This window comes from Podarcis muralis, chromosome 11, assembly GCF_964188315.1.
Source record: "Podarcis muralis chromosome 11, rPodMur119.hap1.1, whole genome shotgun sequence".
Classification (NCBI taxonomy): Eukaryota; Metazoa; Chordata; class Lepidosauria; order Squamata; family Lacertidae; genus Podarcis; species Podarcis muralis.
This window is the reverse complement of record NC_135665.1, coordinates 25,833,625-26,121,982: the sequence shown is the minus strand read 5'-3', so window position 1 is coordinate 26,121,982 and position 288,358 is coordinate 25,833,625. Positions and strand designations below refer to the sequence as shown.

The window sequence follows — 288,358 nt, the reverse complement described above, 5'->3', positions numbered from 1 at the left end:
CACAATCCGCAGTGCTTGGCAGGCCTCTGTGAAGGTGTAAAGAGGCTAGTTCACACTGTACAAGGGGCTACAGGAAGGAAGAGAAGGGGAAAATTAGTTGTTTGAGTTGCCTTCTGCTTGTACAATGGTGGAGATCACTCATAGTTTATCTTTTTCTTATTAATCTACCTTGTGCAGTACATTATACATTTTCATGTATCATACTGGGAACTAATTTTGAGGTGCTAAAATAAAAGAAAAGCTTATTTAGGTGTGTGTGTGTGTGTGTGTGTGTGTGTGTGTGTGTGTGTGTGTGTGTATGGGGATCTAGGTGAAAACATTTGCCCAGCCTATGTATTCCAGGCTTGCTGGAAAATTGGGACTGTCTGTCCCCTACCTCTAGGTCTAAATTTTCAGCAACCTTAATTTTACCTCTAACAACCTGATAGGCAGATAGCCGGGAGGCTGTCATCTGCAGAAGGGTGCAATGCCTCCTGGCTTCACAGCAGGGGGGTGATAGGTCTCCCTATGATTGACTGACAGCGAGGGAGATCGAGCAGACTACCATATGTTCCCTGAAAGGAGGGAACACCAATTTGGCGAATAAATCACACACATTTTTCACATTAACTGTTGCCATCGAACAATTTTCACATTGAAAATGGCATTAACAAAGGGCATGTGCATTAGCTATGGTGATTTACTCTCTACCATATGTCTGTTAAGTGACATGCTGTTTGTGTGGGTGACGGTGCTATATGTAATAGTATGTAAACAAAACACTCATGAAAAGGAAAGAGAGAAAATAAAAGACTGAATGCCTGCCAAACCGAAAAAAAAGGAAGTGAACAGCAGGGAATGAAATGGCTTTCTTTCCGATTTCTAAGAAATGATTACCAATAACAGAGGGTGGCTTTTTGCTTTTTTTTAAGGTCCTCAGCAAGATATTACTTGGCAAACTCTTCTTGTAGGCAGATAACATGCACGAGTATCAAAGGATGACTGGAGTGACTTGTATTGAGTGATCCAACGAACCCAATTGTGTCCAAGAATACTGCAGGGTCTTTCATGGATTTCTACTAATGTTTTTCCAAACTTCTAATACTTCAAGAATGTCTCATCCCCCCCCCCAATTTCTGGATTTGAGGCACACTTTACCCTTACACACAATGAAAGTTTGTTTTCAGAGTGTGCAAAGATAAGGGGCACTCATCCTCAAAAGAATCTTGCTGTGCATTACAGAATTTTGCAGCAGCAGCGTTCTTGGGCAAATTACCTCATGCCACCAATATGAGATTCAAACAGTCCTACTTGCATTCCATACTGCTTTCAGCCATCCATTGTGTTGTGTCATTGGTCCCATTGACACTATACATCTAAAGCAGTATCGTATCAAATTTGAACAGTGATGGCTTCCCCCAAAGAACTGTAGTTTGTTAAGGGTGTTGAGAGTTGTTAGGAAACCCCATTCCCCTCACAAAGCTACAATTGCCAGAGTTGATTAGCAAAAGGATTAATTGTTATACCACTTCTCACAATTTTTTGGAAACAAAAAAAATCCAACACACACATGTGTTTCCCTTCTGCCCTACAGCCCAGTAACTGGAGGTGCTTTTTCTACTAGCAAGGCTGGAGGAAGACCAGGCTGGCTCCATCCAACAGCCAGAGCCAGAGCAGCTGCCTTGATGTTCTTACTGGGAGGCAGAAAGAATAACCTCTCAGTGGCCCTTCGTCTTCATCTGGTGGCAGAGGCCATATTGTGCTCTCCTCCTTAGAATGAGGCATTCCCACCTATATGAGAGAAGGGAGGAGGCATGACTCTTAAGGTGGCACCTGCTGCCCCTGCTTTTTGTTACAGATTTGCATTCAAAGTAATGAACAGTTTCAGGCCAATTGTAAAGAGTGAACCCTAAACCTGTGTGAGAAGACATCTTAATGGTGCCATCTTAATGGATAGACCCACCTTTAATACCAACATGAAATGCAGCACCTAAAAAAGAATCATTTATTTCTACATCTCCCAATATGGCAGGAGAGTGGAATCTGTGGCCCTCCAGATGTTGTCCAACTACAATTCCCAGCATGCTCGACTTTCTGGCTGAAGCTGATGTTGGAGTCCAGCAGCAGCTGGAGGTGCATATTCCCCATCCCTGTTCTACAGGGGGCACAGGGATGCTTGATATGCAGAGTGTCCCAGTTTCAATCCCTGTCATCTTCAGTGAGATGGGTGATATGGCAGGTGATATGGCAGAACTTTCCATGGGAAGCTTCCGCCCATGTAGAATATTTTGCACTAGATAGACAAATAGTCTGATCCGGCATAAGGCAGCTTCCCATTTCACTTTCTCCCTCTGTCTGCCTAACTCCTTTCCTTGCTTTCAGTGGCTGTGGATCTGCTGGTATGACCCACCTTGGGTCAATTCACAACCCAGTTGTTGGTAGCAACCTACCAGCTGATGATCAATACAGTCAAGCAGCCTTCATCAACCTGGTTTCCTCAGCTGTTTTGGACTACCAAGTGTCCAGCTGTTCCAGCTGTCAGGTGAGTTGCAGCCCAAATCAGTCATAGAGCACCAGAGTTGTGGCAGCCTCACTGGAGGTCAGAGATCCTGAAACTTTAAAGAGTTTTCTTTTCTTTGACTGTTTATATACCACTTAATTACAATGGTCTCTGAGCAGTGTACAGTAACTCAGTATGATAAAAATCAAAACCAGTTAAAATGACAGGGAAAATAAATAAAAAGTTCAACAGGGTCTGTTTGACCTCAACTGGAAGGGGATTCCATAAAATAGTTGATGAGAAGCAGAAGTGGAGTTTTCCCTATTCTAACATTACAGGAAGGCAAGGTGCACTTGCCACACAGTGCCTTTCGGACTAGCAGTGAGAGGCACAGAAGTTTCGTCTAATGCTGAATCCGAGTGACATATACCTTCCTTTTCCCAGAACACCTCCAACATTCCTTGATGTGCAGTGCAATGCCAAACCACAGGGAGCCCTTCTCCTGACGCACTGCCAACAGCTGGAATCAAAAGAGAGAATTGTATCAGCACAAACCGCAGGAGTATCAAAACCCAGCAGCACCTTCATCCATAACCTATCCCCATTCATCCGTAGCCTGGATAAAGTGCTGAGATAAAGTGAATAAGCTGTGCCTGAGTATTCTCGGAAATGGTTTTAATAATTCTCCTTGAAGATCTTTTAAAATGTGCTCGAGCTCTTGTAAAAAACACACAGCCCACCAACGCCAAATTCAGCAACGTAATGAGATTCAGCAAGAAAAGCTCACAATCAACGCCAGCTGTTGCCCAATTAAACTCAACAGTTCACAGGTGTTCGCCTGAGAATACACAGTTTTGCCGAAGCCAATCTATGTTCTTAACGAACCCTTCAGAGAGGGAAGGGGGAAATGAGATGTGTTTGATAGGGTGCTCTTTTTCAAAAGTTGGATGCTTTAAAAAAAAAAATTTTTTTGTACGTTCGTGTCAAGAATCTGATGCACAGCAAACCCTCCCCCCTTCAATTAATTACAGTTTAGTAAAAATGGAAAAGTCAGCCTTAATAGCTGAAGCCTATGCCTTGTCATTCTCTTCTGGGTGCTTTGATTTTCCCTTAATAGGCTTTAGTGTCTGTCTCAGGTGCCACCTCTTTATGCAGAGCTAATATATTCATTGATTCACATTTGGGCTGTGTTTACACTATACAGGCAAATAGTGCTGGCCACTTCTGTAGGAGAGTTATCTTGGAGCTAGGTTTCTAACTTCTATGGGGTGCTCAAACTTATATATTGGACCTAGAGTGTGGACCTCTATAGGGTGCTCAAACTTCCCTTATGTGCCTTTCTCCCCTTTATTTCACCTCCCATCCTCAGGAGAGAAATTCATATTCAACGAAGCCCTGTAGTAGCTTTCTCCAATCTGGCTGCTTCTGCCTGGCTGTGACTGATGGGCATTGTAGTCCAAAAAATCTGAAGGTTGCCCCCATAAGGAATATCCAAAGATTCCTGGTTTGGTTTGGTTTGGTTTGGTTTGCTTTTTGGAGATAGAAAATATTGAGGTAGGACAGGAGTTGATGTGTGCCAAGGCATCTATTTTTAAGATCAGTGGGCACAAGACCAGGCCAAAGGTCTATCTCATTCACTTCCTGTTCTCACAGTGGCCAACTAGATGTCTATGTGGAAGCCTACAAGCAGGACTGAGTGCAATAGCACTCTCCCCACTAAATTGAAATTTAGAGACATACTGTCTCCAGCAGTGGAGGCAGATCATAGCCTTCATGCCTAGTAGCCACTGATAGTCTTGTCCTTCAGGAATTTGTGTAGTCCTCTTTTGGAGCCATCGGCCACACTTCCACTTGTTCCATGCCTAGAAAGCATGGGTCCAAGCAGTTTTCCACTTGTTCCGTGCTTTCTGGACATCATACCCTCCATTTTTTTCTGATGGAAATAGGGGCATCCTATTCCATATTTAATTTATTATTTATACCCCGCACATCTGACTGGGTTGTCCCAGCCACTCTGGGCGGCTTCCAACATATATAAAAACATACCGGTAATAAAACATTAGACATTTTTTATTTTTATTTTAAAAAACCTTCCCTATACAGGGCCACCTTCAGATGTCTTCTAGAGGTTGTATAGTTACATATCTCTTTGGCTCAGGGAGTCACATAACTCCATAGCTTCCAGCATTTCTCTGATGAAAATAGGGATGTCTTAAGGAATAGCGGGACGTTCTGGGATCAAATCAGAAACCAGAATGGCTTCTGTAAATCCAGGACTATCCCTGGAAAATAGGGACACTTGGAAGGCCTGGGACATGGGTCCAAGCAGTTTCACCTTTGCCCTACCACTTTCACCTTGAAAACCCACTTTTGAGTGCTAAATCAGAACAAACATCAATCCGGAGAAAACCAGATTGGCATTTGCTCTGATTCAGCAGTAAACAACAGGTTTACTTGGGTGAATATGGTGGGGCAAGTAGAAGTATCGATGAGCCCTAGGTTGGTGGCCTTCAGTACATGTTATGAGAATGATAGTGTAGAGAATGAGAAGTACCGTATTTTTGCTCTATAAGACGCACCAGACCACAAGATGCACCTAGTTTTTGGAGGAGGAAAACAAGAAAAAAAAATATTCTGAATCTCAGAAGCCAGAACAGCAAGAAGGATCGCTACGCAGTGAAAGCAGCAATCCCTCTTGCTGTTCTGGCTTCTGGGATAGCTGCGCAGCCTGCATTCGCTCCATAAGACGCACACACATTTCCCCTTACATTTTAGGAGGGGAAAAGTGAGTCTTATAGAGCAAAAAATACGGTACTTTCTTTTGTCTGTATTCATTTAGTGTACTCAAGCCAAAGAGAACTGATTAACCAGTCACCTGAGGCAGAAGCAGTACTTTTCAGCCTACAAATGAAGTAGTTTTCAGGATAGCAGTCTCCAAATCCATTGTAATGCTGTAGAATTGTAATTCCTGGAGTGTGCCCAGTTGACATAGGACACCTTAGTTGTCTAAGTTATAGGTTATGAGGATTAAAAAGTAGTCAGAGTTTTAAGTTAGCAAATGACTGAGAGATTTGTGTTCATATCAGCCTCTTTGTGTTCATATTGGTTCACTTTTATTTGTGTCTATGTACACACCATTGGTGAAAATGCTAAGAGACATGGGGCTAATATTAAATAGAAACTCATGGTATTTATCCTTAAACTTGAGATGAAAGCACTTCGCCCCACCCCACAATGAAACGCTGTTCCTATGTGTTCTGCTTCCAATTTCATTTAATAATACTTAATAATAATAATAATCTTCAGAATGATGCACTGCACTTCCTTTGATCTTCAGCTCTCAAAGGTACTTTATAATCACATATTTCCACCACACCCTAATGATGTCGGAATCAGACCTATAAACACATGAGATTAACACTTGGCTCTATGAAAACCAGTGGGAATTATTCAGCCACTGACTTCAGTGGAGACAGGAAGCTTTACCTTAAATGGGAAAGAAAATTTAACTGTCTTGAGGAGATTTTTATGTTCTGAGTCTTTCAGCTATGAATTTGATGATGCTAGAAAAATCAAAATAGTAAAAACATTGTAGTTGTTGTATTAGGGATTATGAATAAGATTGAAATGTAATTGGATTAAATAAGATTTTGGAAGCAAAATTAAATGAATTTATCTTACCTTGAAATCTAGCATGTGAGAGGCCATCTAAAAAGTATAATTGGCTTATCAAATGGTTTATTTTTGAATTGTAATTGTAATTTGGTAATGTTAAAATGTGATTTATATTGGATATATGTAACTGAAAATTAATTTAAAAAATGTTTACAAAAGAAAAAGGAAAATAGGAATAGAATCAAAACATAACGCTCTTTGGAAATAATACTACAGCACTTACGAACTCCAGGAATTTGTACTCTGCGCATGTGCAGATTGATCTATGAAAGGTTGCTGGGGTAGAGGGATTGTACTGCCTCTTGAGGCAGGGAAGGACTTTGGTAACAATGGTACCCTGTGTGAGGCTAAAATTTGATGCGCCCACCCCCTGACCTTGCGCCACTTTCCCAAAGCTGGGTAAGGGAGGTGACAGGCTTTGGGAAGAAAGCGCAAGAGCTCTGGGTCCCACATCCCTCCTTCCTCCTTCCCAAAGCTGGACAAGCACAAACTAGGCTTTGGGAAGGAGGAATGAGGATTCTAGGACTCTGTCAGAGCCCTCACACCTCCTTCCCAAAGCCAAATGATTGCAGTTGAAGCACCTTACTCATCTTGACCAAGAGTGCAAAACCAAGATGCCCCATCCTGAAATGAGAGCTGTCTGGATAAGACCTTCAACTGTGCCACAGAGAAAATGTGAAACATATACATTTATATCCATTAGGGATTCATATATAAAGGAGTGTGTGTGTTTCTTTTTGAATATTCTTCCCTGGGATTAAAATACACAGACAAGCAGTCATCGGCTGCCTTTCTGTATTATCTTGCTAGGCAGTCTCAGAGCAATGCTGCTGATCCTATGGGCCAAATTACCATCCTTTGGAACTTGCAAGGGAACTAGAAGTTCAGAGAGGAGATGTTTAGAGTGCTGACCTTGCCGAGAGCGGAACAGCTTGGAGTGCAGCGCACAGAGGAATAAATGGCAAATGAAAACTGGATTATTGTAGGGGAGAAAAAAGGGAAAAATGAAAGAGCATGCAGGGAAATTATCAATAGATGCCTATTATCAAGAGCCTCATTCAGAGAAAGCCTCAAGATAATAGCGCACAGCAATAAATATGTGCTCTTTCCGATGAAAGGGGATGCAACCTGAGCGACCGAGAATGTCATTCATTTCCTGTCAAGTTCTATACAGGAGGGGCTGAGCTCTTGCAACAAAAGTGTCAGAGGGCTCCAGGGCTTGAACTAGGAAGGAACTGCATGGCCTGAGGTTGGGAACGAGCTTTGTAAGCGACCTGGGAATGTGTGTGAGGAGTCCGCTTCAGGGACAGAAGGGAACAGTGCAGCGCTAGTGATTGGCAAGCACTTTGAAGGAGACGGGCTAGCCAAACCGAGTTTAAATATGAGACATTTGACAAATTACGCTGACATTTGTTGGCCGGTTGGGGTCATTAATTATTGTTATTTAATGTGATTTTTAAAAATATATTTCAAATATGTGGTTTACTTCTTTGTTTGCTTCAGAGGGGGGTGGTCTGGAAATAGGTGGGGTGTATGTCACCCCATTGTCATGCTCAGTTCCTGGGGAGGTTTGGACGTACAATGACAATTCTTCCCTGAAGGCATAGGTGCTATATCTAGGATGCCTGGGGGGCCTTGGCAACCAAAAAATCCCCACTGTGGGTGCCCGGCTGGGTGACCCAATGCGTCGCATGTCATGACACCACATGTCATGACATAGGTACCATTTCCATGGGGCCAACAGAAGCCTGGCAGTGGAGGTGAAGGCCCCAGCCCAGTCGCGGTGGCCGCGATGGAGAGCGAACAGAGGCAAGGCAGCAGGCAGCAGTGGTGGGTTGAGGCCAAGCAATGTCATGCACACATGATGGCTTGAGTGACGACATGACATCACAGCATGTGCATGCGCGTAATCTGGGTCCCAAGTCAGCACCTCTGCCCGCAGGGGTGGGGAACCAGTTAGGATGGTCTGCATTATATTACCATAGTTCTGCTCTTAACTTCAGGGCCATATTTAAAGAGTAGCAATGGATAAGGACAGTGAGTGGTGATGCTGCCAAAGAGAAAGGATATGGCAGCCATGACAAGCAGGGTCAGACTCTTTAGCTTATTAGCTTATTTCTATTTCACCTTTTTCCCAAGCTGGGATTGTGTGTGTGTGTGTGTGTGTGTGTGTGTGTGATGTTTATTGAATTTTCTTTCCCCCCCAAAAAAAATTCTGTGTGTGTGTGTGTGTGTGTGTGTGTGTGTGTGTGAGAGAGAGAGAGAGAGAGAGAGAGAGAGAGAGAGAGAGAGATATGTTTTATTTGAGCTGGATCCAGTGCTATTTTCATAGAAAAAGATGTGCTCACCATAACTTTTTAAACACCATGATCAGCATCCCAAAAGAATGAGCTGGACTGCAAGAGTTACAACTCAGTGATAAAGTCCTGTGGGCAAATGGGTGGGCCTGCTAGCATCCTGAGAAGCTGTGTGTGTGTGTGTTTGTGTCAGAGAGAGAGAGAGAGAGAGAGAGAGAGAGAGAGAGCGCTTCTCAGGATGCTAGAAGGCCCACCCACTTGCTCAGAGGGCCTCATCACTGTGTTGTAGCTCTTGCAGCCCAGCTCATTCTTTTGGGATGCTAATCATGGTGCTTAACAAGTCTAACTCATAATCATTGCCTAGACAAAGAGACTGGATTGGTGAGCTTGCTCTCATACTTTCTACCCTCAAACCTACATCAATACCAATTGCCCCCATAGCACTCCAGTGGTCAACATCCTCTGCACCTAATTGTCAAATGGGAAGGTCTCATCCTGCTGGCAGAAAGATAGAGGGCAGAAGCTGCTCTAACCTCTCAGGCAATTTCACAATATTGCACTGCCACAGGAAAAGCTCTCTCTCATGTCACTGCCAGCCATGCCTCAGATGTTCATGGGACTGAGAGGTGCTCAGCCAAGGATCTTAGCACCCAGGCATGTTCATAAAAGGAAATACAATTTTTCAAGTAACCTGGTTGGGGGTGGTTCATCAGATGCCAAGGCTTCCCCAAGTTTGGTTCCCCAAGTTTGGTAGGCCTGTTTCCTACATGTCCCTTTAGTTTAAAATACCCACTATGTATTGCTGCTTTTGAAATCTGTCTTGTCTGTGTGCTTCCTTGCTTACAAGACATTTCTGGCTGTTTTATTTCACCTTGTTTTTGTGACATTCACTGTGATGCTTGTTTTTCCACTTTTTTAAAAAAAACACCATCAGTCGAGAGGTTTGATATAGAAGGAAGATCCCTGCCCCCAAATTCTCTTTATCTATCTGGTTTCAGGGAGAAAGTACTGTCAGGGGACTAACTCACATTCCCTTTGAGATAAGTTTCATGGGCAGTCTTTCCCCTTCTACTAGAGAGCAGCAAAAGACATCTGCAATGGTCAGTAATGCACATAGTGATTTAATTGAACCTCGTCCCCTGAACTAAGACCCCCCAATTCTTGGCTTCACCCTCTCCCCCCCCCACACACACATTCCAACTCAAGCAAGTTGTAACAGTCTCCTCCTGAGCCAGGGACCTGCATCCATCTGTTTGCTGTGACTTTAATTTTTTTTTTTTTTTAATTGCATAGTTTATATGTTGTAACTTACAAAATGGTCCTTCTTCTGGAATAGTCCCAACAGAGTTTGATATAAAATGGGTACCACAGCCCAATTCATACACAATGAACACATCTTAACACAGCACAAATACATTTTTCCACGACACTATAAAAATGCCACGTAATTTAATGGGCTGCATATTAATGTTATTGATTTTTCACAAACTCAATTACTTTTAATTTGAGTGGAGGAGCAAGACATTAGGTATGTCATCTTATTAATGACTTGGATGAAAAAGTGGCAAGCATACTTATCACATTTGCAGATGACACAAAACTAGGAGGCAGCTCAGAATTATCTTGATAAATTGGAGAAATGGTACTGGAAATGATTTATTGATATTACACAAAGGGAAAAAATATTAGATATAAAATATAAAGCCGTTTGGTGTTTGCATGCTTCCAATGACCAAGAAATTATAGAAGTCTGCAAAGAATCAGTAATAAATTCTAATTTAATTGTATCTGCATTTACATTGAGCAAAAGTAGAATTTAAAAGGCAAGTTTTAGGCCTCATTCACACCATACATTTAAAGCACTATGATACCACTTTAAACAGTCATGGCTTCTCCAAAGCAATTCTGGGAGCTGTAGCTTGTTGTAGGTGCTGACAGCTGTTGGGAGACCCCCTATTCCTCTCACAGAGCTAACAGTTCATTGCAGAAGCACCAAGTTCCACCCAACATTGGGATGGAACATTGACACACACATGTGACATCACGTGCATTGGGAGGAGGCCGCAAGACCCAATGGGATCCTCTGCCAGCATGGGAAGGCCCGGTGGGTCCCCTCAAGATGGGGGGCTCAGCCCCTTCCCCACATACTTTTGGGGGACTGAGGTGTCCTCAGTCCCATAGCATTGGCCCTATAATTCACAGAGTGGTTTAACAACCAACTTCTTCCCAGGGAACTCTGGGAATTGCAGCTGCCTTTCCTCATATAGAGCCAAGGGCAGCTAACAGCATTCAAAACACACAGCATGCAAACAGAATTAAAACCACAATTTACAATTAATTAAAATAACACCATTTAAAGATCAAAGTATCCATCAGTGGGACAGAAAGTGTTTTAGACAAATAGGGCCATTTCCTACTCCCTCCGCTCTGAGGACCTACAAAAATAAACGTGTCTTAAACTGATGTATGAATGAATATCATGAGGAGGAAGTTCAAAAGAAGGATTTCAAACCCTTGGTATTTTCTTGCAAGGTTAGGGGTCTCTGAAATCTCCTCCCCAGTCTCCCCACATTTGGACTCTCAGGATATTTCCTCATTATGCCCCCACTTTAGTAATACAGTCATACCTCAGAAGTCAAACACCTTGTGACTCAAACGTTTTGGCTCCCAAACACCGGAGTGTTTTGGTTTGCAAACGTTCTTTGGAATCCAAATGTCCGGCATGGCTGATGCAGCTTGCGATTGGCCGCAGGAGCTTCCTGCCGCCAATCAGAAACCACACCTTGTTTTCCGAATGTTTTGGAAGTCGAACGGACATCTGAAACGGATTCCGTTTGACTTCCAAGGTAAAACTGTACGCACAAGGAAATTAGTGGAACAGGAAGAATCTTCACTAATACTTTTTTTTACTTATCCTAAGGCTACAATCCTACTTTGGTCCATTGAACCAAATAGGACTTACTTTTGTGTAGAGACCTACAGGACTGTGTTATAAAAACACCAAGGTCCAAGTAAATTATTAAGTTATTAAGGTCCATTATCTACTCCAACAGTAATAGAAGAAATGGAGCTCATTCATTAAGGCCCAATTTGGGGAGGGGGGGTCAACTAGCAAAGTGAGGTCTCTTTGAGATGCTACAATGATACCTGAGGTTGTTTTGTCAGTTAGTTGCATGGACTGACCTTCATATGCCGCTTCTCTCAAGCACCCTCATACTACTTTGTGTAAACTAGCTCTAAATTAATAAAATTCTAAAACTGAGGTTTACATCCAGTAATTTTTTTCACATCCCCCTGTGATAAGGAATCCCCATGAATCCTTTCTATCCAGTTAATGAAAACATTTGGGGAAAGCTTTTCGCCTCCTATGTGGTGGGGGGAGTCCCTTCATTTCTAGCAGACCACTTTTATAACATTGCTGGTGTTGGCTTGGATCCCAAAGTTGCTTAAAATACCGCAGTTTTAAATGTAGCATAATAAAAAAGTAATAGCGGAACATTTCAGTAGCACACTTCAAGTCGTCAAAGCACTTAACATGCCCTACCTCAGTAACATTTACAACACTACAAATGGTTGGCCAATATTATTAGTGGCATGTTGAAGATATAGAGAGAGATGCCGAGATAATGGCTTGCATAAAACTTCCCAGAAAGCTCACAGGTGATTTGAGCTCTGAAGCGGGGGCCAGCCTGGCTATTAAGCAGAGTGTAGCAATTGCCTCAGGAGGCTCATGCTGTGAGGAGATGGTAGTGGGAACCTAAGAAGGGCCTGCTAAATCCGTCTCATAGCCTATCTAGTCCAGCATCCTATTCTCACAGTGGCCAACCAAATGGCTGTGGGAAACCTGCAAGCAGGACTTGAGCACAGGAACACTCTTTCCTGCAACTAGTAGATGCCACCACTACAGCCTTTCATTCCTCCCAGGTCTCCTGGTAATTCAACTCCATGACCTACTTCAACTGCCAATTTGAAGGGCTTAGAACTGAGGGTAAGGAGGACTATCCTGTCCTTTTCCTCATGTGGCAAAATTTCATGGGAGGACCCTGCTGAGGACTTACATTACATCCTTAGCCACTATGCTACACCAGCAGAAGTAGAAGGAAATGTGGCATTTGTTGGATTTTTACACAAGCAGGCAATGACATGGGACAGCCTTTCTCAACCTGTGGGTCCCTAGATGTTGTTGAACTACAACTCCCATCACACCTAGCTAGCAAGGCCAGAGCTCAGGGATGATGGGAGTTGTAGTCCAACTACATCTGGGGACCCACAGGTTGAGAACCGCTGCCATAGGCGATGCTGGACTGACAGCAGCCATGTCTGTTCAAAAACACCCATATGTCTCAGAGAAGAGAGAGCAACTTTGAATATTTATAGTTTTGCATTGCAAGGAGTTGGGTGTTTCATTAATCTGCATTATTGTTGATAGAGTAGGGCTTTGGATTTACCTATTAATGTTCTTATAAATCTCATTAATGGATGTAATAGAGGTCTTCTTAGCAATGTGCCCTAATTCTGCAACCATAGCAAGAGAAAGCATTAAACTGTCTTGAGATAATTTTCAGGGAAAATAGTACCTCGGTGACTAGGAAGAGAAAATTTATCACAACATTGTTTTATGTCTTTATCTTTATTAATGCTGTATTAGCATTGATATTGCTCCTGGAGGGAATTACCATGTTCAGAGAATGCCTCAATAATGAAGAGGGAATTTATTTACTTGTTCTTATTAAGGTACGAAGCATATTTGTAATGACTTGATGGAAGGAGCCCATTCTGATTTAAAGATCGTGATCTTGAGATGAGTCAGGTAAACAGTCATTTCAGATTTACAGCTGACGTCAAGTTTCTGCTTACTTCAAAAGTCGTTGCTAATTTAGATTTTGTTATTAGCATCTAAGTTGAATCTTTGGCCAAAAGAATTTAAATCACAGCAGGAGATATCTCCTAGGCACTGCTGTTGCTGCCGCAGCCAGGGTCCTTGATACAATTACACACTCTTATTCTCATTTATTGCAGTGGGAATTTCACACACATAACTGCATGTGCTTCTTAGAAAATCATACTCTCTACCCTGGTGCTGCAAATATTGGCCATGTTGGCGTGCTATCTTCCTACATGCATCAGCCCAAACAATTCATCCATACTGTCAGCTCTAAAAGGTCCAATCACATGAGAGGAAGGTGACAACTGTGTTCTTTTTCTTCTTCCCCATACTGGTAATAAGCACTGCCAAACCTTGACGGATTACCTGTTCTGAGTTGCAACTGCACTTCCCAACTGAACAATGGGAAGTGTGTGCACAGCTTGGTTCTGTGGTGCAGAACCACACAAACAACATCCATTTCTGGTTCCTTATCAACTTAGGATGGACAAGCTAGTTACGTGAGGTTGACTAGAGACTGCAAACTATGGGTAGATAGATTGAGACTTTGATCACCACATGGAAGTTATAAGCAGATCACTTATAGACTTGCCATGGAACAAGGAGGACGTTTCCATCCTCTATTTGGGTGCAAATGTAAGAGAAGACTTTTAAAAGTACACTTTTGTTAATCACAATAATCATTCACATAGTAACTCTAAAATCTTTTGAAGTGTGTCCATTGCCAACATCTGAAAAAGCAGGGTAGATACTTGGCCCTGCCATAGTTGAATGATCACCTAGGCCTAAACCTGATGTTATGTGTGACGATTCTCAGTCACGCAGGCCCCCTGAAACTCTGAAACCACCAATCAATGGGAAGGATAGCTTAGAATTACATACCTGGAGCTTCTCGCTGGGGAAAGAGGCCTGGTTGCAATAGAGCAAGGATGGAATCAATGGATGGATATCAATGGATATTACAGGGAAGCAGTAAAATGTGTTCATCAGTGAAGCTCTGTCTGGGAGTAGATGTTACATGGTCATCTGTCAGGATGCTTGAGTTGGACTCTGAACTGTAGCATACCCTCCAACATCCAGGGGATCAGAATTGGGATGCTCATTTTTTGGTCAGCCACTCTGACACAAGCCAGCTGATTCTTCCCATTTTGCTGAACCCATTTCTTGAAGGGGAGGCGTTTCCCACAAGCATTTGAAAAATCTCGCAAAAGCTCAACATAAAGCAGGTACAGACAACTAATAGCTACCTCAGAAATTATGACTGAGAGAAGGGGTATAAATATTTCAAATCAGTAAATAAAATAGATTAAACATACCCTCTCTGAAAACCAGACCTCGGGAAATGTTTTACGCCGCTTGCAGCAGACACTTCAATTTACAACTTGGGATAGTTTTCCACAAGAGAGGAATTCCACGGTAGTGGGGCTCCCCCCCCCCCCCCAATTTGGCTAATCCAAAAACCAGTCAGATTTTCTTCAATAGTATTTTACTGATTACAGCAGAGAGATATTTGTTGTGCCCAAATTCTTTCCTTAACATTTATTTGCTAATCTATTCCATTATTCCTAAAATAAAGAGTATTAAAAAGAATACATCTTGTATTCTTCGCCATATGAATATGCAGCAAGAATATGTGATTTGTTCATTATAGCAGCTGTGGAGAGAAAATGCTTGGCTTGCTATGCTGGACATAAGCTATTGAAGTATGTATAAACTTTGTAGACAGTGCTTTATGTTGTTCTGGTATTATTCTTATTTTAAGAGAAGACCAAATTCCACACACTTAACAATGCTAAATAAAATCATGATATGGCAAGAACAGTTTGGTCTAAGCTTTCCTTCTACCTGTCTTTTACAATAAAAATTAACTGAACTTGTGCCATGTTGCCAAAGGCTGCACATTTTGACATCAAATACCAGATTCCTGGCAAAAGCAGCTATCCTTCAAAGCAGGCCTCTTCCAAAAATGATTCTGGATTATTTTTTTGTTGTTGTTGCAACTCTCAGCAGATTCAAGGATAATCTGTAACATTTAATGTAACATTTAAAATTCAAGTTGTATTACTCATAATCATAATAATAGAATTTCTCTAATGTCCTTCAGTTGACGATCACAGGGCAGTTTATAATATGAAAAAAAATACATTTCATAATAACAAATAAAAACAATACCTCCACGCAAAGGCCTTGGAGAAGAGGAATGTTTTTTGCCTGACACCTAAAGATATGTTATGAAGGTGCCAGGCAAGTATGCCTTCTTTGCAGCCTTCATTGCCACTAGGTGAGCTTGATGAAGAGCCCTCGCCAGTGTTTGACTGCATTCAACTGGAGTTTTCCACCACTCATATTCTATCTAGCCATCTCCCAACTTGTTTCCCCGCCCAAAGCTCTGGAGTATGCCAGGGAACCAAAGCAACTCCACGACGCAGGAGAGGGTGCTCAGGAACGATGATGTAAATGGCTGCTGCAGAAGTCCTCTTGATAATGGTCTCCTGATTTTCATTCTGTTTTGTTTTAGTGTGCATCTTTTCCTCAAGTGGAGAAGAGTAAAAACATGGGCTAGGAAGCTAGCATGCAAGGTTGCCATAGCCTGACTTTACAGCACAATCCTACGTATATTGACTCAAAGGTCATTCGCATTGAGTTGGAACCCTTTAAGTGAGCACAGAACTGCAACCTAATGTCAGGCAAATGAAGAAGGCACTTAATTCTGGAGAATTCGGACCTGGAGCATGCAAAGATCTGAACAATAGGAGAGTGACATATGGAACATCTCTATGGAAGTTACTACCATTCACAAGATAACATTCACTAAAAACTGAACAATTTTTTTAAAAAAATTGCATTGTGCTTGGGGATGGGAGGGATTGATTGGGCAGAGAAGAAGAGTTTGGATTTGATATCCTGCCTTTCACTCCCCTTCAGGAGTCTCAAAGCGGCTAACATTCTCCTTTCCCTTCCTCCCCCACAACAAACACTCTGTGAGGTGAGTGGGGCTGAGAGACTTCAGAGAAGTGTGACTAGCCCAAGGTCACCCAGCAGCTGCATGTGGAGGAGCGGAGATGCGATTCCCCAGATTACGAGTCCACTGCTCTTAACCACTACACCACACTGGCTCTTCCTTCCTCCCAGTTCTTCTGAATATGCCAGGTTCTTACCAGTCATATTCATGGAAGACACTCAGCTAAGAGTGATCGCCAAAGCAGAAGACAAGCTGCTGCCAACAGAATGGTGCAAGTACTACTCCATTGGTACAGCACTGCTCTTTGCACCCACCAATCATGCTTCTAGTGGCAATAGTATAAGGTCCCAAAATGGGTCCTCCTAGAAATGGGGACGTGGGGCTGAGCCAGTCCTGGTTCCATTGAATCCTGAGCTGTTCTTAGAGTCATTATGCAACAGCATCAGACTCTATCCAGGCCCAATTGCTGCACCAGCTCCAGGCTGGCAAAGTGATCTTACTGCCCCCCTCAACCTTCTGCCCCAGCTTCTGTAAAGTAAGGTTATCAGATGTTTTTCAATGAATCCGGGGACACTTACTGTTCACTACATACATGTGAATGCTGATAAAGCTGTAAATCCAAGGACTGTCCCTGGGAAACAGGGACGTCTGGTAACCTTACTGTAAAGCTCCAGAGCGGAGGTTTGGATTGAAGTCTAGTTCATTTCCAAATATGATATTGTGGTAAGTTGGGGGGGCGGGAGAGATAAGCTGTACGCCTGAGTCCCTTCTAATTCCCAGATCCAGCAAGGTTTCAGTTGTTGGAATGGCTAGGCTATTATTGGTGAGATAATGGCCCCCTAAGTATGGGTCATTAGGGTAACAGAGGAAGTGGATTTGTGCCAAAGGACAAAAGAGTGTGGAGGCTCCTCTCTCACCTGGTTTTTGGTGAGAAGGAGAAGAGTCAGAGGTGAGAGAGAGCGCTGGGTGAGAATCAGGCAGAAGGCAGGAGCCTGAGAAGGAGAAACATGCTTGATTTCTGTTTGAATCCAAAGCTGTGGCTTGAGAAAACTAATATGCTGTGAGCCCCTCCATCATAGGCTCAGGCTGTATACATGTGTAAATAAACTATATAAATCCTAAAGACACCACAGTCTCTGCTGCCACTCATTCCAAGAAAACTGAACTCTGGGTAAGAGCATGGAACCCCTGGAATCTTGCACCACTCGGAGATTGGGTTGGTGTGCAACAGTATATTAAAAAGTTGTTTTGTTTTACAATAAACAACTCCTCCTCACCTGACCATTCCCATCACCTGATACAGTTGATAATATAGGACAGATTAAATCACTATTTACCAGGGTTTCCTCCCCCAACGGCCCTTCTCAGGTCACTGATGGTGTTTGTTAGTTGTAACAGTTCCATCCTGTTGCCAAGAAAGACTCATATTTTCCTCCTTTTAGCAACCTTTTAACTTGACAGGTTCAATGTAGCTCCAAAAAGAACATGACTGTTAAAGACAAAGGCCACTCTTACAAGTGACACTTAAAGTGGTTTCTGTATTTCCTACATCAGTAAAGCAAGCAACATGGACTAGAATGTAGTATATCTGATTTTATTTAAAAAATGGCTCTCCTCCGCTCCCACTATTCACAGTGAGTGTTCATAGGCAAGATCTCATCCTTAGAAAGAATCCCTGGGAAGATACTTGGAAAGACAAATCTCAAGCCGCCTCATCATCACTGTCTGAAAGAGTATGCCCCATTATTATTTTCTTCTTTTTTTCTGTAAATAACTTTTATTGGTTTTACAATTTCAAATTCAACATTTTTTTTTCCATCAAAAAAAAAAGGGGGGGGGGGAATAATGAGAAATGCAAAATCTCAAACATGGAATATAAGAACAAAATAAAAAAAATAAAAAACATATTTCCAGAGGTTCTCTTTAACCTCCTGACTTCCCTCCATTTCTTCCCTGGTTCATTGAATATATATATTATTTTCTGCATAATTATACTTAAACATATTTTTTCTTATCCTTGTTATTTTATCTTAATTACATACCATCAGTTTTTATTGTTTCAGTTCAAATTTCCTTCCATAAACTTTATCTTATTTTAACTGCCTGCAAGTGTTTAGTCAAAGCCTGCCAATGTTTCTACTTGTTTACACTATTTTTGTACATATACAATAAATGTCTCCCATTCTTTTTTTTTAATTTCTCAATGTCATTGTCTCTGAGCTTTTCTGCTAGTTTTGCCATTTCTGCATAGTCCATCATTTTCAATAGCCATTCTTCTATTGTTGGTGTCTTATCTTCCTTCCACCTTTGGGCTAGTAAGATCTGGGCTGCTGTTGTTGCATACATAAACAGTTTCTTCTTTTCCTTCGGGATTTGATTTTCTGTTATTCCTAGTAAAAACACTTTACCAAAAAACTAGAGTATGCCCCCATTATTCTTAATGAGTAAAGATTCCTAAGAGGGGTACACGCCGTCAAGACAAATTCCCAGAAACTCGGAGTCATATGAAGATTTGGCTTTGGTGGATAACATTTGTGGCTTCTCTTCTGCTAGGCATATGTTGTTACAATATTTCATTCTAAGCAGAGATGGTAGCAGCACAGGAGATATTTTTGAGGAATTAATCAGAGGTTCATGGGTCAGAAATGGGGGAGCTGAATGACATCACAAACACACAAATACAGGACTTTGCACAGACAGGCTAAAAGAAATTGAACCTTTGTGTCTACTAAATACATATTTTTCTTGATGGATAGTTCAACCATTCTGAACTCTCCAACTGAAAGGAGTTTCCTTTTACTTAAAAAACACACACAACCCCAGCCCACATCTGCTTTGAATGCTAAACTCTGGACAAGCACATGGAGATTTAAGGTTAATCTTCACATAATCTAAAACACCAGTTTCTTGTCTTCTCCAAGATGAGGCAGACATCTGCCATATTTGGTGTTTAGTAACATGGTGGACAAGGAAGACATCAGCTCACTTGGAATGCTGTAACCCTAATGAAACATTTTTAAGAAAGAAAGAAAGAAATCATGGATCATTCTAACTATGCTTATTATAAATCACAAAAGGAATGTTCTTGCACATTATGTCAGCCTGTTGGCAGACCTTTCCATAGCCTTTAATTTTAGCCTAGTCGTACCCATGTTTACACAAAAGTAAAATTCAGTGGAGCTTACTTCTAAGTAAACATCCATTGCAGCATTTGAGAATTCGTATGTCAACTGCCATTAATGGAGAAATTTGAAAACAGGTTCTATCACATCCTTGCAGGGTAAATGGTTTGTTGTTGTTGTTGTTGTTGTTGTTGTTGTTGTTGTTGTTGTTGTTGTTGTTGTTATGAATAGAGGAGTTCTGTTCTTCAGATTAACTTCATTTTGTAGTTTGGACAGAATGGACATAGCGCCATGCAACACCTATGCTGAACTCAGGCCTGTGTTATTAAGATATACTTCCCACTGCAGTAATGGTGCTGTGCTAGCAAGCACCATTTAGGGCAGTAAAACATACTACTTGGCAAGGGCTCGTCTGAAAGTTGCTAATAAAAGGGAAGTCTGGATTGAAACTGATGTGCAGAATCCAAAAACATCATTGGGTCTCAAGTGCATTAAACTCTTATTTTCTCAAATGCATTTGATTTGTATGATTCGGCCTGCTTATAAAATATGGATTTCCTTGGCCCATGCACACCTCTATAGGGCTCAAGTATGTCTTAATATGAGGAGAATTACTTGGGATTTACCAGTAGTAAATATTAAGAGAGATTTTACTTTCTTGGGCTCCATGATCACTGCAGATGGTGACAGCAGTCATGAAATTAAAAGACACCTGCTTCTTGGGAGAAAAGCAATGACAAACCTAGACAGCATCTTAAAAAACAGAGACGTCACCTTGCCAACAAAGATCCGTATAGTTAAAGCTATGGTTTTCCCAGTAGTGATGTATGGAAGTGAGAGCTGGACCATAAAGAAGGCTGATCGCCAAAGAATTGATGGTTTTGAATTATGGTGCTGGAGGAGACTCTTGGGAGTCCCATGGACTGCAAACCGATGGATCAAACCGATCCATTCTGAAGGAAATCAGCCCTGAGTGCTCACTGGAAGGACAGATCGTGAAGCTGAGGCTCCAATACTTTGGCCACCTCATGAGAAGAGAAGACTCCCTGGAAAAGACCCTGATGTTGGGAAAGATGGAGGGCACAAGGAGAAGGGGATGACAGAGGATGAGATGGTTGGACAGTGTTCTCGAAGCTACCAGCATGAGTTTGACCAAACTGCGGGAGGCAGTGGAAGACAGGAGTGCCTGGCGTCCATGGGGTCGCGAAGAGTCGGACACAACTAAACAACAGCAACAAATATTAAGTATGGTGATTTAATTTACTGAAACTGGGAATGCTTAAATGCATTGCTGCATGTTTAATTCTGGAATGTATGTTCCCCAATAACTCTGGTCACATGGGAGGTATCTTATTACATTCTCCATTTTGTTTTGGGTGTGAGTGACTTGACTGCAATGGCTGCATCTCCATGACCACTGAAGAAGAGACATTGTTAGATAATTCTCTCTCTCTCTCTCTCTCTAAACGCAATAGAAGAGAGGAGTGCTGATATTTCTGTGTGAATGTATGTGACAGAAAGAAGTACAGAAGTTGATGTTCTCCCAAAGAAGCAATAAGGAGCAGTCTGCTGGAAGGAGAAAGTGGAAACCTTACGGAAGGAACTGCCTAGCTGGTTAATATACAGGAGGCTCAGTGCAAGTACTGGAAAGAGAGAAAGCCACTGTTTGAATGTTGAAGGATGAAGCTGTAATAATCAACTAAGAAAAACTAAGCCCATGCACGGTATTGCACATGATTTGGCTTCCTAGCCACAATTTAGCTACTCTGCCAACAGTAGAGTTTTGGTGAGAGGCTGTAGCTCATCTGCCTCCTAATATTCAGGTTCAGTCTCCAGCATCTACAGGTTGACTTGGGAGAGGCCCCTGTCTGAAACCCTGTGGAGTCGTTGCCAGTCAACATAGACAATAGCTAAATGGACCAATGGTCTGGCTCAGTATAAGACAGTTTCCATTGTTCCTATGTAACTAGTTGCTTGGGATGATGCACAGACAGATTTTCCTTTCTGCTGAGCGAACAATCATTGCCAGATACTCCTAGAAGAGTTTAAAAGAGTTACGATAAATTTCATACTTGGCTACCAAAACCCAAGCACAACAAAACATACACATACTGTGCTAGTTACAAAGGATGCATGCCTGTGTAATTGATGGCTTTTCACTTCAAATTACAAACAGGCAGTGAGTTTGGTGTGTGTGTGCTTTTAGGGAAAAGCTAAAAATCATAAAACAAGCTGACACAGAATGATTGTATTTAGTATATGAGTACTGGGACCAAAGACAAAAATAGCACAAACTGCTTGACTTTAAAAAAAACCAGATTCTTAAACTTGATTTCTACAGAAATATCCAGTTGTGTATCTGTGCTTTCAATAACATCATTTTTATAGCTGGACATTTTTTAAATGCTTGCTGCTAGCCAGTCCTATCTAGATTTTTCAACTGAAGCTTTTTTTGTCTCTGAAACCAGTGACTACCAAAATTATTTTCACTTTCGCAGTTTTTTGTTATTGAGCCTTGCAGGGGCTGTCACACAAGAAACTGAAACCAAATAAAACTCGGCTTCGTGGAACATCGGCAAAGACGTGCCATTTTTGGAAGTTATCTAAAAACAAACAAATAACATGTGTATCAGGAAATGTAAAAATGGTGTGGATTTGAAATTGGTTTGGGTGTTTTAGGCCACCTCTCAATAATCACATGAACCAATATTCTCTACTCATCTTCATTTACTTTTTAGAATTGAATTTACTGTGATGTTTCCCTTCAATTTTCATCTGGTGAAATAGTCTCAAGAAAGGAAATACTGGTTGCTGACTTGTGAGTGTACTGTTACACTTACTGAGTGACGATCTTATGTTAAATGCAAATGGTTCATTGTGATTGGTTGACTTTGGACAAATGGGGAACTGATGATAGGATATGGTGTCATGGGGGACATGCCCAGGAACTGTCCCTCCAGTCTTGAGATGTCATACTTGTCAGTCTGGGAAAATGACATCTTCTAGCTAGCCTGGCAACGTGGGAAGTTTTGAATTTGGGATGGAGGAAGTGGGGTAGGGAAAATTTAAATCTGGTAAGTTGTTTGAAGGAGAAGCACCTGGCTCCTAGGTCTGCCTTTGGGAATCTGAAACAGGGCTATGTAAATCAACACTGGAAATGGAGAAACATTATTAGAAAATGGGAAGATTAAAGGATTTATTTTATAAGATGCAACCTAAGGTTGGAATTTACAGAAAAATCAATGTCTGCACATAAGGAGACTGTGGAATTGCACACTAAAAAGAGAAGGATATTGACAAGCAGAGGTATAGTTAGCTGAAAGAGCAAGTTCCAAAGCACTGGAAAAATACGGGTGAATAATTTAAAATGTGAATTTGCAGAATGTCCCATTTGGGACCCTTTTAAAAAGCACTTGGAAAATATATAGTCAATCCTTTAATCACCTTCCTTCAAGAAGGTCTTGGGATTTTTTTTGCTTTTTAAGCTACATGGGTATCTTGACAAATAACTACAGAAGTATTAAGTCAAAAAGCCTTCCCTGATTGATATCAAAACTAGCAGCAATTCTTAATAAAATATACATTTTTACTTCTGAAGTGTTGCACCAAATACATTGCACATACTGTAAGATACACAAGACAATGAAGAAGGTCCAGTGTTTCTGCCGTATTATTTAGCAACAGCAAAGTGTCGAATCTCAAAGGCTGAATTTATTATGGCATGTGTTTTCATAAAGTGGAGTTTGCTTCAACAGATATTTTAGCAATGTAGTTTCTTGTATCTAACAGAAAGAACTAAGAAACAAAACACAGCACATTATTTCTCTGCACTGGAATTAGGAATGGGGTGGGGATTTCTATTCAGTTTCTGTTTAAAGCCAAAGTTATTTAATTTGCCCTTTCCAAAGCAATATGTTAGCTGTAACACCACTATGTTTTCAGATTTGCACTTCTCTGAATTTTGCAGTACAGTTCTCCAGACAAGTAATGTGTACAGAAATACATATACTCAGTGCTTTTTTTCTTAAAAAAAAAAATGTTTAGGGGTACTTTCATTTTCCTACTCATAGTGAAATACTGCCCCTCAATCAGGCCAAACTTAGACTCACAAAATGTTTAGGGGTATGCATACCCCCAGAAAAAAGCACTGCATATACTACAACAAAGTGGGCACAAAAATGCAAAAAATAACATTTAAATTTATTAGGGGAAATGGCTTTGCAAAAAGATGTATATCAGGCAAGATCCAGTACAAATATGTCTCTATTAAGAATTTAATCTAAAATGCTGGTGATTTTTCATGGCTTTGGTTTTTTTAAAATCACAAACTGATGTGGAAATGTGGAGAATTGAATTTAAGATTGGAAAAATGAGAAACTAAAATTGACAGAGTTGCCCAACAATAACTGCAATACAGGAACTCTTCCCAGATGTGTGAACCTCTAGTTGTAAGTTTGTTGGAAGGTCTCATTTCTGAGGAACTCACATCTCCTGCAAATCAACAACACAGCTATGTCTGTATATTTAAATATCCAATTCTAATTATCCTAATTAAGAACACACATGAACTTTTAGGAAGTCTTATTTTTCTATGTGAAAGGAGTAGCAAGGGCCAACCCTACCATTAGGCAAAGTGAGGTGAGCAACTCAGATAGCAGCTGCTGTTTCTCCTAGTAAAGGTAAAAGTTGCAAGTAACGGTTACCTCACAGCAGTTAATATCCTCCTTGTCCTTTTAACTGTTCCATCCTCTTATGTTCCTCCTGAGATGAACCTCTTCAACAACAACTTCTCCCAAGGCCAGCTCTTGGTTTGAAAAAGCCCTTGGCAAGGTGCCCATCTTCAGCCTCTCATAACTCAGTATACTTCAGTGCCATGGGCTTACCTGGGGCAAGTAGTAGATTACTAGCAGCCACTATTTAAAGTTCTCAGAAATCTTTTGGCATGATTGTCATTGGGTGGTCCAGGGCATTGAGGGAAATTTCAAATGGGAACTCATAGCTCCCTAGCGTGGAGGTCCCAGTGTACCAGGAGACCCTGCCAGGGAGCTGGGACCCCATCAGTAGCCTGAGTGCACTGGGGGGCTGGTCAAATTCACCCTATACATTTAAACCCTATACATTTAAAGAATCCTGGGAACTGTAGATGGCTAAGGGTGCTCAGACCTGTGGCTCTGCAAAGAGTAAACACCAGTTCCCAGGAATCTTTGGGGAAAGCAGTGCATGTTGGATGTGCTTCAAACATCTGGTGTGGATGTGACCCATGTCTGCTTGCATTTCCTACTGCAGGACTCTTTTCCCATATTGCAGGCAGGAGAAGAGGGGGATGAGGGGGACCAGAGCAGGACTTCAAGCTTCTTTTTCCTCCTCCTCCTCCTCCTCCTTTTCTTCTTCTTCTTCTTTCTTCTTCTTCTTTCTTCTTCTTCTTCTTCTTCTTCTTCTTCTTCTTCTTCTTCTTCTGGCTGCAGAGCTGTTATAAAGATATTGTGGGTTTCAGCTTGGCAGTTCTAACTGCAGACAGTAGAAATGTGTCTGGTGAATATATGTTAACAAACATCTCTGTGATCTTTAAGGCTTATCCTGACAGCCACAGCAGCAGGACCCTTTCCCATTCAACGTGGCTAGTTATTCAGCTTATACATTGCTTCATTCAGCTGAAAAGAGTCTCAAAGCGAGGGCCCCACGTGAGACCTTAGGATGCCTCTGCCCCACACAGGCACCTATAATGCATCAGAACTACTGAGTGGGGTTTTGTACATGGGCAGGCTTCTTAACACTGGCCTGCATCAGGCCTTCTCCAGGCCAAGGGAAGAAAGAAAGAGTAAATTTTGGAGGCTAGCCTGTCCTTCAGGAAGCCATCAACAGTTAACTCTGTGTGGTTAAATGCAACAGACTTTGCATCCAGACTCTGCCTCAATTTCATGAGAACTAATGCTACAGCAATAAGAAGTGCCTCTTCTTGTGGCATATTGGTCTTCCTTGCTTGCTGCACCAGGAAGTCTCTGCATCAGCTCTCAGGCACCGTGCCTTCAGTTTCTGTTCTATATTGCAAGCTGTAGTCTGCTTCATGCCTGTTGTCTTTGTCCATGGAGGAGACTCTTGAGAGTCCCATGGACTGCAAGAAGATCAAACCTATCCATTCTTAAGGAAATCAGCCCTGAGTGCTCACTGGAAGGACAGATCCTGAAGCTGAGACTCCAATACTTTGGCCACCTCATGAGAAGAAAAGACTCCCTGGAAAAGACCCTGATGTCGGGAAAGACTGAGGGCACAAGGAGAAGGGGACGACAGAGGACGAGATGGTTGGATAGTGTTCTCGAAGCTACCAGCATGAGTTTGACTAAACTGCGGGAGGCAGTGGAAGACAGAAGTGCCTGGCGTGCTCTGGTCTATGGGGTCACGAAGAGTCAGACACGACTAAACGACTAAACAACAACAACAACAAAAGTCTGCTTCATGTTCTTTATTCCTCCAGATGCCTTTTGAATTGAGGTTCTTGTTGATGAGGCATCCTCTATGTAGGTTCCTCTTCAAACTTTCCACTTCCCAAATGACTTTCGATGCAACTTCAGAAGGAGCTGCAAAAGGCTGGCTCCTGTGTCATTCGGGTGATGTCAGAACAAGCCCTAGGAGAGAATGCCTGTTAAAATCTTCCTGTTAATTCTGAAAGGGATGGGAATTTATTCAAAGAGCTTCCTGTTCACTGGACACACAAGACCAGTTCTGAAAAATATTAATTTTGCAAGTTACTGCAGTGGTGATAAAAATGACACCACCGCTGTGTTATTCATTTCATGCAGACCAACTTATTTGTGGCTGTGAAAGAACACACCATTCGAAAAGCTCCTTCGATATATAGCTCTTTTCTACTCCTGGCCCTTTAATTTTGCTCAAGTTGTTCTGCTTCCTATCTGATAAGATTTTCGGCTCCTTTCTTTTCCAAGTGCTTTTTAAAAAGAAACCTTCACTCACAATCCCAAATTGGACCCAACTGCCCCAGGCAATTAAATTCCGGGACCTCAGGCTGAGTGTTGGTATTTTAGCTGGTTGATTAATAGCATCCCCATTTAAATGGTCACGGCTAGCCTTTGAAGCCATTAGCACCCCATTAAGATGAATGGGGCAAACCATGTGCCTTTTGTTTCAGGCTCCTTCAGTGGGACAAGGCACAAAGGCCCGGTTTAATGATTTACAGGGAGAAGTTTCAACTCCAGTGAAGAAAAATACAGAGGGGAACTTGAATATTCAACAGTGCTAAATATTTATATTGTTCTGTTCCATTTGGAGTGGTTTTATGTATTTAAATAATTGTAACGATTTTCTCTGTTTTTAGAATTGTATTTTCTGTTGCTGTAACCCACCCTGGGATCTTATGGCGAATGGAGAGTAAGACATTTTATACTCAGACAACGAAGTAAAAATAGCCTGTTGCCCTTACAACACCTGGAGAGTCAGTGTTCCCTTAAATGATCAGGTAATTACACTAACACAGTTTTGCAAACTGTCTGGGCTCATTGTCCCATGCATTTCAGGGGAAACTGCTCCAGCGGAAGGAAAACACAAGTCAATCTATAGGCCGTTTGCAGCATTCTGATGCAAATAATTGTCTGTGTGAAATTCCCATCTAGCATCTTCGCTGAGCAAAATAAGTAAAAGCAGTAGTTAGCTTTTTCTACAGGGAAAACAGCACAGTGGATTTCTGTGCCTGCTGGTGCTCTCATATATTTTTGTTTACAGTTATAATAATCTTGTCCCTGCATGCATCTCCCTCCTAACAGGCCAGTAATGATGCGATGAAATTCTAGCTGAAATTAAATGGCTTGGGTCTTTATCGGGAGTCACTGGAAATGAAATACGGATGCTGTTCCAAAAAATTGACACCTATCTGAAATACCTTCCCATTTGAGGTGGAAGGTGTACTACCAGGCATCCTCTTTTACAGAGATGTGGTCACTATTTTCATATTTTCCATCACCACCACCATCCTGTCGAAACACAGAAAAGTAAAGGAATGGAAAGATTTCCAACAAGAGCCGAGAGAGAGAGAAAATGACTTACCACTGTCTTAACCTGTGCAATGAGGTAAAGAGATCAAGATTAAGCATATTATGTGGATGATTATGTGGATGATTTGTATATTTGATTGTTTGTTGATATATTTATTTATTAAAAGCATTTTTACCCCTTGGAAATTCTCAAAGAGGTAAATAGACTACAATAAAATGTGCTACAAACAACTACCAGCCTTCTACTAGGTGTTGCTCAATAATTCAAAGAGATTTTTAAAAATCAGCGTAGTTTTGAAAGGTCGAATCCACCATCTTGATTCAAACTGGTATCCTAACATAGACGAAAACCTTCACATTGGTCTCGGGAACCACCATGCAAAATTTGGTTATGACCTTAAGCGGTATCAAAGTGCATAGTGGACAAGCAACTTTCTGTAGGTTAAAAATGTAAAGCAACAATATAAAATCCATGTGGGTTAAGCATTTAGCTTTGTTTGAATATACCCATTATTTTGCTTCTGAAACAAGCATGGCATATCACTGCATAAATGACATTTCCAAGTACCATAGTTTTATCTAGGACCCAGGACTTTCCATCCATTAATTACTTGACACCGTTATACAGCCTTATCTTTTGCCTATTTTTTAAAATATGCCACCAAAAGCTCTTCCAACAGCTCAGAATTTCAGGTCTGCAAGGATTCTGATGTAATACCTTCCTGCTGCTTTTATATTTGGCTCAAGATGATGTTAATCCTGCCCCACAATTACTGTGCCTCCAGATTCAGAGGCAGCAATGCTTCTGAATTCTAGTTGCCAGAGTAGCAGGAGGGGATAGTTCTCTTGTGCTCAGGTCCTGCTGGCCAGTTTCCCACAGGCATCTTGTTGGCCACTGTGAGAACAGGGTGCTGTACTAGATGGGCCATAGGCCTGATCCAGCAAGCTCTTCTTATGTTCCATTTTTGTTTTGACATTTCCATTTTTCTTTCATTATGAAGCCGCAAGGAATCCATCAAGAGAAATGTTGCCCTGCCAGTCCTAAATTTCAGATCTGCAAGAATTTTAACATCATTACTTTCCAATGCTTCTATATTTGAATAAGATGGTGCTAACTGTGAACGCCTTCCATTACTTTTTTCTTTTCAGACATTTTCCCCCCCCCCCTTTCATTGTGAACCATCGGAGAATCAATATTTCCCCACAAGGTTTTATGCAAAATGCATAATGTTAAGGAGCCATCTGAATTATCACCGCATATGGTCTGAGGCCTAGGCATTACTTGGTATCAGAAACCTCATGTTGATTATCAAACAGGAATGCTCTGCTGCCTCACTGCATGGGTAGTAGAGATGGGCTAAAACTGGCAGAAGTTATCTCTTCCCTCCTAGTTTAACTGAATCAGACAGGGCAATTTTTGTTGGAAGAGTCTGCTGGCAATCAATATGTCTCGGCTTGCTTCTCTGTGCCTTGCTGAGAGCGGGAGAGAGAGCTGTTGGAAAAGAATCAAGACGTGAAACTTCTTCAGCTCTAGTTTAAAGCTTATGAAAGCAAATGATCTCCAGGGCACTAATCCTTTCACCTTGGTAAACATGCAATGAATTTAAATGAACACAAAACAGAGAGGCTCCTCTTTCCCTCCTGTTCAAGCATCCCTCATACCTTAAAGGCTTCAGACAATATATATGCCTAGCAGGACTTTCTGCTAGGGATGCCCTATACAACTCAAGAGGAAGGGGAGTGTGAAAGCAAGATTCCCTTCGAGGCAACTGAATGTATCATTCTCTTAAAAACCTTGGCTTTTCTCCTTTTACTCTTGGAATATGTTTTCTTTGGCAAGGGAGCCTTACTAAATACAATGAGATTGTGCGAATCCCGAATGTGATTTTATTCTGTGATTCTTTTCTGACAGAGTAATACAGCAGAGCATAAGTATTTAAAATACATACTGTGAAGACATATTTATTTCAGCATTTAGTTAGATGCTGGGCAGGATTTTTCATTCTTGCTGTTCTTTGTTTTAATGTCATCCCCACTGATTGGGAGTAAGCCCCATTGAACTCAATAGGACTTACCTGTGAGTAGACATATATGTGTCTGGAAATCACGCTTGATTTTTTTATTTGGATAGTTAGATTGGGTGTGTTCTGTGCTGCTCTTTTCATTTTTTTTATGATATTGATTGTGAACCACCTTGCGAGAGTGCCAAACAGGACTTTATAGTCCTGAGATAAATAAATAAGGGGCCATACAGAGTATTTTTTTTATTTTAAAAAAATCTATAGAATGCAATACAATAGTCTGCTTTGCATTGGCACCAACTGAAACATGGCACAAGAGAGTTCGACTCTGAAGCACAATGCATAGATGACAAAATGTGTGCTGGCTTTAAAAGGGAATTAATCAAATTTACAGAGAACAGGACTATCAGTGGCTACCAGCCATGATACCTAAATGGAACTTCCAGAATCAAAATACAACTGAACATGAAATTTGAGGGACAAACAAGAGGGAAGGACTGTTCCCTTTCCCTGACCATCCCTGAGGCATCTTGCAGAACACGGCTGTAAGCAGGACACTGAACTGGAGAACACAGAGCTGGAGAACCTGTGGCCCTCCCAATGCTGTTGGACTACAACTCCCCTCATCAGTGACCACTGACAATCCGTTGATTAGAGGGCCACTTGGCCTGATCTTTTTTATCTGAAAATTTATAAATTGCATTTTTCTTAAAAGATATCAAAGCATCTTACAGCATATAAAATGCAGTAAAGCACTCTACCAATATCTCAAAAAACATAATAAATAAATAATACATCAGTATACAATTTTTGGTTAACGGGGGCAGGGGGGGAATCATATTGTGAAGGCCTCCCCAAAGTGTACAATTTTCAGAAGACATTTGAAAGACAGAAGGGACAGAACTTCCGGAGGCGGCGCGAAACGGCAATGGCGGTCCTCTTTAGTCTCTAAAGAGGGGCTCCGCAGAAAAGGATCGTTCGCTACGGCTCAGCGACGATCCATCAAGAAAAACCACGAGCAGAGTGAGCTCGTGGCCGTGGGACTCAGCGGGCACCTGGAGCGACCCCCGAAACGAAGAAGGGACCCCGTAAGGGGTTTCGGAAGCGCAGAGGGGAAGCGGTGCTGAGAGTTCATCGCTCTTTCTGCGGGAGCGAAGCCGCGCGGCTGCTGCCGATGAGCGCCGACCTTTCTTCCTCAACCATTGGATATTAAATTATCTACTCGCGAGTAAGTGTTACTCTATTTTGGATTTACAAATTCAGAAATTCGGCTGAAAGCGGGAGACGAAAAAGAGGAAGTCCGTCTCCCGGCAAAGCTTACAGATCAAAGGCAGAGGAACTGACAGGCTGGAAGCAGTAGAAAAGGACTTTAAAAGTGGAAGTAATATGCGTCTGACAGAACTGAGGTTTGAAATGAAAGGCAAGTTTTCTTTTTAATTTAATTTATTCTACAGTGTGGAAGTAATTAGGGAACCTTCTCCTTTGGTGGACTTTAAAGTTTAGAACCCAGCCTCGGGATGGCAGGGGAAAAGAATGTCTTTTGCGGATACAATCTATAAAATTGAAATAGATACATAGAGGCAACTCTGGACTACATAACTAAGTAACTGTATCCTGCGCCTAGAGAGGTGATATTTGTGGCAATTTTGGAAGGGCTCTGCTTGTGGAAAAAAGTTTTAAGGACTATTGGCAAACTATTTAGTTGCAGGAACTTTAATGGCGACCAAAACTTTTTTCCTTCTCTCCTGAACTCCAACTGTACTCCCTCTAACTGTACTCCCTCTAGTGGAGACTGGGATTTACAACTTCTTGGGAACTAACTTTGTTTTGTCTCTCCGCTGTTGTTATCTACACTGAGGTCTGTCCTTCCCATGGAACATTGGATAGCTTGACCTTGACTCATAGACAGGTGGGGAATGAGTGGCCAACCGAAAACAAGATCTGCAAAAGCGAAAGCAGCAAAAGGCCAGCTTCTGCAAACAACTTTGACTTCTCAGTCACGTAGATCATCAGTTCCTGCTGTACTGAAGGGAATTGAACTTCCAACAGTAGCTGAATTGAAGGGAACTGAACCTTCAACAACAGCTGAACTAAAGGAAGCTGAACAACCAGCAATAGAGGATATGGCTGCAGGTGGATCTGATGTACTTCTGAAGGAAATGCTACAACAATTTGCAATTTTAAATAAGAAGGTTGATGACCAAACAGCAAAAATTGACTTAGCCACATCCTCCATTACAAAGCTATCTGAACAAGTGGCACAGCACTCACAAGCAATTGGGAATCTAAAAGAAGCTACTTCTGAGAATCGGAAATTGGCCGAAGCTGCGAACGAAAAAGCTGACCAAGCAATTCAAAAAGTGGACGAATTGAAAGGAGAGGTAAGGCCACTACATAAGCACATCAGTGACCAGCAGGCCTACCTGTCTATGGTGGAATTGAGAAACCGGGAAAATAATTTAAGACTACGCTCTATCCCAGAGCTTGAAAAGGAAGATTTGATTGGTTTTTTGACAGTAGAATTCTCCAAATTCTGGGGAATAAAGGAAGACGAAGACTTTAAAATAACAACGGCATTTAGATTGGGAAGTGTCACCAGGAAGGACAGACCCAGAGACTGCCTGATTATCCTAAGGACCAAACAGGAGAGAGACAAAATACTTGACCTTCATTTTAATAAATCACTTGAGATCCAGGATAGAAGAGCGGAAATTTACAAGGATATACCAAAACAATTACTGGATCTCAGAGCTATTTATACTGACCTAGCAAGACTTTTGAGAGGCAACGGAATACCTTATAGGTGGGAGTTCCCACAAGGCCTATCTTTTAAATACAAAGGAAAGAAGGTTAGAATTAAGACAAAAGAGGACAACCAGAAGTTCCTGCACGACCACGGAGAGGATCTCCAGAAGGGAATAGCAGTCTCTTGGCCTCCGTCACAGCCTGGACTGGAACCAACACCATCTCCCTCGGACCCGGACAAAAAGGAGGACACCCCATAAAGAGCAACAACAGATTGATACAGGATGTCTCTGCAGCTGTACAGTTGGAATATTAATGGCGCAAATTCCCCGGAAAAACGAAAAAGGATCTTTCATATTTTGAAAAAGGAAAATTTGGATGTAATTTGCCTGCAAGAAACGCACGTGACTAGGCTCCACAGGAAAGTACTAATCAACAAAAGACTAGGCCAAGAATTTGTTTCATCAGACAAAGTAAAAAAGAGAGGCCTGGTGATCTACGTAAAGGAGAACCTAGCACCGAAATTTTTGTTTAAAGATGAGCAAGGGAGAATCTTGGCAATTGAAATACAATCTCAAGGAGAAAAAGTTTTGATATTAGGAATTTATGCACCAAATGAGGGGAAAGTAGAATTCTACAAGAAGCTACATGAGACATTACTGGACTATCTGGACTATTCGAACATCATTATGATGGGAGACATGAATGGGGTGGTCTCCACTTTGATGGATAAGTCACAGAGCCAAAATTTAACTAAGGACGGCAGACTACCGAAAACTTTTTTTGAACTGACAGACAATATGGATTTGATTGACATTTGGCGGACAAGGAACCCCCTAGGTAGAGAGGGGACTTTCTTTTCTGAGGCCCACTCATCATGGACGAGAATCGACCAAATCTGGACAACTAGAGGGCTGGCACCGAAGACTATAAGAGTGGAAATCTGCCCAAAGACTTGCTCCGACCATAACGCCCTGAAAATGGAATTGAGACTTACTCCAGCCGGAGCCTTCAGATGGAAAATGAATGACACCCTCTTTAGAGATCAAGAGATTGTAAAGAAGGCCCAAAAAACATTAAAGGACTATTTTGAAATCAACCTGAACACTTCAGTGGAAAAAAGAACAATCTGGGACGCTAGTAAAGCTGTAATGAGGGGGTTTCTGATACAACAAAACACAATTAAGAAAAAACTCTGGAATGGGAAAAAGGATAAAATATTAGAGAAGATAAGAGATGGAGAGAAAAGATTGAGATCTAAACCAAAATCCAAAGAGATCTTGCGAGAAATCAAATTCTATCAGGCACAATATTTGAAATTGATAAACCAAGAAGTGGAATGGAAAATTAAACAAATGAGACAAAGATCCTTTGAGTCAGCAAATAAATGTGGAAAACTGCTGGCATGGCAGTTGAAAAGAAGACAGAAATTTAACTACGTTACCAATCTAGAGGTGGAAGGGAAAAATATCCAGAAACCAGGTGAAATCAGAAAGTGTTTCCAGAAATACTTCAAAAAGTTGTATACACAAGGGCCTGAGGAAGTGTCTGAGATGGAACGATTTTTGAAACTCAACGGCTTACCAGAACTATCTCAGGAGAAGAGATCAATATTGAACTGTAAAATAACACAACAGGAAATTGAGGATGCCATTCAGAATATGCAGTTGGGCAAATCTCCAGGCCCAGATGGGCTCACCTCCAAGTACTATAAGATACTAAAAGACTACTTGATTCTTCCATTAATGGAGGTTTGCAATCAGATTATGGGGGGAGGAAGGGCACCGGAAACGTGGAAAGAAGCTTTCATCGCATTGATACCCAAAGTGGAAACTGAAAAGAATCAACTTAGGAACTACCGTCCCATCTCACTCCTAAATGTGGATTACAAAATATTTGCAGACATTTTGGCAAGTAGATTGAAAAAGGTTTTAAATGAAGTAATTCATAAGGACCAAGCAGGCTTTCTTCCTGGTAGGCATTTGTTTGACAATACTAGGAATATTATCGATATTCTGGAACTTTTACAAACAAATATTAACACTAAAGCAGTGTTAATTTTTATTGATGCTGAGAAGGCCTTTGACAACATTTCTTGGAAATTTATGAAGAAAAACTTGGAAGGGATGGGAGTGGGACGGGGGTTTGAAAATGGTATAGAAGCAATTTATTCAGAACAAAAAGCTAAGTTGATAGTGAACAATGTGGTGACAGAGGAGTTCCATATTGAAAAAGGAACACGCCAGGGGTGCCCCCTATCCCCATTATTATTTATATCAGTCCTGGAGGTTTTGCTGAACATGATTAGGAGGGACCGGCAAATACAGGGGATTACGGTTGGAGTGAAACAATATAAATTGAAAGCATTCGCAGATGACTTAGTAATAACACTACAGGAGCCAGAATCTAGTACAAAAAGAGTTCTGGAATTGATACAAGAGTTTGGTCGGGTGGCAGGATTTAAGTTGAACAAACAAAAAACTAAAGTTTTGGGGAAAAACTTGACGCCTTTAGAAATAGAGGGGTTTCAGAAGGAAACAGAGTTAACTGTGGTTAAGAAAGTGAAATACCTGGGGGTAAACTTGACGCCTAAAAATTTGAATTTGTTTAAGGACAATTATGAGAAATGCTGGTCAGAAGTTAAGAAAGATTTGGAAACTTGGTCGAGACTGAAGCTTTCCTTGCTGGGCCGAATTGCTGCTGTTAAGATGAATGTTTTGCCAAAAATGTTGTTCTTATTTCAAACCTTGCAGGTCGTGGACAGAGTGGAATGTTTTGGAAAGTGGCAGAGGGATATATCAAAGTTTGTCTGGCAGGGCAAAAAGCCCCGAATAAAGTTTAAAATACTAACTGATGCAAAAGAAAGAGGGGGGTTTGCCCTGCCGGACTTAAGGTTATACTACGAGGCGGCAGCCTTCTGCTGGTTGAAAGATTGGATCTTATTAGAGAATACAGATGTCCTAGACCTGGAAGGTTTTAACAATTCGTCAGGATGGCATGCGTATCTGTGGTACGGCAAGGCAAAAACACATGGAATGTTCAAAAACCATATTGTCAGGAAAGCAATCTCTATGGTCTGGATGAAATACAAAGACTTACTTGAAAGTAAGACTCCGAGGTGGTTATCACCAGTGGAGGCCAAGGCGTGGAAAAAACCCAATATGGAGGCCGGTTGGCCGAAATATTGGGAACTAATAGAAAAAATTGGTGACAATTGGAGGTTGCGGAGCTTTGAAAACTTAAAAGATAAGGTGCAAGATTGGTTTCACTATGCCCAAATTAACGAGGTTGTTAAGTTAGACAAAAAAACAGGATTCCAGGTGGAAAAATCGAAACTTGAGACAGAGCTGTTAGAACCAAAGACCAAGGTATTATCGAGAATGTATAACTTGCTGCTTAAATGGAATACACAGGATGAGACAGTTAAATCAGCCATGATAAAGTGGGCTCAAGACATTGGTTACAATATCATGTTTGAAGACTGGGAAAGGTTATGGACCACCGGTATGAAATTTACGGCATGTAATGCCTTGAAAGAAAATATCATGAAAATGATATACAGGTGGTACATGACCCCAGTCAAGCTTGCTAAGATATACCATTTGTCTGATAACAAATGTTGGAAGTGCAAGGAGGCTGAAGGAACATTCTTTCACCTTTGGTGGACTTGCCCAAGAGTGAAGGCCTTCTGGGAAATGATCTACAACGAGTTAAAAAAGGTGTTTAAGTACACCTTTCCTAAAAAACCGGAGGCCTTCCTCTTGGGTATTGTCGGCCAAGGGGTGTTAAAGAAGGACAGAACGTTTTTTATGTATGCCACCACGGCAGCAAGAATTTTGATCGCCAAATATTGGAAGACTCAAGATTTGCCCACACTGGAAGAGTGGCAAACGCAACTGATTGACTACATGTAGTTGGCCGAAATGACTGCCAGAATCCGAGACCTGGGAGAAGAAGCAATGGAGGAGGACTGGAAAAAATTTAAGAACTATCTGCAAAAATTTTATAAGTTATATGAATTATAAAATGACGCATAATTTGAAATGCTAGCCCCAGCAATGAGTGTGTAACATTTATGAAATTGGATAACATTACTGAAAGAATCAAAGTTTAAATGTTAAAAATGATAATATGTTTTGTTTTTAGAGTAAATGGGCAATAAGGGATTTAAACTTAAACTTCAATTGAAAGTATAAAAGAAACACATGAAACAAGGTTATAACTTGCTGATAAATTTATTGTTAAGAATGCATTGTGCGGGAGATGTGGGGAAGTTCGATAGAAAGTTGAAATAAGTTGTTGAAGGGTTATGATTCTTTTTATCTTCTTTTTGTTTTTTTTTTTTTTCTTCTCTTCTTTCTTTTTTCTTCTGTCTATGTTTGAAAAAATACAATAAAAACTATTAAAAAAAAAAAAAAATGAAAGACAGAAGGGACAGATTCTGCCGAACCTCCACAGGTTCATCCAGGGTGTGGGGAGATGCCCCTCTTGCCTTGCCCTTGTATATGCCCATGCGAGCAAGAATGAAACAGCTATAATAAATTTGTAAGACAATGACATATTGCACCTTACAAATTGTCCCAGGTTTATGGAACTACAGTGGTGCCTCACAAGACGAAATTAATTCGTTCCGCGAGTTTTGTCGTCTTGCGATTTTTTTTGTCTTGCCAAGCACGGTGTCGGGAAAGTTTTGGAAAAGCTTCAAAAATCACCAAAGTCTTTAAAAACCTCAAAAAAGGCTACCACACCGCGTTCTATGAGTTTCTCCTCGAAGTCAAGTCGCAACTGTATTAACGGTGTTAAGAAAAAGGAAACAAACTTGCAAGACGTTTCCGTCTTGCGAAGCAAGCCCATAGGGAAAATCGTCTTGCGAAGCAGCTCAAAAAACAAAAAAAACTTTTGTCTAGCGAGTTTTCCATCTTGCGAGGCATTCGTCTTGCGAGGTACCACTGTAACACTGAAATGGGACCAACTGCAGTGCTATTTTTCTAAAAAAGGAGATACTAGAACTCATCACGAACGCCTTCCTTGTTCTCTTATAATGGCAATGCCACACACCAGAGAGAGGTCGGAACTGAGTTCCAATGAGTTCCAGCTGAAACAAAGCCCTGGGACCAAGGAAGAGCTTGTCATGAACTGCCAAGGAAATTGGCTTCTAGTAACTCAGCATTGGTACCACATCTATTAAGATTTGAAAGGTTTTTCTTATTTTTTTACTTGTTTATTCAAGTATTTATAATCCACTTTCATAGAAGTGTAACAAGGTGATATACGGCATACAAGATTATAATGAAATCAGTAAAAGCATCAGTAAATGCTGGTAGGTGGGGGGGGGGGAAGAATCGCACTGTAAATACCTGTCTAAACCATTCTGTTTTCAGAAGGCATCGAAAGGAAGGCAGAGATGACTCCTTCTGAAACTCTTCTGGGAGTTCTACAGAGCACGGCCCACCCTATTAAAGACTTTGTCTCTTGTGAAGGCCAACCAAACTTCAGAGGTGTGGAAACCCACCAGATATGCCCCATCAGAGGATCTCAGTGATTGAGGTAGGGCATCAAGGGGTCAGGTGCTCCTTAAGATACTTTGAGCCCAATATATTTGGGCTTTGGAAATTCACATAAGAACCTTAAACCTGACCTGAGAGCAAATTGGCAGTGTCTTAAAGTCTACTTGCTTTTAGTGCACTTCGTTTAAGTGATATAACTTTATCAACCGGGCCTTTCCTAGAATAATGCTTTTGGCAGGGGAGGCTTTGAATTGTATGAACACCGTTGCATTTCTTTTTCTTTTCTTGCCTATTGTTGTAGGCAGCCAATAGATTGAGGTGATGCTGGCAATTCCGACGAAAGCTTTCATCTCTGCAAATCTAATACTGGGTCAAAATAAGGAGAGTTTTCTTTATGCGCCAGACAGCAGCTCAAAAATGGTATTTGATTTAGGTTTCCAAAGGTTAGAAGTGAGACAAGCATGCAATAAACATTTTGCAAAAGCTCAAATCAAGCATGCTACCCTTGAACTGCAACAATGTTAGAACTCCTTCCTATGCGAGGGTCAGTCTGTGAACTTGTTTACCAAACATTTTTTCCCATGAACTGCAAATCTCATTCGATGTACATGTCCTAAGAGTGGGAAGGAAGATGCTATGAAACTGAGGCTATGAACTGAACTGAGTTCATTTGAGAGATATACAGCTGGAACCAGACTTCGAGAGAAACTGACAAGCATCCCTGTGTCACCAAAAATTGCATTATTATTATTATTATTATTATTATTATTATTATTATTATTATTATTATTATGCCACCTATCTGGGTTGGGTGGCTCACAACAAAAAATATTAAAAACAATGCATGGATCTGGCCAGCAGAAAAATCCTCATTTAAATTACTCTCTTTTTTCCAGGCTAGTGACAGTTAGCAATTCTAAAGAAAAATATCAATTGGTATATTGGCTAATAGGAGCCTATACTTATTTCACATATGCAGGTACATGAATGTATATAATGTGACCTTCAAGTCTGCCCTTTATTTATCATCCTATATATTACTTTCATCCCTCTTTCCTCCAATAATCTCAAGGCAGCATACAAGCTCCTACTCAGCTCATTTTATTCTCACAACAACCCTGTGTTTGGGTAGAGACAGTGGCGTAGCGTGGGGGGTGCAGGGGGGGCCGGCCGCACCGGGCGCAACATCTGGGGTTAGGGCAAATCCACAGGTTAGGGGCGCAAATCCACGGGTTAGGGGGCGCAAATTACTTGCCTTGCCCCGGGTGCTGACAACCCACGCTACGCCACTGGGTAGAGAGATGGTGAGTGGCTCAAAGTCACTCAGAGAGCTTTGTGGCTGAATGAGGATTTGAGGCTGGGTTTTCCCAGTCGTAGCTGGACACTCTAGCCATTATCCCATGCTAGCTGTCTGTGTGAGTATCCCCAGATCTGTGTGGTATCAGAGGGCATTGAATCCCCCCCCCTATACAGCTCAAAATGCCAAAACACCTTGTGTTGACCAGATACCCTCCAGATGTTTTGGACTATATGGCCATGCTAGCTTGAGTGGATAGGAGCTGTCATCGAAAACATCTGGAAGACACCAGTTTTGGAAAGTTTAGATCAAAGAATTCTGTGTACCTGATGGTGATCTTCTGATTGATTACTTCCTACTTCTTCCACCCCTCACCTTCACATCACATGTTAAACTTAATTTTTTACAGACCTAGGTGCTTCTCCTTAAATAATCAAGTATAATTTCCTAGTCTTGTATGAGTAACAACTGTAAGCAAAAGATGGCTTCACTGGAAGTCTGGAAATGGAGGGTGAGTATAGAACACAAAATGTTATTTGCAGCTTGTTATATTTCAGACCTGTAGCAAGCTAACTAAACCCTAGCCTACAACAGAAATTATGTGGATCAGCAGAATGGAAATACTTTCATGTTGAAACTCTCTAAGGTTCATGAGTTCCAGCAATGGATCCTCTAGTGCTCATGTAAAAATAGGACAAGCCAGGTTTTTCCATAGCTAGGAAGTCCCAGTTCTGGTATATAACGGCAGATGTCGTGTTTCATGTAAATGGACCATCAAAATCTATTTTTACTAAGCTGGAATGCAATTCTATGCAGGTTTAGTTCAACAAGGCTAAATCCCAAGTAAGTGTATTTAGAATTGCAGCCCAAATATAGGAGAGAGGTTAGCAAACAACAGCCATAATCATAAAAGTTAGAGTTTAAAAAAAGTAGAATAATTGTATTTTCCTTTTCTTGTCTCCAGCAGACAAAAAAGGAAAATGAACCAGAAATGTATCCCTGTTACATTGCTCCTGCTGAGTGCTAATAGGTCTTGGAATGAAATTGTTTTATTAATTTGATTAAGTTGAAGGAATATCTAGGGTCTCCCATGAATAATTCAGATTCTCATCATATCCTCGGAAGTCATATGTAAAACATTGTTATACCTCAATGGTCCCTTACAGTCTAACCTACATTTAATTTTCAATAATGTTGATTTATAGTTTTATAAAGGCAAATAATAAATATAATAAATTGCCCCCATATTTCTTGATCCCAAGCTCTATAAAATAACCCCTGTAGTTTTACATTTCCAGTGTGAAATATTAAATACATAAATCAAAACAAGATTATTTTTCATCTGGAGGTGGAGACCAGTTGCAGAGAAATGACAAATTCATTTTGGTTAAAATGAATGTTTTAAGGCAAGTTCTCCATAGAGTGTCTACCAACTCTAAAAATGAAGCAAGCAATGTTGGATTTTTATTTATTTATTTTTTAAAAAAACTAATAGCCTGCGTTTGTTGGGTTCTCTATGAGAGATATTTGTGTTCATGTAATACAATAGGATGATTCCCCATCTTTTAAGGCATGAAATTACATGTTTCCAATTCATTTTATGATCCCTTATTATTAGGAGTGGGGCATTTTATCTCTTTTTTTACTCTCACGCTTAGCAATGATGTCTCTGTAGCCTGGCACCAGACTGGCATATTAGTTACCTGAATGCTGTTGTTTAGGTTTTCCTCCTTTTTCTGCCTTAATAATGGTGCACTAACCAGAAGAACATTATAACAAGACATTTCCAAAAGAGGTTGAGCTTCTAATTTCACAAGCAGATCCATTTATAGTTACACGCACAACATCTCAGCCAGAACAAGAAATACTGTTTTGCATCCTTGATTAAAAAGAGTAAAACTAATTATAAGGATTCATTATAACATTTAAATACCTTTCAGCTCTCAGAGTGCTTAAAATTTTCTGTCACCAAAAGCTTTCTGGTGGAATGATGAAGCCTGAATGCAAAAGGCTTTGAAAGCCCATGAGTGAATGAAAGAGTGAATAGATGGAGCTAAACTAATGGGTTAGGGAGTCTCGGGATAGCTGCACCCACCTGAACATCCTGATTTTGGAAATCTGAACTCAATCCATCCATTGAATTAATCTCTCTGAGGCTTTGTTTCAAAGCCAGTGAAGATTAAATTTTGACAGCTAGTATGAATAGAATTCTGCCCATTATCCTGGACATTCACATGCTCTTTGGTGAATTACTCACATGATCACAGCCATGGCATTAGAGACATCCAATACTGATGTATTGAGCACTTGTGAACAGGAACAGATAGTCTTTCAATTCATGCTCATGCTGCTACAAGCCCTAGCTTTCAATTAAGAAAATGACTTTTCGGGAAGGTGGGGGCGACCCTTTGAGATTGCAATCTTGTACGCAGTTACATGGGAACAAGCCCCATTGGACTCAGTGGCGTTTACTTCTAGGTCTTCTTTGGCGATCATTCATAACCAAGTAAGATTGTCTTCCATGGAAACAGTCTTAATAGTAGACCTGTCTAGGGTTGCACTGTAAAATTTCTCAGCCTAACAAAAATGTAAAGCACAGAGCCCGCATGCTATTTTGGAAATTTCTGGGGAGACAATAAACTTTTTTTTCTTTGTGCGTAAGTGCAAGAGAACAAATCATATTATTATCCATCCGGAAGAGAAAGAGGTGTGAAGAAATATCAAGATACCGTTTCTGCTGTAAGCAAATAGGATCCCAAAAGCTCTTGTCACAAGATACCACATCATACTAGTAGAGACAGCTGGGGCCGTCATTAGCCGTAACAGGAACTCTAGGGAAAATCCATATATTTAACAGAGTTAAATGGGCTACTGTCTTAAATCCGACACCTTTTGAATTTTGTTAGATAGCTACAACATCTGGATAATTATGCATGGATGTTGAGCATGTGGCCATCAGTATCCGTTTCTTTTAGCTTGGAAGTAGAAAAACTTGAAGACAACATTAGCCTGTTGATCAAGTGTGCAGTCTTGGCAGTGAAAAGGCTGCAGCACAACATTGCAGAAGTGCTGCCTAATAACAACCTGTTTCTGAGGGGAAAGAAGGTGAAGATGGAGTCTCCCAAAAGTATGACAGAAGCCAGGGGAGGCTGGTAGGGCTGGTCACTTTCCCCCAATCCAAGCCAGCGCAAAGGGGATTGTGGCCTAAATGTGTATTCAGGCCCTCTGGAGGTTGATTTGGAAAAGTAATCTCTGACTCACAAAGCATGATCCAAAACTAAACCTAGAATGACAAATCAACAGGTGGGGTGAACCTGTGGCCCTCTTGATGTGGCCCCACCCCATAACACAAAGATGTCTACCCTGGATGTTGTTTTTCTTTCTTTTGGGGGTTGGTATGTTGTGCGACAAGCACACAGGGTGCAATGAGATTGAGTGTTTGTGGGGGGGGGAGGCTCGGTTAATTTCATTGTACGCAGGTTGTACATTTACAATAAAGGCATTATTATTATTATTATTATTATTATTATTATTATTATTGGAACATGATTTATTGATTTATTCATTACTATATTTATAGGGACGCGGGTGGCGCTGTGGGTAAAAGCCTCAGCGCCTAGGGCTTGCTGATCGAAAGGTCGGCGGTTCGAATCCCCGCAGCGGGGTGCGCTCCCGCTGCTCGGTCCCAGCGCCTGCCAACCTAGCAGTTCGAAAGCACCCCCGGGTGCAAGTAGATAAATAGGGACTGCTTACTGGCGGGAAGGTAAACGGCGTTCTGTGTGCTGCGCTGGCTCGCCAGATGCAGCTTTGTCACGCTGGCCACGTGACCCGGAAGTGTCTCCGGACAGCACTGGCCCCCAGCCTCTTAAGTGAGATGGGCGCACAACCCTAGAGTCTGTCAAGACTGGCCCGTACGGGCAGGGGTACCTTTACCTTTACCTTTACCTTTACTATATTTATACCCCACCTTTCCTCCAAGGAAAGTTAAACATTCAAAAATAAGATAAATATCAGAAAAGAAGAAGAAGAAGAAGAAGAAGAAGAAGAAGAAGAAGAAGAAGAAGAAGAAGAGGAGGAGGAGGAGGAGGAGGAGGAGGAGGAGGAGTAGTAGTTTGGATTTGGTATCCCGCTTTATCACTACCCTAAGGAGTCTCAAAGCGGCTAACATTTTCCTTTCCCTTCCTCCCCCAGGGGAAACCATCCTTTCTCTACAGTTGCTCATTCCAATCTTAGGTAGTTGTCTAAGGATCGTAATTTTTCTTTAAAGCAAGCAGTGCCAGATTCCTTCTTGTATTTAGTTCAATGTGATAGCAGCATAAGACAATGAGCTGCTATGTTTAGAAACATAGGGACCTGCCTTATACTGGGTCTTTATTAGGTGCATTTTATCTCTTCTGGCTGCCAGTGACTCTCTAGGCTTTTCTCTAGAGGAACCTTGCCAGACCTACCTGGAGATGCAGGGGACTGAACCTGGGAACTTCCACAGTATATGCAAAGCAGATGCTCTACCATGAGTGTCTCCACCCCCATCATTCAGCCCGGACAATGAGGTCCAACGCCGAGGGCCTACTGGCGGTTCCCTTACTGTGAGAAGCCAAGTTACGGGGAACCAGGCAGAGTGGCGCCCACCCTGTGGAACACCCTCCCATCAGATGTCAAAGAGGAAAACAACTACCAGACTTTTAGAAGACATCTGAAGGCAGCCCTGTTTAGGGAAGCTTTTAATGTTTAATAGATTATTGTATTTTAATATTCTGTTGAAAGCCGCCCAGAGTGGCTGGGGAAACCCAGCCAGATGGGCAGGGTATAAATAAATTTTTATTATTATTATTATTATTATTATTATTATTATTATTATTATTATTATCATGAGCTATGGCCCTTTGCCTTTAGTTTCTATTCCCTGGGCTGTTTGGGGGCCACCCTCAATCTTGACGCTAAATCACCGGCACTTATCTTGCAGTTTAAATTTATTGCAGCTAATTTATCGAAGAGAAACAAGACTTGAAGAATGTTTACAGCTGAAAATGAAACCACAGGCCTGGATTCTGCAGATTAAGCTGCCTCTCACCTTGTGTGCTGTATAAACTAAGAAGACATCTCCCTATACCTGTGGATAGACAAGCCATGCTGGTCCTCTATTCAAATGCCATGAAGGTGAGAACAGTGTCAGGTCTATGACTAGATATACTGCCACATCATTCAAATTCCAGTGGCCATGAAAGTTGTCTCATGCTACATCATAATGCCTGCTCCTCTTTACAGATTCCTCTAAAGATCTGTCTCAGCAGGAAGTAGACACGCTCAGTCAGATATAGCCTAATGATATTTTACCTTTCGTCTGGGACATCATCTAGATCATTTGACAAAGAAATAGTTGGAATATTTTTGCTTCAGCTTTCTTTTTTTTTAACTCGGGTGCTACAAAGGCAGATTATGGTGCATAAGTGACAGATTGCTGCTTTACATATAAGCCTATAGCATTGGGCCTACATGACAATGTACCTTGCATAATGGTTAACCAGTGATATCTCAAGAGTGGACTCTATGGGACTGTAGTGCCAATCAAATTAGCAACTTGAGTCCATTGGCACTGCAGTCACATAGACCACTCCGAATGTTTCCTCAAATTAGCCATTGGACTCATTCCATTTTCGGAGGGAAAAAAGTGTAATAAACAAAATAATTGATCGTCAAATCAACAGCTATACAACACTGACCTCAAAACAAGTCTCTGTTGAATATTTTATGAAGATGGTTAATGAATACTGCAAATGTTTATAATGCATGCATATATTACATTAAATTCAACATCTGGTCCTTCATCGAGTGTTTTCAGCAGCCTTAAGTAATTTCCCTTTTCTCTGGACTTTTAAAAGAAGACTTTCAACAGATATCTTTTGCTGACTTTAGGAAATAGCAGAACAGTAGAAAATGGAAAATGGGATCTTTCTCTTTCTGCTCTATAGATATCCTTACCAGCTGTTTGGGCATTAGCCCCATCATACAATGTGTTTATCTTTCCCAGCCTTATGTTTGAATTGCTTTCCTTTTACACGAGACTCTTATACCAAACTTCAAAGTAGCTTCCCCTCCATATGATCTTCTTCCCCTTCCCCCTCTCTTTACAGCTGCATCTAACTAGATTCAAAGATATTGGGTTTCTACCAAGACACATGGTTAACATTTGAGAGCCAGTGCTCTGCCGTCATTTAGAAAACTGCTTTTAGAAGCAAGAAAGAAACTATTTGAAGACAAGAAACTGGAAGAAGACAGTACTAAATACAGCTTAGCAATGTCATATTTAGTTGCCATAAATTTGCTTGCCAGAACTGGAGATTTACAACGATGTAGGGAAGTTGCCTTGTTAAAAGGTTAGACCCGCAAGAGAGGATATTTCAGAAAACATGGAAAAATAACAGCAATCAAGAAATGGCCAAGAATGAAGTAAATGCAGGCTGGCTGAAATAGTGTTTATCTACGTGGATATTCTTAGCAAAGCAAACTAGGCGCCCTTGATAAACTGATTGATTGATTATTGATTATTATTTATTAGAACTTACTTTTGCGTTTATTATTTGTACATCATCAAATGGTCCCGGGTTGCAGCAGTGATGCTGGGGTCACTTCTCATGGCCTGGCACATGGGTGGATCAAACCACACAGGTCCTTTCTGCATAGCCAGCTCTTACCCACAGATGGGTGATGACCAGATGATAAGGTCCCACATCCCTGTGATGGCAGGTATACAACATTACAGCAGCACCATGCAATGAACCCATGGAAGACACCGTCTCCTACACTGTTGCTTAAGAAAACAGTTCTCTTCACCACATCAACTGGGGAGCAGAGGGTAAGAACAAGGATAGCAGCCGCTTAAGATCACTCCATTAGAAGCTGGAAATCAAATGTTGATCATTTATCTGGACAACTGGAAGTGAAAAGCTGAATCCCCACATCATTTCTATTAGTCTACTAAAAAAAAAAAAAAAAGGTAAAGGACCCCTGGACGGTTAAGTCCAGTCAAAGGCAACTATGGGGTTGCAGCACCCATCTCACTTTCAGGCCGAGGGAGCCGGCGTTTGTCCACAGACAGCTTTCCGGGTCATTTGGCCAGCATGACTAAACCGCTTCGGGTGCAACGGATCACCATGATGGAAACCAGAGCGCATGGAAACACCATTTGCCTTCCTGCTGCACCGGTACCTATTTATCTACTTGCACTGGCATGATTTCGAACTGCTAGGTTGGCAGGATCTGGGACAGAGCAACAGGAGCTCACCCCATCATGGGGATTCAAACTGCCAAACTTCTAATCAGCAAGCCCAAGAGACTCAGTGGTTTAGACCACAACGCCACCTGCTCCCTTATTAGTCTATATTTGCAGAGCAGGAGGATAAGAGTACCAGATGGAACAACTCCAGAAGGTGTAAGCCTGCCCAAGTGGGAAGGATGCCAAAGGAGGTCACTTTGCAGGCCTTTTTTTTTCAGATAATATGCATTGTGTGTGTTTTTCCCCCCATAGCCCATATTTTCTGAGTAAGGTTAACCTTCTTCTAAAGTGACAGGGATCAAATAACTCAACAAGAAAAGCTTCCCAATCACTTAACTCAACAAGGAAAACTTCCAAATTCCTGTTTCAGCCTGTAATGTCAATTAGCTTTCATTAATCAGTGACAACCAATCCTCATATACCAATATACAGCCAATTGCTCATGTTAAACTTCAAAGCAGTAGCTATAAATCCTGAACAACGTGACATTTGACACAAATGAAGCTTCAAGCAGGTTCTGTTCAAGCAACTAAGTGGCAGAAAGGAGACATTTAATTCTGATTGTATGGAATTTGGTCTACATAGGAAGTTTATACATCTCACTGCATGGAACCGTGATTCTTCACCAGAGGGTGGCAAACCATGAAGATTTATTTTAGCACGGGAGGGAGAGACATTCTATATGTTGCACATTTGAATCCCTATATCTTTCTGGAATGAGGACCAGCATGAAAGCATGCATAGTGAGGTGGACTTAGATTGTTTGCTTAAGTCTACAGAATGGGAAGTCCAAGGGAGGTGTGATACTTGAATCAGAGGTCTTTAGAATCCATGTCAGCTCCCAGCTGGTACAATGGATACAATAGTAATGTAGTTTACATGATTAAACAAAATAAATGGGAGCGAAGTACTCAGAAGGCCTTCCTGCAGTTAGTGGTAGAGTGGGTAAGGTTGAATAAACTTAATCCAGAAAAGATGGAGGGGATAATGAAGGGGAGTTTATGGATTCACTGGTTGGAGATATGCCTTTTCTGGATAGGGTTGTACACCTCCAGTAAGGACCAGATTGGGAGGTTACTACTTGAGCTGACATCATTCATGGATGATCAGTTTTGGCTGATTTGATGGTTCTGTCTACTCCTTACAAATGAAGACTTGGGCACCGTCACTCACTGTATGGTGACAGAGTAGAGACAATTAAAATGTGCTCTACTGGCATTGTAGATGGTTTGGGTGCTATAGATGGTTTGGATACTGCAACTGGGTTGAATGATCCACTCTGGTAGTCACTCTGTTTCCAGACCCAGTTGAAAGTGCCAGTTTTTAAGTTTATTGTTTTCATTACCCCAGAGAACATTTTCTTCTGGTGAGGAACTTCTTCAAAATTCCATCTCATTAACCACCAGGAGCAGGGCCATTTCTGTAGTGGCCTCAATGTTATGAAACTCCTTTACGAGGCTTCTAGAACATCCTCCTCCCTACTTTGGGAGTTTTCCTGTTCTTTTAACCTTAGCCAGATTAAATCTGGACTCACCTATGGGGTCATTATGGTCTTGGGAAAATCATTACCATTCTGTCTCAGCTTCTTGTTCATGCAATAATAAATAATTATTATGACGATGAAAGACCTAACTCACAAGGTTGTCACATACAGCAAAAGGTTTTCAGAACATCCTGCACATTAAAAGTATTTTTTAAGGAAAAACAGCAATGATACCATGAGTCAGATGTCATCAAAACACTATTCAATGGGGGGGGGGGGGGGACGACAGCAAAGTAGAATCAGTCAACTCATCACCCAAGGTGAAATAATTGGGACCACACTTTTTAAAAAAACTAGGATGAGCCATGCCTTTAGTCAGACACAGACAACAATGCCATTTATGAATCTTTGTAGCACAGCATGGACCATTTAGTTCACCAAGGGTGGCTCACACCCACTGTGACAGATGCCTAAGCCTTGTACAACTGGAGCTCATCAGGCTCTAAGAGAAATGAATAAACAAGGCCATAAAGGTTTTAAAAGCTCAAAGTTGCTATCTTGTTAGTACAGGAAATCTTGAGTCATTATGAATCTCTCAACAAAGGCTGCTACCAACTCTGCAATGAAACTATAAATGTATTGTGACGCTTGGAAGGAGACCACCCTGAAACAACATGCATTTGTCCACTTGGTAGTAGTGGAGATCTTGGGTTATATTAGATGGTGTATTCCTTCAAAATGGGATAAGCAATTGCTGCCATTGGCAGGGGTGGGTGTGGGCTCCTGCTTATTCTGCTGAGTGTTGCCCTAGACTTCTGCACTGACAGCACAACAGTGTCATGATAATATGCAAACCAACCAACTGGAAGGTCTACAACTTAGCCTCACCCAACATAAATTATGCCATGGGACATGGGTGGCACTGTGGTCTGAACCACTGAGCCTCTTGGGCTTGCTGATCGGAAGTCAGCGGTTCAAATCCCCATGATGGGCTGAGCTCCCGTTGTTCTGTCCCAGCTCCTGCCAACCTAGCAGTTTGAAAGCATGCCAGTGCAAGTAGATAAATAGGTACCACTGTGACGGGAAGGTAAATGGCATTTCCGTGCACTCTGGCGCTCATCATGGCCCACCGTGCGCCAGTAGTGGTTTAGTCATGCTGGCCACATGACCCAGAAAGCTGTCTGGGGACAAACGCCGGCTCCCTCGGCCTGAAAGCGAGATGAGCACTGCAACCCCATAGTTGCCTTAGTTCTCTGAGGATTGACAGTTAAATCACTCTTTGAACTGTAGCTCTGTGGGTGGAAAAGGACTTTAACAACTCTCAGCACCCTTAGCAAACTACAGTTCCCATGATACTTTGGGGACAGCCATGGCTGTTTAAAGTTGTCTGTTACTGCTTTAAATGTATTGTGCAGGTGGGACCACTTGCTTCCTTCAGAAGAGATTATATAGGCAATGCTGCACGTCTGTAGCCACAAGATAAATTAGAAGATTACAGAGACTAGTCAACAAATCTTAGAGCTACTTTTAGGCAGCTCAGCCCCATGAATCTAACATAACAGTAGCGCTGCAAGAGGTGATTGATGCCATGACAGCAAATGAGTAATTGATAGCAGTGTCCGTCTGCCCAGGGCATTGCTAGGAAACACCCCTTCTTGCAAGATGTGAACAGAATTTGTTTATGATAGCCTCTACAGTTTCGATAGGCCTCAAAGGTACATAGGATGTTATAGAGGCAGACCTTCTAAGTCTCCACCAGAGCATTTTTATATGTTCTGAGAGCATACAGCTGTGCCTCACAGACCAGCTCTGGTTGGTTTCCAGTGGTGCAGTGTGTGTATATGTATTTTATTGGAAACTAGCAGTGGTATTGCTTGGGATATCTCAGGAACCAAAAGATCAGTGCCGTTCTGAAAGGTTCAGTCCCCATCTTGATTCATAGTGACATTTACCGTAATTGTATCCAAACATTGACAAAAAAATCCCTTCCCCTTGATCTCAGGAACCATCAAATTATATTGACGGTATCTTGATGAGGTGTCCAAATACATAACAAACAGACAAACAAACAGGTTTCCTAAATGTGTCGTAGATACATAAGTCCTTTGAAAGTTTGGTTGTATGGATTTGTGTGAAAAGGGATATGGCATTTCATGTGCACAGGACTCCTGAAACATGCACACAATCCATCCTGAATATGCATTAAAATATGCTACCCCCTTATACCAGAACAATGGAAATATATGTTAGCATGATACATGAACTCTCACTGGAGCTATATATGTATATAGAAAACCCATGTTAACTTGGTTGAAAGTCTACTCGCATATAGTTTGATCATGATGTAGAAGATGAACTGCATTAACCCGCTTAAACAAAGCTCCGTTAAATCGTGGAAACTAAAATAAATCAGCAGCCCCATCTACAAAAGCAGCAAAGATCTGTAGCCCACACAGCTGCTGCCAGCAACCAACCAACTGCTGGCAGACTTCCTCCCACTCGAGACTTTTAAAAGGAATCCTCCCTTTGGTTGCTGCCCACAAGAGCAGATTTTCTCTCTTGAAAAAGCCATTAATCACACTCAGTTCTTTGTACTGGTGGGGTGGGGAGGTAGAATATCCCCAGATAGAGAACGAATATAGCTGAAGGAAAAACACACCTGATTTTAAGCTTAAACTAAGAGAAAGCTTTCTGTTTTGTTTCTTGACGAAATATCACCAGGGCTTAAGCTTTTGCCATAAAGAGTTGTTAAGTCCCTAAATGTATGTAAGTGGGAATCATGCTGTTGATCTTTATTCCACATGGTAGCAGGAAATAAATCGGAAAAGATCCCCCGCATCACCTCATCTTCTCTCCTGAAACCCCAATAGATAGGCTATGCTGAAAGGGAAGAGCACAGATTATGAAAGGGAAGAGCACAGAAGATGAAGATCCAATGGAAAAACCACTTCACCCACCACAGACATCCGAAGTATGTTCTAAAGCAAATTATTGTTGACACTTGCATACTTCAAACATCACTGTAATGGTTACAAATATAGTGTGCTCTCTAAATGAAACATGACTTTAACTTGCAATCATTGGGCACATAGTTTAGAGTGGGATGCCTGCTAGGGAAGGTGCTGGGCATGAGAGTCTGGTGGTGGAATTTCTCTCATTATGATGACTTCAAGCATAAATGAAAATAGAGATTCTGGAGCACTTTTCCCAATCTAGAGTTCTCCAGATGTTTGGGTCACCATGCCTGACCATTGGCCGTGTTGGGTGGATCTGCTAGGAGCTGTCATCCAGAGGGAGGCAGGTTCTTTAGAAGGTTGGTTGGTCTGTTCCAGAGAGTAAGAAATCATAAGGGTAAAGGTAAAGGGACCCCTGACCATTAGGTCCCGTTGTGGCCAACTCTGGGGTTGCGGCGCTCATCTCGCTTTATTAGCCAGCGTACAGCTTCCGGGTCATGTGGCCAGCATGACTAAGCCGCTTCTGGCGAACCAGAGCAGAGCACGGAAACGCTGTTTACCTTCCTACTGGAGCGGTACCTATTTATCTACTTGCACTTTGACGTGCTTTCGAACTGCTAGGTTGGCAGGAGCAGGGACCGAGCAACGGGAGCTCACCCCGTTGCGGGGATTTGAACCGCCGACCTTCTGATCGGCAAGTCCTAGGCTCTGTGGTTTAACCCACAGCGCCACCCACGTCCCAGATACTCCTTCGCAAATGTGTAGGTATTGATAAATCGATCACTGGGGCTGAATTTAAACACTCTTCTTTCAAATGCCAGCTCTTGGAAATGCCACCTGGGAGCTGAACTTTCAAGGTCAAGTGTGCAATATTTTTTGGAGGATGAATTGAGGGGGAGGGCTCACTTGTGTTCTAAACCTTTTGGGGCCAGACTGCGCTCCAAGTGTTTTTGTGACTCTCTAACGCAGAGATTTAACCAGCAGATGAGAACAGACAACTTTCAAAACAAAATTCACACAACAATTTGAGACATTTCACAAGGGACCACCTCCGTTATGCAGACAGAAAAATCAGGGACCTCTCATCTCTTATGATGTGAGTACACGATAGCCTTTTCAATTCTGGGCTCGGTTGAGCTATAGGAAATTTGTAGTGGATCATTTCCATTTAAAATAGACCAGATCCGCAGACACCAAGCTCATAAAATTCTTAATAGCTGTTATGATGTATCCTTGCTAAAGCCACCAACAGCTCAACAACCCTGAATCCTCTGCCTGCTGACAGAGATGAACTGGGAAGAAACAAAGAGAGAGGGAGAGAGGTAAGGCACGCAGTGCTTCTATGCCCTCTCAGAATTGCCGTTCATCACTCATTCTTTCAGCGGCTCGCTTGCTCCTTTTCTGAGGGAGGTACCATCGCCTAATGAAACAATTAAGGTCTGACAGTTTAAATATGCTCTTCCATTCTTTTCAGGCATAAGTGCCAGCCGTCAAGACAAACTATCCCCACTGCTGCGCTATCAGCAGAGTCGTTGCTGGCCCAAGATAGAGTGCCCTAAAAATAAAAGCCATTCTCTGTGAGGAACTTCATCAAGTCAGGTCATGTCAGGCCCTCAGGGCAAACAGCGCTGAACTCATTTTATTATTCTATTTTTAAGCACCAGCTCCTTGCATTGTTCCGTGTGCCCTATATAATACCCACAAAGCTCACCCGCTGTGCTCAAGGTTTAAATAACGAACAACAAAGGGTTCTATCCCAGTTTATATGCATATTTTTGAATGCAGTTTGGGTAGTAGGTTTTATCTAGACCAGAAATGGGGAACCTGTGACTCTGCAGATGTGGTTGGACCAACCCCCTCTTCCCTGACCATTGACAGTGTTGGCTGAGGGTAATGGGATTTGGTAGAACACAATCTTACTCGGATATGAGTGATGGCAAAGAAGAAGAAGAATGGAACTTGGTGTCCCAACAACATCTGGAGGGCCACAGATTTCCTGCCCCTAATTTTGAACTTAATTAGGGTGCAATGCTGTATACATGTATCTGGGTGAAAGCTTCATTGAAATTCAGTGGGTCTTACTTCTGATTAGGCATGTGCAGGACTGTACTGTTTGTTCCACTAATGGCCAGGATTCACCCTGGCTGTAATTAAGAGCCATAGCTGAGTCAGTACTCCTGTCCAAAAGCATGTAAGTGCAGCTGTTACTGAGATACGTGTATTAGACAATGAGTCTTCCTTCTATGCATCCTTTCCACATCTGCAGTGTATAATTTTGCTACATGTACAGAATGGCTTCGCCAGTTGTAGTGATAAAGTATACTGATTTTTTTAAAACAAACAAACAAACATAACTTTATTTTAATTTTTTTGAATATTACCATTTTCTGCTTCTCAATATTCCCGCCCCCCCCCCATCAGTTTTCCTTCATGATTTCCCTGTGAAACATGGCAGTTCAGGCAAAGAAAGGCAATATACCCAGGGAAAATAAGCAGCTCTGCATGGAACATTGTTCTGAAAAAATGGCTTGTGTTACCACAATTTCCCATACAAACAAGACCCACACCTATTTTTCACAATCACTATGCTGCTGATGTACAATATATCTATATCAAATAGTTTCTAGGGTGCCATATGTGAATGCTCTTATCATCTTGGCAGTTTTAAAGGATCATTGTGACAAGTGGTGCATGTATGCATCTGTGCATATGTGCATATAGCATAAAATAGGATTCCTCTTATTTTTCCGGAACTTATACATTTGTGCCAATTGACATGTGATGGCTGCAGAAGCTTCAGCAAAGCACCGCCCATCATCTCTGCCATGCAACCAAGTCATTGGCCCACCCGTGATAAACTGAGTGAGAAAATTCACATAACCCCTGGTAGACAGCTGACTGTTGATGGTATCTAATCACCAAGTGGTTGTTGAAATCACCACCTAACAAGCTTGTGTGAATAGACTCTCCCCCATGACTCTGTGACCTCTAAAAGAGCTGTACATTAGCAAGAGTATTTAAGCTACAGGAGTCTAGTCAAATTCCTTGGCTTTTCTTTTAAGAAAAACTTTTCAGTCCAAGAACCGAACCATCTAGATAACTCCTAAGTGAAACAGTTTGTATAGATACTGAACACAGAAATGCCTAAGCACAACACACTGTTGTTGTTGTTTTTAAAAAAGCGAAACAAAAAACAAAAAAACTGAGTCAAATTGCAAGCTAGTAGGTGACTTTTTGTCCACTACACTTTCTCCCTGAGGTGCTAGATCAAAGGTTGTGGGTTCCTGTTTTTTTCAAAATTTCTCAGCCGTTAACAAAAACCCTTTGCCTGCAGCCAGGGTGTAGACATTTCATCCACTCCTGACAAGAGAGCTGAAGCAATCACAGGGCAGATGAAAGATGGGCGAATGGTGCCACAGATCTTGTGAATACTTGTGCTCATGAAATACAGTTATAAAAGATAATAAGGACATGGTCAGTATTTGGCATGGACATGTTAAATAATTACAGATCCCTGGCAGATAGGTGTGTCAGTTATAAACTAATGGAGACAGAGCTGATGCCTCACTTTCAAGGGGAGGGGAGCTGGACTAGCAGACTAGAATTTTCTGTTAGCTTTAGGCTTTTGCTGCCACCGAGACATATGAAAACATAAGAGCATAGCTGGACAGTTTGGCTTACGGAGCTTACGGAATGCATGGGGCAATATTTAGCAGAAGACCAAACTAAGGGGGACACTTCTCCCAGTTAGCAAAACTAGCAGTGTTAAGCTGGGGGGGGTGTATGGGAGGAGAATTTACTGGAAGAATGAATTTTGCATCCTACATATGACGGCAGAACCTAACTGCTACTTGGTATTGTAATGCAAAATTATCCAATTGAATGAAATTACCTAAGTACATGTTGCCCTGATGCTTTCTTCTATCGTCACTAGTTGAACTGTGTGCTTATGCTAGATATTACAAGACAGAAGCATAATGTGCCCTTTTACTGGATGCTGGATAAACAGCATCCAGCTGTTGAACAGTTGGCTATCAGAAACCTTCGCCATTCTACTGCTGATCACCCAGACATTTATCAGTAGATCCCAGGCTACATTTTACCCATTCCTGACCTAGAGGAGCTACACTGCTCCATGACCAGGCGAGTAAAGAGGCTGCAAAATGAAATACAGCAGGAGGGGGCGGAAAGTCCACCATCACATGGACCCCGTAAGTGGTGGGCTCCTAATCCACTGAATTTGTCCATGCAATCTGTTCATCCACAAGAGCACTCTGCCCACCTGTGATTCCCAGTAATGAATATCCAGAAACATACTACGTCTGACAGCATGTCAGTATTGCAGAGACCACCACCACCAGAGATGAAAGTTTTGCTACTTGTGCCTTACCTAATAGGCTGGAGTAGGGTTTCTTTCTAATTACTGGCAACACCTAGAACTGGCCCTGCCTCCCTCTGCAGTGCTTCAAAAGAGCTCATTGAGTTACCAATTGCACCACCTTCACACAAGGGGAGAGCGTTGCTATCTGAGACTTACCAGCCAAGCCAGAAGATGCTCTTCCCTGTTCCAGCCAACACCTGAGTCTGAGGACAGCTTCTGCCACCTTCATCAACCCCTTTAAAGGGGCCCTGCTGCTACCACCAAGAAGAGAATCTACGGTACTTCATTTTGTTCTTACAGATAAGTTTTAGCAAACAATTGTGATATGTTTGATACTGATGCTGTGTTATTATTGGTTTGTTTATTTTATTTTGATAGGTAATAAGTAAAGGTAAAGGACCCCTGATGGTTAAGTCTAGTCAAAGGCAACTACAGGGTGCAGTGATCATCTCGCTTCAGGCCAAGGGAGCCGGCATTTGTCCACAGACAGCATTCCGGGTCATCTGGCCAGCATGACTGAACTCTTCTGGTGCAACGGAGCACTGTGATGGAAACCAGAGTGCACGGAAATGTCATTTACCTTCCCACCACAGTGGTACCTATCTATCTACTTGCACTGGCATGCTTTCAAACTGCTAGGTTGGCAGGAGCTGGGACAGAGCAACGGGAGCTCACCCCGTTGTACAGATTCAAACTCCTGATAGGATTTATATGCTGCTTAATCATAAAAATGTCCAATCAGTTTATATATTATATACATTAAACCTATTGATAAAACCAGCTGTTAAAAGAAGTTGACCTAAAAACTTTCAAAATATAAGTAAAACCACTAGTGTTACAAATAAAAGTGCATGTTAAGATGCATGTCACAAACCTTGGTAGGCATTCCTAACCATATCACTTTTTCAGCAGGTGCCAGAAACTATGCAGCTGTTATTAGGAAATTATTTTGAATTGCCCTGTATCAGCATTTTAGGCAGTGATGTATTTGCTCTTGGGTTCCTGGTCATGCTTTGGCATGAACCACTTTGAGTGTAATGTGGAACAGCAGTATACAGCTAAAGTGCCAGTGACTAACTGCACAGGTGGGTGCAATTCTTCTGAGAGCTTGGGCTGGCTCAGAAAAACCAGCTTGGGTAATTTATGAGTTAATGTGACGCTGAATCTACCGCAGTCACAGCCTGCTATAAACACAAACTGTCTACAGGATTGTGCCCTTACAGCACCCTTGCCCTTGCAATAGCCTAGCAAGCACAACAGCTAAATAGTTTAGCTACTGAACACCTCACTGTCCTCCAATGGAATGGTGGCATTTCAGCCATTGCATGAGGTTTCCAGGCTTGTGTCCTTTTAGTGTGACATCCCATGGAGAGATTTGCAAATATGCTGTTTGACAGATTGTTTTAAAAGAGGCCTGCATTGAGATGAGTGTTTCTGGAGTGCCGCACGGCACGAGTGGCTTCAGCCTCCCAGCTGTGCCCCTCGACAGATGGGGATGGCGGACGATGCATATGATGTGACAGCACAGTATTAAGTTGAAACCGCAATTACAGAATGGTCTGGAGACGAAAACAAGGCCAGTGTCCATCTGATGGAAATCACACTAGATAAACATTTATAGTGAGAGGTCAATGAATTCCACTTTATTTTTGTTTTTTGAAACTCTAGCACTTGGAGGCCATCCCTCGAAGCTACTGGGAGCAGGACCCCCCGCCTTTTGCTTGCCAATCTTCCCTAGCTATGATGTAGAATGTCTCGAGAGATGTGCAGCCCAAATCTGCTAGCAGGGTGGCGAAAACAGGCCTCCTTTCCTTCCTTGGCCTCTCAGTGAATGAGAGCCAGGGAGCGGTGGGGTGGGGGGGAGGTCTAAATGAGCAAGTATAGGGCCGAAAAACCGAAAGTTCAGTTTCTCAATGTGCCCATATGCATGACATCCTCATGGAGCAAAGGAATATAAAAGCAAGACACCTGTTTGGTAATTCCTGGTTAAAGAATGTGGTGGGAGAGGAGGAAGTATTATCATTTACAGTGGTGGCTTTTCCCCAGAAAGACTGGTGGGTTGAAAGGCAGGGAGGCCAGCAGCAGGCAGAGTGAACTGATTTTAGTTTTACCCCCATCTTCTTCCAAACTGAGTCCTACAAGCACAACACGGAGGAGGAGGAGGAGGAGGACGAGGAGGAGGAGGAGGAGGAGGAGGAGGAACTTGACAGCCAGGGATGCTGCCTGGACTGGTCAGTAAGAAGGCAGGCAAGTGGGTGCTGTCTGAGGTAGACTGGGATTAGTGGGGCAGTGCCTCATTTGCCCTGATGGACCAGCCTCTACTTCTGCCATTACTGCTCCATGTATATATACAGGAAATATAACACCACAAAAAGTCCGATCAGCCTGTGTTAAAATGGCTCTAAACTGGGATCTAAAAGAGATCTAAGCTGAAACTTGTCTTCATTGCAATCCCTAATAAATTGTTTTCTTCTTTAAAAACTTCCACTGCGTTCTCGACGTGACGGCGTTTGTGCCGGCTTTCTATTCCCTTTCACAAGACTTACTGGCCTACTTGAAAGACAGTGCAAAACTTAAAACTTCAAGCTATTGTAAGGACTTTCCAGTCAGTTGCTCCTGAAGAGAATGCAAAACAGCAGCTCCCAACTCTGCTTCAGACGCAAAAGCTGCCCTGAGAATTTCGGGGCTAAACCCTTGTGTTCCAAAGTTGAAGGTCACTTTATTGTTGAAACCCTTGAGCCTCCCCAAATGAAGTGCACAGGAGGTGATGATGAAATACAGAGCAGCTAAAGCTCCCACTTTTCTATGAAGCTGTGTATATCCTGTCTTACTTGTCGGTTGCAGCTGAAGGAGGAAAGGGCAGGGGCGGGAAGGACGGAGCCCCCCCTGCTGTTCCCGGTGGGGTTTCCACACTCAGTGACATCACTGTTTTGTCCCAATCTCGTTATCTGTTCTTGAGAAAAATACCTTTAGTATTCATGGATGCAAAAAACAAAACCCACCCCAAACCCCTCACCATTACACCATCATAAATATTCATAGTGCTATGCAACTGGGGGCATTCCATTTAACCTTTTGGCAAAAGTTCTTTGGAAAGGACAAAGGTTTGGAGGAAATTTGGCTAATGAGAACGGCACACAGGAAATGCAGTCAGGCTGCCCCACTGAAAACAAATGCCAGATAAGCTGTTTTAATAAATTAAAAAAGAAGTGGAGGAAGGGAAGTGCAACCACAAGCACAAGGAACGTCTAGACACTCATTTGCTCTGCCTCTTTAGCCTTATGTGGAAATAGCTTCCTAAGTTCCACCTCACTGCCATCCCCATTGCCTTACCACTAATGTAAGATGAAGGTCTAAAGCCCTGAAGATGTCTTGTGTACTATTTTCCATCAGCCCCAGCCAGGACAGGATAGGATGATGGGAGTTGTAGACCACAGTATTTGGGGGGCAGCACCTTGGCTACTTCTCTGTAGTGGGTAGCTTTCTGTATTCATGGAAGCTGCAGTGTGTTTCAGAGCCCTGGAAAAACCAGGCATCTTAAACCCACAGGGGGCTGAACTACATGAGTCTCAGACCTTGATACCCAGATGCTGTTGGGCGATGCGCACCTTTGCTTGCAGGTAATGTTTGCATGAGAGCAAAATGCCTGCATATGATTTAAGTCTTCATGAGAATGAGATAATGATAACAAGAGTCACATGACTGCAGCAAAAGGCAAAGGAGCTGCAGAAGTAGCCTGGAAGCAAAGTAGTCATGACACTAGTAAATCTGCATTTTGAAACCTGGATCTGCCTTGAGCTCATAGAGAAGTTATTTTTTCCTTGTTTTCTTTAACACCAAAAGGATTGCACTGCAGAGGCCCTCAGCCCCACATCTGAGGTCTTTAAGGGGACTCCCTGATCCTCAGGAGATGTTTCTTGGAAGCTGGGATTTACAGTGGAAAGAGTATGGGAAATTTTCTTTGTGTGCTTGTTTGGATAGGATCTAATATGTTGGAGTTGACAATACAAGTGTTCCCTGACATTTTTTTTAATCTGGGATCTCTCATTCACACATGCAGTTCAGCAGTTGACATTACCAGTGAATGAAGATGCTTCTGCAAAGCAATCTTATGCTGCCACAAACAAGTCAGTTTCTCACTCAATCAACACAACGTTTAAAAATCAGGCTGCAGAAGGGATCTGAACACTTCTGCAAATCCCACACAGAATGTTTTCCTCCTAGCCTCTTATTTAAATGGAGTGGGTGTTACACTTATTCGTAGGGGACTTAAAAGAGTCTCTGGGGAGAACAATTATACCAATGTACAGTCATATTGCACTGCAGCATGTTTCCTTGGTATTAAAGACGGCATTTCTCATTGAATGAGGCCCATCTTTTGTCCTTCATGGTAGCCGACGAAAAGACTGGGATACAATGAGTGACTTGACAATGCCATGAACTTAATTGCCCCAGGGATATCCCAGCAGGCTAAGTTCTTCCACAGTCAAAGGAGACGTTAGCTGCACATTTGGGGACAGGATGCAAAGAAGGACAATAATATTCTACTGTATAGTATATAGAGGAGCAGCTTCAATCTGCTGAAGCTTTCCTTACCTAGGTAGCTTCCCAAAGTTCTCCAGCCACCATAAAAGATACTTGAGCCCCATTTTCATCTTCAGATTTAGTCCTTCTATCTGGAGAGATGGACCAAACTATTTTGCAGTCCTCGTTTCATGTATTTTAGTACAGAACAAGGGGAGAAATCATTTTAAGGTTCATTCGACATTTTATTATTGGCTGGGGGCTTTGCCACTTGAGTTAGGAGCACAAGAAGCTGTCAGAACTTTAGTTCATCAGTCTTGCTATTCATACTGACTGGAAGAACCTATCCAGAATTTCAGTTCCCAGCCCCATTGGGAGATGCCAGGGACCGAGGCTGGAATGCTCTGTGTGCAGGGCGGATGTGCTGCTACTGACTCATATTCCTTCCCAGCACTCTTGAGTTTGGGGACAGTTTTATTTTCATTGATCCAGTTCTTCTTCTCAAAATACTCTTTGAGGTACAGGAACTGTTTAAACAAGTTTGAGAGGGGTAGCCAACAGTGTATGTGGCACCTTAAAAGATTGATTCTTGCGTAAGCATTTGGGATTTCCTTAGCTACATGAGGTAAAATCCTAAAGTGGAATGTGTTTTGGGGTGGGTGTGTTAAACTTGGGAGCCAATTCTGTCATACTTCTAATCAAAACTCAAATTTATTTAAGTAACCATTGCACAGAAATAACTTGCACTAAAACGATTGATCACTGTTGCTTTGCTAATTTAACATATGTAGTAGTGCAATCAAACAAACATTTTAGTCTCAACTGAGTCCTAAACCACTACTTCATTAAAAAAATTAAATTGCTTAAATGTGTTTAAATAAGGCTTTTAAAAAAAATGTGACTATGTGCAAAGTGAAATAAAAAATAGATCAAAGCAACAGCTTAGTTGACCAAAAAACGTAATTTAATGTTGCCTTTTGTTTTAGTTTGTAAAATGAGTGACTGTTTAATTATAATAATGCTGGTGGGGCAACTGGTTTAAAGAATATAGATGCATTTCTCTCGTTCACAACTGTACAAAAAGAGTGGTTCTTATGTACTTTGACTTTGCTTCCATTATACTGAAATACTGATTTGAAGGGCTTACACTGTGTCAAATATAACTGAATTTTTTTTAGAGTACTTGAGAAATACTAGGTATCCAGCTGACATAATTGTATTTAAAGGAGGCATAGCAAGGCTTCTGTTAGCAATGTACAGATGGCTTTTTTCATTTACTTTGAAAAAAACTCCATGTATTATAATTCTTATTATTTATTAGTATTAGTAGTTTATTTACTTATTTGATTTTTTTTACCTTCAGCATGAGGTCCCAGGGCTGCTTGCTATTTAGAAATGCAATATTAAAATTAGATAAAACAAATTACAGTCAAGAGAACATGGTGGGTCCTAAAATATTTCTGTATGCATGTATCAGGTGTCAAAGGCCGTGGTAAAGAGGTGCATCTTCACCACAGTGTAAACTACACAAGGAAAGTGCCAGACACACATATGTGGGCAGTGAATTCCACAGCTTCCAGCAGGTTTGTGGAACCTTTTGGTCCTCCAGATGATGCTGAACAACAGCTCCCATCAACCCCAGCATGCGTGGCCAATGGCAAAGGATGATGGGAGTTGCAATTCAGCAACATCTGGAGGACCAAAGGTTCCAGACACCTGGCTTAGGGGCTGCCATATTGAATGCTCTTTTCCAGTCTGCCACCCCACAAATCTCTTGGTATAGCTACCAAGAGAGCGCTATCAGTTGAGCTTAAGTCAAGAAGGTCTGTAGGGAAGGAGGCAGTCTCTCAACTATTTCAGAGATTATCATAGCAACTATGAAAGTGGCAGACATGATACATATGGTAACACACATTTTTAAATACCCATGCACCATACACTTCTCAGAAACCTGAGTCAATCAAGATTCTTAACATACCATACTTACATAGATGTTTATAGATGTGTGTGCATGCAGGCCTTTTTCTATACTTTGTGTTTAATGCGTACACACACACATACACAGACCCACAGATATGTTCATTTAAAAATATTATTATTTTAAATCACAGTACTTTACTCTGGTCTACATTTGGACCTTCCTGTTATTTTAAAATTCATAACCATGTAAAAACTTGTGCAGTGTTGCTCTTTGCTGCACTGCACAGTGTGATGATTAAAAAAATTAGGCTGGACATTGATAAAATCATTTACACACAAACGCACACAGTAAGCAGTTTAATATCTGCACAATAGAGCACGTAGGGAAGAATGCCCACCCCAAGGTAGTTTTATGAATGTCTACGAAACAGCTATGCAGAATACATAAAGTAAAATACAAAGCATGGAAAACCATTTACTCAAGCATATTATTACTTTAAAACTCACCTTTTTCTTTTAGTTGAATAACATGAAAGAAACTGGAGATCTAATTGTAAACAGAATGAAGTCTTCCTCATCAACCTCAGAAGGGGGTGCGTAAAAGTAGCCAGCGTAGCCTTTTTATTACTGCAATAATGTACCTAGCTTGTTTCTTGTTTTTCCTCTTGTTTTCTTGTCAGAATTGACAGGCATTCTTGTGCAGGCAGGTGACAACCAGAACTCACTTGGATAATCATCACAGGAAAAACGGGATGTTATAAAGTGCATTATTGACTGCAGAAGTCGCCTGGCGTACAGTATTCCTCTGCAAAGATTATGAGTGACAGAATTAGAGACGGTACTTTCACAGGAGAAGAAAACAGATCGAGCTTCTTTTCGTGAAATGCCAATGAAGCTTTGATTTTTCTTACCAAATCCTAAATGAAACTACAGTCCTAGTGCATTAAGCACTAAACACTGAAATACACCGTGCATATTATCATAACCAATAGTTGCAGTAATCAAAATGTCCAGACATCTGCATGCATAACTGGAAGATTGTTTTCTGCCAGTGCTTTGATTGGGGACATATCATTGGAAGTACCTCACAATAGTACTCTACTTTTCTCCTTACATTCACACTTCCAGAGACAAAGGTTCAACACACCAGTACTTTTGTGTTAAACATGCATACGCCTCTCCTCCTCTTCTCACTAAGCTGTCACTCCTAATTTGTAAAGAGAAGTCACAGCAAGTTATAATTAGTATTTGCTGCCCTGTCAACCAATTAAATGTAATAAAAAGCTTTCATGGCGGTTAACGCTAACATGGGTGTAATTAAACCTTGTATTTTGAAATGCAGAGTGTGTGTATCAGCTGCCTTCTCTGTGTGTCACCCCTTCAACCTTATTTTTCAGGTGAAGTTCTTACACACCCTTCAGATCTTTCGCAATCCATTTGCCAATGCCAGCATATCAAGGTCTTCAGGAACTCGCCCTAGCGGTGGTGAAGGATATGTAACAATTGCTGGTGGAGTGGTGAATGATGGGAGGCAATTCCTTCATCTTCGTCACAACTGGTACTGGAACCCTTGTGTCAGTCCTCGTTTCCCATGAGCCTCCAGTCAGGTTTACTCCTCAAGGTTTGTTTGTTTTTTTTAATGCCAAACATTCCAAAACTCTTATTTTGATTAAAAATGGATGTGAAAAGGTACCACTCTGCACTAGCATGTTGTGTACTTGCATGTTGTGGAGATGCACACAGTTACCCAAGCTGAACTGATCTTTGAGGGATAGTTCAGCATTCAGAACTCACCTGGAGGATGAGTTGAAGAGAATACGGAGGCCATGTCTGCAGATGTGCTGGGAATTTTCCCCAAGACCACTTTTGAAGTTTGCAGAACCCAAGGGCACTATGGATAAAGGGGAGCCAGGTGTTGTCTGCCCTGTTTGCAGTCCCTTAGATGGCACCATTCCATGGTATGAAGAATATGGTGCTTTATACCAGGTGCTCAACACCGGGGGGGGGGGGGAAACTGGACAGAGAACATCTAGATGGATTTTTACCACCAGCATCTAGGACAGGAGTGGGGAACCTATGATTTTCCAGATGTTGTTAGTCTGCCCCATCAGTTCCAGCCAGCATGGCCAGTGGTCCAAGTTGATGGGAGTTGTAGTCCCGCAACATCTGGGGAGCCTCCCCCATGACCTAGACAATAGTATGCATTGTCACACCAGAAAGTTTATAATTAAATAGATGACTGGATTGGAAGTGGGAGGGAAGAGCAGAGAATGTGACAGTAGCCAAGGTACAGATCTGGCCGGATCCTGGCAGCTATGGCTCCAGCCATTTAGCCCAAGCAGAAATTGCATTGCAACTGTTTCGCAGCTGTGAAGTGCTGTATTCCTTGCAGCTTTCCGCTGCCCGAAAACATTTATAGGATGGAGGACAGCTGGCCCTGAAACAAAGATGTCACTCAGCAAACAAAAATATAGCCTGAAAGAATCCATTAAAATGATGAAAATCTTTAATTTTTTTTATTCAGATATAATTGTACGGACACGTGTATATACAAATACAGATCTTATGGGTTTGTTTGTTTCGTTTTTACAATTTCTGTTAAGTTCATATAATGTAAGCATTTCAAGAACAGCACTCAATGAATAAGTGCAAAGAAACTGCAAAAGCAGGGCAGTACAAGCACAGGACCACACTGAGCTGGACTTTCATACCCAGAAGGACACACAATGAGTGGCTTCAATAGGGTGTCAAGAGTAAGTATGGAAAGCGGATTTTGTAGACTCATGGGTAACCTCCAACATGCCAGCATCTATTAAACTGTACAGACAATGGCAGCGAGTCTATTGTAGGGAGATTTGTCTCACATCTGAAAAACTCAGGGGTGAATGCATGGGAAAAACTTGGTAATGCCAAATCAGAAACAGATCTGCCCATTCACTGCTCCAAATTTTAAACAGGGTGGGTGGGTGGGGGGAGATATATATATAAAAAAGAAACTTGCCAGGGTTACGGAATGGGGAGGGAAAAGAACACATCTGATGCAGGGCATTTGGGAAGTAAGACTGATGAATACACATAATCTGACGGCAGTATGAATGAGTTCCATATTTTTCAAAACTGACACAGCCGCTGCTTTGATAAAGCAATTGATAAATATCAGTTTTTTTAAAAAAAACAAAAAACAAACAACCAAACACATTCCCTCAACAGCTACTGTTTCTTTCCCTCAGCAGTGGTTATACAGGAAAGAATATTATTTACATATGGCCCCTCTCAAATTTGTTGGCTTTATTTTTTTGGTGTGAGGGCACTCCAGTCACTGTAAAACGTCACATGTGATGCTGGCAAGGCCCCTTTTGAAACAAACCATCCATGAAAAGAATTTTTTTAAAAAGACAAAGAATCAGAAGGAAAACCATCCTCGCAAGAAATAAGAATAAGAATCCCAAAGCCATTGAGAACCAACATGCTAACTCAACCCCAAAGGGGAAGGTTAAGCCTAAACATCACAGGGCTCCAACGTCAGGACATTAACACTGAGGACAAAATATCGAGCATCAAATGTCGCACGGCTCCAAGTCTTGACATCGTGAAATCTTGAGCGTCTGGGTGCATGGGTTTCATGGGTGAGTTCTGAATGGTGACTTGTTGCGACTACTTGCCATTTGGTTCTCAGTCGCCACAGTGAATGCTTCTGTCATATGATCAGTGGGGGTGCATTTCTTTTATTTAATTTTTAATATCATGAAAGTCTATTTATTTTCTCACTTACAAAAGACATAAGAATCAAATTAATACTTTATTATCAAACACTATATACAACAGAGGCTGCTAATAATACAGAATTTAAAGAACAAAGCATTTTGTTTGTTTTAACTCGTCTTTCCTTTGCCATCCAAGAAAGTACAGTACAAAACAATTATTTCTAAACTAACACGAAATGTTACCTTGTCGTCTATTAAAGGATACACAGTATCCACCAAACAGATCAATCCTTATTTCCCCGCTACCCTTTGCAAAGCCCTCGGGCAAACTGGGGGGGGGGTGGCATAGGGCACACTTGCCTGGGCTCAGGGGCTGCCGTAGCGGAATTTGGCTCTTCGGACTTCACGCCGGGGGACAAAGGCTGCTGTAAACTTCCACACTGGCATCTTTTTCAAGATGCCGAAACGACACGCATACACACACCAGAGAGATTCAAAAAACCTTTAGACGTTGCTCATTTGGCATGATTGAGATTGCCTGATGCCATTAAGTATCCAAAGCAGCGGTCCTGCAAAATGACTGCCCACAAGGATTGCGCTGGTTGTTGAGCAGTTGTCAGCGACTTTCGCTGTAAGGCAGTGCCGCCTTTATTTGTTAGGTTAGCAGTGCACTGTGGCAAAGCAAAGGGCTGAATTCACTGTGGTGAAAACTTCGTGTTGCTAAAAAGAAGCGTGCTCTCAAGACAGAAGTGAGTCCAGTTTTTCATTATTTATAGATGAATTATGGAAAACAGCTACAGTCATCGTTAGGACATCAAATCAGTACTACTCATGTTTGCAATTGGCATGGAACCATCTCAGGGACATTATCTGGTGTGCTCCACAGCCATGACTTTTTTCACTATCTCCAAGGTCATTACTTGCTAGCTACCTGTGCACTGCCATTTCTGAGATATATGTGCACCAAGTGCATTATACTGAAGAGAGAAGATTCATTTAATGTAAGGACAGTGCCATCTCTCCACATAGGCTGTTAGTGTGCGGTATTAGACGTCTCTGTGCTTTCAAACACAGCCCATACTGTATGGTATCAGGCAAGCCCAGAGTGCTCTAAATTTACTTTCTGCTAATTTTGGATCGTGAAATCCTTCAACTTTTTTCTTTAAAAAAACACACATCCTGCTTTCCTCTCTTAAACAAACAAACAAACAAAAAACATTCACAAAATGCTGTCCATTTGCATCATGATTTAGTATTAAATTACACTTTTTGTTGTCCTGCGGAATCTAGCGCATTCTTGTAAGGCTTTGTTCTCAAGAGTTTGCGGTAAAAGTCAACTTTCCAAAACAATCACTTCCATGATGTCTACTCAATCTCCTGCAAGTCAACGCCTGCCTAAGCCAATGGAAACCCACAAGGAAGGCATTTCCTGGTAAATGGTTTTTATTAGTCCCTAACAAAGTAGTTTTCAGGTGCCTAAGGGTTCAGCCCTGATTCCAACCAAACAAGACAGCACCCCATAATCCTCTGACCACTTTTATCATCTTTAAATAGGACAAGCATATATAATTACTTGGTATATCTAAATAATGCATTTTCTATTCTAATGGGTTTTCAAAAAAATATTTAGTTCAAGGTCTTTGGGAGTCCACCTACGTATCCTCCTGCTGATAAAGGTATTTCTTCCACTTTTCAACTGTGTTGGAAAGGAAGAGAGCTACAAAACCAATGCCTCAACGTTCACTCCAGAGTTCAACACACTCTTCCTAACCTTTTCCTTCTCCCTAACCCACAGCCCTCTATGACAAGTATCCTGGTCCCTTTCTGGCAGGAGTTTACTCCAGTGGTTGCCAAACTTTCAAAGGGAGGCAAATCATGAGCACCCTGGAGATTTTGCATCTCTGACCATGTTTTCTCCACCCGGTGCTGCTATCATCCTAGCATGTATCATCACTTAAAGAGTGGTATCGAAGGCTACCGGCTAGTAAATCAGCCTTGGGAAAGGTCACTTTATTCACACAAAGAAGAAGAAAAAGGAACAGAAAATGCCTCTTTGCATTTGAAGAAAAAATATTGTAGCACCATGGTGATCTGTTTCAAAAGAAAAATAATCTGGTGTGCACTATCCACTTAGAGAGATACCAGAGGCACTCACACCCCAGCGAAGCTTCCTCTATCTGACCTTGCTTGTGTGCTAGCATTCCTCAGTAGCCACTTTCTTCTCCCCTGATGACAAGAGTGTCTGTTGTGGAGCATAAGTTCTACTGTGAATGATCTTTCAAGGCAGTTGCATACAAAACAGTATCTCTTTCCCTATGAAAAGCCTGTTCATTGATAAATTCCTGGAGGGAATGGCGTTACGCTATATCTGTTCTCAGTATCTCCCCTCCAGTCCTGACATGGTGATACAGTGCCTTGCATGATCGTCTTACAGCGCTCAACGAGGAGACATAAATATTGTATCGGAGTGAGTAAAGACTCCTCTTGGTTTTCCAAACAAGTTCCTTATCTTCCAAATGACTGCACCTGCTACTATTCTTCCTTCTCCACATACAGGTGGGCCCAGAGAGCTAACCGAGGCGGTATCTTAAGAGAGGCTGCAGAGAACGTAAGAATCACTAGTGTCAATATTGAAATTTGGCATTTTCATTTGGAGTCCTTTTATTTTAGAAGGGGTCAAGGAAAGCCACGGGGAAGATCGGGAGTGGCAAGAGGGCTAGTTATGCCTCTTCAATTTTTGCTCACAGTTCAGGTTGCAGAGGAAGAAGGGGAGGAGATTGGGGAAGGGAAACAAACCAACATCAGCAAAACCAATATAATGTCCCGTTCTTGGGATGAGCAATTAAGCGGGTCTTTGATGTTCCAAGACCCTGATGTTGTCTGTGACAGATTACTATAATATGTGCTATAACGTCAAAAGCATTGCCAGGAGGAACAGGAGGGTTGCCAAAAGCCGACTGGATATCCTCGGTCTCTGTGCTGCGTTCTCACCACGGGACGGCTCAGCAGACTCATGTACGGTATCATCTGTTCAAATGGGGGGGGGGAAGAACACACAAATTCTAATGAAGCATTGCATCTTTAATGAGCCTCGAGATTACAGCTCCAGCATTTCAGTACAATACAGAAAATCAGATTTTGTACTGTGTGGGGCTTTAAAAACCACAACACCCCACCATTTATACACATGTGATGCACATTTAGCATACAGTTCTCTCTCTCTCTCTCTCTCTCTCTCTCTCTCTCTCTCTCTCTGTATATATATATATATATCAATGTGAGCAAAAAGCTGCTAGCTGAAATACCGGGCATGTGTTCAATTCCTGGCATAGTCTTGTGCATTAATATCTCTGTCCCAGTTGCATTACCCCCAAATCAGCATGTGCTTCAACTGTATGTTACCATTCATACAACACTTGTTCTCCATGGCACAATTAGAAGACTGCATTTTATTGGAATGCTAGGCTTATTGCGTGGAGATGACAATTCTGTTAGTTTTACCCTTTAAAAAGCTCAGGAGATGGGAAGTGCATAACTACTGGTGCATGTTAGAGAAATCCTAAGTACCACAATAGTGGAACAAGTCAGGTGGCCTATGTGAAAGTATCCACGTGTCATAGCGCAGTGGCTGAGCTTGTGGCTTTGCATGGGTCATGTCCCAGGTTCAATCCAGGTAGGACTAGAAAAGACTTCTGTCTAAAATCCTGGACAGTTGTTGCCAATTGGTGTAGACCAGCCTCTTCCAACCTTGGGTCCCCAGATGTTGTTGGACTTAACTTCCATCATCCATAGCTAGCAGGACCAAGGATTGGGGAGCCAAGGTTGGGAAAAGCTGGTGTAGACGATACTGAGCAAGACTGATTTATACTAGGTTAGCTTCTATTTGCACTGAAGCTTTTAACCCTGTAAGTATTCATGTAGAAAAGAAATAAAAACAGAAAAGGCCTGTAAAGGATGCAGTTGTGTGTGCGACTTTTAAGTGTACTGAATTTGTGGTTTGTAATATTAACTCTGATGGAGTTGTGATTCTAATTCTAAAACTACTGATGCTAAATAGTTATGAGCAAATTTGTTTTTCCAGAATCATAGCATGCCTATTTGAAAGCTTTAGATTAACAACACTGTCTTTAAGTTACTCAACACCTGAAGGCAGCCCTGGTTAGTGAAGTTTGATGCCCAGAGTGGCTGGGGAAACCCAGCCAGATGGGGGTATAAATAAAATTATTATTATTAATAATAATACCTATTAGTGGTGAAACAGGTAGAGCAGAATATTCTATTTCTCTTTTGAACACATCTCAATGATATAACAAAAAGTCAGATGCAATTTCAGGGTACATATCAGCTATTCTTAACAGAGAAAATATTAGTCATGTTAATTTTTATTGAATATGTCAGACATACTAGTTGGATCAGTTTAGGGTGTCAGAAAAATGTTCAGATTCGAAACACTCTCTATACTGTATATGATACTTCAGGCTAAATTTTTAAAGCAAGTTTTATGAACTTGCATCCCTGAGTAAAATCCCCAGTAAGGTAGAAAAACTTTAAAAATTTTCCCCAAATACTTAACACATTCTGAACTGGCCCATAAGTTACTTAAAAACTCAAAGTGCATTCTTTTGTTGATTCATCTGAATTAAGCTAGCAAAAGCAAGGCACTGGTTTCAACCCCAGTGCTTCAAATCTCACTTTAGTCATAAAACAGATCCTGAATGCATGAGTTTATTTATTGATGTATCATGAACATTTAAGCCCTGCTTTTCTGTTTTAAAAAAGATGAAAACAAGACAATAGAAACATAATAAAATACAAAATTAACGGCAGGTAAAAGACAAAGATAAGAATGGCAGATGAAACAACTTACAAATAACCACACTGGGAAGATTAAGAACAATTTACAAAAACCACAATGGGAATATTAAAAAACAACAACTAAAAACTTAGTGGGTCAAATGACAGCTGCAAGAGAGAGGTCTTCGCCCACTGGTAGCAGAAAAGAGGCAGATTCACTCTTGCTAGAGTGTATCAGAACCTCAGAGATGCCATCTTGAAGGTTCTCTCTTGCATGCTGGCTAAATGCAACATAGATTTGGCTTGGATGGGGAATAGTTTTTCTCCAGGTAACCTTAATGAATGGGCAGACTCAAATGGAATCACTTTTAAACATCCTGGTCCTTATGTTCTTTTATGGGGTCTTATTGGAGCCCTCACATTTTTAATATTGTATGGGCCCATCAAGATTATCTGCTTCAAAGCTTCTCCAAGAAACCCCTAGCACCTAGAAGTACTAATTCACACTAGAGAATGAGAGCCGATGATGTCTTTTTCAATGTACTGCCACATCCTACATTTTAGGAGGCAGAATGAAGTCAAGTTGCCTGTCTTGCCTTAATGGTTTATTAGAGAGCTAAGCAGAGATAAACCATGAATTTAAATGGTAGCATGTTATTGTTGATTAAACTGCTGGTGTAAACCCTCTCTGAAATTACTGCCCTAAAAATAAAATTTAAAATGTTTACTTTGTGAATTATGAGTTTCAACTATTCAGTTTCCGCCTTATTTTTGATATTGTACAAAATGTATGGAACCATAAATTAGATATACGGTACTTCCAATTATTAAGCAATGATGGGTAGGTAAACAAGGTGGATGCCCAAGTAACATCTATTACTGTGGGAACAACCAAATTTGGAAGTAAGATGGGTGGCTGCCAACTTTTTAGGCTCATTTCAAACCCATACAATGCTATTTTTTGGGTGCAATAAAATTTCAGTTGCCAACGTTTCAGTTGGCATTAAATTCCTGGAAGATTGCTGCATACAATTACTGGTTGGTGTTATTAAATTGGCTGCTGCTCCTATTTTTATTTATTCATTTTAAATCTTATTTTAATTGGAATGGGTTGATTTTAACTAATTTTTGTTTAAGTTACTTTGGAGGAAAGGTGGTGGTGGCGGAATAAAAGAAGAAATTTGACTGCTGGGCAACTGCCTTTGTCCCCACCCCACACGTAAAAGACAAAAGGAGAGCACACAAACCAGACACGTACACTACAATACTAGCATGTTAGTACACAGTTTAGACAGCATGCAACAAAACTCAGTGGGACTGTCCCTGTTAATGAAGCAGCATGTTAATAGCAAACTGTTAGTGAGCTGGGAATTACTATCAAATATTTTCTCAGGTAATCTTGTGAAAATGCTCTGTGGATGGGAGCTGGCTCCAGATCTCTATACATGCTGCAATGTGGCTTCTCCATTAACTTCAAAGTTGTTGTTGTTGCCCTATACCGGCAACAGGGATGCAGAGGTGGAGCTACCTTGTCATCAAAGGTGGGAGGAAGGCTTTGATTGTATGAAAACTTTCTCATGCAAAAGACGCCTCTGCGTCAGCGTAAATGTGCTTTTCATTTAGGCATCTCCCTGCACCACCTACTCTTCTTCACTCTACCAACCTTTTTGCATTGTGTTTAGATACCACACGCTAATGACTCATTAACATGGTTTCGCCGCTCTTCTGCAAAACAGATTCCTGGGCATTTTAGGATCTTCATGCTCAGAAGAGGAACATTCTTACTGATAAAGCTGACAATGATACGCAACTGCTCTAGACTTTTATGGAAACTGAACTTTTTGCATAAGTATTTTATGTTTATCAATACTGAGAAGTGTGTGTTGGAACTGGTTTGATTTTGCTTTGCTATAACACATTTGTGTCTAACGTAGTCTCTTAATCAGAATGCCTTGCAATTGAGCAGCTGCCATAGTACATCTGGGGCTGCCTATGTGCTTAAGTTTCAAACAGTTGATAAATTCCAGCCAAAGGCACTTCCATTATGGAAAAATGACATCTAAAACAGGATAAAAGCATTTTTAAAAGTATTTGAATTCTCATTTGTGAGTGCAAGTAGTAGTCTTTTTAAATAAATGCTTTAAATATAAGGTGGACAGTAGCCAGCCAACACAAAGGTTTTGGCTGCAAGAGTGAAACAACAGCAACACCCTGATATACCAGTGTGATGAAAACCAATGTCACCTGTGTCCTGTGTCAGGAGTTAAATGCACTATAATTACTCTGCATTGATAAACAGACTTCGGCAAATTTGTCAGGATAATGATGGCAAGGGGTCCTTTCTCCTCTGGTGAATGAATGAGGTGGTAATGAAGCTTTCAGGTTCTACCTATTGTTCACAATGGATTAGCTCATATTCAAAAGTTTAAGGGATAGATAAATGCATGTTCAGCTACTTTAAAACTGTTAAGAAAAAATGGAAAGTGTAGAGAACTCAGATTAAAAACAAGGCTCAGATAATGGAAGGTGGAGCTTGATTCTCTCATTCTTCTCTATGAAGTCATTGAGACAACTTAAAAGTCCCGTCGTCCCCCCCCCCACTGAATTTCTACTCTCTGCTAGCACTGGGGTAGAGAACCATTGGCCTCCAGGCAAAATTAGGTCTGTCATGTGCCCCAATTTGGCCTGTGAGGCTGTTTTCCCTAACCCATGCCCACTTGCCACACAACGGACATCATATGTGATGTCAGGTGTGTGGCAGTTAGATATCCAGCAGTCAATGAATACTTTGGAGCCTTAAAATGCACTCGAAAGTGAAAGATAAATAACTTTTCATTCACCGTTTTTAAAAAGATAATATCTGTTTCAATACTGATAAGTGTGTGTGTACATTACTATGGTGTCATAGTAGGACATGGTTTGTAGGACCTAATGCTTGCTACCAATCAAGGCTTGTGGTAGCTTGTACAAATGAGACATAATTTGTAGATATGTTGATCAGACTGAACATAGCTCGTTACGTTGTAATTTGAGGGGGCAGAGCTTAAAAGGAAATTTAACAAACCGCAGAGCATCAGCAAATATGCTTTTCAGCTACTAAAATAATTTAGGAATGTGACACAGTGGTGCGGGGTGGGGATTATATTATTATTTTTCCTTTGAGGTTTTTGGGAAATATATAAAGCCATCTTTCAAAAGAATGTGATATTTGATAAGTTCTGTTGCAATGCTTGTGCTCTGCTACTAGGTGTCACTATAGAGCTGTTTGTGCGCTTGAGTCAATGCAGACCTAAGCCTTTCCAAGCTCCTTCTTGTGTATAAAATCCATTTTCTTCTTTAATCACGGTTAAAGCTGACTTCAGCATCAGATTTAAACACGGAGAAGCTGCTTAGCAGACCATGGTTAAGAGATATCCTAGTTAGCGTCAACTGTGGTAAAACAACAACAGAGAATTCACATGCAAGGAGCAATGGCTGGAAGGAAAATGTGCAATTCCATGGGCCACTTCTAATCTCTTAACAATGATTAAGTGACCGGTGTGTTATATCTGCACTGGCTCTTAGAGACAAATCAGTAATAGAACATATAGCACAAAATAGTTGTCCCTTGCAAACAGTTGCCTCTTCATTAACTATCTGTGATAGGGACTAATAAAACTTCCTAGTTCCTTAGGATAAGACTATGTTTCTTTTACAGGGCAAGAGTATACTCAAGTATGGTAGAATAAATTTTCCACCCCACAGCCTAGAATACAAATACAATTATCAACTAGCCATATAGGCTCACTCTAAGATTCTGTATTTAATGGATAATGATTAAAATCTCTCATGTAAAAGCAATGTCCACAGGCACGTTCATGTTCAGTAGACAGTTTAGCTTTCAAAAGTTCTTTAATATTTTCACTATAAAAACAGAACTGAAAAAAATTGTGTTGAGGTAACTGATTACAGACGGGATTGCAAAAAAATGTGTTTGCAAGTAATTATTTGAAAAAAAGAGTTTACATATATTTAGTTGGCAGAGTGCATATATAAATCCATGCACACATAAAACATCTATAGAGATGCATATTTTAATGAACTCCAGCTATAATTATGTACATTGGTTTCAATGGGGACAGTTCTGTTTAGGCTTAACTCAATCCCATTGAATCAAAGAAATTTAAAAGCATTTAATTAACAAGATTGCACTCTAAATTTACAGAGCAAAACTTCCAAGTGTATGTATATCTTATTCATATTTATGAAAGCATTTGTACTGCAGGCAGTCTTTTAAAGCATACAGACATATTCCCATCGAGATCAGCCTGAATAGTAATACTCATTTGCACAAGGATCTTTATGAACACTTGTAGACAAGTCTTTCACATATGCTATTAGTTTAAAGGTACAGAATGATATACAGCCATTGTTCTCATTTTAAAACCTGAAATAATTTTGATTTTAACCAGTAGAACTTATTGCATATTTGTTCTACCATATAGATCAAAACGTGACACTTTTGGAAAGGTAGCTTTATTAAATTTATAAGATTCTGTCCACCCATTGGACAACTGACCTATCAATGATGTTATGGTCAATTGCTTGTTGTGGGCAGGGAAACCATTGGTTTAAATGCTTCTAAATACATAGATGTGTAAACATGTAAACAATATCGAAAGTATATAAACACACACACACACACACAAACACACACACACACACACACACACACACACACACACACACACATTTCCTATCTTAATTATTTATGTCCTGAATGGATACTGTGGTGTTGCGGCAACTTACTGCAAAAATGGGGTGGGAATGGGGACAGAGGAACTGCTAATTTTTTAAAAAATTGGGATGCCATGTTTGAGTAAATAATTTGTCATGGAAAAAGCATACTTTGCCTCCCATCCATTGGACAAGAATACTAGCGCTAGCAAATGAGAAACACCATAAGCAATATTAGCATTGCGGGAAATGAGTAAAAGCAGAGTCATTTTACCATGCAAACTATGCAGAGAGAAAGAAGGGAAGAGAAGCAGACGCACCAGAGGATAGAGGCATTTGTTAAAAGAGATTCTCTAAGCATACTAACCTGCTGGTTCTAATGAATTTTCTACTTTGTCGTTAACATCGAAAACACGGTCATGAACACCTATAGTTTTCATACAGTTGTCTATAACAAAAATAGAGATAACAGCCAAATATGTTAGTGAGACACCCTTAAATCCCCCATTTTCCTTTTTGTTGTTGTTGTTGCTCTATGTGATTTCTATTTCTATTATATGTATGTATCTCTTAGTTGTGGCATGCTTCCAAACGCCACAATAATTGTCTTTTTGTACAACAATCTAAGAAACAACAAGTTAGCAACTGCTGTGTACTTGAAACAAATAAGAGTAAAAGCTTTGTGAAAAATGATAAAAAAGATATGGTGAAAACAAAAACAAAAAAGCCGCTATATAGAACAGATACCACACAGGATTCAAGAGTAAAAAAAGAAGTTTTTACTGCTGTTTACCAGACCAAACAAAGCATGTGCTATTAAGCCACCCTCTAAGCAAGATCTAAATAACTTACTTGCAGGCCGTACAAAGACTTTCAGCTTTAGACAGGACCTCCTCCCATTATCAGGGATTGCAGATGCTGTTGAAGAGAAGGGGGAGGAAGCATAGTTACTCTTTGTCCTACAGACATAATGTAGTACATTCTTCTTTTCCTAAGACAACACATCTGCAGCACATTAAAAAAGGAAGAAAGTAGATGATATGGGGCAGTCTGAATAGCAATAAACTGAAGCTTCAAGGCCACGCCACTGCTCTTTTTGCAAAAGAAAGAGTGGCATAACAACTGTGCAAAGTAAGAAGCCACTGAACCCACCCACCAGACTCTACCCTTGAACCCCAATAAGACTCAAACCAACAACAACCACAGCAACAGCAGCAGCAGCAGCAACTACAACAAACCAGCTTGCTTCTACAAATTGGTTCTAAGGGCCAGTCTGCATGGCCACTTTTGATGTAGTAAGGTGGGTGCAGAAAATCATTTTCACATGCTAACATACTAAATAATAACTACCTGAAAGCTGCAGTGACTTAAAAATTCTAATGGGAATCATTTTTTTTCTGCTGCTACTGAGTATATTTTTCAAGAACTACTGGTATGGGGCTGGATGAATGGAAGAACTCCTTCCATTCACAGAAGGGACTGCAATCTATTCCAGCGGAGCCTCTTCCTGGCTGAATTTAATATACAGTGGTACCTCGGGTTAAGAACTTAATTAGTTCCAGAGGTCTGTTCTTAACCTGAAACTGTTCTTAACCTGAAGCACCACTTTAGCTAATGGGGCCTCCCACTACCACCGCGCCACCGGAGCACGCTTTGTGTTCTCATCCTGAAGCAAAGTTCTTAACCCGAGGTACTATTTCTGGGTTAGCAGAGTCTGTAACCTGAAGTGTATGTAACCTGAAGCATATGTAACCCAAGGTACCACTGTACTCCTTCTTCCGCCAGAATTCCCCCCGCCCCGTGCTCTCTCCCACACTGTTACAAGGAGTTCTCCGACCCTCCAGAGAGACGTGCCACAGTGAGAAGGAGACCTTGACAAAGTATTTCTCCTCAAACAGCAGGGACACACTGAGATTGGAGTTCAGGTCACAGGAGCTCTGTATCCAAGAAACACAACGATCCAAATAAGTGTAAAATATGTCTGCATTGTGGCAAAGAGATGCAAAAGCCAGGATGAACTTGCCCTGAACTTTGGGCTGAGGCTTGCACTAAAATGGTGTGCATTGCCACAGAGCAAATAGTTACTTCCACTGGGGCAGGGAATGTAGCACAGACATCTGGCCCCACTTGTGCGCAATCGACTCTCGTACGACTGCATATACGCGTTGCACCAGGAAATCAATCAATCAAATCAATCAATCAATCAATCAATCAATCCTAAGCTGAAATGGCTAAAGAGAGCTAGAAAATCCTTGTAGCTCACAAGGATACCTTCCCCAGAGTCAGAACAAGATGCCAGTAAGCCAAAGGTCCAGGCTCCAAAATGGCACATGGGAGCTCTTACTGCTGCTGCTGTGCTACCCCGCTCAACAGCTGTTCGGCCGGAATCTGTATGTATTGCAGTAGGCTCCCCACTTACTCTCATTTTGCTTATGTGGGGTGGGGGCTGGAACGTAACCCCTGCATAAGTGGGGAGTCACCTGTATTAAGAAAAGCCAGTTAACTGTTGAAGATTCTGATTATAAAGTTACTAAAACTGTGGTCCTTCTTCACCTCAATAAAAGTGTTTCATTTCTTCATTACTGGTTCTAGGGGGTAATCATGTGATGCCTTTTAAACACTGGAAACTCTGCTACATTTATGAAATCCCTGCTTTCAGCAAATCACGAATCTGCTTTCAGGAATCATGAACTGCTAATACAGTGGTATCTCGGGTTAAGTACTTAATTCATTCCGGAGGTCCGTACTTAACCTGAAACTGTTCTTAACCTGAAGCACCACTTTAGCTAATGAGGCCTCCTGCTGCCGCCACGCCGCCGGAGGCCGATTTCTGTTCTTATCCTGAAGCAAAGTTCTTAACCTGAAGCACTATTTCTGGCTTAGTGGAGTGTGTAACCTGAAGCATATGCAACCTGAAGCATGTGTAACCCGAGGTACCACTGTAATTATATGCATTGATGTGGAAATTGGTTTGCCTCTAAGTTAACGCATGTGGTAGGTCATACGACTCATTGAGTGGTCCAAACGTGCACATTTTTAGTCATATGACTATGCACCTCAGGGAATCATGGTTTGTAGCACATCCAGATGTCAGTCTGTCCACCAACAGGTATATTATTATTTGAGGATATAACACTGGATGAAGATAAGTGTCGTACTGATTGTGCTACATAATTAACCGCTGCTGTTGATTTTATAATGCTGTAAAGAAATGCAGTAAATGAAAGGAGAAAAGCCCAGGTGAGTGAAGAGCTTGGTGGTGGGTATTATGAAAACAATCCATTTGTTTGATTATGGATGCTGCAAAGAATCCAACTGCCCTGTACTAGACAGCTGGCTTGGAGAGGGTTCGGCAGACAGCGCCCACGAGACTGGTGCTAAAAAAAGGCCTTTGTGATAAGGCGCTGGTAAAAGGCACCGAGGGATAGTATTTGTGACAGACTTGAACTGGAGCTCGATGACAAAAAGAGATTAGTGGTTTGTGTACACAGCCAGCCAATAACCAACACACTAAGCCTCAAGGTAAGTGGGGCTTATAGGGACTTTGGGAAGACTTGCTTAAAAAAAATACGTGTGGCTTTATTAAGCAAGTGTTCTTGTTCCAGAGCATATTCCAAGTGCTTCCACGATCTCAGAAGATGCTAACTTTGATCATTTTGTTTTCATTGAGCATGCATGATGCCCTTATTCAATCTGCTGCTCCTTTGTATAGCTGATTATAGGTAGACATTAATTTACTGCATCTTCATTATTGATATATGCAGATGTAGACGGTAAAAGAATTATGAACCGGCTCCTTCAGACTTTGAGTCATTGTTTCCAAGGCATATTTTCTGGGGGGGAAATGACAAGTTCAAGGAGGGAAGGGAGGAACACAAGAGAAAGAGGGGGTGGCAGTTCAAATAGAGTAAGCCAGCACTTGTTAGAAGTGCCTGCCTACCTCTTTTAATCACAAAACAAAACTGAACAGCCATGATGCTGTCCTGCTCTGCCTGGTACTCACTGACAAGCAGTTACGAAGTGCTAACAGCTGGCTTGGCCGTAGGCTCTCACTAAATCAAAGTTGGTAAAAAACAACAACCAGCAACCCTCTCTCTACTGACATTTACAGTAACTGATGTGTTACAGGGCACTGCATTGCACTCTGTAGGGGCACCCAGGAAACTGTGTCCTTCCTGTGGCCCCTGATGAATATACAAATCCTTCTCAAGACAGGACAGGATGCTTAACAAAATCGGAATACTGTATTCCTTACCTAACAAGCAAATTTGCTTGCCCTGTTAGCCTAAGCAAAAATGAGTATTTGATTATTTCCTGCTCCATCCAGACTTTTAATTGATTTTTACAAATGACAGCCTACATACTCAAAGGCAGGATGTCAGTTTTATGCTCTTACTTTGGAAGCTATTATTTGCCTTTGCAAAATAAAGGCAGCATGGATTTTGCTATCCTATAAACTACCTGGTGTATTTTTTCCTCTAATAAAACAGAAAGGCAATCGTTTCCATCTGCTCTCTTTATGATTATAACCAGTTTTACCACAACTAAAGGGAGAAAATGCACACACTGCAGACAGATTAGTGCTTATATGGTAGCTTTGCCCCTGCATATCATGGGATAGTTCTAATCTTCCATGCCCAAATACTAGCTTTGCATTCATTCACACACTCCTGCCGAGCTCTGTGTTTGTTTCTTTGTTTGTTTGCTTGCTTGCTTGCTTGCTTGTTTGTTTCTTACTACAGTACTTTTCACAGAGTATATCCCCAAGAATAAATGCAGACCCCTTTTACTCTGAATGATGTCAGGTACCAAGAATAAGATTGATATCCCTTTAGTAACTTGAGCAGGGTGATTTTGAGCTTCTTCCTTGCTTTGTTCTTCTTTTACTTTGAAACAAAGCTACAATAATTGCATTTAAAATGCATTAAGCAATCCACAAAAATTAAACCACTACCAGGCATTGCTAATCCACATTCCAAAATGCTAGCAGATGCTAAACTTTTCTAATCAGAAAAATAGTATCTTGACAAATTAACTGATCTCTACCTTTATTAAGTATTCAGAATGTGAGCAAGCACTGATTCCGTCTATGAACCCTTATTGATTAGTGAATTCAAGGTACATCTGCAATCAGGGGTGCTAACATGGATCTTCTGCATGTCAATTTAGCCATACACCTCACCCTCAAAATCAAGTACAAATGTGCACATGCTAATTTAAAGACGTATGCAAATTTAGAAACAATGAAATACAAAGTGGCTACACACAAGCAATCAGATGTCTTAAAAGACAGAATGCCATCAATGGAAGCTTTCACCATAATTGTCTTTCCATGCTTAAAAGCCTTAATCTGTTGAACTCCTGCCTGCCACACAGCTGTTATCACACAAGAGCCCTGCTCTCCCACAATGCCAACCCTAAATCATGCAAAGAACTGAGGTTTTGTTAATTGCAATCCAGTTATGTTACTGAACAGCTTTCTTCAAATTGATCTTAGGTATTGTACATTCAATACAATACCAGACATGATATTTCAGGTAGGATGGGGCTAGTCAGAGTCAAAGCATATTTAAGATGTTCAGTCAAGGCTCAAATGCCCATGCATTGATAAACAGTTTAAAGGCAAGCAGCTAATACTATAGCAAACAGTCTTTCTTTCTTTCTTTCTTTCTTTCTTTCTTTCTTTCTTTCTTTCTTTCTTTCTTTCTTTCTTCTTTCTGAAATAACAATAATTTGACTCTTTGACATGGATATACCTATTTAAGTCCCCCAATTCCCTCTCCTCAATAGGCAAGAAAGCAATTAATCACACCACACTCTTTCCCCATTGTGCTTCCTGAATCACACTTTCTCAAGTACAATGTTGCACACACCCACAATATGGGTATATTAATGGTGCACTTTATTTACATTTGCATTGGCAAGAAAAATGTTTATTGTTTACAGGGGGGGGGATACACTTCTTGCATGAAATTAAATTGGAGTTAGAAAGAACACACAGGGGGATTCAACTAATGAGTTTCAGCAGCAGCAGCAGCCCTGTGCAAAAACTTCCCCTTTCAACGGGGCTTCCCCCCCCTCCCTTCTCCCTGTGTCACCCTCTCAATTGATTTTGCAAGGGCTCAGGAGAACCCCTGGAACAACATGTGGGGGGAAGGAGGGAAGGATTGATCCATCTGGCAAGCCAGCATGCTTGCATCAATGGATCAATCGCCTTAGCATGGCATTCAATTCCTTTCATGAATTCCTGTCTCTTGTTGCTACCTTTTGCTTTGGGCTGGATACACCCAGTCACACTAAAATCCTGATTTCTCAACTTTTTTTGGACAACAATCATTTTTCTACAAGAAAAAGAACTTTAGGGTGAATCAAGATTTCCTTTCCCATTGTCTGGAAAAGGGCTATCTGGTTCATTCGAAAGCTACTTTTTAAATATTCCCTAGTTCATATAGAACAATAAAATTGTAGACCTGGAAGGGGCCCAGAGAACCATCCAGTTCAGGAGGCCTATCTCCAACCGAAAACATTAACTATCAGTCACTATATTTGACAAGCCTAATCAGTAATAACGGAGACTTTCTTTTGACTAAGCTGGATGGGGGAAATCAGAGTCTATTGAAACTCTGTAAAACTAGCATAGGTACAAAATAGCAGTAGTGTCTTTCTGGCCTTTTAGGCAAGAAAGTGATGAAGATAAGTGGATGTCAAGGGATAGTTAGATATATTTTTCTGCCCCTCTGTATAACTTGCATCTGCTTAGAAGAGAATAAGAACAGCACCTGCTCTTAAACAGCACATACTGTATTTGCTTAAGCAGTTTCCTCATTCCAAGATAACTTGCTTGCAAGAAACTTTGAGCAACATTTTCTTACTCTTTTGTATAAAAGGTAAAGGTACCCCTGCCCATACGGGCCAGTCGTGTCCGACTCTGGGGTTGCGTGCTCATCTTGCTGTAGAGGCCGGGAGCCGGCGCCGTCCGAAGACACTTCCGGGTCACGTGGCCAGCATGACGAAGCTGCAGCTGGCGAGCCAGCACCAGCGCAGCACACGGAAACGCCGTTTACCTTCCCGCTATAAAGCAGTCCCTATTTAGGGACGCGGATGGTGCTGTGGGTTAAACCACAGTGCCTAGGACTTGCCGATCGTATGGTCAGCAGTTCGAATCCCCGCGGCGAGGTGAGCTCCCGTCTTTCGGTCCCAGCTCCTGCCCACCTAGCAGTTTGAAGGCACCCTTAAAAGTGCAAGTAGATAAATAGGTACTGCTTTCTACGGGAAGGTAAACGGCGTTCCGTGTGCGGCACTGGTGCAGGCTCGCCAGTGCAGCTTCGTCACGCTGGCCATGTGACCCGGAAGTGTCTGCGGACGGCGCTGGCTCCCTGCATCTAGAGTGAGATGAGCGCACAACCCTAGAGTCTGTCAAGACTGGCCCATACGGGCAGGGGTACCTTTACCTTTACCTATTTATCTACTTGCACTTAAGAGTGCTTTCAAACTGCTAGGTGGGCAGGAGCTGGGACCGAATGACGGGAGCTCACCCCGCCGCGGGAATTCGAACCGTCGACCATACGATCGGCAAGTCCTAGGCACTGAGGTTTTACCCACAGCGCCACCCGCGTCCCTCTTTTGTATACCCAGGTCCTATTGTAAGAATGTTTCGTGAAGAGAGATCATACTAAGTTACTCTTCTGTGAAACACTGTCACAGACAATTCAATTTGTTCATTATGTTGTTAATCACTACTGTATATTCCTTATTGAATTCTGCTTTTGTCTTTTCTTTGTATATCTGCTGCAAACAATTTGCACTACTGAACAGCTAATCTTAAGGGCTCCCTATTATTCCCTCTTTGGTGTAGTGTCACAGGCCAGATGTAAACCCAACGTGTTGAATGGTGAAACTGACCTAGAAGCACCTGCTTCATCTTAAAATAACCATGCAGAATTATTAGCTCCATTAGGATGTCATTCCATGCTGGGAGAGTGAAATCTGAACCATGAGATTTTTCTCCCTCTTGTCATTCTAAAAAATAGCTGTCTACAAGACTGGAATAGATACCCAGAAGTCACAAAAACCAGTCAAGCGGTCCTAGTCAGTCTGCAAACTTTGAAGGCACAAACACAAGAACAGAGCCAACTCTATCCCACTACAAGCAAGTCTGAAAAGGATGTTCAGGCAGTTTTCTGCCTAAGTTATAACAACAAGCTCTTTGGGGGGGTGTGAAAAAAGTATTTATAGCAATGATTTGCCTTTAGCCATTTCAAGCACAATACCATTGACATTAGTCAAATCCAAGATCCACATAACCTTACATAACCCTCAAATCTTAATTCTGATAGCCAGAAGCACCAAAATATCCTATACTCTGTGTCAGCCCCAGAGATTTGGGAAGTTTCATTTTTAAGAAGCGCCATCTGCTTCCTCCTTTGTAAAGAAATGAGTTTGTGTGGGAGCATTAAAAATGCAGTTTCCCATTATGTTTGCCATGGGCAATATTTCTCAATTTGCGGGAGTCAAAAGAAAAGAGAGCCTATTAGTTGTTAGCAGAGCTGAGCCTTTCCCCTGTAGGATTTAGTGTGATTTACAGTACAACACAAATGTATGTAGATTAGCCAGGTAAATGCAGTATTAAGCATTAATATTCTTCTCACAATGCAAACTGGAAAAAGTTTCACATTTACATAGACACTATTGAAAAGGTCTACTGAAATTTAATGAACCAACAAAAAGTAAGTATGAGTATGATACACTTACAAAAGGAATTCTGTACATTGAAACTATTTTTTACAAAATTAAAAATCATAATGCAGAGTATTTCTACCCACAAAGAAAGCTCCATCCCTCAGAAATCTGCACGCTTTAAAGATTTATCTGGATCACCATATATTGATTCCCATTTCCAACCCAAGAATTAATTGTCCAGTTGCGTCTAAATCTGACCGCTCATAGAGACTTAAGTCTTGTACATTCATTACTTGCTCATTCTTGAAACTTGCTTTATCAAGCATGCATCCTGAGTGCTTTCCTACATAGCCGTAGGAGGTGACTCAACTTGCTGGCAACATTTGATCTCACCTAGTCTGCCATATCTCAACATTTAATCATCAACAGGGTCAAGCTACTGACAAAGCGGAAGATTTTGAATGTCTTGAAGCAAGAGACAGGAGGATGCCAGCTGCAGATGATACAGCTCTAACAACTACTGAGAAAAATGCAAAAGCATTGGTAGAACATCTGCCTGACAATGTTAATTGAAAAAAATGTTTTAATAAGTAATGCATTTACTACTAATAATAATGATGATGAATTTATTAAATATGTGCACTCCCTTTCATCCAAAAATCACAGGGTGGTCCACAACATAAAAATGAGAACACAAAATACATAATTAAATGAAACAAACAAACCAGTAACACCCTTCCCACAAACAACACTCACATGCACATGGGGAACTGATTTATCTGCCTTCATCAGCTTTGATACGGAGTTACTGAACGTGCCATGCAACTATGTTCCACTGCAATGCTTATACCTGAGGAGATACAGCCTCCTCTCTCCTGAAAGAGGGGTGTAGTGAAAGTCACCTAAGATACATTTGCTGGTATTTCAACAAGAACATAGAATGAAACACAAAACAGAACTCACATGCCTTAAGGCCGGAGCATAAAGACAGCAAATACCCCAGCTCATACATCCCATGGGGTAGGCACTTAATTCACATGGCAGAGGAGCAGCGCAATCCTCTCCCCGCTACCACATCAATAGCATGAATTGAGTATTGCATGTCAAGGCCCCCAAGCCAGCCCCACAGAAGAAATAAATTCACACAATTTAGGCCACAACTTTATTGATTACAGCAAATGTGAGTGGTATTTGCTTAGGCATTGGCAATAGACTCTATCTGACTCCTGCCCATCTTGCAGGGAGTCAGGGAGGGTAAACCACCCAAAGAGGAAGCCACATTGGGGGAACCCGCCTGCAGCTTTCCTCGGTGTTCCCAGAGGCCTAGCATGGCCCTAGCCCCTCAAGCGGACTTCGGACAGGATCAAGGCCCCAGACTCCTTTATCGGAATACCCTTGAACATAAAGGGGGAGGCGATGGCCGACCTCCCCTCCCCCACACATCAATAAGCCAATGCCTAACCGCCAAACCTTACGAAGTTGTAGCGATTGCTAAGAGGTAGGCGAAAACCAAGTGGCCAGTGCCAATCTGCCAAATGGAAAAATTCCTACCTCCCCCCCCCCCCGTCCCAAGACAGGCAACCAACCAAAGTCCAAAGCAAGGCCAGAGGGCACCTAAAACAAAAGGGAGGGTGGACGGGTGTTTGGCAACGCAAAGCAGGCGCTCAGCACATGTCACACTGCCGCTTTCATAATCCCCCATGATCACCCCACTCAATCGCGATTGACCAAAGGAGGTGTGGGGTGATCGTGGTGCCACCCTGGCATAAAGGGCATCACTCCCCCGCACAGCAGGGGGGGGGACTGTGTTGTGGGCCCACACACAACCAGGACCATCCTTTAAGATGATCCTATTTCCCACAAATGGTAGACTGTCTAGTGCACATGTGGGCAACCCATGGCTTGCATGCAGCCCTCAGATGCCTTTTGTGTAGCCCACCATTGGTGCCTAAGCTAACACTGCATTCCCATCCCCTGGGAACCCCCTCAGGGTAATTATGTTAGAAAGAACGCACCGGGGAAGGACATAGCTATATCCCCCAACACAACTGTACTATCTCAGTCCATCAAACACTTGAGGGGCTGTGATTTGCATGTGTAGAGAGAGATGAATCCCCTCAAGTGTTTGGCAGGAAGGACATTACTGGAATTATTGTGGGTGAGTAGGTGCTGGGGAGGGACATACTCACTCCTTCCCAGCTCACCAAACTGTGGGTTTGGTTTCCATGGGTCAGTTGGTATACAGGTCATACTGCAACTCTTTTCTTTGGAAATTGTGTGTGTGTGTGTGTGTGCTGACTGTATTTCTGTGTATGTGTGTTAATGGTTTCTGAGCTCCCACTTCTGCGAGTGGCCCTTGGAGATGAGGGCTTGCTCACCTCCAAGGGCTGGTTCACAAGCAAACATTATCAGCATACTGGAAGAACTCACACTGTTGAGCTACTACAGGAATTAAATGCCCAGGGGATATATGACGTAGGTCTCTAATTTTACACTTCCACTGGAACATTTCAATGACAATGTGACTTATAATGTCCCAGAATCAGAAACGTAGTCAGATAACTGTCAAGTTATTTCAATCTATTAACAGTGCATAACTTACACATTTTTTTCTTCATTTTAAAAATGAAATGCTAATCCAAAGAAATAATAACTCTATTTTAATTAATTTCATCTCTAGACAAGATAGGACTAAATCAACTGATGGACATATCATTGTCACATTAGTAACAGCAAATCCCTATCATGTGTGCTAACATGCAATTTGCTAGGGTTAGATTATATTTCTGTACTTGAATGGTTTCTGTTTAACTCAATCTGTTGATTGTTTGATTATAATAATGACCAGTGGCTTCCCCACTATTATAAACTTTCACTTTCATAGATTAAAATTGTAAGCAACGATTTTTTAGTTCACAAGGTGAATTCTGATAACATTTTGCCTTTATCTGCAACTACCAAGTGCATAATCAGTTAAAGCAGAGCAGTTAACAGCAATCCTACTGCTGTGTTATACCAGTTTACAGGTTGTAGGATTTGGCATCACTTTTCTGATGGAACAGAAGATGCACCACCATGACAAATATATCAGGAGTGCTGCCCAGACTTCCCAATGGAGTGGCTAAAACAAGATGAAGTAATGAGTAGGATGTACACTTCCACTATACTCACTGTACAGGAGTTGTATAAACTTACACCCAATTGACAATACAACTTTATGCAAGCTTGAATCTGGCACAATTCTACTCCTGCACTGCTGACCCTCAACACCATGACAGATCATAGGTGTCAGGAGTCAGGGAATCCGATCTCCTCAAGGTAGGCTGCCGGGAGTAGATAAGACAGGAAAAGTTCTTACCAAGGTCTTTTATTCAATATTCACAGAGAGAGGCTTAGAAATGCAGCCTCTTGGAGTAATGGCATTGCTCTGAGTAATCTCCCCCCCCCCCCATCTCTCCTCAATCGTCAACAGCACCACCCACCTTACGGTGGCCGCTTAGGGCCATTTGTCTTTGAGCCCTTTGATCTTCTACTTTCAATGCGCGCCAGGTTCTGGGAGAAAGGGGGGGTGTCTGGAATGCTTTCTAGTGATAGTGTCAGCCAACTGCTCCGGCTCTGCCTCCCGCTCCTCTTCTTCCATTAATTCCCAACTTTGTCCCTCATCTGCCTCTGACCTGTGACTTCCTGCAAACCACTGTTGTAAATCTATACTGTCTTTCTCTTCCCTGGAAGGTTCAGGCTGGGGAGGAGGGGTTCTCCACCATTCCTCCTCTGTCCAGTACCTAACACTAGGATACATTTCAACCTAGCACCCAATATATTTCACATAGAGAGACTACAACTCAGATGATAGGGCATGTGTCAGTGATCTCTCTCTCTTTCCCATGCTGTGCACACTTTGAGCTCACAAGAGGGAACCCCATAAGGTGAGGTTCTTCTGGAGTTTCATAGGCTACTTATATCTAGTTGATTTATTTGGTATAATTTGCAAGCTTAACTTCTTCCAACCCTGAATAATTTAAACAGCACTACCCCCAAAACAGTTCTTGAAATGGTAAGTGCAAGTTCAGCTGGATCAGAGCAATCTAATCCAGAATCCTTTTTCTTAGCGGCAAGCCATATGTCTTGAGGAAGCTCACTAGAAGGGAATGAAGCCAATAGCTCTCATCACTGTTATGCCTTCGCAACTCATATTCAGTAGTCTATGATGGTACTTAATCATAATAGCTAATAGCCCAATAAATATTGTTCATGCATTTGTCAAAATCCTGCTTTAAAGCCATCTAAGCTAATGAACATACTTACTTCTTGTGGCAGCAAATTCCATGAATTATGTATTTGTGTGAAGTACTTTTACTGCCTGCCTGAATGTACAGCCAATCAATGTCAATGGGTGACCCAGGTTCTAGCATTATAAGAGAGGGAACCTTTTCCTCTGGTCACTGTCTTTATAGACTAAAAGGTAACAAACAGTTCAGACTTCCCTTGTAGCGAAGGTGCTCCAATCCTGTGATCCAACTGTTAATCTTCTATGTTATGAAAAGCTAAATGAATGTATAGAATGGCAAAAACTGAATAATTGTTGATATGGCAAAGATATCTGAACAATTGGCAAGGCATGAATCGTCTTAGAATAGATTTGTAGAGTTGGAAAGGACTCTGAGAGTCATCTAGTCCATGAATCACAGCTAAAGAATCCATGACAAATGGCCTTCTAACTTCAGTTTAAAAACCTCCAGTGAAGGAGTCCACCACCTTCTAAGGTAGTCTGTCCCACTATCGAACAGCTCTTCTTTAATGAAGTCATGCTGATTCTCCCTCAGAAAAGTTCTTTTTCTACAAAATGTTTAACATACCCAGATTAAGTAATGCTCTCTAAAAATTAATCTGGGTGTATACCTTGGTAGATGCTCTCTTCTTGAAACATGTTGTGAAGAAAAATTTAGAGGTAATCGTATGTCTATCATCTATCTATCTATCTATCTATCTATCTATCTAATAAAATTTAGTTTAAAAACTCTTCCACAATGGATATTTTTAAGAACTCTATTGCATACCCACTGGCTTTAGCAGTTTTTTAAATCTTAACTTGCGAACTGGTTCTAAACTTCTAAATATGTTCTTATCTCTTGATCAGGGAAGGCCAATGCAGATGATTTATTTAGCTTCAGTGTAATTTCCTTGCCTTCGTCAATGTTCCTCTTACACCTTTGTCATTACTGTCCACTGCTTGTCTCGTTGGCTTCCTGCTTTTAACATATTTGGGGAAGAAAAATAAATTGTCCAATTCTCAGCAATTTGGTCTTCACATTCCTGCTTGGCTTGCCTTACTTGAATTTGCAATACAAATGCCAATGGTTTTCTTTCTTTCTTTTTTCATTTGTACATTTACAAGACACAGTTCCTAGTTTCCTTGATTGTTCTGTTTACTCACATTAGTGTCATTTTGGAGAGTATTTCTGTGCTTAAGCTAAAGTATGTCTAAGAAAATAAAAGTTTACTGTGAAAACCTATATATGTCTACCCAGAAGTAATTCAACTGAGTTCAATGGGACTTATACAACCCTGTGTACAGAATGGCAGCCTTAAAGAGCAAATTTAACTCAGCCCAGGTAAGAACACAGAGGAACAGTGGGTTGGACACTGCATCCCAAACCCTGCTACTTGCATCAACCAAGGCAGAAGATGGGAGCAATTTTTATTTTTTGTTGCTGTGCCAGCCCCTGGCAGGTACAGCTAAGAGGCCTAGATTGGGCCCCTCACACGGATTGAGAATCCTAGGATAAAGTGGATTCATGTCTGGCTCTGCTCCACCCTGGCTCCACAACACCTTATATTGCAGCTCTACCATTGCTACCACCGGCAGTAGTTTCTCAATGACTACACTTTGAGCAAGCTAAGCTGGGACCTTTCCAACAGCAGAGCCCGGTGGACAGATACCTCCTCCATATTCTAACCCAGGGGTAGGCAACATAAGGCCCAGGGGCCAGATGCGGCCCAACTGCCTTCTCAATCCGGCCTGTGGACAGTCCGGGAATCAGCATGCTTTTACATGAGCAGAATGTGTGCTTTTATTTTAAAAGGCATCTCTGGGTTATTTGTGGAGCATAGGAATTCATTCATTTTTTTACCCCAAATATAGTCCGGCCCACCACATGGTCTGAGCAAAAAGGCATCCCTTAGGTTTTATAGAACAATTAAACAACTTATCTGAGCATCCATAAAATGTAAGGTCAACTATAGCTTAGAGGGAAAAAAAGAGTGTTAAAGGCTGGCAGACATATTCCACACATTTTCAATGAACCTCAGATTTCCACTTCAGTTTTCTACCTGATTTTTAAAAAGTGTACTCTTTGTAAAAGTGCACACACCCACACTGTTAGAGCTAGAAGAGGCATCACCCAGGAACTGCTTGTACACATTCCTATATAACTCTCCACACTCACTTTTTGTTTCTTTCTAATGTGCCTACATTTTTCAAGCAATTCTGCAAATGAATTCCTACAGGGAGAATACAGGGCTTTTTATTTTAAACATGTCAGGAAGAATGTTTGTCCTAAAACTGAGTTGCAGGAAAAGAGCCCATCTGAAGTGCTCACTTCTTTCTGCAGAACTCAAGTGACCATACCCTTTCATTCTGAAGTGAAAAAAAGGGAAAAGATTATTACTATGCTACTTTGGGAAGTCAGCCCTCCTGTAAGCGATCTCCTTTGTTATGAATATGGAACAGATGGAGCTAAATCTATCTGCTCTGTAGGAACAAAAACACTTACAACCTAGCTCTCTCTATTAAAGACTCTACTTAGCTCCTTTATACCACTAGCTTTCTGTGCACCGCTGTGAGGTTTTGACTTTATAGAAAAAGGGACTTCATAAAAGCAATAGCTCTTATTCTTAAACCAAAGTGGCCTAAGAACCGCAGAAGACGAATACGGGAGTTTAACCCGCATGGCTCCTTGGAGATATGCAAATATTCAATTACTTTCTCTCTTCTTCTTTTTTTAAGCTGGAGGAAAGATTCTGAAACAAAAAGGAATATCCATATGCGCTACAGACTTTGTACCAAAACAGTAAATCATGTGGGTGATAACATACAGCCCACATTACTAAAAGGTCAAGAATAGCTCCATTGTTGAAAGTCAGGAAACCAGGATTTAATTTGTGTATGTCAGGATGAAACAAGATGACAGTCCTTCAGACGAAACCTTATCAAACTCTCAAAGTGCATTTAGTATAATGCAAGTGAAATGTGCAATTAGGCTCCCATCATGCATACACAAAAAGACGCTGTATTGGATTACTTCAAAGAGCTGAATTTTTCACCTTTGAGCATGTGTGTTGACTAACATCTGAATACAAGTCTACATTTATTAAATTAACAAACTGGAAGTAAGCAGCTGAGAACCAATACACATGCTTATTTTGTTTTCATCTGTAATGTCAAAATGCCCTGAGAGACCAGGATGGATATCAGTCCAATTGCCTAAATATAAATAAGAACTACATTCATAATTTCCCCCAACATTCGTCACAAAAGTTTTAGCAATGGATTAAGCAAAGCAGTGACCTTGTTTACCAATTAAATGTACCGTATTGATACACTTACTGTCAGACTCTTGAAAATAATTGAAAAAGGATTTGAAGGCAGGGTGCTTTAATTCTGACTAGATCAAGACTTCAGGCAAATTTCCCCCTGCCAGGGAAAGCACAGCTTGCCTGAAGTCGTAACCTTTGTTGGCGGAAGGGAAGTGGCCTTGAAACAGATCACGAAGCAGATGTTTAATGTCAAATCAGAGTCTAGGGATACATAGGCTATTGCAAATAAAACTCTTCTCCTGTCTGCTTAGTCTTCCCAATTCCCTGCCATGTGAAATATGAACTCGCCAACAAATGGCCAGTGTGCTATGCAGCGCAGCGAGCAGAGCGACTGCCGCAGCTGAGCCAAAGACCGGAAAATTCCATATATTTTGCAACATTTTCATTATCCTGCTTTACAGCCGTGGATTCAGTCATAAGACAATGCAGTTATCCTGCCTATGGAAGTTGAGAAGGATTGCTACTGGCATGGATGAGCACCAAGCTTTAACCTAAACTTTTAGATTAAGGAGTTTGGTCATTAATCTAACCAAAGACTTTTATCTATTGCCTGGCCCAAACTATCTGGCAGTGCAAAATAATAAAGTGCCATTTCCTAACACTGACCTATTTTGATACAGTGAATCATGGGGATGCAAAACCCACACCTAACTTAACGTAACGGATGGGCCTCATTATTTATTTTCTAAAATGAGAAAATCAATTAATCATGGAATTTGTATATTTAACCTTGGAAGCAATTCCTCTGATCCAGATGTGTGGGAGCTGCTGCTCTAATGTTCATGAGTGTTTTAGGAAATTCTTATTGTTTTATTGTACAACATTTTACAATTGTAATTGTGTTTCACGGATTGCTTATAGATGCCCTGGGAATTTTATTTATTTATTTATTTATAAATGACAGTTCAGAATGTTCAATAACTAAATAAATAAACAAATACTGGATGAAGTTGCTTAGTAGAGAAAGAAAGCTCTCTGATGCAGAACATTATGCAGGAATTCTATTCTGGAACAGAGAAGGAAGAGTTCTGCAGGGTAAGAATATAGGAAGAGAAATATTACATGCCGTATGCCCTGCCTCATTCTTCCCCACTTCCCTGCCTCTGCCTCATTCTTCCCCACTTCCCTGCCTCTGCCTCCTCTTCCTCCTCCTCCTCCTCCTCAGTAGTAACTACAATCCTGCACTGAGAAGCAAAGATGATAAAGAAAAAGTGGAATAAAATTGGCTTAACCTTTACTTTCGAAGATGCCAAATTTACTACAGGCAATCTTGTTTGGTACATTCCACAGCAAGCATTTTGTGTGAATAAGAAGCATTTATATATGTGCACTCACTGGCGAACCAAAGCCAAATCAGGGCTCCTAGGTGCATGCAGATAGATGTTTAAGGATTTTGTGTATTCACTGCAGGAGACATAGTTGTAACACTGGTATTACTCACAACAAATACCAATGCTAAATGAAGTGCAGAGTGATTCTTGGAAAGCTGCATTCTATAACCTGGCTAGTTCTACTTATTCATATGCAAATCTTTTAAATCAAAGATGGAACACTTGTAGTATGTATGTCGGATACAACCCACGGAACAATTTTATCCAGCCCCAGCATTTCTACCAAAGTTTTAATTGGAAGGACTAGTGGGGAAAAAATGTCGCCGTGAAAAGAAAAGTGCTCTCAAAAATTCTGGTACGTATATTCCTTACTTTAATATCATATATTTCTCCGAGTTCTATAGATCATATACTGCCTGATGACTAATCAAAAAGTTTTTATACAAAATGACCACTGCATAGAGGTTGAATTGTGTAGTATAGTAAAGCAGTGTTCCCCAACCTTGGGCCTCCAGCTGTTTTTGGACTACAATTCCCATCATCCTTGACCACTGGTCTTGCTAGCGAGGGATGATGGGAGTTGTAGTCCAAAAACAGCTGGAGGCCCAAGGTTGGGGAACACTGCAGTAAAGTATGGGGTTTTTTTTTTTAAATGTCTGACTTACTGTATAGGAATCAGTCAACTCATACTCACTTAACACTACTGAGAGTTTTACAGCCCACAATTTGTACTGCACGGGCACAGAATTCTAGGTTATATCCAGTTGTGCCCCTCTGTTCAGAGAAGGCACTGTGCCCCTGAGGAAGCTTCTGTCAAAGGATGTAAGAAGAACCTGCAGAATCAGGCCAGTGGCCCATCTAGTTTATCATCCTGATCTCAAAGAGGCCAACCAAATGCCTCTAGGTCCCACAAGCAGGACCCAAGCACATGAACACTCCCTCCTTGTTTCCAGTGACAGGTAGATATGTGGTTTTCCCCCAAATTCTTTCTTCTGCACCCCGTATACTACCTCTCATGGTGGTCTGAATTATTCCCCAGTCCCCTGAAGCAGATTTTCTTTTGGGAAAAGGGGTTGCACAAAGAGCCCCAGAGAGAACGAATCTGCAAAAATTGCTTCCCTCCCTTTTCTGTTCATGGAAACCTATACCAGACTGAAGAGAGAAGGGATACAACCCAACTTTTATTTTATTCAAAACAAAACAAAATCCATCCAGTAGCACCTTAAAGACCAACTAAGTTAGTTCTTGGTATGAGCTTTCGTGTGCATGCACACTTCTTCAGATACACACTTTGTCAGAGTACATGCAACCCAGAAGATGTGGTTGGCCAGTTTTTCAGTTTAGCAGAGCCAATCCTGTGAGGAAATAGTAAGGATGGGAGTTCATTGGACCACAGCATGATACATACCTGCACTGAGCAAAGATAGACTACAGTGTTTTAGTGAGCTAAAAACATCCATCCATTCCATGCCATAAAGACCGGCAGCATCAGAGTACCTGTGAGAGGTCATCTAGGGAAATGTCAGGTAAAGAGGGCATGCAGGAATGAAGGACTCGGGGCCACAGTGGGCACCATATGGAGACAAAGGAAAATAGCGTCCCTATCACAGATATTGCAAATTATGATCTTCCAGTACTTCTAAACATCATGGCCCTGGCAGGGATCATTTGCCATATGATTGCTGTTTCCAGCAGTAGTGCCATAAATGATCATAATGTACATCCACAATCTATTGAAGGCAGAGGGTATTTTTAGTTATTGATGTATGTGTGTTGTATTTCAATTAGCTCATACAAGGCTGTACATAATTGATTCTCAAAATCTTTTCCACACATGGGGGCCTTAATCTTACATAAAAGGCAAGCATGGCAAAGCAGTTAATAAAAGAATAATGCACAGGCAATGATCACACAGCTGCAAGGTACAATGGTATGCACATTCTGCAACTAACACTTAATGCAAGCCCTGTACCTCTTCAATATGTTTTTCAGCTGAAACTCCTATAATCCGTTACCATTGCACAATGCCAGCTGGGGAATACCATCGCCATCATCTGGAATTACGCTGACCTCCCTTTCCTGGTGAACTAGTACAGAATATTTTCTGATAGTCTTATTAGAATGGGTGTCAATTGCATTGATAACCATATCTAAAACATCTACAAGGGCCTGAAATGTTATTAGCAAACTGCCCAACACTACAAAGGCTGGGTGTGTGGAAGTAGGGCCCCATTACTGCAGGAACAGCTAAGGGCCATGCAATGTTTCTCTGTATCCTCTACCTACCAGAACACATTCTTGGTGGAGCGGTTAGACTTCCAGAAGTCTCATTTGCACTTAACGCTAAGTCTTAGGCTTATGTGCCATCTCCATCCCCACTTCTCCTCCAGTATGTTGATGAGGAAGAGACTGAAGCTTTCACTTCCTTTTTCAGATTAACTGCAGTTTACCATTATATCCAAATCCTAACATGTGGTTAATCTTAACAACATTTTGTTGAAACAAATCAGCTTCAGGTCTCATAGTTTGAAGATGGTTTGCATTGACAAACCATATCTAAGCCACCGTTTGTCTGGATTCAGACATCACAACAAGCTTCAGTTAATCTAAAATAGAAGGGAAAGCTCCCAAAACTCCTCATTATGGCTGTGCCGGAGGAAGTGGGAGGCATGTGAGAACAAAGTGTGTGGTGGCTTGTTCTTGAAACACTAATCCTCATTTCAACAACATGTGTGAATGCAGCCTAAATGTGTTTTCACTTGCACTGTTGTACTGCATACCCAGAGGCAACATTTCATTTCTCCCCATATGAGCACACAACATCAATTCACTTCTGTTTTAAAAAGGAGTGCTTTTGGGAACACCATTTAGATGGCCGCTAGTCATCCACCAGAGCCTCCTGACTCTGGATCCTAGGGAAAGCGGCAAGCCTTGGCCCTTTTTAACTGTGTCCCAAATTAAAACCAATTTACTTTGTCCTATATAACTCATTGTGAGCTGCTGCAAATAAAGTGTCAAAAGCAGTCCCTATCTGCATGACCCTTACCCTTCTTCTGTAAATCTGGGACTGTCTCTGGAAAATAGGGACATTTGGAGGGTTTGCACTGCACCCAAGGCAAGTTAAGATCCTTCAACGTCACCAGGATATTATAATCTGGTACACAGATGTCTCAAGTCACTATGATGGAGGGGAAGACCTGAAAATTGGATATTTATGTATCTCTCCTTTGCAGTTACATGGCTGATTTATTATTCTTTTTCAAATGGCATTACTACCCCAAGTCAGGGTTAAAATAATGAAAACAAAACAAAAACCCGGAACCCATTTATTGAGATGTCCACCAAAATCTTTAGAGGAACAGGTTTGCTCTGTTTCACAGTTTCTAAAAATGATGCTGTGGCATTTAAAACTGAAGTTTATATTCCTACACTTTCTCCCAGAAGAGTGCTTAAAAATAGGCACACATTAGACAGTTCAACAGACCTTACTTTCCTATCACTGAATTCATCAATTGCCTGATAGCAATCGAGAACCTGCAGCTCGTCCCTGGATTTTGAAGTGCTCTGTGAAAGAGAAACTTCCCCATCACAGGGCTTCTACGTTTTATGCTGAATAGGATTCTTCTCTTTTTCAGTCCTGATAACAGACTTAGCAGGTTTCTCTAGGGAACTACACCACCATGGCAGATTTTTATCATGCCCTTTTCTTCTGAAATATTTCGCTGAAAATAATTGGAACGTAATGATCCTTCAGAGGAGTCGCTAGACAAGGGGAAAAAATGAAATAATACTGAAGAATGTCATGTTGGAGACTGCATTTTCATTTTGCAGAATCTTCAGATGTCCAGTGGGAACTGTCAAAGACACGGATCAATTAATTTTCTAATCTCTTCATAATGAGCTTCTTCCTACCTCCCACCTCTTGTTTGTGTCTTCTGTAGCAAGCAATTTGATCTTTATGGGTTTGTTTTGATCATCTTCTTTCTCCCTTTCAAAACTTTTCCATTGTCTTAAAAACAGAAAACATGTTTGAGAGCAGCAGCAGGAGGAGGGAAATGTGAATTCGCCCTAATAGAATTAAGCATACTAGTAATGTCTGTTCTTTAATCCAACGGAACAATAGAGATAAACCTCTGAAGCTTGTATGTGGGGAAATTGATTTCTGCCTGTAGAGTACATGGAAAGTGTGAAGGTCATATTGACAGCCTGCCCTGCATTGCTCTTAGGGCCAGCTGTATTCATTCTGACTTCTTTCTTATCATTCCCATCAGCTCCACACATTCTGTCCCATTATTCATGGACTGCTCATACAGAATTGGTTGCAGAGGTACAGAATATTAAATGTCTTCTGATAGTTTTTCCTAGGGGCTGTAAAGTAGGTCTCTAAAACATTCTCAAGAATGAAAGCTCCAGGAGAAGGGAGAAAGTGAAGCTATATCAGGGGTAGCAAATCTGGTGCCCTCCTGATGTTGCTGGGAACATCATTTCACTTGTCCCTGACCACTGGCCATGCTTGGTTAGGGCTTGATACAAGCTCTAGACCATTAACATCTGGAGGATACCATGTTGAAATCTAGCACTCTAGATCTGCAGCCAAAGATGGCTGGTCTGTTTTTAAATTAAGGCTCTCTTGTTTCCTTGATCTCCTTACTCCCTAAGCTACCCAACTCACAGTCCCTCTCAATTTTGTACTGCTCACCTGTCTCTATTTCTTCTTCTTATTGGTCCTGCTAATCTTATGGTCTAATTCTTAGGTCTGTGTTAATTTTCTCCATCCTTCCCTGCCGCCTCTTTGCCCTTTGCTCTCCCTATTGTTTCTATCCTCCCTTTTCTCCTATATTCCCATTTCTAATCCTGCTGCGCCCTTTCCTTTAACTATTCCATTTCTACACACTGCTTTCAGTTTAGAGCATGAAGGCCAACAGGAGACCCAACTGATTAATTTCTAAAATCAAAGAGTTCTGGGGTTTGTTACAGAATTTGATTCAACTGGAATTTTGCACATCCTCCCCCCCCCCCCCCAATAGTGAGTACGATCGATGCTACTGGAGTAATCAGAGAGAACACCCTGAGCCAGTGCTGAAACCTATACACAGCCAACGGCAAACAGGAATCGGTTATATATATATCCTGAATTGCATCCTGGAAGCCAATACAGAGGAACTTAATCTAGACAAAATGGAAGCACTGCTAGTGGAAACTAGTCTATCCATGGAGGTAAATTCAATCTGTTCAATCTTTGGAGATCCTCCACCAGGTACTTTTGCAGTCTGAATTGAGGTGAGTGGCAGTGGGGGAGAGAGGCTTCTTAGCTGCGCTGCCTCACTTTTGGAATGTTCTCCCCAGGGAGCCTCACCTGGCACATACTTGTGGTTTTGGTTCAGCCTTGCTCTGCTTTCATAATTTGCCTGCTTCTCTGCTCAGAAGGAATTAAGTCATCTTGCGTGTCCATTTCATTTCTGTCAAACAACTGACTGATCACTCCCATAGTGATAAACTGCAACTGAGTTAAAATAAATGTATAGTAAACTACATTTACCCTCAGGTGAACTGTTGAAACTGTTAATCTCTATATAAGCACCAATAATTACTGTTTTGTTTCCTGTAGAAGGGTGGGTGGGTGTATTCCAGAAAGCACTTTAGCAGCCAATCTGCATGTTAATAAAACTTGGAGAAACATTTGTGATTAATATAAATTACGAATCCCACTTTTATGCCCGTGTGTGACAGGGACTAATTCATACAGCTTCGCTTGAGCTACCACTGTGTATTTCAAAGTGGGAGGGTTAACATTGTGCTATCTCAATCCTGCACAGTTCTGTTAACAATTTATATGTGCAATTGTGGGTGGGTGTGGGTGTATCTTAAAAACAACCTTACTTATGAGGTATTTACATATTATTTTGAAAACTGGGCAACTGGTGCTTGCCTGTGCATGCAACCTTAGCATATCAGCAGAATGCTACTAGAGTGCTGATGCTATGGGTACCAGCAGTCCCCAGTCCCCCATGACATTTTAATGAGAGGGCCAGTCACCCACAAAGTGTGGCATGGCCGCACATGTACGCCGCGGGGCATGCACACACTATGCCACGGCACCCTGCTACATGCATCACCAGAGGGTGTGATGCTGTAGTATGCGCATGCCAGGGGGAATGATGACATAGCACATGCCCCATGGTGTATGTGCTCACCCTAGTGACTGCACACAGCCCCAGGCATCTGTGGTCACAGGGGCAAGCCGGAGCCACTGAGTCTTGCTTATATGTGATGCCAAGGAACAGATAAATGCCCCGAGAGTATGGTGTTTAGGCTTTCTTAAACAAACTTGCTAACAGTGGCAGCAATTGCCTACTAGGGCAGGTGGAGCGAAGGGCAGGGCAAAAAAACCATGGCACCAACAACAGGGAGTGCTGGGTGTAAGAGGAGCCAGAAGTCACAAAAGGTAGAACAAATGGCAGAGCACAGGCAAATTGACTGTGGTGTGGATCTAGCTAAGTCACTGTGTGTATGGAACAACTCTCACCAGAAACAATGTTAGTTCTCTCACTCCAGTCCCCCACCAGTCCCTTCACTACACTCAAATGTGCTCAGGTGTCTTGGGAGAAAGTTTAGGGGGAGCGCTGGGAGATGAGAGGGGAGAGTACCATTGTGCTCAGGGATGTCATTGCATGCATGCAATAATTTAGTTGGGTCCAACCGTCAGTGTTTAAGTGGTGGTAGAGGAGGAAGAGAGAAACAGCAAGGTTGGGGCCTTGGAGAAAGCAGAAGGGGAGAGGCTGAAGGGAAAGAAAGCAAGGCTAAGAGTGAGAGGAGAAACAGTGAGGCTGAGGGGTAGGAGCAAGGCTAAAGGATGGGATGGGATGGGATGGGATGGGATGGGATGGGATGGGATGGGATGGGATGGGAGAAAGAGAGCTTTCCTGTTCTGCATTGTACAAAAATTATTTTCTTGGTCCAGGCCAGGGACACCAATCAGAGCAAAATTGCATGGGTTATTTTTAAGTGATTCCAGTGGATTGGTCATGGGTGTAGGTCTGGAACAAATCACTTTATGCATATTGTTGATATCATTTCAGCCGGCATCTATTCTATATTACACGATGCATACAAGCACTGCAGCAGTTCATTCAATTAGTGCATTATCTCAGAAACTGAATTACCTAGCGAGAACACTTCTCATCTCCACAACAAGAGTGTAACAGCACTATCATTTCCCAAAACTGGTTTCATTAAAAGAATGTCTGGTTTGGCAAGTCCTCACTAAATTCTTGCAGGGTATATAGTACAATACCTGTACTCACATTTCATTTCCTGCCAATTCTATTATGATAAAGCAAAAGACTCCCAACAGTACAGTAATACTAACCAGTTCTAGCTATGAAATGATAAAACATCATAACTAATTTGTAGTACGTATTTAGCTAGGCTGATTACAAGATGAAATCCAGCAAATACACCAATTAATATAAAAGGTAAAGGGACCCCTGACTATTAGGTCCAGTCGTGGTTGACTCTGGGGTTGCGGTGCTCATCTCGCTTTACTGGCCAAAGGAGCCGGTGTACAGCTTCCGGGTCATGTGGCCAGCATGACTAAGCCGCTTCTGGCGAACCAGAGCAGCGCACGGAAACTCCATTTACCTTCCCGCTGGAGCGGTACCTATTTATCTACTTGCACTTTGACGTGCTTTCGAACTGCTAGGATGGCAGAAGCAGGGACTGAGCAACGGGAGCTCACCCTGTCGTGGGGATTCAAACCGCCGACCTTCTGATTGGCAAGTCCTAGGCTCTGTGGTTTAACCCACAGTGCCACCCGCGTCCCTCTTATTAATATACATCTAATCAATAAGGGAGGAGGTTTACATGTTTTCACAGAACATGCACCAGTAAGCTTAGTTTAGCATATGTTCATATATGTGCCTATCACCCCACTTTGGATGAAACTTGGCTGATTAATTTTGTGGTCAAGGTCTCGATTTTCTTACCGGTATATCTAAAATAGGCACATCTTTATATCTCGCCTCAAAACTCCTGTTGCATTTGTTGGTTCTCACAACTTAAATCTAACGTTCAGGAAGAGGAAGAAAAAACTCTTTCCCCTTTGTCTTTTTTAATAACCGTGGAAAGAAAAACCATTCATTCATTCAGCCACAAAGGCCAAGACCTCTTACAATATACATATGAGACAGTTCTCAAAGATGCACATTACAAGCACAGCCCATCTCCTTTCTATACACCCTGTTCCATTGCGTTAATGACACTTGAATTTTTAACAGCAGGAATCCAAATAATCTCTTTTCAATTAGTTATCTGACAGGCTGGGGGGGGGGGGACCTGCAAAACCAAAAGCTAGCACTCCTTTGGTTCATATCTCCACTCTCTTACACAGATATTTATTCAGTCCCAAATTATGCAACAGCTTTTAACACTCCCTTTGAGGGTTTTAAGAACACTACCGACATCAAAATCTATTAGACAGTGGTGATTGTTCCAGCTTTTCTTTTACAAGACTAGCACTTAATTCTTCTAATAGCAACCAGTCCTTTAATCTGCACACTAGATTAAGCAAAATTCCCTTTTAAAGGTTACCTTGTCTGTCTGTTTAATGTTTCATGAACAAAAAATACCAATAATAAAATAAAAACACACATCTATCAAACTCTTCCAATTACTCTGATTTCACTCAGAATGTCGAAAGCAATTTGGGCGAACCAGCTATCAAAGTCAGGATTCCTTGAGTCACTTGAGCAGCTCAACAGCTGTCAGGGCAGCATCCCTGTTTATGCGGATCAGATCTCCACTGAAAAGTTAAAAGGGCATCTAGCAATAAAAACAATACCCTGAAGTATTATTGGGACATTAAAAAGCTCTGAATCTAAATAAATTTCCTTAGTTAGTTTTCATTCCTAAAGGTCAATTCAGATGCTCCTATATGTGAATAAAATGGTAAACACAGTTCTCTCAGATCACAGTGGCATGAGGCCCCCGGAGGGGGAAAGTGTTCCACAAATCCAGAGGAAATTTATATTATCCCAAAAGATAACAACAGAATAGGTCCAGTTGCATTTGAGGTTCCCTTACTTGGATCACAGCCAACAAATAAATTGTTAACACACATGACTCAGGGTCAAATTAGATGCGGATGCAACAGCCATACGTCTGTCTCGTTCATTTATACACTGGGGGGTAGCAGAGTTTATTGAGCACCTTCCCATGCTTCAGGTATCTTTCACCTATCACTTACGGTATCGCAGGTAGGGAGGGAGAAAGTACGAGCCATAATAGTGTGTTTACGTTTCAGTAAGATGGAAGTGGGAGGAGAGGATTCAGTTTTCACTTTTGATTTGTCACATGCAGCATGACTCACAGAGGAGCACCTGCTATTTAGATGCCATTTTGCAGTTTCCTAATCCATGGGATCAGGCCCATGCGTATTGGGGGGCAGCTGTCCCAGGCATCAGTGGGCTAAGCTGGCTGCGGCCTCCCCACCAGGGATGGCTGATTTTGTGTTTGAGCTTATAACTTTATTCTAACAAGACTCCTGCTCCAGGCCTCAGACAAGCTCTACATGGGCCTGGATGGCTATCTAGGACTGTTTGACTGGGAATATGGCCAGTGCTACCACTGATCAAAGGAAAAAACATGTATCCCAAGGATGAAAACAACAGCAACGGTCATAGACACAAAAATGGAACATCATTGTTTAAGATTATGCACACGCCAGCAACCCAAACAGAACCGATGGCACCTCATCCAGCCTCTTAGTTTTGTGTTTAGTTCAACACGTTGGCAATCTAGAACCAAATTAAGAGCCTATAACCTCTGAAACAAACAACTGCTTACCAAAGAGTTCTGCGTCTTAAAAAGACACGCCAGTAACTCAAAAAAGTATGTACCAATTCATAATCTTGTACATTCAAATAAATGTGATAAGAAGGCAAAAAAAAAAATCCATCACAACTTCCTTGAGGTTTTTGACATTTAACTGTTAGATAATGCAGTGAATTTAACAGTCAGCAAGTTTCCAATGATACGTAAAAGTTCAAATTTATTTGCAACAAATAACCTAATGTTTGTTTAATCCTTTAAAAATCTGTTATTTTGGGAAATGTTTACTGGAAACCACCGAATAGTTCATACTACAAAGATGTAGTTCAATCATATACAAGAATTACACAGTTATGCTGTAGAAGATGTGATCCAGTGATATTTTGCGGTGCGTGGAAAATGTTTTTTTAAGACTTTAAGATTCTGAAATATGGCTAAAAAATTAATCTCACCAATTGGAATGCCAAAATGCTGCTGCTAAAAATATATCATTGCATTCCTAATTTTGTGCTATTTTACCTTTCATTAAAAAAAGTAACTGCAGCTTAGATAAAGAGCATAAAACTCTTGATATTTCAAAGTACTATGAAACAATTACGTTAATGGGAACCATTGACAGTTAAATGATTCTACTAAATGAATGTTATAGAAAACACAATGAATTTTTTAAAAAGAAAAACATTGAATTTAACCACAAATTAGAAAAAAAGGTGTTACAAGCACTGGGGTGCATTTTTAGTATTAATTCAAACGGCAGTGAAGTGCTGCTTATATAGTTCAACAGATTCTGTATTTTCTAATAAGCAAGTTAGTACATAGCAATGAGATTTTTTTTATCCTACTTCCCTATGAAAGGTCTTGCTGCTGCCTGGGAGTGCACTGCTGCCACACTGGGTAAAGAAACCCTTTCCCAGAGAGAGGACATCAACTGGGACAGGGCTGGTGCTCAACAGCTATTCCTGATATTTTGAAGCACTTGAGTTTGTAATGAACTGCATTAATTGTTTGAATGAATCAGTTCGTTTTTAGCCTTCTTTACATGCTACTTCATTTAAAATATTCATACAGTGATTGGAATGTCTGCTAATTTTTGATGCAAATGTTATTAGTGCGAGCTGCTGTTAGCTCAACTTTTGTTGTTGGAAAACAGAATACAAATATTAAAAATTAAATATCAAATGGTGGTTTTGACTAAACAGTTTGTACATGCACCCTGCAATCCTGTGGTTTTGGGGAAGGAGTCCCAGAGCCCACAGGACAGAGCACATTTTTCTCTGTGTGGGTCGAGATAAATCTGCCCTCAGAGATGGAGCATCAAGTAATATTTTTAAAACCCCTTAAAGGATTTGGCAGACTTAACCTGCTCAAGAAATTTCCCTGCAAATTTCAAACACTTGAGTGAAAAGGCAGGGGAGGAAAACCAGATATCCATCACTAGATTTCTAATTATGGTCAATAGAGGTAGAACTGAGCTTTGAATTTAACAGATCAGAATTGGACCCAAATAATGAATCAAATCAGAATAATACAGAGCAGATCTTAAAACAGATGTGGCTGCTTCCAGATGCTACATATACAAGAGGAGCTTTTTGGTTGCTGCACACACCCAGTTATACCTCACTTTAAATTTCCTTGGCTAGTTTAATTGTTCGTTAGAACTTTCAAGCAGCAAAGTTCACAATAATACCTAACCTATTGCTCACTGCAGTGAGATATAGTTCTGCATCCCTTTAGAGACACAAACTCTCCAAAGTCAAGGGGGATGTTTGCATAAGTGAGATCGGTACCATATGATGTAAATTAATTCATTTCACAACCATCTCCACTTGACTGGGATTCCTTTCGTATTTACTAACAGGATATGAACCAGAGTTTAGTTCTGACATGTTTTCACATGACACATCTCCGAAAGTAAGCAGTGAAACAATTCAACTGTTACTGTTCCAATTTATTTTCATTACGCTTTGGCACGTGGAGAGAGTGTAAGATTGAGAGTGAGCACACAAAAGTACAAAGAGGTACGTTTTCCTGCGATGCCTGGTTGCTTAAGTAGAAGAAGCATTCATGTATTTCAGCAAGAATGAATTTCCCTATTTATTTTTAAGAAACATGAGACTGTAGGCATAAAGTAAAAGAATAGATGCTACCAGTTTAGTGAGATAATGGTTTCACCGAGGAAATAACAGCTGGGGAAAAAATGGCTACTGCAATGCTGAAACTAATTGTAAAGTATTGGACTCTAGATGTGCAAGGTAAAGGAAAGGAGCTCTATGCTAAAGAAGAGCTCATTTCATTACTTTCGTATGCAGCTAAAAGGCTGATGCTTTTTCTGGGATTTGTTTCTCCCACTGCATCACCTAAAGGCCATAAAGGTAAAGGGACCCCTGACCATTAGATCCAGTCATGGCCGACTCTGGGGTTGCGGTGCTCATCTCGCTTTATTGGCCGAGGGAGCCGGTGTACAGTTTCTGGGTCATGTGGCCGGCATGACTAAGCTGCTTCTGGTGAACCAGAGCAGCACACGGAAACGCCGTTTACCTTCCCGCCAGAGTGGTACCGATTTATCTACTTGCACTTTGATGTGCTTTCGAACATAGCAGGCTTCAAATCTCCTTTGGGGGGGAGAGTGCCTTGATAGTGAAGGAGTGTGTGCTTGTTTAAAGGATACACCATTTGCTTGAAAACCTGCTCCCAATGCATTTTGCATCCCCCCACATGCTCAAAGAAACAGCTGTTCTGAGTAAAAAGCCTCCTTGACTTGGTGAAGATTGCCATTTATCTTGAGACATTACTATACTCAATAATGCTGGACTGTGGTATTTGCAGATATAGCATTTGGAACATTTCTTCACTGATAACCATTTTTGTGTCGCCAAGGACATTGCAACAGCTTCTTTGAAAAAATGAAAGAATCTTGCATATCTGGAGTGGATAGTCTGTTACTATACACTTTCTGCAATGACACTTTGCACGTCTCCAAACTGAGAAGCAGTTCAAATGAACATAATGAGGTTGCGTTCACAAGAACATTAATACTTAAGTTTACAAATGTACTCTGCACTTTTAGCAGCATCTCCTGCTCCGTTCACAAAGAATAATATGAAGTAAAGAACCATCAAAGGGGAGTCATACTGACATTTCTTCACTGTTACAAGCATAGAGTTCACTCTACATCAATCCATCAAAATGAGTGTAGCTACTATTCTATTGAATCAACAAATGTTTGGGGACATCTCTTTGCACCTGAATGCGAACCTTATAAATGAAAAACATTGCAATAATGATATTGTTATTTAAATGCCTGTGAACCAGATTGTATGTGGGAGTAAGAGCAGTTCTCTTGAATAACCTCAATGGCGTTGCTTTATTTCACATGAATGCAGCTGGATATGCAGTTTCATGTGGGGAAAGGCAGACATATTTTATATCTCATTTTTATTCCCATACTCCTGGTGATTTTACCTAGGGATCCCAAGATCTATAAGTATATACTCAAGACACATCTGTAGCACATACAGACTGGCCTTTTGCATAAGTGAAAAACTGCCATGGTTTCCTCCAGCTGCTATACAACATTTTATAAATCTCCAAATACTCACAGATGTAGAAATATTCCCGGCCTGGCCTGAACTCAAATCCTAATGAGAAGGGAGTGAAGAGTTGAAATTTTTCTGAGAACTTCAATGGTCCATTCGGAGAGTGAGGCCGATTGCACTCCCACCTCTTGAATCCTTTGGAAGTGTGATCACAGGAACTGTAGCCATCAAAGTTCACCATGTAAAGGATGTAGCGTTCAGTCTTATCTTCTGACACTGAATCTTCATAATGAGGACAGAATACATCCAAATAGTCATTGATGCAGACATCAATATGGTAGTCACCCCGCTGGAATCTAAAAGGAAAAACAAAACAAAACCAGTTCAGGAAATCTTCACGACAAAAAAATTACTTAAAGTCACAAAAAATTAACATCTTGATCAGGATTCACTCTCTCAGAAAAAGCCCTTCACAAGGACTTCCACTTGTGCAATGGGGCTTTCCCATCCCCTGTATTGGCTCCGTGTTTGTGTTTCATGAGAACCCCCAGGAGGAGCACACAAGGGAGAGGAGAATTGTTCCATCAGGCAACCTGTTATGTCTGCGTAGATAGAACCTTTGTAACAGTGCAATGTTGAATACTGCCCTTGGGGTATTTCCTTTGTCAAAAGCATGGGAAATAGCTCAAGAAATATTTCAAGCCATAAGTTTGCACTCAGTGCCCTTTAACTGAAGGGCCACAACCAGTTCCTGTTAGGATTGTCCTACTCTCCTGTAGGATCCTGGCAGAGACACATGCCTGACTGGCATGATATCAAGAGGCATCAGCACACTTAGGGATCCACAGACTATTCGCAGTTTGCGTAGCAGAACTCAGTAGCACAGCATTTTGGCTAATCTACTTTATTTACATATAATACACTTGGAGCGTTCTGACTTAGCTCCTTCCTCTTTCTCATCAGACAGCAAAGAGAGAAAGAACAAAGGACAATAGTCCCACTTCACGAACACAGCAACATAAACATCCTGTTTCCGTCACTTCCCACACTGTGGAATGAAAACATACACCGCCATGTGACAGACAACAATCCCATGACTGCAAACACAGAGCAAGACTCCTAACAGTTCTGTTTGTATCCTTTGCCCTACAATTGCCTCCGGATCAATATATTCTATATGGGGGGAGGGGGACTGTGAGAGAAACTCCGTTTCATCTCTCTCTTTATTAAAGAGAAAAACCAGAAATGCTATACATACTTTCATACAGCACAAACACCAAATGGGAGATATCACTTCTGTACCACAACCAAATCTCATTACAGGCACATACATTTATTTCCTACAAACACTCATTCATCTTTGCTTTCTCTTTGCTGCTGGCAACGTTTAGTCAAGATCCAAGAAAGCAAAGTATACCTTTGAAATATTTTTGAAAAGCAATGTAACTCCACTGCCAAAGTGCATAGAAGAGATACCGCTGCTCAGATAAAAGAATTCTAGACTATGAATTATCAGCACTCACCTGACAGTTTGGAATGAGAGCCAGATGAGAAAGGTAGTACAAGGCACTTTCACTGATGCGCTTTTATTATCAGCATTGGTAAGCAGTATTAGCTGCAGCAGTAGTGAGGCTGTTTTTACTGTCATTGTAATAGAAGTGCAGGAGCTTAGTGCCAGGTAGGGCCAACATATTTCTCGCCCAACTCTCAGCTGCGTACTGCAGGTGGGAGTTATATGCACTGCATATGGAAGCTTACCAGTCACCTGAGAGAGTCACTTTCACACGCAGCCCAGACGCAGCAATTTAGTCCCACTGAGTCCTCTCTACCTACTACTCTCTACTCACAGGAGTGCATCTTTACAGCAAAACACTCTTGGAACATGAATCAAACATACATTCACTGCAAAGGTTAGAGACGGTCCATGAGGTAACTGTGCCCCTGAAGGACCAGGTGTGCAGCCTGAGAGTCATTTTGGATTCACAGATGTCCATGGAGGTCAATTGTGTTTCCAGGGCAGCTGTCGACCGGCTCCATCTGGTATGCCGGCTGACACCCTACCTGCTTGCGCACTGTCTTGCCAGAGTGCTCTGGTTATTTCCTGCTTAGGCCACTGCAATGCGCTCTTCGTGGGGCTACCTTTGAAGGTGACATGGAAACTACAACTAATCCAGAATGTGACAGTTGGGCTGGTGACTGGGAGCAGCCACCGGGACCATATAACACCAGTCCTAAATGATCTACACTGGCTCCTAGTACGTTTCCGAGCACAATTCAAAGTGTTGGTGCTGGGAGGCCTCAGGTGAAAACAGGAAATTGGTTGAAGACACTAGCCAAAGACTTGGACAGCTAGAAAAAGAGGTAAGACCACTCAACAAACAAGTAGGTGAACACCAGACCTATCTTTCGATGATTGAATTGAAAAATAGGGAGACCAATTTAAGGATAAGATTTGTACCCGAAGTAGAAGAAGATCAACTGGCTGAGTTCCTGACCAAAATATTTTCCGTGCAGTGGAAACTTGAAGAAAAAGACTTTAAAATTACATCAGCCTTCAGGCTGGGAAGATTGATAAGAAAAGACAAGCCCAGAGATTGCTTGATTACAGTGAGATCAAAGGAGGAAAGGGACAGAATTTTGGGCCTACATTACAAAAATTCACTGGACATTCTGGACAAAAGAATTGAAATTTTCAAGGATATTCCTAGACAGCTTTTGGATTTGAGATCAGGATATTTGGAACTAGCAAAATTACTGAGGAGCAACTCAATCATCTTTAGGTGGGAATTCCCTCAAGGATTATCGTTTACTTTTAGAGGGAGGAAGATCAAAATCAGAACATTGGAAGATAGAGACAAATTTTTGAACCAGTACGGAGAAGACCTTCATAAAGGACTTGGATCACTGCCGGAGCCCGGAGCACCAAAGGAACCGGCACCCTTGGATGATAAAGTACCACCCCCTGAAAAATAACCAGATTTCTACAGGATGTCTCTGCAACTTCTGAGCTGGAACATAAATGGCTGCAACATTCCCGAAAAAAGGAAGAAAATCTTCCACATATTAAAAAAGGAACAATTGGACATTATCTGCTTGCAAGAAACACATGTGACTAGGCTCCATAGAAAAGTTCTGGTAAATAAAAGACTCGGCCAGGAATTTATATCTTCGGACAGAGTAAAGAAGAGAGGGGTGGTGATATATGCAAAGGAGAGCCTTTCACCCAAATTATTATTCAAAGATGAACACGGCAGAATTTTGGCAGTAGAAATACAGCATCAAGGAGAAAAAATTATGTTATTAGGAATTTATGCGCCAAATGAAGGGAAATCGGAATTTTACAAGAAGTTGCATGAGAGCATGCTGGAATATCTGGACTTTGACAACATCATCATGATGGGAGACATGAACGGGATTGTATCAACTAACATGGATAAGTCGCAAAGTCAAAAAGTTACCAAAGATGGCAGACTACCAAAGACCTTTTTTGAAATGACAGACAATATGGACTGGATTGACATCTGGAGAATGAGAAACCCCTTGGGAAAGGAAGGAACATTCTTCTCTGAAGCCCATCTGACTTGGACAAGAATCGACCAAATATGGATCACTAAAGGTCTGGCACCTAAGGTCAGAAAAGTGGAAATCTGCCCAAAGACCTGCTCCGACCACAACGCTTTGAAAATGGATTTGGCATTGTTATCAACCGGCTCCTTTCGATGGAAGATGAACGACAATTTATTTAGAGATCAGGAGATTATCAAAAAGGCCCAAAAAGCATTGAAAGACTATTTCGAAATAAATCTGAACACAACGGTGGAAAAAAGAACAATTTGGGACGCAAGTAAAGCAGTGATGAGAGGGTTCTTAATACAACAGAATGCTATTAAGAAAAGGAAACAAAATGAAAAGAAAGACAAGATTTTGGAAAAAATAAAAGAATTAGAAAAGAAGCTAAGAATAAATCCGAAGTCGCAGCCGATTCTGAGAGAAATTAAACTTCACCAGGCACAATATTCTAAACTGATAAACCAGGAAATAGAATGGAAGATTAAGTCAATGAAACAAAAAACGTTTGAATTGGCAAATAAATGTGGGAAACTGCTGGCTTGGCAGTTGAAGAAGAGACAAAAGTTGAACATAGTAACAAATCTAGAAATTGAAGGAAGAAATATCCAGAACCCCGTGGAAATCAGAAAATCTTTCCAGAAATATTTCAAGAAACTATATACTCAAGGGCCGCAAAATGAGGTTGAGATTGAACAATTTTTGAAAAAAAACAGTTTTAAAAAGTTTACACAAGAAAATAGACTACTCCTGAATAGTCAAATAACACGACAAGAAATTGAACATGCCATTCAGAACATGAAGCTGGGCAAATCTCCAGGACCAGATGGCTTGACCTCCAAGTATTACAAGACAATGAGTGACTATTTGATCCAACCCTTGATGGAGGTCAGCAATGAAATTCTGGAGGGAAAGAAGGCGCCGGAATCGTGGAAGGAAGCTTTTATCACGTTGATACCAAAATCAGAAACTGAAAAGACACAACTTAAGAACTACCGCCCCATCTCCCTTTTAAATGTGGATTACAAAATATTTGCTGATGTTTTAGCAGGCAGACTTAAAAGAGTTTTGAATGAAGTAATTCACAAGGACCAGGCTGGCTTTCTCCCAGGTAGACATATGTTTGCAAACACAAGGAACATTATTGACATTTTGGAACTTTTGCAAACAGATATAAACACTAAAGCAGTGCTGATTTTTATAGACGCGGAGAAGGCCTTTGACAACATCTCTTGGAAATTCATGAAGGGAAATTTAAAAGAAATGGGAGCGGGGCGGGGTTTTCAAAATGGGATTGATGCAATATATTCAGAACAAAAAGCCAAATTGATAGTTAACAATGTGGTAACGGAAGAATTTAAAATTGAAAAAGGAACACGACAAGGCTGCCCGATTTCCCCTCTGTTATTCATTTCAGTTTTAGAGGTGCTCCTGAACATGATTAGAGAGGACCGGCTGGTGCAGGGGATCCAGGTCGGAGCGAAACAATATAAACTTAAAGCTTTTGCAGATGACCTAGTTTTGACATTGCAGGAGCCAGAACCTAGTACGAAAAGAGTATTACAACTGATATATGATTTTGGTCAGGTTGCAGGATTTAAGTTAAATAAACAAAAAATGAAGGTGTTAGGGAAAAATATGACAGATACAGAGTCAGAACGGTTTCAGAGAGAAACAGAATTATTATTGGTGAAAAAGGTAAAGTACCTAGGGGTTAATATAACAGCCAAAAATCTGAGTCTATTTAAGGATAATTATGAAAAATGTTGGTCTGAAATTAAGAGAGACTTGGACAGTTGGGCAAAACTGAAGCTTTCTTTGTTAGGACGAATAGCTGCGATTAAGATGAATGTGCTGCCAAAGATGTTGTTTTTGTTTCAAACATTGCAAATTGTGGACAAAACGGAGTGTTTCCGGAGGTGGCAGAGAGATATTTCCAAATTTGTCTGGCAGGGCAAAAAGCCCAGAATCAAGTTTAAGATATTAACAGATGCAAAGGAAAGAGGGGGCTTTGCCCTGCCAGACTTAAGGTTGTACTATGAAGCCGCAGCTTTCTGCTGGCTAAAAGATTGGCTACTTCTTGAAGACACTGATGTGTTGGATCTGGAAGGTTATAACAATGCTTTTGGTTGGCATGCATATTTGTGGTATGACAAAGTTAAGATCAACAAGGCCTTTAAGAACCATATTGTCAGAAAAGCAGTGTTTAATGTCTGGACAAAATACAAAGACTTATTGGAAAATAAAACTCCAAGGTGGCTCTCACCTTTGGAAGCTAAGGCCCGGAAAAGACCCAATATGGAAGCCTACTGGCCAAAATATTGGGAACTGTTAGAAAAAGATGGAGATAATTGGAAATTGCAGAGTATGGAGAAAATGAAAGACAAGGTGCGAGACTGGTTACACTACGCTCAGATTAAGGAAATTTTTAAAAGTGACAAAAAGTTAGGATTCCAGGTGGAGAAATCGAAGTTGGAAACAGAACTGTTAGAACCTAAGACTAAGGTACTTTCAAGAATGTATAACTTGCTGTTGAAATGGAACACACAAGACGAAATGGTTACGTCGGCTATGATAAAATGGGCACAGGATATTGGGCATAACATTATGTTTGAGGACTGGGAAAGGTTGTGGACCACTGGGTTGAACTTTACTGCATGTAACGCTTTGAAAGAAAATGTAATGAAAATGATATACAGATGGTACATGACCCCAGTTAAACTTGCCAAAATATACCATTCGTCTGATAACAAATGTTGGAAATGTAAAGAAAATGAAGGAACATTCTTCCACCTCTGGTGGACTTGCCCCAAAGTGAAGGCCTTCTGGGAAATGATATATAATGAGCTGAAAAAGGTATTTAAGTATACCTTTACCAAGAAACCAGAGGCCTTTCTTCTGGGCATTGTCGACCAGAAGGTGCTAAAGAAAGATAGAACATTTTTCATGTATGCAACAACAGCAGCAAGGATACTACTCGCTAAGAATTGGAAAACTCAAGATCTACCCACACTGGAAGAATGGCAGATGCAACTGATGGACTATATGCAACTGGCGGAGATGACTGGCAGAATCCGAGATCTGGGAGAAGAAAGGATTGAAGAAGATTGGAAGAAATTTAAGACTTACTTACAGAAATATTGTGATTTAGTGGAATGTTAAGAAGGATGCTTGGTTATAAATAATTGGCCATCACTAAAATAGATCGGGACGCGGGTGGCACTGTGGGTAAAAGCCTCAGCGCCTAGGGCTTGCCGATCGAAAGGTCAGCGGTTCGAATCCCCGCAGCGGGGTGCACTCCCGTTGTTCAGTCCCAGCGCCTGCCAACCTAGCAGTTCGAAAGCACTCCCGGGTGCAAGTAGATAAATAGGGACCGCTTACTGGCGGGAAGGTAAATGGCGTTCCGTGTGCTGCACTGGCTCGCCAGATGCAGCTTGTCACGCTGGCCACGTGACCCGGAAGTGTCTCCGGACAGCGCTGGCTCCCGGCCTATAGAGTGAGATGAGCGCACAACCCTAGAGTCTGGCAAGACTGGCCCGTACGGGCAGGGGTACCTTTACCTTTACCTAAAATAGATCAGGAATTGATGATAAGAGAGATTAAGAGAAACAAATTTGCAGGAGAATTATTTTATTGTATTTAAGTAAGTGGTTATAGATTTGGAAATAAGATGATAATTTGCTTGACAAAAATTTAATAATGATGTAAGTGGGAGCGGGAGACGTGAGGAAGTTCAAGGATATTATGAAATTTTGTTAAAACAAAAGTAATAATGTTTATTATTATTGTATTCTTTTTTCTAAAAACTCTAATAAATATTTATTAAAAAAAAAAAAACAAAGTGTTGGTGCTGACCTTTAAAGCCCTAAATGGCCTCAGTCCTGTATATCTGAAGGAGTGTCTCCAGCCCTATCATTCAGCCCAGACACTGAGGTCCAGCTCCAAAGGCTTTCTGACAGTTCCCTCACTGTGAGAAGTGAACTTACAGGCAGCCAGGCAGAGGGCCTTATCAGTAGTAGTGCCCACCCTGTGGAACACCCTCCTATCAGATGTCAAGGAGATAAATAACTACATAACTTTTAGAAGACATCTGAAGGCAGTCCTGTATCAGGAAGGTTTTTGTATTTGATGTTTTATTCTGTTGGAAACCGCCCAGAATGGCTTGGGCAACCCAGCCAGATGGGAAAGGTTTGAATAAATTAGTAGTAGTAGTAATATCATCAGTGAAAGCTTTATTTTCACAGGTATCGCATAATGTGGACATCTGTTAGCAGGAATATAAAGTTAACACAAGCTGTCTTGTGAAATAGTGGTTCTAGACCACACTGTATACCTGCAGCATATATACTTCCACAGGGACGTGGGTGGCGCTGTGGTCTAAACCGCTGAGCCTTTTGGGCTTGCTGATCGGAAGGTCAGCAGTTCAAATCTATGCAACAGCGTGAGATCCCATTACTCTGTCCCAGCTTCTGCCAACTTAACCATCCAGGGGTCCTTTACCCTTTTACCTTATAGTTCCGCAGAGACAAGCATCGACTTCTACCAGCTATTCTTTCCACGCTGTACTTATTCTTACCACCACATTATCCCTACCTATGGCTTCTATTCCTCGACAGCAGCCACTGTAAAGTGCAGAGATAGTAATAAAGATACCGTGACATATTTAACTATAATGTCCCTTTTCACCTGAGGCACATATTTTAAGCACCTGATGGACCTGAAATCTGCCAACTAGATACTTCCATCCAATTTAGGGCGGTGAGGCAGGGGGGAAGCAATGATCATTGGGTCTTCTCCAAGGATATATTCAGAGCAATCTATTCATCTCCTACAATCATTTAGCTACCATAAAATAGGTTTTTAACAAAGGAGAAATTGTGTTTAGTGTACGAACAAAAGCCTGCTAAATCTAATTCTGGCCAGTGCACATCACCACATGGTTTTCTCTTGAAACCCAGTAAAGGGACTTTATTTCAGAACTCATATCTGCCATAACCACTAAGGCAAAGTAGATGAGGGATTTCCATGACTGGAATTCTGAGGGCCTATTTCTTTGACAAAAAGCAGCAATGAAGATTCCTGATACTGGACAGGGCTGCCATATGACAGAGAAGGAATTTAAAACCTTTCTTCCTGTGATTTCACCCCACTGAAAATTCTAATCCCTGGAGCTATTTGCCCTCTGTGTTCCCTTGAATTTTGTCAATGGGGATTTACAGCAGGTTTGTTGGAGGAATGACAAATTTCAGAAAGAAGATCAGGACCTCTCATATTATGAGTTAATCAAAGCAATATTTAGAAGGGGCAACGTACCTACTCAAGGCTGAGAAGAAAGAGGCAACTTATTCCCATCCTTATTTGGATATTTGTATTAAGTGTGTGTAAGTACTAAAGTGGATGGCTACTAATTAAAGCTATTTGCTAGAGAGCTTATACATTTTATATTTCATTTTATTAGTATCAGGCAATTTTAAATTCTTGCCGAAAACCCAGACTATTTAAATCATATCTGAAACTTGAATACAGTGGTACCTCGGGTTACATATGCTTCAGGTTACATAGGCTTCAGGTTACAAACTCCACTAACCCAGAAATAGTGCTTCAGGTTAAGAACTTTGCTTCAGGATGAGAACAGAAATTGTGCTCTGGCGGCACGGCAGCAGCAGGAGGCTCCATTAGCTAAAGTGGTGCTTCAGGTTAAGAACAGTTTCAGGTTAAGTAAGGACCTCCGGAACGAATTAAGTACTTAACCCGAGGTACCACTGTATATTGATTAGCAAACAGAAAGCCTAGTTTACTAGATCAAAGCTAAAAGTCATTATTTCCTCCTCAGAAACCCCAACCTGAATTCAAAGGAAGCATTTTTAACTTTCAGAGACTACTTTTAAGGTATACTATAAGAAAAATAGCCAGCTATCAGAATGAGATGAATGTTTCAGTTCAAAACTAATTTACCTGCTCTAAACCAAGACTGAAAAGTGCAACAGTGTAGGAAAGAAGAAATTAGTTTACAAACATGTTTGAGAAGATGATTAAAAAAGCAGGCTGTAGAGCTCCTTCCTCACATTTTGCTAGAATGCAATCTGTATGCTCCTCTACAGTATTCACAGAGGCTACAGATTTTCCTGGTTTTGTCATTTAAGTCCCAGTCTTGTAGATCCCCCTAAACAGTATGCAAATGAGTCCCCAAATGTCACTAGGTTGCGCAACTAACTTCTTACACGTCTACTCCATGTAGAAAGCTCAGAATACACACACCTACTCAAAGCTAGCTGAGACTATAATGTAAGGAAGGAATAAGTCAGTCTTTTCTTCAAAATGAATAGGCTAGAGAGCTAAAATAAAATTCCTGAACCACAAGTGTTTCCCCCCACTCCAAATAATGCATTTTGCCTCCTTACATTATCAGTTACATACAAGAAAACGCACTGCTATTCTTCAACCACAATTAACCTTTACATTCAGTCAGGTGACGTTCATGCAGTGTCATGGAAACTTGCACGCTACTGAGTTAGATAATAGGCAGTAAAGCTCTAAAAAAGCATGGCAAAGCCTGAGACAGTTAAGTAGCTCCTCAGCCAAGGCACCTCTGCAGCAAGCAAATAAGAATTCATATTGATTCCAGGCCAGCAAAGATTGGTTCAGATCATCAGATGTAAGGATACTTGCTTCTCAGACATCTCCTATTTGTTTCAGCTGCAGGAATGCTGAATATGGGGGGCTGACACTTTCAACCAAAGAAATACTCAAGGCTGACAAAATGTTTTGAAATTAATTCCTGTGCTCTGGTGTTTATCCATCATTACAAAATGCAGGCACGGCTCGTACCATGTGCATTTTTTCATAATTGTAATTCTGAAGCATATGCGAGTCTTGTCTTGAATCTAATAAACTTTGTTGGCTATGGCTATAAGAGGTCTGCTTAACTAGATATTTAGAATGCAGTAGCATTTTTTGCATGTTGCTCTCTCTTTCACTTCCCTCCGTTAAAAAAATAAACAGTATAAAATCCTGGCATAAAAAATAGCACCACTGACACTAATTGCCCATTATCATATAGATGGATAAAGAACGGCAATAGCTTCTGCTTGTGGCTTGTCCCATACAAAGAATATATATTAGTCATATTCTGTGTTTTAAGCTGCATATGCTAGCAGCAGCACCTCTGTTTCAAACTGCTCTCTATTTTCAGATATCATGGAAGAGAGTTTCCTTTTCAGAGAAGAGAAAATCCTCCTGTTTAAACACAAGCACATTATAAGTATTAGGATGGCATTCTTCCTCAGATCTCAGAATGTTCAGACTGACAAATCAGATAATTTGAATTGGGTAACAATACTTTCAGGGATATGGGTGGCGCTGTAGGTTAAACCACAGAGCCTAGGACTTGCCGATCAGAAGGTCAGCGGTTCGAATCCCCGTGACGGGGTGAGCTCCCGTTGCTCGGTCCCAGCTCCTGCCAACCTAGCAGTTCGAAAGCACGTCAAAGTGCAAGTAGATAAATAGGTATCACTCCGGTGGGAAGGTAAACGGCGTTTCCGTGCGCTGTTCTGGTTTGCCAGAAGCGGCTTGGTCATGCTGGCCACATGACCCGGAAGCTATACGCCGGCTCCTTTGGCCAATAAAGCAAGATGAGTGCCTCAACCCCAGAGTAGGTCACGACTGGACCTAATGGTCAGCGGTCCCTTTACCTTTAACAATACTTTTGCCTTGGGGGTGTCAACTTGAATAAAATATTGGGGGAGCCCAGGTAAGGCCCCCACATAATTGATCACATGACATGGCACACACACACACACATTTGAATAGCAATGCCCATTAATTTTTAAGGCGGACCCCCCCAAATATTTTATAGGGGGGCAAAGGGACCTTGGCCCCTAGGAGTTGGCTCCTATGTCTCGCCCTAACATTGCTAATTTAGTTAACAGCTGTCGTGTGAAAAAGTTCTTACAATATACAGTTGCACAATTATATATCTTATTTGAAGAAGTTTTTTATATTAAACTTACAAGCCTATCATAAAACACTGAAGGCTGTGTCCAACAATGCCACCTGTGGAAATCGCCAAAAACTGGTTTATTCCCCTTACTGTCAGCTGAACGAGGCTCCTAGGATTATGTTTAAATGCATTTCATATGTAAACCTACATAAAGTGCTGAATCCAAACCCTTGGATGGCAGTGATGGGATTAATAGTATGCTGTGGCTACCACCACATCCACGACACCACTGCTCACAACTTCCAAGGTGGAAGGTTGGGCAGAGGAAGGAGGGGAATCCTCTTTGCTGTGCCAATGAAGAGGCTCGGATGGGGCCTGTTGCCTGCATGTGATGGCTGCACAACATAGCTGTCAACTTTTCCCTCTTCTTGCAAGGAATCCTATTCGGAATAAGGGAATTTCCCTTTAAAGAAGGGAAACGTTGACAGCTATGCTGCACAGGATCCAGCAGGTCCTGTCCTGGTTCAATCCTACCCCCTTCCTCCAAAATGCCCTATTTTAGAAGTCCCCACTAGCTATCATAGGCAGTAATGTCTGCCCACTATTTGTCTGGGCATCTCTGCCTCAACCAAATCCACTGTAGTACGGCATTGCTCTGCAAACCACCCATCTTGTAGCTTAGTTAACAGACTGCCAGTGGTTTATAGATTACTTGAGGAGTATATGAATTCAAACCCATAAGTCAGCCAACGTTCAAGATACACCCAAATACCACCCAATGTGAGCTCTCAACAGAAGAATCATCACTCCATTATTCTTTTGAAAAGCTCAATACATTCATTTTCGTTTTTCTCAATACTCTCTCCCACATAATGATTTAAAAAGCTAGAGGTTAGTAATTAAGCTTGCTGGAGGATAAAACAATTTATTTAAAGATATTGCAAAAATAGTGCTTGCGTCTATCATTTGGATGCTGAGAATTTATACAAAAGCACTATTTCAGAAATACCCATAAACAAACTCCTTTAAAGAAATCATGCCCCTTTTGTCAGAATTGCCATGCCACCCAATAAACTGTTCACAGGCAGTGCTGAAAACACCACTGATTCCAACTCAAAGAACAACGGAATAATCAGACGAAGTATTAATTTTAGTTCTATTCACTTAAAAAAAAAGCAATGCATTATTCTAGTTGCAGAAGGCAGCATATTGGAAAGGTTCCATTTTGCTACTTTAAAAAAAAATCAAGTAGGACAAAATAAATAAATTAGGGTAGTGAAGTACCAGGATGATGACCATTGTTAGATCGTCTGTTTTATGTCCCAATGTAGTTAAGAATGTCTTGTACCTTCTTGTTAACACGCATTGAATCCCAACTTGGAAGAAAGGCAGGATATAAAGTAATAATAATACCTCTACAATAACAGTACTAATAAGTCACGCTCAGGCCAGGAAAGCACTGAGACAGAGGGAAAGTTTTTCTTTTTATCATTAAGTCCTCTCTATTCAATTACTATTTATCTGGGTAATTAAACACTGGGAAAGGATGCCAGGCTAATTGTTAGATTATGATAATTACCTGTCTCTGCTGTGCTGCAATGATCAAAATAAAACATGGATACAGGCATAGAGCTGCGGCTGCTCTGTAATCGTCAGGCTTCCATGGGAAACCAGGCCGTTTATTACTTGTTCATTACAAAATCAGGCAGAGCAACTTATCATTTGTAACTTCTCTCATTCCGCCCGCCCCCCCTCACTTGCTCTGCTGGAACAAAACTCCCAAAAGGTTGCGCCAAAGCTGTTGTCTCTGATTGGCCCACTTCCATCACAATTACACAGTTGAGCAGAATCAGGTCCCTGTACTTGAGAGACTTCATCAGACCTGAAATTACTGCCTTATAATAGACTGCAACGACCTATCACATTTTCAGGAACAGCCAAGACTATCTTGCTACCCAATTTCCATTGTGCCAACGAGTCAAAGATCTAGCTTCACCCTCTTATTCCTATTGTAACCCTGCACTGGCACCTGAATGCTTCAAATTAGTTGGATCATACAAGTGGGATGCAATCAGCAACAATGGAAGGGTGGAGGGGCGGGTAAACAGTAATGATTTATTGCCGAAAATGAGCACTAAGATCCCTTTCTATCTCAGTTCATAGAAAACAGTCTAAAGATGGATCAGCCTCTGCTATGTTCACCAAGCTTTTAAGCAGTTAAATAAAATCCACTTCACCTTATCAAAACTTCAATCCAGCCTCTTCCTTTTTTTTAGAATACTGAAATATAAAACACAAGGGACACTCTATGGAACAATGTCCACAGAGCAGCATGCACAAAAGTGGGGTGCCAATGCCTGCTGTCCCTTTCCATAATAATGGGCCTCTCATACACATTGCAGTGCACAAAGTAGGGCCAGGAATAGCCCTGATTTTAAAAGCTACCCCTAACTGCTCATAGGAAATGCTACAAGAAACCAGTCCTACTACAGTAATACAAAATGTCTACAAAAACAACAACAATAAAGGGTTGCTTCATTTTCATATCCAACAATTAAAAAACAACAACCTGCCAATGCTGGGCAGTCAACCAAAGTCTGCCTACTCTATCTACTAGGCAGACTGATTAAAGCTGGGCAGCCTTAATTTTATGCATGTCTCTGCCTGCAAGAAATATGCCAATAATGCAGGAGCATCCTCTGTATATTTTGAACCAAGAGACACCTGTATTATCCTTTCTTGCACTGTATTTAAAGACAGAATCAATTGAAGAAGAGCAGCAACTCATAAATAAGAGCCTTGGGTTTGAACAGAACAATAATGATCAACGGTGGTGACAGAATCATGGGTGGGTACAATAGCTATTGGAAAGCTTTTAACATGCTATGTCCTTTTCTCATCAAAACCAAGCTACACTGCGTGAAAGGACATGCAAACCAACAAACTAAGCTAAGTATAATGATTTTTAATGTAGTTACAGTGGTGCCTCGCAAGACGAAATTAATTCGTTCCGCGAGTTTTGTCGTCTTGCGATTTTTTTCGTCTTGCGAAGCACGGTGTCGGGAAAGTTTTGGAAAAGCTTCAAAAATCACCAGTCTTTAAAAACCTCAAAAAAGGCTACCACACCGCGTTCTATGTGTTGCTCCTCGAAGTCAAGTCGCAACTGTATTAACGGTGTTAAGAAAAAGGAAACAAACTTGCAAGACGTTTCCGTCTTGCGAAGCAAGCCCATAGGGAAAATCGTCTTGCGAAGCAGCACAAAAAACAAAAAACCCTTTCGTCTAGCGAGTTTTTTGTCTTGCAAGGCATTCGTCTTGCGAGGTACCACTGTATTTATTAAAAGTGCAAGCTTGTTTCTTGAATTATCTGTGGTTCAATCCCATACCCATAACTTTTCGTACAGCTGGATCTTGTATCACAGCCAAACACCGCAGAAAGCAATATACATAAAGAGATAATGTAAGCATAAAAAATTACTCTTTCCATAACACACCACAAAAACAGTCAACATTTACTTCCCATCTATAAATCTAGCCACTTTAGTACCAACTGGTCAAATACGGGAACACTTTTATGCACTTAACACTCTTATCTTCTCATGAACATCCCTTCTCTCCCTTTCCTCTCTTCTTTTGATCAAACGGTACTTTCCAGAAGAATGTACAAGAAAGGCAACTGCTCTTCAATGTAAACACACATAAGCCACCTCTTGATCTTTGGGACTTCTTGTCCCATCCTTAAGAAGTGTGTGCTTGTCCAGGCCGCGGGGCTTCAGGAGAATAGTTGTGCCAAGGCAGATGGATGATAAAGCAAGAGGGCAATCAGGAGCACATTCATGCTGTGTGACATGTCAGAGCATCGATTCCAAGGAGATCAAGCTCTCATCCTCAAATTCTCCCAGCTCCAATAGCTTTAATCCCTGCAATGGCAACCTCTACCTGCCTATTGATTTTTCATTGCTGTGGGCATTTAGGTTAGTGAGGGGGATGGAGAGAGATGGGAGGGGGAAGAGTACAAGACAAGCTTTTATTCTTTCAAAGGCATCATTTAGACTTATGAGCTGAACTTTAGTATCAATGGCCCAAGTCACATAAACTGCAGGCGATCACACCCAAGCAGATACTGAGGTCCATCAGCGATTGCTTGCAGTCTGTTTCCAAACTACAGAAACCCAACATCCAAGTCTATGCCAACTTCTTTGCCAGGCTGATTTACAGATATGCGCTCTCATGAATTTCAGTTCCCAATTACTTCCTTCACATTAGTTCTATCCAGTAGCACTTAGGGTCTGACTCACAACATTTATTCCACTTTATTTTTGGCAGCAGCAAGGAAGCTCATAATTCGCCACCACAGATTTTGCTGTCAAATGCTAGCAGTGTTTGCATGCCTAAACCACGGCTTAATGCTACATCAGTGAGCCCAAGGCAACCATCGGGCTCATATACTCCCCCCCTTCCTGCACAGCTGGGGGGAGGAGCTTTGTAGAGTTGTTTCTTTTTTTTAGCTACCCTAAGTTCCAATCTATCTTTCTCCTACTGCTTTCTATCTATATTTTACCCAGATTTAGGTATTTACCCAGATTTAGGTATTAGTCAAAAGTTCTTTTCAGAAACATTCTGCCTTCCCGGATATCATGTGCTCTAATTAGGGATGGAGGGCAGGGACAGGCAAGCCTGCTATTGAATTTCTGTTCATGCAGTCTAGATAACAATATTTAGTAATCAACAGTGTATTACATCCTATCACTTTAGAACATACTGGTATGCATGTATATAATTGTCTCTGTAAATATGTACATAATTTGTTATTTTGGCCATTGAGGCACACTTCTAAGGCTGCAATCATGATGTCTATTTTTAGGAGAAACAAATAAATGTATACGTTAGAATATTATACAGAGGGGGGAGTACATGTCTGAACCCTACATTCCACAACTAATTATATCATAGCACAATACAAAAAAATGCAGTGAACTGATATTAAGTCATTATAACTCTTTGATTCCTACATTAAAACGCCAGTTCTAAGAGTTAATTGAGAGGCACAAAACAGCAAAAAGGAAAAAGCACCCATGGGTATGGTGCTAAACAATGCAGACATGAGCTGCATAACATGTGTTGACCATGTGTCTAACTTAAGAGCTACAGTCCATCAGATTTGATGGAATGCGACAATGATTGGTATTTGTTAACCCTGCCCCGAGGCATTCGCTGACATCTATTAATGGTTATGGAGAACAATGGCCCATCTGCAGAAAGGTCTTGCTTTTCACACTCAAAAAGCCAAAAGGAAAATCACTTGCACAACATTCATAATGACCTTCAGTGCGATTGATTCACATCAACCGTAATTCACATTGCCTTTCCCTAAGCAATTTACACAGATACTGACACCAATAGCTTTTATAATTTGTATTTCTACTCTTCTATACAATATTATTGATGAATGAGAATGAAGCAAATCCAACAGGAAAAAGTCTATTAAAATGCTTTTCTAGAAACTTACAGTAATTAGGTTCTCAGGTCCTCATTTTAACATTGCTTAGTTTGTCACAAAAAATAATGACTACGACTGTCCACATATACATCTGTGCAACAGATTATATCATATATGTATTATAGACTAGAGAAGCCTTGTATACAAGTTTTGAAAACAAAAACTAACCAGCTCCCACAACATAAACCACAGACAGCATAAAACTGGTTAACTCCAATCTTACACAATTGCACACCTTACTTAAACATTGACATAGGACATTTGATTGCAACAAGAAGTCAAGTTTATGAAGCTGTTCTTAATGTTCCACCAACAAAGATGACTTTAGTATGTTTCTACCTTTTAAAGATTTTTAAAGATGACTTTAGTATGTTTCTACCTTTTACCCACGGGTGGCGCTGTGGGTAAAAGCCTCAGCGCCTAGGGCTTGCCGATCGAAAGGTTGGCGGTTCGAATCCCCGCGGCTGGGTGCGCTCCTGTTGCTCGGTCCTAGCGCCTGCCAACCTAGCAGTTCGAAAGCACCCCCGGGTGCAAGTAGATAAATAGGGACCGCTTACTAGCGGGAAGGTAAACGGCGTTTCCGTGTGCGGCTCTGGCTCGCCAGGGCAGCGATGTCACGCTGGCCACGTGACCCGGAAGTGTCTCCGGACAGCGCTGGCCCCCGGCCTCTTGAGTGAGATGGGCGCACAACCCCAGAGTCTGGCAAGACTGGCCCGTATGGGCAGGGGTACCTTTACCTTTACCTTTACCTGAAATCCTGCTTAAAAATATCTTCTTTCAGTTCCATGCCTCCTCTGACAGATCTGCTGGCGCATAAATCCCAAGGTATGTCCCCTTACCATGTTCATGAGACAATATATTAGCTTCCAGCCCACTTTCAAGAATGGGGCTGGCTTATGGAAGGCCATATGGAGTAAGGAGTAAGACTCCTTTGATTGAACCACTTCATTTTGGGTATGCAAATATTCTATTGAATCCTCATGACAAAAATGTCAGCAGTAATTCCTCTGAAGCACATCTGTAGCAAAATGCTCTATGTAAACTGCAAGTAATGTGCACATTTTTATATTGTATTGTCATATGTAGATATGATGTAAATAATATACGGTGGTTACACACAATACTAATTACGTGTGAATCATTGTCTTTACTGCACCCATTTTTATTTATAGGCTGCACTTGTAGATTAAATCCAGGTTTGAATTTTCCCCCAGTGAAATTTGCAGCATTAGAGGCATGAACATAAAATCTACCTTCAACAGTTTTCATCTGTTGAATATTCTGCAACGAGCACTAAATTCCGCCTTCGAAGAATTGCTTCCTGCTGTACAAGATGAAGATGACAGAATGCATTTTGGGACACTGCTCTGTATGCAGAGCCCAATGATACTTCAGGCCTTGCTGGTTCCCGTCTCTCTCCAGGCCTTCTTGGTTCCTAGCCTCTGAATAATTATTTTAAAAATACCTTTCAATCATTGCCTGCCCCCTTAGAAATGAGGAATTGTTGCACCCAGAGCATGATTAGAATAGTAGATTGCCACGAGGGACAAGCGTTCAAGATATTTTTAATGGAAATTATGTCTGGGTCCATCACTCACCTGAAGTTTTAGTTGAAACATTTGTGAAAAGGTCTTAAAAACTAGAGCGTAAAGCATTTCCTGAGCAGCCACCATTATGTTACCTCCTTTGCACAGTAAATGTACATTAGACTTTCCAAGTGCTGGCCAATCAATGATCTTAACCATGACAACCTTTACAGCTTAATTTTGCACAGTGTCACAGTTTGAAGGCCCCAAGAAGTTGTCTCTTTGCTGCCTAACACCTGCTGTGGGAATTTTACAGCACAGCACGCATAAGCAAACCTGTTTTACACCTGCTTTCCTCAACTAAAACCCAATGGTAACAAAAGATCTGCAGAGTCTTGTTTGAATGATAAATCTCCTTCAATTTGAAAACTACAGGGAGGCAATTAGGTCTTCCAAGTTCCCAGAAGCAAAAGACTCAAGACTTTGGCCTTCACCAAACCTTTAGGCAATATATTCAGCAGATGGAAGTCTTTTTATATCCTCAACTTTCTTCTATGAAAAGGACGTTTTACTTTATAAAGGGTATTTGTTATTTTATATACGAAATTTTTTTATATAAAAACTTCCATTGCTCATGCTGCCCATCCAGATGTGGCATGCTCCTTTGTGGAGTACAAACATTGAAAGGCCAGTTTGATTAAGGTGAGATGGGTGACTGCTGTCTCTCATGGCTAGAAAGGAAGACTTGGGAGCGATCTCATCCACCCACCAAAGTGTTCTGCAGTTTGATCTACATCCCCACCTACACAATACACCCATGTGCCTCTGGTTTATTACTGTAGGAAAACTAGAACTCTGCAGAACCCTGAGGCCAACTACTGTTGGTCCCTATTGCACCCAGCAAATTTTAAATTGTATCCATTAAATACATGTTATTGTACTATAAAAGAAAAAGGCAAGCCAGACATACAGGCAGATCACACATTTTTCAATTCATGAATTTCAGAGCATCAATCAGGTGTTTAAACTCAGCTGTTATTGTCAAGTCTGGAAGGCTCTTTCTTTTGAAAGACAGCAAGTTCCTTCAGTCTGAGTTTAATATAAATAAGTATGCACAAAATCAAGCACTTCAAGGGATAAAAAGAGTCCTAATGACAGCAGGTGGAGTTGAATACAGACTATCGAAATACTTGTTGGCATGATTCAAGAGTGCTCAAGGCCATCTGATGCTAAGGGCCATATGAGAAATCAGCAGAGACCTAACCTAGCTAATTGTCTCCCCTGATTGTGACGGCTCTGATTAGAAGAATAATCAGCTCTCAGCAGCCTGTAGGCAAAAATGCCATCCAAGGGTTTTCCCCCCTTTATGATGATGCAGAGCAGAATGAATTCCAGATCTCATCATTACTGCACTTTTTCAACACATTAAAGGAGTTTCTATATGAACAAAGAAAATAATTCCCTTCATAATTAGCTAAAATATTTCGCTCCTGGTTTTGTCCCCCCCCCCCCATTTTTCTTTTCTACAACAGCTTTCCTACAGAAAAAAGACATAGTGCCTGGATACTGATACCCAATCTACTTTCCACAGTCACAAAGCATGGTTGTGTCACTCTCATGATGAGGCGCATCATAGTATAAGGAGGCTTATTATCTGTGTCTATCTATGATTAGATGAGGAGTGCAAATGTGCTCCCACAGGATGTGACATTTTAAACACTTCCCACATAAAAAGATGTTATGCCTACATAGGGCAAATACCCTACCACAGTTCCAAGATCGGGAACATGTGCATTTTCAGAGATGTTTAAGCATTATATATTCAGTACAGGCCATGACCGATTTATGTGCAACCAATTGACGTGTGACATCAACTGGTTGTGTATCGCGACGACCCAGAAGTGGCCAGAAAGAGGGGTGGAATGGGGGCGGGGGTAGAACAAGGTGGAGTGGGCCTGTGTGCATTCTGTCATCATGCACAATGACCCAGAACACAACCCCTGCACAAATAGAGGGTTGCCTATGTGTTAACACTAACTATGGGCTTGGTCAGAAGCTAGGTTGCTGTGTCCCACCAAGACTTTCCTGGTAACCCACCAGCTCTCCAGCCCAATTTGGCATCTCCTATGAAGCTACCAACATGAGTTTGACCAAACTGCGGGAGGCAGTGGAAGACAGGAGTGCCTGGCGTGCTCTGGTTCATGGGGTCATGAAGAGTCGGACACGACTAAACAACTAAACAACAACAAACAACATGAAAAAAAGGACAGAGCACTAGTGGGAACTACATGCTGTTGCCACCTTTGGCTCCTTTGAGTGGAAGGGGATATAAACTGAATTACCTAATAATGATAGTGATGGTGAGGATCCTCACTGTGATGCGGGGCTGGGCAGAGAGATTTCAGATCACCGCTTCCCCATGCTAAAGTTCAATAATCAATAAAGCAGGAAAGCTGGCAGTACTTGATCTATCCATCTGTCTGTGTGTGAGGTAGAGAATACGGATTTTCCTTATGAGTTTAACCATATCAAATAATATTTTTTTTAAAAAAACACAGAATCAGAAGACCGTAAGTAGCGCTGAAATTGTATAGAATGATACAGTGTCTAGGGCTTCAATCCTAACCCCATTTACCAAGAAGTAGACTCCACTTAATTCAATAGGATTTACTTCTCAGCTGGCCTGTTTAGGTTTGTGCTGTAAGTTAACATCTGTAAATGGGCAAGCATTACCTGTAACTTGAAGTAATCTTTAACAAAATCTTTCACAGGTAACATATTAAGACCCATTAGTGATTTTTTTAAAAAATTAATCCCTTCCTTGTTTGTGGCTTCTCAGTTCAGTTCAACCCTTTATAGCTTTTATTCCTTATCGCTAGAAAAGCTTCCAACTAGAAAAACAGCATATATTTTGAGTTTTGCCTGCTTGTTATTTTTCTGCTGTACTTTACCTCTTCTGCTTTCAGAATATAATGACTTCATCTTTCCATTAGTTGTTTTCAACAGGAGAAAATCACAAGTATTCCTTTGAATGCAAAGTAATATGCCACAACAATTATGGTTTCTAGGCTAGCAATTTCATGAAGCACATCTTGTCATTTTATCCTGCAGCATGGCAAGCTTGTTACTCTTTGTATATTTACCCAGAAATGTGGAGTTGATCACACATAACCGGGGGAAACCTAACACAAACTGGAGAGAACATTCTTTCTTCCCTTTGCAGTCCAACATCTTTTTGCAACGAATGCAATTTAAGTTCAGGTGCTGCATCTGTTTTGACAGAAAGGTGATGCATGACATTTCATCATAAATAATTAAAGATTTAAATCATTAAGATTAACACAATGACGTGCTGCTCGGCAATTTTTACCCTTCTGCCAAGCGATCAATTGATACTGTAATGCTAACTACATCACAGTAAGCTAACTACATCATGAGACAGCTATAAAAAGGTAAAGGTAAAGGACCCCTGACAGTTAAGTCCAGTCGCAGACGACTCTGGGGTTGCGGCACTCATCTTGCTTTACTGGCCGAGGGAGCCGACTTTTCTCTGCAGACAGTTTTTCCAAGTCATGTGGCCAGCATGACTAAGCCGCTTCTGGCAAGACCAGAGCAGCACATGGAAACGCCATTTACCTTCCCGCCAGAGCAGTACCTACCATATTTATCTACTTGCACTTTGACGTGCTTTCAAACTGCTAGGTTGGCAGGAGCTGGGAGCTCACCCCATCGCAGGGATTCAAACTGCCGACCTTCCGATCAGCAAGCCCTAGGCTCAGTGGTTTACACCACAGCACCACCCGCGTCCCATACTTCGAAGTTATACTTTGAAGCTATACATCGAAGTTGTATTTCGAAGCTATACTTCGAAGTAAATATGACACGCTGGAAGCAGAATTTGGTAAATGAACCTGGAAAATCATGCATTGAAATAAATACCAGTTCTCCATGATTCATTTCTTTGTACCAATAGTCAGGTGAGTGAAGGACGGACAAGGAAAGGAGCATAACCAACTTCTGGTATCACCCTTGAAAGAATCCCCAATTTGACCAGCAAACAACATGGTAAAGTATCTATACGGGAAACAAATAGGGGGTTTCTATCTCCAACTTTCTCTCTACTTTCCAGTGTATGATACAAACATGAAGAAGCATTTTATACAGTAAACCCACCCATAGTTGTTAGTTTACCACTGACAGGAAATGTTAAAACAACAACTTTGTTTTACCCCATAAGCAAAAGGAATATCACTATGTTTATTTGGACTCAGCTGCTAATGCATGGGTTGCTAACACAGTGCCTGTAGGCATAGATGTGTTCACAGAGGCTTTTTCCCAGTGCCCACAGCATCCCACTCCTTACCCTGCTGAAATTAAACTCAGAAGAAGCGTGCTCAGTGTTAGAAACTGAGATACGAAAGCCAGGAGCTAAACGGCACCTTGAACCTAGGCTTTGGGCGCAAAAACGGAATCTATAGGCACACTTTTTTTGTAACAAGAATACAAAGCTGAAAATGAATAAACTGCAGGTAAAGTATTATGTTCATTTTTCACATTGTCTAGTCCTTCCCCTCCCCACCCCCCTCCAGTCTTCAGAGAGACTCTCCTCCAGTCTTCAGAGAGTAGATGAAAGTGGGGAGGCAGAAAAAGGTCCTCCTTTCCTTCCACTCTGCAGTTTTAATCTGAAATCTTAGGCGCAGTACTGCGCCCAGAGCTCAGAAGCTGCTCGCGCTAATGAAATTCCCTGTTGCAAAATGCGCCTAGAACAATGGGAGTTTTGAACACTGAGCATGCTCATGTAGCTCTTCCCCTGCTGTAATCCCCACCCTCAATATACCCTCTCCCCCTGCAATGAGGCTGGGGGAAAAGCCTTCTACCGGGTCAAATAGATGGCTTTTTCCGAGGCTAATGGAAGCAGGCATGTGTGGGGGATCTTCCTCAGACTGCAGCAGGGCTGACATGTTTGAACCTTGCCTCTCCAGTTGCACTCTCCAGGAAAATCACCCCCTCCCAATAAAGCTTGGGAGTAGGGCAGTGAGTGTGTGCTCATGTGCGTGATTATAATGAGTAGGGCTGGGTGACATGTTGATATATACCATGATATATATCGTCCAAAACTGGTTTGAAGTCCATATTCTGATATTGATTTCATAGTTTTTCACCTGGCAAACAGATCACAAATCATGTTGTGTATTAAAGGTAAAGGTAAAGGTACCCCTGCCCGTAAGGGCCAGTCTTGACAGACTCTAGGGTTGTGCACTCATCTCACTCTAGAGGCCGGGAGCCAGCGCTGTCCGCAGACACTTCCGGGTCACGTGGCCAGCATGACAAGCTGCATCTGGCGAGCCAGAGCCGCACACGGAACACCGTTTACCTTCCCGCTAGTAAGCGGTCCCTATTTATCTACTTGCACCTGGGAGTGCTTTCGAACTGCTAGGTTGGCAGGCGCTGGGACTGAGCAACGGGAGCGCACCCCGCCACGGGGATTCGAACCGCCGACCATGCGATCGGCAAGTCCTAGGCGCTGAGGTTTTACCCACAGCGCCACCCGCGTCCCTCATGTTGTGTATTAGGGCTAGGCAATATATCATCCAAAACCGGTTTCAAATTCATTTCATGATATTGGTTTCATGATTTTCGACCTGGCAATATATTGCTAATCATGATGTGTGTGTGCTATGCAAAAATCACAATGTGGGAAAAACCATGAAGCCAGCCAATGCCTCTACAAAGCTCCATCCTTATTTCAGATATTGTGATATATCAGTATATCGCAATGTTTAGCTGGTGATATATCATGATGTTGAAAACCAGATATCGCCCAGTGAGTGTACGATTGTGCTGAATGTGTGCCACCACAACCATTTCTCTGCTTTTCAAACATGCCCACAGTTCCAAAAATATTGGCAAAGCCTGTGCAAATGGGTTTCTATCCTGAGGAAGATCAGCAGAAATGTATGTTTAAACTCTGGAGAAATGTATTGCTGGAAACAGAGAAGGAAATAGATAAATATGTGGAGGGAAAATAATTCAGACTCTGTTATAGACCTAGTATGTCAGGACCACTGCCTGTTTTCTCCCAAATAAAGCTCTTAATTTTCTTCCCTGCCTCAAAGATGGTATGCAGGCAAAAGCTTGTTTTATTCCCCAATTCTTCCCTCCACACAGACATACAGGGATTTAAGAAAATCAGTGGTGTCTCCTTGCAGTTAGAGCTCAGAGCAATTTAGTAATGGAAATTTTCTTCACTTCACTCAGTGCAAATTGCTTTTCCCCCCTCACAAGATCCCCAATGAACTGTAAAAGCCATCACTTTGGTCCAGTTAGCATCTGCATCCATTCAGAACCAGCATAATAGAGACCACAATGATTTATTGAAGCAGACTGTCCATTCTTGAAAAAATTTAAAATAAAAAGTCACCCATTTAACAGAAAAGAATGCCTCCAATTGCTCCCATGCACATTACATTTTACTATATCTAATGAATAAATCTGAACCTATTGACAAACATAGGTGAAGTTCCATTTCTTTCCATATGCATAGTCATACTGCAGACTCCCCCTCCCCCAGCATGAAATTTACTAAACACAAGGGGTGATTTATATCTGACCCTAATTAAACAATTTTTAAAAGCTGTCCTGACCCAGATTTGGCTTCTAATGACTTGTGGGTAAGGAGAAGCAAGCCAATGGAAAACATCCATATGAAAACATTATGTGACAAAAGAAATCTTGATTTTTTAAAAATCCTTAAGTTCTTTTAAAAAAAAGGAATCCTTTCAGATGATTCGTAGGTATTTTAGCAACAATAACTAATTTTAGTAGCAAGTACTAAAGTAAAATCAGAAACATGCAACTTTCAAAGACAACTGTTGGTTTTTAAAGTAACTTGTTGGATTGTGAAATGGAATATTTTGAAAACAGTAGATCATAAAACATTGTATCATGCAATCCTTGCTACACTCAGCAAAACATTGTCGAAATATTTCCATGTGAAGCAACTTTCCAAGTAAAGGAAATCCCTTTTGTGGCAGATTTACTCAAGCTACATAACATTAGTAGTATGCTAATGTATTATGTACCGGTGCATCAGGGCTGGAGAACCTATGGCTCTTGAGATGTTATTAGACTCCAAGTCTTGTCATGCCTGATAATTAGCCCTGCTGCCTGCAGCATCTGGGAGCTGGAATCCAACATCTGCAGGGCCACATGTTTCCCAGCACTGCCTTAACACTCATGGAAAGTCTTTTGATCCAGAGGATCTCTCTGCTAACCAAAGGGGAGTGGAGGAATTGTTTTGCCTAGTTAGCTTTTCACTTGCAACCCCCTCCCATGTCAACTTCCACCAAATTCTCTTAAGCTCATTTTAAAGGGTTGTGGGGACTATAGACCGGAGAGGGACAATCAAAAATAACCTCCCTCCTCTACTCCTGATAGCAGAGGCATCTGCTGGCTCTATAACCCTTTCATGAGAACAAGGTCAAAAGTTAGATTGCAGCCTATGTTTCAAATGCCACAAAATGGGACCTTTGCCAAAGCAATGACATCCAATTCTCAGTCTTGAATCTGCACTTAAAAGTGGGTTGCTGGATGAACATTATTTTTGATCAAAGGTCTGCTGAAGTTTCAAACAATATTTTGTGCAGTCAAAATGTAAATGAGCCAGGGCAGTGCACCAAAATCTTTTTCAACAGGGATATGTTCAAGTTGTTGCATTAGCTTAAAATATATTATGGTGACTTAACACCAAGGGAGTAACTTTAGTATTCTCAAGACTGTAGGAAGTATGAATTTTGTATTCCTCATAAAATAAACAGGGTTGGAGCTTGGCTCTTTAAAAATACAGGATTTATAATATTGGGAACAAACACATTGTAGATAAGTTGCTTGTGCTCCATGTTAGATAAGTTGTGTTTTCCTGTGAAGTAAACAATTTTAAGCAATTTATTTATTTTCCTTTGAAAACCAACCCACCCTAATATGAGGTGCAACTTGTTTTTGGTGTAAACTGCATATTGAAAAGAAAACTGGGTGGGTGGGTGTCTAAACTTTCTTAGAAGCAATACAATCTCTGGAAAGATCAGATAAGATACAATATGTGAGCACACAACCATAATTTTGTTATCTTTAACAAACAGCATTCGGAATAATAATAAGGGCAGACTTCTTTAGGCAATTCTACATATTCAGTGAATGTGTGATGGGAAAGTGAAGAAATGTCAATTGTCTAAATCCCTAATACAGTAGTGTCGGCTGGCCACTCATTTAGGAGCAATGTGAAAGGGTGTGGGAGCATATATACAACTTCTCTCATGTGAGCAGGAATCTGTATGAATGTAGGACCTTTCACATTCCTGCTCTTTCATTCTGCATTTAATACATATGCTTAGGGCATCTAAAGAAGGCTACTGTGCCCTGTGAATTATGTAAGATATGCAAAAGCAGTGGCAGCATATATGGTGCCCTCCGAGTTATGAGACTACAACCCCCATCATTCCCAATCAGCCATGCTGAAGGGTACCATGCTGGAGGCTCTTGCTCAAATGTAAAGAGTTGAGAAGAGATGGATTTGATATAATCTAAAACTCTTTGCCTATATAGGAAGGTGTTTCTCAGACTACCTGCCCACTTAATTGAATGAGTCCTATGATTTTAATTTCTGTGAAGATGAATACAGATAATTAGGAAATTATATGGAATGCAATGGCATTCACTTATAACTCTTGAATTTACACTTCAGAAGGCTACTATAAGATTCCCCCAGAATTATGTTTGAAAGAATAGTATTGCGCTGTGTGTCAAAAATGAAAAAGCAATGTTTCTGAACACGTTCAAGCAAAGCGCACCGTAAAGACAAGACAATGAGATGCATGAATGACTGAATTTCAGAATTAAACCTTTTTGCACTCTAGAGAGCATACTGATCTGCTAGTATACTGTCTTCCTTCTATTCGTCTAAATTTCTTTTTGTTTAAAAAAAACCAACATTTACTACACTGATAAGAAATCATGATTGGTTTCGAAGGATATAAATACAAGATGAATTGCAGCATCAGTACATAAGGCCTAAACAAACAAATAATTAACCAGAAAGAATAAAGCAAAAGTACAAATTGATTTAGAAGCAGAATACTACGTGATAAAGCCATAGTTTACAATTACTGTGGGCCATGCAGGTGCAATTAAAAGGATGCTCTGTGATAGCATTTTATTCTGGATGAGGCCTTTTCAGGAGAGGCATGTCAAGTCAGTGTCTCTCAACAGAATTACATCTAACAAGCAATTACATGTAGACATGGCCCTCTTCTGCCAATCAGACAATGCAAAGACCTTTTTCCAGACCCCAGTTTAACTCTATGCCTGTTACAATGTAAAAGGATTGATTTGTAAAGTGCTAGATCATCTGGTTTTAACTTAGCTACCGCTTTGTACATATTGATGAGGCAATGTGAGTGTGTACGTGTGTGCAAACATATACTTTTTTCTCAGTGAAAAAGAACTTGGGGCTACAAATCCCAGGAATGTAGGCTTCAACCTTCTTTGCTCCACATCTCCCATTATTGCCTGCTGACTATTTATGCTCATAAGGGAGCGTGAACTATCCATGAGTGCAAAATGGATACAGCACAAATTGATTCAGTAACATCACAGAGACATGTATGAATAATGAGATTCAGTAGCAGTCTGTCACACAGAAAGCATATCGGTCTAACTGATTTATTGAAAACTTGACTTGAGTAAAATCTAATTCATCAGAAAGAACGTATATAAGTAATCTAGTCTTGGTATGCTTTTCCTTCATAGGTGCTTGCTGGCAGAACACATACATTAATTGAAACAGAGATGACATTTCAGTTTCCATATGGTGCTTCCAGAAGAGAAGTAATGGGATAACAGGGTACACCCACACTCCTTGGGATGTGGGAATTGGGAAGGACCGGAATTGTTTATGTGAATAAAGCACATGGGATTTAGACCAGTGAGTTAATTAAGTTATGATTCAGTTTCATCAGGAGAAAAATATTCTTATGAAAAAAGCGCATTTTAAAAAATTAAATCCAGTAAGAAGAATTTCAGATGAGTGTTGTTGTTTTTTAAAAAAAGGCAAAGAACATTCAGGCAAGCCTCTGTTACCTGAAGTTTGGGGTGTCCTTCAGGACCTAAATTTCTCGATTATTCAATCCCTGCCAAATATTCTGAAAGTTTGCATACACAGGACTTAGTATAAAAGAAATGAGAAGCCGTATCGCATGTTGCTAATATTTTTTTAAAAAGCAGACCAATATGATACAACGGCAGTTGTATGAATAAAATGGGCCTGTGCTCCGAGTTCTAACCTTCTTCCACTTTTTACTTTCATAAAATGCGTAGCAAATAAACACAAAATAAAACACCTGCTCCAGTCAACTTGGTGTCGCTATTTTAAGGTCAACAGAAAGCCTTGTCCACAGTCAGCCACCCACATCGCTGAAAACCACAATGATAAGATTCTAAGAAAAATGTGCTTGCAGGCCATAATGACAAGGTCAACACCTGTGAAGCTGGGATTTTGCTGGAACCATTTTGATGAGTTTCCCATATGCTGCTACGAGTTTTCTTTATTGCATGTTCAATATCAGATCAATTTCTAGTAGAGCATTCATGGTTAGATTATATAAAAAAACATGAAAGTGTTAAATGTGCCTGTTTTTGCTAAGTTTGCAGTGTTATATTTTTATTCCAGAGCACACAGGAAGTCCCTTCCAATATTTCCCCTATCCCAGAAAGTCAGCTGTTCAATATTTTTCTCTTCACATGCTTGAGTATTTTATTTTACTTGCCAGATTTTCCTCTAAGAAGTTACAGTGGTATTTTCATTTGTTTATTTCTAGAACCTCTTCATACATTACAATTCATAATAGAACAAATGAAGAGCAATACATATATATTATTTTCTTGAGATGAGTATATAGTATGAACAGCTACTACTTTACATTGGGGGCCCTGAACTGTAAACTTGCATATAGAAAAAACCTAAGTGCATGAACACATCATTTAAAAATTGCATTTTTTTTTATTAGTGCGCAATTTTGAAGTAGCCTAGCATATGCAGCAAACAAAAATGTGTTCAATTCATACTAGATAAATAATAAAACAAACACAACTATACAGTTAGACTGACAGAAATTTTAACACACTGGGTGGAATCCCTCAGGACCTTCCATTTGTGAAAGGCACTTGGATTCAATTTTTGCAGCACCCCTTACCCTCCTTCCTTACCAGTCCTTAGGTTCCCTACCCTGAAGAGATTTCTGTTCACACAAAAGGCTACTGGAAAAATATGCAGAAATAATCTCCCTATTCTGTTCATGAGAGCACCCCTGTCCACGAGTAGATCTCAGCTCATGGATCTCTGGATCAACCTACTGTCTCCAATACAACTAGACCTGATGTGTAAGTAACTATTTTTAGAATCTGCCCTAGGAATGCTTATCTTGTGGATATCAGGCGTTGGTCACCCACTGAGAGTTGGGTGCTTCTGCAAGCAACTGAAAACATTTACCCAGGGCTTTCCTGACTATTCATATCAGCTCCTAGCATTCCTAGTTACTTTAACTCTCTCTCTCTCTCTCTCTCTCTCTCTCTCTGTGTGTGTGTGTGTGTTTTCTTATTTTCTAAAAAAGTGCATTTAGAACTTTTCATACACAACTTTAAGTTTTCTTTATTTTAGTTTCCCCCCCACTATGACATGCTTTTTTCCTTTCTTGGGAAATGAAAGACAACACTTCACTCCTAAGTAACTATGATTTTAAATGACTCGACCTGCTTTAAAGACGCAAGGGTGCAGTTGTGCTGTGCGATATATCTGAGAATAAACTGCCTTGTTGGCAGATCTCCCTTAAGTGTAGCTGTAATTTTCTTGCATGAGGTCCACTTTCAACCAATCCAGAAAAGGCATTGTGTGGGAGAGAGAAAAAAGAGAAGGCTTCTACATGAAGGGAAGTTATTCAAAGCAATATATTAAATGCAAATTTACTTGCTGATGCAGCATATGTATTAAAAAAAAGCAATTGTTTTTTACTCAAGAGATGGATACCCTTTGTCTCAATTCAGATAATGACTCCATAGTGTTTCCGTGGAAAATTCTACATTGTCATGGAGTTCCATCAGAACTCTCTAAGTGAACATAAATCTATTTTAATCTGTGGTTCGGAATTCCATTTTTTTCCTGAAACCATAGTCTGTATCTCTTAACAATGTTAATGTTTCAGTAACCATGTACTAATGTATGGGGTGTTAGGAGACAGGTGGTGCTGTGGGTTAAACCACAGAGCCTTGGGCTTACCAATCAGAAGGTTGCGGTTCAAATCCCCGCGACGGGGTGAGATCCCGTTGTTCGGTCCCAGCTCCTGCCAGCCTAGCAGTTCGAAAGCATGTCAAAGTGCAAGTAGATAAATAGGTACCACTCCGGCGGGAAGTTAAAGAGCGTTTCTGTGTGCTGCTCTGGTTTGCCAGAAGTGGCTTAGTCATGCTGGCCACATGACCCGAAAACTGTACGTCAGGTCCCTCGGCCAGTAAAGCGAGATGAGCGCCGCAACCCCAGAGTCATCTGTGACTGGACCTAATGGTCAGGGGTCCCTTTACCTTTAATATCTCTTGTGGAGGACACTCCTTCTGGGGTAGCTTGTTCACCTTTATTTCCCACCTTGCATTCAGTTCTAACCTGTGGTTCCTAGAAGCTGTCAGCATGGGAAACGGCTTCAGGCTAAACCAGGCTAAACCGGCAAGCTAAACCAGGTGAGGGTAGCCAATGGGTCTTAATCCCTCAGTAAGCTTGGGACTTCCCCTGCATGAGAAGACAGGTTATGGCAGAGTGAGCAGACAAGACCAAGAGTCTGTCCCAACAGTCAAGAAGGCAGTTAGTGCACATGCTGTAAAGGGAAATGAGGGTCAGATGGGAATCGTCAAAAGGTAGCCCATGTAGAAGGAGGAAAACTCTGATCCTAAATCTCCACTGCCTTGCAGCAATAATTCATGAGAAAGGCTTTGGGAGCCTTTCAAAAGCCTATTGCAAAAGAAAAAAGGAAGGTTGGTACTTCTAACTCAAAGACTCATAATTTGAAGCTATAGTATGAAGATAATATTATGTAGGCAAGGCTGTTTTTTGGAAGTCAATTAGGGAGGGGAGAGTGAGATTCTATCCTTATAGTACGTTAAAATATCTGATCAGTCTTATTTAACATCAGCAAGAACCTGTATCTACTGTATCTTATGAAACATTCTGAATCTTACAGAATTCTTTTCATCCTTCTATTTGTCTCTGATACTTATTGGCTTGGGAAAACTGCTGAAGGTTTTAAGTTTCATTCTGTACCTTTAAACAAGTTCAAGGTGGAATAATAAGGTGTTTATGAGACAAAACTAATGAGTCACAGAGCAGAAGAAAATGAAGCTTGTTGTTTCTCACTTGTCACTGCACAGTTTGATAAGAAATCAACTCATGCCAGGAAAAATCCTTTATACGGCCATTTCTAAACTATAATTATGTCAGTCAAAGTTATTTTGAGTAGGGGGCTCCCCTTCTGGAGGTGTTTTTGAAATATTCCAGTATTGAGCTATCACAGTCCCACAAAATAAGGAGTTCCCCAGGGTTTTTCAAAAAGTCCATTAAAAATTCTCTCACACACACATCTTTTTTGTTTTTTAACACCAACTTCAGAATCAGCAACTCTGGCAAACCCATTGTGCTGAAATTACAGGTTCAAACAAGATTAACTGTTCACCTTCCAGCTAAAGTTTACATGAGCAGCTCAGTAAGATACATGCAGCCCTGTTTGGCTAGTGGTCAAACCAGAGTACGTAACGAAGTCTAACAAAATACATATTCAGTCTCCTCTTGCTAATTCAATAAAACTAAGCAAACTACAGAAACAAAGCAAGAATTAAAATAGGAAGGGCAACATATCTTTCCATTCTCTTATTAATTGACAAGAACTGCTACTCATACTCTACCCACAATAAATAATTACAGTTTTTGGCCTTCTTGGCTCCTTAGGTAAAAAGATCAGCAGAAAGCCCTAAGAAATATCAATGTTAAGTTGGTGTATGGATAAGGTTCTACTGTACATGATTTAGTTAATAGAGACCTATGACAGACACACCGTCTCTGACTTGCATGGACTTCTCTCCTCTCTAAAACAGAAGGAGAAGCCACTGTTCACCCCATATCTGATATAGCTCCTCATCAATTTCTTGTTTTTCTAGCTTCTCTAGGCCACATGACACCACAAGCTGGAGTGATTGCTACTTTCAGAGGTAGGCAACAGATGCTGCTAGACTGCAAACACATCCCATTTCCCATTTCCTTCCTCCTGAAACTTTCTTTACCTCTGGAAAATGTGCCCTTTCCCCCTCTCTCCCAAGGCTTTTGCAAGCCTCTTCTCCCTCTTTAAGATCAGAGTGAAAGGGTGTGGGGATATTCTGGAAAAAATTCCTGCAGATTGAGGACATCACACGATCTATCCGCTTTGAATGCTAAGAGTAAACAACACCACACGTTTTTTGTCAGAAAGGTAAAGGTGATGAGACTTACAAAAGCTTCAACAGTATTTAGACAACCCAAAAATTAGAGGGGGAATCCCAACTTGGTCCCCAACAGAAGTACAGTGGTACCTCGGGTTAAGTACTTAATTCGTTCCAGAGGTCCATTCTTAACCTGAAACTGTTCTTAGCCTGAAGCACCACTTTAGCTAATGGGGCCTCCTGCTGCTACCGCGCTGCCGGAGAACGATTTCTGTTCTCATCCTGAAGCAAAGTTCTTAACCTGAGGTACTATTTCTGGGTTAGCGGAGTCTGTAACCTGAAGCGTATGTAACCCGAGGTACCACTGTATTCTTTCACCAGAGGGAGTATTGCTGTATAAATAATTTCTTTGGTGCTGTTCCTTCTAATTCTTCAGTGTGCCTTTTAGAACTGCAACTCTTTAACAGATAGGAAAAAGTTCTTAAATAAGTCTCAATACCTTTAAAAAAAATATTGCAGGTGTGTGTGTAAGTTTTCATGTAACAGCTCTTTATCACAGTAGTGTGTGTGTCCCTCAGAGGCATATTTCAGATATTTCCAAATTCTGTTTCTCACTCTGCATTCCAGATGTAACCGTGCTTCCTTTTTAAAAAATTTAACAACCCTTTATGACAGTGAAATATGAAGAGGTGATGATTTCCTCTGAATTAGGAGGATGTTAACAATTAAGTGTTTATGTGAACATTCCTACACTAATGCAATTATAACTATATTCCACAAAGGGTGCTAGGAAATAATTACTCTGATTCTCAAGTGATAGTTCTAAGAAAATTAGATTCTCAATCTTAAATTCATTAGGTAGGTTCTGCAACTCTGATTACAAGCCTCGGATTGCAACAGTCTTTTTTAGTAATAGTTTCCTTAGTCATTGGAATGTAAAGTCCTCTGCTTTGCCTGACAATGACTGAAGGCCCACTAGGATTACCAGACATTGCTTATTCCAGACTCCTCCAGTTCACGAGATTCCATAAGTCAGGCAGCCACTAAGAGGTGCAGAACTGCACCTTACTTTGGTGGCTTTGAAATCATCCCAAATTAAATCTTAAAGGCAACAAGATTTTTTAGCAAAACACTGCAGTATTCAGGATCCTAGTCTTTTTTCTTTTTCTTTTTACGAAGCTGGGAAGAGTCCATAGACCACACTTCATAGTACTATCATCCTTGATCAATCTGCAATAGATGCAAACAGTTTGAAAGATAATCATTTTGTTTAAGTTTAGTCAACTAAGTTTATCAGCTCATCTTTGCTAAAAGCTAGGTGAAAACTGCCTGTTTTGCCTGGATATCTTTTTTGTGATTCACTTTTCTTTTACTTATTATTTGGATATTTACATCCTTCCTTTCTATGATAAAATCAAACTCAATACATTTGTGAATCCCCCAGCAGCTGTAGCCATCCCAGTTCTGTACCCTTCCATTCTGTTGAATACATGAAGTTAACAAGTGAAACTACAAATGTTTTAAAAGGAATGTATGACATCCTGTGCAGATGCAGCTCAAATAGTCTTAATGGGGCAACTTAATCATACTTAATTCAGGATCTTGGAAAGTACAGCTTATAATTGCAGTATTACCTTTGGCTGACAAAAGCCTGGCCTACGAAGGGCATATAGTATGCTTTGTCTTCTTACTGCATGAGAAAGTTTAAGCCTTTTCCAATTTGGTACATTTTTCTGCAAGTAAGTAAGCTTAACGAGCTTCATCTAGTTAACAGTTCTTAATGCCCAAGGAATACTCTGTGTTTCTCTGAGCCACCCAAGTCACACCTAATCACATTACCAACTAAGATAGCTTATTTAGCAACTAAGATAGTTTTAGGAGGTTTACCCAATAGAGGACTCTGCCTTGGTTTTGTACTTCCACCTGAGTTGATGGGAGCTAATAGATTGTACATTCTACTCCCATTTCATCTATAATTGTGATGGGTATCAACCTGGGCCATAGCTAGGGGGTGCTGAGGTGGGGCCCCGCCAGGGGCACAGGCAAAGGGGAGCACAAAATTGGCTTAAAATATGTCCATAAATATGTCTATAAATAAAAATATTGATTATTGCCTCAGAAGAAAAGGTTTTAAATAAAAGGTAAATTGAATGGGTGGTTGGGGGTTGGAGGAGAGGCAGAAAGAAGAGCTAATTTGTCCATGGCTAGGGGGCACAATCTGGATGGTTCTGCCGGGGCACAAGATCACCTAGCTATGGCTCCGGTATCAACACACTTCATCAGTTTCTAATCTTTTCCACTGCTACTGTTTCCTCCCTCTCATCTGATTTTCATCTGTCAAGTGATTTAACCTTCCTATTTCCTTCCCCAGTGTGTTTGATTTTTTAAAAAATAAATAAATCAAAATCTAGAATTTAAAATAAAAGCTTGAGTTTCAAGATTCAATTGTTTTGAGTTTCAAGCTATTCGAAATGCTAAATCTTGAGGAAGTATAATTTACTCAAGTTCTATCCATCTTTGTTGCCACATTCAGAATTGAAAAACTGCATACAAGGGAAATTTCAAAAGGTTTGGCTTTTTCCACTACTTAAGCACTATAGTGAACAAAGTTGCAATTGATTATGGTTTTCTTCTGTGTAGCTCTTCCAATTGTTACAGCTACTTTGAGACTGCAATTCTATGCTCACTTAGCTAGGAGCAAAACCCACTGAATTCACCGGGGTTAATAATTATATATGTAAGATTGCCCTGTGGTTTATTGATAGAAAGATTTTGTGTTTAATAGTAACACGTTTCTGCTCAGGCGGCCAGTGAAGCTCACAGTCCAATCAACTCTCTGAAAAAAACCTTTTCTGCCATTTAATCCTATAAATACAGAGCTAAGACTGTCTCCAAAACACTGTTCCAAAGTTACTTGTTTTTGGTGTGCTGCTGTATTTGAATTTTTCAAACAGGATCTAACGGCACATCTCTTATGTTGCTAAATCAAAGTGGATACTGTAATTGCTCTCCAACTAGAAATTCTTTGTTATCTTTTAGTGGCTATCACTCTACACTCCCCATATTAAACACACAGGTACAAGATGGACTTAGTCATTAAAAAGAGCTTGCCAAAAGGATGTTAGCACAAGGAATGTGTCAGGTGACAGGGTAGGGCCTCCAAGGACACTGGGATCTGTCAACCTTTGTAACTGTATCCTGGTGGCCTGTCATGGTAAAGTTAATTAGAGACATCTGTAGCATGGAGATCAAGCAAAGGCACTAGTGGCAGCTTATTTGCACTAGAAAGGTACGACTCATGTGGGAGGTAAAAGGAATAGAATCACCAACAGATATGGATCAGTAACATGAGCCTGAACAGTTATCTGAGCCATATTCACTTCTGAAATACAGCTACTTGATTCAGTGATGCGAATGCAGAGCTGATGAAAAGAGTGAAATACACTGTTAGCAAACACTTTGATATGCTGGAATTTTAACACTGTAAATGGAGTTCTAAGCCACCTGCCAGCACTTTTCATGGAGTCCATTCTACACTGGCTTACAATAACTTTTTGTGCTTATCTTTCCCTTTCCATTGTTCATTCAGCCCTTGTTTTTTGTAGCACATGTTGGCTTTCTTCCTATGATAAATCTGGAAAGGCAACGCTGGACTCCTAAACAAGCTTTGTGCAACTCTTCCTCAGACATTGCCAGATGCTGGATACAGCTTATGGACCAATGGATTTGCAGAGCTGATGCCATATTTCATTTGTATAATTCATTCTGTCATCATGGCTTTCAGCACTGTGGAAATAACCAGGATATTGCTGCCAGATAGCACAAAAATTGCTAAGATGAAAATAGCAAATAGCTACCAATGCAAACAACATCTATTGAATAAAATATAGTAATCACACACTAGTTAGGACAACTACCTAAAGACTAACGTATTTCTATGTGGTTAATTAAGCCACCAACAACTATACCTGTGCATTAACAGAAATGTTACCTATAAAACCTTAGGTGTCACTAACAATTATAGTACCACTGGATTATTTTCTAACTCATGATAGAAATTGAAAGAGGTTGCAAAGGTTGGCCAAATGTGACCTGCAAAATGTAGTTTAATCTGGTCCTGGTATGCTGTTTTTATAGATATAGATGTAGATGTAGATGTAGATGTATTCAGATAAAAGAGTCACCATTCCGTAAATCATGCATTGGAACCATAAAGCACTGAATGTAAAGAACCGTACGAGTGCAGAAACAGACTTCTACACACACACACACACAGAGAGAGAGAGAGAGAGAGAGAGAGAGAGAGAGAGAGAAGTTTGGCACTGCTTCTGCTTTTATAACATTCATAGTTTTTGCAAACACTGGATCAGAGTTTAAAATGTTGCCCGGAACTGCATCAGCATAGCAGATGGCAATATATGTTTAGAATATACATAATATACCAGATGCTTCACAATAAGATATGATTAGACACCAACATGTTCTACTGGATTGCACTGAATGTTTGCATCAAATTCTTTCAGGTTAGGCTTATGGTAAAAATAAGTGGCTCCCCCACCCTGAAGTATGCCACAAATACAGCTAACCAATATTACCTGGGTCAAACTATTGTTGCATCACATAGTAAAGTAATTGAGTTCCCTGTGGCTTCCTAACTTTGCCTAACAAGCCATCAATCAAAGGAAGGTATTTAGAAGGAGACAAACTGATTGGTTGCAGTGGGATTTCTGGACATTTTAAATGATACCCAGTGAAAAATACATGAGAAAGATTTCAAACCTTGGGAAAAAATTGCCTGACAAAAGCTATGACAGATAATGCCATGATAGAAATACTACTCATTATGTCATATTTAATAACCCACTGATGCCACATTACACAGCTGTTTCTGTTACGCAGTGGTGCCAAATAAGATTTCTTATTTCTTAGCTCCTTTTTCTCCCTAATTAATGATGAATAAAATAACACCAGCAGCAGCGTGACTGTGCAGGATATGAAGACCTGGCTGTAACAGGGGAGGGGGAAGAGTAGGGGGGAGAGTCTAAACAACCAGGCTAGTAATTTCCTTAAAATTTATGCAAAGAATTCTAACTGCTTGCTCAAATTCATTAATAGAGAATCTGTTCCCACAGGTTTACATGGAGTAATTAGCAGCAAACAAATACTGGTTGAGATTTCTAATGTGCAGGTCCGGCTGTGGGATTACACACAAAGGTTTTGTAAATTTCAGAAGCTATCCTCACAGATGTCTGGGGGGGGGGGGGAATATTCAGGCCACATACTGGATGCAGCCAGAACCCATTAAGTAGTTTAGGATTTGTTAGATTCAGATTGTCAATAAATGTTGTGGGGAAAAGTCATAAAAAATGGATAGAAAATATATATAATACGGGGGGCGCACATAAAAATTGTAGTTTATACACAGCTTTTAAATCTGGAGTGGGGAGAGGGGATGATACTAGAGGGAAAGAGTAAACAGGCTAACAAGAGTTCATCAGTCTTAATAAATAGGCAGAGTCACATGGGCTTCCTTCTGGAAACAACATAGGTCCCTTAGTATCTAATTATTTTTGGGGAAAGGACTAGGGTTTTATTCCTCCATTAACTTTGTCAGTGCTACTGTGAATCATTCTTCATTAGTCAGCATTTTAAATGAAATATTCACATTTAGATAGCTATACCTTCTTACGCTCACTGAGATTTTTTTTAAAGAACACTTGGACATATATTTTCATGTGCTAAGAACTATTTTAAAATGACATTATATAGTAACAGCTTTTATTTTCAGGTTACTGGCCAGAAAATGAAAACTGCAACACTTTAAATGGCACCCCGTAAGACATAAAACTGCTAAGAAAAATGTCTGAGGATAGAAAAACAAACAGGACATGTCACTTGAATACTATGGATTTCAGTAATCAGATGTAAGTCGCTCACTGTCATATTTTGAAATGACAAACTGCTTTCCACACCATGTACAAGATTATACCAGACAGAATTCTCAGCAGCCAAACTCATGGAGGAAGAGCACTCGGGATTATGTAATTCTTTATCAGGAGGAAGTTAAAATATACAGAGGAGAGGTAATAAAAGGGAGGCATTTATTCTACTAACACTAGTATTTAAAGTACATTGCTTTTTATGGTCAGGCCAACAGTGCATTAACAGTCTCTTTAACTTGGTATCTTGTGCACCAGAGATGAAGAAAACTGCTTTTATGGTACGGCAATTAAATAAATAAGCCATCTGTAATCATAGGGAATAAAGGCAAGCAAATACAGTAAAATAGGCCAGGAAATCGGCTGATTCTTCCCATTCTGGTGCTAATTATCACATGGTTTTGGTAAGTAATGCTGAGCAGACTACTAAGAAATACGAATTCTAAAACAACCCTTGAATTCAAGCTGGCTTCAGCAGGCAAAAATAGGACAAAAAAATAATTCTTAACATTTAAGACAAATAATTTCTGGGGTGAGTTTGCCCTGTATGATTGCAGATGTGTTAACCATAACTGAAATGGGAAATGAGTTAGTTGCACTCCTTTGGAAAAGAACACAAAATGTAGACAGTGAACACCAGCAAAAAAACAAAACAAGTTATAGCAGCGCTACAAGGCAAACAGGAAGGAACACAATGGAGAGGCAAATAGTTCACCACCACCTTTTGTTTGAATTGCAAAGTTTGGGTGGTGATGGCAAGGAATGTGCTCTTATGGGTAGTCTGTGCTGAAACTTTCTACAACATCTAATTTTAAGACATTATTGGATCTCTCCACTGATCCTGCGCAGCCACTGAAGTCAGAGTCATTGGAGTTCAAGACCATAGTCAGGATATATATATGTATGTTTGTCATTGCCCTAATGGAATGTAACATTAGTATGCTAGGAAATACCAAATTAATTTACATTGAAAAGCAGTTCCTTTCATTATTGTGTTCCTGGCTTCCCTACTATCCTAGGGCTTTTTCAATCATTGGTTTGTTTCTTTTTAAAAAACTGAATGCTCCACATACACTATTAGTAATTTGCCAATTAATGATTTTAACTATCCCTCACATATGCACACGTGTACATACACACAAATCAGTAGAATATAAATATTTATGTTTGGCACATCCATATTTTAAAACAGATTAAAATATTTTTGGCATTCTAAGGAAACATTTAATGCACATGAAGGTCATGCACCCATGTGCCTGAAGAGATGAAGGTATAGCTGGAAACAGAATCCCTAGCACATGAGACTTCTTCAGCTGCTTTGTAAGAGGTTAAAAAAGTTTTTTTTGAGGGGGGTCTTCCATGATATTCCTCCCTCTAGTCAGACCTCCATGGCCTCCTCTTGCAGTGTTGTGAACAAGGATTCATATCAGAAGACATACACGACTCCATCACTCTGACCCTCTACAAGAATAAAGGTGACCACCATGACTGCAACAAATACCATGGGATCTCTCTGCTGAGTATTGTGGGGAAAGACTTTGCCCATGTGGTTCTCAACAGACTGCAGCCACTCACTGACAGGGTCTATCCTGAGCCCCAATCCTGCTTTATAGCTCAGAGGTCAGCGGTCAACATGATCTTCTCACTGTGTCAAGCTGCAGCAGAAATGGTGAGAACAGAGACACCCCTTGTACGTTGCCTTCACAGACCTGACAAAGTCCATTGACGTCATCAGCCAAAAAGAACTCTTCACACTGCTCAAACACACCTAATCTCCACACGATGTGTCCTTCCAAGGGAACACATGTGGCACTGTGAAGTATGACAGCTCATCCAGTATGAAAAGTGGTTTTCTTGCCCAAACTCTCTTTGGCATATTCTTATCCCTGTTGCTCTCATATGCCTTCAGCTCAACTAAAGATGGTGTGGACATCCATTCAATTATATTAGCAACAATCCGCCATTCTCCCTAAGCTAGCATGTCCTCCACCTTCAAAGGTAGCTTGCAGTTTTCAGGTACAGCGAAGGATGCCATCCTGTTGCCATTGTTGAAGTAAGATTCAGCTGCCAGTCTGCTCAGATGCTATATGTGTATTTGCTGGGGGGGTTCTATCTTGTCCCAACAAAATGCCTTGGGTAGACCTTGTATTTAGTTTATTGTAATATTGCCAGCATCATTCATTCAAACTGGTAAGGACCACACTGGGTCTTTTAGGTTCCAATGTTTATACACAGTTATAAACATTGCATGCAGTAGAGAAATAATGCATGCAAACAAACTGATGCAATGTAAGTTTTCAGGTTATTTAGCAGAGCTACTAAAATACAGGGACTGGATCTTCAACTGTAGTGTTGCAGTGGCCAATCGTTTAACATACAGTGGCCATGTCTGGACCATCACATCTTGGCTTAATAAGCAGAAATATGAACAAGTCCCATGTACCCGCATGCAGCTGCTTTGCTTCTCCTTTATAGTTGGTTATTACCTGCTCTTACATCGGAATCTATAAGCTTTCAACCATGGCTTCTTATGCTGGCTTGTTTGTGAACCATTAACCATAGTTTCCTACTTCAGACATCCTGGAAAACTATAGTCCAGTGTTTCCCAACCACTGTTCCGCGGCACACCGGTGTGCCGCGAGATGTTGCCTGGTGTGCCGCGGGAAAAATTAAAAAATTGAAAGATTTTTTTTTTTAAGTCAAATTTTCGATTGGGGCGCCGTCACTAGATGACCCCTGGGGTTCCCTCCCTCCCTCCCGCTCTGCGCCTCCCTCCTCCTCCTCCGGGGAGGCCCTTCCTGGCTCTCGGCCAAGGCTTGGCGGCTGCCACTCACTCACTCGCTCGCCGACCCGTCCCTCCATCCCTGCACCCGGCCTCTCCCCCTCCGTCCCCGGCGCGGGGGCTGCCGGGATCCGTAGTCCCCTCGCCCTTGGGCTCCGCGCCCGCGCGGGGTGCGCAAACTACGTTTCCCAGCGTGGCCTGGCGGGCCGGGCGTTTTGTTTGAAGCGCTCTTCTCCCGGCCATGGAATGAGCGCAGCGGCGGCGGCCGGGCGGGCAGGGGCTCTTCCGCGCAGACCCCGCGCAGCCTGCCTGCGCCCCCCGGAGATCGGGCGGCAGGATGGAGCCCGGGGATCCCCGCGGAGGCGGAGCGGCGGAGGCGGAGGCTGCCCCCCAGGTAGGGCTGCGTCGGGGGTTTTTTATTTTTGCAATGCTGCATCCGCGCCGGAGGGGACGCATCGGACCGCGGGGAGACGCCTTGGCGGGCGTGCAAGGCAATGCGTGCGTGCAGGCGTTGCATGGAGTGCAGTGCAATGCAATGGCAACGCGGCGCCCTGCATGCATGCATGCAACTTCCACCGGCGCTCCGGACTTGGCAGGTGAGGGGGGTCCCCAGTGGGCGGCAGAGAGAGCCGGGAGGGCGAAGGGGAGCCGGGAGGGAGCAGCGCTGCTCCCCGAGCCGAGCCCGGGGGGAAACTTCGGCGTCGTTGCACCGGGTGTTGGAAGCGGAGGCTGGCGGGGGCCCCTCACCTGCAAAACCTGGTCGCCTCTCATATATTTCATGCATTGCATTCATCACCCGCTTTCTCCTCCAAGGAGCTCCCGGGGGCGCGCGTGGTTCTCCCCGTGTTATCCTCGCAACAACAGCCCTGCGAGGTGGGTCAGGCGAGTGGCCCAAGGGAACACCCAGGGATTGTCCTGGCCAGGTGGGGTGATTTGAACCCTGCTCTCTGCCCAGTCTTCGTCCTCATTTAGCCCCCACATGTGCATGACTGTGCATGACTGAGGTTTTCCCCCCTCGTCTTGGCTATGGTGTGAGTCTGTGCTGTTAATTAATGGGGTTCTGCCTTCGGAGAAGATGAGCCAGCCCTCAAGGAGGTGATTATGTAATTTGCTAGCAATTCATGTCCCTCCCGGCGTGACGCTGCGCGCTGACGTCACGGGGCTGTAATGGTGGTGTGCCTTGAGATTTTTTTCATGAAACAAGTGTGCCTTTGCCCAAAAAAGGTTGGGAAACACTGCTATAGTCAACTGTGGTTTGTTTCCTTGCTTGCACAAATGAGGAGCAAACCAGGTGCAACAGGCTCATTCATATTTTGGCCTATTAAAATGAGACACAATTGCCCAGACACAGCCAGTGATAAACAGCCTTGGATCCATCCACTTGTTGCCACATCAGTTGGTGAATGCGTCAGTTTAAAAGGAAGAAAACAACAGAACGTACACAAAGTTTTCTGTGCCAAACACCTGCCCCTGTTTTCTTGCCATGCAGACTCTCCCTCCCCTTCCTCTCTAAATACCTTGATACTGGGCAAACTAATTAATAATGCGTCAGCTCGCTCATGATTAGTTTAACTCAGAGCTGCCAAAGTGGCTCTGAGCAACAAAAGGAATTCCTTTGGGTCTTGTCATGACATCATTTTTACAATATAGCTGGTGATGGCAGAAAATGAAGCTGGTATTTATACAAGGGTATTACAGGAAGGTCCTCCCGCACCAGGCTTAAAATGACAAAATGTCAGCTTCAATCATATGCCAGGCTTTGGTCTCCCTTCTGTAACCTCTTTCTTTTTGGTTGCTTTCTTTTTATATAGGTATGACACTAACAGAAAAATAAATTGAAAAGAGCACTGAGGCAGAGTGCATTTCACGCACTGGTGCCAATGTTTCATATCTCATGAACCTCGGGAAAACAATTCATCGAACTAATTAGTTTACAGTGTTTAAGCAGCTTGTTTCCCGTCTTTAATCTTCTTTATGTAATACTGTGAACAAAGCCATATTATCTTTTGACTTCCCCCCCCCTCATACAGTTTAACAAATATAATCTTTTTGTTTCTGAAGATTACTTCATTTAGACATCAAACTGTCTCTTTTTCTTCTCCTTTCCAGGGCAGAAGATAAACAAGGTAGCATTAATTCTGGTGCATTTCAAATGGCCTCACACATGCAAACAGTACTGAAGCTCTTTTCTTGTTAACGAATCCACCTCAGTTTCTTATTAAGCCTCCCCACCCCCACCCAAAAAAACCCCAACAGCAACTGTTGTAATATGAAACTATGCACAACACCACTGGAATGATGCGTCTCCTGCCATAGCTGCTGCCACCACTTCAGTCAGCAACATCTCCCACTCCCTCACTTAACCCTGACTACTAGACAGATACAAATACATGTTTGTGTGTGTACACGCATGCACACACACTCTTCCTGTAGCATCTGCACAACCAGGAATGTGGCAACTAATTTGCTAGCGATACCTGTGGGTTTGTGCCCGAATGTAAGAATGGCACATACTTCTATAACTTCACTGCTGCAACCACCACCCAAAGCACCAAGGACGCAACATGTACAGCTTTGGTAAGTACTTCCACAGGTATGGTGCTGAAACTGGTGAGGACTAAATAACGAATTTCCTGCTTGGAGGGGTTATCATGGGGTGGGGGCTCTTCACTGCTATTGCTACAGCCATGAGAGCCATGGGAGAAAAAAAGAGAGGATAAACCCAACAACTTCACACATAATGCTTTTATTAGGACTACATGCTTCAATGGGAGCGGGGAGAGTTTAGAATGTATAATAAAAAAAAAAGGCTTTTATATCATTATGTATAATAACGATAATAAAGTTAATGATAATAATAAATGATTCATAATAAGCTTAACTAAGATATTAATCATATGAAGACTGAGTTGTTAATACGGTAACTACAAAGGCCATGGCCGACAGAAGACAGATTGGAATTGCTACCTGCCCAAGAACTTTCCTCTCCCTTAATCTCTCTTGTTCATCTACTTTGCATGAGATAAGCATCTTTATAGAGAAAAATTTGTCTTGGTGATACAAGGCTTTGACAATGCCATTTCTGGATACTTATTCCTGCAATAATGATGGAATACCCAATTTAGACACTTATTTCAGGCATTTTACTCCGCATAGCATTAAAACAAAGTCCATGCTGTCAGCAGTATTTCCTGTGCTGACTTTTTGCTTGCTTTAGAACTGTTTACTGTCCCATAGTGCCTATCTCCACTAAAGTTCATTCTGTCCTTAATTGTCAGACAGATTCATGGTAACTCTTAATTAGTACAGAGCAGGTAACACAGCTGTGACTTTGTGAGCCCCAAATACTTTGGAGATCTCTGACCTAGCTTGCTCAGGTGACACTTCCACTATCCCCCAAGGTTAATGAATGTAACGTCACAAAAAAATACTAGCAAGTATGCAGACGATGTAACTGAAGATACCTAAAGTCATATAGCTACTTAGGGAATTAAGAAGTGACTGGAGAAGGCTTGCCTTTGAATGCATGAAAGGTTACAGAACTAATTATGTCAGTGATTGAATTACTACATTCTAACATTCGTTTTAGTGAAGGCTAAAATAGACATCCTAAAGAGATGTGTCTTTAAATGTTATCTAATAGAAAAATGGTAAGCAGGCTTAGTATCAGAGGAGACATGTTTACAGTCTTTGTATAAATTAAAAAATGTTGATTCTTTTAACCAGGACAGAACGCAACACATTATTTTACAGGAGCATTCATCTCCCATGAAAGTGGGAGGATGTTGGGGACAGGGTGATGAGGTTATGACTTTCATGTAGAGGGTTCTTTATAGTCAACAAGGTGGCAGTGTGGCCAAGGGTTATCCCCATCCCTTTCTTTTTAGTCTAACCCATAAATGAGGAACTTATATGTCTCCATAGGTTGTTGGTCTGCAACTCCCATCATGCCTGGCTGGAGATGTTGGAGGCTGGAGCTCCCAGAACATCCAAGGGCAACAAATCCCATCATCCTTATTTCAAATAAAATGACAAAGCGTGTTCTCCCTAACAGAGAGCACATGTTGCGGTTGGGGGAACAGGCCACTGTGTCATGACTAGGCAAATTTGATGGAACCCAAACCTGTAAAGGGTTAATTGGGTTGCTGGGGATTTTTGAGTGTTGCCAATTCGGAGGAGGGGTCAGAGACTATAAATTCAGGAGCCAGACGATGGGACGATCTCTTGGCCGTTTTGCATCGGATCACCCGCCCTCCCTCCCTTTTATAGGGTGGTTCCGTGGTTACTTGACCTTGCTATGCCTGTCATGGGGTCGTCTGCCTTTGAGTGGGGGCCTGGTAGGAATTTTGCCATTTGGCTGATTGGCTGGTGCCATTTGGTTTTTGCCTACTGCGTAGCAAATCGTCACAACTTGTAAGGTTGGCGGTTAGGCATTGGTTAAATTGGTTCTTGGAGGGGTAAGTGCCTATCCCTCCAAATGATGCGGAAAGGGAATTCCGTTAAAGGAATCCAGGGGCTTGCCATTCTTTCGTCCTTGTCCCCGGAGTCGGACTTGGGCCGTGCAAGCCCCACCGGAACATGAGGGTGAGAAGTGTTGGACTGATTCCCAGCCTCACTTCTCCCCAATACTTGTTTCCCACGCTGGCTTCCGCCGGTGTCCGGAAGTGCCAGCTCTGTCCTTGGGGGCAAGGACAGATAGTCAAACCAATGCCTAAGCAACCACTCACATTTTTTGTATTTAAATAAAGTTGTGGCCAAAAATTATGCCAAAAACCTTAAACAAAAATTGAAATGTGATGTGTGAATTTTTTGGGGGGTGGCCTGTGGGACTCAACACGCAATCACTGTTCAGTAATCCAAGCAAATTGAAAATGAGGGTTTATGGGAATGACACTATGTTTGCATGGGACCAGCCATCTTTCTTTTTACTAGGAACGCCTATTTCCATGTATTGTCGGGGCTCTTATTTCCGATGTAATCAACTGCCAAGCCTGCCAAGCAGTCAAGTCAAGTGACAGCATAACTTTGTTTTAAGGGTGCTGGTGGACAGATTGAAACTTTATCCTTCAATTCCATCAAACATTTCTCTAAAACTCAGTTGTTTAACAGGCCTGTTTGGAGGCTTGACAGTTTCCCTGTTCCGTTGCTGAATTGCTGTTTTAAATTACAGAGCTTTAACAATGCAGTTTAATGTGTTCCAGTCTTCATCTGTATTATTTTGTTGTCTTTTGATTTTAAGATTTCCATAGGCCAGTTAGGGATGTTTACCAAAAATGCTAAGAGGCACACAATTTTTCTGCATAAATAAACTAAAGAAATATCATGGTTCCTGGGTAAGTAGATGTGTTGTTTCTGGACAAACCTATTTGCTGAGAACATACCCTCCCCTTTACAAAGGGTGCACAGAGAAAGGTTGTTGGGGTTTTTGTTTTTTTGTTTGTTTGTTTTTTTGGATTTTTAAAGTATTTCTTTTAATAAAAAAACACCCTACTTGCCATACATCCAGATTTTCTGCCTGGATGTGTCTGGTAAAACCAGACATATGGTAGCCCCAGTATATGGAAGCCTAGCAAACAGATGTATTTTGGAAAACAAAAAGCTGTTCCATAGAAAATGGTCATCTCTCAAAAGCTATTCTAAAGCAATAAAAAAAGGGCCACCATGCGCAAGCAATTTTTACACACTGTAGTTTTTAACAAGAACATGCCACTTAGGGAAGTTCTACATCTTTGGGGTTGGATCTGAATTTGTCCTTTCACAGATGGGCTTCTTCCACTTCTGGAAGGGACTTTGATCTGGTAGAGGCTTCCAATAGAATTACTGCCAGTTCCCATTTCTCCTTACAATCCACCATGCCACCTCCCACACTGTTCGAGAAGGTGTCTCAAACTTCCAAAGCAGTTAAAAATAAAAATAAAAAAGCAGGGGCAGGGAGGAAACAAGAGGCTGCATGAGAAATTCATTAAAATCACCTTCACTTTTTAATGGTTTTAACAGGTATTTTAAAAAGGTTGGTACGGCTGCCCTTTAAAATGATAATATGTTCAACCACTCCCTGTGAATACAGGCAAAAGCCACAAAAACAAAAATGTTACAGAGATTTACGAGCTCAGCAACCTTCCATGGAGCACCTATTCTTACACTATCACCATGCATGTTGATAATAGCAAATATAACATCAATGGGCTCTAAGACACACACACCAGGACATGCCCAAGGCTGTGCTTATAAGTAATTCTTGGAACAGCTTCTCACCACGGTGCAACCCACATCTTAACTGCCTTCCCTCAAAAACACTGTCTACCCTTGAAGAGAATGATCGCTTTAGGGGCTGAACGACCAACTCGATTTTGTATACTTGAAAATGAAACATAATATTTCAGTTTTGTAACAGAAGTCACACAAACAATTTACCATTGTATAAATGACATAACCTGACAGACCCTCAAGGAAACCATAATCAAAGTTAATTGTAAGAAATTCAATTTCTCTTCTTTCAGGTTTATCTAAAAGAAGAGCCTTTGGATTTTCCATTTGCTGTTTGCAATTTGAATCAGAAAGGCAATCATATAATTAATTAATTAAATTAATTTAATTTAATTTTCATACCGCCCTTCCGAAGATCCCAGGGTGGTTCACAACAGAAAATAATACAAATTGTGAATACATAATGAAACAAAACCAAAAAAAACAGTCACATGTATTTGCAACGTTTTGCGAACAGACACATACACATAAATGTTATTGCTCTCTCTCTATTTCTCTCTCTCCCTGTGTAAGGAAAAATAAGAGAATACATTTTCAAAGACATTTACAAAATTCAGTCAGACTGATCAACTTACTATCAGTCGTATCATGAAAACGAAATTGTTCCTACAGAAGCAAAAAAAAGTAATAATGAGAAACTCGATTCTTATGACAATGATCTGAAACCAGCATAAGATGGAATTGGATGGATCTGTTCATCCCTAGTCCTAACACATCATCAAGTCATTCTTCAGGACCAGCATAAATCTTGGCAGACGCTTTAAAGCAGCCAGGTCCATATATTGTGTAATCTGTGAAGCAAGAAAGTTGCTCATTTCTGTAACAATGGGTGAACCCCTTCTTCTTCATAATGATGATGATGATGATGTATTTTGGACTAAAATGGTGCTAAACTCTTATGGATTGGTATCATTACCCTATTAAGCTAATCAAAACAAATTAAGTATCCTCTATAATAATTATGCCAACTTTCAGCCCAGCTGGATGGCACAAAGCTATAGCGGCTTATCTCACAGACAAGGCTGCTTATGATGCTTTCAAAAGCAGAGCTTCTCACCCCAGCACAGTACAAACAAGCCACTCAGTAATGAGCCAATCACTCAGCATGGGGCAAGCAAAAATAAGACACTACTGTAGTGCTCACACAACAGTCCAAAAGAGCAACGTGTAAATCTGTACATAAGCAGTCATTTGCCTCTTGGACTTCAATATAGTTTCTCTGGTTTTATTCTGATAAAATATGAAATGATGCCCCCCCCCCTTTATATATCTTTTATATATAATTTTAGGTGCAGTTAGTTGTAAACCATTTTGCATAGATGTTTTCTTGGGGGGAAAGAATATACTGTACTATTACCTAAACAAAGGCTTCTAATTTCAGGTAGTAAAGGTAAAGGTACCCCTGCCCGTACGGGCCAGTCTTGACAGACTCTAGGGTTGTGTGCCCATCTCACTCAAGAGGCCGGGGGCCAGCGCTGTCCGGAGACACTTCCGGGTCACGTGGCCAGCGTGACATCGCTGCTCTGGCGAGCCAGAGCCGCACACGGAAACGCCGTTTACCTTCCCGCTAGAAAGCGGTCCCTATTTATCTACTTGCACTTAAGGGTGCTTTCGAACTGCTAGGTTGGCAGGCGCTGGGACCGAGCAACGGGAGCGCACCCCGCCGCGGGGATTCGAACCGCCGACCTTTCGATCGGCAAGCCCTAGGCGCTGAGGCTTTTACCCACAGCGCCACCCGCGTCCCATCTAATTTCAGGTAATTTCAGGTAAATGCAGCTACCAGGCAGTATTTTTTTTATTATTTTGTAAGTTGCTTCGGAACTTCCTTTGGCTGTGGGAAGTGATGAACTGATTTATACCCTAATTAAACTGTTTTTATATCCCATGCCAGTTTATTCAAATAAATTATAAAGACTTATATTATTCCTTAATATCTTTAATTATATTTCTACTATATGGGATGACTGAAAAATTTGAAATAAAATAAATATGGAAAATCAATGACTACCCAAGTGAACTTGCTTCATTTACAGGACAAAGATATTATTTTCCTAACTACTAGCTCTGCAAACTCAGCATGGCTTCTAAAAGTCAAGCTGTGCTCTTTCGAGGTCACCCATCTTCACCAATGAAAACATTCTGAAAATATAAAATGTGTAACAAGGATACAATCATCACTGTTGAGATCCTTTCGGAGCCTACCAAAATGAATTCGAAACCCAGCAGAAAAATATCACAACTCCATGCAACAAGGGCATAGAGCTCACCATGTGGTAAATTAATAAAGTACCTAACTATTTGTTAATTACATCCTTCCACCACTCATCATCCCAAGTACCTCTACTTTGTGACAAGTATCATCTCACAATATGGAAAAAGGAAGATTTCATGATCACTATAATCAGTATTTGCTAACAACAGAAACAAAAAGCACCTTGGTAAGTACTCTTACTTGAAGCTATCTTTGTGGAGAGAATTTTAATAAATGTACACAAAGCACTGAAGACTCCTTGTCTGTTTTAAAGATCATTATAACCTCAGGTCCAACACAGGAACCTTTTGGCTTTTTAAAATGAGTATTTCATACGTTCTTCTCCCAAGACAAGACTTTACTCCACGAGAAGAAAGATGTGTCATTTCAAGTGAATACAAATTACAATAAGGTCAGTCCTTCAAGTCTCACTTTTCACAGGAAGAAAGGCTTTGCTTCAGCAAATGCCTACAGCTTTGCTACAAAGATGAAGGCAACCATAGATAAAGAGAAGGGCAAAAATTAGAAATCTGCCTACCAGCAGAGAACAGAAATATGCTCAAGAATTTGTAACCAACTTATTATTATTTTAGACAGAATTATTGTTTTACAACCAAATACAGTTGCAAACTGACAAAGGCTTATAAAAGTTGTTTCCCCTCTGTTTCTTGATGTCTACTGTATCTACAGAGATGTAGTGTAAGATGAATTACTGATAAGAAAATCAATTAAAGGTTTCAGCAGCAAACTAGGAAAGGGTAAATGGAGTCTCGACTCCTACAGCAACTTTAATTCTCCTGCTTTAACACACATTTTATCCATACCACTCCATTTTGTTATTCACATACTTATAACATGATTTAAACACTGTCAAGTATAGCACAATTTCCCAGCATTTTAAGCATTACTTCTTGTGAGCTAATAATCTCAAAGTCTGTATTTGACACTCTAATTTGCTTGCTATATTTTCAAGATTTTCCCAGCACGACTAAGAATCTTGAAACATGTAAGCTTCTGAATCTTGTAAGCTTATGAAAGCTAGTAATTTTACAACATGACCCAGGTCAAAGCTAAGGCAGACCCTCAGAAGGCAGTTGGGGAGGGCCCAGGCATCAGGCATGCTGTTCCACTAACACTCAGATCCAGTTCCTGAGGGCTGCAGATACCTATACAGTGGTACCTCAGGTTACATACGCTTCAGGTTACAGACTCCGCTAACCCAGAAATAGTGCTTCAGGTTAAGAACTTTGCTTCAGGATGAGAACACAAATCGTGCTCCGGCGGCATGGCAGCAGCAGAAGGCCCCATTAGCTAAAGTGGTGCTTCAGGTTAAGAACAGTTTCAGGTTAAGTACGGACCTCCGGAATGAATTAAGTACTTAACCCGAGGTACCACTGTATACACAACTTGAGTGTATAGTAGAGTGGCTCACAACATTTGTACCACTGTAGTCTTTTCTCCATTATTCCAAGCATGCAGCTGCTTAGTTATGCCTTCTAACAGGGTATGATGAAACCTGTGCTGGAAACCATCACAAAGAGGTTACTTATGCAAAGAAAACTCAGGGTCCCTCCACACCTAGGCCACTGCTTGGAGATAGCACAGGGTATTTATTTTTTTTACCAGATACAAGCTCTTGAAAACATAGAACAGTTCAGGATGATCAGTTGTTCAGGTGATGATCAGTTGTTCAGGTGCCTCCTGCTAGCCTCTGGTAGTGGTTAAATACGAGTCAGTCCTTCAAGGTGGACACTATTCCACACATTTTCTAGTCCTAGTCAAAAGCTTACTCCATGAAACCACCTGCACAGGAGCTTGGCCTATAAAATTCAAAGCACCATCCCACTGAAGTTTGGCCAGTTCTGTGTGATGCATAAGACACACAAACATTTCTCTACATCCCATGGAAAACCATGGGAGCTGTTGGACTGATCTTCAATCATAAAATGTTACTTTGCTTACAGGATCATTGAAAAGATTTATTCCTTTGGTATCTACAACAACCTTCAGTTATATTTGCATATGAAAAGAAATAACAGCTTGGCAGTTAACTGCTACAGGTATTTTTCATTAACCTTAATTGCTTATTCTATCAGTTTGTTTTTCTATGCCTGCTGCTTAAAATAATTTCTTCCCCAAGTACGACACACGTGCCTGTTTCAGCCATCCCTTGCACAATCCCTGACATATTTTCACCATACAGCTCTGGCTGCCCTCTTTTGTAACTAACAGAAATGGACAGAAGATGAGAAATTACAAACCCCAGAACTGATGTGCATGACTGGGTTAAAATTTCTTTGGCAGAACTCTTCATCCAGCTCTGCTGAGTGAATATTGAGTGGTGACTAAACCAGAACCTAAATGCTTCCCAACCTAAGTGCACCTTTATCTTTCCTGCAAATTTCTTTCCCTCTTGTGCCAGAATAAACCATGTTTATTGTAAGTCTTATTGCAACAGTGGGGGGAAACAAGACTATGGGTGCCCTAAGGTGGAAATATTACCAACCTGGCTGCATCCATCTTCTGTGTAAAGAACGACACACAGATCACAAAGCAAATAAATCCTGCGGAGTATGTTGGGGAGAGTAAGCAAACCAAATAAGGTCAGTGTTTTAGTACTGCCTTGTTTTGAAGTCATTATGCAAGGGATATTTTCCCCAGTGAAACTGCACTAATCAATACAGTGACTCAGCACTGTGGCAGTCTATTTAATAGAGACTTGTGTTTTCCCCCTCAAAATGCCATACTTGAGCAGCTGATCCACTGCAAGAACGATCAGCACATGCTGTCTTTATCTACTGCCTGTATCAGCTCAGAAATGTGTACAGTGGTACCTGTGGTTATGAACGCTTCTGGTTATGAACGCTTCCGGTTATGAACTCTGCTAACCTGGAAGTAGCTGCTCCTGGTTGTGAACTTTGCCCCAGGATGTGAACAGAAATCGCACGCCGGAGCGGGAGGCCCCATTAGCAAAAGCACACCTCAGGATAAGAACGGTTTCAGGTTAAGACCGGACCTCCGGAATGAATTAAGTTCGTAGCCAGAGGTACCGCTGTATTCCTACATTGTGAGATCTTTTGTTTGTTTAGATTCTTTGGGAAAGAGCAAAGTGTTGTCCAGAACAAGGACAGACAAGAAGTGGAGAGAATGGATGCTGAAATTTGTGTATTTTACTTTTCATTTTCCAGCTATGCCTTACACAAATATAATTCATGCTTTCTTCCCTGCATTTTATTACCTCTCCAACTAATATATTACCACTGTAATATGTTTTAAAAACAAAACTTAGTATGTGATGTGGTAAATCATTCATGGTCTGAATAATTTTGGGAACATTTTCAAACATTTAACCAAATAAACCAAAGAGAGAGAAAAGAATCACGGAGTGATGTAAATTATGAAGGAATAGTTTGATCCATTTAATCCTACTGAAAGAATGAAGCTGTTTAAAGAATCACAAAGGCCTTTCCTTTAAAGCCTAAGAGCCGAGCATGCATTTCATACTTCTCTGTGACAGCTGATATTTCAACACATTTTATAGGCACGAAAGAACTTAAGAAGAGCCTGTTGAATCGGGCCAATGGCCCACCTGGTCCTGCATCCTTTTCTCACAGTGACCAACCAGGTGGCTTTGGGAATTCTGCAAACACAACCCGAGAACCTGAACCCTCCTGCAGTTTCCAACAAGGCCCAATAGGTGCAGCCAGCAAGGAACATCAGAAGCTGCCTTAAACAGTGTCACATAGTTCAGCGTTATCTACACTGACTGGGGGTTTATCCACACTTTAACTTTTGCTCTGCTCTTTCCAGGCAGAGGTCTGAGCTAAAACGCTCCACGTCCAAGCAATTTTATTTTATTTTTCGTATATTTTTTGCCCTGAGCTTTCCCCTGCTCTTTAAAGCTGAATTGGAGCAAACGTCAATTTGGGTTTTCCATGGGTTGATGTTCACTCTGACTGAGAAAGGTAAGTATGGATAAGCCCTGACAGTGGCTTTCCAGTGTTTCACTCAGGAAGTCTTTCAAGTCCGACCTTAAGATGTTGAGGGTGAAACTTGGGACCTTCTACACACAAAGCAAACGCTCTAACGCATACCTGTAGTAGTTCACATGAACTGACTATGGACTGCAAAACAAGGTCCAGCATCTTTCATGCCTCATTTTACACAGGAGTTTCAGACCCACAGATTTCCTCAACAGATTACCTGCAGGATATCTGGCATGGACAAAATGTTTGAAAACTGCTTTTATATGACAGCAGTTTACAGCACAACACTGTTCTTGTAGATGTGTTTGTTATTAGTGCATTACAGCCGTATAAAGGGAAAATGGATTTATGGCAAGCAAAGGTACCGGTACTTATTAACTCTACATCTTATTTGCATACTATCAGCAAATACATTCACTAAAATGTAATATTACTAAATATTACTAAAATTTGTGATATTCCATCCATAACCAACAGCATCAGTTAATACACACACACACACACAGAGAGAGAGAGAGAGAGAGAGAGAGAGAGAGAGAGAGAGAGAGAGAGAGAGAGAGAGGTACCTTGGATTACAGATGCTTCAGGTTACAGACACTCCAGGTTACAGACTCCACTAACCCAGAAATAGTACCTCGGGTTAAGAACTTTGCTTTAGGATGAGAACACAAATCGTGCTCCAGCGGCACGGCGGCAGCAGGATGCCCCATTAGCTAAAGTGGTGCTTCAGGTTAAGAACAGTTTCAGGTTAAGAACGGACCTCCGGAACGAATTAAGTTCTTAACCCAAGGTACTACTTTGTGTGTGTGTGTGTGTGTGTGTGTGTGTGTGTGTGTGTGTGAGAGAGAGAGAGAGAGAGAGAGAGAGAGAGAAATACACTTTTTGCAAAATGGTTGAGCTATTGTGACAAGTTTTTGTAATACTGCTGCTTTCATACACATACTGAAGGCTAGGCTCCCACTAATTTATGCAATAAATCAGGAGCATAATGGCTTGATCAGCGCAATTTGTTTCACCTGCTTCTGCATCCCTATGACTTTTATGACAGACCAAAAGTTGGCTAGTGCACTGAAACAACATTTTAATGTCTCTGCAATAAGCGATCTGCTTACCAGTCAGCAATAATGCCGCATCAGATGTTTCCAGACTCCTCACTGGGTCTCAGTAAGAAGCCTTTACATTGAACAAGAGAAATCAGGACTCTCCCAAGATGCCTTATCTCTCTGGCCTGCAATTCATCCTCCTAATCCCAGATAGGTGCAACACGACTGTTCAGTGATGAAGGACAGGCACTCTCTTGGGTCACTGGGATACAAGTTCCAAGCCTAGTACTAAGAACTAGTTCTAGGCTAAACAGGGAAATAAACACATTGAAAAGGCCTTTTGGCAACAGGTGGCTCTCATCAGCAAGGCTAACTACAAACAGCTTTAATTACAACACATTAAATAACCTCAACAATAGTCTACGTTTTCTAATATGGCGAGGTCTGTCTCAAACTGCTTACTAGCAGTAGCCTAACACTTTACTCCATATTGTTGAGAACTGGAAGTAGTGAAAAAGAATAAAAAACAATACGATCTTGACACAAAAGAGTTGCTCACGTTACAAAAAAGCAGCTGAATCTTGTATTTACAAGAGGTCCTTGGACAGCATATAGCTATTACTGTTGAACAATGGGCACATATGTCTGCAGATTTTTTAAAAAGGGGGGAAGGAAAGACTATCAGCCTTCGTTGTATGAAAAAAACCACATTCAGAATTCCTTTCTAACAAACACCCGTAGAAATACTTGATGAATGGGCCCTGAGAGAGCACTTCTCATTGCCCTAGCATGGAATGGCTTATAGGCACACAACACTCCATCAATATAGAGAGCTGGCAGAATGAGAGGCAGGAAGGATGCTCTCAGACAGCATGCATCTGCTTACTAATCGCATGGAGTGCCTCGATTCTCTCCCCTCATTCATCGCCTGAAGAAAGTTCACCATATAGCAACACACCATCAACAGATGGCCCCTGGCTAACGGATTACTCAAGAGCAGCTTGTTAATTTACCCCAAATAAGCAGAATTACTGTCTTCCATTTGAATCCAAAATCCAGATCTGGGGTAGCAGATTAGGGTGCTAATTCATTTACAAGCTTTTTTTGTTTCTGTTTTTTTTTAAGTTTGCTTTTAAAAAAAGGTTACTGCATACACTTCTACAGCATAAGTGAGGCATTTTCTATTTATCTATGTTTTGGAGATAAATGCTACATGAAGTGGATTTTGAGACATATGCTAATTAAATCATTTACCTCCTACCTCTGTTTTCCCCTCTAGGAATCTTTTGCATTGTACGTTTTAATTTAAAGAATTAAACTTTTATCACCTTTACCTTATGGCTGCACCTTGCATCATTCTACTCTCATAAACCATGTAAAATATCCATTAAAACCTAATAAGCATTTAAAAATAATGTAGCTCATATTGTAATATTTGAAGTTTTCTAGCAGCTGAAAGCATCATTAATTTGAAGGTGTCCGTTTTCTTGATAACCACATTTAAATTCAGAATTGTGCTTACTAAAGTTCTCTTAATACCAAGATTAAACAAGGGAGGGTGTTTTTTGTTTGTTTGTTTTAAGTAGATTATGTGGACATCCACTTTAAACTTTTGCCATCTTTTTAACAACACTGTATGAACCCAGTGATGTTTTAGTTACAGTTATAAACACACACACAGTGTGTGTGTGTGTGTGTGTGTGTGTGTGTGTGTGTGTATAGTCAGATTATCTAAAAAGTGGCCACAATTTGCATTGTTCTCTATTGGGAATTTGCACAAACTCCTCAGCTTACTGAATGGTTATTTAAAAAGATCTGCGAAATAACATTGTCAATGAAATTAATATACTTTTCAAGGAGTCAATAGAGATCTCAAATAAATGGTCTGTTTATAAACTTTTGATCCATACATCTTTTTAAACTATTATGGAATGCTGTGGAGATCTCAAACTTAAACCTAACTTTGTAGAAGTACGTTAAAAGCTATTTTTTCTTAAAATAAAGAAGTATTTAAGAAAAGGTTTGTAAATCAAATCACACCAGAAGAGCAGGTAAGGAAAGAGACACATTTGGAAGTGAAGAACAACATCACATACTGAAACATAGTGAACTTCAGGTCGTCATTCTTCTAAAGGCAACTCAACCATTGTTGGCATGGAAGGAAGGCTTCCCTCTTTCACACCTACTCATGTAAACCCCTTAATTGAAGTAGATACATTGCTTACCTGAAAATTCAGCAAGCTGCATTTGTTGATTTGGTGAGACTGGCCATTGCTTCATCTCTTACAACATGTGGGCAACACATAGTCCTCTGAAGCCTTTCATGTCTGCACAGGTACCCAAGCCACACAAACATAGCCTCTCCTTCCGTCAAACTTTTGGCAACTGTAAAGGGGAAGAAGGCATGTGGGAGAGAGAACCCTGCATGCCTTCTACCCCATACATGTGGTAGTCCATCAGACAGTACAATTTATCCCTTCTGTGGTCCACCCTTCACCCTAGCTGGGAGCAGCTAGTATCATACTGGGTGTCACAGGCGAAATCCCTGCTTTCAAAGCGTTTTCCTCATCCTGCATTCATAAAGCACTAATTTTTCATGTGCACTATATAATGAAAGCAATATTAACAAGCTGTAAAGGTTTATCACCTTTACTCATCTCCTATTAATCAGAAGAAACATGCAAAAACTAAAGCAGGCTTTAGCTAGATGCTTCTGCTTGGTTGTTGTGTTGTGTTTTAATCTGATGGCATTCTGACACATCTAGTTTGGTAGCGTTGCAGAATTCTTTGACATCCAGTCAGCTGTGCCTAAAGGTGCCATTATTTTAAAAGGCAGAAATTTAAATTACAGCCATTGAAACTTTTGCCAAAAAGACATTAACTTCCTGTTAGTTCAGGCTTTTGAATGGTTCTAGACTTAATAAAAACCACTCTTAGGCAATCCTGATGGAAAGCCATCAGAGCTATTTTTCATGCTTATGGAATTAATGTTGAGAACTATTTTCTTTCTCCCCTGGTAGAGTGAAACAGCTGCACAAAGAAAAAGAAAAACAACTTCAATACAAGCAATGGGATGTGTGTGTCATGTTGCCAATATGGCTTGTTCTTACTCTCAATGGTTTCCATTGTATAAGAAGTGGTTTGGTTTGGAAATAATATATTACAGCTCTTCTTTAAGGGCTTTACAGCTCTGGGCTCACATTAGTCCCTTTTTGGAAGGGAAATTCATTAACTCACCTGCTGTTTTATGATGTCTCTGATGAAGTTCTACTATTACTGGCTTTTGTTATTTTAATTATTGTTGTTTACTGTTTTGATAATTTAATGCAATAATGTTATTGTATTACAGTGCATTGCTGTATTGTGATATATTGTATTTTTATGGTAATCTACTCTGGCAATTATTTTTAATAGAAAAGGGGGTTTGAATATTTTAAGTAGATTTTAAAAAACCCACTTGTTAAATAAGCCTTTGCATTTGTGGGTCTGGTGAATTCGAGGTTCATTAGGTATAAACTTGTTCTTTATGCAAACCATCCTATGAGCGGATATCTTTCTACCATTCTACAGTCTCTTCTCAACATGTCTGCTCTACCAACAGACATATTTGGTGATGCAGTAGCACAGGCCCAATGCGTGTGGCAGTAATAAACACCTCCTTTACCAAGGGTTTCATGCCTTTGATATGGAAAGAGGCAGTGATATAGTGCCTGATCTTGGAAATGGAAATCTACTTGGGTAGTGATCACTTTGGTTTTTAATATACCCATTGGGTATGTGCATAAGTTCTAGTAATGTAGCTCCAGAGCTTTGGATGAAAGTAATGATTGAAATCCCTTCTAGACTGGACTTCAGCCTAGTTTCAGCATGGAAACTGCCTTGGTCATCCTAGTGGATGATCTACAAAATGGATAAGAGGGTGTGTAGGCTCCTGGCAGGGTTTGACACCATTGGCCTTTGGAGTCACCTTGAAGTGATGGAAACTGGGGCCATGGTGTTGAAATGGGTCTGTTTATTCCAGGGATTTCTTACCACACAGAAGGTAGTACTGGGGGACTGCTCTTCTTCCCCATGGCATGTCACCAAGGAAGGTTCATTAGGTTCCACCTTATCCCACTGTGCTATTTAACACATACATGAAGCTGCTGGGGAAGGTCAACTGGAAATTTGGTTCCTGAAGTCATCGTGTACCCATGTTTATCTTTCACTTTTATATGAAAGGAGGCAGTTGAAATGTTGAAGCACTGCTTGACAGTTCTGAAAGACTAGGTGTGGTACAACAAGCTGAAACTCAGTCCAAACAAGTTACCATTAGTAGATGAACCATTTACAGCTTTCCCTAGTTTAAAATGGTACGCCAGCTATGGCCTTTGCTGATGAAGGTGGACCTTGGCATGGGCGTTCTTGCTTTAATGACTTCCAGATTAGACTGCTGTAACATGTTCTATACAGGGCTACCCTTGGAAAATGTTTAGAAACCTCAATTAGTGCAGAATGCTGTCGCCAGAATGTTGGCAAGAGCTAGGCGGTCTGATTTATCGTGCCATTTCTTTATGTCTTGCACTGGCTGCTGATTAGTTCCCAGGTCAATTCAAGGTGCTGGTCTTAAATCTTCAAAGCCCTTGTTGGCTTGGCACCTGTCTACTTTAGGAACTACCTTTCCCAGATGTTCCTCTCCATATGCTCAGATTATCATCTGAGACTCTGTTCTAAGTCCCTCAATGTCAGGAGATGTGGCTGGTGTAAATTAGGGGTACAGCCCCTTTTCTGTTGTGCCATCTACCCTATGAAAAATTCTGTCAAGTGGCCCCTTCACTATTTAATGAATTCATAATAAATTTATACCTCCCTTTCCAAGCAAGGTTCCCCACAAAGCAGCCACACTGCTTCAGGAGGTTGGTGCAGACCTGCTTTTTTAAAAAAAGACCTTTGGTTAATCATGTAGTTTTGCTGCCTCAGATCTGTGCTATTTTTTTCTGCTGCTGAAATTTGATATACAGATTGGATATAGTTTTATTATTATTATTATTTGAATGTCTATTGAGAGTTTCGTTTTAGGGATTTTTTAAAAAAAACTTGTTTTATTGCTGTTTGTTAGTCACCTTGAGTCTGTCAAAATAGTCAGGATAGAAATTTTAAAAATAAATTTGAATAAAATAAATATGTATTTTCATTGCAAGCAATGATGTGCTTGGGAGATGCAAAATTTGCCTGGAAGCTAAGAAAATCCAAGCTTAGTGTACAAAAATAATTGGATGACTCAAGTGATATTTAATTCATTATTTGATTTAAAATGCCTGTACTGTTATTTCCTGATGACCATGCTCACACTTTTTAAAACCAAGGTACTAAAAGTGACTGCTACATGTATTTTTTGTATTTCTGCATGCATACAGCAGTGTGCTGTTTATTTTATGGACTGTAATGTCCTTTGGCTTAAAGTGATCAATTTTTTCCATATTTTTTGATCTACTGTTTCACTCAAATCAATTTCAATTTTTCTACTATTGCACGCCAGAGCAGCCACCTTAACAGTTCCAATCCCAATCAAAAGTAACCTGAAGCTTCCCCCACACATTGTCTGCATGAAGCACAGAGACTTCTATCTTGTACCCCCTTTCAATTTTAGAGGAAACTATGGTGCAGTGTTGTGCTTGCAGATATTAACACAAAATCTCCCTCTTGGACTACTGCAATGCGCTCTACATGGGGCTACCTTTGAAGGTGACTCGGAAACTGCAATTAATCCAGAATGCGGCAGCTAGACTGGTGACTGGGAGAGGCCGCCAAGACCATATAACACCAGTCCTGAAAGATCTTCATTGGCTGCCAGTACGTTTCCGAGCACAATTCAAAGTGTTGGTGCTGACCTTTATTTTATTTTTTTAAAAATATTTTATTAAGTTTTCTTTCCAATATTCAGAAATTTACATAATAAAAAGTAGAAAGTAAAAGTAAAAAAAAGAAAGTATACATAAATTCCAACTTTCCAAAGTACTTTAACAATTCCAATCGGACTTCCCCACATCTTCCAAATTCTGTGTTCTTTGCAATTGTAACATCAGCAATTTGTTACCTTATTTCATGTCTTACTGTATCTTTCAAATACTATGTTTCCAAATTTAAAATACTGTATCTCAGTTATTTGTACCCTGTAAATAAACATAGTATGGTTACTTCATATTGTCTACCTCATCTTTCTTATAACTTAATTTCAAATTCACCTATTCAAGTTGCTGAAGCAAACGTTTCCTAATCGTACACATTCTTAACATTCATACAACTTATAATGTTTTTGCAAATAGTCCTTAAATTTTTTCCAGTCCTCCTCCATTATTTCTTCTCCCAAATAACGGATTCTGCCAGTCATTTCAGCCAGTTCCATGTAGTCCATCAACTGCGTCTGCCGTTGGTGCTGACCTTTAAAGCCCTAAATGGCCTTGGTCCTGTATACCTGAAGGAGCGTCTCTACCTCCATCATCCAGCCCGGACACTGAGGTCCAGCGCCGAGGGCCTTCTGGCAGTTTCCTCACTGCGAGGTGAGGTTACAGGGAACCAGGCAGAGGGCCTTCTCGGTAGTGGCACCTGCCCTGTGGAACGCCCTCCCAGCAGATGTCAAAGCAATAAACAACTATTTTACTTTTAAAAGATAACTGAAGGCGGCCTTGTTTAGGGAGGTTTTTAATGTCTGATGCTGTATTATTTTTACAGCAGATGGGCAGGGTACAAATAATAATAATAATAATAATAATAATAATAATAATAATAATAATAATAATTAATAATAGTAGTAGTAGTAGTAGTAGTAGTAATTATTATTATTATTATTATTATTATTATTATTATTATTATTAACACAACTAGTATCAAACAGTAGTTTCAAGCATGGTTAGAAATGTGGTTGTGCTAACCATGATCGGTGTTAGAGAATCAAATTTAGAAGCACCTTCAGAAGTCATCCAGTCTGTGATCAACTTCTGGCTGCTAGAAATCTACTCCTACAACAAGCCTGAAACATAGTCACCCTGACCTTACTTAAAGAAGAGCCCACCACCTTCTGAAGTAGTCTCATCCACGGTTGAACTTGTACTGTCAGGTATTGCTTCCTAATGTATAGTCTAAACCTTTTTATTGTAGTTCAAACCTACTGGTTTCAGGTCCTATCTTAACTGATTTCAGTGTAGCCATTAACACCGCATCACTGATAGCTCTGAAACAGCAGAAAAGGGACAACAGAAATACTGGGGAAAGGCAGGCGGAAAAAGATAAGGGAAACTGATATGAAACAGCAGTCTGTGTTAAAGAAGTAATTTTACTGCTTCCCCAAGTCCTTTCCCTCTCCACAGCTCTGTAAAATATTTTTTGGGGGGGTTAATAATTAAGTCACATTAGATGTTTTGCACAGGAAGAAAAGAGATACATGGAGGTGCTCTGCCTTCAACAGAACTGGGGAAATGACTTATGCATTGAAACAGGAAGACCTTTACATCTATGTGCATTTCATGTGAGCATGGGGAAAGGATGGAGGTCCTTCTCAGCCTTGCTTGCTCCATTTGGGTTTTCTTGTGGTATTTTGTGGAAGGTAAAGGCCACTATTGGGAGTGACATTTATGAAATGTACCGGTAACTCTAAAAAACCCAGAACACAAATCGCAATGCTGAAAGGTACTTTTAAAAAAAGAAAGGAAAGAAAAGTGAGTGACACTGTAAATGACATTCCCCCACCCCAACTTACTTTAAACTATTTTAAATAGCAAATTAGCCTGGCGCAGAGTGGATTTTTTTTCTCTCCCTTACAGGAGAGATGAAAGGTTAACTGTCTGAGAGAGAATAATATGTTTGACATCTATTTAGGGAAGAAAGGGTTTGTTAATAAAAGCAGAGCCCCACTTGATGTTCCTAATGCTTCTTAGTGTTTGCATACACTTCCAAATAATTAGGGAATCTTACACCCCCTTCTTTCCCTACAACAAAAAAAGAAGGGTAGGAACCCAGAATGGAAAATAAAAAAGCCATTTCAGACCCCAGTGCCTTGTTTGCTGGCTTTGACAGAGGTCCTTGGAGGTCGGAGTGACTGACAAGTCTTTGGTAGCTGAGGGACTGCAGATAATGCACATACCATCTCTTGAGACACAAGAGCTCTGAGTGCTACTCACCATATTTAATAGGGGAAGGAGAGGCAGTGGTTGGAACAATGCAGCAAGCAGGATGACTCAAAGATTACAAATAGCTTCCTCAGCCAATTAGTTCCAATTAGAAAAGCAGGAGGGTACTGTAAACCTTGCAGACAGCAACAAGTGCCTCCCCTAACTCGCTCTCTGGCTCTCACAGAGCTACTTTGGTAACCGCTTTCTAGAATGCATCTCTTAACTGGCCAAGAATACTTGCCTCGGCTCCCCTGAGAGAAAATGTGTTGTACATGTCACTACACCAGTAAAGTTCCTTTAAAAAGGCAATTGCAGCTGGGTGCAAAGGCTTCAGTTTCAATAACCTATGGCTCAGACTGGGATTTCATAAAGTGCAACTGAGAGAAAACCACAGTTTAAATAAAATGAGAAGCAGCATTGTCAACAGAACCCCATGCTGTGAGCACACAACGGTCCTAGCAGGCAATCTTTTGAACAGGATAGCTAGGAAGAGCGATGGGGTGGCATGCTATTTCTAGCACTAACACTCTGGATTTTGCAATATCTGGGTTATATTCCCTTCATATGGATTGGTAGGCACTAGTTTTTCTTTGCAAGTTAATAGGATGCAATTACAAGAGGAAGTTTTGTTCCTCTCATAGAATCTGAGCATGCTTTCCTTCTCTGTCTTGCTGACTAATAACATCAAACTATTGCATTAAGCAGACTTTACATTTATTGAGGAAAATATTACCTCCTTTGGTGTGTCGTTACATTAGCTTAGAGGCTGTGCTTTTCATTTTGCACCAAAAAAAGTACTCTCATTGCACTGAAGTGTTCCTACTTGTTTCAGACTATTTTTCCATCCTTAACTCCCACACAGAACTGGAGACAAGTAGCAGCATCAACTGCTATGTTGAACTTCAGGTGCCTGATGAAGACATGTTAAAAAAAATAATCAGCAGGCATTTTAAGTAAGCTTTTCTGATTTTCTGGTTAATTTTAGCAAATCAGTATCTGTTTTGTATCACTTAGAAACTACGGTGCTAAAAGGTATAAAAATGTCTGAAATAAATAAATATAGAAATTAACTTCATGTTATGCAACACTTACCACAATGGTTCTCAATGTGAGACATAAACACACTTTGCCCACGTGGGCGCTACACATATTTTAAGGTTTCCCCTGTTCCTGGGAGGCTTGCTTAGACAACACTGATATATGACATGTCTAGGCAACAGTTGCCCATGCATTTATCTCAGGACTGGCATGTGCAGCCATAGGCACATCAGGCATTCATGAAAGATGCAAGTATCCATGAAAGATGCAAGTATCCATGAAAGATGCAAATGTCCAACCACATACCACAATCACTGTCATTTTTATCAGCCAAAATGACATCAGACCAGTCATATTCAAACAATCAGAGTGCTCAGTGTTTTCTAGAATACATTAATTAGTTAAAATGTTTTGGGGATACCTTCACCAAGAAAAAGCCTTATACAAAAGACACTACTATGAAATACAAACAGCATTATTCTACATTTAAAAAACAACACCTGCTGTTTCAAAGGGAACATAGGAAGCTGTCTTATACTGAGCCAGGCAACTGGTCCATCACATTCAGTGTGGCTTGCACTAACTGGTAGCATTTCTCCAGAGTCTGAGATGGGACATTTCCATCCCTACCTGGTGATGCTGAGAACTGAACCTAGGTTATGCTTTGCTGCTGAACTAGCATTTCATTTATAGGTATTGAAAATCAACCAATATATTTAAGGGTCAGTTATAAACAAATCATGAGTAGATGGTTGAAAAAGTAGTTTCACTTAGGTATTTACAAAGCAGAGAAGACACTTTAGAAGCGTTTTCAGTTCAGCAGCGCTAAAATCTAAACTAATGAAGGGAAGAAAACCTACAGTGTGTTTCTTCCCACCCTGCTTTGAACGATAAATGCTGTTCTGCTGCCAGTACCAAGCTAGATGAAGAGTGCAGCTATGACACAACACAGGTACTTAACTTTTACAGAATTTTTCCAACTGTGGCTTCATTTTCCATCTTTGGAAACCTTTTTAAAAGGAGCCCTCATTTAGTCACAGAGGGACTGCCAAGCCATTTCAACGTCAGCAATGACCCAGCCGTAATCACAAAACACACATGTAAATACCAGGTTTCTTCTGAGCCAAGTTACTTTGATGCTTCATAAATCACAAGGCTATGCTGAAGTAAACAGAAAGTGTTTTCACAGTGTTCTGAAAGTATATTTCTTCACACCAGCTAGGTGTGATAAGGTCTGCATATAGCACTGTGGGCTTTTCACTAAGGGCCGTAGATGGAGAAAGGCCACACAAAAGCCCTATTCATGGATTCCAAAGAATATAAGGACTTAAATCGAGGAGGGGGGGTATCCTGACCTTCAGAGGGACGTTCCTATGGGAGTTTTGAAGTGCATTTAATTGAATGTGCTTACAAGTCCCTTCCGTATCTTCCAGCTCTATGTGAAGCACATATGCCCACTGCATGCAGAAACATTGGAGGCAGTGGCTGTGTGTGCATGCATGCTCCTTGCTCCACGATTTAAGCCCTCACAAGTTCTTTGGCTGTCGTGAATAGGACTAAAATGGCCCAAACCTTCCAGAAGAAATTGCAGATAGTCACGAATGTGTTAAAATCAGAGGTGCGCACAGGCAACGAGGTCCAGTTCAAACCCTAATTCAGGACTTGGGAAAACAGCAGTTTGGCTTGGAATGATTCAGAGACAGGCTAACTTTGGAAACCTGACTTGGGAAAACAGAAGCTGCATGCCCCTGCCGCTTAATATTATGGGAAAGTAAACCAAAAATGGCTAAAACATTTTTCCCTTTTTAAGAAAATTTGATAATTTGATATTAGCAAGCCTATTTTATCACCGTTATTAAAATGATATGTGTTAAGTGTATTTAACTTAAGGCTGCTGCATCAACCTAGATTTTCAGTCATAACTGTGAATTTCCTTTGGCAGATTTAGCACTGACCATTGCTTTTACTTAACTGTAACGGTTTGTTGTGAGAAGTCATGACTACATGCATCTTTGGGCTGCCTGCACTATGCATTACCTAAGCCAAAGGAATATCCCCCTTCCACCTATCTGTAATGTGAAGGCCTTGCTCTTAAATGGTGCTGCCTGAGTTCAGGGTGGGAGCTGTTCAGGACAAAAGTAAAAAATGTTTTGAAGACATGGCTGAAACCCCGATCCTTCCCACCGAAAGGCCGAATTCTTCAGTGCTAAAGGGGGGAAAAACTGAGGACTGACCTCTACATTCATAAAGATGAGAAGAATTTTGGGCGTGAAAGACCTGAGTAGACATGCTTCTAAAATATATCTATTTATATACATTATTTCAATATACCCTTCATGCTACCATAGCATTTCAGTGTGCTGACATGACTTTTCGAAAATGCTATCTAGAGACTGTTCAAAGCACATAATTGAATAACATTCCTACACTTCTCCGCAAATTCAAAACAGTAGTCGATGAACATATTTCCAACAACATAAACAAAGAACATTAGACCAAAATTATAAAATCATTATATTAGTCCTACAAGAAGAAGAATGAGGCTTATTTATTGTCTGTAATCAAATTTTTAACGGTGCAAGAAATTACCTACTTAATAAATTCATTTGCATTCCTCAGTTCTGCACTTTACTATCAGCCTGGTGAAAGAATAAGTATTGTTAAGCTACAATATGCATTTCAGAAGTTCCCACACTAAGGAATGTAAATGGAATGTCAAACAGGATGGTACTTAAATACTCCCACCCTCACCATATTTAGGACTCTCATTTAGCATTTTATCTACCTGTTTAAGTGACAACTCTACCACATAGCTATGGAGAGGAGCAGGGTAAACATCACCCTATAGTAACATGTCCTCCTTTAAAATATTAAAAAATAATAATGACAGAAGGACTGTGGCCTTAAATCAAAGTACCCTCAGTTCTAGCTAGGAGCATGTTATTCAGATCCTATTGAATGGAAATAAACAGTTGAATTACCTGAAAATAAGAATTGGTAGCACTCTTCCAATTAAACATTACAAAGCTTTTCCGTAAAAGAATTGCATTTAAAAAAACATAGATATGAGAGTTAATGTATTGCTATTAACTTTTGTTATTATAGTGTGATCCTATTCATGCTCACTCAGAAGTGAGTTGCATTGAGCTCAACTATATATAGGACTCTGGCAAGAGACGTAAAACTTGACTGCATAGGCACATCTCTAGCCAAAGGGAGTTATCCCAGATATACTTTTTCTTGGTTTTTAAAGCCACACAAAGGGACAGAAGGTATATACCACCTAATCCTATGAAGACTGAGGATCTGCAGAGAAATCGGTTTGTAAGCTGTAGATTCTAGGTCACAAACCCCCAATATCCCCTCAGCCACTTATTTTTCCAGCTTAGTCTGTGCCTTCCCCACAGAGAGGGACAGATGGCACCAAGCAAGCATATCACAAGATATATATTTTTGTAGTAGTGATTAGTCTGGATTGGAAAACAACATACAGTGAATAATTTGCTATCTTTTTTTCTCTTACTTGTCTTAACCCAAACACATTGACCTCCACCAAAGTCAGAGGTCCCAAATGTGTCCTTTCCCCTCAGACCTTTCATCTGCTCCTTTCATTCCATTCTCTGGGCACGGCACAAAGGTCCTTAAAAGCTATGACATAAAATAGCAACATATGACAGCTACCGTGTGGAAATGAATGAATCACACAGGTCAAACTGGAGCCCAAGCACAACATCTGGGAAAGCCATTCATCACTAAGGCAGTGCTGTGCAGACTTGATGAGTATGTAGCTGTCACAGATATGCAGAGCCTTCCTCTTTATCTCCATCAACACATGTATCATCTTTCCTACAATTCTAGCAATGAGGCACCTGGTCTCTAAGATGGGTGGCAACTACAGTAAGTTATTGTCCAAACTATTCCAGCTGAGCATTACAACTGGACGACGTGAGCAAGCTTCCCTTTGTATCTGCCATTGCATCCTTCTGGACAGTCTGGAATATTTATTTCATCCATAGATTTGGGTTCTGCTAATATATATCTCGGATCTGGTTTGGAACCTTCAGAGCAAATCTGTGAGGGCCTGTCCTTGCAGGTGTTGTTCCACATTCACAAAGATTTAGTTAGTTACAACCCTATGTTTTTATTGATTCCCAGTTAACATGAAAGCAATTCAACATCTGCAAAAAATAACTATGTGATCCAGAGAATAAGCAACCCACCGGTTTCCATGAATACAAGGAGGTATGTGCAGGAAATGTGACCATCACAGAAGGCTCACTAGCATTCTTCTTAGTTTTGCATGAAAAATTGGGTTGGCCAGATAGAATCATGGATTTGTAGAGCTGGAAGAGCACCCTGAGCCCCATCTAGTCCAACACCATACAATGCAGGAATCCTGCCCACAGCCATCCCTGGGTGGGGTCAAACCACCAACCTTCTGGTTAACAGCCAGATGTAGTGACCCACTGAGTCAATGACTAAGGCTACAATGCTAACCATGTCTACCGAATTCTGTACTGGCTTTTTCCGGTTTAAGTGGGGCTAAGATAGCAGCCTAACTATTTTTACTGCTACAGATATTCACTTTTTTGGGAGATTGATTCTATGGTGAAACAAGCCTTGTCGCTCGATTCTTCTCACTCTTTGTTCTTTCCAGCTGAGTTTCCATTCAGCTGCCCCTGCAGTTGTGTGCAAATCTTTGGAGTTATATCATCCTTTCCCTCCAATCCGAAATGTATTTTTCTACAAGCTGCCAGAAAGGTTGCTTTTCAAAACAATGCCTCCTGTGTATCCTTTGCTCAACTGCATGGGGTCCCTCTCAGTTCTGTAATAGGATAAAGATGGTACAGCATTGTTACAGCAACAATATTACTCCTTTGAAATCTCTTGCCAAAAGATTTTAGAGTGCTGAAATTAACGTTAGTTGCCCACAGCCCGTAATGTACGTTCTGGCTGCCATTCACTCACATTTTGATACAATACCAATTTGAGCAAGAAAGAAATCACCAGAAGTCAAAGATAAATGCACAGAATTCTAAAGAAGAGGAAAAAAGAGACCTGCCTGTTTGATCAAAAACACCAAATGAGCCTAGCTGCGCTTTCCCCAACTTCTTTGGCAGGAGACTGAAGTGAAGATAAGAGAGCTTACATAGCATAATGCACTAATTTGCAGAGTTTAATGCAAAAGATGCACAAAAATAAACCAAAAACCAGATGGCACTCAATTGTGAATGATGAAAGAAGACTGGATGTCTCTCACTTTGTTATTATTTCGTGAGAATTTTAAAATTAATTTTATATCTGGCAGAAGGACAGTTTGCCATAGTTTTCAGGATACAGTTACTTCCTTCTCTGGTCCCGAAGTCCATCATTATATGTATATATTGACTGAAAACATGTAAAGGGGAATCTTGGTCATATCAAGACTTCCTTTTGTCATCATTTTAATAAATATACATAAGTGCTGCTGTAAACAGGTAACCTGGGCAAAGTGGGCAATAGTCTGAAGATAGCATCAAATTAAAAAAACAGAAGAATGGCAAGTTGCTAATGCAGTGGTGTAACTCCACAAACAAGGGTATGCAATTCTGAACCTAATTCCCCAAAAGTGGTGGGGTGGGGGCAAAGTGGCTGGAGAGAATTTATCATACATCTCTACCGATCACATTAGTTCACTGGAAGTGAATTCACTCAAGCAGGGCCAGTGTAATAAATAACACCCTATTAGTTTTTAAATCTGATCATTAATTCTGAGCTGTCTGACCTGAGGTGTCAGGCACAAAGGCCCATAGTGCAGAATATGCCCCCTATGGATACATTCACCACAATATCAGTATTCCAGACCAGTCTGAGCGAAACCAGTTTACAAAATGTAATAAGCAAGCAGTTGGGTACCCTACCTTAACTATACAAAACGTGAAACAGCAGGGAGCCCGTCTAGATTATTGAATTTCACTGGCAGCGTCAATATTGACAAGAGTCGCTGAAAGCTGAGAATTACCTTATCCATTTTACTAGATAGACTGAAAATTGGTCAACAAGTGAATAGTGGAGAACAAGGCAGATGGCAAAAGTGAATGGTGTTAAGAATGTTGTTGGTGTTAGGTATAAAAATAATTTGTTGCAAATTAGGTTGCAAAATGTGACAAAGATGGGTGTGGAACTTCTAAAACTATGCAAGTTGTATTAAGTTGTATTGCATATTAAAGGTCTCAGGCTCAACCTTCAACATCACCAATTTTTTTTTTAAAAAAAAGGTAGCAGTGGAAAGGCTTGTCAATGTCTGAGACCTGGAAAGACACATCCCACTCAAAACATACAATACTGTGGTAGATGGATATCTACCAATAGATATCTACTGTGAAAGACAGACTGATCTGGTAAACGTCACCTGCCTAAGCTTTGTGCACATAAATATAACCGTGAGTTGCACTCTCATTCTTTCTTATCCCACTTGTTCACTCAAACAGAAACCTGTACTTCATACCTGCTACAGTTATATTGGACACACTAAATTTGTATAATTCATCAAATATTATATTTGAGATTTTAGCTAAGTCAGTCAGACCCAAACCTCACAAGAAGTCAAGTCCAGTTTGCCCCTAAGCTACAACCTTATTAATAGTGGAACTGGTGTTCTGAAGATTAATAATATCTACCTGAACTGTCTGGTCAAACTATATCCTTAACATTAGCATTCAACTATCTATCCGACAGCTAGCTGTAATAGCTGATCACATGTAGTCAGTCCCATTAAGAGGAAACAATGAAAACAAAGTAGCAAAGATCACATTCTACATGTAGCAGAGTTAACAGTAGCAGAGTAAATCCAAAGGCTTATAAATGAGTAGCTTGGCATGTTACTCAGCCCAGCAGTTTTAATGAAATAGGTACAGTATACATGCAGATATGTATGCTGAATATCTGTTTATGCTGAGATTTCTACATTCAACTCACTTTGCACAGTACACAAATAGTATATATAGAGCCAAGCTCTATTTAAATCACTCAGTAGCTCAGCGATAGACCTCATGCTTTTGCATACAAAAGACCACAGGTTCAATCCCTGGAATTTTTAAGTAGGGCTGGGAACTATTCCAGTCTGAAACCCTGCAGATCCACTATTGGCCAGCGTTGATCAGGGATGCAAAATGTGTGGTCTTCTAAATGTTATTGGACTACATACTTGGCCATTGGCCATGCTGGATGGGCTGATGGGAGTTGGAGTTCAACAACATCTGGAGAGCTGTAGGTTCTCCATGCCAGTTCCCCATCCCTGCTCAAGAAAATAAATGCTAAGCTAGATGAATTCAAGTTATGATCTCATATATGGTAGCTTCTTATGTTCCTAAAATCACCACCCTCCCCTACGAAAACGATTTTGAAGTATTATTTTAAGAAATTATATAGTTTGACTTAGAAAATGTATGGAACTGGAAAAGCTTTTGCCAAGCAAGTACTGCTCTATTCTATTGGTCAGACCACAGCTGGAGTACTGTGTCCATTTCTATGCACCACAATTGAAGGAGGATATTTACAAGCTGGAACATGCATAGAGGAGGGCAACCAAGATGGATCCAGGGTCCGGAAACAAAGCCTTAAGAGAAACCATTGAGGGACCTGGATATGTTTAGCCTGGTCAAGAGGACACTGAGAGGAGATATAGAATCATAGAGTTGGAAGAGACCGCGAGGATCGTCTAGTCCAACCCCTTGCAATGAAGGAATCTTTTGCCCACTGTGGGGCTTGAACCCAAGAACCTGAAATTAAGAGGGCTCTCACATGGAGGATGGAGCAAGCTTGTTTTTTTTTTCTGTTCCAAAGGGTAGGATCTGAAGTAATGGCTTCAAGTTACAAGAAAGGAGATTCCATCTAAACAATAAGAACTTTCAGAGGGTAAGAACTGTATGGCCATGGAACCGACTCCCTCATAAAATGGTGGGCTCTTGGAGGTTTTTAATCAGAGGTTGGATGGCCATCTGTCATTAATGCTTTAGCTGAGATTCCTGCATTGCACAGGGTTGGACTAGATGACCCTCAGTGTCTCTTCCACCTCTACAATTCTATGATAAATCTAAGGGGGTTTTTTTAGTTTTTTTTTTAAAAAGGAGAAAAAAATTAAGAACAACAATAGCTTGTGGTCAAATTAAATGCTGGAACATAAAACAACATACATTCTCTTGATCACACTGTATATGCATGTTTTATTCCCCCTTCCACTTATTTTCCACTGCATATTTTGGGTATAATTCATCAGACACTGGTTTTCTGTGTTCTCAATTCATTTCAATAGGGTTTGTGTGAGAAAGATTCTACCAGTAATCTACCAATGCATCTCACTCCATTCATGTGAAACAGAAAAGCTTTTCTACAAGTTTAGAAGGGAAGACACCAATATGCAGATAAATTTGTACTATGAAAAGAACAAAAGGTGCATTTCAGAGCTGTGTATAAAACAAAGTAGTATGGAATAAACTGTTGGGCAAAAGATACATTATTTTCAATCTAAATGCACTGTCTGGATTACAAAAAAAATAAACCTTACTGCCAGAGTAACTGGTAAGTAAGTGGATTATATGCCACCTAATAATAATAATAATGATAATGATAAAAAATAAAAATGTCATACGTTGGATTTCCCCAGACTTTACCAGGATTTCAAATTTGGAACAGACATCCAGTGGGGAGGATTTCAAAAAGCAACTGAAAAACCACTGGGTTGTTGCTGTTGTTTTTTTGGCATTTTTGTAAACAAAAAAGCTCGATTTCAGTGGTTTCCTATATATTACAAAAAGGCTCGATAATTTTGGGAATTTATAATAATAAATTCTTTATACCCCACCCCACCCTTCTGGATAGGTTACCTCAGCCACTCTGTCCAGCTTCCAGCACATATATATATAAATAATAATAAAACATCAAACATTAATAGTAGCAATCTGATCCAACATAAAAAGTCACAATAAGTCAGTCTTTCTATCCTCCTCCTGATAAGCCAGTGTGGTCAATACTGCTACAGGACAAAGTAACATCTTTTATTGATAATTTTAATGCTGGGGGTGGTGGGTTGCAAACCAAGAAGTGCTACACTGTATAAATTTTGTTAAATGAAACAAAGTAATATAAATGCCTATTTCTTATCTATAGCAAGCCAAGTCCACTGCAACTCGAATACTGCATTAAATACAGTTATTCAAAATATGCCTTAAGGTTACTTTAACTACTACTTGTATCTAGGGATACCGTTCCGTTTGAACAGCCTAAGAATGTGAACAGAATTCTTAGAGGATGAGGTCAACACTTGTGTGCTTGACCCTTGACCCTCCCTTGCTGAAGGCAGACAGAGGTCAGTAGCTGAGTGGGAAGTGGGGGGTGGTGATATCTGTTTACTTGAGAGAAGGGAAAATACTAACATATTTTAAAGCAGCTGTGGTAAAAATCCTTACTGGATCATCACAGTGGATAATTTCCAGACAGATTATAATACTCCATTTTTGCATAAGGTGTTGCATGGAATGTAGAAACCCAGTTATTTTTTTTTCTGAATTAAATAGATAACATGAATGCATTTTATTTATTTTTTTATCTAGTTTCAGATTGCTGAGATGGAATTGGTTGCCCTGGCAGGTTATCTATGCCAGGAATGAGACAGGGAGGTAAAGGTAAAGGGACCCCTGACCATTAGGTCCAGTCGTGACCGACTCTGGGGTTGTGGCGCTCATCTCGCTTTATTGGCCAAGGGAGCCAGCGTACAGCTTCCAGGTCATGTGGCCAGCATGACTAAGCCGCTTCTGGTGAACCAGAGCAGCGCACAGAAACGCCGTTTACCTTCCCGCCGGAGCAGTACCTATTTATCTACTTGCACTTTGACGTGCTTTCGAACTGCTAGGTTGGCAGGAGCAGGGACCGAGCAACGGGAGCTCCGCCCGTTGCGGGGATTCGATCCGCCGACCTTCTGATCGGCAAGTTCTAGGCTCTGTGGTTTAACCCACAGCGCCACCCTCGTCCCGAGACAGGGAGAGTGTGCCCCAATTGGTTCTGCTGGATGTCATAGCAGCTTTCAATACTGTCTGTCACAGTATCCTTCTGGGCTGCTTGCTTCAGATGGGACCCCGAGAAACCTTCCTAGAAGATTGTGGTGCAAGAAACTTCCACTTGCTGTCTAGCAGGATTCCACCTTGCTGTTCAATACATACAGGAAACAAATAGAGGGCATCACCTGGAATCTTCTGTCATCAATATGCTGACAATATGCAGATCTACTTACCCTTTACATCTAACTCCGTGCAGAAGCAGTGGGGATTCTGAACCACTGTCCAAAACTGGTGATGGGCTAGATGAGACTGACAAACCATGGGATTACTGTAACATGCTGTACAGAGGACTGCCTTAGAAGAGTGTTCATGAACTTCTGCTGGTTCAAAACACAGCAGCAAAACTCCTTAATGGGCGCTGGCACAACTCTTCTTTTATACCAGCTGCTGTGGCTGCTAGAACATTTCTGGGATCAAGTCAAAGTGCCGGGTATCACCTTCAAAGCTGAACTGCTCTGGCAAATTCCATCTGCTGCATTTAGGGGGAGAGGCCATTCAATGTTTACCATCGCCATCAGAAATATGCTCTCTCTTTAGTTGTTTTTGTTATACAGTACTTGTTTTCTTATTTCAGAAACCCTTTGACCTCCCTTATGCAATTTGGTTTTTCCTCCCAATAACTTTTTAAAAACTTGTTGTGCTTTTCTGTTTTCAAATTGTTATATTGTCATTTTTTTTAAAAAAAAGTATTGGGTTAATTGCTTTAGACATTTCATTAACAAGTCAAAAGGAGGGATAGGTAAAGGTAAAGGGACCGCTAACCATTAGGTCCAGTCACGGACGACTCTGGAATTGCGGCGCTCATCTGGCTGAAATGGCCAAGGAAGCCGACGTACAGCTTCCGGGTCTTCCGGGTGCTTTTAGCAGGTGCAAAAAACAGTACCGCATACCTAATATAAATGGACAAGGAGTTCCAAAGTCTAGATGCTCCCACACTGAAGGATTAATTCCTTGTAAGTGCAGAACAAACCTTTGACACTTGGGGGAAAATTACATCTGTTCTTAAACAAAATTATGTCTGAAATAAAACATTCATTTGTGATAGCCCAGTGCTATCACAAACCAGGGCTGTTAACAATGCATTTTAAACAAAATGAAAACTGTTTATTTGGCAGCTTTGCCTAGTAAAGGTAAAGGGACCCCTGACCATTAGGTCCAGTCGCGACCGACTCTGGGGTTGCGGCGCTCATCTCGCTTTACTGGCCAAGGGAGCCGGCGTCCAGCTTCCGGGTCATGTGGCCACCATGACTAAGCCGCTTCTGGCGAACCAGAGCAGCGCACGGAAACGCCGCTTACCTTCCCGCTGGAGCGGTACCTGTTTATCTACTTGCACTTTGACGTGCTTTCGAACTGCTAGGTTGGCAGGAGCAGGGACCGAGCAACGGGAGCTCACCCCGTCGCGGGGATTCGAACCACCAACCTTCTGATCGGCAAGTCCTAGGCTCTGTGGTTTAACCCACAGTGCCACCCATACATAAATACAGTTAAGTTTCCAATAGAGGAACTGTGTGCAAATTTAGGCTCTCCCACCTGTCCTTAATCTCTGAATTATAGTTAAGGTATGAGCTGATCTATGTCTGCATCAGCCCTGTGTCCCTATTGACAAGGTCTCCCCCTGTGTTTGTGTGATGATTTTCTCTTAGCTCAGTTCAACTACCAAAGTTCAAATATATCCCATGTAACGTGAAAGTGCTCACATAACAATAGATACTACACACAAAGTGTGGAATAAAGGTGAATGGGGCGGGGTGGGGGTGGGGAGATCCATTGAAGGGAACAGGGAAGGAAATAACTTAGTTCAACATCAAAAGGTAAATTAATAATAATCCTTCTTTCAGAGATAAGTATTTTTTTCCAAATTCCTGCTCCTCAAACTATCCAGAATATACAATTATGCGTGCACGCGCACGCACACACACATTATAATTGCAAACAAGAAGAGCATGGTGAAATGTATCTGTGCATTTCTACTAAAAATAACCAAGCATAGACGCTTTAAATATTGGAGTATACAACATCAAATTATTTTTTTAGCCAATAAATGCATCAATGTTTAAGCTGAAACATGTTAAACAATAGGTCCTGCCCTCAAACATTCACTCCTAAATATATTAATGGTGTGAGCGTTAATTTATAAGGCATTGTTTTGTTACCACTGAAATCAAAACTTCTGTTTACTACACAGGAAGAAGCTTTACTTAATATGCTTGCTGACAGATGTGTCCCTCCCCACTCACCACACCTGAGTCACAGGTTTTCCTCCTCTTGTTCAAATTACTGGAAGAGGGTTGGGGGGGGGGATAATGGAATGATGTGGGATTCCAATCTGTAGTTTTGAGATAGCTGTAATAAGTTTGAGGTTTATTAGGAAACTTGGATAATTGTCTGAAAGCAGTAAGTGATGAGACAAGGATTGTTGGGAACACAAGAGTATCAGAAATCAGTGGGTGGCTACTGATGAAATAAATTTAGTGTCTATGAATGATTGACTTCTTTATGTAAGGAATCTGAAAACATTTTTGGAAAACCACACTTCAGAAAACTGTAGCACTCTAAAAATGTCACATTATGCTTTGCATCCAATCAATTATTCTAGAACAGTGTTTCCCAACCGGTGTTCCGCGGCACACTAGTGTGCCGCGAGACGTTGCCTGGTGTGCCGCGAGATGTTGCCTGGAGGGAGGCGGGCGAGTCGGGCGACGAGAGGCGGGGCGGCGGCGGCGAGGAGAGGCCGCCCAGCGCGGGGCTCTCGCCGTCTGCCTGCCTGGCTGCCTGCGTGGCGCTGACGTCACGGGGCTGTAACGTGCCCCACATAGGCACACGCGGGGCGGCGAGCGAGCTCCCTCCCACATCCCATCGCCGCTCGCTTTGGCCGGCCTACTGGGCTGTCGCAGGCGGAAGGCCTGCGCATGCGCGAGGTTTTCGTGCCTTCGGGATTCCCTTCACGCCTTCCTCCTCGAGACCGGCGTTGAGCCTGGTAGGTATTGCGCTTGCCAAGGCAGTCATTTGGGAAATGAAAACTTGCAAAGCAAGCAACCAGTTCAATCTGAAGTACGTGTATGCTTAATATCCTGTATCTGAAACCTGTTCTGCCCCCTCCCCCACACTTGGTGCCATTTTCATCTACACATGCAGCAGAGTAAGTTGACCCAGAATAGTACCAATTCAGATGGCAGATGGGAGAATGACAGTGCTGAATGCTTTCCCATGTAGAACAGTCCCTGCAAATAAAAACCTAGCATATTTTGAAGAGGGATGCTAGCCTAACCATTACCTTCTATGCTGTTACTATTTTTTTATTTTTATTTTACATAAGTAAAAAGTGACCTTTCCCCATCTGGCATGGTGGTGTGCCTCGAGATTTTTTTCATGAAACAAGTGTGCCTTTGCCCAAAAAAGGTTGGGAAACACTGTTCTAGAACTAAGCACTTGTATGTAATAAATAACATTTTGGCCACTAATTTCAAAAGAGAAGGTTTGTCACTTGGCAAATCACTTCTACAGTTTGATTTACAGAATTTATCAGGGTTTCATTCTGCTGTCAGTTCAAATTTAACAGCAACCTATGGTTTGCTGCAAGTAGGGGGAACTGTAACACAAAGTCAAATAAAATCTGGAGGATTATCTGAATGCAGCCATGTGCCTTGATAATAACTTATTGTGAAATACTACAAAATCTGGTCACAACGTGAGGAAATACATCTTAGGAAATATATTAGTCTGCCATCATGCAAAGAAAACCTTGATTCGAGAAGGAAATGCTAGCAAGGTAAGATCCTAAACCTTGCTCTTTTCCTTTGGCGACATTTGTGGAAACCATCAATAAATTTGGAGGAAGCATTTAAACCTAGCATCTTAAAAACTGGCCTCTGGAGCTTTGTATTCATGAAACTTATACTAAGAGTTCTTTATAGTTTATACTTTGTAGTATGGCACTCTCTCAGAGGAATCCTTTAGCAGCCAATATGACAGAGATGTCCATTACCCAAATGGACAGCACTCTGTATTGATCACTGCTTCACTTAGCAATCCCATTTGTCATCCTATTGTTTGTGCCCTGATTTGCATAAAACAAAAAATGAGAATTTATTGGCTAATTTAATCTATGTACAAAGCACAACTGAACTTTGTGTAATTTTAAAGGACACAGCATAACAGAATGCAGTATGATGGTTCCACATTTCATTTTATAACACACAAAAAACTTTTAGGAAAACTTACTGTCAGAACTGGGTGAAATTCTGAAACAAGCCAATTCTAAAGATGCATACAGCATCTTACACTTATACACACATGGGGGGGGGGCAGAGAGAGTCAAATGTCACATAATTCTTTCTCTGCAGATTTGAATAATGCCTTGCTTTTCTTCAATCAAGTGCTACATTAGGAAAAAAGCCAAAACATCCATGAAAACAGAAGAACTGCCTAATCAGCTAGTAAATCACTTAGGGAGGACTAAATGCAATTAATTTGGTCTATGTCTTGAGATAGTAGCAGCCAACGATTTCAAACACACTGTACCTTTCTATATAGCCTTTCCATGGAAAATTTAATTAGCCACAAGAAAAGCAATATTGAAACATTTAATATCCCTCCCACAATATTAAATATAACCTTCCATGTCAGAAAGATATAAGATTCAATGCAATGAAATAAACAAACTTCTTTCAGACCTGAACTGCATAGTCATCAGCCAATAGCCAATTATTATACTTGCTACTGGAGTCTGACCTGCATTTTACTCAGGGTTTTTCTACCTATTTCCATTCGGAAAGTCATCCAAATCCAGATTTCCCCTGAGAACACTTTTATGATGCTATAAAGACTATCAACCAGAGATGGAAATGCCGCAGCTCCTGAGATGCAGACAGAACTATCAAATAACATTTAATTGTCAGATGACATTGTGTGGCTGGACTTGAATTCTCATCTCCAAATGTTATCTGTGCAACTGTCTGTGGAGATAAGGTGGTGATGATAGAAACAGATAAAACCAATTAAACTTGGAAACAGCAAATGCTGCAAGATGTTTCTTCCCACAGTAAGGTTTAAAGACGTAGTAACATAAACATGCAGCAATTTGGCATTATTGTGGTTTGATTTAGATTCAGATTTGAGACCTAGTGCATGTTTTACATGAAGTGCACACCTGATAGCTTATTTTTCATTCGGAGTCAACCTGAATTCAGTGGTCTGAGTGGGTAAGATCGGTATTTCCATAGGCATTTCAAGAAAGGCACATCTTTCCTAAAGGCTTAATACAAAAGCAAGCTGAGAGAGAGAGAAAAATAGGATATTAAATAGATACTTTTAAATGCTAGTGGAACTCGCTAAGGGAGGAAATTTAGAGATTGAAATAAAAGTAGGAAGTGATTGGATTATAGAAAGGACACTTGAAGAAGCTATCAAATAGGAATACAAATCCTTTTCACACTGTAAAGAGTAAACCCCACAGTCATGTTTGAACACATCCATTCCACAGAAGCCCTCTTTTCATGGATCCCTCCATGTGTTCAAACCAGCCCTGTCCTCTAAACCAGCCCTGCACACTTGATGGAACATTATAGAATCACAGAACTGTAGAGTCTCCTCTTTACCAGCTAAACATAGCCATCCATCAACCACTCCTCATAAGGCTTGGTTTCCAGACCCTTGCTTATATCAGTTGCCCTCATCTACACATGTTCCATTTCTTATGTTTCACTCCATGGGCAGAGGGTGGAGCCAAGGACAGTAAGTATCCTCACACTACTCTCCATGTGTTAATTGAACAAGCATGAGAAGACTAGTATGTGCAATGAATATAGCTGCTTTATGCACACCCTATTTTAACCAGGATTTTGTTGAAAATGTATGAATGTTTAGCCCTTTTTTAACCCCTCACATGACTAAGAAATGGGAAATATTTACCACCACCTCCTTTAAAAAAAATAATAATCACCTGGGCTGTGTTTTCTGTGATGATTCAATCCACATATAGTATAAAATTCAGATGACTTTATACTGAGAACGTTATACTGAGACTTTATACAGAACAATTCTGTACTTCTACAGAAAAGTCCTGAATCCAAAGCACAAGGATACCACTATGTGGTGTTGTTTTTAAAGTCATGGCTTAACTAGAGTTACTCAGTCTATTTAGTTCAAGGACTAACCTATGCTATTTGGCTTTTCACACTAAAGAATTAATCAGCTTCCTTTTAGCTCTGTAATGTTTTGCTCCAAAGCTATGCAGGATGGTTAGGAAATTATGTGGCCTCATACAGATGGCTTGACAAGATATGCTGGGGGAAAGAGATGAAATAATGGAAACAGAGGAAATTCAGAAAGAGGGAAGGAGGGAAGCTGGAAGTCTGAGTGCATGTGCTATTACAGTGGACTTGCTCCATAGGCACGTCATATATACAGATGGGGAGTTTTTTTGGGGGGGAAGGAACAAGTCTCTCCTTTAAGTTAAATCCCCTTTAGGTACAGAAGTTAATTTAAACGCCGTAATGATAATTCTTTTCAAGCAGCAAGTCTGCATTCATGATTTTTTTGGGAGCAGGAAGGTACTTGCATTTATTGTTTGCTCAGCAAGAACATTTCCATTCTCTGTGCTTCCCAACCATTAAAAAAAATAATCCTGCCTCTAAAAGTACCAGGTAGAAAGGATGTTGAAAGCGTAGAAAATTTTAATATTGCAAATTACATTCGCACAATGCAATGGGTGAAAATTCTTTCCTCGTGTTCTTATTGACTTTTTCCTTCATTACACACACAGTGCTAGTATAATAGGAAGAGTCAGGGAGAGCAGTCATGAGACACCTGTATTTTCAAACGTTAATGTTAAGTATAAACTAGTACCACTAATAGGAGAAGGGGAGACAGTCAGGTTAGCTTGCTTTTATTTCTCTACTCAGTTAGGGTTACTTTTTCCACCAGATTATTTCAGAGGATGTGTCAGGGTGTAATGACTTGGCAAGGCATTACAAGAATGAGTCGCCTTTCTTCCCTGGTCCCCAAGTGTGTTCTGTTTGATTGTCATTAAATGTAACCCAACCAACTGTGGGTTGCTTGAGTGCTGCACACCAGGATCAGGGAAACAACAAAAAATTTAATAGCACAAAATGGGACTTCCCTCCTCCTTTCCTCTGCATGCCCTGTACCCTCACCAAATGTGTTCTGGAGGGTTAGAAGAATCTCCAGGGTAGATTGTGGAGGTGAAGTCAAGGAGAGGAGAGGGAGGAAAGTAAAACAAACAAACAAACATATTTCTAGCATGAAAAACTGCTCTTGGGCTCTAGGATAAATTTATTGTTGCAGCAGAGAAGCAGCAGCCTGTTAAAGGGGGGGGGGGGAGGTTCCCACGCAACAACTGAGAAACAGTTGCAGCTTTATTTTGCAATAAAATTACCAGGTGTAAACATTCTCTATCTTCACCCCATTGCTCTGTAATTAAAGTAGCTCATTTCCTGCTTACACATTCACTCTTTAAAACTGTTCTCAAGGCATGTTTAAGCCTTAGAACTCACCACTAAATGCACTTCTATCATAAAAACCTCACAAAATATTAAGCCAGTGATACAACTTTCAGTCCTTCATTACTAAGCTTTCGGCGTCCAGCCTACTGACATTTTCCATTCACATAGCTTATTGCTGGAGGAACCACAGTACACTGAATGACAAAATACACATAGGTTATATTGCATTTTTAACAACTATGTGTAAATATCTTTATTAGGCCAACCAAATCACAAAACAGTGTGCAAGCTTCAGAGTTACTGAAAGCCTACACCCTATTGAAACTGAAAGCCTCCAAGCTATGTTGTGATGGCTTAATGGAGGTATATTTAATTTTTTTTACTTACTTATAAACTGCATTTACATCCCACCTTCTTCTCCAAAGAGCTTGAGGTGGTGTACCTGATTCTCCTCCTCCTAGTTTAATCCTCACAGCAAGCCTGTGAGGTAGGTTAGCCTGAAAAAAGACAGTGACTGGCTCAAGGTCAACCAGTGAGCTTCATGGCCCAGTGGGGATTTGAACCCTGATCTCTTAGGTTCTAGTCTGACACTCTAGCCCAGGCTTCCTCAGACTTGGCCTTCCAGATGTTTCTGGCCTACAATTCCCATGATCCCTAGCTAGCAGGACCAGTGGTCAGGGAAGATGGAAATTGTAGTCTCAAAACATCTGGAGGGCCGAGGTTGAGGAAGCCTGCTCCAACCTATTGCCCTAAAATGGATTCTGGCATTTGTTATGAGCCAGCATGGTAACTGTCAGTTATTATATGAAAGTGGCTGTGCAAGAGAAATTCCATAGCTAAGAACTTCCCCCTCTCTCCTCCTTGTGTACATCTTGCCATTTTTATTTTTATTTTATCTTTGCTGTTTTGAATACTGCATGAGGTTGTAAGAACACAGGAAAAAGAAAAGAAAAACTGGGCGTAAGATGTGCTAGCAGCAGCGAAGGAGAAACTTCTTTTTTGATGCTTGGCTATTGGTTTGATGAGAGCCCACTGTTCAAAAACAAAGGGAAACTTGGTGTCAGAGGTAAGAGACAGATTCATGGATGTGTCTGAATGAAGGCGGGAATGATGAACTCTAGGACTTGGTGAGAAGCTTGCCTGCTGAGCTGCTTGTCCCACCCACTGTTGAGAGAGAGATAAAGTGCCATGTCTACTGCCAGAAATCAGAAACAACATGTGTGAGGTCAAAGCAGCAACCACAGCAGCTAATTCAATCTTGTAAACACATAGAAGATCTAGGAAATCAGAATGGTGTCTTGCAATACATCCAGCATGTTGTTTATTGCAAAGTTTGTGAAATTAAAACTTTTTTATAAAAAAAATCAAATCGTAGGCAGCATATTCAATGTAAAACTGTACAAGATCTGGGGGGGGGGGGGGGGAGGTAGTGTATTGGAATGCATCCAAGATGTTCTTTGTCACAAACTTTGTACAATTAAACTTTTGTTGGTCTAGTTCTTCAACATGGTTTAATTATATCTGCCTGGCTATAGTACAGAAGTTGATATTGGCAAGCAGCCTGAAGCAAAACCCAGACAAGACTGAGGTAATTAGCGTCAGTAAGGTAATGAGACATAAGGGAAAGGAGACAAAAGGGAAGAAATGGACAGGTACAAAAATAGAGGCTTTAATACTATCCTCTGATTTTGACTTTGGAATGGTTCAAGGTAGAGTGAAAATGGTGATGGCAGTGACCAGAAATTGGGGGCGGGCCTGGAAGACATCCTGGTGTCTGAGGTCATCAAAATGGCACCTCCCCCCATTCCATGTACAAAAGCCAACCAGACTGCCCTCCATTGCAACTGAAATAAGCAAGCTCTCTTAGAGCGCACAGGTTAGGCCACATGGCACACAAAGCTCTATCAACTCCCCACTCCTGAGCATTTGCCATACAAGGCAGCTGCCTCACTCTGCCTCATGGTAGGGTAAGACCTAGCCAGGAGCACTTTTTGCAAACTCCATCAGACAAAAAGTCTGCAGCATTTCATATACAGAGACTACTAGTCTTGCTTTCCTAAACTTGAAGACTACGGTAAATGTGCCTTACATGGGGCCTCTACTGTTGACTGGTTACAGGCTATATCAAGAATGCCTTGTCCTTGCTGTGCATAAACTTCACTATCTAAGAACCACAGGCAAGACCAACACAGTAAGTTTTGCTGTGCAATCAGTGGTCCAAAATCTCTATCCCCAAACTCCTATCAACTCAAGACTAGTGTCGCACCAGATGACCCTGAGGCAAATTTCCTAGATCATATTGATGATCCTATCATGTTGCTGAACTATGTGATTGCTTGAGTTGACTATACATCCAAGCTGTTCCTGTTTGAACCAGAAAGGGTGCCTGCAGAAGAACCATAGAATTATCTTCCTAAAGAGGTTTACCAAAGTTTCTCCTGAAGCATTGAACAACTATTTATAACTGGGGGGGAGGGCAGGAAAAGGGGGGACTAGAAAGGCAGGTGTTATGCTACTTAAAGCCACTATTGCTATATCCATAGCTGATAAGCTATGGGGTTTTATGTCCAGTTAGCCAGGGACTAGCATTGGCAGCTATCACTCATTTTTATTTCCCCAGCCTCCTGTGTAACACAAATCTAAACACAGTTAAATGCACTGTGGCAAAAGTGCTATATAATATTGCTCCTTAAAATAAGCATAGAACTTGATTGTTCACTAAAATAGGTGAGATGGAAAGGAAACTCAATACATTACTACTACTGAGATCTCCTGAGAGAAATGGTGTCCTCTTGTTCTCATTTATGTGGCGTGCACTCTCCATAAACGTGCAACAAAAATAATGAGCCATTGTCCTTACCTCCTTACCTTACTACTTTGTCCTACATGTCCACAGAGTACTCATAGTATTTGAATGTAGCCACCATAGTCCCAATAATAGTTAGACAGAAGCACATACGGAATAGTCATTGTTATCTGTGTACATTTTTGCAAACTGCTTTAGGAAACGTTGTTTGAAAAGCAGTCTATAAACATTGCAAAACAAACAAACGACTTGTGTGCATGCAGGCAGCATTTGAATGAGGATAACTATCTATATCTATGAGGAGCATTTGACAGTTTAACAAAAATAAAAATTATGATCTAATAAGCATTTGAGGGGTCTAGTTCTTAGATATTTACAAATTATACATTATCAGTCAAATCCTAGCTTCTGTTTCACTACAAGCTGATTAATTACAACCAGCAGCATCTGCCCAAGTGAAACACAGGACCAGACAAGCTGAGGTGACTCGGATCAAAACTTGACTGTATGGATAGACACGCTTGAGGAAATCTGTTGAAAACCTGCTGTTAATATGTCTCATTCACAAAATGTGCTCTCAGGCTCCAACTTTCATCAGTATTAAATTAACCCACATGTTTAAAGGCTAAAGGGGGGTGGGAAAATTGAGATCCATCAGGCCTACATCTGAAGACAGGTGTCAAAAAACAAAATATTTCAAATGATAAGAGCTAGAAAAAGAATTTAAAGTAGAAGTGTCGATCACATCTTATACAAAGCCTAAAACAGTACTTCTCTAGAAGCTATTGCAGGAAGAATATATATATATATATATATATATATATATGCAGGTTTTGGTGTCCTCGGGTATCTTCCCGTGTAAAAGTTGGGGTGTCTAGGCGACGTTTCGACGAGGTCTCACTCGTCATCTTCAGGCTGGTGCTTTCGGCTTCTTGTTACTGGAACAGAGCAGGATCTCAGTGTTTGAGTTCCTATAAATACTGTTGAGGAGGTGTGGCCTCCTATGTTCTGGGCAGAGAGGAAGTTCCCAGGCTAGTGTGCCTTTTCTTCTTTTGTTCCTTAATTGCTTGAGGGATATCTTGAGTGATTTCTTGAGTGATATCCTGAGTACCACTTAGGTGGGTCATTAGGTGTGGATTAGTTGCTAAAGCCTTTGTGTCTTGACCTCTTGAACTTTGTGAAGAGTTTTTCTGAGAAGATGGGTGTACTACATTTAGTTGTGCTCTGGCTTGGCTTCGTGTATAGGGGCGAGCTGTGGTTTTGTGGCCTGTGCCTAGACCTAAACGTCGCCTAGACACCCCAACTTTTACACGGGAAGATACCCGAGGACACCAAAACCTGTATTCCTGTACCCGTGAAAATCTACGAAAGCATATATATATATATATATATATATATATATATATATATATAACATTGACTATGTAAGATTTTGATTTTCTACTACATTGAAAGGCATATTCTTTTCTCCATATGGGAAAAAGCAGCAGACGCTGGCACACTATTCAAAGGTTTCTGGGTAAAGCCAAACAATGAAATGATATATGGTTTAGTATCTGGCATAAAGTTAAAATGGCAGCAGTAAAACAAAAGCAAAATTCAGGGACAACCTTAACTGGCTGGCTAACTTGGCAGTATGCTCCACTAAAATCACTGTGTAGGATTGCAACTGTACAGCCAAATCAGATTACTGTACTAATTTCTTGGAAATAAATCCCAATGTATTTAATGGGACTTGGCCCCAAGTATGTGAAAGACTGCAGGCTTACTGTAAATAAAACTGGAATCTTTTAATTAATCCACCGCACAGTTATTACCATTACCACCTTTTATGATGCAACTATGTTTGGAATGCTGTTCAAAGTTCTGGCGAACCCACACAAATACAACAGAAGCGACCAACTTCAATAGCAAAGGCTTGGAGAATCTTCTCTATGAATAAAGGCGAAAGCAGAAGATTACATCATCATAGAATTGTAGAGTTGAGAGGGAGTCCAACCCCTGCCATGCAGGAATCTCAACTAAACCATCCATGACTGATGAGTATCCAACCTCCGCTTAAGAATCTCCAAGGAAGGAGAGTTCATCACCTCTCATGGGAGTCCATTCCACTGCTGAACAGCTCTTACCATCCAAAGGTTCTTCCCAATGTTCAGTTGGAAAATCCTTTCTTGTACCTTGAAGCCATTAGTTCAAGTCCTACCCTCCAAAACACAAACAAAACAAACTTGCTCCATTTTTCATTTGACAGCCCTTTGGGTATTTGAAGATGGCTATCATATCTTCTCTCATTCTCCTCTTCATCAGGCTAAACATACCCAAGAGGCTAAATACCTAGGAAAGCTAAGAGGGCACATAATAAAGGTTTCTCAAATTATACTAGGCGAGGAAACAGAAAAAACAAAGTGTCTCCCATAATATGACAGTTTAAGACAGACACAAAGTACTTATACATACAATGCATATCATGTGTAATTCGCAGCAGTGATGGCTACAAGGTTAGATAGCATTAAAAGGGGACTGTACAAGTGTTTGGAGGTATATCAATGGCTATAGGCCATTCAATGGAATCTCCAGGTTTAGAGACCTTATGCCTTTGAATACTAGTTACTGGGGGGCGGGGGGGGGACACATCAGTGTAAGACTATTAGTTTTAACCTTTGTTTGCTATGTTTATCCTGTGCTATCCTGAAGTATCTGGTTTAACATCATGAAAAAAAGAACGGTGGACTAGAGAAAACACCACATAATTCTGAGTGAATGGAAGACCCAATGCTGAAAATTAGCACCGTTCTATGAATGCTTTATTTAATTACAGAAGGATGGCACCGCTGGCTTGAGCCAAAAACAGCTGGAAACAGAGAACAGTAGTTATCAACCTGCATGTTAAAATTCAGAGAAGCAAGAAAACATCACAGGGAAATGTATCAGTCTTTGATGGGGGAGAGGCAGTGCAGAGCTGGCAAGAGGAAAGGGAGTACACAAAAAGGGAGAGGCCATGGAATGCACTTGCTATGTCCATGTTGTTACAGGCGTTCCAATGCATCTGCCAACTTGGCTAGGATTTCCTGGCAATGCTTATTTCACAATGTCATTATGCGGAACTAGGGGAAGAACATGATAAAGAACTAAGTGTTCGTTTGTAGCATCAGATCTTTCAGCCACAACATTTTTTTCTCACTGGCCTTCAAAGGGCTAAGTTAAAAGAATTTGCACAACCAGAAAAAAAAGAAGAAGATTGCAACATGCTAATATTCATTGCACAATTTCCAAATAAATATGAACTCATATAAAGAAGGGAGGAGGAGATGAAATGTAAGTGAACTTTCAGGCACTTACGAGAACATTCCATTCAGAAGCCAATTAAATGTCTACACCAATTCTAACTTTGTGCCTAGTTGCAATCCTCTTTTCCAGTTCCAGGATGAAGAAACAATCTCAGATTGTATCCCTCTCCATCCCTCGCCACCCACCCCCATTTCAGTCTGTCATCATGACATAAATTACAATAAACATATATAGAAATGGTGGGCTAATAAAATATTTTTGTGAGCAGTTAATTGTGGTCCATGGAAGAGACTGGACTGAGAAGCCTATGGAAATTGAGAGGTGAAGTTACAGAACTCTTTTCCATGGAAAAGTGATTCATTGAACTAACACACACACACACACACAATTGGTTCTTCATTCTGTTAAAATGATATGAAGTCAAATGCAGGTACAGTGGTACCTCAGGTTAAGTACTTAATTCGTTCTGGAGGTCCGTACTTAACCTGAAACTGTTCTTAACCTGAAGCACCACTTTAGCTAATGGGGCCTCCTGCGGCTGCTGCCGCGCCGCAGGAGCCCGATGTCTGTTCTCATCCTGAAAGTTCTTAACCTGAAGCACTATTTTTGGGTTAGTGGAGTATGTAACCTGAAGCGTATGTAACCTGAAGCGTATGTAACCTGAGGTACCACTGTAGTGAAAAATAGATGCTGCAGACTATAATTTGTGCCAGGACTGGCTATTCAGGCCACACAGAAGCACTACTGCAGCACCCAGTATTCACCTCGTTTTTTATGCTAGTCTGAAAAACAAATGCTTCTGCTTCTAAGACAAGTGCTTACTAGAAAGGAAGCAGAGAAGAGGACTAACTAGCATTCAATCAACACAGCTCAACAAAGCAGAGGAAGTCTAGAATTTGCAAAAGAAAAACAAAGAGTGTTGAGTACTTGTACTTAAGTCTTTGTGTTTCCTATGAGAACTACATTGAGCAGAGCAAAACTCTTGAAATACAACATCCATGGGAACCCTAAACACCTGACAGCCAATCTGAACAAGGAGAATATACCTCTAAGTACCAAACCACAGCTCCCACGCAGCCGAGTGACAAGTTATTCCCTAGGAGACAGGCTCTCTTGTAAATGTTTGCATCACAGAACAGCATCAGTTGGGAAGAGTGAATATTTATATCCACCTAAACATGCTGAAACTATGACTTAAGCCTCCAAGATATGAAGAAAGTAAGGGTTTTCAAATGCAAAACCATTTTAGCAATTTAAAATGAAAGGTAAAAACATCTCTCACACCTGCACATGCAATAAACTTATCCCCAACTTGGCTTATGTTCTGAAGAATGCTTTCTGCTACTATTTCATTCATTCAAAATACAGAAATTAAGTGACAGGAGCAATCAGTTGAAAATGTGAACTCAGTTATCCAGAGCCCCATTTATTATGATTTCCTCCAATTTTCAATAATCCCATGCACCCTAATAACTATTATGTCTTTGTGATCACACATCAGGGCATTTATCGATCATGCCTTCCTAAACTACATTGCCATGCTTAACTAACATCTCCAGGTAGCAGCTTTGAACATACAGTCTTGATTGCCTGCTAATGCCTTGCTTTCAGTCTTCAGTAAACAGGGAAATAAAAACTACTCATTGAGCTGCTCATGTTACCTAATGCATCAAATCCACATTTTTCACAAGTATTACCTGTTTGTCGAGATAGCAGGTCTTGGCATGCAAGAGAGGGGTATGTTGATTTTGTGATCTTGGCTGCAAGCCAAACATGCTTAATCCATCAACTACAATTTCAGAAGCCTTGTAGCTGTACAATTCCAAACTGCTGATATGAAGTGTGTTAATTGTTTGCTTTGTCTGTTAGCTAAAATGAAGAAGAAAAAATAATGTACAAAGGGGGAAATCCATCCACAGAGTAAATATGCTATGTTCCTCCCCAAACGACACTTATGGGGTGTGTGTGTGGAATTCCAGAATAAAAGCAAATAGGAATATATATATATATATATAGAGAGAGAGAGAGAGAGAGACAGAGAGAGAGAGAGAGAGAGAGAGAGATCTCAATGCAAAAATGCACAATGTAGTAGGGACTGCTTTCTCTTCCTGCTCAGCTCCCAGTTTTACTGACTCAGGAGTCAGGATTCAGCTACATTAGTAAAGAAATGGCAATTTGAATGTGCTATAAACATGCAACACCAGATGGCTCCAGAGAGCAGAAAAAAACTAAAATGCAATTTTCCATAGAGATTTTTTTCTTCTTTTGCTATAACGATCTGTTTTCTGACTTATTTATAGCGGGGAGTTTTCCCCTGTGTCAAGAATCACACTCTGTCTGTCATACAATGAACACACCCACACACCCTTGAACATGCCCACATTCCACTGGATGCCAGCATGGACATCCATCCTCCAAACTGTTCTGAACAAAGCAGAGGAGCAAAGAGCTTTTGTCTTCAAGCAAGTGAGAGAGTGGCTTACATAAGTATCTATTTCCCAATGATGGGGAGGCATATCTATATCAATTTCTGGAAGCTGCCCTGAGTGGCTAGGGTAACCCAGTAAGATAGGTCAGGTATAAGAAATATGGCGTTGTTGTTATTTTATATTGCTGTTGCTGTTTTATATCATCATCATCATCATTTGTGGTCCTCCCTTTTTCTGCTCTTTTGGATGTAACAGCCAATTTGCTCTCAGCAGATGTTTTCTAATTTACACTCTCAGCAGTTTTCAGAATTCCAAACGTGCCTGCTAGCCAAAAGGTGACAAGCCCCGAGGATAAAATCACTCACATTTCCTCTAGGTCCCACTGAAGATTCACACTATGGAGACACAAAACAGGGTCTTCTCTCTGGTGGCACCCTAACCTTGAAACACTCTCACCTTGGAGATTCACTTGTCCCCCTCATTTTACGTGTTTAAATATCAGTTGAATATGTTTTTGTTGACTCAGATTTTTGTGAACTGTGATTAGGTCATTTTAATACCTAACAGCTACAAAGCAGTGATAACTGAAATGGTGTATGACTATAAGATCTGGAATAGAGACATTACAGAGTGTGTACATTACATAGGGTTGCAGAGTATCTACAGCTTTACCAAAATACCACCTCTCCATCAGACTTCTCTTTCAATTGTTATCTAGCTGAAGCTATTCTATCAGGCTATAACAAAGGGAGAAATGGAACTGCAAGGCCTCTCTACCCTGTTGAGAGAATAAGTCCATTGGGCTATACCTCCCCTTCAACACTCTCTCCATTCAAGCTGGCTTTAAAAAATAACTTAGCTTAGCTTAATCCTCTGCCCATCCCTCACTATTTTTATAGCATGTCTTTCAGATTATAAACCTGCAAGGGTAAAAATTCTGCATATTAATTCTGTATAAATAAACTAACATGCAGCTTTCCGGAGATTCCTCTGGAACTAAGCTATAATTTTCAAACAATAATGAAATGAATGACATATATACTTTCTGCAAGAACAGACCTTATAGGCAACAACTTACCTGAGAATCACATTCACTGACTTCCCTGGGGTTTGTACTATATAGGATTACACTAATGTTTATGCAATCAATATTCCTCCAATCTTGTTTTTCTTCAAATCCAAAATTTTGACAAAATCTGTCATTTTGACAACTTAAGTGTTTCTCTCCTCCCCCCCCCCTTACCTCTGTTCATACAGAAAACAAGTTAACAAGTACCTACCAAGGAAAGATGTATGATAATTGTAATTAACAGTAGTTGTGCACTTGTGGGCTTTCAGGTAACACAGAAAATTAAATACTAAATAGCTCTTTAAAAGGTTACAACAAAGAGGTCTCTCTCAGAAAGCTGCCTTTGCCCTTCTCCTGTTAGTGCAGGAACTACCTGCCTCAAAGCAATTGAAAACTTGCAGCTTTTCTTCATCCTGCAACCTGGAGAAAGCCTTACAGAAAGGAGTCATTAATAGGAAATGGGGAGGAGGAAGATAATACAATAGCCATTCTTCCTCCCAACCCTGGTGATGGTGCTGCATCTATTTCTGCTGATCAATTTGACCGCCTCTAGCACATCTGCTCAGGAGCTGAAAAATGGCAATTGCCCTCTCTGAATTCATAAATAAAGTAACGTGCAAGCTGACAAACAACTACAAGGGGAAAATATATGTGCCTTTCATAAGCAAGACAAATCACTTGTTCTTACTGAATGCTTCCAGCAGGAGCTCACTAATTCGGTATTTATTTGCAAAGCATATGCACTGTGTCCGAAGCAGTACATTAAGAGGGATTTGAGCCATCCGGTTGCTTTGATTAGCTTATTCAACTCAGAGTTACCTAAGATTCAGTGGCACACTTTTGAAATAAGGGACTGTTTATATGGAAAGCAGCTTACTGATGGTTCTTAGGATTTATTGGTGCTTCTTACTCTGAACAATTCTTTCAGACCGAAAAACTAAGTATGAGTTATGAAACACAGCAATAATTTAACAAAAGGTTTCATGTGCCCTCTTCTTACCCCAATGCTATTTTAAAACAAAAAGACTGCTAGATGGTATTTTGAAATTCTTTTTGATTTGGTCATGAGATTTTCCTTAGACCAGGAGATGCCTGGATTGCAATAGTCTACCAGTTTAATCATAAGCCTCTTAAATTTGAGCCTGGTAGGCACCCAATGTCTTAACAGCACCTAGCAGCAGTTGAATTCCTTCAGTGATGCTCCAGGCAAAGAAAGAGAATCAGGGAGGGAAACATTAGACATAACTTCAAATGAATAACTGAGCACAGTCATCCTTCTCAAATCAGCAATGCAGATACCACGGATCACCCAATGGCAATGATATCTTAACTGGGAACCCAGATCTTTCAGCTTTCCAGAAATTAGTGTCCAGTAGAGGACCTCAATAGATGACTAGGAAGCAGCTGAAAAACAAGCAACTTTGAGGAATTTTCTGCTTGAATCAGGAATGCTTCCAATGTTACACGTTTCCTGCAGATTCTATGGAATGTACTTTTACACAGAATAAAACATACAGCTTGTATGCACATGTGATGGTTATGCACATTTAGTATCTCACTGTGTGTACATTTGCCTGGAAGAAGTGGCCAGGGACAGGAAATCTGCATGCTTCCCCTTCAAAAAACAAAACAAAAAACTGCTATCCAAGCAGGTAATTCATCATATTGTCATCTGTCTGCCTTCAACTACAAGATTTCAAGCCAACTCCAGCATTCCTGATAATTAGATGTGGACCCTATGACCAGCAGGAGCCTCAACTGCCATAAGAAAAAACTAGTTACTCTTGTGCCCTTCCAAGTCTCTCTCTCTGCCTGGGTGTCAAGGGTGAATTTGTCCAGGGAGTTTCTGTTGATAAACCACAAAGATGACAGGCATCACAATACAGAATTAAGGATAACAAGCAACTTGAAGAGTCATGTAGATTTAATGCGTAGTATCACAGAGCTGGAAAGGAACCAAAAAGCCCTATTCAAGTATCAGTTTCTGATACAGTTGCTTCAAATAAGTGTGCATTTTTATGTTCACAGTATTCCCTACATTTGTCTAAGCAAGAAAGGGTGATAACCTGTGGGGCTCCAGATGTTGCTGGACTCCAACTCCCATAAGCCCCAACAAGCATGACCAATGACCAAGGATAATGGGAGTTGTGGCATAGCAACATCTGGAGGATTTCCCCATCCCAGCTGTCTTAAAATCAAGACATATGTGGATTTCTTACTAAAGAAATATGTTTATCACAAAACTGATTCAGTAAGCAAGTAACAGATTTCCCAATGGATTATACAATTTCCCCCTTCCAAAGAAAAAACAGAATGCATTCCAAGTCACAACATTCAAAAGAGACTTAGTCAAGTCTCCTGCTTCAAAAACAGTCAACCTTTCATACAGTTATTCAGAAACTTCCAGGAGTGTATATTCTATACAGTCCAGAATTAACTTGTTCTTGATGCCTAATTAAAACAGATGTGTAAAGTTCCTGGAAATTTTGAAGTCGAGGGGGGGAGGCAAAAGCATTCCTGGATTACGAAACAGGAGGGACCTACAATATGGAGAAAAACAGAAAAATATGCCCTACTTACGTCAAGTAAACTTCACTATTTTAACAGCAAAACATACTCAGCAGTACCCTATGCTATTGGAGAAATCTTGGGGACCAGTTGCTGGAAACCATTGGAGGGGAGAGTGTTCATAGAATCACGGAATTGTAGAGTTGGAAGGGACCACAAGGATCATCTAGTCCAGTGTTTCCCAACTGGGGCCCCCAGGATATCCCAAGGGGGAAATAGGTGAAAATCATGTAAATGGGGAGGCCATAGCACGAGGCTAGGAGGCCACAGAGGAATGTGAGAAGTGAAGGGGGGGTCGTTTTGTGTTTTTTTAAAAATAATAATCTTGATTTGACTGGCTATCCACTTGAAAATCAAAGCCACAAGGTCTTTTCAAGTGTGGACACTGCACCGCGTGTAGGTTTGCATTACAAGTAAAATAATTCTCTAATAGTGAAGGCTTTAACTTTACTATACAATCATTTGCGACGTGTGCCACAGCACGGGTTAAATGCACTTGTGGCTTGTGGTATGTCGGCCAAACCATAAGACCAATGAGGATCAGGATTTCAGAGCATCGCTCTAGAATTAGAAACAAAAATGTAGAACAAAAATGTACCAAAGCACCTTTGGTACAACACTTTATTAAAGAATCACACACGGAAGATGATTTAACATTTTTCATTCTTTGGGCTTACCAGGGACCTCTAGATCAAACAAGGAGGGTCCTACATCAAAAAGAAAGTAGGTTTATTTTTCTCTTGAATACACTTCATCCTTCAGGGTTAAACACTGAATTAGATTATAGCCATTTTCTTTAGCTATATATTGGGCAAACCTTTACAATCATATAGTATGCCTGTTGTAACATTTTACCGATGGCGCCACCCCGGAAGTCTCTTTCCTTTAAGAGTGAATGAACATGAATTATCTGCACCTGTTGCCTTAGTTTCCGTCCGTCCCCCCCTTATATTGTACTCATACTTACTGGTTTACCTCGACTGAGAACCTATTACGAATAAGTTCTATGTAGCTGTTATATACAGTACCAGTATGTGCATTTATTATATCCTTGAATGTTTCTTTGGAATTTGTGTAGCTATTATATTACAGAGTGTCTATGTTTATATGATTTAGAACTACGCACAGCTGATGAAGCCCCTTCAGGTGAAACAGGGGAATATCCAGGAATCCTTGTCTTGTCTGCCTGTGCCAGCATCTACCAGTACCAGTTTCTTTTGTCTACCAACTTTATCATCTTCATTAGATACTTAGAAGATTATTTCATGTCACTCTTCTAAGGAATACGTCAGGCAGAAAAATACAAGAGAAGATGAAGAAATTAGAAATGAATGTATTACAGCACTGACAAAATAGGATTTGTAATTTGTACATACTGGACTTGGTGGTCAACTGTATAAGCTACATTTTAATATATTATGTCACGATGTTGATTTTGACACTATGAGAAGCTGTATCTAATTTTTGAGAAGTAGTTTCTAGTAAATAACTTTGCAATTGTTATCATACAGCCTATTACATTTATGTGTTTTTTTTCAAATGGCTATCCACTTGGCCAATCACAAGTGGGTAAGTGAGTGGCCCACCAGGGCCTAGAACTCCTTTTTGCCATGTGTGTTTTCTTGGAGCAGTCCTGGATTGTTTCCGGTGGGAAAGGGCAATCACTGAGGCTCCCATTTTGACCAGTACAGCCCGCGATCCCAAATCCCCATGTTGGCTGAGTGAGGTGGTGGGGTGGCAATGGGTAGGGCTGGGTGAGCCGGAGCTGCTTGTTGCTGCCACCAGTTCTGGGCCCGGTGGCAGCCTGGGCCTGACTCTGCAAAGTGCAGGGTGCAATCCACCCCAGCACCTAGCCGAACAGGATCGTCTGGTGCTAACTTGCATCTAGTAAATAACTAAGTGTCTACTTAGAAGAAAGCCGCACTGAGTTCAGTGGACCTTACTCTCAGGTACGGGTGTGGGGGGCCATAGTGTTTTATCTAGACAGTCAGGGTTCCTCCAGATGGCAAGATCTTTTTGCACAAGGTCAGTGAGGACCACTTGCTTTTAAAATTCTCCCATGTATACAGAACTCCCTGTGTGCCAGTGTGGTGTAGTGGTTAAGAGTGGGAGACTCGTAATCTGGTGAACCGGGTTCGTGTCTCCGCTCCTCCACATGCAGCTGCTGGGTGACCTTGGGCTTGTCATACTTCTCTGAAGTCTCTCAGCCTCACTCACCTCACAGAGTGTTTGTTGTGGGGGAGGAAGGGAAAGGAGAATGTTAGCTGCTTTGAGACTCCTTCGGGTAGTGATAAAGCGGGATATCAAATCCAAACTCCTCTTCTTCTTCTTCTTTTGGACTGTATATGTAGGTTTCTCCCTCTGTGTCAAATTAACTAGGGTCAAATAAGTATTGTTTCCTTTTTATAATACATGGAAGGCGGATCTCCCTCAGGAGGTTCTGGACTCTCCTTCCTTAGAGGTTTCTACGCAGAGGTTGGATGGCCATCTGTCATGGATGCTTTAGCTGAGTTTCCTACATTGCAGGGAGTTACACCTCAAGGATGACCCTTGGGGTTCCTTCCAGCTCTGTGATTCTACGTTGTTCTGCTTCAACAATATTTAATTATGTTCCTATCATTTCATGTAATTGTATTTTGTACGAATCATAAAATTATAAATAAAACATGTTCTGTTTACAAACAAACCATTTTAATAGCTATCTTTCTACCGGTAGGAGAGGAAGCATAGGCATAGCCAGGATTTCTGTTAGGGGGGCAAGCTTTTGTTAGGGAGGGAAGAACCTCAAATTTGTATTGATTTTTACTCATTTGGGGAGGGGGCAACTCCCCCCTGCTCCCCCTTGGCTACGCCCATAGGGGGGCCCACAGGAAGGAAACAAGGTCAAAAGGGGGCCACAGTCAGAAAAAGATTGGGAAACACTGATCTAGTCCAACCCACTGCAATGAAGTATTATCTTTTTCAGCATGGGGTTCAAAGCGATGACCCTGACACTAAGAGTATCACGCTCTACCAAGCTGAGCTATTGCAGCACTCAAATATGGGGTGGACACACCTGTTCCCCCAACACTTTTTCTCAATCAGACCTTACTCCCGCTTTTTCTAAACCTCCCTGTGATCTTCGGAAGAAGGGCTGTATAGAATTGTAATAAACAAATAAACCTAAGTCCAGTTTATTTAAATCGGAACCACTTTCCCTTCACCAAGCAGCCCAATTCTTTAAAGCACTTTTTATCTTGCAAAGTTATTTAAGCAGGGACTATCAAACTGAAATTAAAAAGAAAGGAAAGAATTAGAATAGGAGGAGGAGGGGGGTTTGAATTTTGACTTCCATTAGGTCAGCAGGTTAAGAGTCAATAACCCTAGTTCCATTTCTTGCACAAAGCACTGCTTATCAGACAAGGACTTTTACATTGTTTCTGCAAGAACACACACACACACACACACCAATAATGAAAAAATAACTCCATATCGTTTCAGGCAGAATTGAAAATAGAATTCAGCTTTCTAATATGACTAAAGCAAATCTCATCCAGTCAACCATACAGCCTTTCAAAGCAATTATGCAAAATCTTTTCATTTGGCTATGCTGCCTGCTGCAACTATAGATTTGATAACACTTTTCATGCTATGGAGAGCACTTAAAACTGCTATTAGCACCCACTTCTATTCCTTTCCTATCTAGTGCCTGATTCTACACTAGGGGCTGGCAGCCAAAGAGAAGAGAAGAAAAGGGGGCGGTACACATACTTCTCTTTCTTTACTCCTAATGTACAAGTTCTAGCATAAACAAATGATTCTGGTTTCTTGGCATATCATGGACAAACTAACCCAATAACGTAACAACTCTGCTTGCCTACACATTTAGGATTCACATGCAAAACAGGCACACAGTGATTTTATGGTAAACATCCACAATCCAAATATAGCCAAAACAGTATTTGAAGTTCAGCTCCACTTCATGTACAGCAGAAGCAGGCCGAGAACTGTAGAATAAAAAAATGCCATGCATGTAAGCAGCTTACCACATGGCACTCTCATGAAAAAAATATCTTCCCTTACCTCGCAGCAATAGCTGAAAAGGCTTTTCACACAAAGAGATGGTTCACAACAACATGCTAAGCCAAACCTTGTCTTAGGCAAGATTGTGAAAACATGTGAGTTCCCAAAAGGGAGCTTGCAACTGAATTGTTCTTCCTTGGTCCTTTCTATTCCCATGCCACACTAACCTAAGCCAAAACAAGCCTTGGTTTAGCATGTCAGCCAAACTGAGACTTGTGGTTAAGCTCTCTCCACGCTAAGCTCAAGCCATGGTCAAGGTTTGCCATACTGAGCAAATTCTGTAAGTTGTGGTCACAGAACAGTTACTGCCACAAACATTTTACAGTATCCCTGCAATGGCTACCAAATATGCTGTAGCCATTAAAAGCCTACTGGTCAACAGTACTGTTATAGATTTAAGGGGGTGGGAATCCCCCTAAACCTTAGAAATTAATAAATGCAAGGATTTTGATTATTTGTGACATGACAATGCAAGCTGCATTGGAATTTCTGTGGCTGAACTACAGAGGAACAAGAAAGAACAATTGAGGGACGTTAACAATACAACAGAACTCCTTCCCCCTTGCCCCGAGGTGTGAACAGAGACTGGGGGTATGGAAGGTTGCCAGGCTAACTGTTCTGGGAGCAAGGGTGGCTGGGAGGAAGGAGGAGTAAGAAGAGCAGCTGAGATCCATCTAGGGCAGGCTGGCTGCAGAGATGCCTCCAGAGCCAGGGCTACACTGCTGTGGGGTACAAACCCCTCTTGAAAGGACCATGCTGTAAGATCTAGACTCCCTCCATATAAGCAGAAGGTGTGAATAGGGGAATAAACCATATTTCTTAAAGCAATTATAGTCTGTGCTACATCTTCAATTCTCCAAAGGAGCACAGACCCATTGTGGGTGCCTATGACCACCATGGGCTCTTGTTACTGTTCAGCAGAGAGAGAGGCAAGCACGCAACTTCTGTAATAGTAATTTTCTGCAATTGACGTTCAAGGTCTGTGTGATATGAATAAGCACAACATTGTTCAAATAGGCTTTTAATCCACATCAAAGGTGGCTAACCTGTGAACCTCCAGATGTGGTCGGACCCAACCTCCCCACATCCTTGACCAGTGGCCATTCTCGCTGCAGCTCATAGGAGCTTGAGTGCAACAACCTCTGGCAGATCACAGGTTTGCAATCCCTAATCTTACAGCACAGGCATATTTGAAAAAGGCAGCAATGGTTATACTGCGGATTTGTTATTGGTAAGGAACTAAATGATTCAGAAGTAAGGACAACGTTTTTAAAAGCATTACAAATCTAAGCAGCAGAAATGACAATATAAACAGAGGTCTCCTACATTGCCTCAAGTTGGTTAAAATAAAACATATTAATTATAAAGCTTAACATACCATTGACTTATTAGTCGACACTGGTTCATAGCTGACTGGAAATTTCAAGACTGATTTGCTTGTCAAACAGGCAGCACCATTACATTTCCTTGATAAAGCCTTAGGACAGCTATTCCCTTTCTCATCATCCAGTTGGATGTCATATGAAAAAAACTGTACAGCCACTGAAGCAGAGAATCATCTGCCATTAGTTTTCAGCTGCTTTCACTATAGGTGAAGATGGTAAGCAGCAATAATGTGTTTTTCTGCAAATAAAATTAATCTTGCAATCTTAATGTGATGTTTTTGATCAAGTTGTTTCAAAAAAGGTGTGGGGTTTTTTGCATTTTATATACTTTTTATCCTTTTTTGGACGAAGCACTGAATTTTTTTATGGAAACTGGTCATAACTTGTGTTTAGCGACTTGCTACAAAAGGAAAACCTATATATTGTAGTAACAGCTTAATCTGTTCTCCAGATTTCCAGCCAAGTGTAATGGCTATTTTAACTGATCACCAGCTGAGAAAAATGCAGAGCTGTTTTTAAAGTCTTATTTAATAAAAAAAAAGAAATATTTTTAAAGTATTACAGTTTTACAAATTTACGCACTGCTAATCTATCCAGACAATATATTCATAATAAATTACTACCTCTTGCAATGTATTTGGATAAAGGGTGTGTCTTCCACACTCCAGTAATTATTTATAAAGCTGCTATGTCAAGCATCATCTATTAGTTAGGCTTAAGACACACTTGGATCTGTCAGATACGCCAAGTGTTGGATGAGTAGCCAGCCACCACTTCTCCTGCTAAAGTGCTAACCTGCTGTTTAACTGCTAAACAGTTTCTTTACTGCATTGACAGCCACAAGCAGCTGTTCGGCACTCTTCAGCTTTGCAGCACAAAGAAAATAATGGGCATGGCTCAGTGCAACTCAGTTACCAAATCTTTGCATTCAGGAAAATGTGTTTCAGGCAGACTAGAATTCAGGTCCTTGTGGTGCAAGCCTCATACCATTCAGTGAGACTTACTTCTAAGTAGACATGTGTACATGAGTTGGTGTATAGGATTGCCCAGTTAATCAAGAAGACTTAATTTCAGTATGCACTTTTGAATAAAGCAGTAGCTCTAATCCAAAAGATTAATGTGGAGCACAAAGATCTTTTTTATGTGATACAAGTAGGTCTAAACAGTTACACTATCCTCTTGTAAGTGCAGTTTGTGTGTGTGTGTTAATATGTTATTCTAATACATGGGTAGGCAAACTAAGGCCCAGGGGTCGGATCCGGCCCAATCGCCTTCTAAATCCAGCCCGCAGATGGTCCGGGAATCAGTGTGTTTTTACACGAGTAGAATGTGTGCTTTTATTTAAAATGCATTTCTGGGTTATTTGTGGGGCATAGGAATTTGTTCATTCCCCCCCCCAAAAAAAAATATAGTCTGGCCCCCCACAAGGTCTGAGGGATAGTGAACCGGCCCCCTGCTGAAAAAGTTTGCTGACCCCTGTTCTAATACTATGCAAAAGCAATTAATAGGTACAAGTACCGTGACTGTATTTTTATTACAAACTTATTACCTAATAAATCTTGGTAGATTCAGACAATGAAAGTATTAGAAGATGACCACTGGAAGATATCATGTTGATCTAAGGCATCAATATGTGCCTGCTCTATTTCCAACTATAATTCTGTACTGAGAAATAAGATTTCAAAAGTACTTTGCCATATAAGCATTTTATAGGTGGAACTAAGGCAGGACAGAGAGGGGTCAAGGTTTCATGTTTTGTTCCCACATAAAGAACAGGAGATACGGTATGCCAAATGTCTGTAAAAACAAAATATCATCATAAATGTTGGCCATCTCTCTCACAATCTCAAACATGATCTATCATTGTTATTTTTCAAAATGAAGACTGACTGTATTTCCTTTGGATACATGTTCCAGAAGTCTCTCAACACATTGCCTTTTTGCAACAGAAGTATACTCAGAAATAATTTAACACACACAACGAAAAACATGCATCACCATACCTGACCCTTAGTCACCACCAAGCTCTCCCACACAACCTCCCACTTTCCAAATAATTCAGCTAAAAACAGAAAAAGCAACTTATTGAAAGAATTAGAAAATAATTAACATCATGGAAACACACCAAAGTTTTTCTTAAAAAAACAACACAACAGTATAAATGCTGATACAGAAACCTATCTATAAATTCTAGGTCAGAAGCTACTTTATAAAGAAACTTATTCAAACATTATCACATATATTAGAAACTGAAGGCTTTTAACACAATATTTCTGCTCATTTAAAATTACTGATTTCCTCCATGGGTTCAAACCAAGACCACACCTATTCATTGGAAGTTGTAGCAAATGAAGTGGAGTGAACATTAATGAATGAGTGAGATCTGGTCCTATTTAGTGTTCCTATTTAGGAACACTGACTAATCTATAGACACATCAGAAGATAGTTATTAGGGTTCTGGTAGCAGGTGACAAGCAAAAAAATTAACCCTGCCCATATGTGGAAGCTGTGGATACAAAATGAAAAGATCTAGGACAAGGCTTCCTCATAAGTCAGGGGATTTTTTAAAAATCCAAAGAGCTTTCTGCATACAAAAAGCTAGTAAGTTGAGGTATGTGCTTTTAACACCATGTAAGCTTCTATTAAGGGTTGAATTAAGAAAGTTAACAATTTTCAGGGGATCAGTAGGTCCATTTGGAGTTGCTTTTTTATTCTGACACATTGGTTTTCTATGCCCCTATGAATCTGTTCAGTCACAATAACTAGACTTTATTCTAAACATTTCAAGAGTAATGATCTTCTAACTGTTCCTGCAGAAGCTCTTATATGTTCATGAACCCTTCCCCAACACTCTCCACCCCAGTTCTCTCTTGGATATCAAGTTATAAATATGATCGGGACAAAGTAATGTGAGCCAGCCATTTGTTTAACATAGCTAACCCCAAGCTGTTTGTGCTTTTACAAGCTGTTAAGCTCCATCATTATATCAGAGTCTCCAGGAGCCCAAACAGAAGAAGGTCACGTCTTTGAGAAACTGTACACTCCTTGCTTTGTGGTTTACCCTCTTGGGTTTGTTGCAATACGACCTTTGACATGACTTGGAGCTTGAGGTTAGAAGGCAAAGCTGTTCCAGCAGATTTTGAGGCCAATAGCAGTGTATCAACAGCCCCAAGACATAGTTGCAAAGTCTGCATAGGATATAATTGTAACAGGTCAGTAAGCAGGATGCTATCTATTAACTTATTCTAAATACTTTTATATTATACTTCCAGGACAGTTTACAAAAACAACATAATACATAATACCAAAAAAAATGCCACAAAATAAGAAAAGCAACATTAACGTTGCATCTAAAAAGCTCTGGAAAATAAAAATGTTTTCATTGGCACCGAAAGCACAATAAAGTAGGCGTCAGACAAACCACATTGGAAAGAGCGTTCTAGAACTGTGGTCCCACCACCAAAGCTGATCTCGTAGCCCTCAACCTCAACTCAGATGACCAGGGCATCACACAAGGCTTTTCTTCACTGTAAAGAATGGGATTGTATCCTAAATTGAACTTCCATTTCCTCTCCCCCAACATCTGATCTCAAATTTCATTTATTATAGCCTCTAAGTAAACAGGCTTGTCCATCCATTTAAAAATAGTCATTTGGGCCATTGAGAGACAGAAATTTCACATATGTCCTGTCTTATTTGATTATATATCCTGCTTTTGCTTCATATGCAAACTGCATGCTCAAATCTACTAAAGCCATGAGTTGGGCTGAAAGTTTGAAATAGTTCGTGTATGTTAACCACCATCAACACTTCAAGCAAAACAATGCAGCCAAGAGGAATGCTATGTCTTGCTTTGGCTATTACACATCTTGTTTCTTTCAGAGCTCCAAGAATAAATGAGGAGTGATGCACTAGCAAAAGATAAAGAGGGAAAGAAATGCTGGAAGTGATTGCTGTGAAATATTCACAGACAATTTTTAGAAACTCTCATGTGCAAATGGATAGGGAGAGGTTAATTATAAGTGACACTGTATAATTTCTATTGAAGAGAATCCCGAGGCATGTAAAAAGAAAGGTTACGCTGAAGTCTAATAAAACATTGCACTGGAATGCTTCTTTTTTATATACAGAAGGAAGCTGCTATTGTTTTCTAGCTGGCTAGGCAGCTGGCACGACACTTTGACCTCCAACCCTGACTCAGCAAGGAGCTCATTTATGACCTTAGTAGAAATCAATCAATTAAATGAGATCATTCAGGAGAAAATCTCACAGACTGTTTGTCTTCTACCCACACAGCTATCCTTCCATTCCCAGACACATGGTGGCATACCGGTCCAGTCAAGCCGTTCAATTCACTTGCCTTCATAAACTCACCATTTTTCAAGTACGTTTGATAGGTTCTTTCCTTCAAATTCAAAGCTGCTTTCAGAGACGTGTAAGTGGGTGCGAGCTTTCTATTCTTGCTGTGGATTTGATTAATTTGTGGCATTCATGTGCCTATTTCTATTCAGACAATGGAAATAGACTGGTTTCAACTCCATCTACAAGCAATTTATGCTAGAGACATTTAGATCTAAAGGAGAACAGGGGGTTTTCAGAGCAATTTCTAGCTTATGGGAAAAATCAGGAAACACAGGAAATAAAAAAGAGGGACCTATTTTTTTTTTAACACTATTACTAAAAAGAGGCACCTACTTTATTTTTTAATCATTCATTATTACTAAAACACATAGATAACTAGCTGCATTATCACGTGGAACTATTTTAAAAACATACAGCAGAACCATCAAACCTTAAATGGGGATGTACAGAGAAACTTTTACTCCACTGAAGAGCTCAGCATGTCATGTTCACAGCACACAAAATGGGCAAGGCTTACTTATGAAATAGGCCAGGCCTAGGCAAATAAGAGACGCGGGTGGCGCTGTGGGTAAAACCACAGTGCCTAGGACTTGCCGATCGTATGGTCGGCGGTTCAAATCCCCGCGGCAGGGTGAGCTCCCGTCCTTCAGTCCCAGCTCCTGCCCACCTAGCAGTTCGAAAGCACCCTTAAAAGTGCAAGTAGATAAATAGGTACCGCTTCATAGTGGGAAGGTAAACGGCGTTCCGTGTGCTGCGCTGGTGCAGGCTCGCCAGAGCAGCGATGTCACACTGGCCATGTGACCCAGAAGTGTCTGCGGACGGCGCTGGCTCCCGGCCTCTAGAGTGAGATGAGTGCACAACCCTAGAGTCCGTCAAGACTGGCCCGTACGGGCAGGGGTACCTTTACCTAGGCAAATAAGCATACATACCCCTTACCAATTGTCTTCTGAAAGTCTTTCATAGGCCTAGGATGCTGTTGTGGAACATGTCATGGGAATATCCCAGATGCAACATTAGCCCATGTTATTTGGATTCACTGTGATCTACCAACTTTCAGCGATTGAACTGTGTGAGGCAATGCCATGGCACCCTAACGGAGGTCAGGCAATCTATCACTTTGATGTGAGCTGGTTTGTTATTTCTTTTAATTTCCCCTTAAAATATCACTGAAGAATATACAGTGGTACCTCGGGTTACATACGCTTCAGGTTACATACATTTCAGGTTACAGACTCCGCTAACCCAGAAATAGTACCTTAGATTAGGAATTTTGCTTCAGGATGAGAACAGAAATCGTGCTCCGGCGGTGCAGCAGCAGCAGGAGGCCCCATAAGCTAAAGTGGTGCTTCAGGTTAAGAACAGACCTCTGGAATGAGGTACCACTGTATAATGACTTGCATTACTTACAATAAGCCAAGCAGACTATTGACAAAGCAATATTAAAGGGGAAAGAATTTTTAAAAATATTACTTATTATAGTTCCTACCTCCTTCCTTGCTTTAATTATTGTTATATATGCATTTAAAAATATTAACTGAATTATTATGCATCAGTATTTTTAATCTGTGGCTATGAATAAACAGTTGTGAGCAATTCTGTAATGAACTTGTTTGCCCCCGATAAACCAAGATCACAGAAAGTCCAAGATTTTCCCTAATCTTCTCTCCAACATTTTTTATTTCAGTTATTGCCCTAGCAAAAATGTTACACATCATGTAGGTTTTGAATCTGCACAAGCTGGGCCCTGAAGAAAGTGCTCTTTAAACAGGTATCCTATGTACTAGGGATAAGTGATCTGTGGCACTCAATATCCTGCTAGACTTCATCAGCTCCAAGCAGCAAAACCAGTGCTCAGGAATAATGGGGATTTTATTTTAACACCTGGACAGCCACAGGTTCCCCAGAGCTGTTATATACAAAAGCATCAGAATAAAGGACTTAGCCCAAACTATAAAACAATAGACTCTAGAATAGACTCTACCAAGAGAAAGAGTATTTACTTGCTGATGGTCTGTAAATAACAAAGTTATCTACATTTGCTGCTGCAGCAGTAGCAAAACTGCATTAGTGTTGTTATTTTTTTAAGGCAGATGAATGGTACGGAAATGGGTTATTTTATTAAATCTACAGATTTAGTCATTTTTATTTTAAAAAAATTACGAATTGTTCTCAACTGTTAAAGTTTTTATATTTTCGGCATGATCAATGGCTTTTACAATTAAATTTTATGTCAAATGAAATATATTGATCTGAACATTGGACTGAATACAGTGGTGCATGGGGGTTAAGAACTTAATTCGTTCTGGAGGTCGGTTCTTAACCTGAAACTGTTCTTAACCTGAAGCACCACTTTCGCTAATGGGGCCTCCTGCTGTTGCTGTGCCATCGCCGTGTGATTTCTGTTCTCATCCTGAAGCAAAGTTCTTAACCCGAGGTACTATTTCTGGGTTAGCGGAGTCTGTAACCTGAAGCGTCTGTAACCTGAAGCGTCTGTAACCCGAGGTACCACTGTATGTCATAAGGCTGATAAACTGTGGTGTTTAAAATGGACACAAAACAGGGCTGCAAAACGTACTTCTTGCAATAAGTTGACCTCTCAGTTTACAGAGATGCTGTGTGCTTTTCACTTCCTTAAAAGGCTGGCAATTCACTATGGCTGTCACAGTAAGCAAGTCAGTAGTATAATTTGAATGGGCCAACTTGCACACTTTGCTCTTCCCCACTAGCATGCAGAAGAAACAAAACCAAGCCCCAAGGTTTAGGGTTGCATAGAAATCAGGGCTTGTGGTTTCTTTTGTTGGCTGTATTACAAGGAAACATTTACTTGTTTCTGATCCATTAAAAGTCATCCCTTGTCTGTGCTCAAATAGGGAAATGAAAATAGTGGCATGCAAAAAGATCCCAGGTTTAACCCTGGTTTCTCCAGGTATGACTAGAAAAGTCTCTTGCCAATCAGCATCAACAGTACAGAGAAAGTTGAGCCACTGGCCTGACCTGGTATTAAGACAGCTTCCTTTTTCCTTGACTCAAGGCAATATTAAAATAATGAGGCTTTCCAAATTTATGCATTTTATCAGTACATTAAAAGCAGTATTAAAATAGTACAAATGCAATAATTTAATTCAACAGGAGTAGGAAAATGAGGAACTCTTTGAGGTTAGGCTCTGTTTTGTGTCTATTGCAAAAGTAGCAGAATTCACAAAAGTATGTGTAATAAACATATTAATCCAAACATAATAAACAGTGGCAAACTATTTTTTTTCAACAGCAAGCTATTGACAAACCATATGTCTACAATTAAGAGTCTGTGTAAGTGTTCCACAGATGTGTGTGAGGAATATTTCGATAAATTCTCTTCTCTTTCTGTATGCAGCTCTCCACAAATTTCCTTCTTGGACCTCTGTAATCACCCAAGGAGGTGAAATTAAGAAAGCAGCAGCAGCTCTTACCAAACGCTGCTGCCATGTAATGGCAAGTTGAGTTCTGCATGAAGTTCCATTTAAAAAAACCCTACAGTCTGCAGAGTTGCTTCTGTTTACATCTGCAAGAGTGTGAAATTCTGCAACCTTCACTTTGCTCTTAATCCAGCAAAGGGGCAAAGAGCAGTGGAACTCACTGGGTCAAGCTTTCAAGCCAAGGCTCTTGCTGATAATCCTCACTGTGATTTCAAGCTCTGATCACATAACCAGTGAACTTTTCACTGTGCTGATAACTTGCTGTCTTGGTAGGGTAAAACATTTCCTCCCACACCCATATCATTTACCAAAAGGAAGAAAGAAGAAGAAGAAGAAGAAGAAGAAGAAGAAGAAGAAGAAGAAGAAGAAGAAGAAGAAGAAGAGTGCATAGTCTCCAAGAAATGGAATGAAAGAAGGCTTTGTTCATTTTGATGGTTAAAAAAAAATAATATGGTCAAGTTATCTGCTACCTAAACAAATAGCGTATAAACCAGACAGTATCCCCCAGGCTACAAAAATAAGCTTGAGTAATCATTCAGTGGAACTTTCCTGATCAAATTGCTAACACCTTTCGTAACCTCACATCCACAGGGAGATAGTGTGGAGCTCAAGCATAGAGAGAGGACTCAGAGCATTCCTCCCGTACAGTGTAAGAGGTTTACCTTATTCCCAAGAGATGAAAGATCTGACATTCTTTTGCAGCTACATAATGTAACGGATATACTCCCATCTGGTAACTTGTTCTGGATCCCTGAAGAATAATTTTTTTCCCTTTTCTGCCCATCTCTGGAACATCTAGAAGGGAAACCTCTGTGGGAGAGGCTGTCACAAAGAGAACTGCACTGAAAGGGATTTTAAAGAGAGATGACTGACTGGCGTTGCCACATTTGGGCTGCATTCTCCACCGATTGCTGCACAGCCACAGATTATTAAACAATAGGGCTGTACCTGCTTCTTTTGGAGATGGAAAGCGTAACTGAAAATGTTTCACCGGCAGCTGTTTGATCTAACAAAAAAAGGGTAGACAGAGTACAAATTGACTGTAAGAGGTTTCTTGTTCTTTCATGGTATTATATTCATACAGTACCTGGCTTTAACTAGCAATGGCACCCCCTGCTGGCTTCCACTCTGAACTTCCTCACTTTGTTTCTGGCTCCACAAGCATCTGATACAGCCCGAGCCGAATCAAAGCTACCAGGTCACAAATCATTGTTTGCATCAAATCTCCATCAAAAGCTGCTTCACCCAGGTATCCCATCAATCCTGTGCACTCAGCATTCACAGCATCATATGTGACAGAAACAGACGGATCTACTGTATTTTGCTGAATGCTATGGAAACCACTCTTGCCAACAAAAATTGGGGCTTTCTACAACATGCATATGAAACAAAATATCTGCACTCACCACATGCACAAGAGTGAACTGAATTTCCGACACAAGTGCAGTATCTAACCCATGGGGTAATAGAAACCCACAATGACAAAAACATTCGTCCAAGAGTACAGATTTAGAGATTTTCAACAAAACACAAAGGGGACTCAAGTTTTGACCCAACTAATGTGTGTTTAAGTCACAAGGGCTGTGGAGAAATGGAACCAGATTCACAGTGAGAGAGCTGCTTCTCACATAGGATTTTGTATTCTTAGCCTGAAAGCTAAGTTTAAAAAAAACAAAGGGATGTAAGCAAGTTTGAAACACGGTTTCTCTGTAATATACACAGCACCTGACTCCAGTATTGCTTATTGCTAATATAGATGCATTTTTTTCTTAAGTACAAAATGTCTAATAAAAATCAGCAAAATGTATTCTGGCACTGACATTGAGTAGGCAGGAAGCTGGATTTCCTATTTTATTTTTATTTTTTAAAAAGCACTCATCACAGAGATCTCAGAGCTTTCCAATGTACAGAACTCTGTACTTCCTTTACACTTTCCACCTCCAGAACTCTGGACTAGATTACCCTCGGGATCCTTGCCAATTCTATGAAATGCTAGAAGTGAAATCCTAAGGACACATACACAAAACTAAAACCTACTGAAATCAGAGGGACTGCCTTCTAAGAACACTTGTTTAGGATCGGAGAATAAAAGTTCAAATGGTACAGTGTCTATCATTGCTTGGGAGGGGGTATTAAGACAAGGGCAACTTTAAGTCCAGTTCACATCCATATTTACGTAGCTTAGCCATCAGCTACCAAAGAATTTGAGAGCAACCTGCTGTTTCACAACTTGCATTGATACTGCATAACAACATCTTTCTGCCCCACAACTACATTTCCCCCTTTTCATCACCACTGCCGTAGTATCTCAGCACTCTAACAGAAAATCTGGTGTAACACAAGCAGCGAGATTGTTTGAAAGCACATTCCCACCATCATCAATTGGAAACGCTTACTTAAGGAAAACTGCCGCTAATATGTTCCAGTCAGCAATGTCCCTAAGATGACAAAAACCAAGTGTAAAAATATGTGTCGCTTAACCTGATGCCAGGAGCTTTGATCATCTTTCGGGACCATTCATTCTTCCTTCTCATTGACTGATAAACCATCCCATAGTTTCCTGAGCAAACTCTCCGCCTGTTAGTCACAGTGAGGCAAAACAAGCCAGTGAAGCTTAAGCTGTACAAACCTCCCTAAAACTATACTGGTTTCCATCCAACCTAGGAACGAGCAGAGACGAAGTGAGTGAGCAAAAACTAACAAACTTCTGGCCTTAGGATTCTTGCTACAGTTTCCTGAGCAAGGGGAGAAGACTGCAAAAAGACTGGCTTGTGCTATACCGGCTTCTAGTGATTACTGAGCAGTATGTAAGCTGAAAATGCCAGCAGTCTCAATTGTTTATTCTCACTAAAGAATGAATAATGGAAGTGAGCAAAAAGGAAGCCAAAGAGGTTCAACTGTGTCCTGTGCTTACAAAGTATTCCATGCACATTTGACCACTATCACCATTAAATGTTGTTGCAGAACACGCATTTGAACAAGACCAAGTAAACTTTAGTATACCTCTCTGAACCTTACATTATCTATCAAAAGGTCTAACTCAAGGCATCAACAATTACTGTCTCTTTATATGGTCAGTTACAAGAAAACATCGACTCCCTACTTCCCCAACCAAACTTCTAGCAAGACAAAATTAGCAAGGGGTGTGTGGAGTGGAATGCTACTAAATCAACTGTATTGCTTAAGTTTCTATGTCGCCTAATTTCCTCACATCTCCCATATTTTAATACTGGCATACTTCCAGGACTTTGCAGTGCCAAGATTACATATGTCACAGACCATTTCATTGCATGGAATAGCAGTCTAAAGCTTCCTTTCAAGTTAATTAGCTATAATAGTCAGTTGGGGGGGGGGAGAGAAGGGGGGAAAAACCTCCAAGATAATGTGACTTCTAGTCAACAAATTTATAAAACAAGAGAAATTGTTTTGCAAACTGGACCGCGAAACACATATCATCAGTCAATATCATCCAATTTTGCAAGAAACACAAAATAAGACTGATAAATGAAAACCACCTTCATTGGGTTTAAGCTAATACGCCATTAATATGAAAAGAATTTGACAGTTTACATAAGGGATGTGACCTGGTGCCAACAACCTCTGGCTTCTCCATTTTCCAGATGGAAGGAGATTAGTCTAAAGCCTTTATTCTCATAAGAAGATTTTCCCCCCATGGAAAAACTATAAAGGACAATTCTGTTCCAAACTTCAAGTCTCCTTCACAAACGTCTACTCAATTCTGGTCCCTTACTAATGCCTATTAAAAGAAGCCCTTGGGCCTGAAGCTGTTGGGAGAAAAAGACTAATGCAAACTCCACTTTAATGCCTGCCTTTAAAAGATCTATTGACAAAAGCAGTGGGGAGAGTTTGGACCAATGTTAACTTAAAGAAAAAGGTTGGTGAGTTTCAATTGTGGATGTGAACGCCTGCTTGAGTTTGATCTTGATGGGCTTAAGGCAGAGAAAAGGTAAGCCTACTTGCATATTAAAAATGCATTAATTTTAAATTCAGTATGTACCATTTCTCTCACTTTGATTTATAAGCATCACTGGAAAAGACTTTGAAGGACATTCCTGTTTAAAATGGTAAAGAGCCACAGCACAGGACACTTTCTCTTCTTTGAAAATGTTAATATGAAAAATTGTCCATTGACAAAGCATGACACCATGTCCCATTAATCCTTAAATACAGTAAAATGGGAAACTAGAGTCTTTCATTGGTCTGTCCAGTGGAAGACATGGGTAGTTAATCAAAGAGAAAACATCTCTCAGATGACTTATCTCTTGCATACAAAAATTCATAACTAGTACATCTAATCAGACTACACACACACACACACACACACACACACACACACACACAATATTTATCCTTACCACATCACTATGCAAAAACAGTTGCAGAGCCAAGCAAAAAATTCTCATCACCAAGTTACATGGTCTTGTCCCTGAACTTGTAGTTAGTGTCTGAAATGAAGCACAAGTTAAGGAGAAAAATTCCTGCTCTTTTCTCCAGAATGAAGACTAAATCTTGGAGGAAAGAGGGCAGAAAACAAGTCCCTGCCCCCCAACAGTAGCTAGAGAAGGCCAGAGCCTTCTAGGCACTTACAATCTGGAGTAACCACTGGGTATGGAGTGAACCTAGACAGTTTCACCTTCCCAATCTAGCTCAGAGATGCCTTTGTGAGTAACATGCACCCTGATTGTCTGTTGTGAGCACAGGCAAAGCTACATAATTCTGCTTCTTCCTTCAACGCAATGTCCGCTGGATGCAAAAGCAAAGCAAGACCATCAGCTTGCTTTTACATTCAATTGACATTTTGAACTTGGAGTATCTGGCAGGTGCACAAATCTCCACCTTCCTTTTCTAGCTTCCAGTTGGAGATCAGAGGTTTGTCATGGCTCTACAAAAAAACCAGATCTCACATTTAAGCCAACCTGTTGGACTGTGGGGGCAGAAAGTTTTGTTCCTTCTCCTCTTCAGCTCCAGGCTCAGAGGAGGCATTAGATTTATCTTGTTCTCCAAAGCTGTTTCACCATGACAATAGAAGGGGAAGCAAAATTACTGAATCCCAGACATCTACAGGGAATTCTGCATGCCAAGTTCCTACACGCAGTGAGAGCAATTTCTCCCTTCTATTGGGATCTTCAGTGAAATTAATTGCAACTGCGTATGATGCAAGAATGTTCAAATATGAATTTTGCAGAAGACCTCTACAGTTGATTTTACATTTTGTGACTTCTAATGCATGGAGACATTTGTCCCTTAATACTCATAATAAAAATCACCCACTACATGCACACTGACCCAGCCATTATAGGACCATCTTGAAATATTAATCAAACAAGTTACTCAACCTTAAGTAACTTGAATGAAAGCCAAAAATTAGCTATATTTAGCTTGCTGTAAGAACAGAACAACTGTCAATTTTGCCTTCTTTTAATACACCCCCACCCTTTGGAACAAGCTTTCTAGATGAAGATAATTTTTCATTCCCAGCTTTATAAAAGGAAAGATAAGCGTACTCTAAATCCCTTCACAATAAATGTGCTCTTCTAAAACCTAATAACTGATAAAGTTATGGCAATCAGATAACCAGTTTAGAAAATTGTTTAAGGAAATGAACACTAGTACATCACAGTACCAGACTTCCCTTTAATTGATACAGTGTGCTTTTTTGTCAAGTGATCACTTTTTTAACAATCAAAACCTGCAGTTTTATTCATCAAATTAATTTAGAGGTACTGTACACCAAACATCTGGGGGTAACCAAATTAGGAATCCAATAACACTTTTTATGAAATCCATGTCCTGGTAGGAAAAAACAACAACGTTCCTTTGTTATTTCTGTTAAGTGATACCTGAAAAAAATGTTGCCCTGTGGAATGGTTTTGTTCAGTGCTCCAGCCAACCCACCATGCTGTCTTCCCGGATACAACATAACACTCCCCCACCACTCAACTCAATCCCACTTTACACTTGCACACTGATACCACCCTCTGGTTTCTCAGTGCACCTCACAAGCACAGCAGTATATATATGGAAGCAGTACCAAGGCAGCCTAGTCATGGGTCAGCACTTGCAACACCCAGCAGTGACACCACCTATAAAAGCCTCCCCTGCCAACCAAAGGGTCTGAGATGGTTGATCTTGGCAGATGCAAGCCTAAGGACAAACCCTAAATGGCGTGTGAACATAGTACTAATACCTTGAACCGGGTCCAGTAGAAGCTCTAATGCAACTTACGCCCTTGTTTGTACTCAAGAAAGGCCTTTCCTGCACTATAAAGCTGATCTCTTTGATCAAGTGGAGAAAATCATTTCCCCTACCAACAGAGCACCTGGTATTCAGTGATTTATTGCTATGGATTTTCTTCTTCTGCCATGAACAAAGACTTTAACCCCCCAAAAAACCCTCTTAGATTGCAGTGATAGCAGTTCACAAAATGAGCCTTCACTCTCCATCCAACTATCATGGCTGATTACATAAACTAAAAACTGACTTTTATAATCATAACCGTCTCCAGGGTTGAAGATACCTTTATCTGTTTACACTTATGAATTACTATTTTTAAGTGCAGAGTGGGAAAGATATACTGCAACAGCAAAATAAGCATTCAATAACAGGGAAATCCTAATGTTTCTTCAACTATCTGTAAATACGTGCAATAAGAGGAAGAGGAAAAGATACCATTCCAATTATTGTTTAATACACATTAGATAAGAGAAGCAATGTCCTCAATAGAATTTCAGAGGAAGCAGTATAACGAAGAGTGGGTTTTCCTTCACTATGAAATGTTCTATGGCTGAGAAGTACAGGGGGGAAAGTATCAACTCTTTACAAACTGGAGGTTTATTTCTTGCTTTTATTGGAAAAGCAATCCTAATCCCTGATCTGCAATGCTGAAGAATTTGGAGTGGGTAGAGAATTCAAAGATTAATAAGCCAAGAGGTATGAGGTGAAGAGGGTACACGGTTGGGGCATACAGCCACTGCCACCTTGCCCACATCAGCGGACTGTATAAGCTGAAACCATCCCCTCAGACATTGGGTACTTCATCTGTAATTGCAACAACTGCAGACTGTAGATCATTCTGAAGTCGAGCAACTTTAGCCTCAAAGTGTGTAGACAACTTTTGAGGCAACTTTAGCCTCAAAGTGTGTAGACAACTGGTCATAATGGAGGCCCTTCTCACACAGTCAGATTCAGTAACCTCTGGACCAGAGGTCAGCAAACTTTTTCAGCAGGGGGCTGGTCCACTGTCCCTCAGACCTTGTGGGGGGCCAGACTATATTTTTGGGGGGAAATGAACAAATTCCTATGCCCCACAAATAACCCAGAGATACATTTTAAATAAAAGCACACATTCTACCCATGTAAAAACACGCTGATTCCCAGACTGTCCGCGGGCCAGATTTAGGCGGCGATTGGGCCGGATCCAGCCCCCGGGCATTAGTTTGCCTACTCATGCTTTTGACCTTCCAAAACAACTTTGCTGGCCAGCTACTAGAGGATGCAACGCAAGCTGCAAAATGAGCCTGCTTCACAGTTCACCCTGCCACAAAGTACGCATGACTGTATACGCTACAAAGTTTTCATCCTCTCGATGGATACTTAATTTACCCAGAATTACCGTCCTGGGGCTCTCCAACCATACCAAAGATCTCATCCCCCGCCGGCTATGTCCCAGATCCCATTTGTAATTAGAATGGTCAATATTAGAACAAAATCTTTATAAGTCCCTGCTACCTGCCCACACAGACCTATTCGATCACTGTTATCTGGCATTGCCAAATACAACTGAGAAATCTGGGCCACAGATAATAAACTAAGGCCCAGTAGTAGGCACATCCCACACTGTCAGGGAGAAGATTTTAATGCCACCACTCCTCTCAGTGTCCCTTACTCAGAAGAAATGCTTACCAATCCAAACCTCCACCCTCCCAGGCTCTCACCCTGGGGAAGAATCAAAGGCCTAATGTCCACAGTGCCTAGGCTACAATTCTGTATCCTCGCTGACAGGGAGGGCATCCTTGCACCTTACCAAAATCATGACCCAAAAGGGTTGCCTACTGCTGAGCCTGTCCTTAAGCAGGCTCTGGACCACACCCACATCCCAGCTGTAACCACTCAGCCAGCAACCAAACAATACCACACAATGCAATCAGCCCAACTCTCCAATTGATGCAGACAAAACAAACATTCATTTCTGTCCGGGAGAGCAGGCCAGGCAAGATAGTGCCAACCAGCCTCTCCCTGTTTAGCCCTCCTGTAGGTCTGTTCCCCTAAAATAAATGCATACAATAAAATAAAAATGGTGGATACCAGACGACATGAAAGGCACTAGTTAGCAGTTTGACATTTCTATGCAGATCGCACATGTATACATGAAGAAACGGTGAACATTCACAACCGTAATATCTGCAATAATACCATCTTTCTAGTTATACTGTTTTAATTTTACAGCTGTAATGAGAAAGAAATGCAGAGTCCCAATTAAGCTTGAATAGAGCAGAATTTCCTGACAAATCCCAGCTCAGCAATTTCACACTGGAGCCTCCCTTTGTTGGGAGTATGACGAATGAGGTCAGGAACAGAGTCTCGTGAGAGACTGAAATTATATTCTATTCTATTTTGAATGTTGCTATCTTTTCATTTGACTTTTTGTGTAGAGACTAACCTGACCTAGTCAATGTGTCTGTAACTGTCTTGGGTAATCCATAGCTAAGGATCTATGTTAGATGGTGTAGTTAGGTGTAAGCCACGAAAGGCCTGACATATGAGAGAAAAATATTATCTAGGACTGTAGAACATTGATGATACATTTAAGTGGCTTTGGCTGGGAGCTGCAAACAACAACACACAATATTTTGTCACTTTTTCTTCTGGGTCTCAGGCATCTCCTGGGTACCAGTCTGGCCTTGTCAAATAGTTTCTTCATTTCAATGAATAGGCATTGTAGTTTTAAAAAAAAAAATCTGGTGTAAAAGTTGTCAGGTGCAAGTCCCTGTCTGAGAAACAGGAACAAATGTGCTCATTCTTTTCATCATCTGAATTCACATACTTTGAAATACTGAAACAGTATAATGCTACTTCACATCAATTGTGTGTTTCGCTCCATTGTGTTTCAAGTGTCAATGAAGAAGGCAGGGTATCCGTATAAATTAGGCTACAGAGTTCAGGCCTTAAGGAAATGCATATTTGTGTGCGTAAAACAACCCAGGGAGATAATCCACTCTGTAAACAGCTTCATCTGCCAGACGTATGGCATGAGAATAAGCAAATTAAGAGGGGTGTACGAACACTTATGTGCTTACAAAATAAGAACAGGTGCTTAACCCACCCTGCATGACATTCGTTTTACTGAACACCCAGCACGATGGAATATGTAGTGTGGGTGAGTCGTTTCCGGCCTGGCAGGAGGCAAATTGCGCAAATATGTTTTCAGGATTTCTATGAGCAAAAGAAAATTCATAAAGTCAACTCTTTATGATGTACCTAACTTTTAGATTAAACTCAGCAAGCTGCCTTATCTTGAAACACATCATTGGTCCATCTAGTTCAGTACTGTCTCTACTCTGTCCGGAAACAGCTCTCCAAGATTTTAGTCAGGAGCTTTTCCCTATTCTACCTGAAGACACCAAAGCTTGAACCTGGGACCCTGAACTATAGTCATTCCCCAAGGATTTCATACACCTCTCCAAAACTGAATCAGAGAAATCATTATGATGAAGTTCTATTTGTTATTTTAAAACAGTCAGTTTTCTGTTTGTGATTTTTCACTGTTAATGCTGCAGTTACTTCTTTGGGAAATCTAGAGAACTCAATTCAGTGCAACTGACATGCAAATTTTTGTCTACCAATAGTTTAAGACACACAGTTACTCTTTTACCATCAAAGATTTGTGACTTGCCAGTGGTGAAATTATGTCAGACTACATCTGTAGAAGTGGTGCTCGATTTCTCCTTCCCAAGAACATTATGCAATCTTCTTGGCCAGGAGCTCTAAATAACCTCAGCCTCCTTCTTAGACATTGAAGTTATACTTGTCACTTGGTATTTGATTAAACAGGGAAGGTAGACGCTCTGGTATAGTGGCAGACAATATAAACTGCTCCACTCCTTTAAAATGCTGCATCAGAAATGACCAATAAGCAAGTGGAAGTCAGCATGCTAAAAATATTAAGCTCCTAGCCAGTCCTCACAGACACTTGCAAGATGGTTCACTAAGTAACAAGCATCACACAACTTTCCCACCGCTTCCAAGCAAAACGTTTTTTCACCAAGATCAGCTTATTTCCATTTCCGATGTCCCCAAAGTAATCCTGTTTGTTCCTTCAACCTTCTCATAGACAGTGTCAAGCCTTAAATTTTACACTGTAAAGTAATCATAATATTCTCTGCTTCATAACAATACTTGAGAACTGCAAAAAGATAAAAAAGTTATCAGGCACACAATATGTAAGTTAATTCTGTTTTATACCATAAATTGTTCTGCACTGGTTGATGGCTGCTGTAATTACTAGGTCAACAAAGTTTGTGTACCTGGCAAAAGAACAGTGCTTCAAATTTGGAAACAGAAAATGCAGAACAAAAAAAGTAACAATTTGCCAAGAATACATAGAGAAAATTATCAAATATACTAAGAATGCAAATGGATACATGTCACAAGCCACTGCTTAACTTGAAGAGATATTTGCTCTTTTGAAGTCTTGCCAGAGACCTCAAAGCTGCAAATCAGGCAGCTTCAAAACAAGTTGTAAGAAAATAATAATAAAAAATCATAGCTCTACTAGTCAATAGGAATAATATTACAGATGTCAACAGAAGCAGGATCATACCCATTGTGCCTTCTAAGAACACAGCTCGGTTCTCAAACTGAATGCCTTTTTTGTTATCCTGAAAGCTCAGAAAAATAATCAAGGCATTTTTCATGTAAGCAAGCACACTCTGTTCTAAAGCAACATTGGTAATAACATGTGACAGCAAAGAATTTCACTTCTGAAGCAGAATTTGCTTGAAAAACGTTGGTATCTTTTCTCCTCGCATTATGACAATGCACAGATGATCCACCCCTTCATTTTTATTTTTTTTTTAAGGGTTATTGAATATAGGTAGTCTATTTAAAATCCTGTAGTGCTATGGGCTGTTAAACAAATCTGTAAAGTTAGATTTCAGAATCTGTGAGTTACAGATTTATAGATTAAAAAGAAAATACTTTTTGAGGATAGTTGAACACCCTTCTAGCTTATATGAATTTTTCTCAGTGACGTTGCTATCACATAATAAATGTAAACTTAATATTTATTTCTTGTGAGGATACAAAGAATTGCTCCAGACATTATCCAAAGCAATGAAAGAGATCATAAATAACTCTCTACCAACTCACCATTTTCGTGTGTGTGTGTGTGTGTGTGTGTGTGTGTGTGAGAGAGAGAGAGAGAGAGAGAGAGAGAGAGAGAGAGAGAGAGAGAGAGAACAGAGAGAGAGAGCTTATCTTTGAATACGAACAAGACGCATATGAGAGGAAGTGTACAGCCTTTAGTTCCAATTACTTAGAAATAAGTAATAGTAAATATTCCTAAGAAATAAAAGTTAACCACTGTCAGGTATAGCTCAATCCTAATTACCAAACATTTTCACATGAGGGATAGGTGAGGGAGATTGGTTTTTCTGGTATCCAAAACCAGACTTGCCAAATGAAAAAGATTACCGGCAGCTTCATAGCTCTTCCTGCAACCGCCGGCATCCTCTCCGCCAGCACGAAAGAAAATAGCAAATCTAAACAGCAGCCTCTTTCTTAGAGAACCAATGTGAGCTCAGCTGACATCAGTGGGATTTATAAAGCTATAAAATTGTGTGCCGGCTGTAAGAGTGCTCACTGGCAGCTGTCACTATGAACTTGTTGCTTACATCGGAATCTTCCAGTCTATACCTTCCATGTAAGCGGCAAAACCCTTTCTGTGAATATGACTGTCACAAAACGCAGTTAGAACTTCATTATCAAGCCCTACTCTGTGTGGTGGTGGCGGCAGCAAAGAAATTCCTCACTGGTTACACAGAGTGCCTTTAGTGGAGCTGATCCAAATGGTTGAGGGCATTCTCCAACCCTGATATGCATGTTCCTGAGAACTCCTTCACATTTTCTAAGCACTTATAAATAAAATTGCTTATATCTGCTACAGAACAGATGCCAAGATTATAACAGATCAGTTTAAAGTTGTGTCCAGAGCTTGTGTTTTGTGTTACTGGATGAATTTCAGTTGTTGAAGTCTAAGGATATGGACATGGTTCTTGTACAAGCATGGCCTACCAACTGTACTGTTCAACCTCTATTCATCTTGGCTCCTAAGCAGAGAGATTGACCAGATGGGCTTGGGAGGTGGAAATTATGGAGCCGTCCCAGCTGTCCTTTCACAAAGTTGTGAAAAAGTTTTTTTAAAAAAAAAAACTGCCTTGTACCCAGAATATTATAAGAACTGTATTCTGGTTACTAATATTCCTTCCTAGGCAAGATATTTAAACAGGCATGGGTTGTGCCATCCAGTGAGTCCCTGACCAGAGGGAGTACTTAAAATCTTGAAGTTTGAGTCATTCTAGGAAAACTAACGGAGGTGGAATTAGAAAGAGAGTAATTGGCATCTGGGTTTCTAATTTGGGAAGTGAACTTAGATAAGGACATAACAGCTGCCTTACACAGTACAAATTTAAGTAGGTACCTAGTGAAGGATATTGATAATATCTAGTTTTATATATTACCATTAATACACACCATACATTAGTGTATAATATACTGTCGCTAGCATATAAACACAAACAGGCACAAAGGTGCCCTCTTATTATTTATGTATATATGGTTTATATGCCAAAATGGGCAGATCGGCAGAGCAGAGATGGTTATAATCCTGTATCTGCTCAACAAGATAATCAGTTAGTCAGGGAGTACTGTTTCTACTTTATTTTTATTTTATTTTTTTAAAGAATTGCACCTTCCACTAAAATTGGTAGGTTTTTGAAGAGGGAGGAGAAAATTTGCAGGGGAGGAATATGAACCCCCTGAATTGTGGATTTAGCCATCCCCGTCCTATAGCTCAATAACCTGCCATCGTTTCTTAAAAACTGGCAAGGCAGCTCTTCCACATTTGCATTGCCATCAGTGGATACAGGAAGTAGTAACTTTCGTCATTTGCTGTTGTAGAACAAGCGTCACAATAAGTCATAATACCCCCAAAAAATAAAATGTAGGCACCATTCTAATAAACTGCCTGGGGAGGAAAAAAAGCCTGCTATCACCTTTCAGTGGTTTTAGCCAAATCGTAAAGTCTGAGTCGTGCAGCACACCAGGTCTAGAAAATCTTGTAGGCACCCTTGCACATTTCAGAAGGTTTGGTGGTATATGAAGATACCAACATCTACAGTTGGGTGACAGCAGTGGGAGCTGTCCTTCACAAGAATTAACCAGCTGGTTTCTTTTGAGACTTGCCGGCTTTGTCAAATCTGTGACAAAGGAAAAGATGGGTCAGATCCAAGATAGTCTAAAGTTAAGAGCAGCCAGCTGTGTGATGGCAAACACCAACAGGCAAACCACTGAACAAATAAGACGTTAATCAAAACCAAACAAATTCGGAGGACTAGGCAATTTTACATATTTGAGCAAAATGAAGGGAAACAACACACAATGGCCCTCCACCTCTCACTTCTTTAAAAAAAAAGTCTTAGCTACAAAGTAGACAAGCAAATTGAAATAATCATCTGAGAAGACTCTAGGTCAGAAAAGCCACAGATCACATCTATGCTGTCAGAAATCAAAACAAATAAGATAGGTCTTCAGCACATGAAGACGCTTAGAATTATGGAAGAATCAGAAAAGTTAGTAGCCAAATAAAATATTTTGTGTCCAGTATAAAAGTGACCTCATGCAGATTTTCCCGTTCTTGATCTGTTCTACTTCTCCTTAAATATTCATTTCCCCCCTTAGCCAGTTACACTGTACTGACACTAATCTGCCTTGAAATTGGCTGATTCTGCTCCAGCCAAAGCCAAGTTTCATCTGGTTGTCTTCGCTCCAAACCCAGTCTATGCTATATGGCAGAGGTTATTATTAAAAACTATATATTATGTGCACATGCTATAAGAGAGTTCCTAGCTTGCAAAAATAACTATTATATCTATTTTCCGTTCTCTCAAGTCAATGAAAGAGATTGGTAGTGGTGAAAACCTCATATGGAAATTGTTCTCTAAATCCATTATTATCCATAAATGCCATTTAGCAACTGGCATCATACCTATGTAATATTTTCCCCCATTTTGTTTTGTGGATGCGAAGGTGGGGTAAACCAGGACGGAGTAAAGAATGCAAGGTCCATTGACATTATGCTGAGCATTAACTACAAGGGCAGAGAAACAAAGGATTCACACAATCAATTACGTCTGGTAGTTTAGTTTATTCCTTTCAAATGAGCAGGTGCTTTGGTTCCAGCAGAAGGGAAGGGATTCTTAACACCACTCTGTTTTCTAATGATACAAGTATCATTTGACCAACCAACTATGAATCAGCATTCTTCCCCCTGCACAAGAATAAACATTCCCTTTTATTATTACTAGATTAAGTAATATAATATGGGTTCTAAAGCTATGTGAGAAGCATGAAGAAATGAATTCTAATTCAAAATATAAATGCTTATATGCTAGCTCATACCTCTGAGAGAGTCCTTCCTGCCCACCTTCTCTTCCTGAGCAGATTTTCTGGTGAGAGGTATAGAGCTTTAGGCTGTGCACATATTACTTGCTTAAAATACAGCTGGATAGTTCTTTTTTTCTCAATGTGCATCAAAGCTGGTTTAAGGGGAAGTGTTTCATACGAAACCATTAGACAGACACATGATATGGATTGTGGCTAATGTCGTGTCCACAAAGCTTCCCAAGTCAGCTGTGGGAACACAGAGTAAATGGATGTGAGTCCACAGCTTCGTCTCAAAGCTAAGAGACATGAGGAATCTGCAACTTTTTTCACTTTAGATGAAACCCCTCAAAGTGTCCCGTAGCTCTTGGATCTGAACAAATAACACCCAGATTTGAAATATATGTATTGCTTTAGTTCCCACCCTCATTTCAGATCTGTTTGCATACAGTGGTATCTCTGGTTGCGAACGGGATCCGTTCCGGAGCCCCATTCGCAACATGAGCAGAACGCAACCCGCATCTGCGCGGGTCACGATTTGCCACTTCTGCGCATGCGCATGACGTCATTTTGAGCGTCTGCGCATGTGCGAGTGGCGAAACCCAGAAGTAACACTTTCCAGTACTTCCGGGTTGCCACGGGACGCAACCTGAAAACCGAACATAACAAGAGGTATGACTATACCTAACAATTTACGGATTATATTCCATTATAGAATGGAATATCATCTGTCACACTTAAAATGCAAAGGGGCAAGTATGAATGTGGCCATGCCAAAGTGAGCAGGAGTCCAGCGCAGAACATACTGCAGCAAGTACAGAGGTAAGGACCAATGGGGGGGGGAGGAGAGAAATCAACTAGAAAGTTAACTGGAGGTAGCTGGCACTCATCAACCACATACCATCTTTAAGACAAATTTTCATAAACAAAGCCTTCCCTCTATTTCCGACAGTGTATGCCCAACTTCCACTGACATGGGGCAGGTTTGGACAGTACCTGAACAGGGTCGACCTGCTCATTATGCAGAGCGCTGTTCCACATGGAAATGTGTCAGTCGTAAATATGAGAGTTTCCATGTGAAATCCTATACACAAATGCTAAAATTGTGCTTTGGGTTCCCAGATGAAATACAGTATTTTACATTCAAATGGACATATAAACGGCTTTGAGGTTTATTCTACAATCAAAGTGATATATAAATCTTGTGAAGTAAAAAAAAAATGTATTAGAATAGGCTATTGCTCCTGAGCTGTGGTATAGACCACAGAGCCCAGGGCTTGCCGATCAGAAGGTCAGGAGTTTGAATCCCCGCGACAGGGTGAGCTCCCATTGCTGGGTCCCTGCTTCTGACAACCTAGCAGTTTGAAAGCACGTAAAGTGCAAGTAGACAAATAGGTACCACTCTGGCGGGAAGGTAAACGGCATTTCCGTGCGCTGCTCTGGTTCGCCAGAAGCGGTTTTGTCAGGCTGGCCACATGACCCGGAAGCTGTCTGCGGACAAATGCCAGCTCCCTTGGCCAGTAAAGCAAGATGAGTGCTGCAACCCCAGAGTCATTCGCGACTGGACCTAACGGTCAGGGGTCCCTTTACCTTTACCTGTTCCCTGCAGATGGTCAGATATGACACACCAGCTCCACACAATGAACTGGATCGACTCATTCAGGTTTCACCCAGGGATTCAGAAACTGTGCATGCACCCAACTGGTCTCTGAATTCAAGGCCCCATGTGATATACTGTGCACAAGAACCAAAGGTCTTGCATTATATAACCCTTTCCATCACGGTGACAGAGGCTGTGCTAGTGCTGTAAGACAAAAAAGTAATGGGGACAAAGTTAACAAACTCTAAAAATAAGAAAGGTTATTATATAATCAAAACAGAGTTGTTTGTAGGAAATCAGGTCCACTTAATTCTGCCAAACACGTTGATCGTTTATTCTGGCATGACTTACACAGGCTGATGTGCTGACATATATCACTGATCTGAACTTATGCTATGCTATCGGTGCTCCCAACGCCCATATTTCAGTTCAACAACCAAGAGCTTAATCTGTTTCCAAGATGGATTTCTCTCCTTACATCTCAAGCACATTTAAAACACTGTTCGAGAATCATGGGATTCTTGAAAGGGTGGGTGGGGGGTTGAAAGAGAATCTAAGATACTATGCTGATCGCAACAAAGTTATAGGCCAGTGTCAATGGCAACATCCCCCATCTATATTAAGTGTGATTATTATTTTTACTACAAGATGCACTGTTGAAACAGTTCTCATGAAGTCACCAAAACACACACACACTTTACTGCTAATCAAATTTTTAGAAGCTGTCTGATACAGAGAGATAATTTTAAATATAGTGATGTTAAGGGAATAAACTTTGGACCAAGGGCATCCTGGTTTAAATCCCATTCCAGGCATTAATAAATTCCAGGCTTCAATAAATCGTTGAATAAACCAAATAACTAAGTTTATGCTAGCCACAAACACCACTGTTTACCTGTTACAATACACAACTTAGATTTATGAGTAAGTCAACAAGACTTACTAACCTTTCTGCTCATGTGGTCAAGTCAAGGTGGTGGTAGGGGAACCAACAACACAGGAATCTACCTTCTTAAAGTTTACACACGTCCATAGATAATTTGGTGTGTGAATGTTTCAAACATTTATCCCCATGAATACAGTGATTTTAGTATGGTTTTGTGGTTACTGATGATCAAATGGCAACACACAGTCAAATAAACACATCTTAAAGTACCAGTCTATTACACAGAGATTCTCTTTTTCAAACAATATATGGGCTTGCGCAAATGTTGAAATCCTTTTAAATAAATATACCGTGTATATATAACTTTACCTTCACTTTACAAACTCATGTTGATAACCTAAAAAATTTAGCTAAGTTTGCAAGTGATTCAAAACTCCTGCTTCCACTAAGCAAGGCTGAGCTTTTCCTCAAAAAATTAATAATAATAATAATAATAATAATAATAATAATAATAATAATAAGAAGTTATTTCTACCCCGCCCATCTGGTTAGGTTTCCCCAGCCAAAACTACCCTAAACACGGCTGCCTTCAGATGTCTTCTAAAAGTCAGATTGTTGTTTATTTCCTTGACATCTGACAGGAAGGCACGACTACAGAGAAGGCCCTCTGCCTGGTTCCCTGTAACCTCACTTCTCGCAGTGAGCCTCACTTCTCCCAAAGAGGCATTTCAGAAATTTGGACATTTTTCTTTTTCATTTCCCAACAGTCAGCCTTAGTTCTGATCTGCTTGCAATTCATAGCAAACCCCCTTCACCACCCCCTCTCACACTATGGCAAGGCGATACAGCAGGAAAAGACTTTACAGTACTGTGCCTGGCAATCAACTCCCTTCCCATTAGCTACAGATAGTTTATTGGATATAGCATAATGGAGAATCTTGGTTTTAAAACTATTGTTGAAGTTCTCTTACACAGTTGGGTGATTTTATGAATATAGTAATAACTATAACCTTTAGAATTCAAGATGAGAACAGCAGATGGAACCTAATTAAGAGAAAAATTATTAGTCTTCATAAGAAGCAGGAAAAGTCAAGGTACTTTAGAAAACGGAGGTCTTTTGTGTCATTCCGTAATTGCAGAAGCAGTTTATCGGATAGACTGTAGGGCTCTTTAAACATTACCCTAGTCATACTGGAGCCACTTTTCTGTTAGCGGTTCTAGTGGGGGCTGAGGCTAGATCTAAATTACCAACAATGTGGGCTAATTCTGAGTGTTTTTCCCAATTGCATGACCAAATCTAATGCAATTGGACTGCACCAATGCTTGGAATGCTTGCATGTTAGTGCAGCCGTATGAGAGATGTTCATGGAAATGCAATATATTAAGCCACACAATTTATGTTCAGTGAATCTTGTCTGAAGCCAAAATTATGTACAGTATAGTCAAAAGCCACTGGGTTCAATGGCAGGTGAGATAACCAATATCTTCTTTTTTTTTCTGGAACCCCTTTTTTGCCATGCCCGTAAAGCTGAATGCACACAAGTTAAAGTTGTGGGCTTAATAACCAACACAACTACAGTAACAACTAGGGAAAACACCTCATTAACAGGCAGGCAAGTGTCCAGAAGTTAAAGCTTGAGAAGCCTGATATCTAAATGCCAAATAGCAGAACCAGAACAGGGTTGTCCTTGCCATCTTAGCAGGAAAATTATTTTCATTGTATTTTTTCCCCCATTTTCTCTCTGTTTTTAAGAACATGTATCAAAATATCCGTTGGGCTTCATGGAAACCCTCTGTTACCCTTTCCTGCTCAGAACTGATGAGCCATACTTTAAAAGGCAAAAGTAAGTAACCTTGCCGGGGGGGGGGGGGTTCATCCCCAGGAAATCTATGGATTTGAAATCACATTTCTTCCTTTTTGGAGGAATAATCCTGTTTTTTTGTTTTTGTTTTTTTTTTGTTTTTTTTTTGTAGAAGCAAGAGACCACTGTAGGTAATAGTGGATCTCACGTGTGTGTGTGTGTGTGTGTGTGTGTGTGTGTGTGTGTGTATCACACCCACCCACGTATAGGCAAAACGACACTTGAGTGTAAAATAAAAGAACAATAAAAATAAACACGCTGATAAAACAGCACCGACGGGATAAGAAATAGTAAAGTTGTGCAGAAGTAAATATACACTGACAAGCTTACTCACCCAATACATCATTCCACACATCAAAACCAGGCCTCATTAAAAGATAGAAAAGTACTAGGATGATCCACACTTCCAGGGATTGCATCACCGTGCTTATTGTTTAAAAAGTCTTGATTTTCAGAGGTTTGAAGAGATTCACCAGAAAAGCATGTCATAATTATTTGATGGCTTTTTATTTTATGTATTCAATTATTTTTAAATAATAAAAAACTTGTATCATGCCTAATTTGTGAAAAATTCGGGGCAGCTAACAAGTCAAAACATGAGAACAATATATTCGATGTAAAACAATTCCGAAGTTGAAACCAACCACCAAAACCACATATAATCTGCCAAAGAGCTTTTTTGGACAATCACATCTTTATCAGCCTCCTGAAATCATATTGCAATGGAGCCTGATGTGCCTTGCTTAGTAAGTCATTCCACAGAGTGAACACAGCTACAGAGAATGTCCTAGCTCTGCTTACTATTAGCTGTGTCTCATGAGATATAGGGATTTGGAACAGGGCCTCACATAATGGCTGGGGCATGCAGAGAGAGACATACCAAAAAAAAAGGCAGTTCTTCAAAAAAATGAGTGACCAAACCATACATATTCCCCAAACTGTGAATGTGCATTCATTTCCCATTGTGTTTACATACTTATCACCATACGTATAAAATCACTGCAAATGCCATGAGTTCACGGGAAATGATTTCAGCTCAAGGGGTAGCCAGCCATATGTTCAAATTTATTTATAGTCCCACATTATAATATTATTATGATTCATTAACAAAAGGAACGTCTCCAGGTTACTTAAAGACAAACTTGTAACTGTCTCAAGAAAACTTGACATGGCAATACTTTTCTGCTTTGTACAGGCATTCCAATTTCAATTCCCATTTCCCTTCCAGTAGTTCCACCCCAAACATGGAATAATCTGCCCCTTTCTTCCTACTCATGACACCTGAAAACCTAAAGTGAAATGACAACTGCCTGTATTGGTTTATTCTTCATTAACTGTTTGCTTTGGATCAAGTGAAACTGGCAAGGAAATGGACAACTACTCCGTTGGGAGAAGAGTCATGTGGGACAAATTAGAAGCTGCTGCATGATTCTGGAGCAGAGGGTGGAGAGGGGGAGTACATGGCTAACTGGAGGCAGCTGTCAGGATGTGGATTTTATGTTTATAATCTGCCTCCACCCCACTCCCAAATTCCTTGTGGATATTACGAGAGAAAGTGTGAGCCTGACCTATGAGGAGAGCAGCTCCGGTCTTCATCATAAAGTCATGAGAACATAACCTTACCTACAAAAGGCAATTGCCCAGCCAGCAAAGAAATACAACCAAAACAGGTTTTATATGCCTTATTCTTCTTCGCATCTTCTGATATAAATACCATAATATATAGCTAAAATTGCCTTTAAGGAAAAAAGGAAGATACCTCTTATAGGCTAAAAGCTTTGAATGCAGAAGTTCCCAGCTCAAATCCTTATCAACTTCATATACGATGGAGGGAGGAAGCCTGTTCAGAGAGCACTGCTAATACTGGCCTAGATCAGGCCAGTTAGCAGGACCAGTGGTCAGGGATGTTGTGAGTTGTAGTCCCAAAATAGCTGGAGACCCAATTTTGGGAAACCCTGGCCTAGATGAACCAGTAGTCCAACTTGATATAAAATAGTAGCTTCCTAGATTCCTGGGGTAAAATCTACCCACCAGCAGATGAATATCGTTGGTAGACAAGCTTCCACCTTTCTCCCTGCAGTCTTGATTATGAAACTCTGTGGAAGATTTGGGGAGTAAATAAGGAAAGGTAATCTGCTTCTGGGACACAGGATGTCACCCCTATGCACAGCATACTGTATGACGGGCAATGTCTTCTCATGTATTTCCACCCAACTTCTTTCAGAAAGAACACACACTACTTATTCACTATATAGCTGGCATTTGTCTTGTCATGAGAGACAATGGAAGAGTGCACCTTTCAAAATATAGCTGATTAACAGTTTCCATTTGAAAGACCCTACACCCATCACCTCCTGGCAAATAGAAGGGGAAGAAATGGAGGCAGTGAGAGATTTTACTTTCTTGGGCTCCATGATCACTGCAGATGGTGACAGCAGTCACAAAATTAAAAGACACCTGCTTCTTGGGAGAAAAGTGATGATAAACCTAGACAGCATCTTAAAAAGCAGAGACATCACCTTGCAGTCAAAGGTCTGCATAGTTAAAGCTATGGTTTTCCCAGTAGTGATGTATGGAAGTGAGAGCTGGACCATAAAGAAGGCTGATCGCTGAAGAATTGATGCTTTTGAATTATGGTGCTGGAGGAGACTCTTGAGAGGCCCATGGACTGCAAGAAGATCAAACTTATCCATTCTTAAGGAAATCAGTCCTAAGTGTTCACTGGAAGGACAGATCCTAAAGCTGAGGCTCCAATACTTTGGCCACCTCATGAGAAGAGAAGACTCCCTGGAAAAGACCCTGATGTTGGGAAAGATGGAGGGCACAAGGATAAGGGGACGACAGAGGACGAGATGGTTGGACAGTGTTCTCGAAGCTACTAACATGAGTTTGACCAAACTGCGGGAGGCAGTGGAAGACAGGAGTGCCTGGCGTGCTCTGATCCATGGGGTCACGAAGAGTCGGACACAAATAAATGACTAAACAACAGCAACAACACCTTTCTATGAAACATCCAAGGTCTTCTGCCTATTAGAACATATGAATATTACAGAAGAAAAACCTATTGCTATGGCTAGTGGATAATGCAAATAAAGTTTCTATCTATCAAGGAAGCAAGGAAGCAGAAGAAAAAAACACAGATATAAAACTTACAGTGCAGTTTGTATACTGTCCACATCTGACGGTATAAATAATAAATATTATTATTAGTATTACCTTTACCACTGCAACGCATAACAGTGTAATGTAAACCAAATATCCAAGCAAGCGTAATGTTTAGAATGCTGCAGCGACCTACCCAAAGGAAAGAATAAAAGTGAACTTATTTTCTTCAACTTACTTTGTACAACCACAGTGAGAAAGAACAAAAAAAACACCAAAGAAGTAAATCGGGTCCAAACTGCAGTGACTTTACGCAAGTGAAACAAACCTATCAAAAGTGGTTTTTCTTTGACAGTTCAGATGGTTTGATTTTCCCTGCTGGGTGAACAAATATATGAATTGGATATGCTTCACAATGCATCCATGCTTCTTTCAGTTCGATGCAGACAAATAATAATAGTATTCATCACTACACTCTGTACCTTAAAGTTTGCAAGATTCTTTAATATGATTCTTAACCCTTACACTTGCAAGCAAAATATTCACGAGAGCAATACAGACTGCAATTCTATACAGAATGCTATACAGTACTCAGAAGACACACCAAGTTAAATGGGATTTACATTCAAGGAAGTGTGCATAGGATTGCAACCTAAAAGTCATGTGCAACATTTCTAGGGAATGTTTCTACATTTGCATATCTACTTGGAGCTTCAACAATAGGCAACGCATTTAATAGAATCATAAAATTGCAGAGTTGGAAGGGACCCCGAAGGTCATCTACTCCAACCCCCTGCAATGCGGGAACCAATCATTTGACTATCTAGAAATCAGATAAATTTTCTTAAGGTTTTTTTTTGTGGGGGGCGGTATATAGATCTTAGAAATATGCCACACAAAAGGTGAGAAAAGAAACTCTCTTCTCCCGAAATGAAAGATTAATTATCAAATTGTTGCAAAAATAAAAGATTTTATATTTTCAAATGTGTTTTTTTTAAAGCTCCATTACTCAAATTCCCATATATCTCTCGCACCAAAATTAAAAGGTTTTATTTCCAGTGCTTATTTCGATGAAGTAATGTAATAATATGCATAAACAAGAAATTCATAGTAATTTCAACTGAAAGAATTAAGCGGTTTTTCCCTCACACATAGCTAGAGCAGACCTGAAGTTAATATTTTACATCTCAGTTATTCCCATGAAACACAGATATTTTTTAAAAAAAGATATCACCTTAAAGTGATTTGCATCAGGAAACAAAACATAAAAAGCATAACATGATGAGAGCATAACAGCCAACAACTCCATCTATAAAAGCTGGGAAATTACTGGGTGCCAAGCATCTCTGGATCTAGCCATTTCAAAGTAATTAAACATATTTAATTAAATACTCAGCTGATGAGAAAAAAGAACCCACAGATTGCATCTCTCTCTCTCTCTCTCTCTCCCTCTCTCTCTCTCTCTCTCTCTCTCTCTCACACACACACACACACAGAGAGAGAGAGAGAGAGAGAGAGAGAGAGAGAGAGAGAATTAGGAGGCTGAATTCTTTGCCATAAATGAATTCATACTTCACCATCAAAATTATCAAAACATTATTTATAGTTTATATTTAAAATTTCTTCATAGTTACAAAAAAAGATGAAGGGAAGAATTTGAACTGACAAATCAGAAGGGTCTTGAAAAATAAAAAGGGAGTTGAAAAATAAAATCTAACAACACAGCTTTGACAACACAGCAAGTTATTCATCAGCCTATGGAATTTTCATAACAAACTGAAACTTGCTCAAAACTAATTTGCAGAGATGTGTTATTCAAGTTATTTCTTGAGCCAGAAGCAGGCAATACTACTACATGATCTCAGGGGAACCTGAAGTGAGGCAGGATGAAGACGGCAGCAGTTTAAAGACTGCCAGTGCAAAGATCCAAAAACTTTTGTACTTATTGCAGAGTGGGAAGTAGTCAACCTTACAACTTCAGCACTTTGCTTTTTGTTTTACTGCCGTTCTGGGGGAAATATGTTCCTGTACCAAAGGTCTGGTTTATTTTTTCCACCTCATGGCAGTAAAGTGAAATTACACAATGGAAAACTATAACTGAAGTTCAAAAAGTTATGCGGGAAATTACTTTACATTTTCATACTCCTTACTGTACTTTATCTGATGCATCCTTTTCCATATGGCATAAATAATAAGGATAATTAGAATTTTGTCTTCTCCATTAGGTAACTAGTAGTAATCCGTTATCTCTTTCCCCCCACCCCCTCCAGCAGCAAACAACAATTCTCTCTTTTTAGGCTCTGTTTAAGAACAAAATATGTCATACATCTCCTTCAAAAAAGAGCATGAAAGACACTCTTGGGGAAAATAGTGTGTGTTTGATTCTTTAATTATAATAAAAACACTGTTTTTGGGTAGAGATGGGCAAAAATTAAAAGTGACAATTCTGCATGTTATCTACTAATTTTATTCAAATTATTTTTTTATTAAGTTGTAGCTAAAAATTCACATCATAATTCAAAACTTCAGTAAGGAAGTCTTACAGAATCTATATTTATAGCATGCTCTTTTAAAATATACTGCTATTTATTACTTTTCAGATGGAGAAACCTGTCGTAGAAAACTCAAGTCTTACACTTTTGTGCAACCCCGAGCTCTTATAAGCAAACATGTGAACAAGAATTCGAATAATGACCGAAACCTTTGCATAGTCCCACATTTTATTAAAAATTTCTATTACTGAGGCTACAGCTTTTTTAAAAAGAATTAAAAGTAATTGTGTTCATGCCAGCTAGGGCTGCCTCACTTCCCTTTTCCAAAGGCTTTTCTCCTTTGATCTGTCCATCTCTGTTATTAACAGAAGCTGCAGGGCAGCAAGTTCAAGTCAAAATAAGGTAAATAATTCCTAAGCAGAAGGCTGAAGCCAACGAGCAGACAGACGTCGAACGGCGTTAAAAATAAAATCTTAAATTGAAAGAATAGAAAAGAAATCTACTCGGGTTATAACTAGAGGTCAATGGATTGCATCGTTAAGAGAACTGCCTGTCGGCATCAGGGCAGCCATAGCTAGTCCTAAGACTGCAACACCTTTCGTATTTCTGCCAACTAATTCTATTACCATAGTTCTTTCTTATCCATAGTGAACATCTAACTGATAGGGTAAGTGCACATTCAAAGTATTCTTTTCAAAGTATCAGCATTATTGCTCCACCCACAATGTAATTTAGAAAATGACAGAAGCACTCGTATCATAAAGATTTGCAAAAGGGGCAGACCCGAATTTCCTATTAATTTAAGAATGATATGTCAATGTTTGATGATAAAGAAAGAAAGAGACAGCAATCGCTACTTTGTTACCACGTCAAAAATATCTTTCCAACTTTCTCATTATGAGGTAATTCACTATAAACCAAGCAATACTTCTTTATCCAACTATCTGAGAGTTTTATGGTAATACCAGAAGGGGGGTTATTAGGCACCATGGTTTCTAAGCGTAACCAAAAGAATACAAACCTGTAATAGATTTCTCCTTACATCTGGTCAGGAAGGCAATCTTTTCCCCTTATAAAACAAACTCTAAGTTGCATAAATCAATTCACATCATCCCTAGGAAAGAGCTCATGCCACTTATTTTACACTTATTTTAACAATCTATAGAGTAGAAAGGATTTTTTTTTAATTCTCATCTTGCAAAAAAAAGAGTAATGTCAGTTATTTTTACTTACTCTCAGAATCATAATTCTTTTTGCCAACGGAGGCTACAAGCCTTTATTTCATTTCACATTTCCCCTTGAAACAGGGTTACATAGACAAGAGAATAAAAGTCACTGTCCTACTGGTATACTCATCCATTTTAAATATTTCAAAACAGCAGATTTCAAGGAAACTCATTTGATGTTTCAGACATGAACATCCAAGGTCAGGAACAGTTAGCACAATTATTGTGTAGCTAACTGTATATGCTATTGTGTTTAAATTGCTGCATTGCCGACACCTTTTACAGCAACCTTTAAACATCTAAGAGAGGAGGAAAGAAGCAGGGTATTATTTCAGAAACGAAGGGCGGGGGGGTGAGGAATATTCTAGAAGCGCAGATTTCGATCTGTACTCTCTCAGTCCCATTCCCCTTGCGCATTGCGTGCCAAGAATACCAGAGGAGTTGTACAGAGACTTTCATGATGACACAATGTATGGTCACGAGGCACAAGCACTTATCCCATTCGCCCACTCCCCACAATATTCTGTCTCAAATCATTTCCATACTCACACAAGCATGAAAGAGGGGCAATGACAGATTCGTAACCTAGCACGAAATACCAAAGAAATGCTCCTATATGCACTGGAAATTAACCCTTTATCAACTTGCACAATTTTCACACAAAGCACGATGGGAGGAGGCGCCCATATATGCAGTTGAGTTTGAAACACACGGCGATAATTTGGGAGGACAGAACGAAACAATAATAAACTATACAGAAATATTTGGGTAGGGGATCTTATTATATATTGATTTATACACGCAAGTGTAGATTGTTTCCACTTGACATTTCACTGATAACAGTATCTGCCATTAAAGTCCTGATCTTCTTAGAAGAAAACATGATCTATGCTGAACTAGAGCGATTAATATCCCAAAATCAAAACAAATATGAGCTCAAACTTTCTTTTAAATCTGTTTTGCTCTGCAAGACAGTTACTGGAAAATACTAACTGTTTCGTTCCGCTGCAAATTTTTTCTCCACTGAACATAGTCTAAATCACAACATTATGAAAACAAAGCAAATTTATATGAATCACCTACATACAGGATCACAACAGATTTACACTAAAATTAAACTACTTTAAAAAAATAGCTATAAACAAAAAAGTTGATGGAGATTAACATTAAAACTGATAACTTCTCAAGTAAAACAAAGAATAATTTTAGTGAGCCAACCAACCACTACAGACAAAGGAAAGCTTATTAAGTATTTTGACTTCATTTACTGCATTGTGTACACACCCTTTACTGAATCTTACAGTAACTTTACTGGGATTCCTTTCACTTTTTTGGTTACCTGTATACGGTTGTATGAAATTTATCAAAGAAACTATAGCTTAGAAATTAAGACAACTGCTTGCAGAAATTCCAACCTAGTGCAAATTAATGGATCGCCAAACTTAGTACCTTATTGCTCAACAGCTATTCGGACAATTCTATATCATCAGTTGGTCTAGTCCCAGATATATTAGAAAGTCATTTCTTGCTATAAGTGCATATATATTGAAGGAAGAACCACATTTTTCCATGTATAAAGACTAGGGTTTTTTTACCAAAAAATTGTGTTTAAAATTGGGGCTCGTCTTATACACGGGTAGTGCTGTGGGGTGTTTTCTTAATTTGGAGTCCCCAAAAATAGGGGGTGTTTTATACATGGGGGCGTCTTATACACTGAAAAATATGGTATATTGCAAACACAATGAGATCTACTTAAGTTTAAAGGTTTTAGACAAAGTATCAAACATGCCTTTCACCTTCCTAGCACACATGAAGCCTAAACAAGGCACGGTGGTAAAAGAGCAAGGGTGAAAAGAAAAGTTTTTTTTAAAATGCAGAATTTCACTTGACAAAATAAATACAGATGGTCAAAACTGCAAGGAGTCAATAAGTCCTTGTAAGAAAAGAACACCTCTTGGTGTTTTCTCTTTCATTAAGTAGGTTGCAGTGTATTGATACAATGGCTGAGAAAGGAGGAGAAAAAAAGAATACATTTTCTGTGTACTAGACTGTAAAATTAGCACTAAAAACTACTTAAGGAATGAGTAATGCACTAAATGGTGAAGTGGAAAAATAGAATTACCCGGATGAAACTGTTAAAAAAGGGGGGGTACTTTTTCTTGTTCACAAGTTCAACAAGCCTCATTTTCTTCAAACCATAAAAAATATGAGTAAAGAAATTTTCCGTGATAACTTGGACTATATAAGCATAATAAATTGTCTCTGCAATAAAAAAAATGCTAATAATGGAAAACCTTAGGAAATGCAGTTTTTATTGGTTTTATTAACTTACCAGTATAAATTTGAATTATCTCATTTTGTTTATTTGCTACTTACTCATTTCTAAGTGCCTCTGTACTAATGAAAATAAAATCTCAAGTGCTTGATAAAAGCTCTGGGGCTGGCTGAAACAATTAGAGATTTCTTTTTTATTTATACAAAGATGCTGAGCGTCTCACACATGAACTCACACTCTACTGGGTTTTGGGGTTTTTTAATTATGATGTAACAGATAAATTTTATTTCTTCCGAAAATTCTCATAAGTATTGAGCAAAACATCAGCTAGATATTGCTTCGTATGCCAGTATATAAACCTGGCAGTAAAGCCCATTTAATACACTGCCTCTGATTAAGTCTGTATAGACAACAGCTGCAGTCCTACACTTACTTACCTGGAAGTAAGTCACACTGAACTCAATGAGGCACAATTTTGAGTAGACACGTATAGGACTGTGCTATACAAGTGCAGGATAAAAAAGACACCTCTCTCCTTTTAAAGCAGCATGCTACAAAGTCAATTCATCTTCTTTTTTTTCAACTCCTTGTGTTCACGCCAGATTGCACTCGCAGCAAGATTTTTTACTAAAATCCTATTTCAGCTGATTCCAAGCTATTTAAAAACTTATTACTCCCTTCAAGGGCGTTTTTATTCAAAACACTTCAGGAGTTAAATTGCCAAGTTAAAATCAAAGTAATGACCCCAAGCAGAGATTACCGCGTCGCAGAGTAAATTCATATAAGGGAGTGGGGGGAGAAATCAGACTGCAAAGCATTTCCTGCTAAAAGATACCATACTGATTGAATCTTGTTCTGGCACTAAGTATTCCTTATGGTTCTAACAGCCCATCACTCACATTAAGACCTTCACAAAGAGAAAGATTACTGAACGAACCCAATCAGAACTTTGCCCTCAGAGCTGTGAACGCCTCCGATTTCTCAAGGTTTCCAGACCACTTGACTGACTGTCTCGTAAAACATAAGGATAATTAAACTGACATGAAATAACGGCCCTGTTTAAATTCTAGGGGCAGTTTGTCTAACCTTTGACCCCCTCAAAAGACCACAGTCATTCCAGCACCTGTCCATGAATCTTATTGCTTAAAAGCATATGTACAGTATAAACATCTGCAGGTCATATTTCTGTTATACGTTAACACAAAAATTGTCACAAGAATGAGCATATCCGAATTATTAGCCAGCATTAAGCTGTGCTCTTCACTGTTTAAAATTCCTGAAAAGTAGGAAATGAACACTCAAAACTTGGCTAATGACCTTCATCATCATTAAGCTATTTGGTTATATTATTTATACACAGACTATTGAAATTCTATTTACTGCTTGTTTTATAACTACTATAATGAATATCCACCATTCAGAGTAGCCCTATCAAAATAAATGGGTCTGCACTGAAAACAGCTTACTGGATATCACCCTATAGGCAGAAATGTGAAAATAAACGATAAAAAAAAACAGATTACAGCATAAATACTTCGTCAAAATTTGCATTTACTTCCTTAGTTTCACATGAATACACAAGAAAGTTGACAAAAATCACAATCTATATTCTGTAATTTTAGAGTTGGCTATCTACAACAATCTCTACAAGACATTATGTGATTAATTCCATCCATGTAAGTGATTTCAAACAAATCAAAGTGAATTATTTAAAGTCAAAGTTCTCAAAGAAAGCAAAAAAAAAAATAAAAAGTATATATGTCAAGGGAAATGAATATTCAAATTTGATCCAGAAATCTGGAATTCGTGTCAGTTATAAATTAAACCCAATTAGCTACGGGGTTTTTGGACTTAATACAGTGCATTCCAAGAGGTCAGGCTGACATTTTTCAGTCTACCATTCAAAGCCTCACATTCCTCAATATGCAAAATTAGCAAAAGCATCCTATATTGCTTTTCTCTTTCTTTGCTTGATCGAGCCTTCCTAAAATGCAAACCATGTCTAAAATTACTATAAATTAAATTTATATGGAAATCAAGGCTTAATTCTTCAAGTCTTAACATTCTCTTTGTTCCTGTTATTATGACGATTCCCAAGACAGGGATTTCCTTAGCAGCAACATTATCGAGCTGCTGCTTCATACCAATCAAAATATATAAAGAAACCTGGTTCAAGAAAAGCCTGAAATGGCTCAAGGCTCAACAGTTCCTTATCTGTTGTTGGATATTAGATGCAGGTGCTGTGATCATGCAAGTAGCAGTTCCCAAGGAAATCATGGCATGCATGTTCAACATGATCACAATAATATATTAGGCTTTATCGAATACTCTTAAAATTCCCACATTCCATTGCATTGCATCCTCCAGTGAAAATTACCTGTATCCGTGGCGTTAACAATGCTACTTCTTAAAATTGCCAGGGACACTTTCCAACACTGAAGAAGAGAAGCACATAGGCTTCTGAACTAGAACAAGAATTGAAGCCTCTCAAGGGTTGCATAACAAACAGTTAAACCTTCTGCAAAATAGGAATTTTAGTGAAGAAATGGCTAACATTAAGAATCCAATCCAAACCTCACCACGATTAGTAGTGGGTTGACAATCAATTGCACAAAAATGGAATTCTTTACAGAACCTGGATCTGCCTCTACGACACAGGAATAAGTGGACTCTCTCTCTTTCAACAAAACAAAACCTTATCATTTACGTTCTTTGAAAGGTACTGCTAAACCTAATGCATTTCATGCTGCATGGTGGAACTTTGTCACATATGTTACTGGCCATCATCTACAACAAAAGTTCTTGACAGTATCCCTGGAAATCTGGAAACAGTTTTGAATTGCTCCCCAGTCTTCAGTTTATTTATAAAATGGAAATCCCCTACCCCACATGCCAGGTTTTCTGTTGAAAGTGTTCTGTTACCAGATCTGGGTAATTTCTCTGTTATCTGTGGTGGTAAATAAAAAATACCCTTTGACAAAAGCTTACTGATTTTTCTACTTTGCACTATGGGTAATAGTAGTGAAAGTGACTAATATTAATCAAAATGGATCCTAATCTTCAAAAACTGCTTCTGTAGCTTTCCCAGTCTCTTGCCTCCTCAGAAGTGCCTGCCAGGAGTCAAGTATATATGAGTGCTGGCATTTGCCAATATCCCCTAAGGAAAAAACTTCCATATTAGAGCTGCATATTGAGGGAGTGCTTACTGCAAAAGGCCACTTTAAAATGTGAAATATTGTGTGCTGGGGTCAGGGCGGGGGCACTTATGCAACTCATCACTAGTAATATCGCCAAAAAATGTCCAGCAAGTTTAGCTCACGGAACTGCACTCCATGATGCACAATGGCAATGTTTTCCATAATGGAGAAAATCCTAGTTTCAACACTGGGAAATGAGAGTATCGTGGCGATTAAAATATATGAACTTTACATCAAGTATCTTCATTTGGGTAGTATCTTGTTCTTTTTGTGTAACATCAAGCCTGGAGAAGATTTATGGAAAACTTGATAGCTTCCCACACTTTTGTGACATTTTGGTTGGTTGCAATATTACCCTACCAATTCTTTAGAGAATACCAAATAACCAGGGATAAAAACAAAACAAAACAGAGGAAGACGACCTTCGACACCTAAAAATGGCAATTAACTTTTGGGAGTTACATGCCCTTCACAAACAACCACAAAGTAATGCTACTGAATTTGGATTCTACTTACTGTTTCCTAGGTACATCAACTAAAATTAATATACAGATTTGTTAATATAAAATATGTCTCATTTTGCTTTACCTCTGTTTTCTGTTTCACAGGGGAGCTATGTGTTCCCACCTAGTGCTGAAGACAAATCCAAATTTATATTTTAAATGAGAGGGATAGCAGCTATTGGTTGTTTCTTTATCCCAGCAGCACTCAACACAACCTGAAATCTATTTTGCAATTAGCACAGTCCAATCAAATTAACTCTACAATCTCTTCCTTCATTCCATTTAAGACTGTTGAAAATAGAAGATTTGGGGGCATCAATATTATAGCCAGATTCCTCCCCCAGCCGAAACATCTTTTTGCTTAACATCCAGCCCAAAAAATGTTTGGGACAAATTAGAAAGATTGCTCACTTCTATGTGACATTTGAGGTAATCCTAATAAATGTACCAGCCAACATTTCACACAGTAGGCTATTATTTGTTAATACAAATACATTGTTTAATGGTCAAGAGAATGCATGTTGCAGTTGGATAATGCCTTTGTCAAAAAAAATCAGGTATTTTTGCACTAAGTTCCAGAGGCATAGCTGCTTTTGCTCTTGCAGCAAAAACTATAAAAAGTATTGCAGCACCTTAAAGAATATAACCAATTTATTATGGCAACAAATAATGATCTCTTAAGTAGAAAATGTATTTTTGATTGATCGAGTATGTCAGTTTGCATAAAACCTACAGTTAATTTTCAACACAATAACATCGCAATAGCATTGCAACAAGATATCAGAGATTGGGCATTAGAATATAAATTTGCCTCCAGACACATTCTTCCACAAATGTAAGGGCATCTTCAGATCATAGAAGAGACTCTAAAGCAGCAGAGGCTCTCAGCAGGAAAGGAGGAGAATACAATTTTTACAGATCCTCCACGCAGCCCTTCATTTCATTCCCCACAATGTTCCAAAAGGTTCCCTAACCCTCCAGAACAGCTTTTCAGAGACACAGGGGGAAGGAGAAATTAAAGTACACCATTCCACACTAAAGCATGAACAACTACACTAGCTGATTGTGCATCTTCCAACAGCAAAGCCAATACGCAAGGAGAAATAGGATGTCATTTGCATCATCACAGAAACAAATAATTGACACTCATATCAATTCTATTGCAATAAAACCGTATCTCTGAAAGCCTGCAGTAATTGAGATAGTTGCATTCATGTTATGCAATGCTGGCTTGGCACAAAGCATGAAAAATACTTTACAATTTGGCTGTAACACACTTTTTAATAGTAGCAAAATGAACAGTCTGCTATTCTTCGTCCAAGACTATACATGTACTTTTCTCCACAAAGATGATATTATCCCGACTTGGGAACTCGTCATGTTTGAAGAATCTTTCAGACAAGACATTGAGGACTAAGCTACTAAAGGAAAAGGATGGGGGGGAGAGTTGGTTTTGGCTACTTTACCTGGGGCAGGGAGATTCCGTTACTGCAATTCTATTTCATGGTTACCAAAAATATTAGTAGTTGGTTTTTTTTTAAAGGAATTCTTACCAAAGAGAATTACTCAAATTTGAACACATCAACAGGATATTTAATGTGCTTGTTTACAGAAACCTAACACCATTATGAATAAATAGCCTTTATTTAAATACACTTTGGGCATTAACAATTGTATATAGTATTGCAACCATGCTTGCTAAACCTTTCTGCCCTCTTACAGATCTAAACGCAGCCAGGAGAATCTCCTAAAGTTAAATAAACCACACGAGATCAGTGGCCCTGCCAACTCTTTGCTAATCTTAAGAGGCAATTTATACCTAAAAGACATTTGTAAGTTTACTATTTTATCAAAACATATGAATGCAACTGAGTCAGATGCATTCATTAAGTGACACTAAACATAACTTTTCAAAAAGCACTATATGAAGGAAAGCTGGTGAGCAACAATGAAAATTTATAGTTTGGAATCTTCTATAAGCACTTCTAAATCAGTTTTGAAAGAAAATTGACTGGTGGGAAAAACAATAAATTATTCTGACAAAATAACACTGTCTCTGGTAGATGAACTAGTTCTTCCTGTGCTCCATCAGAACAAGATAAGCTAAGTAATGAGGGGTCAACTTTAGCTGCCTTTTTCAATGTGCTATACTACACTACCCAGGCAGATGTTTAAATATGTTCAGCTCTTCTCTCACAACCCCCCCTCCTCTTTTTAATTATCCTTTCCATTCTCTCTCCCTTTCCTTAGCAGCCATATAAATGTTTTCTTGGAAACTGTGCATCCTTTAATGCACAACCAAAGTAACTGAGACCAATAAGAACACTTAATAATAATAATAATAATAATAATAATAATAATAATCACAGTTCTATAGGAACAAAAGTAGGACAACAAAGTTCCAATAATTATGGGAACAGGAAATTCTATGTGATGTTAGGCTGTATGGAACTTGAAAGGAATAAAGTATCCTGCACTTTGCTCCCACCTATGTGGAACCAAATTCTTGAAAACATTTTCTTTCTACTGGATAGTTCAGTTGGTTAGAGCATGGTGCTGATAACACCAAGGTTGTAGGTTTGATCCCCATGTGGGACAGCTGCATATTCCTGCATTGCAGGGAGCTGGAATAGATGATCCTTAGGGTCCCTTCCAACTCCACAAACTTATGATTCTAAGTACATTAATATTCCGTTGCGCAGTTTTGCTGGCAACATTCTTTCTAGACAAAGTAGATTCCTTTATGACCAAATGAAATAATGGAAGTTATTCAGAACTAGGAAATAAAGAGAAATTTGGAAACTCTCCAATCCCAGTTGTACTTTAAGCTGCCTAATTTCTGAATGGGTAATTGCATATTGGGGGGGGGGCGGGCTTTCTGAACCAATGTGCATTCACTCTGTACAGATTGCGTGCATAGACAAGCCTGAAGATCACGGAAAGATTTGACGCTTGAGTGAGTCTAACAGTTGAAATGGCAAGGAGTGAAGGTGGCACCATTACAAATATATCACACTGATACACAAGTGGTTTGGGCTTTGTCAGCGGTCCATCTTGGCGACATTTCACAAAGCTCTCTATATTTGCTGGCATCCAGGATGCAGAATGTGTCACTTAGTGTTTCCCTCCTCTCCGAATATGTGTTACCTGAATGTCCACTTCATCCACACAAGGTAGATTCCATAATGGTTTGTATATGTTTCCAGTGAGACATCATAAGAAAATTACAAGGATAACTGTGTAAGGCCAAATAAAAAATTAAAAAATACAAAAGTTCCCTTGCAGATAGCAGATCCATTAGAAATGGCAGCCAAATAAATGTAAATATGAACTGTACTCCATAAGTAGGAGCTAAAGAGGCTGAAATCAGTTCTGCAATGCTTCCATGTTAACATGCAGGAAAATAATTCATGTGCAGAAAAATACCTATAAGCTTTACATACAAGAAATATTATTTTCAGTATTTTGCTGTATGAGCACATTTTGACAATGGGCTTATTAGTATATAACATGGTCTATTTCATGTACACACGTCAAAATTAAATATCCCTACTTATGAAAGAGAAATATAACAATACTGACGTAACAAGCGTAAGCACAGGTAAGGTTTGACACAAATTATTTTAAGTACTTTAAAATGATATACAATATACTAATAACTTTCCTGTGAAAGTTTCTACGTGAAAATAGCAATCCCAGCTGTTATAGGGAAATACAACATTTGACACCACAATCGCCTTTGAGATATGTGACTTTTATAATCCCTAGTTTGGAATAACAGGAAACAAAGACTGAATACTATGTTTCTTATGTCTTCCTAAAATGTCACTGAGAAACTTCCAGCTCCTTCCTAAATAGTATCGTTTGCACTAGGAAGAACACAGATAGTGAAATGTGGGAAACAATATAACCCCTTCCACCAGTGTGGATTAACAGGTCCCAGCAGTGATGGCAGCACTGAAGAACAAAGCACTTCAAGAAGAATTACTTCCTACTGCAGAGGATTATTGCTAGCATAGCTGTTTTGACACAACAGTAGCTGTGCCACTTTTTTCTGATCCTGCTTCTCCATTCAGGCTGTTGTGCATAATCTAAGTCAGAGCATCAACCACCCATAGCACACTACCTCTGGGAGCCCCTTATAGAAAATTTACACAACAAAGGCTTTTCACATCACAACAACCTAGTCATTGAAAATTTTAATTCTTCATAGGCCATCTTTCAAGTGCCCTTTTCAAGGCACAGAAGTATAGTAATACGTTCAAAACATGGAAGTACTTAGCAGTTTTGTGGAATGGCATGTTTAGTTTCACATACAGATTTTTGGATCTATGTTCAAATATATTTCAGAAGATTTTAATATTATTATTTTTGACTAATTCTAGTCTGATTTTTAGCCATCAGCTCTTATTTAAAGAGTGAGAAGTTAGACATCATGGAGTCTGTTAGCTTTCAGCAGTTTGCAGAACACACTATGGTTTGGTTTGAAAACATGCTAAGCCAAACGATAGCTTCACCAGAACATGCAAGCTCCATGAACGGAGCTTTAACACCATTCTGGTTGTTTTGTTGCCACACTGTGCTGAACTGCGCCACATTTTGGCTTAGTGTGATGTTTAGTGGGTTCATGGTATAGCTCTCCTGAACAAACCACAAGCCATAAACCATAAGACAATCCCACTCATGATTAGTATAGACATAGCTAAACAATGAGACTAGGTTAAGATGACAGTCTAAACCAAACTAGGGACATTATTGAACATTTTTAATGGATAACGAGATAATAAAACTGTGATACCACTAAAACAGGCCATCAAACTTTAATACCCATAAAAGCATATAAAGAATAATGCACTTTCCTGCAGGGAGATCAATCTGTGTTTAGGAGCACAACCATTGCTTGTAACCGCATAAACTTGTATCCCCCAATGTTTTGTAGTTTTCAAGAAGCCACCATACTTTTTTCCATTCTAGTGGGACTACAGAATCAAACCGGGATGTTACCAAATGGCATCCCTCTACTGACAGAAGGGTAATTGAGCCAGCAGGATCAGAAAATTAACAGATTTTTTTTATATTCACCCTCTTCCCTGCATCCTCCTCCCTGCATCCTCCTCCCTCCCCACCATCACCACAAAAAAACCCATCTGCTTCAGAGGTTAAAGGACACTTCAGATCAGAATGGGAGATAGGGACTATAAGGGGAAAGGCAAAGAGGTAAAAGTAGCCTTTCTCACATTCCAAGCGCCTCGCCTCCATCTTCCATTGGTGAAGAGGCAGCATTACATACAAGGTAGTTAGCCGATAACAACTTAGGCTCAGAACATGTCTCAGGAAGAGAATTATAACCCCTACCAGAGAAGAAGCATGTGTGAAGGTAAAAGCAATCCCAACAAAGGCACACAAAAGGCTTTCATCTCCTTGTTTGCAACCAGCAGCTCAACCCTTTTGGAGAAAGAGATCAGAAAGTAGGACATATCCCTACGGTCTCATAAGTGCCAATAAGTAATGAGACGTTACCTAGAGCAATCAAGTGGACAGTATTAACAATGCACTCGGCCCACACCCGGCCACAGTGGAAGTACAGAATAAAAAGCAGCAGTTATGCACACTGTGTTGCAGTTGTGATAAGAATAGAGATATATTTTTCCCCATAATGGTAACTTTAAATAGGAGAAATGCCTTGTGGGTGAAAGAAGATTGCTGCCTGTTAGACAGAAAATAGGAACACTGTATGCTATTGTTACAATGCAAGTGGAACACACATCTAATGGTTATTAATACTAAGCCTCAGTTTGATGTGCAATGCACAGCAGACTACTTCTTTAGTCCATGCAACTAAAGAAGTAGTATTCATACTGCTTCATCCTTCATGCAATACTACAACAGCCAGTATTTTGAAACAAGTCAGAGACGCCTTTAATAATAAAAAAAAGCTTATTAAGATATTTTATAGCACCATCATCAGAGAAGCTGAAAGGATTTGTATTGCTTCATTAAATGTTACGAGGCTGTCTTTTCTGTGTGAAATATCATGTCATATACCTTTTCCTGCCATTTTTAGTATTGTAATAATCTTTGTATTATTTCTTTTATTCATCCTTCATTGTTCTCCATTGGTATTTGTTTGTTTGTTTTACTTGGCAGAATTAATACAGGAAATGTTAATGAGGCAAGATTATTAAAGAATGGGGATAAGTTGATCTGGGATCTCTACACTATTCTTCCCAGCAAACGGAGAACAAAGCATTCATTTTCACAGCACAGAAATAATAAAAGTTATTAGCCACTTTATCACCTGAAGAATTGTCACAGAGGGAGCATTTAGCATACAAATGCCTGTATCAATACTACCTCTGTGTAAAAAGGTAATCCAAGCAGACATAGAGTTTAGAATAGTATGATTTCCTTAACACACACCCCTTCATATTTAGGATATAAATTCATAATGATTAGTTGCTAACTCTTAGTGTTATCACATTGTACCAAATTATAAAAATGCATCAGCTTACATTAAAAAATATAAACAAAAAGCAAGCAAGACCTGTTTAATTATTCCCATCATGTATTCCACATAATTAAAATGGAGATACCATCTTATCAAATATATTTAAGTATCAGCATTTATTTTCACAAGAGTTGAGAGTGGCTCTATTCATTATGAGGTCTCCAGTAGATGGTTTTAAAAATCAAAATGGTATTTAGCTGTGAAAGACAAATCTATTGAAAAATAATAATTTCAAGGTTGCAACGTGGTAGCTGGAAATCGCAACCCAGAGACTTGTCAATTCCTAAAGCAACTGTTTCTTATTCATTGTATCTATTAAAGCACTCACTTTACTTACTATTTCAGTACAGTATTCAAAAACAAAGATGTTTTTGCGTGAGCACCTCAAACTGGATTTCTGCTCCTGAAACGGGACTTCTAGAGGGGACTCTAGAAAATTTTGAGGCTACACAGTGGGGCTTGCAAGGGCTTGTTCTGGTTATGCAGAGACAGCACAGAATGCAACTGGAATGATTTTTCCCCACCGTTCATAGTCAACAACAGAGATTCGCTTCAACTTTAGTTTTCAGTACAGGCTTCAAAAAAGTTTAGAGGTGAATAATATTCAAGGAGTACTCTTTATTTTTTTCTAAAGAATAAAATTTCATTGGGGGTGGAGTTTATGTGTCCTAAAATTATGCTGATTCTCCTTGAAGATAAAATTTATGAGTTGCCTCCTTAATCTTTGGCTTTTATTACAGTTAGATTCACATAATCATTATCATTATTAAATTGATTTCTTACCCATCCTTTACCATAAATTCCCAGGGTGGTGACAATATAAAAATATAGTATTAAAAAATTACTTAAAAGAATTATTAACATTAAGCCTTAACATGCCCTCTGCTCCAGATATGTAAATATGCCTACGATTTCAGCATGCAGCTATCAAGATACAGTGCATTAATGTCTTCATTTACAAATAAGTTAATGAATGGTTCCATATAAGAAAGAGTCATAGGTTCCAGCCATGCCATCAATGATATACAGTCCTTTTTGAGACGTTAGTAGTAGTAGGCCATTATGTTCTTGTCCTCACAACCAAAGCATAAAGGGATTAGATGAATTCAGTTGCCATACATTAATTATTTCCAGTTGTTAATTAATTTTAGAATAAACTAGCCACAACTGGAATAAACAATTTCTAATACTAGTTTAAAGCCAATTGTTACATCTTCCCAGTTTTTCCATTAGTCATATGACTTGGCAGGAAAAAGTCAGAAGTGCTGACTCCTTCACCCCCCTTCACCCCCTAAATATAACTCCCAACAAGATGCTAGAATCAAGACCTGTTACTTCTGATGCCTTTCCCTTGGTGGGCATGGACACGCAATCCTGTTGTGTCTCAGACCTCTCAGCCTCGATAGGCTATACCAGCTGGAGCTGCCTCACTGCACATTCGCATCAAATTACTTCCGCTTTTCTAACTTTTCCACTTCTGAGCACGATCAATTATGCACTAGAATAACTGAGGCCTGGCTCGGCAATGTAAAATGTAACATAAAGGCCGATTATGGGTGTAAATAATTTAAAAACATGCGTGCCATGTTCCTTTTACCACTGATATGAAGCTATTGGAATGCAACTCATTGCTAGAGAAGACTCAAGTCTCCTAATGAACAGACAGATCCCCAACTCAAAGGTGGAAATGACCACTACATAATTTAGCCCTTAAGGCTACTGCAAATGATTGACCTGACAAAAATTAAAATGTAAATTTTGTTAGAAAATTATTCAAACAGCAAATTCCATTATTTTGGAACTGAAAGGGGCCAAATGCTATATGGGAAATCTGCAATACACTTGCACCACAAGCACAAAACTGTGGGATAACACAAAAATGGGAAACAAAAGAAGTGTGATAGTCTTCAGTACAACACATGTACTACTTTACAATAATATTAGAACACAGCCAAGGCTTCTCCAAGAAGCCATATTTGGAGCAAGGGAGTGTTTAGCATTAACATTAACTATTCTTATTCTTGCACATGGAGCTCATACTTGAACTATCAATACAGACAAAAAGTATGGTTTCCAAACTCTGAATAAATCTTGTTTTTAACAGAGGATTCTGGGCCATGCCAATGATTCATTGTGCAAAGCTACCCTAAAATTGTGTTTTTAAAAAAGGCTCAAAATAAGGGCCTTGCTCAGACAAAAGGTAACAGAAGAACAAGACTGAAATAATGTAGGATTAGTTCTGAAACACACATGGTTTCATTAGAAACACGCACCAATTTCATGATTCAGCATTTTGAATACGAGCAGCTTACAGCAAGAAGCACAGGGTAGCTACAGCTCATGTTGTTTTAAAACAACTTGAGGATATTTATAATGAAGTGCAGTTGAGAGGGATAGATTTAAATTACACTTTCTGTTTGCTTTTGAAATCCACTAATAACATGACATCGCAAATGGAATGTTTCCATTTGAAAAGTACAGTTCACGCTTCAGTAAAATTCATTCTGAAAAAGGAGGCTGTAAGCCTTGCTGCTGTGGAGTTCCATCAGACAGATCTATTTCATAAGTGAGGTTCGAGCGGGGAATGAATAAAAGAGAAAAGAGGAATGCTAACAACTTGAAGAACATTAGGTTTACCCCCCACCCACCCCCAAAAAAGAATGTATGTGGGTGGGGGGAGACTGGGGCGGGGGGAGATATGTTTATGAAGCATTGCTTCCGGAAAGAGTTGGGGTTTGGCCATGCCAATTTCAAATGGAGCAGTAGTAGTTACTTAGAAAGAAAGAAAAAGTTAATGGCATCCATATGACAGCACCAATCAGCATGGCCAGAGTCAATAAACAATCATGCACTTTTCCCCCTACAAAACCCTTCCATTATTCGCTGTCGGTTAACTATTTGTAATTAAGGAAAAGGGATTTCACATTTCTTCTTGTTGGATTTATCTTCAAGTGGCATCTTCAATGCAACAGGAGAACAGGTTGTACAGAAGCTCATAAGCTTTTTCATTAAGAACATGACAAAGCCTCACTTTTTTGTACATGCTAGGGCTTGCTTAACCCATCATAGTGTTTCTTCAAGGCCATTTCACATGCTTCACATGTATCCCAGAATTATCTGCACTAATATACTCCGACCAAGAATATTGCCTCAATCTAGCAAAGCCAGTTATACTTAATTTCCCAATACAATCATGTTTCATGAAGTCTTTGAGAAACAACATAAAGGACATTTCTGTTGCAAAACAGACAAGAAACTGGCCGAATGCACATATGGATTTGGCATATGCACAAATGCCCTTCCACTACAGAGCGATCCACTGACCTTTATCAATATCCTTTCAAATACAGAAAAATTGAGATCGCCCTTCTTGAATGCAAACAATTCTACTCAGTACAATGCTTAATTTTTTTTATCTACCTTTTATTTTATGCTGAGTGGAATACAGCAAACAATCCCCCTCTTAGCAGTCCCTTTAATCCAACACATTTTTATGTGTTGTAATGAGAGGCATTTTATAGACGTAGTAATTATCATGGTTTTTAAGCCTTAGGTAATAGACAGCCACATAGTGAGAGGGTTCAGTAAAGGCAAAGTTTCTAATTAAGTAATATAAATGCATTTCCACTAAACTCCACATAGAGAGAATGACAGATAAGACCAAATTTGTAAAGCCAGCCACCCATGGGATGAAAGGAGTTCGTAGGAAGCCCATGAACAAGGTGAGTGTACGCAGCAAGGCCTGCAAAGGATAAAAACTCCACTGTAAAGTTACACATGTCCACTTCAGCAACATATTCCTAAATGCCTTCTTAGCATATGGGTCCATCACACTAGATTTCTTTGACAGTGTGCTCTTCCTCTTGATTATGGGACCAATGCTAGCCTTCCTTCCATGCAAGCTGACTGAAATAAAAATCCCAACACAGGACATGGTTGAGGTGGGGCAAAAACTATTCTTGCCATGGATACTGGTGACCCAAAGGCTGGTGTGGTGATAAAACAAACTGCTACACAGTTGGCAAGCATTTTAAAAGCCAACACACAGCTTCATGAGTTAGGGATGTTTATAATTCTGATGGCAGTCAGTGGCGTAGCAAGGTCAGGTGGTACCCAGTGCGGAAAATTTCTTGTTACACACACACACACACACACACACACACACACACTGAAATTATTAAAAGAAGGAAAAATAAGATACTTACAGTTGAAAGTGTTATTCTCTGGTTTATTTACTTAACATTGTGAACATAAGCACTTAAAACCTTTTTTTCGCAATGGGAATTTCTTATTTTAAAAACACATATTTTTGCCATTTTGTCACCCCCTCAGTGATGAAACCTGCGGCAGCCTGCACCCACTGCACCCCTCTTCCTATGCCACTGATGGCAGTTCAGACAACAGGAGGACTCACAAACAGCAACAGCCTCTTCCTAGGGCTGTTGAAGTATCCAAGTTTGTCCTTCCATGGCCAACAGCAGCTCCAGAAGGCTAATCTGGATCAGGACCATAAGCATAATGTGTTACCATGGGTAGGCAAACTAAGGCCCGGGGGCCGGATGCGGCCCAATCGCCTTCTCAATCCAGCCAGCGGATGGTCTGGGAATCAGCATGTTTTTACATGCGTAGAATGTGTCCTTTTATTTAAAACGCATCTCTGGATTATTTGTGGGGCCTGCCTGGTGTTTTTACATGAGCAGAATGTGTGCTTTTACTTAAAATCCATCTCTGGGTTATTTGTGGGGCATAGGAATTCATTCATTTTTTTCTTCAAAATATAGTCCAGCCCCCCACAAGGCCTGAGGGACAGTGGACCGGCCCCCTGCTAAAAAGGTTTGCTGACTCCTGTGTTATACCATCCCTCACTATTGAACTAAGACTCCGATTCAAATCAGAAGATCCTACAGCCTCTTTTAAAAATTAAAGACACTGAGATCCCATGTTATGTGTTGTTGAGCCAGAGTCACATACGTACAGTAAATTGTTTGTATGGACCCTACTAACCTCACAAAAAACTCCAAACACTAGACTTACCCAAAACTAAACAATAAGTGGCACACATGCTTTTAAGGCAATTTAATTATTTCCATTGTGTTAGGCTGCAATGCTATATACACTTCCTTAGGAGTAAGTCCCATTGAACTCAACAAAACTTACTTCTGGGCAGGCATGTATAGGATTGCACTGTCAATTTCATTTTCAGACAAGTATTTCCATTAGGAGGCAAGTATTTCCAAAGAATACGAAGGAGTCACCCAGATCTGAGGGTCCACCAATATCTTCACCTTGCTTTTTTTTTCATTCTCCATGTGCGTGCCAAAGTCTGCCTGCCCTGCTTGTCTGTAAGATCGCAAACAGCCTTTAATATTTAATTCGGCCCAAAGCACAGAGCGTGCTCAAATTCAATACAAGGAAATGCTTTATCTCCTCCATCACAGGCTAATAATCTGACAAACCCAGAAGCACGAGGGAATCGTGGCAGGTTTTGAGGAAATGACGTGTAGATGCTTTAAAATATTTTTTACTGCAGTTTAGCCAATAACTAAACAAATAACTAAATGAAATATAAGTGAAATCTGATTCACAGTGCTTTCCACTAATCCACATTTATTCTAACATAGCAAAAGGGCAACTGAAATGGAAACATGAAAGAAAAGCATTGCCCAAGGTTAATTTTCTTCTTTTAAACTGAACAGGCATTACCTGAGGCAGAGTTGCTGAGGAAATTAAGAGTAATATTTAAGATTCTTGAACAAGTTTACTAAAACTGTGAAATCTACATTGGCATTGTATTTCCTAAACATACATTAGTTTAATTTTTTTAAAAAAGTTAATCAACTGGCAGTTGTTTTGTGGTTGTTATTTTTTATCTTTTTGACAGAAGATGCAACAGCTATAAAAGCAATTGCTCTTTTATACTGAGATTTTAGAAGAACTACTTCAATTGTATGTGTGCAATAAGAGAGGACTGACATCTGGTCTTGTCGTTCCTCATCCATCCATCCCCCACCATGCCCCCCCCCGCCCCCCCTAATCGTTGTGATGCCTAGTCAACATTATTAGCAGTCTTTTCAAGCAACTAAACCACTTGAAGGTTTTCTTACAATTAAGCAATATATAAATCTTGTTAAATAAATGAAAGTATAAATTTCATTATTACACCGAGTGGCTTGGTTGTTGGTTTTTAACAAAACAGTGTAATGTCTCCTCCCGTATTCCTATACAAACTTAAAGAGTTTATATGAAACAAGAAGTCACTATATTTATTAACACCTTTTAGGGCACAATTGCCTCTTCAAGGCAGTGTCATAAAATACAACAAAAACAACAAATGATAAAATAACTATCTAATTAAAACTACTTTACATCCCCTTAAAATGAAACGGCAGCAGTTAAACCATCAAGATAAATTTTAAAAAGGAACTTCAATTAATAAATAGCAGACTACAGAAGACATTGGTAGAGGTGGCAAGTCTGGGAAGTTTGAATCTAATCAGGTTATAGAAAGTCCTTTCAGCTCAAAGCATCTAGAATGACAAATACTGTAGCAAAGCTCCCAGACTACATTAAAGCTTCTAGCATCTGGCAGTGGTATATACTGTCAAGCAAATCACAGCTCAAACTCAATTCACCAGTACAGAAATGGGGGGGGAAATGCAGAATGACAACAATCCAATAAACTCTGATGGAAGGAAAATAATAAATACTCCTTAAACTTATGTTTAAATAAGGGGAGATTTCTTGTTTGCCAAGAATGAGCGTATATCACCCAACTTTCCAGAGTTATTCTCAGATATCATAAATGTTACAGAGAGAGAAAGTACTCATTTCTCTTCAGAATAAAATGAGACATCATATCGGTTTTAGATCATTGCAATTAACAGTTTTAGAAACTGAGAGGTCAAAGAAAAATGCAAGTCAATTCAAAGACTGACAAGAAAAGGGGGGACAAGTTTTATTGCTCATACTTGTTAGGGCTAATGGGGCAAAAAGGAAGACAACCAACTGGTGATGTGCTATAAATAAGAAAAATGCTTGGTGAAAATTAGAGACCAACAAGACATGATGCGGAAGGAGAGGAAAATGACTAAAGAAAATTTTAAAAATGAGAAAGCAGCGGTAAGAACTTTACAAAGACATGAAATGTAAAATAATAATAATAATCACTTATGAAATATATTTAAAATAATATTTTTACAGTCAATTTTCACCAATGTATTTCTGGGGGGGGGGGGAGATTGACATTAATAAGGTGTTTGAATGTATTACTAAACAAGTAACACACTTAGGGTATGGTCTGGGGGAAGGAGAACTCCATAATACAAAATATCTCCAGTTATTAGGAGGAGCGCCTGCAGCATGGTGGAAACTTGGAAGGCTACCATCATTGTACAAGATGCTCCCTCTCATCTTGTCACTTGCCTCAGATTCTCCCGTAATTAAAGGTAGCCCATATAGAAGGAAAACTCTGATTCTAAACATCCGCTGCCTTGCAGGGTATCTCTGGGAGAGGAAAAGGCTAAGAAGTAAAGCCTTCACAAATCCGAAGCCAGCACAGTTGGTTGGCACCCAGTATGCATCCTTCCTGCAGCTCCTGCAGCCAAGCTGGTGCCAAACATATTGCTCTGCTTCCCTTTGGACCATATCCACAAGGCTAAGATGGGGGCCTTGTTGTCTGGACAGCCCAGGACCTCCATATATGCTTTCCTGGTTTGTGCCCTAGAGAGGTGTTGTTTGACTTCACCCCTAGTCACACTCCATTGTCTCTCAAGACAGATGGATGCCAACAAGTTGGGTATCATAGGATGTAGCAACTCTGAGCTACATCGCTGCATATATTTCTATTTATTGTGTAAGTAAAGAAAAAAAAAAGACTGTTTATACTTTTACATTAAAAACAAATAATAAAACTGCACAATTTATGTGCACCATACATGCACATTTTTGCTCACAAAGTAGTAAGCCAAGACTAGAATTAGTAAGAAAGTAACAATGCAATTCAAAATATGTCTACTGATAAGTGCACACTATTGTGATCAATGGAATTTAGACTTAGATTATGTATGTAGAGAATTGCAGCCCAAGTGTTGAATATATTTTGATCCCCCACCCCCATATCTGTTGTCTTTACAACCACCACATCCAAGAAGAAATGAACTTATATTTCCATTTCTTCTAAATTTTCAGATGTTTTACATCTCTAGCTGGTAGACACTTTTATTCAAAGCCCGTTTTCATACAAAGCAAGGAGTTGAGGTTGGAGTTTTGCATCAAAATGAGCATTTGGGTTTTATATAAAGTTAGACATGTAAAGAAATAGGTCTGCCATTGTCCCAAGTAGTTTGAGCCTTAGCTAGGTAGGCATGAACAAAATTCACTTATCAGCTGTCTGGGGGCATTTGCCCCCAGCCTTCTGTCCAGCAAGGACACCCAGCAACACAGAGATTCCTAACCCATAAGGTCTGGTTTCCATTGCAGTTTATGGAAAGAAAGAAAAAAAGCAGAAATCCCAAACAGTGGGAATCAATCCCACAGTTTCTTAGTTTCTACAAAAATGAGAGAGCCTCTCTCTTAATAGTCATCTGCAGCGTGCCAGCATATGCCAGGAAAAATCAGTGGCAGCCACAAATGATGCCTAGCCAAAAAATAAAAAACCAACCACCACACATGCCAACATTTGTGGACCTCTGCGCCCTTAGTAATCCCCAAATTGAATTCTAAACTTGCTACAAGTCAGCTCCAGAAATATAATAATCATCTTGAGGAAACTGCTGAAAACAAGAGAAAAGGATTGTTCGAAACATGTGTCCCGTTCCAAATTTGCATTAATAGTGCAGTCCGATACATGTCTGCTCAGAAATAAGTTCTGCAGAGTTCAACGAAGCTTACTTCCAGTTATGTGGATACAGGATTGTAGCCTCAATGCTGTAAATGTTGCATCATTGAGTGTTTCACTTGTTCTGTTCTAAGTTAAAGACTGTCCCAGCACTGATTTTTTTTGGAGGGGGGGTTTGCATACATGTAACCCATTTTAAATTACTATTGTCAATGATTGTATAATAATTTACAGCCGAGAACAAAATAGGAGGTTTCATCAAAAAGAAAACAACAAATATGACATGAAGTTTGGATGCAGGATATGCAATACTTATATACAAATTCAAAGCAAAATTGGAACATGTCAAATTTTTACTTCATGCCAGATTGTAGCAAGAGGTAGCACATCAAGCTTGGACCTTGCATATTTGATAACTTTGTACAGGTTGATTAGCTAATTATTATATCAATTTGATGAGATACAATGCATATGGGAAAACAACCTGCAAAAAAGAATGGAGAAAAACAAAGCTGGATATTCTCTGTTTCATAAGGCAACATTCAAACAACCACGCCTGTCAGTTTGAAAGAGTCTAATGAAACATTATCTGTAGTTGAACCAACTGTCTTGCTGTATTATTGTCTATGTAACAAATGTTTTCTTAGCCACTGAGTTAAGGTCAAATAAAGGCACATTTAGAGACAAATGAAGGCTCAGGGGCACTCTGCGGGAACCATAACCAAATGCAAAAGGAGTGACATGATTACTGAGCTTCCTAAATTATATTGCAAGTAGTAAAACAAGAAAACTAGTTATAGCTAAATGTATCAATTCCTAAACAATAGTTTCAACATATTTACAATTCTGAACCCATTATTATTTCCATTTACGCACCCCTTACTATCTGGAGCTCTCAAGGATAAAAGAAGCATTAAAAAAGCAATACTATACAAACTTGCTTGGGAGAAAGTCTTTTTCAGCTTGAAATCAAAAGTTAAAAATTGCTATGTGGAACAAAGTAACAATAGAGCTGCAGGTGAACAAAAAGGGTTCGTGCACCTGTTGGAAGCATTTACACAGGAGTAAGCAGTTTCTGTTTATCCTGGATAGACACTTAATTTAGCCTCATGTTTCTGATGTAATGTGAAGTAGATTCTAGTTGCATACAGCATTACTTAGGCATGCTTAAAGATAAGGATTACAGAGAAGCATTACTTATTGGTACATTCGCAAAGAAGGGCAAATATTCCAATGAAGTGGAAGGGAATTTGGGAAAGTCTATTTGGATCTGGTAAACAACACATAAGCTTAACAAGCCAATGTCCTTCTACTTATGGATCCTCACTCTACAGTCAGACTTATTCACTACTTCCAATCACTTTTTACTTAAAAAGTATAATGGATATATCATAAGAGCCAAAAGAAATTACTCTTTCTCAGCTAAACATGTCAAATATTAACCTTAATTAACAGTAGCATAAAATGATTCTTCTGGCAAGAGAAAGTTCATCGATTAAAAATGTAGTATATGTCCCTCCAGATGGAGAACAAATGTTCAGTTAATAGTTACTCTCTATATTTTATAATGAAGCACTGTGCAGCCAAAATGAGTGGCTCTCAGGAGTCGCTACTGCAATAAGATAATGATCAAAACTACTAGGCTAACTTTCAAATGTTCTCATCCCGTCTAAAAGGATACTTGTGTGTACTAACAGGACGCAGACTAAAGAGACTGCACAGAGTTCTAACTTAGCTAACTTTAGCAAATAAACAACCATCTTCTTGAAGTACCCTATACTAAAAACAACGGGTTTTTAAAATCCTCCCTTTTTCCCTTATGTGAAAGGATAATCAGTTCCTACTCCATGAACTCTGAGTAGGCCACGAAGCAGTTATCCAGTTGTAGCATGAAGAATATCATTTTTATTGTGAGATTATTTCTCTCTTGCAAGAGATGAAAACTCAGCATCCCATTAATGAGAACTGCAATTGTAAAATAAAAAATAAAAACATCCCAAACTCATAATGTGAACTGTATAAACAAGTAACTGAATTTATCATCCTTCTAGAGAGTTCTGAGTTTTAAATCTAGTTACCTATAAAAGAATTAACAAATTCATCTTTGATTAGCTGTATGGTGCACACATACACACACACACACACACACACACACACACACACACACACCATCCCATTCCTTTCTTTCTTTCCTCTCTTATTTCCCCTCCCCTTCTTTGCTCCAGTGATCTGTTGTTCATAGAACACTATCTGCCCATGTGCAGAACCTCACCCATCTGGGCCGCTGAAGGGCCCTCAATTCCTAGTCCTGAATGGTAATTGTCTCAGAGAGCACCCTTACAGGCATTTCAAGCATCAGGGCTTATTAAAATCCTGAAGGGCAGTAATCCCTGAATGCCACTAAAAAGATCTCCAGCTGCTACCGTTTATGAAGTAGGCTTGACAAGAGAGAAAAAAGGGGAAGGGGGTGCAGAAAGAGAAAGGAAGAATTTAGAAAAGGGCAAGTTATCCAAACAACTCCCTGTTGGGGAGGGAGGTGGGGGTGGGAAGAGTCATGTTTTATCAGCTTAGGTTTTCTTGCCTCAGTTCCCAAAAGGTATTTTTCTCCCCGCTGCTTCCCCTTTCCTCACAGCACACAAAATACACACTCTTGTTAAATCTTCTTTGTATTTTCAAAGATCTCATTAGATATGGAGGCAGGAAGTCTAAAACTAGGTGAAGAAGACAAGAAAAGAACAGACCAAGAAACCAAAATCAGAACTGAATCTTGTTTCTTCCTCAACCACTATCATTAGCTCCTATAAGTTGTTTATGTAAAAACATCCCCCCAAAAACAAAAACCCACCCCTGTTTCTGTATGCAGCTCTTTCCTCACTCTTTTGAAAAGGTCTTTTCATCTCATTAGGGTAAGCTGATTAATAAAAATTCAGTTTACTCATGGCTCCTTCAGAAAGAGGTGCAGCAAGTTGAAAGATGCAGGCGGAAGGTTTTTGTGTTTGAAGACAATGTATGAGATGACTTCTTAAAACCTTCCTTGTCATCCTCTATTAGAGACAGTCAGACACCTTGGATCAAATTCCTCGGACAAACACTACTTGGCTACACTCCTCTATCTTCTATTAACTTTCATGAAAGGATTCAACCATTTCAAAGTGCAAGAGTTTTTGTATATGCGTTTTGTAAGTCATCAAAACAAGGGAATGCTCCCATTTTGACAATTATTTAGACATGCCGCTGAAAAGGCATTACTGATAACATACCAGAAAGGGGGAGAACACAGAGGAGGATTCTGATGACAAATAAGCTAGTATTGGGTCTAATAAGTGGGATATATCATTTAAGAAAAAATAATATTCATCAATAGAAATTTCAATGACAGTAAACCAATTTCCTCCAACACTGGATTTATATGTTCGTGTGGTATGTGTGCATAAACATTTCCTATATCTGTTTGGAAAATAATATTTTCTGTGAATCAGTTATAATTATATCCCTGCAGTAATCTAAGCAGCACACTAAAAATAATAATAGATTTATTACAGATGCCAACCATCTGTATTAGACTAAAATCAGCTAACGTGGATAACAGCATTTGTAAAGTTATTCCAAAGTACGCTGATCATTTAATGATATATAGGGAACAGGACAGTGATGTGTGTGTTTACTCAGCAGTAAGTTGCATCATGTTCATGGTCTTGCTCCCAGGTAAGTTTATATAAGACTGAAGCTTTAAACACTTAATATAAATTGTTTAAGATTCTGAAAATATGATATGAAATTTCTCAACTGAAAGACGAAGCAAGGGTCCTGATGGGCAGCCATTAGCCCCTCAATGGAAGTCATCAACCAGGCTCTGCCAGGCACAAAGGGAGGTTGCCAGGGTAACGGGGGGGGGGGCTTTATGTCACCACAGGAAGAAAGGGTACCCTTTTACAATAGATGCATTGGGAACAGGGGTTGATGGGGGAAAGGAGCAGGAAGTGGACAGAACTCCATACAGAATGAAGTGCATGAGGCATGCTGGCTGGCTGTAGCAGGCTGTTACTGAGAGACACAGGGATGGATTTAGGATGCTTCTGAATCCATTGCTGCACTGCTGGGAAGGACGCGCCCCTCTTGGGGTGTAAATGCTGTGAACTCTCTCTCCATAAACTCAATTCAAAATGCATGTGAATAAACCATATTTCATAAAGACAGTAGCCTCCGTTGTGCCACATTTTCCCCAAGGAAACACAACACTGGGTGAGCGTCTGGAAACGCCACTGGAATTTTGCTGCTGCTCAGTAAAGATTGGGGCTGGGGGTGGCGTGTAATCAATCACAGGCAGCAAAAGTAATGTAAATAAGGCATGCAACATTTTAACCACAAAATGAACTACATATTTCCATCTGCCATAGTGTTCCTGACAGGATGTACCGAGATACCCATGCCAATGTAAAAGCTACTGTATCAACTACCAATTACAGATAGGGGTTTCTTAACCTATGTATTTGCATCATGTAAATGGATCAGTTCACTTATGTAGTGTTAGCACAAAACTACGTCTCAGGTTTACATTGCATAGAGAGTCGCACAAAACTGAAGTTCATAGAAACTCCTTGGCAGCCCACCAATAATGCTACACCCAAGGGTCAGGGTACCCTGCTGAACGGGTGTGCTATGGAACAGGAGACCAAGAGGAAATGGGGAGGTGGCAGAAAGAAGCTAGCTTCCCTGATCATACACAACATTCACCTTCAGGTCCCTCTTCCATTCTACCCCAAAGCAGCTGTCTCCTCTGACCCTTGGAGAAGCCTTTCTGGGAGGCAGCCGTGGGGGGGGGGGGGCTGGCAGATTTCCAGATCCAAACCCATGTGTCACAAACAACGTACTTCAAAAACATGTTGTTGTATTTACCTTTTATGGATGGGAGGGAATGATGAACATACACTATTGTGCTTGTCCTTTTTCTTTTTAAAAAAAATTAACATGAAAAGGAGAGCAGCAACATCTCTTGAAATGCAAAAAGGCGTCATATTAGATACCTTTAAACTAGTGAGTTGGTTGAAAGTATCAACATGGCGCAAAATCTGTATTTAGCTCTATTGCTATAATCCTTTCTCCTCCAGCAATGGGCATGCTGTCTCAACCAGCCTTCTAAAAACCTAGATGGGCGACTCTTCATCATACTCCACATTTTTTATTAGTTCACTGCAAAGCCAACCTGCCACAGGAAATTTATTGAATCTATTCCAATCAGTCCCAGAAACTGATTAAAATAATCTGAAATGGAAGCTGCTGAACAAATGGATGCTGTAATAGGTTTGGCACCTGTAAATAAATGAGATTCCCCCCTTTCCTCGTGAAGTAAACCTATTTCAACCTGTAGCACATGTAGACGGTTGAACAGGTGCATTAGGCTATGCAACTCAATACCACCGCAACATGCTTCTGCATACATTAGCACAATACTCATGCAAATATGTTTAATAAGCACCCGGATTATTTCTATCTTTGTTGACTTTCTGAGTAGAGTTTGTAATTGAATCACTGCTCATTTAAAACCAGCAGATTTCTATAACAGATTCATTTCCTCGAAGACGCTCTTGTATGTTTATGGGAAAAGCACAAGCACAATAAATTCCTGGCAACTAATAATTTTTATAACAAATCAGTATGAAGGCATCCAAGGTTTAGAAAATAATTCTGCCATGAGCTTAGCAGTATTATGTCTGAGAAATACGGAAGGGCCCACAGTTCCTTCATGACACCTTCAGAAAACTGAGTTAAATTAAGACAAATCATTTATTTATTTTAAATGAGAGGGGAACTAATTAATATTGGATTTCCATGTTTCACCCTTCAAGTTGATTTCTCCACTAGCAGCTGCTCATGCATGAGCATGACCAAATATGCCCACAACTGTATCTGAGCAAGATAAATGAAACTGGGATTTATTTATATGCGTCATCACCTAAATTAGTTTCTTCGGTCATCAACACACATAACTCCCAGAATCACAACTCACTCCTATGCACACGTGTAGTAGACAAGCAATTTCTCTTTGAGAAAGTTCTGTTTTAAGGTACTGTATGTGGCACTTCAAGCTGCTGTAGAAATAAAAAAAAGTCACTGCAAGACAATGCGATTGTGGAAGGCAGGCATTCAAAACTGCAAGACAATGCAATTGTGGAAGGCAGGCATTCAAAACTATTTCGCACACCATATGCCAGTAACACTTAAGAATCTAGACGCTTTTCCAGTGATCCTCTAGATTAGGCATCCCCAACCTGCAGCCCTCCAGATGTTTTGTCCTACAATTCCCATGAACCCTAGCCAACAGGACTATAGGGATGATGGACTATAATTGTAGTCCAAAACATCTGGAGAGCTGAAGGTTCGGGATGCCTGCTCTAGATCCCTTCTAATCCGAATCTATAGCAAGGCAAACACAATTCAATATGTTTGGTTTGACCAAAAAAGCCATAACTGTATTAGGCACAACTTAAATACAAAATTATAACCCATGTACCACCGTGGAGTTCCGAAAAATGGATAACAAATGCCCTTCTTGCCGTATTTGCCATGCACCATGTACAGCTACTCCTGGATAGCTCAGTTGGTTAAAACATGGTGATGATAACACCAAGGTCACAGGTTTGATCCCCTTAGGGAACAGCTGTGTATTCCTGCACTGCAGGGGGTTGGACTAGATGATCCTCAGGATCCGTTCCAACTCTATAATTCTGTGGAAATATATGGCCATTTCATACAAGTGTACAGGATCATCACACCACATTCATAAAGTGTCTTTCTCTTGGATGTGCCACAAAATTCAAGCACAACTACACTGAAAGGTTACTGAAACTTTCTTGGACTGGCTTTTAGTAATAAAGGTTAAGCTAGTTTGAGGGATTTTAGTTCAAATTCTAATCTGGCTCAGATTTTCTGGGGTATGCATGTGCTTTGTGTGTGATCTATATTTCGCTGCAAAATTTCAAGGTAAGCTAGTAAATTTAACTCATAAAAATTAAGCAAAGCAATTGCATCATATCACAAAGCTGTTCCCAGAAGCATTGGTAAGTTCCAAACAACAGTAAGACATTGGTTAATAAACCGAAAGTATGTAGGTAAGCAGCTATCAACACAGCACATTTATGGCCCAATCAGGTAAATGACAATCATGCCCATTAAGGAAGAGGATACTAATGCCATTCATCTGATGGGACTACTACACATGCACAGCTGCAACTGCTGGATCAAGTTTGGAAGTCATGTGTGTGATCCTACATCCAGCTTGGGCTACACCCACATATCATTCTATATACATATGGCTTCTACCGTATGTACTTAAATACTGAAGCATAAATACTTGAGACTAAAGGTATCTCAACTAGTAATAAAACTTGTGAGGGTTTTCTAATGAAAAGCTGGTCCTGCAGTTGCAAGATATGATCAAGCGTATATACCTTTGGTTTGGGTGGGTTGCTTGTGAATTCCTCATTTGGTATTTTACCTATATCAGCCTCTCTCTCTTTTTAATCTTTATTCCATTATCAGAATAGAGCTAGTTCACATTTCTGAAGGAGAAAGACCCATAGGCTAATACAGTGGCACCTCGGGTTATAGACGCTTCAGGTTACAGATGCTTCAGGTTACAGATTCCACTAACCCAGAAACAGTACCTCGGGTTAAGAACTTTGCTTAAGGATGAGAACAGAAATCATGCGGCAGCGGCGTGGCGGTAGCGGGAGGCCCCATTAGCTAAAGTGGTACCTCAGGTGAAGAACAGTTTCAGGTTAAGAATGGACCTCCAGAACAAATTAAGTTCTTAACCCGAGGTACCACTGTATATTAGGAACACAATTTCAACAAGATTTTCTTACCTTTTATTCAAAACTAGATTTAAAGACTGTCAAAGCAGTTTGAAGAATGTCAGATTTTTGTATGATTAGAAAAAAACACCTTTTTTTAATGCCATAAATCTTCACAAGGAGGGTTTCTAAAATATAGTGACATGTAAGTAACAGTAAGCAAATAAAGCACGGAAAATATGCTTGAGCTGTTTGATTCTTCTTCTTAAATGAATATACACCCGGTTGACTTTCCTTATACCTCCAATTTTACTCTACAGAGTTCTTTGCACGTATGCCACAGCTATATCAATGTGATACCAAGAGGGAGTTGTGGAAAGGAATTAACTGTAAAGCCTGTTCACTGCTCTGGCAAAGCTATAATATAACTCCCCTACATACATACACACACACACACCTTGACAACTGCCAAAACTGTGATAAATAGGGTGAAATGGGCCCTGTGTTGCAGCTAGAACTGTACATGCAGCAGACTAATTCCACCTTTTATCTTAAAAGTTCAGTATTTGTCTTCTACACTCAGGTGAAGAGAATTCCATACACAGCATCCATACCTTACCCAACATTATGAGCAGGGCAGCTACATATGTCAGGGGTAGCCAACAGTGTGCCTTGCAGATGCTATTGGACTCCAACTCCCATCAGCATGGCCAACGGGTTTGGAGGTTTACTGCAAGGACACCTGGGAGGGCACCATGTTGGCCTTTGCTAGCACATTGCTTCATCTACACCATTGCTTCTGGTCAGATATGGTAGCAGGAGACACATGGGGCAATGGAACAGATCAATGGATCATTCATCCTTTTTCCAAAAATGCCCAGGAAACTTGAAGGTTTTGGCAATATGAAAGGCTCTGGGTGTGATCAGGCCTGTGCGGGGGGGGGGGGACAACCAGGTACACGTGCCCCAGGTCTCTAGGGGCTAAGGCAGCTAGGGGGCCCCACCAGGGACCAATTGCTTTTTAAAAATTTATTCTAACTCCTGCTACAGGCATCAGACAAACTCTACCCAGGCCCGCAGGGGATCACTTGAAGATGCCAAGAGTAAAAACTGGATGGAAAAGTTTTATCCGTGGCAGTAAAATAAGGTGCAAAATATAAAATTAAATACTTTTTCCTGTATGCTTATCTACATAAAGAAACACATACACAGTCATTTTAGCATTTTCTTCCTTATTTATAGAACTCATACATCACACTACTAAAGATTTCATTAGATATGGCTTCGGTGTCAAAGGCACACAACGGACTGATTTACCAACAGAAGGTACACTAAAATCTACATATAAAACACTGCTAGTTCAATAAAAAAATATTAACAGCAAACGGCTCACTGAAAAACAAATGCATCCAAATTTTTCCAAAATGCCTACTAAAAAGGCCATGGCAGCTAATATTTAAAAAATGAAATGCTACAGTACGGTTCTGCTGTAAACAATAAAATACAGTTCATTCTGTAATATACCTGCAAGAGAAAGGGAGCGTGCTTCAGTGCTGTATGTTGTTAAAAAGGACACAGTGGACTAATGTTGTGTTAATGCTCTGTATAAAAAAGTGTTCATGACAACTGAATTATTTACAATCATAGTGCAAGCCAGGCTTGATAAGAAAACCAGAATACACAGAACAGCCATATTCACTTTTCATCTTTTTAACTGACATCATATAATACATCTAATTTGCATTGGAACAATATTGTAGCTACATATACACATCATATGATATCTATTGATATATTTTGCTTTTAGTTCATATCATTCTTTGCTTCCTTCCCTCCTCCTCTGAATTTATGCAAGTTTATGATGAAACATTGAGACACAACATATGTCTCATCAGTAAGAATCTTTGATGCATACTTTGTGAATTTCACTTAAATTGTGCTATTAAAATGTATTACCAAGATGCGTTTAGTAAAAAGCATTCCTGACATTTTTTATGAAATCTCTCTGGCACTGCATCTAGGAGTTAAATAGAACACTCCATGCCGCCACCAGCTTTACAGAAGGATCATAATTATCAAAAACAAGAATTAATAATATTTGACCTGAATTTTCTTCAGCATCCACATTTGTGCTGATATCCTCTACAAATATTTGAGATGCACGGAAACAAAATTTAACTCAAATGCTAACTAGGCCCCCAGCATGGAACTACATCTACTAACTGCTAACTCGGATAGAGCCACAACAGCGTTCTCTGTATGTTGTTGGGACTACAACTCACATCTGCCACAGCAGACACAACCAATGGTCACAAATGATGGGAACTGTAGTCCAACAACATCTGACGTGCTCCATGTTGCTACCCTAACTGTGCTAGTGCAGAATCCCTTTTGGAGTCAGGTGCTGGTGTGCATACGGGAAAGTAGTCGGTGATCAAGTTGATCCAGAAGCAATAAATGAAAGGTCGCTGAAATCTTCAATCACTATGGGCTACTTCACTGCTTTATTTTAAAATCTAAAACCATCATCAAGGCTCCCCAAAATTTCAACTACCTTTACAGTGAAATCCTACTGAGGCCTACTAAGAAATAAGTCCTATTGAGTCCCAGGTGAGTGTGCACAGGATTGCAGCATCACAACAACCTTCTATAAAATGTATTCTCAGAATGTAGTTCAATGAGGCTTACTTCCAGGAAAGTGGAAACAGGATAGTAGCCCATTTTAGTCATAATTCATAATAATTACTTCGCAGTGGAAGCCTTGGTAGAGCACAAGAATTCTTAATCTCAGGTTTGTGGGTTCGAGACCACATTGGGGAAAAGATTAAGAGCGGTGGACTCGTAATCTGGTGAACCGGGTTCGCTTCCCCGCTCCTCCACATGCAGCTACTGGGTTATCTTGGGCTAGTTACACTTCTCTGAAGTCTCTCATCCTCACTCACCTCACAGAGTGTTTGTTGTGAGGGAGGAAGGGAAAAGGAGATTGTTAGGCGCTTTGAGACTCCTTAAGGGGGTGAAAGGCGGGATATCAAGTCCATAAGGATTACGTCCAACTCTACTATTATATGATTCCATGAAATAATGAAGCATCTGACAGCACACTATATCATTTGCAACCTTATTTGCCCAACAACCCCAATTAAAGTTTTATATGTAGGGGGGAATCCAATATGTTATATTTGTCATCAATGTAGTAAGGCTAATTAATATTTGGAAACAGATTAATCAGTAATGTAAGATGGGTCAACTCAAGCAGCAAAAAGTGGCACTGCATGTAACACATTAGTGATTAACATGCAGTCGTACACTTGAGACTTGCCAAGAATGTCTGGCCTTGATACTCTACAATTCTCAATGGTACATTACATGAAGAAAATATAGGGTGCCTATTGTTTTGTTTTTTAAAGTAATTATGCAGGACCAAACCATCATTCATTTTGGCTTTTTTTTAATCACACTATCTATTGCAGTTATTGCAGCCATGTCCAAAGTCCGTTACGGGGGCCTAATCCAGCCCACCGGTTGGTTTAATCCATCCCCGTTGCATCCAGCCCTTAAAAAACCTCAACAACTTCAATCCTAAGAAAAGCTGAACAACCTTGGTTGGCCCTTTGGTCGGCCCTCACAGCCCTTCACTTCATCAAATCTGGCCCTCTTTGGGAAAAGTTTGGACACCACTGAATTACGGTGTAAAGGCTATGAGTATTCACTTTCTCGCTTATCCTTCAGCATTGAATACACTATTGAATCAAGAAAAAGAAATGTTTTCATCTAGAATCTAATAAAAATCCAAATAAAGATTTGGACATTTCTCACACCTATAGCTGACTGAACTCAGCCAAAAAAAATCTATTACATATAAAACTCTGAGTCTAACACCCAAGACCAGCATATATGTAAGCAGCTGCAAGGGTGTGAGAAGGTAGCAATTCAGCAAGAATCCACCACAATGGTCATCACCTAGTACAATTAGATTAGGAAGAATAGGCACCTTTTTGAACAGCTAGATTTTTATAATACCAGCCAACATCAAAGGAACAGCTTCATTGATTTAAATGGAAACAATACCTGGAATTATTTTGACACAATTTATTCAATGGAAGCAGTTAAAAATTCAGGCTGCAATCATAAACATACTTGCTTGAGAGTAAGCTCCCATAAAAATACTACGATTGCACCATTAGCATTAACATTAAGAGAGAATCAAGTTGCTTAGATGGGAAAATGCACATTTTCAAGCACTGCAGGCTTCTGAGCAGCTCCCACTAATTTCCACAGCCTGGAAAGATCAAATATTTAATGTCACTTAGGTGTTTTATTTTGGCATTCTGTTCTCAAATAATATAACATGCACATAAAGTAATTTTAAGTGTGGACTTCCAAAGAGGTAGTTGTGTTACTCAGTTGCAGGAAAAAATGAAACAAAAGAAGTATTGTAGCAGTGGGGGGAAAATAAGTCTTTCAGATGCAACAATGTTTTTACAAATGGGACACAAATATATTGATTGCAGTGTTTGTTAGTAAAATAACTAGTTTGCATTTACTTTCCCAACAACAATTTTATACTGATACAATACGCAACAGCAGTGCTGCATGTATTTTGTACATTAGCAGTAGTTCAAGGACAAAAATAGAGTATACTGTTGCACACATATTCTAGGTTTTTCTAGTCACCTTTCGTACTGTAGCCTTTTGCACACATGCACACACATACAATGCACAAACACAAAGAGCTGAGTATCATCTGTATTGGCATTTGATATTACCTAAAAACCACCAGAGAAAAGGAACTTTCTGCACAAAAGCACTTTTTTGCAAGCAAATCTTTTGAGATCCTAAACTTTTAGTATGATCCTTACACAGGTCTACTCAAAAGTAAGTCCTATAAATACATTAAAAATTGCAGTCTAAATGGAACAAGATAAAAAGTAGAAATAGGCTTGGCATTGTTTTCTACAGATGAAAGTCACAGAAACCCAAGAGCGGCCATATCGCCATTCCAATGGATGAGAAACTAAGCATCTGACTTTGTGTTTAAATTCAACTATAACATCCTTCACATTTGCCCCATTAGCGGTCTGTATGATTACACATGTAGACAGCAATTTTATACAAAAGCTTACACCAGGAGCCGTGCATTCAGGATAGCCAAGTTGGTTGGAGTGTGCTGCTGATCACGCCAAGCTTGGAGGTTTGATTGATCCCCATATGGGACAACTGCATATTCCTGCACTGCAGGGGTTGGACTAGATGATCCTCAGGGTTCCTTCCAACTCTACAATTTTATGATTCTGTGATTCAGAATTGTGGGTCCAATTTTAAGGAACTCCCTTTCCACTAATGTCAGACAGACCCCTTACTATTGAACTTCCAGCTTTTTCTTTTCCAGCAGGTATTTTAACAGAACTCTAATACTTTTAATTTTTGATCTTTACTGTACTGAATTACTTGTACATCACTTAGAGCAGGGGTAGGCAACCTAAGACCCATGGGCCATGAGTGGCCCACGGGGGTTGTTTAACCAGCCCACAAGTCGCCCCCAAACCGAGCCGCCTGCTAAGCGAGTCCCCGCGTGCTGTGCTAAACCGGCGCGGCATGGGGATTCGCTTCCACAGCACCGGAAATCGTGTCTGCGCAAATACAGACACCAGAAATCACAGGCGCACACATTCATGAACATGCACAATCTGGTCCACAGAGGGATCTCCGCTGGAGTGAACCAGCCCAGGCGAGGTAAACCTTGCTGACCCCTAGTTTAGAGATTACGGTGATTAACGGGAATATAAATTGCTGAAATAAAAATAAATAAATATTAAAGACCCCCAAAAATGCATTCAAGAAGAAAAAATGATCTTCACAATTCCACTAGTTTCAATGGGACTAACTCCAAGGGAAGTAAACAAAAGATTGCACCCTTAGTCGACTAGTCTATTTTTAATCTGTCTACTAGTTTTTTATCTATTTATATAATCTATCTGAAACACAGCAACCATACAGGATAGGATAAATATGGATTGGGCGGGGAATCTTGAAATCACCCAAAAATTAGCTGGTTTTTATTTTGTAGAAAAAAGCAACAGCAAATCAGGCAGTAACATGATACAGCTTCATCGAGTCAAATAGCGTGTATAGCATGAATTTGATGATTTTCTAAAATGCCAGTCTGAAAATGGTAGCAGCCCAATATGCAATTAGTTGTTTTAATCGTTCCCATGACAGCTATAGCTCTGCAAGCACCCCCTGCCTTTCCCACTGTTAGGGGAACCGTGCTAATTATGGTCACTGCAGCCATTGCATGGTCTGTGCCAGGAGTGATTGGCAGCCTTGGATACCAGAAATTAAAATAAATATATAGCTTGTTTTACTTTCATAGTCAATTATTGCCCCAATGACTGGGAGAGAGGAACTACATCCCTTCCCCCCATTACTAACATTACACTAATACATTCCTTAGTGATACTAAAGTTGGTGCTTGTTAAAAAGTTCAAGTAATTGATGATAAAGTCAGCAAGATAAACATTGTTCCACTAACCCCCCCAAGAGCATTATACATTTCAAAAAAACCAGCTGATGGGAAGGGAAGCTCCATAAACAGTTATAACTACATTGGGCTATCGTATCCCTTTAATTTGCCATTCAGTAATATTTATTCAATATTTAGAAGAAATTGTCTCTGCCTGCCATGGCAGCTCTTCTAGTTGTGGAGGTACTTTTTCGCCTAATTAGCAACTGGGAGACACACTTTTGGCAGCTCTTTCATCCCTATTATTTCCTGTTGCTTGGCACAAAAACCCTGTCAGAAGCAACCACCACTTGTACTGTACCCCTCTTAGTGATGGATCACTAATTTTTAATAAGCCAAGCTACCAAAGAATGGTAAAAAGATGTAAACTGTATTGAATCAACAAGAGTAAACAAATAAAGGAGGCTGTTGCCATAACATGGAGTCCTAGAACTTTTTCTGGGCTCTGCTTCTGGATGGGTTTATCAAGAGTAGCACAATCAGGAAACAATAGCGCTCACATTGATGCAGAAGGCAGAAGCCTGTTTAGACAAGTGTTTTGATTTCTTGTTGACAAATGTATCTATCTTTCTATTTTAAAAAAGGCTACAATAGCAACAGCATTTTTCTTGCAAGAGTTTTGCCTTCACAATGTTCAGTAAGTTATCCTACAAATTCTTCTCCCAGGAAGAATTACCACAGAATCCTAACCCAAGAGGGAGAAAATCTATGCAGCAGTTTACAAATCCCCTAGATACATCAAGCATAATCCTTAGTAGTAGGTTTATTAAGTTGTATTGTTGACCATCATGCTGAAAGCTTGCAAATAGCTGTGGAATCAATACTGGGTTCAGCATCTAGCTGTCTTTCATATCAGTAACATAAAAAAAAATATGCAGTTTGCCATTCTGGTGGCTGCAGGGGACTTTATGTGCCAATGCAGCAACCATGCTGTGCTTATGTGTCAGATTTCAACATCTCTCTCTCTCTCTCATGAAACAACACATGCACATGCAGTGCTGATAGATCCTGCCTTATTAAGCCAAGTATGGCTAAATAGGCAATAGTTTTAAGATTTTAAATATGTGGGTATCTGGTTTTTTTAAGTCCAAAGTAGTGCTAATGAAGGATTTTGCAAATACTGACATTCACTCTATAGGAATATATCTAATGCCATCTCGGTGATAACCAGCATATATTTCTATATTATCTCAACAGTGAATCCACTGAAATGAATCGTGCTTAAGTTTACATGTTATTAGCCTCACAAAATACTGCAATGTTGCCATTTTAGTACTGACAGAATTCTACATATTCACGAAACAAATGGCAAACTTAAAGGCTTGGACCAAGAAACTAGACAAAGGATATGGCTGTAAGTTGGTAATTTATAAAACTCAAAAAGGTTTGAGAAACGAAATGTGAACAATTGTTTTGGTGATTATTTATTACGATCAGCATATATTATGCATCTTTTGGGAATTGTAAAGAAATAATGGGTTCATTATGCCAATGGAAAGGGCCTTCTGTTCTTGGAAGATCCAATTGTGGATCCAACTCCTGCAAGACAAAATAAATTCCCCCTTCCCCCTACAAAATCCAACACCTCTTCTAACACTGTTCAATAGGGCACGGGTGTGGGAAGGTATATGCAAAAGGCACCTTCCCCTTCTCCAGCCGCTCCCAACCCCAGTGGGAGATGCCACCCTATGGGGAATCTGGATCCAAGGCAGAAAGAATATTTTTGAATCTGAAGGCAATTCCATTTTTCAATGTGAGCCAACCTTCAACCATTGCTTGAGTCCTATCCAAATCAGTAAACAATGCAACCCAAACATATACTTAATTATGTTCACAAAATAAGCTGACCTGGAATGAGAAAACTAGATAATTGATATATTGACTATTACTCTCTTGTTCAATATTCCTCTGCCTCTAAGGAAACAGCTCACCACCAAATGTTACAACACACTCCAATAATTGGAATAATAAGACAAACCCAAAGCAAAGTATAAGATGTTAAAAGCAAAACCATCGTATTATTTTGTATAGTGTATGGTATAAAGTAGCAGTACTTCTATGACAGAATAGAGGCCAAGGATTCCATCCAAATTTGTATGTGTGAAATTGTACTTTAATATTCACTGTGCTCTAGCATATTAATTGCTATTCATATATTTAAAAATTAAAATGTTGTTTCCTTCATGATAGGAAATAGGAATAAAGGGGAAATTTGCCGAGTATGCAGAAATTATGTCCAATGTTAAACTAAAGCCAGTTTTACTTGTTAAAAATATATGTATTCAAACAAAAAGCTAACTAGACGAAAACAGCATATTAAACACAGAACAAGATGACTTTGAATTAATATGCAGCGCTAAAGCTATGCTATAGCATTTCAGTACGGTTTCAGCAAACTCAAAGGCAAAATAGAGACCTCATACATATACTGTATTGTATAATTCAGAACACCAAACATCTAATGTTTTAGTCTATGTAGTCTTTCCATTCCCCATTTCACTACTCACAAGAGCTGAATAGAATAGAGCCATCCAAAATGGAGGTTTCAAAAAGAGCTTGACGCGAACTGAATTAAATTGGAGAGTAAAAACTAGCCTTGGAAATGGCATCAGCAGTTTGGCAACACAGCTCCTTGCCTAAGAATTGTGTGTGCGCACACAGGCATGAACACACATGCACAAATTGGAAATCTGTGGGATTGGTCATATAATACAAAATGCATATAGCAGTTACTCAATATCTGTTCCTTCTAAACTGATGATAAATTGCCTAGCAGTATTTTATACAGCTCTGTTAAGAGCCATCAGCTACAAGACAACTTACTTTTTGTCCCAGTGTTTCCCCATCATAAACTGCCCCCTCGCTTGCCCCAATCCAGTCCAGATCCTCAAACCTCTCTTTAAACTTCCAAGTTCATTATTTTATTTTTTAAAAAGAGGTTTGGGGATTACACGCAAGAGAAAGTCAAAGTGAAGTCAGGGAGGGGCAGCTGCAGGTACATATACTAGCAGTATTTTCTCTTTCATCAACTCTTGCACTTAATTCCCCAATCAATGTATGCTTTTAACTCAGGAATCGATATAGGCAGCAATTGAACTGGGTACATACAAGTCACCCCCAGGATCTCCACTTATTGGTGTAGTTTTAATAATTGTTGTTCAGTTATTTATTCCCGAGCACTTCTTTCATTCACTGCATTTTTCAGAAAGATACTGGATTTCCCGCCCCCCCCCCCCCCGCAATAACTTACGGAAGACAAAAGCTCTTCAGTCAGAAGATAAAACACCAGCAGGTTTTTACTTCAAATTTAGACTCTGAACTTCTAGTAAGGTTTAAGAACAAAAAATTGACTTAAATTTTATTTTCCGCTGGAATGACAAATAAGAATTTGACAGTACATGTCCATCAGTCAACAGTCAACTATATCAAAGATGGCAACACAGAAAGAAGACATTATAATGTGTCTTTATGATTAGTGCTGTAATAGTCACTGTAAAAGGAGAATGGTATTTATTTTATTTTCAAGTAGGTCATACTCAGAGTAAACCCACCAAAATCAATCAATTTCAGTTTATCTATTCCGAGTTTGACTTACTTGAACATCACACATTAGTTCTCATTTTTCTGCTTTTGAGGGGACAAAAGTATGAGTACATACTTATTCTCTAGTTGATTCTATTACAATGTATACAAAGCTCATCCAGTGCTATTCAGATGTTGGAAGATGAACAATGTGAAATACTATTTTTGTGTATGATGACGGGTATTACACTCGAGTTATATTTCAACAGTTGTAATATCACTAGAAAGTGGTTTTAAAAATATTTCTCTTATAAACTCAGCGTCTACAATGACTACACATTTAAACATAAATGGAAGAGAAATGTATACAAAAGGAAATTGTTCTCAAAAGTAAATCCATCACTGTCAACCTCTGAAAAATTAGGTTAAAACAATTCCAGAAGTTGAATAAATATATGCCGAATAGCTAACATATAAGGTACTGTTTATTTGGCATTTTAATACAATCTAATAAAAATTAGTAGTAATATGAGCTGAATTTATCATCTTGGATAGTCATAAGTATCTCTAAGTACTGTTCCCGCCTAGTAATAAGAGAATCGCCCCATAATCTATTCTTGTATAGGTTTTATAATACTAATACTAATAATAAAATTTCCAATACTTTAGCAATGTAATGCATTTTATATTGAGTCATATTTTAACAACCAGCAGAGGCCCATAGTTTCATATACATTAGACACTTACTGATGACAGCAAGATACAAAATAATGAGAGGACAGCTGTCAATTTAGGATCCCAGTCAATAAATAAAAGTCATGATGCAGCCAAGGCGAAGCACTCAAGTCCTGTTGATTACAATGGTAAATATTCAAAGACTAACTCTTCTACTGAAACAGAGCTATGAAAATCACTGGGATTTAGGCTGCAATCTTATACTCACAATGAGTAAGCTTCATTGAACTCAATGGGGCTAACTTTGGGGTAGACCAGAATGGGAATGTGATGTTCAGTATTTAACTTTTGTTGAACTGTGCCTATTCAGTTTGTAAACAAACAAAAGGCATACCTGAAATCCAAGTTAACAAATATTCCTATAAAAGGCTTGGGTCTTAAGAAACGAGAATACTTTGTCAATTTATATTAGAAGCACTATTGCTTCTTTTATTTTTTCAGTTCAGTATCTCTCTAACATTACATTTCCCCTTACAACAGTGTCCTTGTATGTAGCCATGTCTCATCTTTAAGTCATCAAAAGCAAAAAGGTCAGGATTCCTGATGGACTCACTGCATTCATTTGTTTTCTCATCCCAGCATAAGCTGGAATATTGAGGAAAAGGACAGAAAGGAGCATATTTGCCTGTCTGCCCCTCACAGTAGATTAGGCTGTTGTGTCCAACACAATGACATATCACCATTAAGAATTTGCTTGCTTCCTTGAAAAAGGGTAAAATGGGAAAATAATTAGGCAGGTGATATTTTTTCATCCCTCTAGTCAGTACCATCTCCTTTAAAGAGGAAGGCACATATAGCTATGGCTCACTGGATAGGTTTCCAAGTGAGAAGCTGAACAGTATGGGAAGTCCATTTTAAAATACCAAAGGCCTTTCAGGGCCACAATTTTCAGGGTAACACAGTCAAGTAAACTGCATTCAACGACCTACTGAATGCTTTTTCTTTGCACTTTTAATCAGAAGAAATTCACTGACTTTGAGACAGCAGTCCCTCCAGATTATAGCTGCCAATAAAATTAGCATTTGAAATATTAATATTCCTTATACATAAATAGACTTTCTTAAGAAACTAACATTGCAACCCTATATATCTACTTCAAATAGAGACTGCAACCCCTACAACACTTAAGATAGTGGGACTTTAGAGAAAATATTCATAGGTTCATACTACACAAAGTTAGGTCTTCCTATTTATCCACAAAGGCATTTTTTTCATACAATAGTATTAATAATACACAGAGAAATGATGTAAGATTTGGAAATAAAACTACAAGCGTCAAGAATAAAATAAAGTAGAACCCCTCTGCAAACCACTGGGCTGAATATTTCTGAGAAACTGCCAAATTCAGTTAAAACTGAAAGCTTTCAACAGCAATAGCATCTCTGAAAGCTAACCTACTTTAAGGCCTGAGTTACACAGTGAAGGAATTAAGTGCAAAGTTCAACTTAAGAATGCACTTAAGTCCATTAATTTCAGTGAGACTTGTATCAGGAAAAAACTAATATCAAATGTTTGCAAGTCAGACCAGGCCCTCTTCATTGCAACAAAATCTACAGTGTTTTGAAGACGATACATGGCGCATTTTACACTTATGCAGTCTCCTTCACAACAACTCTGATAAAGCAATATTTGTGGCAACCAGTCTTAGTGTATCTGATGATTTGATTTTATAGCTGTCTAACTCAGAAGTAAACCCCATTGAGTTTAACAGAACTTACTTCCAAGTGTGCATGGGATTGCAGCCCAAGACTATAATCATACACACATTACACTCTACTGAATACAGTTGGATTTACTTCTGTGTAAACATGCATAGGACTGCACTGTCCATTAGATAAGCGCCATTTGGCAAAAATTTCTATTTCTCAAAATGCATAATTAAAAGTGTAATTTTTTTACTCAAGCTTGCACGTGCACCAGTGTGGAAATATAATTAGTTTTTATTTATAGGTATACAAATATTCCTAGGTTTAATGCGTGTTTGACTTTAACGTAATTACTTATATAAGCAAGCAGTGTTAAGTAGTTTTTGTACGTTATGCAGCCTGATATAATCTAGATATTGCAATGGGGAGACAGTTGTGCAAAACCCAGCACTAGGGATCGTAGACCATCTGCAATGCCAGTGTTTGCTTGACACACTAAGTATTTGAAGGATAAAGCCCTAAAACAGAAAATGATTTCTTTATGCAATTTTCAGGAAACATAATACTCATTTGCTTCAGAAGCCTATACTTCACCTCTCAAAGCTGCCCAATCATTGTACAGGGGTTCCAAACAGCATTCAACTGTTCTACATACAATTCTTCAATGTACACGTTTTAGCCATAAATATAGCTATAAAGTCTGATGTCCATATATAGTCATTTATAGTCACAAAACTATGTACATCATAGTTTTTAGGACAACTTGCCAAATACTTCCTAAAGTAAAATCACCCAACCATTTTAGAAATGACTTACAATTACTGTCCTGATTAACCGCTACTATTAACTGATATTAGTTACAATTGTATGTATTCAATTAACTTACATTAGAAAGGAAAACTAGGTACAGTTATTCCAAGATCTGCTTCTCTTTCATGATGAAGAGTTTTACTAAAATATTCAAATACTACTGAAAAAATTATGTCCATCCTTCATATGTATACCATATACATATAAAAACTGACCATATAAAAACTTAAGTGTACCAACTTCTGCACCATATTGAGGCCCATATATATATATAGTAAAAGGGCTTCTTACCGAAAGTACTTAGTGGTAAGTCATTTACTGTTCATCTGTTTAATTTGAAGTCTTTTCTCTGATGCTATATATGATGCTTGGATTATATAAAATCTAAATAAATGAGCTTTTTGGGAATATACATTAAGCTTCAGAAATTGCGCACAAAATATTAAGTGTTCTTTTACAGAAATATTTTGCACTTGAATTACTTCTCAAAAGTTTTTGTGGTTTTCCAGATTTGAAGTAAAAAGGTAAACAAGGTAAAGGTACCCCTGCCCAGATTTGAAGTACAATACATTAAAAACAGTATTTTGTTTGTCAAGTGATAGCCATCATCTATCACTCTGTAATTTTTAAGAGTTGCCCAGTTTATTAATTAAAAAACTCATTCTTGTAACCTGTGATGGCATCTTTTAAAAAATAATACCATTATGGGTGTAGTACTTCTTCTCCTTAACCATGATTTATAAAAATACATGGCAAGTTCTCTTAACTTTTAATATCTTATGAAGCAAGGTTTTTCAGGTTCAGTAGAGCAAACAGTGAACATAAAGCATGCAGATATGTTAACAATTCTAGAAAAGAAACTAATTATATTGCGTTAATTATGAGCTTATAGTGACTGTGAAAGAGCCTTATAGTTTTAAACACTTTCAATAGTACAGTGTTCTAAACCCTTAGTTTCAGGAATTTATTCCCACATCAACCTTTAAAAAGTTCTGTAACTCATTACTCCTCTGCTATTTTTTTATCTCCTCTCTCTTACACACCATTTTATTGGCACAAAAGTTATCATTTAAATGGGCATTATCCACGTTCACTGGTTTAAACGCTCTAGTTTTGACCCCAATGTTCCATGGATTATTTATAGTGAAGTATTGTACCTACATCACATCTTTAATTAATACCATAACAGGCAGAGAAGCAAACATTTGATAGCATGCTTTGATTTTCGCAAAAGAGCAACATGTGCAAGTCATTTGGTAAAATTCAAAGCAGCAAACATTTCCGTTTCACAACTACAGTAGGTGAATTTGGTTTATTATTTCACCATCTTCAACAAATACACATCATTTTTTAACTTTTATTCTACGATGGGACAATCACCCTTAAGAAGAGACATATTGGGGGGGGGGGGAGCTTCCAGATTTCTGCCTGTTGTAACAGTTGACCAGTTTTACTTGTGGCTGCAGTTTTCTCTTTGATATGATGGGAGAGAGGTGGCAGGTTTTGATAACACAACTGTTAATAACTGTCACCAAGAAAATTAAGTAGCAGGAACAGTATTAATTGCCACACACACCACCGCATTAATGTTTGTTTTGCTTGAAGTACCCCACACAAAATTAACACGCCAAACTGTCTACTGAACTCAAGGTGCTTAACAAGCAGTTTTTAACTTTGGCACCATATATTCTGAGGCCATTCTCACATACAGAGCAAAACAGACTTTGGCAGGCACCACAGATCTATAAAAAAACATGACCTGCGACAGAAATCAATGTGCTAATCTCAATTCAAGCAGCCAAATCAGCAGCATAGCACAAAGATAACATAAAATAAAATGACCAGAAACTCACTTGAAGTAGCAAGATAGGTTTAGAAGACCTAAGAAAAATTACTTGTCCGCTTTAACAATGCAACCCCCTCTCCAACAAAAAAACAACAACTCCTAAAGTACTGAGGTGCCTTATTCATACTGGCGCAGCACTGGGAAAAGATTGTAATTTCTGCTACTGAAAAGGGGGAGATGTGAGCAGCTCAGCAAAATCTTGATGGGAGAGTTTAGAAACAATAACAAAATAGATTTTATTTGCACTTACTATATTTATCGAAATGCAAATAGAACAAAGGAACACAGTGAAAGTTTGTTTTTACACAATCTTGACTGGATACTTTGTCCTAAATTACCGTATTTTTCGCTCTATAACACGCACCCGACCATAACATGCACATAGTTTTTAGAGGAGGAAAATCCGTAGGCATGCCACCCGTAGGCATTCCCTCCATAACACGCACAGACATTTCCCCTTACTTTCTAGGAGGAAAAAAGTGAGTGTTATGGTGCAAAAAATACGGTAGTTTTATTATTAAACATGTCTCCCATAAGAGAAGATCCTCTCTCAAGCTCTCAGTATCATCTCCTGGTGATGCTGACTCTCTGCATAAAGGAGTCTAGATTCACAGCAGATTTCCTCTGCATTGTGAGAGCATCACCAACCATTGGACTTGAATTTGCTCTGACAGCTTGAGAAGCCCTTTTCCATGAGAAACCTGCAAGTCTAGGGATCATCTGGCTGCACTGAAACATTTCAAACTTGGGGGATATCATTACTCAATTAACCCAAGTCAGCTTAAGAGTAAGATTCATACACTCTTATCCCAGGCAAACAGATGGAAAGAAGAGTAGCTGGAAGGCAAGGGGAGTACTTCTCCTTTACTGACTCTAACCCTGACACAGAACAGGTGCCACATGTGGCTACAGGCAACCACAATCCACAAAAACTAAGTCTAACGAAAACAGAACCACTCTGGCAAAAGTCGTAAGACGCTGAACAAGTTTGATGTTCTCCCTGTAGACACTTGGGGGGAAAAAGTTCGCTAGAGTAAAAGAAAAAAAGATCTACAAAAAAAAAAAAAAACCCTGGTAGCAAGGTACTAAGGGAAGCACACACATATATATCACAGGCACACACTTCCTGGGTGTATGAGTTCACCTATTTGCTCTCAGGAGTGATTCACTACAAGTTAAGAGATGCGTGCCTAAGATAAGAGGCGCATTCCTTAGGAACGATCAACAGCCAAGGATTGGAAATCAGCTGCGCTGATGCAACCCAGAAATAACAAGGCGCAGGGCTTTGCCTCCGAAACTACAGAGCAGGGAGGAAAAGTTTGTCCCCTTCTTCCAAGCGAGGGTTTCCCCCGCTGGAGGATGCCCAACGGCTGGGGCTTCCAAGGGAGAAGGCAGCCCATCATCTCCCTTCCCTTCCTACATCCGATCCTCGAGCTGCCGCTGCCCCGGGTAGCCCGGCATCCCTGAGCAGCATCGGCGAGGGCTCGGCCTGAGAGCCGCCTTCGCCCTCCTTACCTGGGGTTGGTGCTGTTCCAGTAGACGGCGTAGCGGTCGGCCACCGTCTTGGAGCTGGGATCCTGGCAGAAGACGCACATCCAGAGCACCAGAAAGAGCAGCGTCAACATCTCCACGTGCAACATCACTCCCGGCCAACGAGACACACACAGACACGGCGGCAGCAGCAGCACAAGGGGGGAATCGGGGGGTGGGGAGAAAGAGAGAGAGGGGCGAAGGAGGCAGGCAAGGCGCTCCTTTCTCAAAAGACAGACGGCGACAAGGAGGAGAGAACGAGGGAGGAAGGAGACAAAGCCACACCGGAGTCACAAGACACCAAAAAAACACACACAAAGAGAAGGGCGAGGGGCCGCCAGGAGATTCCCCCGCGGGGGGGAAAGCCTGCGCCGCGGAAGGATCCTCAGGGAGTCTGCGCGCCCCGGCCGGGGGAACTGGGCAGCAGCAGCAGCAGCCGACGGAGGCTGAGGCGGCGGCAGGAGCTCCTTCAAGGCGGCGAGTCCTGGGCGAGACATGCACCGGCCCGGCCCCCGTCCAGCGCCCACGATGGGCGGCCCCGCGGGCCAAGCCTCCTTTGGCCGGAGGGGTTTCCTTTCGCCCGCCCTCGCGCTTCTTTCCCTCTCTCCTCTCTCTCTCTCTCTGAGGCGCCTTTCTTCTCCTCCTCCTCCTCCTTCTTCCCGCCTTTTGGCGCGAGGGGCTCTGAAGGGATCGCTCCGAGGCCGGCTGAGGAGAAGCGGGCAGGAAATCCTCGGAGGAAACGGGGCGGGGGGGGGGAGAGAGAGAGAGAATGAAGAGGAGTGAGGAGAAGTCCACTTCTGAGGCGCCTCTCGCTCGCTGGAGTTGGGGAGTTGAGGCGCCTCGCTCGCCCTCTCGTCTCTTTTCCCCCCCTCTTCCTGGGTGACGGGCGACCAACAAGCGAGAGGAATCCACAAGACCCAGCCCGGACTGCGGGGCGGAGGGGGCGGAATGCCGCGCAGGAGTTGGCTAATCCTCAGGATAGGTCAGCGCCGAATCGCCTCAGGAGCGGCTTCCCTCGCTGGGGAGGAGGGGGCGGCTGAGGGAGAAGGGAAGAGAGCGCGCGCGCCCCTCGCCAACTCCGCCGCTGTTGCTTCGCGGTGCCGGCGCCTCGTCTGTCGGAAGGCAGGAGTTGCTGCTGCTGCTGCTGCTGCCCGAGCCCTCTCCCCAGCCCTCCAGGCGAGGCGAGGCGGCGGCGGTCTCGCTCCCTTTCAGCTTCGCCAAGTGTCTCGGGGAGCCGGGCAAGGTCCAAGTCGCCCCTCGAACGTCAACTTTGCAAAAGAGAAGAGGAGGCGGGAAGAGAAGGAAGAAGCCTCCCTCGCCGACGACTACATTCGGGCGGGAGGCACCTTCGGGGTCTGGCCCGGCAGCAGGCAGCTGCTCTCAACCGTCTGCAGCAGCAGCGCCGAGAGAAGCGGGCAAATGTCTCTCTCGCGACTCCGGCGAGCGAAGGAAGCAGAACTCGAACGCAGAAGCAGCAGGGATCGGGAAACGCAACGAGGATTGGAGAAGCAGAAGTCAACAGACTGCCAGAGAGGAGGAGGAGGAGGGGGGGAGAGAGAGAGAATTTACGAGGGGGGGAAACATATTTAAATAGTCACGCCCCCTTTCTTTCTTTTTTTGCAACGACCGGCTTCTTCCTCGCGTGTAAATCCGGCGGCGGCGGCAGCCTAGGCAAAGCGAGGCGGCCGGCGGGGTTGGCGGTGCCTGCGCGCAACAGACAGCTGCATCGATGCCTACACGGGATGTGTCCGGAGAGAGATATATATACACATCCACATGCGTCTGGGTGTCAGGAGACGAATCTGGAGAGAGAGAGAGAGAGAGAGCCTCCGTTGGTGGAGGTGCGGGGGTGCGCGCCCGCGCGCGCACGGAAGAGGCGCAGTCGGCTAGCTGGGAGCAAAGGCGCTGCTGCTGCTGCTCGATCATGTGGGATTTTTTTTGCATGCAGTTTACTTGCGAGGTTGGCGGGGGGGGGGGGGAGTGAGCCGGAGCAGCCAGTCACGGCTCGGGCTGCTGTTTGCTTACAGATGCCTTCTTCCCCGGCGTTCTCTCCAATGCGATTGGGTTCCGTGCCTCGGAAAGGGGCGTGGCCTCTCCCCGGCGCCCCGCCCCCCCCGCGTTCCAAAGAGACGACACCCCGCGCAAGCCCCGCCTTCTGCAAAACCTGACTAATTGAATTACAAGGAGTGGTTCCCTCGGTGCCGCAGGTAACCGTTTCCGCGCGGGAGACGGCGCAGCATCGTGTTGGGGGAGAGAGATCTTTTCCTTCCCTGCGAGATCGGGGGAGCGAGTGGTTACGAAAGCCGCCTCCCCAGTTCCAGTGGACGGGGTTGCGGCACCAGCTGCTGGAGGGAGGGTGGGTGTTTGCGAGATCAGGGGGGATCTAACCACAGGCTGCAAGTCTAATCTCGCACACGGTGTATAATCAACATTTTGAAAGTTTAGCAGTCTGGAAAACAGACTTCTGAGCTGCTTTGTTCCGCTTTTAATCCTCCCTTTTTTTCCCACCACCAATGCTTTTCTGCGCCGCTGAATGACGGGTCGGCGGTGCGGCTTTAAATTAGTTTATTTAAGGGGTTGCCCTGCATGGGTAGCGCAGTTGAAAGCAAGATCCACGCAGCCGGAGAGACCTCTCTGCTAAGTATTTAGCGGAATGCGGCAAAGGGATTCACCTGAAAACCTCTTTTTCCCCTCTCACATTTATTTGCATCGAGAGAAGTAGAAGCCAGGGGTCCTTCTGGAGCTATTTTTCATTCTTAAAAGGGCATTCGCCTCGCCCTCCGCCAGCAGCTGCCCTGCTTACGCTGCGCTACCGGGAAACTAGCCCAGGTGACCTTCCTCCAGAAGGCAAACGAAAGGGCTGTTTACACACGAATCAGCCTTCGCACCAAACCACACCCTGCTGATGTCCATTTGAGGGGTGATCGCCAGTGGCGATCTGCAACAATCCATGAACAGGTAGTTCCGAGTAAGGCGCTCCCCTGAGCCCCCTTTGAGTTAACCTTTCATCCTCCTAAAACTGAAAAAGTGGGGAGGAGGGAAGAGAAAATAGGGGGGGAAACTTTGGAAGAGAGACGCACATTCTGGTGTCCGGAATCTTTGAGGTTGAGGTTGCCTGCCTTCCTTTGAAACGGCTGGCTTTTAATTTGAGGCGAAATGTTTTCCAAGCATGATGTGGCTGTATCTGCTGTGGTTTCTTCAGCAGATGAACAAAAAAGAAAAGAAAAAACCCACCCAAGCATCATCATACTCTCTCGTCTTTCATCCGCTTGGCTCCCTACTACTCTGCTTTCTCTAGGCTTTTCAGTCGTTTGAAAGTGCCCAGACTCCCTCTAGTGGCAGATTTTAAGGCCGCACATTTATTTGCTGGGCATTTCTTAATTCAAACCTACAGGAATTTTCGCGACGCTCACAAAAATCACTTCCGTTTAAATCTGTCTGAAGGCTCGGGCTGGGAATCCAAAAAGTTCTTCTCATTCCTGCTTCACCAAGTCACCCTCAAACGGTGCAAAAAAATATTTTTTTTTAAAATCCCAGGACCACCATGTCTATGCATTTTGTATTTGCCCTTAATTGCTGCTGGAAAAGATAAAGAAGAAATTTATGTT

General features: G+C 40.5%; 1 protein-coding gene across 4 annotated transcripts; it reads right to left on the bottom strand.

Moving 5' to 3' along the window:
• Positions 1-64,016: 64,016 nt before the first annotated feature.
• On the bottom strand, positions 64,017-286,695 carry EFNA5 (ephrin A5). Of its 4 annotated transcripts, none has more exons than XM_028748929.2 (5): positions 284,736-286,692; positions 105,776-106,068; positions 75,595-75,660; positions 75,110-75,190; positions 64,017-68,259 (listed from the first exon to the last, which is right to left on the bottom strand). In XM_028748929.2, the coding sequence occupies exons 1-5, from the start codon at positions 284,858-284,860 to the stop codon at positions 68,138-68,140; spliced, it is 687 nt and encodes a 228-aa protein (XP_028604762.1). In that variant the 5' UTR covers positions 284,861-286,692; the 3' UTR covers positions 64,017-68,137. The 4 variants fall into 4 exon arrangements, with proteins under 4 accessions (XP_028604762.1, XP_077792278.1, XP_028604764.1 ...); XM_077936152.1 differs by lacking the exon at positions 284,736-286,692 and adding an exon at positions 213,842-214,092; XM_028748931.2 differs by lacking the exon at positions 75,110-75,190 and having other exon boundaries at positions 284,736-286,695.
• Between the last annotated feature and the right edge of the window lie 1,663 nt (positions 286,696-288,358).

Coding starts and splice junctions, on each gene's coding strand:
- EFNA5 (XM_077936152.1), bottom strand. CDS start 214,077: ATGCAGCCCAAATGTGGCAACGCCAGTCAGTCATCTCTCTTTAAAATC. Junction 106,069..213,841: donor TTTCATCTCTTGGGAATAAG/GTAAACCTCTTA, acceptor TTTTCCTTTTAG/ATTCCAGCGGGGTGACTACC. Junction 75,191..75,594: donor AGTCTTTGTACGGCCTGCAA/GTAAGTTATTTA, acceptor TTTTTGTTATAG/ACAACTGTATGAAAACTATA.